The sequence below is a fragment of the Amia ocellicauda genome, chromosome 11 (assembly GCF_036373705.1).
Source record: "Amia ocellicauda isolate fAmiCal2 chromosome 11, fAmiCal2.hap1, whole genome shotgun sequence".
Classification (NCBI taxonomy): Eukaryota; Metazoa; Chordata; class Actinopteri; order Amiiformes; family Amiidae; genus Amia; species Amia ocellicauda.
The window spans coordinates 7,681,486-7,906,039 of NC_089860.1; the positions used below are offsets into that span (position 1 = coordinate 7,681,486).

A 224,554-nucleotide genomic window follows, 5' to 3' on the forward strand; every position below is an offset into this window, starting at 1 on the left:
CTATCTTCACCGTAAAGAAGAACAAGGAGTCCTGGAAGTGATGGTATGGCCACAACAGAGCCAAGATGTTGGGGCCAACCTACCTGCCGAGTTCCTTCAAAAACTGTTTGCAGGTGTACCAAGAAGAATTTATGCTGTTTTGAAGGCAAAGGGTGGTCACACCAAATATTGATTTGATGTAGATTTTTCTTCTGTTCACTCACTTTGCATTTAGTTAATTGATAAATATAATCTATTAACATGTCTCTTTTTGAAAGCATTCTTACTTTACAGCATTTTTTTCACACCTGCCTTTTGCACAGTACTGTGTGTGTGTGTTGACACAAAGTTGACGTGTTAGAAGCAGGAAAAATGGGCAAGCGTAAGGATCTGAGCGACTTTGACAAGGGACAAATTGTGATGGCTAGACGACTGGGGTCAGAGAATCTCCAAAACTGCAGCTCTTGTGGGGTGTTCCTGGTCTGTAGTGGTCTGTACCTATCAAAAGTGGTCCAAGGAAGGAAAAGTGGTGAACCGACGACAGGGTCATGGGCGGCCAAGGCTCATTGATGCACGTGGGGAGCGAAGGCTGGCCCATGTGGTCTGATCCAACAGATGAGCTACTATAGCTCAAATTGCTGAAAAAGTTAATGCTGGTTCAGATAGAACACACAGTGCATCGCAGTTTATTGTGTATGGGGCTGTGTAGCCGCAGACCAGTCAGGGTAATGTGTGTATGTGTGTATGTATATATATATACATATAATTATAAATCCATATGTGGACATGCACATATTTACAGGTGTATGTAAATTGCTAATTTCTGTTTGGAATGGGTGCCCTAAATCTTTACTGGATCCAACAAAGTTTTTTCTTGATTTGTTTTTTTGTTTGTTTTTCTTAATTTTTGAGATGTCTTTCAATATTTTAAGATTAAAATGGACTGAGCTAATGTATTAGTTCAGTTAAGGTTCCAGAATTAGACCTGTCCTATATCAACTACAAAATCACACTCACGACTGTATAATCGAATGTCTTGTTATTTAACAATCACAGAATAGTTTTAATATTTGGTATGATGATTGTTTGTTTTTTTAAATACTTGTCACAGCTATTTTGAATAATGTAAACTGACGTCCAGTAAAGTGGGTTTGCATTTACATTGCTGCAAGACAAACATATGTGGGCTCTTAAAGCCATTTGTGATTAGAATTGGACCCGGTGGTGAATCTGAGGAGAGAAAATACCCCACATATACAACCTATACAGGGCAATAACCCAGAGCACCACCTGTATGCATCAGATGCGTGCGGAGTCCCTTATGTCTCTGACTCACTGTGCCTATTAACCATCAACTTCTTCACCTGTTGCAATCCTTTGCTTTTGATCATTCACAACACCTACGGCAAAGGATATAATCGTTACAAAACACACACTTGATTACCTTATTATCTTCCCGGAAAGCCTTTTGTTCTGTGCATTTTTACAGCCAGATTCACAAATTGACTGTCCCGGGCTTTAATCCCACACACTCATGTTATAACATCAGCCACATTCACCAAGATGTGCTAATGAAACAGCCCCACATCATGTACAGATGCCGGCTTAAGACTGGCTTCCTTCCTGGTCTCTCTAGCTTCTCTGGTCTCTCTTGATCCAGCCTTTATTAGGGTCACTTCACCCTCCCAATAGTGAGAAAGCCAAGGTTCATATCCCAATAACTTAAAGCAGGTGTGGAGAAGCAGTAGCCGAGCACTCCCAAATCTTCACTGTCACGCTGTAAGACCGTTTAATTGGATAAAAGGGAAGAGATTAAAGAAACCTGAACCTGGCTTCGTAGATTGCTGTCACTGATTTATAACGTGCAGGATTTGGGGCGGCAGAAAGACAAATTGTTCATTAGGGAATAAGAGTGTCATCTGTCTTCCTTTTTAACTCGAATACATTTTGGATTGAAAATGTTATCGAACACACAAGGACTCAGGACCCAAGGGCCTAGTTCTCAGCATCCTTCTGCCTCCCCCTTCTACTGCTTAGGTGACTCGCTAATGAAGGAACTGCTGCAACACATTATGAATTATTCCTGGTAAACAAAGCTTCATTTGACTTGATTTGCCTAGAAAGCCATTTCCGCTTTCCCCGGTGAAGCGAGAGATGAGTTATAAAACATTTTCAGCTGTAATCAGAAGTGTTGGTCAGGGCAGCGATCCAGAAAAAGACTAACCCCCTAAAAAAATAATGATGCCGTATTTCTGAAAAGATCAATTGCGAAACTGCATCAGAGTTGGGTGCATCTAATCCTTGCTCAATAATGCCAGTCCCCCACCGAACATACCCTGGCCACTGGAATGGCTTTTAAGCCAGTGTGGTTGAGCAACCATTTCCGACAAAGACAGATTTAACGAGCATCTGCCTTGCATCACCGGGTTGTGACAGGAACATTCACATGCTACCCTCTTAATTATGGCTGCAATGAGAGCTGGGTACATGCCAGATAAATTGCACTGCAACCAACTCCCAGATAACAGTCATGGGAGATTCCAAGTGCCTCAACTGTAAAGACATCCACTCAGTGCACAGCTTGGGCCTTATATCGTTTAGGGCAGTGCACAGTTGACCAAAGGGTTCAAAGTCAGACTGGGATACCTTAGCGTGTCAGGCATCAGCAATCCCCTCAGATGGTGCCTTTGACCTGGCACTGGCTCACCTCTTTTATTATCTGTAAGCATGGAGGGGCAGGGGGCTGGCAGTGGACAGTGGACAGAACACACTGCCCACGTCTCCCTGTTGAATTGATCTTCCTCGTGACACAAGAGCTGCAGCGTTGAGCCGAGTCCATTAACATCTAGCGACTCCAAAACCAGACCAGCAATTGGCTCCTTCACACTGCCCACTCTAGAATAGCAGATCTTAATTCAGTTTTTCTTTTCCTATAATTAGCTCAATGGGTGCACTCATTGCTCCACTGCTTCACTGGTGCATTGTGGTCTTTATGTATATTTTTATTTCGAAACCACTCTGCAATATGTAACCGTCTGTGCTGTATGCTGGACTTTATTACATTTCCTTTTTGACTGTGGGGTGCCTCGAGCAGGGGCTGCAGCCAAGGAAGTGAATAATATCACATTACAAGCTTTCTCGGCATCCGTCGATAGCTGCTTTCCTTCGGTGGCACGCTGATAGGCTTGCCCATGTGGGCTATGGACAGGTAGGTGTTGGCACGGCACACAGCCAGGATCCACTCCTCAACGCGCAGGCCCTGATGTGCGCATTCTTTCCCATCTGATAGGGTCTCCTTATCTGTCCGCGATGGAGGTGCTGACTGCGAGATGCGTGTTGGGCTTTACAGTAACATCAACACATTCCTGCACACATTCCTGCAGGCCAGTGAAAACAGAGCCATCCCGATAAGAGAAAGGGCAATCAAAACAAACATAAATCGTGCCGGATATAAAACACCGCTAACCAAACTCACGGAAGGTTCAAACAAATACATTCCCTTGGCCCCTGTAAACGGCCTGTAATACCCTTTCAGGTCCACTGGATGTATTGTCACTGCTCTTTTGTCTTTCTCTCTCCCTCCATTATGTCACTAGAGCACCTCGAGCCCTGCTAACAACCCCGAGGTTTTAATTGCTGAACTGAGATATTGAAAACTTTGGAGGGGGCTCTTCCTCCTGGTCTGCGTCACGGCCCTGAAGCCTGTATACAGTACGAGCCAGCATCTGCTTATACTTATGTTTGAAATCTATACAATGTCAAGAAATATATCCGGCGCATTAAATATGATAGATCTGTACAATGCCCATCCTGCAAATCAAGGTTAACAGTCTAAGATGCTCCATCTGCCGCAGCAGCGCAAAATGATAGGCGAGTGCGTCTGTAGTAGCCATCAACCTGTATTTCTTCATTGGCTCCTGACAGCACAGGTCGTTTTGTAATGTGTTTTTTTTTTTTTAAATAACTAAAGCCGCCAAAAGACATCAAGTTTCTGTGACATATAGTGTCTGATGTGTTTCAATTTTGTTTCTATTTCCAGATTTATACTGGATAGTACTGCACAGGGAATGAGATTAACTATTAGAAGGGAGGGTGGGGTTCCTTGCTGGTATTCCTTTGCTCCTCAGCAAAAGCCATGCCACATAAAAATGGGCACCCATCAAATCAGACAGTGGTACAGCTGTTATTACACATCTGCGTCATTAGTATAAATATTATCCACATTGCATTGACCTACCACATAGTGCTGTGTTAGTGTCTACTCTAGTGTTAGTGTCTCCCTATCAACTGTATAATTCAGATTCTGACAGAATTTGGATCTTGCAGTTCAGTGTGGTTGCTTTATAGTGATGTCTATCAGGGTTTTTAGTGTCTGGCTACACCAAGTGAATTTCCAACAGCAGAGACATTTATTAGCTCTGCTGTCTTTTCCCTGGTTCTGACTGCCTAATGCCATTCTGGCCGTGTAACTCCTCCTAGCACGATGGCTGAGGGCTGTTGTGGATCAGTGGGTCGCCTCTCTGGGAAGAATTTACCCCCCCTCCCCCCAGCCCTGTCGCGGCTGCTGCAGAAGCACAGGACGTAGCGTTATCGCTGATCTGCCATCTCTATTCCTGGGATCTCGCACTTCAAAGGCACACAAAAGCCCGTGGTAATGCAAAGCACCTGCCCGAGATGAGGCGGGAAGTATTTAGTGCGGAGGGAGATCGAGATAAAAAAAAGAAAGAAAGGAAAGAAAAGAAATAAAAACGAGGGATATTCGACACACTTGTTCACACACGGGACCGATTTCACAGCCCACTGCTGAGCTGGCTGCTTTTCAAGGGGATGCAGGGCTCTGTGCAGGGGTTTGAAATGGAACCTGTTTGCACGTACAGACAGGCCCCTCGCAGATTAACCATTTCGTTGTTCGTGGTTCAATTCCAATTTACTTCTGTCCCAGGTTAAATGTACACTGGGCAGACGATCAGATTCAAAGTTTTGTAGTCCGTCCCATTTAGATTCATCGGGTTCACTTCTTTCATTTTCATATATATGTTTGGAATTGCCAGTTATTGATTTCCTTTTGTCAGAAAATAAAAACATCTGAACATAAGAACATGAATAAGTCTCCCCACCTTGCTTGTTAGCTTGATAGTATCTTAATGCACCAAGCACAAGCCAATCCAGAACAAATGTGGCTGGGGAGTTGGAACCAAAGCCTCACAATGCTCTGTGTAAAGACACGTCTCCTGTTCGCAGTTGTGTGTCCAATTAAACCACTTTGGTGCTTTCATTCACCTTTTCATTTTTGTGATCTCAGAGTAAGGGAGTGGAAACACTGCAAGCTTGCAGGTACTCAGCAAGTTTCAGGAATTGTTTTTCCAATGGCAAGCTGAAGAAAACCCATGGACAGCTTCAGACTAACCCCATCCCAGAGAAGCTCAGCCACTTGTGTGCCTGGCCTTTGAGAGCCGATGTCACAGCCTGGGTTACTGGGCCCAATCTGCATTAAAAGCAGAGGATGTCACCATTTGTTCTCAGGAGTTCCTGTAGTTGTCAAAAATTACTATTTGTGTTGTATGTATGTCTGTCTGTCTATATATATTTATTTCTTTATACATTTTTAAATATAGGAAATATCTCCAGATTATGTTTAACATTGCCATAAGCTAACATCAAAGTGAAGGAGGCAAAATAGGACAATTTTCTGAGGAGAATCGGGCCTCCAATACAATTTTCACCACAAGTAAACCATTTCCTTACGAGGTAACTAGTGCAGGTCAGTTCCCTTGCCTTTTTCAATGATTTAATCTCCAGCAATCTGAGTTTAAATCTGACTGAGTTCACTGCTGGTATCACATCAGCAGTCTCTATAACATTCCAGTGGACATTAGCCCCCACCAGGAAAGCAACTGCTGAACCTGGCACGCTTTGGTTGTCTCGAGGGAAGGAAAAGGAATAGTGAAGTTCAGGTCAGGCTTCTATACTTTTTAAGAGGAGCTCTGATTTCTAGTGCGTGACTATAGCCTGTGGCTCTGTGCTTCAATCTGCAAGAGCGCGAGGGAAACAAATTACCATCTCTCATTAAACAGACTGCAAAAGAAGTATGTATCTACATGTATTAAATACATTTGTGCATATGTGTAGAACGGCTTCCTCAAGGCATGCAAAGTATTATGGATTTGAAATATGCATTCTCCATAGATATACCTTCCTTTGGTCACCCAAAGAGATTCAACTCTTTATTTTAATTTACAATGAGTGGATCATGGGAATGCAGTCATGTCGATAGTTAGAACATAAGAGCATAAGAAAGTTTACAAAAGATTCAATTCGACCCATCGTGCTTGTTTGGTGTCCATTAATAACTAAGTGATCCAAGGATCCTATCCAGTCTATTTTTGAATGTTCCCAAGTTTTCAGCTTCAACCACATCGCTGGGGAGTTTGTTCAGATTGTGACGACTCTCTGTGTGAAGAAGTGTCTCCTGTTTTCCGTCTTGAATGCCTTGAAGCCGAATTTCCATTTGTGTCCCCGGGTGCGTGTGTCCCTGCTGATCTGGAAAAGCTCCTCTGGTTTGATGTGGTCGATGGCTTTCATGATTTTGAAGACTTGAATCAAATCCCCACATAGTTTCCTACTCTGTGGAGCCCAAAACTGTACACAGTATTTCAGATGAGGTCTAACTAGCACATTGTACAGTCTTGACATTACTGCCCTTGTTTTAAATTCTACACTTTTGACAATATACCCTAGCATTGTGTTTGCCTTTTTTATTGCTTCCTCACATTGTTTGGGTGGGGAAAGTGAGGAGTCCACATAGACTCCTAGGTCTTTCTAATGCATTACTTCTTCTAGTTCTATTCCTCCCATAATATAATTATAGTTGGCTGTTCTAATGCTTTCATTTCATCATATATGGGGATATTACCCAGGCCTAGACAAATTAAAAATGTTGACCTACCTGTGAATCGCTTTTTACTTCATCGTTAGAGGCCACTTCTGACCACTTATAAATACAAACGTGGTAAGGTAAAGTTGGTAATTTGTGACTTGCAGGTAGGGCAAAGATTCTCTTTGGTCTAAGCCCAGGTTGTTGCCTAACATAGGGATGTTAAGAATTCCCCAGTTAGGCAAAGTGGGTCAATATGGCCATTACAACTCTTAAGCTCATGTGTTAGGATGCTGATGTTTGAGTCTGGTTGATTCCCTATCACAAATCAGGAAGGTAAAGGCTGATCACGTAGGGAGCCATTGCAGATTTGCTACACCAGAAACTCGATGCCATAGATGGGGCTTGGCAGCAGCTTGCCTGTTTCGCTGACACTTCACAGCCTCTTGGCTCCCCTCACTAGCTGGCATTAAGCTTCCTTGTCAGCAGAGTGTCTTTATTTCTCATGGAGGAAAAAAAAACGAAAAACTCCTTCAAGATGAACATGGTCTTCTTTGCTTCATTAATCCGCTTCAGTACAAAGATCTGTGTTATCAGAAATCGCAGCCACCCAGAACTACATTTCTCAGGCTCTGTGCTCACACTGGCTTGGATATTTGAATCTACTCCAAGAGTTTTCTCAGGCTGTGTGATTTGATGCCATTCCAATGTTTAGGCTGCTGTATTTTTCTCTCAGACTCTCATACTGATATTAGGTCTCCTGCTCATAACACACTGTTCCTTCAATTTGTAATTCTCTGTGACATACGCTGGAACCGCTTCCTAGGGTCCATTACTTGTAAGAAAACAGCTAAAAATATTGCTTTTTCATTAAATATGTTTCCTTTCAGTCAAAGACAAACTCTTCATACATGGAAAAATACAACTTTATCCAGTGTCAAGTTTATCGCTCAAGTTTCAAATTTGTCTCCACTTGTTTAACTGCAGCCCTTTTTCGATAATTGCTAGCATTTTCCTACCTAAATATGTCTAAGTGAAAAAATACCTATTCTTCTTGTCATCAATCCTTTCCAAACACTTCTCCTTGCTGAAGTTTGACTTTTTAAACCCTTACAATTGCTTTCAGAGAATGGGGTGTGGAAAGCTTTGAAAATCAACCTGTAACTTGTAGATCTGAGATCTGAAAGAGCACCTCGGTTAGATCCTTCTGCGCAGTTATAGAAACCAGATGTCATTTTCTTTTCATACCAGCACTCTGCTCTGCTTAATCTAAAGTTGTTGGGAAATGTCTGTTTTGACTGAGGTGCATAGTTACAAGAACAATATAGTAGGTTAACAAACAGCTGCATGCTCAAAGCCTCCGAAACAACACTGGCTTTATGTGGGGGGTAAAAATGAAACATTACTAACAGACAAACAAACAAACAAACAATTATATCTAAAAAAAAAAGAAAATAACAAAGGGCAATGCATTGTAAACAACTCAGTGTGTTTGTTTTAACAAGCCACAACAAGATAAAATGTGGCTGGCTTAGTAATGTTATTCATACTGCTATCCTAAATGTACTGATGTACTCCTGCAGTTGTCTGGAAATGTGTTTTCTTCACCCCTTTCAGATAAGCGTTTAATCGGTTGGACTCGGTTTGTCACAAAGCTAAATGAATCCCGACTTGGGCTGAGATGACAGATATGCAGTCATGATTAATGTCCCATTCTGGTGTTTTGTTTGGTTCCATTTTAACCAAATTATAACTGTGTATAAAATAAGCTATAATCACCTTTTCAACAGCGCTCCAATATTAAGTCAGGACAGATAAGCAGGCTTAGGCAGATAGTGACATGTAGTCAAGTGCTCCAGAAAACAGGAAGTTGTTATTTCAGGGAAGCTCTGAGTGACACTTCAATTGACCGGAGCTCTGTTTTTCCTGAAGTTGCTGAATCAGGACTCCTGTCCCATGTGGGCTGGCGTCCCCAAGCCCTGCGCTCTCCAGTTGGCAGCGGTGTCATGGAAACTGCCTCTTCCTCTTGGCCCTTATTTCAACTCAAGTCAAAGTGACACATGGAAACAAGGTATTAGACTATGGTTTCCACAGCAGGCCGTGATTGAACACACTGGCCCCTCCTGTACTCTCACTTTCTACTTCTGCAATGCACAGTAAAGGCTGTCGAACACTTTAAAAGGTTCCCACTGCTACTGCCGCTTCTATTTCTTTCTTTTTTCTTTTTTGTCAAAGCCTCTCCATGCGCATTCTGCCTGTCCAAGTTTATTGCACAGTGCGGTAAAGGAATTGTACAAGGAGACGTTTCCATTTGAGACAAATCATTAAAACTGATTATTCTGAGCACTGGCTCTTTGGGAGGTAAAATGAAAAAACAAAAAAGTGCTGGCAGTACATCGCCCCCATAAATGTGCTGCAGATTGGATGAGACACTGTAAATCAAATGATAATCCCTCCAGACAAGCAAATACCTACCGCGAATAATTGTTTCCTTTCCTTTATTTAGTTATTTATTTATTTTTTGTTCTTTCGCTTCCAAAATACCTCTCATATCACACACTTCTCACCCCACTGCTTCCAAGGCTGTGAAAAGGTAGTTGGGGGGCAAACTCACTACAAAGCCATTATCTCTATTGCCAAAACCAAATGTGTTGATGTTTCAACTAGTGTATTTCAGCAGGTGGGGAAAAAAACAATAGATGAAAGCAGATTTAGAGATTGCATGTCTTCGAACTCAACCCCTGACTACTGTTTTGGGCCAGAAGTTTTAACCAGGATGTAAATGTGTGGGGAATTACCTTAAAGGCATCCCAGACTCAGAGCAAATCCCAGTTTTTCTTTTTTTTTCTTTTATGTTTTCCACCTGATGAAAACAAATCGCTGCACTGCAGTGGATTAAGACTCAGATTGAATAGGTTTGGAACACAGATTCGCAGATATAAAAAACCTCCTTCCTTTGTAATAATACAAGCAGTGAAGTCCCCTGATTCACAGAATAAAGCTAGACACGGCCTTGGTGGTTTTAGAGGGAAAATACATCATTAACTGTTTGAAAGAGATCACGCTGGAGAAATAAGTCTCCCCCGGCAAGAAGAATAACATAATTAACAAGCAAAGGTGTTAGCATCAACAAAACATTATGCTTTCAATGGTGAGTGTGACTGTTTTGCGATGGTAATTGCTGCATTTCTACAAAATAAATGCTGAAAAGGAGCAAACCTCATTATGGTACAAATAGGGTAGGAGGATTGCATCGCTTTCTAGCTTCTCAGCCTGTGTATTGAAACCAAGATCATGTGAAAATTGATTCTCATTTCACAGTGTGTATGTGTGTGTTATTCTTATGTATGTAGGTAGGTGGGTATGTTGATTTTATTTATTTACTTAACAATACATGATCTCTTGCTTGACTGAGAACAAACTGTATTATAAACAGCACCATTTAGGCAATGCATTAGTCATTGATTTGCAGAATAAGTTAGCAACCAATTCTGACACTGTACATGCCCATTATATATTAAGTACTAGTTATTAAGTCACCAATATTGCATAAGTGTGGGGCCAAAAAAAATACGTTTGTCAAAGAGATTTGTAAAGATTAATTTATGTAAAGAAATCGTTGTTTTAATGGTGTCGAAACATCAGGTTACATAAACCTTTCAAAAGCAGTTCCTTAACTGCCCCAAACAAGGTTCTAAAAATTTTGCAGATAATTTATTTGTTTCCCCTTTTGAAAACCACATGGAAAATGCTTCATGTAATAAACACACATCAAGTCTTTCATAAAATTCGTAGTTTTCTGCACCTTTGACCATGGGCGTAAAGTAACGAAGTACAAATACTTTGTTGCTGTACGTAAGGCCATTTTTCGAGTATCTGTACTTTAAGTATTTATTACTTGTGGCCCATTTTAATTTTACTCCACTACATTTATGAACATAATAATGTACTTTTCACTCCACTACACTCCGTTACTGTTACTCACTCCCGGTAGGCCATTAATATGAATATTAAACCGGCTCTGTGCTTCATTCTGCACTGCCATAGCACCATTCATACGTCAGTCACACACATTTTACCGTTTGGAAAAAAAAACAACGTATTTTGATTGGCCTTCACGCGGTAGAAAGGCGGGGTCAATTTGACCATTTTGGTTTGCTCTTAAAGTAGTATGCCCAAGACGGAAAAAAAACATCAACTTTCAACGCACAGCTGCATGCAAAAGTATATCTAACGTTAATAATGGGTATGCAAAATGAATAGTTTAGCACTGGTTCTCACAATTGCGTGGAAAATTGGTGCTGCACACTGGACAAGCGGAATGGTAGAGCTGCCTGTATTTCGGTACGAGCTCCGCACTGCTTTAAGATAATTAGCATCGCTCAGATATAAACGGTCTACTTTCCAGATTGTTTCACCGCGACTGGAAAGAATCTGACCAATCAGAAGTGACGTCAACCCACGTGGAAACACGCACAGTATACGCACGCGCGCCATAACGGCCAGCGTGGACGATGAGAAGTTCATTTATGAGGTACATTAATATCCACGGCTGTATCATTGTACATTAAAATACAAACACATCCATTTAAAAGACATTGCGTGGGTGAACATCACAGCAGCTTTACTTTAATGACAGCTGTCCATAAAAGATACATTATTAATAAATGCATAATTAAATTTGATTTTTATTTTACAGATTCACTTTATTATTCACTTTATGATATAAATGTTACAATTGTATATAAGAAAAGGTCCTGAAATCATGTCCATGGTGATGTTTACACTTTATATAAAAAGTTTTTAAGATGGCTTGCGTAAGGACATCACATTTTATAATATATAATGAAACATTGATTTTGTAGCCACACTCTCACTTATTAGGTATTTATAGCCCTGATGAAGACACACTAGTGTCAGAAGGCATTGTTTTTCAATAAAATGTAACTTCTGTAATACAAGAGTCCTGTCTAAATACCTAATAAGTAAGAGTGTGGCTACAAAATCAATTTTTAATTATGTATTTTTGCCTTATTTGGGCCAGCACCTCATGAGACTGAAGATGCTGCAGTGCACGGATGCTTTTAAGTTATATTCATATATATCCTGGGGAGTTTTGAGATTCAAACCCAGTCTCCTGCACCACAGTGCAATATATTACATTATAACAAATGTGATCACTAGGGGTACATATTTTATATTGTTTATTTTGTATTGTGTTTTATTATACAATTATATAATACTCTTTGGGATGTATGTGTGTGCGTGTGAGCAGTGAGTTTGCTAAGAAAACTCAAAATAGGCTATTACATAAATCCCCCAGTGTTACTCTTTGTTAATATTGAATACAAATGAAAGTCATTTCCAGATATGTGCCTAAATAACATTTATTTTTGTTGGACGTGGTTTTCTTCAAGATAAAATTGAGGAACCATAAAAATAACATACCTTGATAATTTATGGAAAAATTAAATGAATCTCTTGCAAGGCTCACACACGAACACATGAACATTCACTTTGTTCCTAAAATCACAATTTACTTTTACTTGAGTACTCTTGAAAGTAGCTACTGTTTTGAAAGTACTGAAAGTACTGTTTGAATGGGAGACTTTTAACAATTTTAGCAATTCTCTTACCTAAATCAAGCTTTTATAATCACTTTTCGGCCATAGACTCATTTTGCCCCTTTGAAAATCATACTGTATTTATATCACCACTTACTTCTCAGCTGTTGAAAGAACACACCTGTCATTTGTCTTTTCATTTAATAGTTATTGATATCCCTCAACCACTTGCAAGATGTCAGCTTGCACTGGTGTATGGGAATGTGTCCTTCAGACTGCGATCTATCTGACATTATTCACAACAGCTTGAGATTGACTCTACAAGTCTACAACCCATACTACACTGGACCTCTGACTTATTCCTTTAATATTCCACATGCATGCTACCCAGTGCGTTACCTCAAATCCACAACATTCTCTGAAGTACATTTTAAAGCATTGAGGTATTTGCAGGGGTTAAATTGGCATGGGTTAGTAAGTAAACTGATCAAGGAAATAAGAATATTAAGGTACTCAGATACAAATGATGTGATTTAAAAAAATAGTTTTGCTTGCATTTTATTTTCCATTTTTATTCACCAGGCAAGTCAAATATAACGAACCCCCCCCCCCCCCAACTGTCACTGCTCTCTCTGTCTCTCTCTTTTCAATTTGTACTGCTATTACAAGGCTGTAAACTGAATTAATTTTCTAATTTACTGCTTGCCCGGATGCCCATTTTAAAATACAAAAAACGCTAGCTAGCCAGAGGGCTGTGTTCCCACTGCCAGTCAGCTCTGAACATTGTTGTGTTTGGGCCTGTGCCCTTTTGGGCATTTGCAGGCCTTTCTATGTAAACAGTACCACAGCTGCTAAATTCCCCAAGTCAATGGGAAAGAGATTGGCATGAGACCCTCACCTTCACAGTTTCTCCTAATAACACTCTATTTTAAAACTCCTTGTTTACTTAAGCCTGAGAAAAAAGGGAATATTGTCTTCAATTGTTTTGGATTTCTCTTCATTAAACGCAATGGCTTTCATCACCCAGTCCCCCTGTCTTTGTCCAACAAAAATCACTTTGTCAGGATAAGTTAATTAAATTGGCTTTTTCTCTGAGATTCTCTGTTTCCCGTTGGCTGTTTGTCGCTGTATATATGTATATATATAGCCTTCAGGGCAATATGAATGAATGCTTGTTTTTCATCAGTTTAGTCTTTTAGTCTCTACTCATGTCAAGTCGCAGGGAAAGTCAACAGTCAATATAGCTGTGATCATTTACACCAGTTTTCTTTCAGAAGTCATCATTTCAGACCAACAGTAATCAAAGCCAGTCCTCATGACCTTCTTCATTAAAATGCACAGCGATGAAGTTGCTCCTCAGACATAGGGGCAGGATGTTGTGTATGGAAATCTGTGATGTAGACATTCTTCTCCGAATGGTCTTGTTAGAATAGAAAAGGTTTGTAATTTTCTACCCAGGGTCAATAAACAGCTCCTTTGGTGACCAAGATGAATGCATGTAGGACATCCATGCATAAATATCTCAGAGCTATAGCAGTCTGCAGCCTGTACTCCAGACTTGACTTTTGTTGAGAGGGCAATCCTGATCGTTTGCATGTGCTGCCCTCAATTAGAGGTCTGCGCGCAGAGGTTAGTGTTAATTACAGATTATTGTTGAACCGTAAATGAAGCCAGAATTGGGAGGCTGGCAAGGGACTTGGAACAATTAGTAATGGCTCTGCTCAGTGTTTATACTTGTCTGTAAGCCATGCAGAATTATGAGGCTTGCTATGAAACTTGATTCAAATTTGATTTTTGTGTGTGTATTTGGTATTTAAATCTCCACCAACCTGTGTGTCTTCTCCTCTCTCTCTCTTTCTCTCTCTCTCTCTCTCTCTCTCACTATCACTCACTCTGGGCTCCATGTCACTTGTTCTCCCTAACCAGGCCCTTTGAAGTTACTTGTCAAGATAGGGTTTTTGATTTAACTAAATATGCTCTTGTAAATTGTCTGATTTTATAAGGCCACATCTGTACTAGTAATGATAAAAAGCGAATGTGGCTATGTAGACTTTAAAGCCCCCTTTTTTAAACCTTGTCAGTACTCATAACTCTTTATTCTTTTCATAATTACTTGTTTGTTGCATTTCACATTCCCGACTGTTCCTAAGCCGCATTGATTAGACAGCAGCTGTGTGCCCAACACCATCAATAACAACGACTCCCTTTTAAAACCCTGCATTTGTCTCAGTCTTCGCTTTTACTAGTGTTGTGGAGATGGGTTTTAATAAAAACAGGACATGATCATAAATATTTCATCGGCTGTGCTTTTCTATATATTTTGGGGGCTACAAACAACCACTTTAAATTCACCCTGATCAAATGCATCTATTTGCACACGTGGCTATGCGCGCACATACACACACACACGCACATGGTTAACAATGGTAAAATCTTTAACATTTGTCAACGTTACACACCAGCTGATTCCTTATGAAAGGGTGTCACGCTTATCTGAGCTGCACTGAATGTATTTTACTTATAAAGGGGATTGCACTGCCAGGAGCCGTAAACACTTTCAAACGGATAGCATCAGAAACCCCAGGCCTCTTGCTTCACGGCCCTAGTGTCTGTAACCACACTGATTTCCACACTGTCCACAGCAGCTGTGCCACAGTGCTGCTCTGGAAAAGACCCTGTTGGGCAGAAGCTGCTGAGTCATGTCCTTCAGTCTGCACCCTTTAACACAGTCCAAAGGGTTACAATTTAGTTCACAGTGTCTGGTGGTTCTAAATTGCTGAACAGTATTTTGGGGGCTATGGTATGATGAATAGATGATGTAAGCACAGGGCTCCACAGGAAAGGCAACTAAACAGCTCATTCATTAAATGTGATCGCATCAGACAGATGAACTCACAGGCCCTGCCCCCTTATGCCAGACCAATCACACAATTAGAAGATATCAGAGCTGCCGTCAACCAGATAATGAGCTTTGAAAGGTAAAGCTTTGGTAAAGGTTGGAAGGAGAAAAAAGAAGAAGGCAGCTTGTGTATGTGGGATGTGCAAGTCCTTTTTTCAACTGTGCATGACACTGATTATATTTGATAGAATGCTTCCTAGGATATCTTTCCCAGAAGTTGTTGATTTTACTGGAAGAGAGATTTATTTTGGAAAATTGTTCTGTCAGTGGGGAGAGGAGGAGGGGGATGACAATAACAGAAGCATTATATTCGTAGATTATCCATCCATCAATTATCAATAACCACATCATCTAGTACAGCAGAAACCGCGGTGAGCCCGGAGTCTAACCCTACAGGCAGAGGGGGTAAGGCAGGGCACACACCACACTCACTTGACCACAGGGCAATTTAGAGTAGCCAATCAACCACAGAGAGAACATGCGAACTTAAGACAGGCAGACACCCAAGCAGTGGCGCCATTTGGAAGGCTGGAGGGATGATCGCCCCCGCAAGCCTTGAAGATTTAAAAAAAATATATATTGCGAGTATTGCACAATTTCTAACAAAAACAATTGCATTTGTATACAAATACGATTATTTCCAACAGAGTGGCTGTCATTAGGACTTTTTAGTGTAGTTCCACAATGTTTCCAAACTCCTAATTTATCATCAACTATGTCCCGCCTCCTAAAGGATATTAACCAATCGGATGCAACTTATACGTTCTGTCCCCCAGAGCAGTTATGTCCTGACAGAATTGATTTCCAAAACCTCGCTTCACTGATTGGGTCATTTACATCTGCTTCAAGGTGGGACTAAGCAGAGTGACAGTCCAGAGAGCCTTTGACAGTTTAGAATTATTAAGGAAAAAGCAGAGAGAAAGTGATCATTGTGGAAGCAGTGATTGGCTGTAAGATCTTCACTGGAAAACCGTGAAATATAGGTTAAAATATACTGTTTTATATATTTACATTTTACATAGAATAAATACTGGCTAAATACTAATTAAGAACCGTACGTATTGCATTTCCATTGTGTTTTCATTGTTCCAATACACAACATTGATTATGAACTGTGAATATCAACATGTCTTGTACAGGCTAACACATGTATTACATAAAATATCTTCAGATGTCTTTGTTGTTGGTAGGAATACAGAAAAAAAGTATTTAATGTTTCTCCAATCCGGTAAAAATGTAGTAGGCTTAACGAGAGATGGAAAATAATAATAATAAAACAAGAAATCATTTGTTGCTTTGTGGATTTTGTGTAAGTACAGAATTGAATATTGCTAGTTTTAGTGAACATCAGTGTTTGTTGGGTGTGTTGGGATTTTCTTGTTGGCGTTTGTGTGTGAAGTGTTGATGTAGCCAGTAGGTGCTTTGTGTACGAAGGTCATGGTTTTGCTTTTGATGTTAAACATAAGAAGGGGCTGGGTAAAAGCTGGAACAAAAAAAAAAAAAAACAGCCCAGATGTGGAACTACGTTTTACACAAAATGTTCATACCAACAATAATCATTATGGCACCTTGCAATTTGTTTAATGAATAAAAATGCCATCCAGATCAATACAAAACTGCTGTTCTTACATTTGTTTAACTAAAAATTTAATTCAGTGCTTAATTAATTACAATGTATCAAGCTGGTACATTTTTTCAGAACATTGCAGAAACAAACTACATTGTTTCAAGTTGAATTTAAATACAGCTACATTGTGAGCTCGGAAATCAGAGTGGGGAAGTCCTATTTGCCTTTTTGAATTCTGATAGACGAAAATATTTAAACTTTGCACCCACCCTCCCCCAGGTTTTGGAATTGGTGCCACTGTACCCAAGGTCGGAATCAAACACTGCACCACTATGCCACACTATATACAGTACAGTCATGTTCAAAATACAAAGCTAACCAGCCCATGTAGAGGTTCATAAGGGCCCATTGGTTGATTTACACATTTAAGGTCTGTATCCATTAATCATTCGTTAAGACCCAATTCCCAATGGAGAAACTATCTTCTTCACAGTAGTAGGCAGAAAACAACTGACCCCTGACCTGTTAGGACGACCTCACGCTGCTTACAGGACATGCAATTCCCTTTTTGTTGGGGATGTTGGGTTATCTACCCCATTGATAACTAAGCCAGGTCTCTTTCATAAGGGTCGACAAACCACACAATAAAAATGCTTAACAAAAGATTGTGGAGGTTGGGGTCTTTGTGTTAGTCGGTCTGATAGCTTCCAAGTAAATTGGCTCATCAATCATCCCCCATGCAGGAAAAGCTCAGGGACTGTAAAGTTAGACCCACATGTGGAACTGTTTAGGGTCTAATCTTGACACAGACGTTGGGAGCGGAAGGGTATTAGATAGCCCTCCCACTCCCGCTCCCCTAAAAAATGGAGTCTCCTGTCTACTGCCCACTCCTCACACACCACTATGGGCTCAAATTAGGGTCATAAGTAACGAATTAAAAATAAAATATTTCATGAATGAGAAAAATTGTTAAGTTTTCAACAACAATATTTTCGCGTAAAAGTGAAAAAGTGGATGTTGAGATCAAAAATAAACCAATCAAAAGCAAAGTGTTGTAAACAAAAATAACGATATTAAAAGCAAAACAAACAAGCTCATGAAGTTACTGCCTTTGGTTACGATACTAAAATCTTTGTTTTTTCCACCAGTTTCTTTGCTTTCGCTTACATTTTTTCAGTTACGACTTTTGGTACAGTTTTTCCGTGAAGGCGGGGTTTAGAGGGAGGCTTAGATTACGGGTCTCCATTGATCCACTAGGTTCATGTGACGGTTCTTCCTAACCCAATCAATGAGCAGCTGAGCTGGTCTGCGTTGGATTTAATGGTTTTCAGGTGATATCTGTGTGAGATGGTAATCAATTGTCACGGTTTCAACTGTGTAATAAGTAGAAAGCGATTGTAACGGGATATGTGTATAACTTTAATTAAAAACATGCTTTGTTTATAATTCAATTCCGAAGCCACATAATTGCACCACACTCAGTCGTATGGGTACAATCAGTGGTAAAGTGAAAGATTTGTTACATAGTGGTGACGTGTCAGCCCAGCTCTCCTGCTCATTGATTGGATCAGGAAGACCCATCACACAAACTTAGTGGACCAATGGAGACCCATGATCTATGCCTCCCTCTAAACTGTGCCAAAACTCACAATCGGGAAAAAAGTGAAAGGAAAGAAACAAAGATTCTAGTATCGTAAGCAAAGGTAATAACTCCAGGCGAGCATGTGAGTGAAATGGACTTAATCAATTTGAGTTTTGCTCTCGCTTTAAAATTAATTGCTTTCACGTTTTTGTTTTGCCTTTGATATAATAATTTTTGTTTTCAATTCTATACATTTTGCTTTTGATTGTTTTATTTTTGATCTCAACATCCATTTTTTCACTTTTACTCAAATATTTATTTTTCTTGTTTACGATACATTTTATTTTGAATGTGTTACTTATGGCGCTAATTTGAGCACATATCCCACAATGCAGTGCAAATGAAACAGCAGGTAATGGCCTCATCTCATAATAATAAATGAAAGAACATGCTGTTAATTTGTCTCAGTGCTGTAATTAATACCCAGTCCTGACAGAGCAAAACAAGCAACATTGACACTAAAAGGCGTATATGTGCAGCACAATGCCAAGCATTAAACAGAGATGGCACCAACACTGCACTTGCTGGCAGCATCACCTTGCACATGCTGATGCTCATGCAGGGGGGTCTCTAGCATAAAGTGTAAAGGATGTGCTGTGAATAAAACAGACAACCTCCTGGGTGTTAGGAGGGGATAGTCATTTCAATAAAGCAGGCTTCAGTATGAGTGATATTATTGTTATTGTCTAAGCTGTACAATATGGGGCTGTTGCTAAATCAAAAAAAGCTGTCTGCTTTTCAGAGGTAAAAAATAACTTGCACTGCCCGTGAGTTTCATTGCTTTAAACATCATGGCAGAATGAGCGAGTGAAATCTGTAATAATAAGACTTTTCTAATCTGGCAGGCATGCAGGCAGGAGATCAAACAGGGAAACACTAAGACATCACAGCGAGGTTGAAGGTGAACCTTTTGAATGAGACCGCTTCAGGTTATACATAACTGATGATGGCTGGGGGCTTGAATGTGTTTCCTGGACATTCTGGCTTCGGTAGGGCCCTCTCGGAGCCGAGCACGGAGTCAAAGGCACTAGACGCCGGCAAGAAACATCTGGACTTCCATGCCGACATCTCTTAAGACAGAAGACAGTTGGGAGAAGAAAAAAGCGAGTTCTCCGATGCCGCACTTTCTCTGTTGTTACTGGTTTAATGAGCTGGGTTATGGAAGAACACGTTCAAACGCACTCACTCAAACACTGAGGGAGGGAAGCCTGAGGGGACGAGCTGGCTGCCCGGCAGTTTGAGGCCACGGTTGCGATCTCCCCAGTATCCTCTTTTTTTTTTTTTTAACAAGCTGAGACAATGTGCTTGTAATTAGTGGCACTCCAGTGCTGGTGTGAGTTCATCGCTCTGTGGGTGCGCATGGTGCTGGGAAAGATGGAGGACTGTCAATTCTCACGCAGGAAGCCCAGGTCCGAGCTCTCTGCCTGCAGGCTACAGGTCACTGGAGTGAACAAGGCTGCCAACAAGGTCATCAAACACTGACACTCTCAGACACACAAGCCCTGTTCCCTCACTGTGCAGGGGATACCAAGTGTAAACAAACAGGGTGGCCAGACAACAATGCAAAGCCCACTGTTAGTCTAAGAGAGAGTGGGGAGAAGCAATTTCCTATTGCTGTCTTGTTTGTCTTATGCTTAGGTTAAGCCTTTGGTGGCTAATTGAAAATGAGGAGAGGAAATGCACTTTTTGGGCAGTCATTAGGACTGTTTTTGTTGTTGCTGTTTGTAAAATTTAGGACATAAGAACACAAGAAAGTTTACATATGAGAGGAGGCCATTTGACCCATCATGCTCGTTTGGTGTCCATTAATAACTAAGTGATCCAAGGATCCTATCCAGTCTGTTTTTGAATGTTCCCAACTGTCGCTTCAGCCACATTGCTGGGGAGTTTGTTCCAGATTGTGACACCTCTCTGTGTGAAGAAGTGTCTCCTGTTTTCTGTCTTGAAAGCCCAATTTCCATGTGTGTCCCTGGGTCTGTGTGTCCCTGCTGATCTGGAAAAACTCCTCTGGTTTGATGTGGCCGATGCCTTTCATGATTTTGAAGACTTGAATCAAGTCCCCACATAGTCTTTGTTCCAGGTTGAAAAGGTTCAGTTCCCTCAGTCTCTGAATTTGACATTCCCTTCAAGTCTGGTTGCTCGCCTCTGAACTGCCCTAGAGTTCTGTGTTTACATTATCTTACCTATATAGTCAAAGTAAATGAAGATTACATTTCAAAAGTCCTTAAACTGTTTGAATATTTTGTTCATTTCCAAATGTTCTTTTAATAGGAGATGTTTCCGGCGTGCAAATTGCAAAATAAAAATAAGTGACATAATTCTTTCACCTGAGACCACAGTTCAGTGGCACAGATAGCTGTTGGGCAGGATGAGAAGTTGATAGAGAAGATAACATTTCATAAAAAGTATGGCAAACAACTCTGTGTCCTCTTTGCTGCCCCAGATTTTTTTAAGCAATATATCTTTTTGTAGTGTGGCTAGATAGGCAGATAGATTGACGTAATGTGTGGAAAGTTTGGATTTCTCTTCATGTTAAAGCTCTCCATTATAAAAAGCTCTCATGTCTAACGGCATGCTAATGGCTTTTTTCCTCAGACAGGTCTTTGGCTGCCCTGTTCACTTCTGCCTGGATTGGGCAGATGTTTGTTTTTCTAGTGCCAAGTTTCCCCAGATACTGTCTGTTCGGTTCTCTGTGGAAGAGTCTGTATGCTAGGTGAACCAAATAAGCTATTTTCACATAGGCCAGCAACTAATGTGCCCTTGCCCAGCATAAACCACACTATGCCATCGAAAAAATCACCCAGGCCACATTGACCAAGGCCAGATTAACCAGCAAGAGACATCCTGAGCCTGTCTGGGCTCTGAGCCCGTTTAACTGCATGTGGTGGTGATGTACTTCTTTTCCACTTAGAGATTTATGGAAGCATGCAGCAGGTGGGAACTTGCAGCATTCTTTGAGGAGGGGGTGGGAAAGTCATGAGAAAGGAGATCAGTGCTGGCCTACTCATCACATTGGACACAGACCAACAGACTGGCCATAAACAATACATTTTACAAGTCCTCAGTCATAAGATGTGAACTTATTTCAAAACTAAAGACGTATGCAGCATAACTATTGTCTACTTTGTGTGCTTGGGTGCTTGTATGTTTAATTACAATGTCACACAACACATCTTTGTTGTATTATCAAACAAATTATATATATATATATATATATAATGTTTGATTATATATTTATAGCAGATGTGATTCAGTGTTAGCTGTTTTTTTATATATATAAATGAACGCTGAAGTTGTACTCAGGTCTAGATTAGATTTGCCTCCTGGACAGAGATCTTAGAGCTGACACGCAAGAATGCGCTTCGTTTCAATGAATTCCGAGTCTATTAGTCATGACCTGAATCTCTCCCTCAGCCCAGCAGAGGGCAGCACGGCAGCAAAGCACGACCGCCTGCACTTTTCTAACAACTTTTCTAATGCAACTTTTTGGTTGACTGTTGGTCTTGGCTGCACATATGTGGTATGATGAACAGTTCATGAATTTGTTCGTATGCCTGACTGATTAAAATAGCAAAAGAAAGCAACCGAGCGCCGATATGCAACGTTTAATGTCATTTATTCAATAAGAATGTTTTATTTAGAACCTATATGGTGTAGTGTTATTGCTAAAATGCATCTATAACCCGACAAGTAGATTATTATTAAAGGAATATATGTTAACGAGGGGAGCAAACAGCAACACATCCCAATGCTTAAAATGCTCCAGATTTATTAGACAAATCGTGCATTATTTGGGTGGAGAACACAAATGTTGGTGCATCTAATATACCACCTTATACCTTGTAACGTGTGAAATGTTTACTATTATTATTGCTTGTTTTGTTTGCTAGATTTGGTCATCTAAGCTGGATTTGAGTTAAGCCAATTAATAAAAGCACCGAGTCATATAAAGAGTATCAGCAAAGCAAAAGCCTTAATGGAAACCGATGGCAGAAGGATCCAAAAGACAAGTGTGAAAGGGAGAAGGAAACTAAATGAAAATGCGCAACTTATGCAGCGGTGATAAAGGGAATGGTTTCAAATGTGCAGTGATGGAGATTAATTGTAGGCGATCATTCTGTCATCGTGTCTTCCATGAGCAACATTTCAAGCATGTTTGAAAACAGACTTTGCAATGCAGCAATTTTCTGTTCCCCGGTGAAATGAGCTCAGGTATGTCTCCATCCGAAGTGCCTGTTTAACCCTTCAGGCGCTGCAACGCTGAATTTAAGACTGGATCCTGTTGCAACGTAGGTTTTAGTTATTTATGTATTAACACAAATGATGCGATTAACCCCCATCTGATATATAGCTCAAGAGATCCGAGTGCATTTTTGGTTATTGCCAATTGACAGACTCTGGGCCGGTTAATAATTGACCACAATCAATACAAAGTCAAGCCACTGCCTGTTTGTTTCTCTTAATTGGAAATGTCGTCAAAGGTTGTTACTAGTGCGGTTGCCTAGGGATTACAAAGGGAGGTTTTCTTCACATATGTTGAACAGAAAAATGTTAGTGTTTGTTTGTTTCCCTCTTCTAACTGAAAGGACTGCAGCTTAGACAGGCGGGGGACTTTACTCAGCGCTTAATCAAACAATCAATAAGCGCCAGATTAACGAAGCACTGTGTTTGAGGAGCTCATCTCTCCGGGCTTGAAATCATTGATCCTTCTGTTCTCCCCGCCTTCACGTCTTCAATTCGCATCCAATTTCCCGACAAACAAACACTCACGCAAAGCAATAACAAAAATTTAATTAAACCCCAGTTTAAATATTTGCATTAAATTGGTGTTGACTACCCCTCTTGTGGTGATGCATCAGTCGAGCAGTTTGGATAATGAAGAAGTGGGCACTTAAAACCGAAACAGAGAAAATGCATATATATTTCCCCCTTGTTTCTATGAAAAAACATTGCACAGTTCTGAATTTGGAAATCAAACATATTTCCTAACAACTGCATTACTTTTGGCACATATTTCAGACTTTAATTGCTGCCTGTAGTTTTTGTGTTCTTCTCCAGTTGCATGCACTACAACTCTGCTTCAATACTGTTTGTAAACCTCGTCACAACTGTCAAAGCACGGCTCTGGTTCCTGTAGCGCACATTCCCGCAGTTCTGCGCAGATCTGCGCAGTCCCGCCGATCCCATTGGCGGAGCCGCGCAGATGTCCGCCGTGCCGCGCAGTTCTACCCAAACACGACCGCTGCACCTCAGCGCCTGCAACAGCTGCGGCCCCTTAAAAGTTGGTGACATCATGAGCGCAGCAGCCAGTGAGGAAGTGCAGCGGAGAGTTTGGGGGGCTGGGGTGGGCATCTGCACTCTCTCAGCCTGAGCGCCGCAAGAGTTCACAAGCCTCATCAATGGGAGTAGCACGATAGCATCGCCGCTAGCTGGAGGTCGCATCCCAACTGTAGGAAAGAGTTACACTTGGAAACTTTCATTTGCCTTTTCCCTTTCATGTCGTACTGGTGAAGTGAACTCCCCCCCCCCCCCCCAGCCAACCAGTTTCGCTTTACAACCAAACAGACCCCACAAAGGGGGAAAGAGCAGCACTGCCGTGATAAAGGGGTGATGGATGATTGTTCTTACTTAAAATATTTTTTTTCCAATTTATTTTTACTTTGTGTTTTCTTGATCCCGTCCCGTCTCTCCCGATCTCTGTCTCAATGGTGCTAAAACACCAAAACCCGAGCGGACCTTTGAATGAGCGCAGCTACCCATCGGTGCTCCACAAGAAGTTGAAAGCAAAGGAGGCGATCTAATCTTTGGCTGAAACTATCCTAGAACTGCCGTTTCATCCCGACACCGCATCTGAGGGATTGTACAGTGAAATCTACTGTTGTGTGGATTTGATTTGTATTTATTTGTTTTTTTTCGCTGGAAAGTCTTTTGGCTGACGGGGATACCATGTTGCGCTCAGTCCGGGGGAGCTGGACCCCGAGCCACCGGAGGATTGTGGCTCTGCTGTGCGGATGGCTGTGTGTTGTCGCCGTGCAGGGATGCCCGCACAAATGCAGCTGCTCCTCGTCCCATGTGGATTGCCACGGGCAGGGCTTCAGGACCGTGCCGAAGGGGATCCCGAGGAATGCCGAGCGAGTGTGAGTAGAGCTGTGCGCACTCGGGTCCGAGCGGCTGGGGGGCTGGGGAAAGGTGTGCGGCCAAAAGCTCACTCTGTCCATAGACCAGGACCCGTGCATCTCTGTAACTCAGAGCTTTACTTCTCTATCTGCATCTTTTAACATTTGAATACTGGGCACCACCGCTCCCCGTAAAACGACATTGTTTCCACGTATCTAATAATGCTTTTTAACTTCAGTGCAAAGCTTTCTTCTTCACCTGTGCGCACTGTCGTTATTCCGGATACATTGCATGGAACAGTCCAATCTATGGCCATGAATCTGTAACTGACCAACTCAATTAACTAATTTATATTATAGCAATATAAGGATGTCTTCCAATGCCCAATTTATTATTATTATTATTATTATTATTATTATTATTATTATTATTATTATTATTATTCAAGTAAAGCTCTTGTATTAACTTCAGATCGAGTGTGCTATGATTTGCCCAGACTATCGCTCTTGTTCAGACCGGTCTGGCCATAATTAGCTGACCTAAAACCTGGAGAACCTTAAAAGTGAAATCAAAGTTTACTGTTTAATCTGAAGGACACCACCTATATCCACTTACATTTTAATGTTATTAGAGTACTTTGCATCTCATGAAAACTGGAATTGATTAAAACAATTTCATTTTAAAAATGCTACTAACATTCTTATAATAATACATAATATTCTTGTGATTGTGATTATTATTATGATTAGTAGTGGTACCAACACTATACATAATCATATACATATACATAAAGCATCTTTCAAGTTTCCTCTTTTGGGAAAACTCTTCTTTGCCTGTAAAATGCAGACAGTTCTGTTTAAATTATCTTTGAATTTACCACTGAGAACCAATTAAACATGAAGGCAACTATGTGTCTGAGGGTGGTGGTTATAGGGGAAACCAGGAAAATGCGACCCCTGTACACCAACAGCTCCCTGTATTCTCTCTCATCTATATTCTGTATATACTTTCTCCCAAAAAATGAAGACAAACAAACAGTCAAAGAAATACGCATACACTTGCTTTGTAGTTGTAACAAATGAGTGTCCTGAGTGAAAATGTTTGGAGCTACTGTGCGGAAAAGTTAAAGAACAGAATGATTCACAAAAATAAGATCACAGACTTATTTGATTGCATGTCTCTTCGAAATAAATTGCATATGAATTCAGTTATGGGAAATTGTTTGCTTATTAATAGCTTGTTGGTGTCAGTAGTGGCTGACTTGCCATTGATTAACCATTGAACAGACAGAGTTGTGATCGCTGTACAATGAAACCAAGAAGCAGTGCAATACTTTATTTACTAAACTGATCAAAATCTTGTAGAAGATATGGAACTAGTTATATAGACAATGAATAACATTTAGAAACAAATGGCTTATAGAAACTGAGATGATTTGCAAAGGCCATGCTTCACATGATATATAAGTACCCCAGGACTCCAGCAATCCACTGTAAGCTTCTTTAGCATTCAATTCCAAGTAGTTGGTGATGTGAGCAGTGTTTGTGACCAGAGTGCGAGATGCTGAGGTGATAAGTCCTTTGACCATGTGTCATCAGAAGTGTACAGACCGGGCTTTCCAAAGCTGGGTTTTGTCACTAAACTCCATATGAAAGTGGAGCAAGGGGTGATATCAATTTAGGGTCTCCTTTTGGGAGCTCTACTTCCGAATGTAGTCTTGTAGTTTGTACTCAATCAGCGCATGCATGAAACAACTGTCATGAAGTTTCTCCTTAGTTTTTCCCCTGGTGTGTCTGGAGTTTGAGGCTGTTGCACAGTGTACTTTAACACATTGAAGTCAAGGCACTACTTAGGGGAACAGATGCTGTTATTAAATACTTAAGGAACTGGCCACCGATCTCTATGAGTGTGGCTGGACTTCAGAGGGCTCCGAGTAGGCAAGGAGAAGTAAACTTCCCTCAGAGAGGGAGAAAAACTGCATAGTAAAAAATGAATGATGGAAGTTAATAAGAAAAGCGGACAGATAATTAATTCCTATGTACCCAGGCAATGTAAACACTTATTTAATTTGGTTAATTGAGGTGAACATTCTTGAGGACTTGTATTGACTTGACCCACATTCCCGACTTATTGGTTGGTCCTGAATTGAGCCCAGAAAAAGACAACAACCCCAAAGTGCATTGATCAGCCGCATTTTACCCGCTGCAATCCTACTGATTAGATTATGGAAACCGGGTGACTTTGATTGGGGCAATCTCTGAAGACCAAAGGGGTGCCAGCGATGGAGTTTCTCGAATAACAAATGTGAGGATTATCTTTGGAAATTGTATTAGTGCAATCAGGTCAGCCTGGGCCAAGATGCTCGTTGACCCCTTGGCCTCCTGAGATGAGGAAAGGGGATTCAAAGGCATTTCCACAAAGGGAAATAAATATTCAGAACAAAACCTAGGCTCCTTAAAAAAAAACAGGGCTTGTATTTGTTATAATTAACCTTTGAAACCCCTGGGCAGTGATTCCAGTGGATTTAATTGATAGGCATCAATAAAGACTAACATGTTAAACCGAGGTTTCTCATGTAAATGATAGGGAATGAAAACATGACATACAATAGAGCACCTACACAAGGAACGTGCAAACCTAATCAGCTGTTTAATTTGAAACCGAGGAGCACTGGGAAATGATTAACTTGGAAGTGGGGTAACAAGTGAAGGAAATGTGGTTATTGAATCTGTGTGGCAGGGCTGTAACTCGGGGGGTGGGGGGGAATAAAATCGAGTTGATGTGAAGGTGGATTTAGCCAGCCCTGAACTTTGTACTTCCAGCTACCAGCTACCAGCTCCATACTTGTCAAATTTGGATCAGTGTTACTTAACAAATCCATGTGACAGATGCAGCGAGGGGCAGACCTGAATAAGCTGCAGTTTGAAATTACGGGTCTCTGAAGAAGCGGGCACCCACAGCCTCTGTCGTTTAAGCATTGGCTTCCTTTAGCAAGTACTCACAAGCCCCTCCGCACTTCAAACTTCACACTTCATGAACAATGTGGGACTTTGTTACTTGTTAGCACAGAGGAGTTCCTTTTCCTGGCTCTTATCAATGCTCTGTTAGTGAGACAAAGAAAACAAGGTCACGGTACGCACCCAGTGCATGGCAGCGTTCTGTCACTGAGGGTGGGTGGCTGAGCCCATGGCAAGAAATGCAGCCTCGATTAATCTCTTGTGGCTTTATTTTTACAGGCCTATTCAGCTTTAATTTGTGTCATTCTTAATCCTCAAGATGAATGAGACCTACCTGAGTCTGCTATCTGCTTCATTTACTTAGTTTACATTACAAATAAAATACAAATAAAAGAGAGAAAGAAAAGACAGTTTATTTATTTCTTTACTTTTAAGCCACAGGATTTTTAAACAGCTTATTTGGTTTGGTTAAGGTTCTCTCTTTCTTTCCTTTTTCTGTCAGTTATACCATGCATAACTCATTTAATTTCCAAATTGTGTACATTTAGATCCATTTCCCCTTCTGCCAAGTCTCAGGCATTGGAGTGGAAAGTCTAGGCCAGGACTAACAGCTGCAAGAAGTCATATAGCTGCTGGAAGTGGTTTTAACAAAATGGTAGATTGCCCTTTCCATCTGGACAAAGGAAGAAACAGAACCAGGATAGCTATGGTGCCATATTTTTCGATGCAACACTAAATGTGGTTTGGCTACCCAGCAAAACAAAATAAGAAAGTTAAAAATAATAACCTTATTTGAATATTCATTTTTCTCATGGAATTTGGAATTTTACGGATCAGATTCTCTCGGGTGATTCCCGTGTTCACAAAGGTGTGTGCAGAGGCTCACCCATGTATTTCTAAAAGTCCTTCAGAGTCCTTGAATGGGCCAAATGGGATGAGAAGCCAATACAAACTGCGAAACTGATGAGTAGCGTCTGTGATCAAAAGTGGCGCTGCTGCAAGATCAAAGAGGTTCACCCCAGTACCAAGGGCGAATCCAGTACAGGCATTAATAAAATTTGAGGGAAATCTCTTTATGCTTTCAAGTTGGTCTCATGTTTCACATTGTGGTGTGTTGGTGCAAGATATCTACTGCATTCCTGCCTATAGGTGGCTGCACTGTAGTTGTTGTGTTCAGTTGTGGATTCCATGTTTTCGAGTCCAGGGTTTCAGTGATTAATTCGGTATCTGTTATCTGTTGTTTTGGTCCTATACTTGGTTTTTCTTTTTTCTTTTTTTTCATGGACAAGGATTGATTAATCTGTGGACATTATTCCACCATTCATACTGGTATTTTCTGGGACACTTTCTTCCAAAATCTCTCTAGAGATTCTGTGGGTTCCTGGGGAAGACAAAGCACTCTTTTTATTTTTATTATTTTTATTTGGATAATTCTCATGGAAGATGTTTGAAGATGCTTTACTCTGGTTAGAACATCAAAGCCTGGCCCTGGCAAGGAGGAAAAGGAGTAAAGGAGTCAAAGTCTAGGATGTCCTTGCAAAGCTTAGTGCAATAATCTGTGCCAGGACGTCCATATTGTGGCATAACATTCTTTTCCAAACTGGTTGTGCGTGAAACGTTGCTGCAAAGTTAAGATGCATTTGTTTAGATGGATGAATAGACAGATGCATAAGGTTTGCTTTCAGATGTAGTATCAACCCCCCCCACACACAAACATCAATGCTAGTAACTGGCTACAGCTCACATGGGGCAGCACAGAGTTGAGGCTTCCAGATTGTCTGCAGCACCATCTCCAGCAAAAGGCACGCGAACCCAGAGAGTGTCACACAGCGTCAGGCTTGGCTTCGCGTTTGAACTGGTAGTAACGGTGTGTTTGATCTTGCTGGGATGCAGAGCTTCTCGCCTGTAGATCATCTGCTAAGGCTGGAGTCACTGCCTCTTCACATTTTTAAGTCGGCTCTCCCCAAAATCTGGCAGCATGGCTCGCCTTCTGTGCACTACATTAATTGCGTGGCAAACATTTTGACAGAGTTTTTAATCCCTCTTCCCTGCACCCCCTACCCCGCACTGTTTTGTTTACATTTATCTCTGCACGCTTCATTTATTTTCTGCATTTCCATGGAGCGCAGGGCGCCTGTCTCGCCGTTCACCCTCCTTCATAGTTCACACTTTATCCTCACTATGCCCTCCTTTCTCTGTGTGTTTCTGGCATGCATCACTAGCACCCAGGCCGATGTTCCTGCAGCGTTTTTTAATTCCTGCCAATAAAATTTTGTTTATTTAATTTGACTTAGTTTCCTATATCAGGTGTTTTTTTTAATAAATTCAAAGAAACCAAACGATTAGTTAAATGTAATTAAAACATGTCCCCTCCTGCCTGTTTCACCCGGCTGCCCTTTCCCCCCATCCCTCCTTGTAGTTGCATTACTGTATTCAAATTAGCATTTTTCCAAGGTAGAAACATCAACTTTCAGCATGACATGTCTAGAACAGGATATGGATGTGTTTGTGCCTGCTCCTCATTCTGCTTGGCATTTTGTTGTGGTTGTGTAATGTGTCAAGGCTAGTGACTTGCTATGTACTGATGCATTTGATCTGGATCAGAAATGGCAGTGTAAACACACCTATTGTCCTAGAAACAATGGCAGTGCAGCTCTCTAAACAAAGCTGTTGATCTTGAAGTCTGTGTATTTGTAAGGGGGAAGGGAAGTCGGCCATGTACAGTAGCAAATAGCACTGCAGTCTAGTAGCCATATCACCATATTCTCACCAAAGGGACTTAACGGGGACTTGGACAATCAAGAGAGGCTGCGTGTTTCCCACATGGTCTTTTCTTTTTTTTGCTTGCCAGCCTTCACAAGCATGTGGGAGATGAAAGGCACAAAGGGCGATATATATATTTATATATTTTTTGTAACCTTGTGGTTTGTGTAATAAAGCCTTGATTATTTGATCTTGAGAGAGGGCAAATTAAGCAGCATTCCAGGCAGGAAATAACAGAAGGAGTTGGGAATAATCAGAATAATATTCCAGAGTGAGAGGAGGGGGAAACGGCAAGACTGTGGTAGAGATAGTGTTGGAGTCAGGATAATTTCTGATCCAGCATTGTGGAGTTTTGAAAACACGGTGGCACACCTCATGCACAAACAGTTTCTGATGCCAGATTGCTTGCATTTCCAATTAGGCAGTGCAATAAGATATGTGTGTCTTCAGAGGTGGGCAGAATTGGACTCTCTTGGAGATTTCAAGTATCTTTGCAAGTTTATTAGATTTAAACGTTTGTTTTGAAGATAATAAAATAGTTTCTAATAGATCTATACTAAAAACAATCCCAAATGATCTATACATGTTTTTTTGGTTTGGATTAGTTGAGACTGGCCGGTGTTGCATATATGTACTTATATGTACTCCCTATACCGTCCAAATAAAGAAACAAAAGAATAACTCATTGAAGTATAATTTATTTCCCTCATGCTTAATACTTTCTGCGGGGAAACACTGATTTGACAAAGATGGTTAGGTCTGTGCCAGAAAAGGAGTTTGAACTTGAATCCAAAGTGCTAGGCAGAAATATGATGAAATTTGCTTTGTTAAAAAAGTTTAAAAACTGAAATTTTCAACCATAAAAAACATTATTTCTTTGCCAGAGGTTGTAAGCAGAAGAACTTTAGGGGAAATTAATTTCAGGTGGATTTAGGACTGACTCTTCGGGTTCCTTCGAGAAATGCTCAGATGAAATTCTGGGATTGATTAGCTACTGGCAACCAAAACAAACAAGTGGTGCCGAATGACCACTTCTCATTTTCAAAACTCTCCTGTTCTTTATAGAAAAGAAAATCCATTTTGTTTCTGCTAATAACATAATTTAGAAGCTTTTGAAAATGAAAGAAGGCATACTCTTTCAAGGTTCAGACACTCGGGGAGGAGGGGCGAAAATAAATACTTTAGTTTTATTAGTTCTGTGAATCAAGTGCTTTTATGGACTCAGGAAAGAGGACTTCTCTCCTTGTGATCTCTTTTTGTAGTATATAGTGAAAAATTGAAATTCTACAGTCTCCTTTAGACCTTTTAAAATGAAGATATTGCAGAATATATATATATATATATATTTAACAACAGCCTTGGGCTCAGGATATTTCATTGTCTATTACTCAGCGTGTAATGACTGCCGGGATTTAGGTGTGGATTCAGTTCTCCGCTCAGAAAGCTCTCCCTCTGAGTTCTAGCAGGTGGTCTGTAAGTTTAGACAGGCTCTTGTATTTATTTAGACTAGTTGTTCTAGTGGTTAAAACCCCGGATTGACCTGTGGGACCAGGTCCTGGACTGGGAATGGAGGACCTGCTTGGAGAACGGAGATCTGGTGTTCTCGGCACCTGCTTTGGAGATTTCTTCCTTATTCTCTTGACTGAAGGCAAACAAAGAGCTGCTGGGGTAGTTGTGACCTCTTAAACTGTAACAATAGGGACATCAGAGCTTGTTATGATGAATTCACCTGTTGTATGCTGCTGTTAATTCTGAGAGTTTGAAATTCCTGGATAAGCAAATGCATAAGTGACCTGTGCATTATTACCTAAATGAAGAAAAGCATTGTTTGTGATATTTTTGGCTTCTTCACTTCTTATATCTTAGCATCCTTGAAAACACAAATCAAGCTGACGACCTGTAGTCAGCAATAACCCATATAATTATTCATATTTCAGAAACCATCCTGTAACTGGTATAGCCTACTACAGGCTATGTGGTTCCTATGAAATATAACCAAGCCCAGGGTGGAGAGGAGGAACTGGGCAACGCCAACTGCTTTAACCATCCAGGAAGTGGTATCGTTCACTGTTTGGAGTGGGTTATTCAGCTTATAAAAGTTAATTGACATTTGTGGAAAGGAACGTACATAAAAAAGAAAAAACTTTAAATAGTAACAATAAAACAAGTGTATTTTCATTGAATCGGATCAAATAGTGGCAGCTGTGGTTAGATACTAATAATTCTACAATTCAGGCAAAGAACGCCATCCTACTTATGTCAGTGGATATTTGCAATGGTCATACCTTGTGAAATTCCTATGGGGCAGAACTACATCTTTTTTCACTTCTCTTTTTTTTCAATAGGACAGAAAAAAGTGACAAGTTGCTTTTTTGGCCCAAAGATTTACCTTCTATGTTGTTATTTTTTCTACAGTGAATTTCCTCTTAATGTCTTGTAACGTGTTGCCGAAAAAGTTCCCATGTACTGTGTATTGTGCTTTTTCTAGCTGTTTATTTTCATACCCTAACCATATGAAGGTATGGGTTTAGGAGGACATTTGAGGATACTTGAATAGATGTGTACTTTGACCCGTAATGTTCAGGAGTCAATGCACAGCTGAGACATCATGCACTCATGGGCATTGACAGCTTCTTAAGACTGGGTTGGCTGGCTGTAAATACAGACTGTACGCATGGCGAGATGGGGGGGGTTTCTATCTGCCTTTGGTCTGCTTGTCTGGCACATCAATTACAGCAGTGAAACATCTTTCTTTGGAATTTTCTCACTGGGGATAAACCCCTCCAATTGCAAACAGAGAAAAGCATAGAAAAGTGTCTCTTCATGCTACAGAACTCATAATCACGTTGAGATATCGATCTGTCCTTGAAATAGGCTTCTTAGATGGATCTGAATTGATGTGAATTGGGCTGGCATTTTTTTGTTTAGGTCAAAATAAACTGTATTAATTCTCTACGACATACATTTATTGGGGTTGTCCAAACACCTGCAATGGAGTAAAAATAATATACAGATACTGGATGACTGATGCAGGAGAGGTTTTATTTTCTATGCCTATGACTTTATGCAAAGAAACTGAATGATCTAGAGTCAGTGTGTTACACAAACCAGAAAGAAAAAAAGACTACTGAGGTGCACTTCGGTTTAACCTCACTCTACTAAACACAATGTCAAGCACAAAATGTGAACCAGAACACCATATACCTAATTTAAATTTTGAATCTATAATGTTTTATGGTTTTAATTTGATTTAGACACAGTTGTGCTTTTCTTTTTTTTTTCTTCTCTAGTGGCGCCGTTTTTTTTTGCGTGACAGAGACATTCTTGCTGCTGTAATTTTTTGAGACCAGAACTGTACGAAACGGCATCTTGGCCTATGCATAACATCTCTGTGACCTTGTGGCCTTTATAAGGAAGTCTCTTAGCCCTTTCTCACTGCCCATAACCACAAATATGTCTAACCATAAATTATAAATATGTCCATCATTATCATGAATAATAATAATAATCCTAGCTGTGAAGTTGTAAGTTCAATTCATTGATGTGGAGCATGCACTTGCTCACCTTGTGGACGGAGCGCTCTGGCAGTATGTCCGCCCAGTCCTTCGTCAGCAGCAGCAGTGTCGTCTCAGTGCCGTCCCCTGATAGCACAAAATGTGGCTCTAATTACAGCTCTTGATGTGCCGAGTGCAGTGTTGTGGAAGCCTTTTGAAATCCAATACCCCTTTAAATCAGATTTATAAATGTTTATGTACATTATGAGAAACACACACTGAGCCCTGCTCTGTCAGAAGATGAAGTTTGGCTTCCCTGACGTGGATATTTAGTTTTTTTCACTTCTCTATATAATTCTTTACAAGTGACGAGACGCCAATAAAAGCCGCTAAGGGATATAAGTCAGAACTCGTGTGATCTGTCTACTGCTATGCGTATGCATGTGCTTTTTGAAATGTATTTATTTATGTCATATAGTAATGGTTATACAAAGGGAAAAAAAAGATAAGCCTTTGACTCCAAAGGAAAAAACGTTTTTGGTTAAAATAATAAATAAAATAAACCCTTCAGATACAATTAAAGTTAGCTTGCACAATTTAAGCTGATATAATTGCCTGTTCTCATGGTCAACTCATGTCTGAAGATTACATATATATGTGTTTGCTGCAGGAAATATGGAGTGAATTATCCAGAGTTTGTGGGAAAGCAAGGCCTATCATTGTGTGGGGTTTCAATGTCCAATTTGCATTTCCTGACACGCACACAGGTTACCCGTTTTGAAGTGACATCCTTACCTGCAGCAGTAAAGTGTGGTAAAAAATCTGTTCCTGGTCAGAGATGTAGCAAAGCCAGCACTGCCTTTCAAGGTGCTGATAGCATGTGGCCGAGAGCTACGAATGCAGTGCTATGAAGGAGCTAAACCGAGGTGTGTGTGTGCCAAAGACTGTTCTTCACTGCTATTGCAGAAATATACCTTGGCAGTCAGGGCTTTAAAGATCAGAACTGCACTTACAGAAATGTGAGCCCTGAATGCATGTGAAACCAAGTGTTTTATGAACTCTGATGAAAGCCCTGCTTGATACTGAGAGACTGACGCTGTTTTATTAACCTCTCTCTCTCTTTGCTTACAGAGACCTGGATAGAAATAACATCACCCGGATCACTAAAGTGGACTTCTCTGGAATAAAGAATCTGCGAGTTCTGTAAGCACCCTTATTTTTTTTATTTTCTAGTGATTTTTAAAGGTGCATAGAAGTAAAGGATACCATCCCTACAGGATACACTTTTTTCAGCTTATCAAAGGATGTTTAATATGTCCGTATCACAGAGTGAACTCTTATGGGTGCAAAAGCAGCACAAATGCTACAAAGAAGCTTGGCACTCAGTCAAGACAATATGCTATTTAAATTAAAAGTGATGTTAAAGGGTGTTCAGTGTCTCAAAGAATATTGTTTCTGAATCATGCTGTTAGGAAAAACACCTTCTAGTATTTTGTGTCTTTTTAAACAGTTTGTAATTTGCTTTGATCTACGCTATATTACAAACCATACTGGTACAGCGGACAAATACAAATACAAAACAGCTGTGCACAATGTATTAAGCAGGGTGTAGTTCCATGCTTTGCCTAAATGTTGGCTGGTCTGCTGTTTTGCCTGGTTGGCCAGAGGAATAATGGGCATGCAGTGCAGTTGGCAGCACAGTTAGAACTGTCTCTAAGTCTCTTCCTATGCTTTTATACGATACATTACTGGTGGAAGGAGACTTGTCCCATTACTTTTGGTAATATATTGCATCATCCTACTTTACTCACAAACGTTTTTTTTCTTTTTTTTTTTCCCACTGTTGATAAATTGGGCCCATAGCCAATACTTGTTTAAACGCAATTTGAAAATAAATACAGAAATGTAATAATTTATATAATAAATAATTAAAATCTGCAGCTGGTTTTTAATGGTCCAAATAGACATTCCACGAGCAACAATTTTTCATAATGAACATTATTTTATTTTCTTGACATTAAGGGACATTTTAAAACAACTTTTTTTTGTTTGATCCATTTGTTTAATGTTAAACTGCCAATAAACACACAGAGCGCACACAACTCATCCATTACAGACATTTGAATATTTCATTATTTATTCCTTTATTTCCTGCTGAAACAGAATCCAATTTTGTTGACAAGAAAAAGGTTCGGTAGTACGAATTGAAAGCAGCAGAAAACCATAAACTCCACTGCAATCAAGCAGCTGTTTGTCCTCTTTACAACCACAGCGGATGTCTTTGTGAGCCTGGGGTGGAAATTAAAAATGAATACGGTACATGGATTAAACAATGCATTTTAGAAAGTAACGCTGGAGCTCACTGCATAGTTTTAAGTGCCCATTTTATGCGGTTTATGATTAACACCAGTGACATTTCCATAGTGAAAACCATGTGTTCGGTCAAACTGAACCACAATTGAAATTCCCACAGGGAGTCAGGGTAGACTGCCTTATCTCTCAGCGAGAGGCAGGTGAGACGACTGAAGGCTGATTTCTTCCATCTGATGGAATTTGTTTGTGCGCTCTGAGCTAAACAGATTTGAGTTTTTTTCACATTATTATAATTACATTATTGAATAACCATCGCTAATGTCTTTGGTCAATGTCCCTTTCATTAGGTACTTTCACAGAGGAATTTAAAAGGTATTTTTGGGAGGGGTTGTGTGTGTGTGTGTGTGTGTGTGTTCCAAAATCCAGTGTTTTTCTCCCATATGGCAAGTAACATCTCTCATTGATTATGGAAACCTGTTACATATAATTTAATAAAATATACATATATAGATTATTCAAATCTAACTTTTGAATAGGGATTTTTAGTTGAGTCTTCCACTTATTAATTAGTGGAGTATACAAGAGGCTGTGGGGACTTTTACCGGGACTTTCCTGTGTGCAATTTATTGTTTATGAATAGCCTCCAAACTCCCTATAACACTGCGTAGGAAAGACTGTCAGTATATACACCCACTCCACCTGCTGGGAAGTTAATGAATTACAATAATTTTACTTCCAGCTAGTTTATCCCTCCTTCACATGAATGAGTGGTCTTAACATTTTTTTTTTTTTTTATCAAGATTGATCTCGGATGAAAAAGAATGTCTGTGTATGTGTTTTGTTAACAAAATATGCAATTATTTTAAGCTAAACATTTTTGGTCTTTTGGTTAGAGCTGAAGCCAAAATCATTTCAGTTTCTCTGGCTTTAGGCTGTGAATTGAGGCTCTGCTAGAAACCAAGATTGTCTCCAAATACCGTCTGTGCAAAGCCAACTTCTTCATCCCATCTCGACAAAATAGTATGACAAAAAACATGAATTAATGACTGTAAAACAGTTGCATATATAAACATTTGCTTAAAAAGCCATTTGTAACCAAAACCTCGCTGCCAAAACTCAAATTCCACATTAGAAGATTTTTTTTTTTCCCTTTGCTTAGAGTTGGAAAATTTGGCTCCCCATATCGAACTGTGTGTATCAAGATTCGCTGTATGACCAGATGCTTTTCATACAAGGCGGTCTACCATGCCATACGTGTTTGGAGACATTGCAAAATAAACAGCTCCAGAAATCTGTATATATACCCTTCGTTTAATCCATCTGGAATAATTTAAGGAGTTGGTGATCAAACCGAATGAGCATGAGGACCTTAAGACTTTACGTTGCTTGTTTAGAAATAGCAAGAGCAAAGGTCTTGACTCTTTGCAAGGGGCCCAGTGTGAGGAGACATTCAAAATGGAAACTCTGGCAGCAGTTCAGCACACTTGTGAAATACTGCATTATGCTGTAAACATAATATTGCATATTTATTATATTGTAAACCATCACTGTTGCCTTTGATAACATTGTCTGCCAATGATGATAATAATGATGATGATAATAATTTCAAAGTTCCTCGAACACTTATGTTTAAGAATATCATGACTTACTTATTTCTAATCGTTCCAGACAGAATATTGTGTTTTGATAACTCTTAGCTAGGTATTTGAATGGTTTGTGAGATGTTTATTATTTCTATCGTTTTCATTTTGTTAAACAGTATTCAACTGCATTTAGCAGACTGCTATCTCAAAGCGTTTTGTTATGCTGGCCCCAGGTCTCTATAGACCTGAATGGAGTGTCCGATTTTATCCTGTGAATTTTTCACTCTATATCGAGTGAAAAATTCACAGGATTAAATTGGCCATCCACATTCAGTTTGGGGTCGATTTAAATTGTAAAACAATCTGAAATACAGACAGAAAAAAAGTTTTGAACACTGTACTGTTCATCGTGGAAGTTAACCGGAAACTTCTATCCAATGGTGTTCCTGCATAGGTGAGAATGAGGTCAACTGGTGTTAAGCGCTGTGGGAAGATCCTTCTGGGAGGAACATTTCCAATTTCAGATCACATTCGAAAACCAATGCAGAAACAGTTATTGTATTTAAGGTTGTTCTCCTTGTTGGATACTAACCTGGGCTTCTATTTTGTCATTAGGCATCTGGAGGACAATCAGATCACTGTGATCGAGAGAGGAGCCTTCCAGGATCTCAAACAGCTGGAGAGACTGTGAGTATCCTCAGCTGACCTCCTGAAACCAGAAACCCTATTCTCTCCATCAGCTTTCCAACTACCCTGTCCTCTTTACCGCACTACCCACAGCGTAGCAGAAAACCTCACCATTATAATGTATTTTTACCAGCTACCGTTGCAAGTACTGTTTTTTTTTTTTTTAACATTTAGTTTCTGACGTTGTTGTTGTTATTAAATGTGACGTATTTCAAATGGAGTTCGACTCCCGAGTGAAATTATCCTTTCACATCGCAAAACCAACCACACAATTATGGCCCAGTTGTCCGGCTTTGAAGACTGTCTGTAGATGAGACTGCGACTGTTGTGGGCATAAACGCTTTCCTGCCCTCGGCCAACTAATAGGTGACCTCACTAAGGCAGGGCGGAGGCACGTTGGCAGTACAGAGTATTCTTATGCTTCTACCGCTCAGTCCTTTAAAAAGCTTAATAAAGCACACCTAAGAGGCTCAACACAGAGTATTGACATTGTAATGCAGACAGTACTTACTTTCTCTGTAAGCAAGCAGTCCCACTATCTTAATTTGTGTTCATTCACTTGTCAGGAGTTTAGCTTCATTCATAAAGAGAATGAGTTGAGAGGGGCAAAGAAAGAGCGAGAGAAAGTGAGTGGAAACTGCACTTCTTCCATCAAGGCCTTTCCCATCATCGTGTTTCTGTGCACCCTGAGTGTTTCGGCGCTGAATCTCTCCTTGTCATCCTGGTCTGGAATTTCACAGCTCTGTGCTCATACAGGTTTCTTGTTTACCCTTATGAAGGCTGTGTTGGCACAGGGACTTCTCACACTCCTGTTGCTCTATAAAACCAATACTAGAATCAGGAAATGCCACCACGTTTTGTTTTGTTTTTCTTTCCTTTTCATAGTTTGATACAGCGTCCTGGTATATTTGACTGAGCAGACTTGAAACAGATAGGACACAACCCTTGCCCTGTGCGACATAAATGTAGACAATTATTCATGAGAGTATATATAAACTAGCTGTAGACGTTTTGTTGGAAACCTAGAAAATTCCAGACCGAATTCATTTTAATATGGCAAAGCTATGTATTATGTCTAGCTTAGAATTGTTTTGCAGTTTAAACAGGTTTTGTTATTCCCTACAGGGTTTACAAAGCCCAACTCAGACATTTTGTGATTTTGTAATCCATATATGTACAAGGGGACAGGCCAGGGACATGGTTTTCTACTTGTTGGTGGCCACTGGGTGCAAAATGGACCAAATTGAATCCCTTGGTTACTGATTAATTGAACTGTCAATTGAAATGTTTTAAGATTAAGGCTGTCTTTCATTTGAAAAATAAGACTAAGCTTTTACAAAAAATGTTTTAGCCGTAGGTGAAGGTACAGTTGAGGTTGTTACTTGCAGGGGCTCTTCCCCCTTCCCACTGCCTCCACAAGGAGAAACAACAAAGCTGTTATTTCGTCAGACTTTGAATTATTGCCGTGCACAGTTTGTCATTTCAGAATGTCATACTTCTGCGAGAGTGAAGTGGAAGGTGGTTGTCTGGGGCTGAGGGGGGCAGGCTTATGCACCATTTTCTAAAAGGTTGTTGTGACCATAGTTCACCAAAGAGAAACCTCTTGGAAAGTGACCTCCGAGCCAAGCGAACTCCTCAGCCTCCAAACCTCCTCCACATACCTGAACCCTCTCTCTCTTTGACCCTCTGCCTCAATGTGCCCTCTTGCACAGATTACACCACGTTATGTGATAAATAACTATTTTTTTCTTTTCTGGCAGTCTTTAAAAGCTCATCAGAACCATAATGGCTTTCAAAGACTTTATGAGCTGATAACCCCATGCCTCCCCCTAGGAAGTCTCTGTATACCTGATAAGCCAGAAGAAGGATGTAAACTTTTGACCTTGAGATGTTGTGAATCACCTGTCAGAGGCTTCATACTGGCATCTGGGCCAAATTTATTCTTATTTTGAATTTGGATGCATTTAATCCTCCTGATTCCGTTGATACTCTTCCTGTTACCCTCATGTATATCCACACACACATAGCTGAAGCAGATTTCATTATACTGACTAGCTATTATTTTAATGTCTTATCTTTTTGACAGACTTTCTGTGTAATTATGTGTCTTGTGAAGCAATATGAAACAAATATGAAATCTCCATCTTAATCAATATGGCATAAGAAACCATGGGAGATCCACGCATACCACATTCTAAACGCATTACAGCTGGGTTCCCAGACCTTGCTCTAGTCGTGCTACTCAACCTACAAGACTAGTGCTAACCTGGGTCTGAGAGTGGCCGTCTACCCAATTTATGCTTAAGAAGACTGTTTGTTTAGTTTGTTTAGACCGTGTCAGTTTGTGAGCCCTGCCCTGTGCTTTTTTTTCTAACAGACGTCTGAATCGGAACAAACTGCAAGTCCTGCCCGAGCTCCTGTTCCAGTCTACGCCCAAACTGGGTCGCCTGTAAGTACTACTTCCCTTTACTGCTTGACACCTAACCCCACGCCTTAAAACCAGAGCATTCACTTCTCAGCAGGTCTTATTTTTATCGTTGTTTTCATAGTAGGAGGGTTTGAAGCTGTAAGTGACTTGTTAAATGGATTTGTGTCGACTGCATCAGCAGAAATATGTAGCTGTGTCTAGATCCCTTGCTTACTCGGATCAGTTGCGAGATTTCACCACTGATCCATGCTTTCGGTGACCGAGCGAGAACAAGTGAGATGAAGGCCAGCCAGGGGGTGTTCGTAGGGGGGAGAACATGGGAGATCGGAGATTTGTGTATATTTATATGTATATTCCGTATAGTATTCCCAGATCTCTTTGGTTGGAAATCCAGATTACAGCAACAATTATATGCCTTGTTGTGGGAGTAGGCTAATTCCTGATATTGGAGACATGTCCAGGTTTGTTTTAATGTGGAATTGTGGATTAGGCATAAAAGTGTTTTTTTGGGGGCGGAGGGGATAGTTGAATATGTGACTTTAGTGCAGACTTATATTTAAAGTATCACTATGAACTTTTTATGGTTTGAAATCTTTCCATGCTACTAATGCCTTTTAAAAAATCATAAATTTCAAAACATTATTCCATTTGCAGGGAAACAACCTATTTTGGTCAATGTTAATGACGTCCTTACTTGGCAGCATACAACTGCAGTATAATAGTCCTTTTTGGTATTTTCTCCCTAGAGGAATACATTTCTTTTTATTATCTGAGCAATAAAACCCAGAAAGAAAGCGCATAATCTGCCTTCTGATGGTAATAGATCATTGAAAACACTGATCAGCTCTTTGCCTCTATAAATGGGTTATACTTTTAAGTTAATTAAGATAAAGAAAGTAGAATGTTATCAGTGATAGGTCAGAAATCGCTTTTTTTCTGTTCGGTTAATCTTTACGCCGTAGTGTAGTCTGGCAATTTATTAGGAGTGAATGAGAATGAACTGGTAAGAAGAACTTGATAATGCAGACTGCTGACACTGCCTGAAATGGTAATTGAAATGAAATATTTTAATAAGCCATGTCAAAGTATATACTAGAATCATTGAAACATATTTTTTAATATCTATCTCTTTAATTGTCTTTACCATTCCAAAAATAAGTGCATTTATATTATATTTACAGACAGATGATTGCAAACATTTAGACTGTTATTGAAATCTTTGTAAGCTGTGTGTGACAGCCGGTGTGGTTTACGGCCGGGTTCGTAACCTTGTCGTGTCACCGCTTGTGTTGCGTAGTGATGTTAACACGTTATGAATTGTGTCACCCTTGACCCTGATCTTAAAAACCCGAGGTTCAGACGACTTGGGAAAACATAAGAAGCTTGTCAAGATTATTCAAAGTGAAGCAGTCTTTAGTCAATTTGGTGGAAACTTTTTTTTTTTTGTTTCACCGGGTCAGATCAAGGTAAAATATGTGTAGGAACACAGGCGAGAGCTGGAGGAGTGGAACAAGAAAAGGACCCAAGAAAGGGGTGGCCTAACACTTGCACGCAAAATGTGTCTAATGGAGACGTTGGTGTCCGATGTGGAGATAGTATATGTTTTGACAGCATGGAGGCTTACCGGCATCAAGCGCTGGTGAAAGAGCTGCTTCCAGGCAAATGTCCAACTTGGCCTTGTTTTATGAGAGCCATGTCTTTCAGTCCAGTGGGCCTCCTGACACGCACAAGGAATCCATTACTCCGGACAGAGATGGCGGCTCTGGGTGAGCCTTGCTGAGCTGCTCACTTGGAGCCACGAGGCTGTGTGCTTGGGCGTTTGTGGTCGGCGTCCTCTTGTTGTGCTTCGGAAGGAATGCGGTTAGAGTTACACAGGCTCTGGACTGGCAGTTTTGTTGCTGTAAATCGCAATCCCTGTGTGGGCCAAAGAATCTGCCTTTCTTTCATTTCTCTATCAATGAAAGGATTTAGGCTTTTTTTTTTCTGACTCCGTTTCGTTTGTTGCCATTTTTTTTTTCATGTGTTTAACTGTCCCTTGCGGACGGGGTAATGGAAAACAAATGAAGAATTAAAAACAACCATAAAAATGCCTGTTTATTAATGACTGCGATTAAAAACAAGAAACAACAACAAAAACATAGGGGGCCCCCCATATTAACTACAGATCCTAACTCTTGTTGAGCCTCCATGCTTGAATGCTGTCTGGTTGAAAGCAGTGTATTTCAGTCAGTGATACCCTTGGGACTCAACCTACAGAGCCATTACTGGGGGGGCTCAGATTTCAAGTGATTTGGGGCGTGTGTGGTGAGATGGGCTTGTAATGCAAGATGACGTCTTAACCGAGTCCATTCCAATTCCTCTCTCTAACCTCCGCTGGATTATCTGTGCTGTACAAAGCAGTTCCCCATTGTCTGTAAGTAATAACAGTGACATTAAAAACCGTCTGTCATACCTCAGTGTGGATTCAACCAGAGAAGGACTCGATCCTGTCCGCTGTGAACATGGGAATTCTTCCAGGAGCCACAACAGCGATTTACTTATTTGAAACACTATCTTTATGAATTTATTGTCTCTGCAGCCTCTGTTTGTGTAGTAAATCATTCTTTTCCGACTGCAATTCTCGCCAAGTTTGTTTTATTTTGCGGTAGTTCTTATTTGCAGGAAGTTCCTTCCCCCATGAAAACGTCTTTACGTAACAATCAGACCTGCAGTATTGGAGAATCCCTGTGTTGTCTCCCCTCTCTTCCTCCTAGTACCCAGATTTTTCTTTTTTAAAAACGGGAATCCCGAGCATCCGGTGTAATTTCTTCTACAACCACATTGCTCTGCTTGCCTCCAATATCTGACTTATAATTCAACCTGTCCTGTACATATAAACCATCGCCCCTGGTATGGAGCAAAGGGAGCTGGGCTAGGGATTGTTTTCAAAGAAATAGTCTCCCAAAAGGCAGCCAAAACTCTTCCAAAATTGGGCTGCGCTCAGCAAGTTTCAAAGGCGAGACAGCCTGGTGATTTACTTCCAAAGACATATTTAGACATATTTAGATCAATGCAAGCTACAAAAGCTGAACAAGGCCGGGAAATGCAGCCAAAGTGGAAAACGAAAAGAATGCACAATCTTTCATTTTTTAATTTTTTTTCATGTACAGCATGACTTGATTTTTTTTTTGTGTGCATGTCTTTGAAGATTAAAATATGAAAACATTTAATACATATATATTTGTATGCCAGCAATGAGTGAAAAGTTGGGCCCCGGGGAAAATGAGTCTGAAGTTTGCTCAATTCTATTGCGGAACACCACACCACGATGTCTAATATTTCTAATTAAATAGCGACAGGAGGTCTGTCAATTAGTGATTTTATTGTTTTTTGTTCTTGGGCCTGCTCAATTTCTGTCTCATGCTTCACATCCCACAGAGTGAACGTCATTGCCAGAAGACGGTTAACCTTGTCAAATATAGGGAATTTTAAAAGCAAGCACTGCCATTCTCAATTAAGTGGTTGAAAAATACAAAACATACAAAAATCCCAGGGCTGTTACATGCGTGGCACAGATCAAAATTACCATGAAAATAAGACATAACGTTTATTAGAATATCTCTTTCGGAGTTGCACTCACCAGCTCACGAATATTGTGTGTGTTAAGGCAGAGAAGGCACAGTATAACAGCCTGGTTTCACAGTATTACATGCACTTAATACAAGCCAGACTTCCGTAACCGATGACGTTTCCTCACAATACAGGGACACAGCTTTGTGATGATGTAAAAATGGCCAACAGTGCTATCAGGCACGGATAATGATGTTGTAAGCACTGTGTGTTGCATGTGGCGTAATGTTTGCAAACTGCTTTATGTGAAAACAATTGGTTGGGGGTCCATTAGATTCCCACATGTGACGAACAACCACAACACAGATAAAAACAAAAACTTCTTCCAGCTTCGAGCCATTTCTCACCTTGTGAGCTGTGAGTGAATTGATTTGCTAGAGTTGGCCTTTTCTTGGCACTTTCAATCTCATCCATCTTAAGGGAAAGAGACTTCTGCTTTACAAACTTTCTCTTCTTCAGTTAGTTTTCTTCTATTTTTTTTAAGCTCTCTGCTCTTAAATTGAAAGCGTTAATCTCTTCTTTACTACTTGATCTTATTTCCTTGAGTGCATTTCCTAAAACAATGACCCAACTCGAGCCTTTGCTTTTTACTCTATTTCCGAAACAAAAAATAACCTGGAAGAAGAGAATTGCTGTACTGACATTTAAGATCTTCAAAAATATGTATTGTGTTAGTTTGTAGACTTTTTAGGACTGTTTAACAATCAGGTTAATTAATGAAGTTACCACAGGAATGACAAATGGATAGCTGATGCACTTCTGTGAACTGATGTTGATTTGCCTGGAGAACAGTTAGAGTCAATCATAATATTACAGACTACAGTTTCTCTGCTTTTCACACATTAGTGATTTAGGAATATGGGGCCATTGTTGTAAAGTGTTATCAGTGGGTAAATGAAGAAGGTATTGTTTTGCATACCATTTTGTGGCTTCCGTTATCTATTGTAATTCATTAACTTTTGCAGCCTTTGGTAAGTGAAATCACTTCATTGCATGCTGAGGAATAACCAACCAAATGTCCCCCCTCTTTCAGTTCCTGGGACATTTAAAACTTGCTAGTTCCAGAGGCTCAAGTTTAGAATTGGTTTGTTGCTTTAAATAAATACAAATTAAGTTCATGTTGGGTGAAGTCAGAACAGGGAATATGGGGATTAAAAAAAAATCATACCTTTCTTTTGATGTTGATAAATAAGGTGGAAATGCAATTGCTCAGGTATTGGATTTGCTGGTGTTTCGAATCGGTTTATTTTTTCTCCTGGCACCATATATCTGGACAGTGGGAAATGGACACGGGGAGGGGGGGCACTCAAAAAATACTTTGTGCTTCCTGGTATATCATAGATCTACTCTCAGGTCTCGGAGAGGGGAAAGAGAAGTGGAAGAAGACCTACGGGTTTTATCCTACGGGTTGAGTTGTTTGCAGGGGTACTGGTGCCTTGTGGGGTATTTGAAGTGTGATTATTTACAGGAAGGACAGGATGGATAAATCTGTGAGCTTCAGCCTAGCCTAACCAAAAGATTCCTTTTTTAAGCTTTGGTTTTTGAATAAAGGGCAGGAGATGTGTATGATAAACATTACACTGGTCCCGTCACTTGGCTTTTGTCACTGCCAGCTCCCCCAGGCAGAGCAGGAGACTGGTTTGGACTGGTGTTTATATGCAGTGTATATACATGTATATAGAACAAGCTGTTGTTTTCACGGGTCACTAGCCTTTCTCTTACAGATTTGTGATTTATGTTGTTTGGGCAAAGACTGATTGTTACGAATTAACCAGACGGTCCTTATCGCGGGTCGTAATTGCACACCCAGATGTTTGCATGGACCATTACAGAGGTGCTGCACAATCAAAGTCTGTTTTCCAGAACCATCATATATACTCTTTCTATATTTTGAGGCATGTAATCTATATATCTGAGAGAAAAAGAGAGATTTAATGTGGGTTTCTCTTCACACTGCTTGAAATTGTATGTGTTGTATTGGTATAAGATCGGGAACATTACCCAACAATAACTGTAGCACAAAATAGCTGGTCGGCAGGACAATATTTCTTGTTGTATTGCTGGCTCGCCCTTCAATTACCAAACACCTCAAAATCCCTGAACAGAGAAGTACCTCTTGGGAAATGGAAAATGAAAAGAGGCTTTGAAATAAAAGGAAGCTCCCAAGAATACTAACACTGCCGCATGCACACCCTCTTAGACCACTAAGGCCGTTTAAGGCTCTCTGTTCATTTAAATTTGATTGTGTCTTTGTAGAAGCAGTAAATGCTTGAAGCATGTGTTTTGTTTGTTTTTTTTATTCCAGAATAAATTGGGAAGGTGCAATTCTCTCATAGTGTTTAGCCCTCCACCACAAAGCAGCCTTTTTAACAAGCCGGCGCTGCGTGGGAATGTCGACGGCACCACCGCATGGCAACACATGCAGCCTAATGTGTTTCAGACAAATGCAAAATAACCCCGAAGGTCCAAATGGATTCCCACAAGGCTTGTTTTTCTTCCACTACTTATCCCTCCTACAAAAAAAGTACTAGAAACTATTTAAAATTAAAACAAGTTGAAAGAAAACTAATTTCCATCACAACTTCCAGTCCTATTCCACTAGTAGCTGCTAAACGCGAGGGAATACATTGCCTGGTGTACAAAGTTGCACTCGTATTGCATATTCAGGAAGTATAGTTTGCCCTCCTCCCATGGATTGCGTTGGCTCTTGGCAGTGGAAGGTGCCATATAAATAGAGAAGGTAGATATTTCCCAGGAACTTGCATGCCTTCATAGAGGGAGAAACCCCATTGTGCAACAAGACTAGCCAACTGGAAGGATCCTCGGTCTCAAAGGAAAGAATATGGCAAACTGAATGATTTTGGATACCTGCTGTAGGTGAAAACATGTCGTTCACAAATTTAAATCCCACTCCCAATTTTTTTTTTTTTTCTTCATTCCTCCCCTCATCGGTTTTCTAAAGAGAGCCCCTGTTTCTCTCCCAGCTCGCCTGTCGAAAGCCATAACTGTGCCTTGTCAGACAGTCTGGACCCGTGAGCTGTCCCCGGCTATCTGGGCAATCGGAGAAGGAAGAGCCTAATGCTCAGTGTTGATTGAGGGGGGCTGTAATTTGGGGGAAAATAGTTTGGGCTATTATGTGCCTCCGTGTTTATTGCAGGTGGTTCCTATGGCGACCAGGGAGATGATAATTGGATTCAAATGGGCTGAACTGCTTGCACATGTTTGGTGGGGGAGGAGGCAAAGTGAGATGCATGGCAAATAATATATATAAAATATATATATAATATATATATGGTTGCTTAATTGAGGTAGGTGGTTGATTACCATTTTGGCTGGAAGTAGCGCGGTTTCCTTTTACCAGTTTAATTGGTGACGGCTTCCTCCACTCTGTTAGGGCAACTCATTGGAAAGGGGCGGTCCAGGCGGCTCAGTGTGACGCTTTTCTCTCTGCTGATGCTGGGAGGGATCTGTCCCTCTGAAGGGAGACCCGCCATGCTTCAGCTCGCAGTGTCTGCCTGTCGGAGCGAGACTGTCTGCTGAAGAAGTGGGGTGGGCGATTGTTTAGAATTGTTTACAGAACTAAAATAAGCCAAAAACCAACATTGCTCTTCATAGTGCCTGAACATGCCGAGGAACGCTTGGCTGCCTAGCTCTAACCTGGTTTTTACACGATTACAAAACACATGTAAACTTTTCAAAGGTCTTCATTCCCGGAATCCGATTTGAAGGTATTGCATAATAAAGACTACATCACTAAAAGTGTGGGACAGGCCTCCCATTCTGAAATGAGCCACAGATCTTGCAGTGACCGAAGTTTTTTTATAAGGGCACCATGACTGCCAGTATGTATTGTAATCATCTGGACAATAGAGTTCTGCCAGCAGTGATGGAATTTTCTGGTGAGGCCCAGACCACCTACCAGAACGATCATATACAAAGCACAATTGGAAATATTCCATAGCCAGCAAGGAGTCTTGACCTGAATCCTACAGATAGAACACCTCTGGGATTAACTGGAATGCAGAACTCCTCTCCCCTGCACTAGAAATGTCTCTACTTGGAGGAATGGCATAGTGTCCCACCTTTCAAACTGTTTTGCAGAATTCAGTGTCAGACACAGGCCTATAATCTATTTGAATACTATATTGAATGCTTTGTCTGAGCAAGAATATGGTTATTATATTGGGAAATGAAAGGAAATATCACTAACCGGATGCCACAATCTCGTTTCTTCACGTTGGCCACTTAGAAAGGCAGCCTATATTTTAATTTTATTTCTATATTTTTTCCATTATCCTCCTTCACTTTGATCAACTGTAGTAATGCAATATGTGCCTCAGAAACAAACAAGTCAAAGCGAAATGTGTATAATATGCTGTATGTAATGGAAACCAAAACCTCTGCTTTGCTTAGAGCGAATTTTAGATTTTGTGTACTACAAGGAGCAATTCGTACTGAAGAAGTTGAATGGTTTTGGAAGCCTGTTTGCAGTGCTCTGCTTTCTGTTTATCGTTTTAAGTGCACAGTAAACATTAAATAAGGTGAAGAATGTGTTTTGCTTATGAATCGCGCAATCCAAGAGAAGAGGGGGAGAGAAATAAACAAAGCAATGTTAAACCACTTAGACTTGGCACTAGTGGATGTCTCCACTGTCGCGAATTTGAATTATTGGCCCTCTGCGCCCCACAGATAGAAGCGAGCTAAAGCTGTGTTTGTCGCGTGAATTGACTTTGTTTTACTGTATGTTTTTTCTGTCAACTCCCATCAGTTGCCAATGGTAGGAAAAACCTTGTTGGCTGAGAGGTTTATTAAACTGTAACGTCAAGCTGTGGTAATGATCGATACATGTTGTGCGTGTGTGAGAGGAATCCCACTCTTGTGTACTTGGTGACCCTACAAGTGAGGCACAACCTTTTTGTGTGTGAAGACTGGGCACAATTATGGACAATTGTAATGGTAGTGATCCCTTCTACTGCAAGGAAATGCCGAGACTCCCAATGGCATTGTGGTGTTTGCTCCAGTTTAGGCATCTCATGGCTATTTGGCTAATTTCGAGCACATTTCGAGACAGACATGCAGAGATAAAATGTTGGTAGCACTTTATTTTAAACATCCCCCTTTCCGACGTCTATTAAGCATGTGTGAGCGTTTATTTTAGGCCATCTAGCACTTTACCAACCACAATCACCCATAGGCACTTATTTGGTATGTTTTGGTTATTTATGTGCGATGAAGTAGCAAAACAAATACTGAAACGATTTATTTTAGGCATGAACTTGGGAATTGGGTCACTTCCAAAGCCTTCTGAGGTGATGTGCTTTTTGCAAATCAGTCATGAATTCATTCCTGTCTGTCTGTCGCTGCATGATATTGAATAATGACCTAAATTCTTCTCCATTGTATATTATTGAACCGCACACAATGGCATTCTTCCACTAGGATCCCTTATAGGAAGGACACAAGTTGTGGTGGACCAACCAGCCTGTTCTCACTGGAAACCTCTCTTCTGTTCTCATTACTTGCACAATTGCACACTAGCTAATTATGGTTTCCATTATGAGAGAGTGTCCAAAATTAGCACAGCCGTAGGTTTTTAAAGCTAAAGCAAATGGCTAGGGACTCGTATTATGTTCCCTTCAAGTATGGGTTTTGTTTTTGTAGGGCCGTAGTGGCCTTACTGTTGAACGTGTTTGTTTTCTTGGATCTGCACTTTCCGTGTTTCTGCTCACACTTTTTGGAAGAAAGGAAATCTCTGGATACCTGTCACTTTCCTGTAGCTATAAGATATATTTGTTTTTGTTAGAAGAGGGTTGGGGTAGGTAGGGTCTCTATCATATTGCATGGGCTTCAAATCATAACCAGTCTCAAGGTCCTCAACTCCTTGGCTTTGCTATCAGAGTGTTGCTAGGTTCTTCTGCAGGATCTGGCCCGGGGTCTATTTAAAGCAAGTCTGTTTATTTGGACTTAGCATTGCTTTCTCATAAGTAATTGTTTATGTTGTGGGATAAAACGGAATATGATAAAATAAGCATCCCTTAAGCTGGTAGCATCCGCTGTTGGATTTCAATGAAAGGAAATCTATTTATTTCTTAAACTTGTGGAAAGAGTAAGGGAGGAATTGCAATGTGTGTGTGTGTGTGTGTGTGTGTGTGTATTGTGGGGGGAGGTTCTCAAAGATTTGCTCTCCCCAAGTAAAGCAGAATGGGTCATTAAGGATAGTTGCAGAAGAAGTATGTGTTCCTGGTAGTATGAATATGCATGGGGAATGGTTTTTTGCATGGGTTTAAAACAGAAAGAAACCCAGAATCTGCAATCTCTGCATATAATTGACTACATTAAGTAGATTTTCTTCCCTTCATCTTCGCGTTTTGCTCCACTAAGGATATCCCCCTAGGGCACTGATCTCGGCCCCAGAGTCCTCCGGCTTTCATGGAGGGCTCGAGTTTGATTCTGCTTAATCAGTCCTCAGTTAAGAGCTGCTCTCGAGCTGCCCCTGCCGAGTGCACCCCATGGCACTCGGCATCGCAGAGGTAATGAGCTCTGACAGTTGGAAGTTTGAAAACACCCTGCAAAGTTCTGGTTACATGGGACTGCCATGTGTGTTTACTCTTTGATGGTAGTGCGTATTGTTGGCTGCTCAGGCTTTTTTACTTTAATTATTATTATTTTTAGATCTTTTCTAGCTCATCTCATTGGGAAAACAAAAAAGAACATTTAAAAAATAGCTTATCTATTTTCAAGTCAAAGTTTTTTTCTTTGTTTTTGGTAAGAGTGGGAGGAATCGACAGGCCTGCCTTGTCAGAAAGCCGTTTCCTCTTGTAGGAAGGGAATTAGCCGTGTGAGCATGAGGTGAAATTCTTTTGTCTTTACAATGTAAGAAGCGTTCCAAGCGTCAAAATGAATGCCGGGCCGTAGGCTTTGAAAGCCCGTTTATTCTCTTTATCCCATACCGGTTTGTTTGACTTCCCCAGACCCTGCTGCCAAAGTATTCCAAAAATGTGATGGGGCGATAGAACCCCATCGGGGGGAGAGCGAAGGTAGACGAAACTGATTTGTGTGTCATCTCTCCGTTGGAATAACTCTAGCTGGTCCGATGTTTTAAAGATCCCGTGGGGAGACGGGACAAAAGACAAGAGTACTGCTGTTATTTGTAGTTTGAACCTTCGTGACACTTTTTCAACAGAAGCTTAAATCAATATCCGGACACCCTGCACAAGGAAAATAAAGTAAATAATGGAAACAACCTGTTTATATCCCATGCTTCCCACCTAAACCAGATTTGAATGGACTCTAAACATGTTGTCCTGTTGGAATATTTAAGAAGCAATCAGCTGTGCCTGGGCGCCAACCAACATATTATTCCGTCTGGGTGTTTTTTCTCTCATGGGAATAGAAGCAGTGATATTTCTACATTTCTAAATGGTTGGGCACCAGTCTCCTGACAGATTTATTATCACCTTATTCTCTTTTTGGGTCCTGCCATCACCAGATGTGGATCTGCTCTCTATTCAAAATACCAAATGACATACTACGGATGCAATTTTTTTTTTTTGTTTGTTTCCAGTTTACACACCAAGACTGTGGAAAAGCACGCCACTGTCTGTTTATATTTTTAAAACTCACATAAAGACTCACTGTTATTTGTTTACATCTTTTCGCCAATGGTGCTTTCTGCCTTTTTGGTGTATAGCCATATACTAATGTTGTGTATGTATACGCTGTGGTCTGTGTTGTTTGATTTTTAGCTGTACTGAATAGCACTTGGCGGTGCATGTTGTGAAAGGCGCCTTATAAATAAAATGGATTGATCAAACTTTGTGGACATTCTTCAGTGTCATTATTGTTACAAATAGGGTCAAGTACAATTAATAGCAATGGGTTTCGGGGGGTAATGCCTTAGCATAAAATAGGCTGCTCACAATTCATTCAAATAAAGAGAGACATTCTAGTTTCTGAATGTCAGCTTTGCAGAATGAGCCCTTACACAATGAAGTGTGGCCTCCATTTGTTTTTTTATTGGGTGCTCTGTGATGTTTAGAAGCTGTTCTGTAGTTTGGGTATCCAGCTGTCACCCCCCACCAAAGTCTCTTGACAGGGTGTCCCTGACCTTGACATCTTGCAATGTCGGTCGACATCCCTGCATAAATATTTATAAAGGGAAACAAATCAAAAGAGAAAATCTGTCTGTCTGTTTGTCTAGTGGTCTAATCCCTATGCTGTTAAATAAAGCTGCATTTGACGTCTGTTTGCAAAGGGCTTTTGCTGTTTCTGTTTCTGGGGTACATGGGGAAGAGAGGGCTAGGTCTCCTGAGAGTAACCAGAAAGAGAGAGTGCTCAAATGTATACGGGAGCATTGCTGACACTTGCTCAAGAATTCTGCGCTGTACACTATTGTTATGAAGCTTAGACCAGGGGTCTCCAACTTGACTGCAGGAGGGTCTTCTGGCTTCAGCTGATTAACTGGATGGGTTTATTAACTGGATAAATTGATGTTTATATGTAATGCTTCTTGAATCGTAATATTCAATAAAGCCATTAACTCTTAAACACTTCAAAACAGAATTATATAGGCCATAATTTAAACATAAAACTGGATAATTAACAAAGTAATTGATACCTCCAGTTAGGAAAGACACCAGAAAACACCGTTCTGGGTTTGAGTTGGCTTACACCAACTCCTATTAAGAATAAAACTGTTAATAATTACAAAGCATAAAAGCAATATAGTCTATAGTAAAGGGTTTTAAAAGATCATGTACTATACAATGCAATGCAATACGTTATAAAGAAAAGGAGCACTACACAGTTCTAAAGAAACTGCAGTGACTAAGGTTAACAATTACAACAGTATTCTTCATTAACACATAAGTAGTAGAATATATTCAGTAAATAATATAATCTTCTCTTGTGGGTATGTGTAGTTTCGCTGCACTGGTGATTGAAAAGTGTTGGATTTATGATATTTCCTTGTGAAAGCTTATTTTATCTCTTGGAAGATCCTAGCACATGAAATTGATGGTTGATTTCTGTCAGTGTAGACAGTCTGGGCCATGTTTTGCCTACTTGAACATGTAAACTGCTCCAAACAAGATTTTTGGGTGTCTGGGCCAATGGGAGCCGCTCCAATGGGTGAGTGTGCTGTAGTGTGTGTGCAGCAGTGTGGCTTGTCAATGGCTCATTGTGGCGAAAGCGTGGTTGAGCCATCAGGCGGGCTGATGGAGTCTGACCCCTTCCAAGAAAACAGCTCCTTCTCTCCATTTCCAACAGGGTGACCTTTTGCGAAAAAACAAACAGCACTTCTAATTAGCCGTAATACATTATTTCTGTGTATAATAAAAAAATTAAAAAAACGTACTGATAATTGCACTTGATTAAACACAGCCGTTAACGATTTGACTGCTTTTTTTTTTTCTTTTGGGGTCTGCTTCCAGTCAGCATTTGCAGCCGAGTAGCAAGCTTATCTCGCCACGACTGTAAATGGCTTGGTTGGTAGTCATTATGACTTCCTCTGCCCCACAGCTCATTAACCCTTCTGGGTCCAGAGACACCCTTTAATAGATTTCAGCCTCTCTCCTGGACAAGAATTAGAAGTTACGACTTAATTACAGTGACTTCCAAACCTGGACGCGGTTGATGCACGGTCCTGTCTGATTTGCTTTGAGGCAAAGTCAAAATCAAGATTGATGGTCTTTCTCTTGGCAAGGGAATGAAAGTTATAGCATTAACAGAAAAGCCCGAACAACCTCCTTTGCAAGGAGTCGTTTTTTACAACGTGTCAACGGAGCAGTTGACAGTGCTTTGGAAACCGGCAAATTGGGTTTTTGCAGAAGGCAGACAGAAGCACTGATCCTGGATTATTTAATCGAGCACTTTTTTTTTTTTTTTCACATCACTTCCCCGTGGAGAAAAAGGAAAAGGCACACAGAGTTTTGGAAATCCCAGCTTCCTTTTCGTCCAAAATGAAAGTAGGCGATTCCTGCTTGTCTGTGAGCCAGTCACATCAGTTTCTCTTTGTCAGGGGAGATCTCCAAACACGTACCACTTCTCAAAGTTTTTTTTTTCTTCTTCTGGAAGAAAATGGTATGGGGAAAAAAATGGGGGGAGGTCAGTGGGTTATAAATAATGAAGATCTGAGGGATGTTTGGAATGTCGTGAAATGACATCACAGCATCTGCCGACACAAAAGAAGGGGGTCTAGGAGGCGTCCTGCTCTGTTGACTCACAGCATTTGAAACCACACTGGGGAAGACGCCAGGCTTAGAGGGGATAAACAAGTCAAATTATATGGTGTAATGCCTTGGATTCTGAACATAGTTGAGCAAAACGTTTTCTGATTCTAATTATGACATTCATTAACACTGAGGATTTTCTTAATCGCAACAGGTTTAACCTTTACAACAGTTGTGTGGCACCCAGAGGACTGTTTGTTTGTGTCCCTATTCCACTTTATTGTTTGAAACTGTGACAAATTTCACAGAGCTTTTCTTTTCCCCCCTACCCTTTTGTTGTGTTCTGCCTTTGATCCGGGAGTCCTCTGTAAAGTTCAGCTCCATTCCACATTACGATACCATGAGGTCCAGGATATTGGCGCTGACAGAAATGTGACTGGGAAAAGTGTGGAGGCTTTAACAGCTGATTTAACTTGGTCTTCTGCCGTTGTTTCTGTAAACATGTGCCCTCCGATTTGTTTAAAAGCAAGAGTATCTGTTTTCAGATTGAACTAACTAAATCCTCTGGAAATCTAAATATTAAAGCTAACGTATACTGAGCTACAATGGCATGTATGCACGCCAGTTTGCAAGAAGGCATGGAAGGTCTTGGGAAATGGTGTAGAGTTTATAACGCCACACTGGCTGTGTTTTTATGACGGTGGGTACAGTTCTAAGTACTTTCTGTGTGTCTGCAAGGGATCTATTTTGTATCTGTACAAGTTCTCATACACATGTCTCAAACTGCTTTCAGGCTTAGCTACCAGTATACATGTAATGATTCTCACATACATGGGCAAATAAAACAAGTTTTGCAGGACAAGGGATTTGCATTCTTTTTCACAGAATATGGCGCAAACTGCTATCAAGCCCAATGAGTTTGATAGAGCGGTTATACACTCTGAATAACAAGCAGTTTGTCTTGCTTTCCAAAAAATGTAAAATATTTATGCAAACCAAATAACTTGGGGCAATTTCTCACCATTGAGCGGCTTAAACATTGTCACCATGGGGAACCAGATTTTTTTTGTAATAGCTCTGGTTTCTGAAGCATGAATGTTATCATTGTTGAAGTGCTCTTTTCCATTTTGGAGTTTATTTGAGTGTTTTGGAAAGTCTAGCTGCAACAGAGTACTTGCTTTATCTTTTTTGTGTGTGGTTATTATTGTTACTAATTCTGTTTTGGTTTTCACATCTTTAAGCCCATTCAGATGTCAGTTTTTAAGACTGATTGAACCTTAATAGCTAAGTCCAGTATAACGCTTTTCCTCTAAAGAAAAGCTTCCCTATCAGCGGATTGTAAAACACATGACAAATTCTGGGACGGAGTTGATTTGACGTGATTTATAACAAAGGGGCATGCTAACACTTGCTTTAATCATTTCTAAACATGTAGCAGACATACATTTTATTTATATGGTACACTGACCTAAAATTGCACGGAAACCCTGTACAGTGAGAAGGAAAAAATTCAAAAAAAGGCCTCGTCTGTAATTTTTGTTTAAATTTGCTGCTGCGTGACAGGTTTTGTAAACTGTCGCTGCTTTAACTGATTGGCCCTGTTTGAAATGTTTGACTTGTGTGCCGCTAAATCAACTGCTAAACTGCACAGTCTCCAGAGCATCTGAGCCCATTCCTGCTGTGCCTGCCAGTTAGTGTGGTGAAGGCTTCGTTGGTTTCAATTAGAATACCTTACAGGCAGTGCAAACCTCAACACTCATATTCACTTTTCACACAGTGACGAAACGCACTCAGCCCCTTAGATCATTTTGTTCATGTGGGCATCGGCGCTGTGGCCAGTTAACCGCTCTCTGCAGTGTTATAGTTACCAGTGCCATTGCTTGCCAAAGTGGCACAACGAACTGGTATGAAGTTAAAATACTCATCTGTGGGGACGGCTTTAATCGCACTTGACAACAGCCTCCCGGTTTTGCGTACTCGTTAGTGGAAACGCACACAAACACTTTGCCGCTGGAATAATCTCAGAAACCCTGTTCCTTTGGTAACTGACACCAGTATAAAAATTACCACAGGGGAAACGGCTAATGCAAAATCCAGCCTTTTTCAAAATGAATCATAAATGTGCCCAATGAGTGGAAGTACTTGCATAAAAATCTTCAAAAGCCATGTATTGATGCTTAGCTCCACGGGACATGTGACTGGTGCATCTGGGGTTTGGGATAAATGCTCGATAGAGATTTGCAGAGGCTTCCCTATTAGCAGTGTGCTATCATGGTGTGTTAGATTAAAACGTGTTTTGTTTTTTAAATGAAACAAGGTCTTTGGAATAGTTTGATGAAAATGGAAATGTTTGTCATTTAGAATGGTATTAGTTGTAAAAACTCTCACAGTTGAGCACTTGGCTTGGCTTTTTGGACTTCTTGGTTATGGTGACGCAATGAGTTGGCTCTAACTCCTGTTGTGTTCTTTTCCTCTGCAAAACCCAATGGCTTGGCACTGTGATATTCAGTGATATTTTTTGGTCATCTACCTGCCTTAAAACAGAGTCTGAGTTTGTCTTCTTCAATCAAAACACAGAATTAATCATAGTTAAATATGAGTATTGGTGCCCTGTGGTTCATGTTAGCCTTTTTAGTGGTTTCACTGAAGTTATACCAAAGTTTTTTTTTATGATGCTGCACTAAAGTTTTGAGTTTTAAGTAGCACCCTATTCTGGCATTTACAAGATAGCCGTGCTGGTTTTAAGCAAAGTCACCCTCACAATTGAGTACATTTTACCAGACCCAAGCATTGGAACATTTGGTTGTATTTATATGATTTGGGCCCGGAATACATCAAAATGTTGACCCATCTGCCAATCACAGACAGTGATGGCAGGTTTTTCTCTGCAAGAGGCCTCTTCCTTCTCCCCAATTGGAAACTCGCCATCAAGTACTACACTTGTAATTTGCAGTTGACGGATGGGTTGAAGATTTGATATAATCTGGGCGTTTATCCCTTTGTAACATTGGGAATGTCCATGCCAGTTTTTAGGTTTTATAAATCTGGCACATCACAAGGAGTTCAAATAGATCTAATCACAAAAATGCTCCAATTACTTTTTGATATGAGGTAGATGGCTGCCGATTACAGCTTTAAAGGTAGGTCAGTAATAACAAAACCCCCAAATAGTTACTCCCACTAAAAAAGATTCAACTCTGCATTTCATTTGGAGAGTAGTTAGAATGTAATGTCGTTAAGGTATTCATTACATGAAGTTATAAATAAATCCTATAATCAAGATAGTCATTACACTGTAAACTTAATTATACAAAACAACATAGTTTCTTTGTAACCAGAGTTCTCTGGTGGAAACGAAGCTTCCCCTTTTTCATAGTGCTCAACCCAGCCTTTGTTACAATTTAAGACATCTATTTTTATATAAGTGTAATAATTATTGTGTTAACCAGGGGGGTATCATTAAAAAAACTGTCTAAAGCAGGCAAATAAAACTTTATAATGTACCACTCTAGTTAGGCAATGCTTGAAAATGTCAAGAATAATGAAAACTTTGATTGTTTCCAATAAATACCATTACTTCACTCTTGGTATAGGATAAGCACAGTGTAGGTATAGTTTAGTTGTTTAATCTGTATTTTTAATTGTTGTTGTCCCCCTTCTGTATAAGGTATATATGCTGATCAGTCTTATTTTGCTTAAAAGCAGAATCCAAGCGACCAAAACAAACACGATACAACGATAAAATGTGAACTTAACGTTTGAGGTCAGAAGCAAGGGTAGCTTGTCGAAGCTGCCAGAATGGAATTAGAATTCAAATAACTTCCAAATTGGGCTCCTTGGAACGTCTTGAATAAAGATATATTCTGTTTTTAAACAAAATCTTTATTCCAGTTCACGAAATTCATTTCAAGAGGCAGGAAGTTTACTTTACCATTTAAAATGTCTGACTTTAAAACATACCTTGACTGAACAAAAATATACTTGGAAAAGTATTCAAACCCACTCTAGTTCCACATGGATTCTTCTGTAGTGGGCTGTGACACAAGATACTGCCGCTATTTAGAAGTTTGGCCCTTCACGGAAGACGCTAACAAGCACGAGTACTAAGATCACGGCTTGGAAGTGGAAACTGAGGTTGACAAACTTAAAACCTTTTCCAGTCGAACAGTCTGAAGTTTCATAAGCCATTGAAATCTTGTTGAAAATGGATTTCCAGACGGGTTGCACAGAATTAATGGGGGAAAGTCTTGAGCGAGGTTTGGTGAAGGTCAAGCACGGCTGACAAAGGACTTTGTGTGATGCAGGCCACAGGTGTATGGAAGGACTGTTTGAGTTTTCAGATTGTTGTTTTTGTGAGGGTAGTGGAAGGAATCCTTGCCAATCCAATGCCCGACCTATAAAATCAGATAATTCAAGATGTGAAAGTACTCAAAGCCTCAGTGAGTAGGATGGACCCTATATTCAAGGAATTGCTGGTTGGAAGTTTGAGTTTATTTAATCATTAGCAGATTGTACCCAGGAGCTCCAGGGTTTAGTGTACCAGGGTGGGTGGACTAGAGGTTGCCCAGAGTTTTCTTAGAAAGTGGCTGGTTGGGCCACTTTGGAATTGAAGTAATGCAGTTGGGAAGTCCACCAGATGACATCTCAGACAATCACAGAGCCACATTTCCCAAAATTCCTGTACCTCTTGTGTATTAATTCCATCTCGTTCATTATCGAGTTATTGATATTTAAAATTTCTCCATTACCTATGACGTTTAAGGATGCTTAAATGCTTTGTGCAAGTTTCACACGATGTACATTTGGTTTTAATTGTTTTGTTACATTGAACTAGCATGAAATCAACACAGATTCGGCTACCATAGGTCAGTTACAGCGGATACTGGACCAACTACTAGGGTGAGTGGTTTAGTGATGATCCCAAAATCTGGTACAAGAATGGAAATCATGATTGGCATAATTCTGAAATAAAAAAATAAAGTAAAATTAAGTTTGTGCAGAGGGGCAGTGTGAACTCTGAAGCCCTTTCTCTTGCGCTCTCTCTCTCTCTCTCTTCTCTCTCACACAGGCTTCTTGGCTGCTTCAGACCCCATCCCCTTCCCAGCCAAACCCATCTCTGCTGACATTTGTTTCCAATCAAAAACTGCAATACCCTTTTTTTCCAGTTCAGAAAACTGTAATAACAGCATTAACCTTATGCACATTCAGTCCTCCCTTCCTGGGTTCAGTTATAATTCTGTATCTGAAACAAGTTTTGGTAACCTATTCTGCTGCGCTCTAAGCCTGTCTTAATACCCTCAAAGGCCAATATCCACTCTGTCTGAGCAAAGTGGCTTTGTGTTCTAAAGCCCTGTCTTTGAATTGCGTCTGTTGCCTATTTTCGGGCTTCCTGTGTTGTTAAATGTCCCTAGACGTCCCAGCTTAAGGTGTCTTTGGCAGCTGTTCTTCATTGTCTCGAAGGAGGAGGTGTGCATTGTCATTCCAGACACTGTGCATCGACCGTGTGAAGGTTTAAACAAGCATGGCAGCAATATTTCACGTGGTGAGTTTTAGTTGTTCCTGTCTGTTCCTGTCTGTTGTCTGTGCACCAGTCAGCGTTCACTACAGTTGCATAACTTGCAAACGACTTGTGGTTGGCTTGTAAACGGTTGCTATGAATAAATCTAGTGACGTTTTGTGCTTCCAAAATAAGTTTCAGAGCAAATGACTGAAATGAATCCACATTCCATGTCCTGGAGTGCAGTGTGTGACCGAGACACTTGCGGTAAGGAACAGTCATTCTAATGATGAGACAAGTGTTAATTTGACCATGGGAAACGCAATATGCTATGGTAAATATGGTAAAATGTATGCTTTCTGTCTTGAAATCATTCAGTTTGGTTTTTAAAGTCACCAAATGTGACGTGTTTAATTTTCTTATCCCCCAAAAATTAATTTTAAAATTGGGATGCCAACAAAAATAATGGAATGGAAAACTTGTTTTGAACCACTTAATCATTGTTTTGGTGAAAATGTGCCTGGGTTACAAAGCGTGGACTGAGTTTTGCTCTGGAACAGAAAGCTGGGAACGTCATCCTGTCTTATTCTTACTTTTTTATGGTGTAGGCCTTTCCATATGGCAGCAAGACACCAATATCTATCGCGCTGCCATTTCTTTGAGGCAGCAAACCTTGGGCAACAACATGAGAAAGTCTGCACTTGTTCGATTTTATATCCAACCAAACCAAGCTGGGATGGACTACAGCAGCACACTTCAGTGGGGCTTTAGGGTCCCTCTGGACTCACTCTTGCTAATGACGAAACCTCCTTTTACTTTTCTGTTTGCACGAACTGGCAACCGGGTAGAGTTGGAGCGACACAGCTGGTGCGGGCCAGGGACCTGAGATTGGGTTTACACAGCTTAAGCCCTATCTGTCCTCATTTGTGTGCGAGTGTCTGTGTGTGTGTACTGTGGGAGATCAGTGCTTGGGGGTAGGGTGTTAGTTAACTAGAGAACAGTGGAATCCTCACAGACTGTGTTGGGTGGCTGTAATTACCAAGGTTTTTTTTTTTGCTTGCTTTTCTTTCCCTCCTGCTCTAATAACAGCTCTTTGGAGCACTAAATAGTTGGGTTTGTATTGAAAACGCAAGGCTGTGGTCCAATGGTCCAACTGTAGACTTTTAAGCAGAAGGCTTAATGTGCACTTTTCTTTTCAACTTAAAAAAAAAGTTGTTTCAATCCAATGGTAAACACAAAATCACTCTTTTGGCATGGGCCAGGTTTCCGTTCCTCCCAGGGTGAAGTGTGTGTGTGTCTGTATGTGTTTGTGTGTGTGTGGACATGTACAGGAATAATTGGGGGAGGCTCACACATACACAGACAGCGCAACGGAAATGAAAGTCACACATGCGGCACAGACAGGACACACACAGTGCAAGTACGCTCACACGCCCACAACTTCCTAGTGCTGTAAGTACCTCCAGTTAATTTGTTTTACCAAAACATTGGCCCTCGTTTGAATATGTTACAACGCCAACATGCTGGATGTCGCACAACACCAACTGTTTGAGAACAGACCGTGATCAGAAAACCGTGCTGTAACATTTGTGGCTGTTGAACCTGTAACCAGGAAAGTCTTCTAAGCTAGGGCACCACCCTGCCCAGCTTAAACGGACATAAGTAGACATGGAAATATAGTTGTTATATTTAGAGATTCAAGTAAGACGAGCAGGATCCTCAGTACAAGTCATGAAGGCGCTGCTAATCCTAAGCAAAACCCAGATTAGTGAGTGAGAGTGTTGGGTTGATTTCCCGGTCTTATGCTTGACGAGTTGTTAGGCTTTCCTGGGGACCTCCCAGACTGAGAGACTCCCAGGATTCATGTGGGAACTCTTGAATGACACTGTCACTCAAAGGGGCGCTGGAAAACGTTGATTGTGAAAAAGAGCTGTACACGCTTCTTTGAAATTGTCCTGTGGGGCTGAGGTGAGGAGATTGTTAATTACCGAGAAGTGTAACAAACCCTTTCCTTTGTAAGAGAGGCTGCCACGTCCGACATGTGCCCTTCTGGCTGCTCAAAGGGGGTTGCAGGTTTTTCAGTCTGCCGTCGGATCTCTGTGTGTGACTCACCCAGCTAGCTTTTACATAAGCCCGGTATCTGATTGCTCTTTAATGTGGGGTTTTGCTGCCATATTTCTGCACACTGCTTCCCACCTGTTCCCAATCACGCAAAATGAATGCTTGAAAAGAGCCGAAGAGATGGACTAATATATTTTTGGCCGGCGGGCGTAATCACCTCCACAGGCCCTGCTCCATATGTTAAGTCGCAGTTAAAACAACCACAGTATCTTTTATTTTCATATTTATATACTTATTTATAGTATTTTTTTACTCTGCATACCTGTCAGTATTTCATCCCCCTCTGGAATGCACTTTATACTGACGATGCTAGGCTGTGCTTTGTCAGTGAGACGGGTGATGAAGAAAAAAAGGCACGAGTTTGGATTCTCCCACCCAAAGCTGTTATTGTTGGAGTGCTTTGCCCGGCATTGCCTGATGGGAAGCCTCCCAAAACCGACACTGAATGTTTCCTGGTTTCGAGTTGATTTGTTCCTCTCACAACCTATAGCAGGGGACTATAGCAAGCCTGCCTTGTCTGAAGCCAACAATAATAAAAACAGCCTGCTCAGTGTTGTTATGGAGAGTTATTGGATTCCTGCTGCGGCTTTTTATTTGACTTCCCTGAACTCTGGGCTCTTCAGAAGCCTTGTTTGTCTGACAGGCAGTGCCTCCCTCCGAAAACTAAAAAGTTTTCTTTGTCGAACCCCTTTTTAAAGAGCGCGAACAATGCCGGAGACCAGAACATGGAGTGTTCCAGTGGTCATAAAAGTGCAGACAGATGATGCTGGACAGCTGAAATAAATGGTGTTCCTCTTTTGATGGAAGGTATAAAATGACAATGCTGGAGAACAACCCTGTTGAGTGCTTGTTTTTTTCCTCGAGTGCAAGACCTCTTGAGCTCTCCAGGTTTAATGAGCTGGAATGGCGTTGAAGTCTACAACTGGACTGGCAAGAACTCCATCCATTGACATCACTCACATTCACGCATTTATTTTATTTTGTTTTTAGTGGTGCTTGTAGGCACTGCCTTTTTCGTCAAAGCGTGTGAACTTCATTCAGATAGGTAATTGCGTTACACACTAAGACTGAGTTCTCTGCACTTATTTTAATTCGTTAAGGCCACTCATTTGTGACTTGTCAAATGATGTCCCAAGGACGCTTTCTGTCCAGTTGCCGTAGTAGAATCCATTAGAGCAGGTGCGATGGGAACATTGGCTATCTGATGCTGACAAACAGTGACAAAATGAGTTGCCAGGTGTGTTTACAGTACTAATGAGTGTTAAAAGACTGTGGTTGTGACAAACAATGGGTGTCTGTGTTGGAAGCTCAAGATTATTTTTTTAAAGGGTAGGTAATTTCCATGGATTTCCAAGGAGAAACTGAGAAATGCAGAAGGAGAGGGATACGAAGTGATGGGGATTTTATCTTTTTTTTTTTTTTCTTCCTGACAGCTTTTTGAGATGCATCAAGCGATATAACTAAAAAAGCCTGCCTGATTTAACAATGATCTGTCCATTAGCCCTACAAACACAATACATGTTTTCACTATCTAGGCTCCAGAGAAGATGGCTGTTAATCTAACCCCTTCACTCCTTGCTAGGGGTGACTGATAACCTGCAGTAGCAAATGCATTAGAGATGTTACTGGATGGCCTTTGAACTGGCTTTACAAAGCAACAGCACAACTTTCAAAGCTTTATGTGCTCAAGCAAAACTGGTCCCACTTTTGTGTGATTCCAGTTAAATCTCTAAAACTCTCTCATCCAATTTTTTGTATCTGGATAGATTTGTACTGTTCGATTTGTTTAAAAAAAAAAAAATGCAAATCGGCCAACTACAAGAATAAAATCTGGATTTCCATTTAAAAGGAAGTTTAAGGCCCATTCAAATGAAGTTCGTATTCAACAGAAAGATATGCAAGAACAAACGTGGCTGAATAAGATCAAGTCAGACTCGTGGTTGCTTTGTGCTGCAGTGCGTTCAGTAATGAGAATGACAAAGCTTCCTCATGGCTGGGATGGAAAAAAAACCTCTTGCAATATTCATGACTGGGCAAAACAAGTACTAAAAGATGGATAATGTGTTTGGGGTGGACGGAAGCTTTTCAGAAATCACCCACTGGCTACGGCTTATGTTGAGATGAAGACATGAAGGCGGTGGGGGGGTATGAAATAAGCAAGTCACAAGAAACAGACTGTAGCTGTAAGTGAGGTTCCGGTTAACGGGGATAGATGTCTGCCAGCTGAGTCTTGAAAAGGTACTCCTCTGGCTGGGGGAAGGCAAGCATGTCTAGAATGTCAGAGTCGGAGCGCCATGGATCCAGGTGTCCACATGGCTCTCACCCGTGACATTTGTTCTTTGACCCCGAAGGCCTGTGCAGGTGCTTGGCTGTCCGGGTCTGGAATGCAGCCCCTGCTGGGAGATTCTGATCAGTCGCATTCCAGCCGCACCCAAGACAAAGGGCTGATCTGTGAGTGCCGGGTGCCCCCCACAAACCCCTCAGTCAGTCCCTCCTGGAGTGAGGGGGCGCAAACCAAGACAGTTCTGCTATGCCTGCCTGCTAGTCCGCGTGACTGACTGACTGACTGACTGGAGAATATGAAAGGAATGGGCCGCAAACGGCTTAGCTTTCCTCTGTACGCTTGGAGTGGAAACAGGTGGCCTGAGTGGAAGGTTGCTTTTATTTATTTTCATTTCATTTCCTAGACTGTGTGTCACTGTAGTAGGTCACCAGTACATGGCGTGTCTCGTGGCGTGTTTGCCTTGTTCATGACAACCACATTAGTCAGGTTTAGCAATGGTGTGAGCTGCACACGCTATTCATGCCCCCTTGATATCCCATCATTGACCATCATACACAAGGCCCAAGGTATTTCAACCTGATAATATGATCCCAGAATCATTTCTGAAACACCAAGGTCAACATTTGGACTGTTTATGGTATCGGGACGGACTGGATTCCTATTGAAATGCAGGGTTGGCCAACTCTCTTGGAGGGCCAAAGGTCTATGTTACTTTAAGTGGATCTCTTGATCACCACCTGGGAAAAGGTTAAACATTGTCAATGCAGTGAATTATAACTAATATAATTAATCAAGAAAAAAGGAAATATTCCTCAGCTCTCTAGGATAGGACTTGACCACCATTTTTATAGACTTATGGGCAACAGAGTCCAATATGATCCACATCATATGACCATTAAGACCCTTCCATGCTTTGATCAGACTAGCAATGAAGAAGTGAAGCTAGATTGACTTGTGCAAATAAGAAGCGGAAGTGCAGCCCAGTAAAACAGGAGTCTGATCCTTTTGTGATGGGGGAATATGGTATTCCCAAGGCTAAGGCTGAGGTCAGAGCTCCGTGCTGCTGGCACCATGTGCACGGGAACACATGTAGGCAACCTGACCGTAAAACAACATACTGAATTGCGTCTGAGTTCTTCTGAAATTGTTACTGTAAAGTGACACAAATACAAAATGTGTAACTAGTGTTGTCAATACTGTGCAATATTGTCTGTCTTCTTTTATTAAGGGCTCAATTCGCCGGCTGTAATGGTGAAGGAAAGGAATATGTGTGGGGCAAAACAGAGGAGGGACAGAGCCAAAAAGATGAGAATTGCCTCTTTACGAAACTGGCCTCTCCTCTCTTGTTAGAATTAGTAGCTGGTCTCTTGCTGCCAAAATCGTTTTTCCCTTCAACGATGCTCATAAATTAATTCGGACATGTTCCTTCTGTAAAACGATTCAGGAATATAAAAGAAAATTGGCCGAAATTTGATTACTTGGAAAGGGGCCTCATTCTTTAATTAAAGCCAAGTGACTGATGAGAGGAGTTCTTCATCCACTCGTCACAACTCAGCGGAGGTGGTTGGAACAGAAAGAATGAGGTAAACTTGTTAAGCTGGTCTTTCTTTTCCTTTTTCTAAAATCATTTAGTTCTTAAATATATGCTTGCACATTGGTGGTGAATTGAACCACAGTTTAATGTGGATTTCTTTTCCAGGTCTGTTTATTGTAGACCCCGTATTGATAGATTGACCGCATGTTTATAATGTGGGAATCCTTTTGTAATCCATATTTCATGTTGTTTTATGCTCTTCCATAATTGTAGGTTCTTGATCTCCCTTCCCCCGTATTCAAATCTCAAGAGACTGTCAGTGCTTTCATAAGGAGAAATATGTGCCGTGCTGTTTGTTTGGGATGGAGGCACCTGAAGTCTTCGTTCTTTCATGTATCCTGATTGAGTTGTTTCTTGAAAAGTTGAATAACGACTCAAAAGCCACTTCCCCAGCTTTTCCTTTTATCCCTCTTTAAAAGGTGTTACTCGGAGCTTCCTTAACTATGCCCTGGAGGCAAGTGAGTTCCTGCTGTGGCTGGGATTGTGACACATGGTCGTTTTCCCCCAAAATTAACAAAGGATTTCACAAGCATGGGAATCATGTTTGCTATGCCAGAATGTACTGATTTCTTCCCATTCCTGCTATTATATATATATATATATATATATATATATATATATATATATATATATATGTGGGTATGTGTGCACTTAAATGGACTGCATACATGGAATGGAAAATGTTAAATCCATTTGCAATTCCTACACTATACCATTAAAAGTATAAAATAGAAAATTGCCCTGAAAAAGTGTACTTATTTTATTACTTTAAAGAGAATCACAAATTAAATACAAATAATACTGTCTGTGGAGGCTACAAAGATCTTTTTAATTTTATGTAAGAGGTTTATTCTACTATGTTTTATATCTTCAACTAATTTGTACCAGGTGTATTCAGGCAGAAAGTACAAAGCGGAGTGCTTCAGATGCTAGTTGTAGAAAATTGTGTTATGCCGTCGGTGCCGGTAATAAGGATAGAATGATCCAAAAGGGATGGAATGGGTAAACTGTCACAAAGGAGCAATGTGAACAAGAAGGCGTGATTATCCTTTGCCAAAAATCTACCATCAGATTCCAAACAAGCACTGGATGGTTCATTGTCAGGATTTGGGTTTGCTGATTCGTAGGCTGTATAACATTGAAAGATGGTTCTTGTGAATTAATTGCTTGTCCACCTTCTTATTAAGATTGACTATGGAGGTACATATGGATCTTAGTTTTCTCCTATTGACTTTTTAGATGCATTTCCTTTTCAGTCTGTCAGACGTGCATTACTGAGTCCTGCAGAATTTACTAGGGCTGAAATTTAGATTTTCTACACCACCATGCTGTGCTAATATTCTGAGCAGAATCATTTCAGTGCTCTTTGAAAATGCTGGGAACAACTGGTTCAGACTGTGTTGTGATGTCACCACTGGGGTTTCATTCAAAAGAAAGTGTGAACATGGGTGGGGTGGTTAGAAGATGTCAATAAAAGACAATGTTATCGTAATTTTTTTTGCCAAAGTTCTCAAAGGATTTTATTCCTCTGGAGCTCCTAAAAACATAAAAACTGTAAGGATGCGTTAATCCACTTAATTCAGCTGTGGCTTTTCAATAAAACTCCTTCACCAGGACCCCTTCCAGAGGTCTTCACACCTTGCCATTATTATGACAAACTAATACAAATATACACCCGATTAAACCTTGTTAGTCAAAAGCAGCTATTAAACAAGGTAGCCTGCAGCTGAAATGGGTCTTCTAAACCGCAGCAACATTGTAAACTAAAGCATAAATCAGCTCCTATTGTGTCTATTGAAAATATTTGGGGCTTTTATGCGTTTTTTCATCAGTGCGGTTTGGCAACAGAAGCTGTTTGAGCAGATAGTGTTCATCAGGAAATGGTTGCAATGGGCTTTTAATGTTACTTGTAAATCTATCGCACAAATGTATCACAAAAACATGTTTGAAATAACAGAAATGCTTCAAGGATTTGTAATCAGGAGGAAGCTGTGGTTCTGAAAATGCCAAAGTTCTTCATTACAAGGCTACATGTGTCTGCCGAGCATGTTTTTTTGCGTCACATACAGGGCTTACTCTGATCAAACCCAGCATCAGTAAACTGTGGAATTCATCAAAATTCTTTGCCAGAAAATCATACCAAACCCTCCAGTTCATACATTAGCTTCCCAGCTCTCAAGTCCAACTGCTACAGCTCACTAATGTCTATGTCTGGTTGGGTATCTCAGGATGTTCAGAGTGTCTCAGAGTTTCTTGATTTGGATTCGATTTGATCCTTTGTTCAGACCTTCTCTGAAAACCTGGACATTTAAGAAATTACTGAGATAATCAAACAAACTTACTTTACTTGTTTAGTAGCTCTCTAATGCTCTTTATAGTTGTCCACAATTATAATGTGGTCAAACAGGTCCAAACATTCCTTAAACATCACTCGGCTATTCTGTATTCAACATCCTCTCTCCCAGTGCCTTGTTTTGGAATTCGTTTTTCACGGTCTCTCGAGTGCTCTTCCTGTTTCCTTGGAGTCTCCAGTTTCCATGGTACCTTATCTGTGAGCAGGTTTCTGCATATAGATTCTTAATTACAGCAGAAATATGAAAAAAAGCGAGAGACAGATGAGATTAATGGAAATGCTTGCCACAGTATATTTCCAAATCAATAAAATTTGACTCTAATTTGCTCTGGATTATCCATAGATTCCCCCCACCCACCTCCCAGTTTCAGCACAGTACAAAGATGCATTCTCATTCCAAAGCATTTCCATTCTTATCAGCTACATGTAAGTATTATACCTGGGGTATGTTTTCTTATTCACTCAGGATGACTTGTATTTTCTGGTATTAAAACATGATTAAGAATTTAATGTTGAAAAACAGACCAGGGTAATAATTGCTAAGCTGCATTTATAATTAATGTTGTACTATTTATACGCTGATAAATCGTGAAAAGAATCATGGGCTCTTCTCCTAACCATGCCAAAGCTTTTGGATTTCTGACCTGAATGAAAGAAGGGAACTTGAGGTTGTTGTGGTCTGTTCAACTGATGAAAACGTATCCTGCCCTAAAGATAAAAGGAATGACATTTAATCTCTCTGCCTGGCATTTGTAGTTTAATGAAACTGTGCTTCGGAGAATCAAGCTATATAGTATCTTAACTTAAACCTGGCTTTCCACTCATCTGTAAACCACAAGCATCAGCTTCTCTCAGAGTGAACTCGCCAAGACGGGATTGATTTCTCTGTAAAGGTGTTAACCTCTAGCTTGGATAGGCCTTGTCCCATCAACACTTTGCAATGTATGTTATCTTGCTTATGATTCCTTGGGTCGATGGGCGCTTCTTGTGCAGCATGTGGTATATTGTTGAAATCCACCCGGGAAAGATCTGGGTCCGCAAGCGTGAGATCCCCAGAAAAAAAAACTAAAAAACAGGCTTTGTCTTTATCGACGAACAGAAGTCAGTAGGAGAATTTTCTTTGCGCACCGTGTTTGTGGACAATTTAATTCGGTGCTGGATTCTTATACAATATCACAACCCGAACTCTGGAACTTTCTCCCTTGAAACATTAAGAGTATCTCTTCTATCTCTTTATTTGAGACTAGACTGTAGACTATCTTGTCCAAGCAGGCTTGTATTTTGATGATTTCTAAAGCACCTTGCGACATTTTTTCAGTATGTATTTGGGTGCTGTAGAAGATCTGTGTGATTGATTGGTTGCTTATTGCTTGATTGATAATGCATAACAGCGTCTACGATCTTAGCACCTGTAAAACTGTTCAAATCTCAATGCTACTTCAGATATCTTGGGCCTTTGCTGAAATGTGAAAATTGGGCAATCAGACATTTTCAGATCTTCAGGAAATGCTGTTTTTGAAAGACGGCAGTTCTTAAGGAGTCTTACAGCACAGTCAGCAACACGTTTTGGATTACTGCTTTGTTTGCGAGGTGGTAGTTAATGGAAAAATAATGTGGTGCTGAGAATATGGCCCAGGCGGCCAAGAGCGTACATATAAACCAGACTGGGCAGAGAAACAAAACAACTCTCTTTTGCCAAAGAAGGATTTGTGCACAAGTAAACTATCTATGTATACACGTACACCCATAGACCATTGTACGAGTCAGCCCTGCTGGCAAAGAAGCATTCAGTGTTTAAGGTAAAGAAAAGGGTATAGAAGTGCCTTCATACCCCAGGTATTTGAAAAAAGGGGGTAAGGAGCTGAAACAACATTGGAGGGTAGGTGAAAAAGTGTATTACAAGATTGTTCAAATATCAAACAGCCACCACAGCAGGGACCCCTGCAAAGCTGATCTCCTCCAGGTTTCCACTTAAACTGCTGCCTGCCATCCCTACTTGCTTGCTTTGCCATTTCCTTTGACGGGGGGGTAGGCTTGTGTAACTTTTCAGTGGTTCAGCAGTTAGTGGCTGCTGTCTGCCAGTTAGCGGGATTGGCTCAGGTCTAACCTGCTGAGCTTCAGTACCTCGGTGGCTAAAATCTGGGGCTGAAATAGCAAAGGTAGTCTTGGGTGACTCGGTGCTGGGAGCGAACAAGCATTTGTAGTTTGAGGAACAAGGCGAGAGAGAGAGTGGGTGGACGTCACCCTGTACAAAGCGCAGCAGGTTTAATTGAGTGTTTGTGTGCAGGGCAGAAACTCTCTAATTACCCCAATTGTAAATCATCCCGCCAGATAATGAGAGCAGCTGAAAGTGACACTTGACAGACACGTTGCAGAAGGGGTTGGGGGGATGTATCCACCATGGTACTTGTCAAACGTTATGTTTTCGTGTCTTTCGGAGACACCTGGGTGACCCTTTGCCTGCATTTCTGAGCATCACCAAGGGATCCATAGTTATTGCTACCCTCTGGCATTTGAGGGGAGGGGGGGGATCGCTCGTTAAAGGATATTGCTTTGGTCTCTCTCGGGTCATTTAGGGCACATTTTATTTAAGTATTTTTATTTTACATTTTTGTTTCTTTTTGAAAACCTTAAAGTGACAAAAAATGCTGATAAACTTTCATGCTTTGCAGGTGCAATGTTGTGCAATGTTTTGCAGCAGTACCTGTATCTGCATTTTCATGAGCAGTTAAGTGCTGCTTTTGCATTCACTGCCTTTTACACCAAGGAGATCCCAAATTAGAGTTTGATAATGATTTATTGCCCTTGTTTGTTCCCTTTTTCCTGATTTTGTTAGTCTTTTCAGACAAATTTGTTTATTATATTCTTTGTGGCTTTGAAGACACCCAGCAATGATACCTGTGGTTTACTGGGAATCTGGGAGCTCTACAACGTTATTATTGAGAGCTGAATTAGTTCTTCTCACCATGCTATGGTTCTGCTGTTTGCTCAGAGGAGTCACTTCTTGTTAGATTGTGTCTGTATGGTGCGTATCTCTGCTGTGTTACTATGCAGGTGGCAACTGAACTGTAATGATTTAAATTTATGGAATTCCACATTGGTACAAAAAAATAGAGCAGATTTTCTTTTCATTCATCCATTCATTTATAACAGAAGGGGTTATTACACAATGAAATACAGCATATCTTGGCTTTATCAGTTCTACCGTCAGTCACAAAAACAGCATGGCTTCAGTGGTTATAAATTGTGGTCCACATGAACATAAAAGGACCATTAGTACAGTAATCTAAAACCACCACATCAGCCAGGAAACAAGTTCCTGCAAATAAGCTGTAATTTACTTACTGGGGAGATAACTGAACAATTTCAAACAAAATTCCCGGTTAGTTCAAAGCAGAGACACCACACCAAATTCAGTTAAGAGCAAAAAAACCTTGAGGCATTACAGGTAAACCGCAGTGACCGACACACTGAGTTCTGTCAAAGCAGGATAATTAATTGCTTTCTGTTCATAATAATCAGTGTCTTGTGTGGGATTTTTACACATGTAGGCCAGACTTCAGGAAAATATTACCTTTCACATTCAGTGCAACCCTTTTTTGCCATTACCATCTTTGGGGGCTCAAATGAGAGTCTTGTACCCCCAGTGAAAAGCTGCATAGATCAATGAATGGTGCACTTGAACACACCACAATGCTTCTCCTGTTCTATTTTCCCCTTCTTCTTTTTCTCTCTTTTTGTCCTCCTGTAAATTAAATTGAGAGCAGAGGTTCCCTCTAAGATATGCAAATCCGAAGGTAAACACTATAGATCGGCAGCGCATATTGAATAAGCTGCATTGTGTGAGGTTTTCTCATTATTCCTCATGACTTTATGTTGACTCTTAACACAGCCGGTGAAGAACATTTATAAGTAGCCTCCTATGTTAAATATAAAGCAGGCCAAGGAATTAAATGCTTAAATGCCTAATTGAAGGGAAAAGACAAAACACTGCCAGCTTGGATTCCAAATAATAAGTAAAATGGGTGCTAAACGGTTTTCATTGAAAGCCTGGGTCCATTCACAAGAATATGAAGTGGTGAGACATTCTCCGTGTCACAGACCACACTGTCTGGTAATGCTCTATTCCGCTTTTTTCCTAGGGTAGGGTGTGCATAGCTGCTTATTAAAATGTATATAGTTCAAGGAGGATATATAGGAAGAGCAGTGTACAGAAACCAATTATTTAAATGGAAAATACTATTTAAATAGTCTTATTCAACTGCAGAAGCTAACAAAAAAAGATTTTGAATCCTTTAACCATTGGTGTCCATCAATCTTTTCTCCATTCCTATTTCAAAATAAAGTTACAGATTTTAAGAAACATTTAAAGTGAAAGGTTTGCAAAGCTGGTGCAGCAGAGATGCTGACCCTGCATGAGACCACAGCCTTTTGTTTGCAATCGCTTTGTTGAAGTCCCACGTTGACTGTGACGCGTGTGATTTTGCCATCTCTCGAGTACAGGACGTTCTGTTCAGGGACTCGGGATCCAATTCCTCTTTTTCTTCCTCCCTGCGTGTTCTAATACGTTGCTGCTGGTTTAATTATCTGAAGGAGGTTTTAACTTGATCTCCTCCTGTGTGAAAACCTGTAGGGATACCTTGCGCTTCACATTAGAAGAAAAGGTGGTATTAATGACAGGTTGATTTACATAATTACCTTTCCAGGTCAGTGAAACTCAGAGTTCTCTGCTAAGCCGCCTTCCAAATCTCGGGAATTAGGCCCGTATCCCTGGTGTCTGTGCTGGGAGTCGGCACACACACCTGACTGACCAATGGCGTGGCTCCCACCTGTGGCCCACTCTCCTTCATCAGTCCTAATGGGGAGTTAAAGCAGGCGTCAGCTTCCTGTGTGGCTCCTTTTTAATTAGATTTTTTTAATAAGTTTAATCAGTTGTTCTTGGAAGCCAGCACTGCTCTTCCACTTCATTATTCTCATTAATTCACCAGATAATCACCAGGGCACAGATTCTACATGGCTAATTCTTTCTGCATCTTTTATCTTAATAAGGGGATAAGAAATGGAAATTGATTCATCTTCTGTCCCTGTGCTTGATGTATTAGGATGATTATTATTGTTATTATAATTACTGCACTTCTTGCTGTTTTTCTTTTTTTTTTTTCATACTGGGTGAATTTTAATGGGTTTAAGCTTCCGTGTGGTGTCCCCATTACTGGAAGGTAATAAAATAGATCACAAAGTGTAATTACAGACATGAAAATATGCTCAGAACTGCGTTATGTGAGAGTCTGGACCAAAACAAAATTGCCAGTAGACACAAATGCTATCTTTATGGAATCCTGGGTGCATTCTTAAACTTTTATGTGGTCTTTTTCATCTCTTGAGATCCATTCTATAGCTTCTTGTGTCCATCTTTGGTTATCTGTCTATTGACCTGATAATAACAATTGTTATATAGATAAATCATTGAGTTATTGGCTCCTTGTAGAAGAAAACAGCCTATTTTTATGCATGTTAACTGTTTATGGCAGGTGTGAACATTTCCACTATAAACAGATCTTTTCTACCCTTAACACCTAGTCTCCAAACCTCCTGCTTCCAGCACGCAGGAACAGTTCAGATCTGTTAACACTGTGGCCAGGGAGACGACCTTCTTTCTTTCAGCCTCCACAGAAATGCACAGCTTCTCAGGCTCTGGTACCCGAGATATATAGAGACATTGTAACAAGGCCTCTGGGAGATCTTTATGAGAAGTCAAACCGCAGTTGAAACTTTTAGTCGATAACTTACCACCCTTTTTTAAAACTACCTTATCTATTTCAATTTCCTCCACACTTACCAGAACATACACGTTGATTTTTAGTAGATGTATATTAGTCATATTGGCAGATCACTTGTGAAAGTCCATGCGGAGAGTTTTTCTGTTACTCCTTTTGGGAAATTTCAAGAGTGTGTGTGAAGGAATCAGAAACACATGGCCCCTTTAAACATAGCCAAATAACAAATGTTCCCTTCAAGCTGTCACAGGGTACCTACTTTTATGGGGTAATAATTTACAAAATAATGGGAGCTGGGTGCTAATATCTGGCATTTCTCGCTAAAATAGCTGGCAAGAACACCTGAGGCAACAGGCAAGGAATTTATAAAGGTGAGGTGGAGGACCACCCAAGAATGACCCACCTGCACTACCCGCCTGCCCTCAGCTTAAACATTTCAGTACACGGTTTCTATAGCACTCAGAGACGGGGCAGGGGTACTGGTTTGGTGCTTAGCTTCCTTCAGATGATCCAGGAGCCTCCCTTTCTGTCCGCCACTCAAAAAGCTGTCTTCATCTCTCGCTGGCGCCAACTTCTCATGCAAGTTCTGCAAAGGGGGAGAAGTTCCAGTGGGACTTGTGGGAGTAACAGATGGAAATCGCTTTTGATTACTCTCAACCTGGAGCGCTGTTGAACTGCTGACCCAGGGGTGAAAGGCTATGAATCCTTTGCCATCGCCAGGGTAGCCCCAGGCCCACACGGTGCAGTCCCACTTGTCATCAGGCGTGGGTCAGGTAAGCAGCTCCAAGGGGTTAGGGAAACTCACAGTTGACTCCCTCTTTGGCCATTGACCTCTGGGCAGGGTGTCAGGGCTCTGGTGTGAGGATCTGTGGGCTGTGGAAAGACCCTGTCAGGACCAGTTACCCAGCCCGGGAGTTCCCAGGCAGGGGGGGGAAGAGAGACCGTTTGTGGTATTTCTGCTGCTCTGTTTAGACTAGAGAGTGCTCATGCTGATTTGTGAAAGGGCAGGGCGTTGCAGGTGTTCCAATTAATATTAACCGGACGTGCTCGATATGATTACTGTACATCTGTGTCTCTTCCATCATCTTCCTATCGCTATTGTATTAAAATAATAGTCTGGACCTACTCTTAGACAATTCACTCTAATGTATATTTTGATTAAACATCCAAGCCCAGGACGAATCCTAAGGGGCTATTAGCAATAGTCGTTCCTTGTTTGGCTTCAATCTGTCTCTGCTGTATCCCAGACGTAAGAAATGCCTGAAATGCCTCCTAATAGGAGTTGGTTACGAGCTCTTGATAGACTGGAATGGTCTTGTATGATTTCGTCCCTCTGGACCCACATTTTTCCCCCTCTGTCAACAAGTCAGTGTCGTGTGTTGAGGTCATGTTTTATTTCGGACTACCCGCTAATAACTACAGATCACATTGCTCTACAAGAAAATTATGATGGTAGTTACCAACCAAAATGCTCCGATGAATATCTATTAATTCCAAATTATCACTGAAAATGCACAGGAACCCCGCGGAGACTGTGTGTTCCATCATGCATATGTTGTGTAATTATATTCTCTGGTGCTCCTTGCTTCCACATCTAATGTGTAGATTAAGATACCTCACTGGGTAATTTATCTATTCAGAGGTTTTTTTTGTTTTTAGTTTTTAATATAGAATAGAGATAATAGACCCCACAATGACAACAGAGGGGAGGGCGGGGGGGATTGTAATACACCCAACACACAAACTACGTACTGAAAACTTTGTGCTTTTGGAAAGCTGCCAAAAATAATGAGTTTCCAAATTGTTTGATAGATCAGGATTGTGTGAGTGAAGGCTGAAGGTTGCCAATAAGCTAAACCATCTTCCACTGGTGAGAAAAATTGACATTAAAAGTGTATCCACTTTTAAACTCTCTGCATTTCATATATACATTTAATTCCAGTTGCTTCTCACAGCCATGTCTGTGACATAGGGATCCACTTAAAAGCATTGTAATATATTGTCTTCTGTTGGTAGTGAATTGTAAACTAGATCCTAAACAAACATCATGACAAAAACATCCCCCAGATCAAGTTAGCTCTCGTAATTCTTGTCATGTCTGCATCCTTAGGGTCCCTCTGTGCCTCATCTGGACTCAATTTTCACGCACTTGCTAGCACAGGGACAGCGTGCTGCTTTGAAATGTGGCGAAATAGATGACGGCACCATTTTGGTTGGTTCTGGAAGCCTGGATCGTTTGTTTGCCTATTGAAATCGGTCCAGTCTCTGCCATTTCTGTCATCTCGACGTCAACCACTACCAGCAGCTAGGCATTAGGGTGTGAATTGTCCTTCTGGTTCCGCCCACAGCTCAGAGTGAGGCATGAGGTCCAGCAGTCTGCACGCCGTTACTGCTACTGTGCGCGCATATTTAAGATCCCACGCCGGACCACTGAAACGCGAGAACGTTGACAACGCAACGGATAATTGGGAGATTAAGAGGTTTACAGGATCCATCAGTTCTGCTAATCCAACCCTATCAGGCCTCCTCCAACGCCCAGGCCCTTCTCCACACCCACCCCTTTGCTTTCCCTCTGGAGGCCTGGAGTGGGACAGCTAGCTTCAACAGACACAGCTGCATTCCAGATGTTCCCCGGCCAGTAGAATCCATGGAACTGCTATCAGTCTCAGGGAAGCAATGTGTCTAGTTGGGCTGGGATGAGAGGCGGAAATGGAGTTGTCAGTCAGAGAGCGGTGATGGACCCAGGCTTTGGGACTTTCTTCAGAAGGAACTATTGACAGAGAATGAATAAGACAAATCCTAGTCTTTCTTTTTTGGTAATTTTTTAAATAATTGTATTTGAATTGTACAAGATAAAAAGCCCCTGCCAGCCAAAAAATAAACCCACTGTAAATTAAAGACAGAAAGTAACGTGCAACAGAATGGCTAGTTAAAATGTAATCATAAGCGAATTAGGCCCAGTTTCCTGTCGGATTCCAAGCTAGTAAACGGCCACCCGTCAGTGGATTGCAGAGCCGCTTTTCGGTCACCCTTTCTCTTCTGGAATCTTCCATTTGCCAGCCCCATATCTCTCTCATCAGGAGTGGTCTGTTTCTGATAGTCCACGCTGATCATTTTAAAACAACTGGAACTAATGCATCACAGAACAGGCCTTAATCTGGAGATATGTGGCTCTGGTGGAAGCAGAGGGGGAGGCTTGAGAATAGATTGTGGTTATTGTTTTACTCCAGACCCCCCTGCAAAATATAATCATCACCATAATGCAAATATAATAATAGCAATCACAAATATTTAGAAGGGCCGTGCAATACAAAACCTGAGCATTCATGCATTTTCATGGGGCAGGCGGTTCTCATTTTGTGTATCACAGAAAACAGCTGGAGTATGTATGTAATGTATTCAAATACTTTTTGTTTCCCCAAATGCATTTTAATTTTTTCGGTCGTTGCTGTTGTTAGGATTCTTGTGATTAAGGAATGGTGTTTGACGTAAGGAATTATCAGATAGATTCTGGCACTAGAAAGCACATGTTGAAAGCTAGTGAATGCGATAGGGAATTACAGGGCATTATCAGTGACTTTATGTGGAACACCCCTTTGAATATAAATATGTATTTGTTTATTCTTTAAATAGAAATAATATTTCCTCTCTTCTTGTGGTAGAGTATATTTTAGCTTACATCAATCCAACTGCTATATTTTAGTTTATTTTCTGTTTCATTATGCCCCCTGACATTTTCCTACTATATTTGAGTGGTTGTTATAAGATGTACTGAAAGTTTACAGGTGTTTATAATCGCACAGCACTACACTTCTTTTTTCCATATATAATAACACTCCTGTGAATACCGTTTCAAGGAATGTAACAATCTTTGTTGTTGTTGTTTTTGTTGTTGTACGCTGAAGTCTTTATACTTCAAAGGAGTCCGGTGTATTTGAGAGCTGCTTCATTTGCATTTTTCTGATATGCCCTAATTTATCTGGATTCTCTGAAAGCGTTTGAAGGTTCGGATGTAACGGTCTTTCTTCCACACAGCTCAATTACAGCAGCGTAGAGGAGGCTTGAAAACACAGGAATCGACGATTTATTTCATAAACCACCAAAGGTCGGCCGAGAGGTTGCTTGTCAGATGAGATGAAAAAGGCAGAATGGAACGAGTTTGCGAACAAATGTTGGCTTTCTTTCTTTCTTTATCCCCCCTGATACTGGAACATCAGACAACTCCCCAGTGACATGTTGATTGTCATTATACCTTACTTCATCCTGACCCATAGGTTAATTTCTGTCAGGAGACAAAATGAGATTTTATAGGAAAATATTGACACTTCGCTATAATCCCAGCATTCTGTTAAACTGTTCTCATTATTCATGATTGGTAACAGGTGGTGTGTACCCATCTTTTTTTTTTTTTTTTTCCCAAGACTGTGGTTAGTTTCATATCTTGAATGTATTCTGTGAATACATTTATGTTGGAAGATGACAGAATTTCACAATGTGGATTCGTTTTGTCAGATAATTTCAACTATCGCTTGTAGAGCACATTTGCACATTCAGATAAGCATCCTAAAATTGAGCTCCTTTCATTTAGCAAATGCCTTTATCCCAAGCAATTTACATAGACTAGGGGGCAAACTATTCATCAGCTTCAGATGCAAAATTGCTTAAAAAGCGGCTTTGGTTTTATGTTTCATCTGAGGAACAGAACAGAAGGTGGCAAGTTACCATACACTGAGAGTGGTTAACTCTTAACAAACTCCAACTCAACAAATTAAGAACATAAGAAAGTATACAAACAAGAGGAGGCCATTCGCCCCATCATGCTTGTTTGGTGTCCATTTAATAACTAAGTGATCCAAGCATCCTATCCAGTCTATTTTTAAATGTTCCCATTCGCTGGGGAGTTTGTTGCAGATTGTGACAACTCAGATTAGTCAAGAACATTGGATTTGACAAATCATCTAAACACTCAGTAGATATTGGCAAGAAAAGTGTAACTTTGCCACATCCTGTCTAATGTGAAAGACATGAACTGTATGTCATGTTGAAAATGTATGGATACACACTGAACACTACACACATCCAGTCTTTTGCAATAATTTGATTTTCCTCTTGGGAGGGCTTCAGAGAACTGAAAACGCCACGTAACTGGGGTGTTACAAATGCTGGCACAGGGACACTAAATTCAACATCTCCATGTACCACAGTCTTGGAAGCCATGACCTTTGCCAGCGAATTTAGCTGTACTAGGCAACACTTTGATGGAAACGATGGAAATGTCAGGGTCATGACATTCCGGGGAATTGATCCATCTTGGCAAACTGACCCTGTAAAAGGCAGGTGTGCAGTCATTAACAAAAAATCGCTGAGACCTCTCGCCCCCATTTTCTCCGGTGGTTAGCCCACTTTGATAGCTGTGTAGTTCCTTGACAGCCAGTGCATTTGCAACTTAATGACCATGAGATGTGTAAGGGGCTGTATTGTGTCTAAAAGGTAATTGCCAGTCAACCTTGATTGCCGCATCTTACTACATTACCCCTATGAACAGGCTACCATTACTAACCCAATCCCCCCACCTTAAAATCCAACCTGCATCTGGAGTTTTGATTAATTACAGTACAGTATGCACACACACACACACGCACAAAGAAAGTCTCTGCACAAGCATCTTTAAATCAATAATGAACTCTGTTGAATTAGACCTCGCAATTAAAAGCCCTCACCTCAGAAAACATTTCTCCTGCCTCTTAAATGAAACACTAGCTGCCTGCTCCGAGAAGCAAGCAGAGTAATATACTGTCGTGGAGAAATTGCCCTTGTCCTGCTGTTTTATTGCCTGCTGTGCGTGTGATGGAGGCATTGTTAGTAACCCATTTTTCAGCAGGCTGCTTAAGAAGGCAGCATTAATTTTACATGGTGAAGTGTGAACATTGAGGTCCTTTCATACAAGGCAGGGCCCAGACTTGCTTATATCTTGTTTCACGGCAGCCTTATGAGCAGGGAGTTTGACCTAGTCGGTTAAAAAAAAAAAAGAAAAAAAAGTTGTTTGTTTAATCTGTATTTTCCTGTGATTTTCATCTGTTACATATTTTATACACTTGCTGGAAAACTTTGAAAGCTTGTCTCCTCGTGTGCTAAACTTTCTCCACTGTTTCCCATCTCTAATACTTTGTCGCAACCTGTATTTCCCCAACGCTATGAAAATAAGAAATGAATTCCCCTTTTCCTGAACTGTTATCGTCTCTTACAGAATGGCACTGTTCAATCTTTCCTGAAATGGGATGCCTTGGTAAATTAAATTGACCTTTTTAACATCTTTCAACTCTTTACTTGACTGCTACATCTGCGCTGCGGTTTCTGTCTCCAAGTGAACGCCGGCTACTTTAAATACAACATTTTAATATTAATAAAATCTCAGTAGATCTGGAAGGATCCCAGTGATTCTGACTGAACAATATCACTGGGTAGTTTGTCCCAGAGCCCACAACTCTCTATGCAGACGTGTCTCCTATATTAAATCATACTCTTAATTTCCAGTTTTGGCCCCATAGTCCCGGTTTCATTGTTGAGTTTAAATTATTTCCCTGGGCTTTCTTTGACTTGGAGGACTTTGAATACTTGAATGAAACCCTGCAGCAATTGCCTCTGTTCAAGACTAAAGACATTCGGTTCCTTTAACCTGTGAGTGTGTGTGTGTGTGTGTGTGTGTGTGTGTGTGTGTGTGTACATTCCTTTGAGACCGGAAGTTATTCAGCAATGCTAATCTGTTCCAGAAAAAACAGCTTCTGCAAAGGCTTCTCGGATTAATTTGTGAGGAAGTGTGGCAGGGTTGTATATTAAAAGATTCCCATGCTCTGAAACGCTGCGAGTGAAACTTTTAGAGAAGTGTGGGGGCGGGATTTAAAATCAGTATGATTCTAGTTGATAACTCGTTTTGAACACAAGAAGGAAAATCACAGGCGGCGCTTTGGCACGTGTTTCTGAGCTGCCCAGTTGAGCTGGCGCATGCAGTGTCAATGAAGATCATGAAGCACTGAGATGCATCCGCACCCTATTTCCTTCCTTTTCTAATAGGATATACAATTGATTTGTTTTGCTGTACTAGTTAGATGGAAGTTTAAGAAGGACCCACAGAATAGGAAACATTTTAGGAGCAAGATGATTTAGACATAAATAAAATAAAATACATAAAAAAGCACTGCTGGTGCTAAAAGACGCTTGGGTGACAATTTGCTGGTTTGGTAGTTACAGTTAAGGATTTGATCCATTTATGAATGTGTTTATTTGTACAGTTACCCTTCAAACCTGCTCCAATAGTTCACAATTTGGAATAATCACAACTTCCTGGCATCAGTTTCAATTCGAACAGCATGACGGTAGAAAGCTGAACAATTCGAACACTGAGCGATCACCCATAACCCCGGTCTCAATCAGAACAGCTGCTGGACTTAATCAAGAAATGTGCAGAGGAGATTTGGACATCTTATTCATTCAACATGACCCATGGCTTGAAGATAGAATGGTTTTACACACACATATATATATTTATATATGTTTGTGTGTGTGTGTGTATATATATATATATATATATATATATATATATATATATATATATATATACCCCTTAAGCTTCTGAACAAACCCTTCCGTGTTTGAGCTGCTGTTTGTCTAATTCATGGGTCATTAATTTCCCACCACTGCATTTCCGAATTGTGGTCCAAATTACATTTTGATGTAACAGTCTTGATAAAGTCATACCATTGTAATTAAATGAAAAGATTTATTTAGAAGGATCTTTTTTCAAATCTGAAATTAAGAGATTGTTAGTTGCCTGTTCAGGCTTTATTTTATTTTTTCTGGCAATGCCTTAACTGAGATTGAGACAGTATCCAGTAATCACTTCTAACTTTAAATTAGTGTGGCAACAATGAGGGGGATGGAGGTCTTATTAAAGTCAATACCTAGAAACGTGCCTTGTTGTGCAAAATGAAAAAGATAGAAAGAAGCATCTGACAAAGACCATGTAGCTACAATCTGCCACTCCCAACCTCTAGCTGAGTTGGGCTATGGCCCTATTTGATGTCTCTGGAGCCAGTTGTTGAAACCTTGCCTAAGAAAGATTGGCATTAAAAAGGTATTCTGGAGTTAAAACAAATTCCAAATGTCCAGCAGAGAGAAGCTGCAGTGTTTAATAGTTGCTCGGAGGTCATGCCATTGGGGATCTGCATCGTGTGCTGGGGGAAGACTGGCATATTTTCTGTTCTCTTCCAGATAGAGTGAAGCTGCCAGAACTAAGTTTGGTCTGTCACTGCCAAGCACTTCCCTTTGTTTGGTGTCTTTTGCCTTTTTTTTTTCGGGGGGGAGGGTTACAAAATAGCTCCAGGCCTTAGACCCAAATTGTGTGGGTGGTGGCGGTGGGCCGGGGTTGCCTGAGTGAGAATGCTTCACAATTCATTTAAAATGGATAGCAAAAAGGGAAAGAATGGAGGGAAGGCAGAAAATGTACAAAAGAGACAAACACATTCCGAACCTCGACGTACTGCCAAATTTGCGGCAAGCAGCGTGTGCGTTTTTAAATTGAGCGCTTTGCAAAGAGACGACGATACATAGGTGCAAAACTCTTGAAGCGGGAAAGCGTATATTATGCGAAGATGGCGTTTGGTGTACCTACTCGGTATCTGAAACTTCTGAAGATGACTTCACACTGATACAAGTCAGCGTTACTTAATCTGAATATTCGGGAAGAGGGCAGCATGCCAGCATACATATTTTATTCTGGTACATTGCTTGAGGGCTAAGGTAAACTAAATCCTTGGTAGTCACATTTTTTTTTTCTCCCCTTTTGCTTTGCTTTGATATTTTTGACATGCCCCCTTGCTTTAAGATGCTGAACAAAATGCATATGTATGTATTTTTTATATATACCCTTCAAAACGAACACAAATTTAATATGGGCCCTGTCAAGAGAGATTCAGGGCCCAGGCAAAAAGCTCACATTACTGGTAGTGATCAGTTGAAGGTATACAGTTCGAAACCACTGTTTGGAGTGAAGGAAACTATTATTTCAATCACCTTTGCCATGAAAATAAAATACGTATTATTTGATGTATGTATTTATTCTTGCAGGGGGACAAAGTGCAGGAACCCATGTTTGGCTGTCCCCTCTCCCCCTCCCACGATAACAAGCCCTAAAGGCTATTTGGGTTCGCAGGCCGCTACCCTGGCTATCCTCATATCTCACTTCATCTACATCTCCACCGAGTTTGGCGCTGGGCAATTTGAAAGACCACTGCCATTCATCTGGAGCTGACAGATTAGACAGTGTTTGTTCATAAAGAGGTGTAATCAGAAAGGCATGCTACTTTAATGCACTTCGGGCCTTGATGGCAGGATAATAAGCAGTTCTACAGGAAGTCACTTTGCAGATTTCCCTTATCTCTTCTGGACAGTTTTTTTTTTTTTTTTTCATCGCTATCCCTATAAAGGATATCAGAGACCAATTCGTAGATCATTGGGGGAAGCAGATAAGTGTCTCCGTGCACAAAGCTGCTGTCCTGCAGATATTTTCCAGATATTTTGTTTCGCTTGGTTTTAATTTACTTTTTGCATCAAAAAGTCGATTGCACCGTGGAACGGTTCTACCAGAAAAGTGGGTCACAGAAGTCAAAGATATTTAACCTATAACAATCCCCCCAGTGGCTCAGCATAGTGGGGTCGTGTCTATCAGAGAATTCAATCCCAGTTGGAAAGGTGAGGAAAGGAAAAGGCAACAAAAGCCAGGATGTCTACCACACAAAGAAACCTACAGTCCTTCCTCATTATTCTGCCAAGACTGGCATGGACATTGCAAGGAAGACTGCTGTAAAAATATTTCAAGAAAGTGACATATAAAGATGGTGTCTTAAAGATGGATGGCTCTACTGCAGCAATCGAAATCAGTTATCGGAGCTTTTGTGAGTATTTGCGAAGTGTGCTTTGGTGACTTGTGCGCTCCCGAGTCTAATGCAGTGATTTCACTAGACCAGGCTCCTGAACACTTTTGAGAATGCTTGTAATATGGAAGAAGTTTATAAAGTGAGTTGGGAGTGTTTTTCTCATGGGGTGATGTTATGAGTAGGGCTGCCGGCTTTTGATACTCGTTTCTCCCCCCACCGCTTGGACTTTAAATGCCTGCTGTGCCGACTAAACAAACCGATTAACAATGCCACTGACTTCTGTGAATATTTTTTCACTGTACAGCTCCCTGCCCGATTTTCATTTCACCAGCTGCTGCGTTGCCGGGTGGCAGTAGAGTATCATTTAAACGGCGTCCTTCAGAATTCAAATGACTCATTCGCCCTCCTCATTGCTTCGTTGCGATTTCACAATTTGATGTAGCAGTCAGGTTTCATAGCAGAGGTGTCCAGATGGATTGTCCCCTCATCACGCAGAGATCCTGTCCTGCGAAACCTTCCAAGTGGAATAAAGCATAGCGAGAGTAATATCTAAGCTCTTCTCATTATTACCCCAATACCAGTGGAGAAAAAGCGAATGTTTAATAATACTAATTACAAGCTTTCAGGGGAAGTCGGAAGCATGCGTTGAAAGCTGACAGCGCCAATTAAGAGACAAAGTGTCTTTGAGTGCACAAGTTATAACATAAAAGGGAGATTTTTTCCTATGACTAGGTTCCCATTGATCTTAGGTATTGTCCAAATGAAAAATATTTTACTTATATTAAGTTAACAAAATTGTTACACCAATAAGCGGGACACAAATAAACAGAACACACACACACTCATAAGCCCTGCTGGAATTGATTGCATGGTCTCATCCTGTTGTTTCTCTAGGTGGTTTGTTTAGTTTATTTTTTCGTGTAACGATCCCTATGATGGTGGCATTGAGGTCCCCAGCAACTGGCGAGGCTGAGCTTAGTTTCTGAGCTCTCCGTTTCTCTGGTCATGCATCTCCTGTCGCCTCATCCTCCTACCTAGGAAAGGGGACTTCTCGCCACACAACATGCCCAAAGGGGCCGCCTCGGATTAAGATGCCTCGTCTGGGTAAATATTTTCTGCAAAGCGGGCACAGACGCCATGGATTTCCTCTTGAAGATCTCTCTGTGCAACCGAGCCAAGTTGGCCACAGGGGATGACTCGCAGATGTGTGCTCTCATTTTCCCTGTGTTAAGTCACCCCCTATTTACTCTGCACAATTGTTATTGCGATTGTTTTTGTTGTTGTTTTGCTTGAGCCTTTAATTATGCAAAAATGAAGTTTAATCTTTCTTTTTTTCTGTTCTTAATAGTTTCTCAAAGTGTGTCTCACATTTCTCTAGCTCTACAAGTCCGGGGGAGACTCTTGCTTTTGTAGTTTGTAGAATTTGCGATGACAGGCTTGAATGGTTCAAATTCCAACTCTTGTCCGTACCTCCCTGGGTGCTTGGCCTCCTGGCACTAACTTGCACCACCACTGGGTCACTCCAGTTCCTTAGCTTTGCAGTTGAAAATGGGCAGAAGGCTTGAGCGCCATCCCAGCTGCCAGAGAAACGCCAAAGACAGGACAGTTCCATCACTGCAAGTAGAAAAGTGTGATGTCAGACGGACAATCCCAAGCAAGCTCACCTCTTGAAACAGTACTGTTTGACTTTGAAAAGCCTTTCGGGATGTGAACCACCAATACAAACGTCAGACGCACTGCTTAAACAATTCTAGGAGCATGTGGTGACATTTTAAGCTATTTATATGTATTTATTTTTCTAGAACCCCACTACTTGCTTTTGAAATGGCTTCACCACATGACATAGTTTTTCTATTTGTTTTCTAGTATTCTCTGTGCCAGGGGTGTGCTGTACTTTTGCACAAAAGGGTACATCTCTAAAATCTGCTTTGTGGGGAAGTAACTGGAAAAAGGCCTCGACCAAATCAAATCTTTGGCCCAGCCACGAATAGCAAATTATAAAGCTGTACCCTATCACTTTTTTATTTATAAATAGTAGAAAGTGGCTTCTGACGAAACATTAAAAGGCGATAGGGTACAGCTTTGTAATTTGGCAATTCGTGGGTTAGACAATATTTTGGTTTGGTCTAGGCCTAAGAGAAGGTATATATAGTTCCTATGTTATAAAATAAATGTTATTGCTGCCAAATGCATTTATTTCTAACTATTCATTTCAATTCCACCTCCGCAAATTAAGATTCCTCATAACTTATAGGTCATCTTATTCCATAAAGTGACAGACTAACTTGATTAGGGAAAATAAAATAAAATTACTTTGTCCTTGACATGTCTGAGACTGGAACCTGGAGAGGTGTTTGTGTAGGTATGAATAAGAGATTTAATAATTATTTTAAAAACAAAGTCGACTCGAATTTACCTCCTGTCTCGAACTGATGAAAAACAGGACACGCTGCGCCTTATTTCCAAGGCAATTTTTTTTTCTCTGCCATACTTAAATTGACCACACATTTTTATATATTGTTTAAAATTTTTAAATCGTACAAAATCAAGAAGAAGCATTTAATCTGTCTGTGGGGGCTCTTAAAGTGAGAATCCTGAAAGATTTATGCGAGAGAAGTTACAACTCAATTGCATTGTTGTCATTTTAAGAGAAACTGATGTAAGTGTACCATCGTGGTGCAAGTCTTATGAATATGTACAATTGTCTTTAAAAATATATATATGTATATAATAATCAAAATTGTTTAGTTCAAATGGTGTTGCATTCATCACTGAAATAAAATGAAATAGGATTTGATTTGTTGCTAAACATGATTATTGATTTATTTTTTAAATCTCCTTGCATTTTAGTTTAGATCAGGTTTAGTTCAAAGCTGCAAAGTTAAAAGACTGGAATGAAAATAATTTTAACAGGCATGTATTTGCAATCATCTGTTTTTTTACAAGCAGGTGCTTCACTTCAAAAAAATATATATCAAAGCAAATAGGTCAGTCGTCCTTCTGTATCACATCTTTTAATGTACATACAATAATCCAACGGAACAGTCAGAAATTTACTAAAATTCAACTGACCGATAGCTTTCACAAATCCTTCGTTGCTTTTTTCTATCAGTCGAAGAGTGGCAAAGGGTCAGGTAGACAGTCAGTGTGTTTAAGACTCCGCTGTCAACTTTTTTCATGTTATACAGCTGTTCTTTGCTTTATTACGCAGATGTTATCATACCTGTGGGAGAAGACATTTTCAAGGTTTCACTTCTTTTCAAATAAGTAACTAAAGGCATCACAGACAACTGATTTTCACTGAACTACATCTGCCTGACCAAAACGAACAGACTATAGTCTTGGATCACATCTTAACGGTGGGGTGGAGACTTTAACGGGCGATGCTTCTGTTGGGAATAGACTTGAAAGGAAGAAAAATATCTTCTAAGCAGGTCAAAGATACAATGGACTCCGCATGGGTTTCTGTGGTAAGCAAGTCCGTTAATGGTCTTACCGTCTGCATCAGGGTAAATATCATTACTTACGTCTCAGTTTCTTGGTTTGCTTTCACATCTCATGTTGTCTGAGTCAGTGCGTTGTGTGACTGGTTTATAAATAAGCAAATGTTAAAAAGAAAAACAACATATTTGGCATAATTTACTACTGAAAGACATCAGTATTGCTCTTGGCCTCTTCTGCACTGGCAATCCCTCGCACAATATGAGCAAATGTATTGCAAAGACAACTACTGGTTTGTCTTTTATTAGTCACACTGCTGTATACCAAGAAATCATTACAGTCTGTGCCCCAGAAAGCAATGGTTTATGAACGTGACAGGATGTAAAAATTCCGAAACCAAAAACAACGTTGAGTAACCGTAAAACGTTTGACTCAACATTTTCTAACTGGTTACCTATATCAATATGAGCTTGATAATCTATTCACTGCCTTACAGTGCAAATTGTCAGAGCCTAAATAGCTCAAAAAAGTTTTCTCAGCAGAAATAAGTCGCTAGCCTCTAAATGAATGCTTGGCGCCAACATGTACAAACCAAATGTGCCTTACGAAGGGTTAATGCAGATGAGGTTTGAGATAATACTTCATGTAATTTCATAAGGCATCCTCAGACCTTAACGTCCAACAGAGAAATTAAACCAGTGAAATGCTTCTTCGAAACCAGGCTGGCCGATTGTGTAATTCAATCCCAGAGACTGTCAAACTGTGTGATGTGCGGAATACGCCGATATTGGAATGAAATGTCAGGATAATTTTACTCGTAATTGTGAGGTCAAGGAGGAACACAAGACGAATGCAAATTAATAGCAAATTACTCTGATCGTACACTCAGTGTTGTTTCCTGCAATAATGGATTTCTTTCCGACCCTCCAGCCTTAGTGGCAGTTCTAAGTGGTATTGCATTTCGGCAGGATTTCTACTGCAGTCACACTCTGTAGAAGAAATAAGAAATGCTGGTTTTCCCTTCTTTTTTTTCCTCCTGAAAATGAGCGTGTGCGCGAGAGATGAGTAACTGTGCAAGAAAGAGAGACAAGGTGGGTGGGAATACAAGACCAAAGAATCCCGGCAAATTAGAAAAGGATGTGAACACACAATTAGGTGTTACTCATTGCCTTCTCCTCTGTATCGTTTTACTGGAAATATCTGATTTGCCTTGATGTTTATTACCCTGCCCACGATGACATTATCTTCGTGTTGTTCTGGCACCCATTTCAAGGATGTGTGTGAAATGCGCCGAGATGAAGGAAGCGCTCCACGGGGAAGGCACAAGACTGATGGAAAACAGACAGATTTGGAGGAAATATTTGAGATCTCCCTTGCCAAGGACACTGAGATCAGTGGAACAGTTAACATGCTGTGAGTGGAGAAATGCAGGACCCAGATTTGTAAAGCCCTCAAAGAGACCCTCACCTGCTTGAATAGTGCTGAAGAGCAAGAGACATTTATCTATTGAGGGTGGGGGGCGGTCTGACTTGCATGCAAGAGTTTATAATATTGTGAAAAGTTGTTTTGCAAAGGAATACATTACATAATCAACTAAATGCCGTAGCAGATTTAGCAGTTCTGTTCCACTAGGGGGCTCACTGCTATTGACAGTGTGTCCTTTACAATTCAAACACAGGTGTTTTAATTACCGTGACCGGAAAGTAGCTGCATACACTTGCATCAGGAGTATATTTCTATGATCATGGAATAATGGAATTCATCTTTTTTTGTGTATAATTTCATGGCATGTTCGTAGCTTGTTCAGCAATAGGTAATCGATGGCAAAGCATTTCTTACTCACTCTTACAGCGAAGGGCTAAATCGAGCTCCTTACAAAAGAGGAAAGCAATGTGATAGATTGATAACCAAAAGGCCTAATTAAACAAATATGTTTTCCAAAACGCAGCCAAGAGTGAAACGAGTCTGCCTTTTTTAATTTTAGGCAGACGGCAATTCCACACCCAAGAGGCCTGAAGTGCGAGTTCAGAAGGAATGGAGATTATTTAATTTGTTAATTACGGGATACTTTTTTTTTTTTTTTTTTTTTGCAGCTTTTTTGTGGCCTGAATAGAAGCGATGAGCTGTAGTTTGCCATTTTTTTCGGAGCCATTTGGCTTCCATATAGCAGATTGAAATTCCTGACCTGTTTGTGGGAAGGAGTAATCTCTCTAGGGCTATTTATTGCTGCTTTCTCTGCTTCCTAAAACTGAAACGCACACACACACATACATACATACATTTCCTATTGCCTATTCTTACAGAGAAAAATCATTACCAATGTCCGATCTCACCACAGGAGTTGTTCAATATTTTCCTTCATGCCCTGAAAATATGTTGGATTCCTAAAAATAAAATAAAATAATCTTCCAAACAAAGCAAGCTCTTTTAATCAATCTCAAAGTGTAATGGCAGATGGACGACTTATATTAAACTGGGCAGGTTTTACCGTAATCCAGCTTTCTAGTCAGTGGCTGTAAAATCATTTCTGGAAAAGATAAATCAAACTGCGGGCAGACAGATTTTTTGTTGTATACATCACCAAGAACTTAAAGCTGTTCTCTCTTTGATTTTCTCTTTTGTCTCAGCTCTGACAAGTGCTTTATAAACTAAAAATAGGAACAGCTATTGCATTTTAATTGCTGCAGGTGTATGTCAACTTGAGTTAGCAAGCTTTTACCAATAAGAGGTCTTAACACGACTAAATTGATCCAAGATTCTCCTGTTCAGAGTAGTGAGAAGTCTCCAAGTAATTACACTCCCCGAGTTAAAGCCGCAGTTTGCTAAATTCTATCACACACTGTCATTCATTTAGAAAGTGCATTTTTCCATCCAGTTTGGGCATAATTGATTAATTCTGCTTACTTGGAGTTATTTAAGCCATGTTTATATAGAGATAGAGATAAAACAGTTGTGCCTTTGGTAAAGTCAGCTCACAGTTTTTCAGCGCTCGTCTTAGCTTTTGAAATTCACACCTCTAAAGCAAGCTGCCACACTGTTGTTCCACCAGTTTCATCCTAGGCTTGTATGTTTAAGGACTTGAGAGCGACCTGGGATCGTAGGAAAATGTTATTGTAGGTCGGAGCCCTGTGCAACGCTGCACTTTTGAGGAAGGATGTGAGTTGATTGCGCTGCTGAAGTGATGGCAGATTGAGGGGTGAGCACAGCATTGTTTCAGAAGCCAGCATTACACGGCCAGTGCCCAGCATCAATTAGCAACATTAATGTATACAGCCCGGTCTCGCCCAGCACAATAGCCACAGAGATTTCAAAGACCCAGGCCTGGCAGGCGGCCTGATTCTTATCAGGTATTACATTCCAACTTGAAGGAGCCCTAGAGGCACGAGTTAATTTGCAAAAATTAGACTTAATAGCTTGAAGCTTTTTTTAGTTTTTTTTCTTTTGACAGACACATGATAGTGTATAATTGGATGGTGTCCAAGGGAGCTGAGAGCAGCCATAAATGGGGGGCTTTGTCATTCAGGCATTTGACGTCTCCATACCTGTGCTACAAGGTTGCCTGCTTCACCAGCATAACAATGGGCTACCAGTTGGCATTTCCGGGCGCGTCTGCTTCAGCAGGGGTCCTAGACTCCACTGCCTGGTGGACTGATCCTCAAGCCTTTTGTTTAATTTTTAAGGACCCCTCCCCACCTCCCCAGCATAAACTCACAAAAGTGACTATAGCTTGAATATACACAGACACACATACAAACACACACAATGCATCATCTAATCCATATGGCAGTGCATCCCCGACAAGCAAAGAGTTGTATAATAAATGACGTTTGCCGTTTTCACATGTTTGACAGTGAAGTTTCATGGAAATGTGAAAGTCACATGATGCATTATCTAAGGATTTGATTTATATCTATATCAAAACGAGCAACGGTTTCTGAGAGGGGTTCTTCTCCCAGCTAAAGGCATTGCTTTCCCTCTTGTAGGGAGTTTTGTGTTGTGTACAGCTGCGCACCATACAGCTGTGTTGCCCTGAATGCTAAATAGAAATCTGTAGAAATACCACTTGTTCTTAACAGTTTTTCCATCACAAAGATCTTTAGAATAACTGAGGTAATTGTTAGTAAGTGGTCACAAATGTGGTTTATCTATCGCAGACTTCCTGTATCTTGCTGCCATCTTCAGAATACACCTTGATGGGTAGATGTCTGCCTTAAAATAACTTTGGATGCCTTCCTTCAAGTGACCCTTAAGCGTCCTGGGATTTGTAACGTCAGTCCCCACAGGTTAGCCGACAGGCCATCAGAACACAATGGTGGGAGTGCGGGTGTCAGGAGTAGGGAGTTCAGTGTTGATCCCTGTCAGGAAGTGGACGGTGATTCCTGTGCTTTCATGCGACCGTAGCAGGTTCCCCAAAGGGCGCTGTGCTGTGGAGTGGTCCAGGGTCATGCCAGCCCAGCCAGTCAGGAATGACTTCCCCAAAAAATTGTTTTTATTGTCATGGGGTCAGAGGACGTCACACTCTCAGATCTCGGGGGGTTTGGCAGATTGATTTGACACACTGGTCCTCAGATTAAGGCCTGTGAGGAAAACTGGACAATTCAGTGGTGTTTAGGGGGTTTTACATGAGAAGAGGGGTTTTGCATTTAAATCATACCATCGCATAATCATCCAGTTCTGAAAATCAATCCTGGGAGGCTGAGGATTCATAAACAAAGGCTTAAATCTACAGGACTTCAAAGTTTAAGTACTTGCAGTTTTACAAGGCACTTGGCATTTCTGAGCATGGTTAGTAAAGGCTAAATAAGACGTGAGAGGCTGAATACAGGCAGGCATGCACAGTCACACATACGCTTATCTCCCCCCATCGATTCCTAGATGCCTGCAGGTTTCTCAGGTTAGACTGCAGTTGTCCTCCCGCCAGACTCGTCCTTAACTGAAAACAGCTTTCCCTATGCATTAAGACACAGAGAAAAACCGAAGACATCCCTCATCACATGAAAAACATAACCAGAACTCTCCCTGCGATGTAATGATTAATGCATACAAGCTTGGGGGGGCCTAACTGTCTATATGGTATCTCCAGTTGACATAGTTGAAAGCTGTAGATGGGTAGGGAAATCTAAACAAGAACTACTCTTTGACCAAAAATGTAATCATGATGAAAAGCATGCTCTCTGTGTTTTTTTCAAAGTTTTGTTTTTGTTTCTTTCTTTTTAAACCAAGCTGATTCTGGAATGCATCCCTCACTGAATCGAAATATTCTCGTTTTAATCTAAAAATATTACTTTTTTTAAATATTTTTTTTACTTTTTTCTGGATCATGGTGCAACCTCCCCTGTTTGGCTTGTCAACTCAAGAATAATGACCATAGTTGCTTATCCTACACCGATAACTCACTGATGTCATTTCTGCTTTGAACAGTCTTTCTTGGATTTTTTTTTTATTTTGTGGTTCTTACTGGTACGATCAGTCAACTGCAGGTCTTGAACAAGCTGTCCAGTTTTCCTCAGATTTATTTTAGGTACGTGTTCCCTCCAGAAGAAAGAACACATGGAATGAGCTTAACTTGGGTTAGCTTCCAAATGTGTGTTGGACAATGTGTTTTTTCAACCCCCATTCCGATTCACCATCATGACACTTAGAGCCCAGGCTTCCTTGCCTGTCAGACGTATTTTTCCTCCGCTTTGTGGCGGAGATCTGTGCACGAGGGGAGTGGCAGCAGGCCAGGCCACTACCCCAAGAAGCCTAACCCCTTAAGACTTCCCTTCATGTCCATTAAAAGTGTTTGTCCAGGGCACTCACCAGGGGGGCACTTCTCAGAGTCCGCTTATGTTGGCGCCAGTATAAGAGATCTCCTGCCTTTTTTTATGACCAAGGGCCTCACAAAGCTGCAGAGCTAGACAAATGCAGTCCTGGTATTGGAATGAGGTTAATAAAAGAAAAAAAAGAAAAGGGGGCTGTTTTCTCAGGGGTTGGACAGAGCCTGGCACATGCAGAGATCTTAATAGGCAGATAGTTAATCACTTTGACCAGTTTTGCTACCACTATCCGATAAGTCCGTTTGAGGACGAATTACATTTAGGCTATAGGCCACTTTGTCTATGTTAGAAATGGCCAGTGTGTGTAAGGTTTGAGTCACATGCATGTTAACGATATAATTTGTGTTTATGTCTGTATACATGTTTATAAGTATAACTTATGTATATACATTTATAGAATTGTCGTATCTTTTGGGGGTTAATTTCAAATCTAGCTCTGTACAAACCCCAGCTACGTTTCCAGATTTTTTTTTTTTTTTTTTTTAGTGCTTTTTCCCAAGCCTACATTTGTCTTGCTTGACTCTTGCATATTTACGCTTTCTCACAGTTACCTTCAGAAAGTGTTTTTATACGGGGCAGTGTGTGGTCCACCCCATGAATACGAAGTGAATTATTCTTCCTGTATACCTACGTATTTAAAAAGGCTTTCAACTCGGTCAGTTTCCCTAATCAAGTTTGAGATGTGATGGCAGTTTTAACAGGGCCTTGTAAGATTTATGGCCTTGAAATGCTAGACAGTGGAAGCTCCCAGAAAAGCAAAGATTTGTGTCCTAACGTTAAGGCAGCGAATTGCTTCCACAACATGTAGTGACTGGATAATCGCACGCCATTTCAAGGCTTCCATTGTCTGACGACTGTTTTTCTGTTTTTGCTCTTGTTTTTCTTTGTGCCGGTCCGGGGACACACAAGGAGCCGTCTCTTGAGTCAAATAATCGGTCTACTGTCAAAGGGGCTGTAGACCTTGAGAGACTGTAATTTGGGCTATGCGGGGCTGGTGGCGGAGGTCAGGAACCAGCCAATCGGGAGCTGGCCTTCTGGAGCTGGAAGGTGGCTGGGGCAGGGGAAGTCTAGGCTCGGCCTGGACACAGTCCATCACGCTATCAGTCCCAGACACACAGCCTGGACTGAGATACACCAGACAGCTTGCCCTTCCAGTAGCACAATGGCAATCATTGGCACTAGTGGCATGCGAGACCCATCCACGCTCTTAATGAGGCAGTGGAGAAACGCTCACCCGCTCTGTCAATAGGCTCACTAACTCGAAACAACAAATTAGCTGACCTGCTTTGTTCTGCCACAAGGTACCCATTGTTCCAGCCGGAGGCCGAACAATCAAGGCAGCAATAGCCGAAACCTATTCAAGTCACTTGCCTTCTCCCTTTGAGTCTTGGCATGCTGGTATTTTAATCGCTAGTTGCCATGCTTAATTTCTTTTTAAATACAAATGGCTCCACAAACCAGATGCAGACTGTGACTGAATACAATCCACACGTCGGGGTAGCTTTAATCAGAACCCTGTTCCCCCACCACTATTCAGTCCTTTCTTTATGAAATGAAGCTGCTTTCATTGTAAATCTCACATACTGCAGCGTGCTTGGGACTAATGCAGTACACGGAGACATTTCTCATTACTGTATTTGTTAAAACCCAAATAAATCAATGTAAAAAGTAGACTTTGCTTATTTTGGAGATGTCCCATAGTAGTTCTCCACTCTTGGTGTAAATATCACCCTTCTAAGTCATCTACAACAGGCCCTGCTTGACACACACGGCTAAGCTACCAGATGAGGATATGATTGCGTCTGCTCTGTTGTGGGTTCTGTGTTTTGTTACAGTTCTATAATTCTTTTATATAAATCTGGCTATGTTCTGTAGAATTCCACTGGAGTCAGAAAACATTGATGAAGAAAAAATTTCTAAATGCACGTGCCAATTTCTTTAATTACATACAACGATCTCCGGTTGAGGCTCAAAATCCTCGGCATGGGAGGAGAGTTTTTAATATGTAAACAGCCAGGGGAAGGTCATGAATGAGCCGAGTGTAAGTGACCCCTCCACACCCCTCTTTTGCCTGTCAACACTTCCGTGATCGCAGTTATACTTGGATATTAGGAGAGAAACCTGAATGAGAAGAAAAGGGGGGGAACCAGCTCCCTTAATAGGTGATGACAGCAGCCTCAATTAGCCTTATAGTCTAAGCGGTTCACTCACCTACCACTGTCTGATTTCATCCAGGATCCTGTGTTGAGTCCCACAGACGTCGTGATTGTGCGGTCAGCGGTCAGGATTGTGCAGCAGTTCGAAGCGATTCTTTAAAGATGGCCACATATTGTGTCGTTGTGGTTGTGCATTAAGCAAAATTACTAAATTAACTTTTCGGAGTCGTTCCAAAGAGCAGAAGAATTTCTTTTCCAGAGAATTTTTCTCCCCCCTGTGTCATGAATTAGAGGGGATTACCAGCTGGTTTGGCACAATGGCTTTTTTGGCATCACCTAGAATAAGCCAGCCTTGTCAGTTTTTTTTCCTTGTATTTTCTTTTCCTTGTTACACATAGTGTAGATCACATTTAGTTCTTCGGATTTGGATTTAAGTGCATTGTTTCTCTCTCTCCTGGGCTTGTATTATTTATTGCACCCTTTTGAAAGCCATAAATGAAAGGGGCTTATTCCTTGTCTTCATTTTCAGACTCTAGACCAGTAGTGAATTCTCCCTAAGTGACATCAGATTGGTTAGTGGTGAATATTGACATGAAAATGGATAAGCCTCTCTCTTTAGATGCATGTTTGACACACCCTTACTGGTATATTTCCAGCAATAGGCTTTCATTCATTCAGCTGTGTCATGTCTTAATTAAGTCCTGCGCTGATGCACAGGGATCAGAAGGGCCTGATCAGTGACCTCAAATCACAAGTCTGAACTAGAGATTGGCTACCCAAGTGCAAAAACAAATTAGTCTTGTCCGGTTTTAGTCAGTCATGATAAGACGGGTAATAATCATTGCCTAGACCAAATGAGGCCCACCTGGATTTTTTTTTGTACTTAATTAGCTGGCACAAATAAATTAGTAGGCCAGTAGGGTCTGCCGCTACAGTTGTGTAACTGCCTGCCACCAGGTGTCTTGCTAACAGCCTATACTGCACCACTGTTATAAATAATGTGGTCCGTACAAACACGTGGATTACTGATCATGTGGCCCACTGCTGAAAAAAGTTGGACACCTCTGGCCTAGACGATCAGATAATGCTGAAGTGTTGTTCTTCCTTGCCCTAGCTAAAAACCAAGGGAGCAAAAATGGAGGGAGGAACAAAAAATGTAGCATCATAATCATTGGGATGTGTGTGTTACTTTCCTCTTCCACTGATTTTGTTTGTATAGTGTTCCCCTGTGTATATTTGATTGACAGCCCCTCTGTTCCAGGGAGTCGTCATAACTGAAAAACAGAACCATTCCTCACAAAGCTGCTTTATGGTGGTGAAGGACAAGAGGGATATTGACATGGAAATGGAGGGTCACAATGCTGCTTGTTTTCACTCCTCCCTTATTGCTCAATGTCTTAATTTAGCAAATTATTTAATTCACTGGTCACAATTGCCATTGTCAAAGAAGTGTCTGGGGGTGCTGTTGAGCTCAGAACATGTAGGATGTGTCTCCTCTGAGCTCTGTGCGTACGTTTCCATTGACGTCTACAGCTCTTCCCATTGTCACCTCTGCAGCCTCATCTGTGCCATATTAGCCATGCAAGCATCTCCAAAAATGCTTCTCCTAGACAATCTCCCTCCAACCGTTTTTGTGTTTTCTTGTTTTGCAGTTCCATTATCTGGGTTTGGGGCAACAACATATCAGTTCCAAAAATGGCCACCGCAAGGAAAGGGGAGTGATGTGCGGCTAGGCTGCCATTGGAGCCGTGTCTTGTTATTGGGGATGCCTCCAAACTACGGCAGGACTATAGTGAGGGGAAAAGCTTCCAGAAATGCTAAATCTTCAAAAGAGCACAAGCGAGGAGTTTACAGCAGCGGGTTTTGTAATAAATGTGCTCTGCACGTTCTCTTTTGCTCTTATTCAGATTGCCTGCTCTCTCAGAGGTGCTGTCAATGGGGCTAGCTCACTCTTGGCACAAAGGCAAGCTCTGCTCCATGTGTTTTACAGTTCAGACTCGCAGCGATTTCAATAAAGATAACGCATGTTGTACAGACAGCCGTGTTCACTTGGATTCCATTCCAGTCCCCAGTGACTACCCAATTTTTATTTTATTCGTGTTTTCTTTTCTTTCTTGTCATTGATAAGCACAGATCTAATCGTTTTAGCTAATCACCAAGCATACTTTTCGGTCTCTTCCGATAAATTGAGCAATACCACTTCCCTCATTCCTGTTTCCTCCGTTTCTATCTTAATGAAGTTGCGTGTGTTGGCTGCTATGTTCTGTCTTTGTTGTTGGTCAAGTATGAAGTATCACCCTCGCATCGTCCTGGTTTGTGTATCTGAGTAGGTTTGACTTAATCGGTCACGATCACATTGTGGAAGGCTGTGATTTTTGGCAGTGGGTTGAGCGTCTGTTTTTTCAGAAGCTCAGTGTTTGAACGCTAGGCTGAAGTGTGTTCACTAGATCAGTGTTGCAGTAATAGGCATTGAGTGAACTGGTACATGTATGATCTTGGTTGAACATGCACAGATATAGACAGATGCAAGGAAGATGACTTTACTAACAAAACAAAAAAATATTTTGGAGAGGAACCACTGTTCTCGGGTCTTGATTCCCATGGGGGAACCAGTATTCAGGAATTAATATATGACGGGAACTTATATTCTCTGACAGCGTGCCCGGGTTTGAGCGGAAGCCCATTGAGTCACTCGCGAGAGGGCCAGATGAGAACCAGACACGGGGAAAGTAAATAGACAGATCTCGTAACCCGTTCACAGAGCATCCAAACGTATCTGGGCTCCACTTAGTGCATTCTGTGGTTTTGCAACTCCCGTCCTGATTTCATCTCGGCCTGAGCGAGGGTAGCAAAGTTAGTACCGTGAGCGGTTTGCGGAATGACAGACGGCATTAGAAAAAACGGCTTCGGATGGAGACAGTTAAGCAGTTTAGTGGCTCAGCTGCTTTGGGGGAGGCCAAAAGATGGGGCCTAGTTCAGTACTCTGGGGGCCTCTGCTGCCTAACTTTGAGCAGATGCAAAGCTAAAGAACAGACCAGTATCTTCTTAAGTGCTAACAGCTGATAAAGAAGCGGTAAAAGGGTGGGGTGGCGAGGGGGCTGTGGTGGGGGACATCGTGGTGTATGAAAAGCTGGTTTAGGCCTGCAGGACAGAGGTTAAAGAAACATTTTGCTAGTGACAGCCCTGTCCTGCTGTGCTAATACGAGCCTTACGGTACAAAGAAATGAGTGATGGTGGTCAAACACAGGTAAAACCAAGAATGAAACACGTGCTTACAATAAATTAGTGCTTGAAGTCTGCTCCGAAGGGGGTGCTTTATGGTGATCTGTTGTGACAAAGTTTGACACTAAGTGTAGCCAGTTAACCACCATTTTGCACACTTATAGCAGCTCCTCTTCAAAGAACTTTCCTTTCACAAATTAAATGTGTCAAAGGAATTTTCTGTGAAAGGGCCGCACTCTTTCATTGGCTTTAGAAGAAGGGCAAAAAAAAAGAAAAGAAAAAACAGTTCACATGTTGGAATGATCTTCTCCTCCAAACCACACAGAGCAGCCCCACCGTGACTTATCATGTTTGCCCTTGTAAGTGTACTGGAGATTAAAGCACTAACATGAGGACGGGTTTGTAGCCCCAAAATATTGCTGCTTTAATAGAACCTATTGTTCTCTTAAGAGGTTCTTATTCTATGATTAGGACCACATGGGGGAACACCCTGTAAGAAAACTACTGTGCTTTGGCTTCAGTCTTTGTGCCTTTGCAGGCTGATGTAAAGAGAATGTGTGTCATCATTGATGCCTACCTCTCCTGATCTCATAAGGGTGATGTTTGGGAGGGGGGGAGAGGAAGAAAAACATTTCTCTGCAAGAAAACCATACATTAGTTTTGTTTTCTTTAACAGGTCATCTGTTTTGGGAAGAGCCCAAAAGATGTGTGGCTGAATATTCTGGAAACGTCATTTTTAGAAGCTGACGAAAACAAGGCATGCATTGTACAGGTTAAAGGGGCCAATCATTACATTTTAGACAACAGCAAATGCAACACAGCAAAGATAGTACACATACTTCAATCCTATTCCCAGAAATGCCCAGGGTATCCACTCTGACCAAATCTTGGTATTAAAAGATCTGTATGGGAGCACTGAGCTCACTGAGCTAGACAATATAGGTCAGGCCACTAATACACTTAAACAGCACCAGTAATCACAAGCCTGTAAGTATCTCATGATTTAAACCTTTGCTGAGCGATCAATAGCACCCAACAATGTAGCCACCGCCAGTCTTATTCCAGAAACACCACAGCCATAAAGGAGATGGTCCACAGAACACAGTAGCTAAAGGTCTTGCTCAAGGTCTGTCTCTTGAATTAGGGAGCTCACAAGCACACACTGAAGAAAACTAGTCATTCCCCAAATCTCTTCTGAGTTCAAAGGGGAATTTTACCTTTGATTGCCAGGGTCATCTCATCAGAGATAAAAGCAGGGTTGTTATTAGTAACAGTACTGTGCTAAATCAAATAAGGTCTATCTACGGTTAAGTCTACCATGTATTGTAAAATGTTGGATGAGGCACATGTATTGTATTTGTTGACAGACATCGAATGGAAACCAAAGAATCACTGACATGTTGTAAGATCTGTGCATCTGTTAATGAACTGACCAACTGAAAGCCATTATATACGGGAATTGCAAGGCTGGTTCAGCCAAATCATCAACAGGAACAGCGATATGCAGATAGTTGTAGATCTGAATTGTGTTGATGAGTTTTGCTATTGGTATTTCTTATGTTTGGGACATCTTCCAAATCCCCCATGCATAAGGGCACGCCTCCATGGAGGCCGCAAGACGTGGAGAGAGAACAGAATAGAATTTGACTTTGCTTTCATTTTAATTGTCAGGGTTGTTTGTGTTTGAGGCCGATTAATGTGGCCTACGGAGCCCTACCTCGCTAGTTATTGCTTGTCACAACCAATAATAAGAACCAAACTTGTTTGTTTGAGCTGGCATATTTATCAAATGGAAAAAGAAAAAGAAAACAAGGCAAAGTGGGGAATAAAAAAAAGAACCACTGTTTAAAAAAAATTATATAAAAATGATCTGGGGGGGTGGCTGGGGGTTAAAATTTATAAGTGTCAGCTGCTTCAAATTTCCTAAATTGTGGGCCCGAACACAGGGGTGTTTAAAATTAAAAACAGATTCCCATAGTGGGGAGGAGCGGTGTCGTTTAAAAAAAAAAAAAAAAAAGCAACGAAGAGGGGATTGTATGCGTTTGGGTGTCTGTTTCTGATCTGTTGCAGTTTAGATGCTGGAAAGTGTTCTTAACAAATTTTGTGGTGCAACTAGTGTACAAAGCAAGGACCAACCATGCAGCAAACGCATCGCTAAAGGAAACATTCCCAATGTGCCCGAGGATTGCCAACTCCCAGCATTAATTCCAGGCTGGAATCGGTGTAACACTGGGCTGAGAAAGTGGGAGGCCCAAAATAAACAACAAAAGTACCTTCTAGTGTCACAGAAATAAAGCATGCTTTGATTTAACCGTCTCCTGCCTACAGATGTTTGCATTTCACATCCATTCGCCAGGGCATGTTGTTAACTATCTATAATGGGAACGGTCCCTCTATTGTGCCGTCTGCTGCAGCACTTTGGTATGGTCCGCTCCTTAGCTGTGCAATGCTTTGTTCTCCCATTCCGTTTCATACATGAGGTGTCAGAACTGTGTAAGAAGGGACTTTCTGAAATAAGCTTATGGAAAGAGAAATCAAGCACAACTTTTTCACCCCTACTTAAACCTGGGTTTGAAACAAGCAGGAGTTTATTGCAAATGGAAAAGCACAGGAAATCTGACACTGGAGTATTAAAAGTCATCCTGTTTGTAGTTGGCGTTTACTTCTCTGACTTCTCGGTGTCCTTAACTTTCTGTTTAATTATGTAAATAAGTAGGGTGACAGAGTAGAGATGGTATTGGAGAAATGTGGCGCTTTGATGTCTGTTGTTTTATGATGTGTGGTTAATTGCTTTGTTTGGGTCTTTTCTGTGGAAGGCTGTAATGGACTGTGCTTATTGCCCTTGCCCGAATGAGTCACCCTACAATTTACAATTTTGAAAATAGTTGCCCAACATTCTAGGAATTAGTACATTTTGGCACTACTGTTCTCTTGTATTCAATGATTTGCTAGAAGGCCAAAATAAATGCATTCAACAACCTTCCAGTGTATTCCCACGTCTCCCCTGTTTCAGAGCATTGTGTTGAGTTTCCTAGTCTCTCACACATTGCAGTCCATGAATTACAAAGACACCAGCTTTCCAGCCTACTATCTGTTCCCATTTAAGGGAGAGCAAATACAAGATTATTATTATTATTATTATTATTATTATTATTATTATTATTATTATTATTATTATTATTATTGATTTCTTAGCAGACGCCTGTCCAGGGCGACTTACAAAATATAAGAGCAATACAAAGTGCAATAATATAGTGCAATTCAAGTCATAATACATTTTACAAATTCACAATTTACACAAGTGTATACGACATATACAGTAAACAGTACATAAGGTCTTATATCCTAGATTGTAAAAGCTGATAAGTGCAGACGAGATGTTAAGTCAAAGTTAGGAGCAAAGGGAAAGGGAGCATAGGCGAAATCAAAACAAACAAGAGTATGACAAAACGTTGTATAAGTGCAATCTTACAGGAGAATGAAAGTCTAAATTACAAGTACAGTCTGAAAAGATGCGTCTTGAGTAATAGCCGGTAGGAGGTCAGAGACTGCTGTTTTGACTTCAGTGGGAAGGTCGTTCCACCACTTAGGGGCCAGGGATGAGAAGGAGCGGCTCTGGAGGAAGGAGAGTAGAGAGGAGGCAGAGTTAGCCTTCTGGCACTGGAGGAGTGCAGTGGTCTGGAGGGGATGTATGGAGAGACGAGTGTCTGAAGGTAGCTTGGTGCAGTGTGATCGAGACAGCGGTAGGTGAGGGTCAGTGTCTTGAACTGAATGCGTGCCGGTATCGGGAGCCAGTGGAGGGAGCAGAGCAGTGGAGTAGCGTGTGTGAATCGGGGCAAAGAGAATACCAGGCGAGCCACAGAGTTCTGGATGAGCTGGAGCGGCGGGTAGTAGTTGCAGGCAGGCCGGCCAGGTCTGAAGAGGACCAGTGACTGGACGAGCAGCTGAGTCAAGTAGTTGGTGAGGAATGGACGGATTCGGCGTATGTTGCTCAGGAAGAATTTGCAGGTGCGTGTCAGCGTGGTGATGTGCTGGGTGTAGGAGAGCGCAGGATCAAGGGTGACTCCTAGGTTCTTAGTGTCGTAGATTCCAAGGGGAATGAGATGGAGAGGTCAGCAGAAGGTGAGGAACAGGGGGGAAAAAAGAGGAGATCTGATTTGGAGAGGTTGAGCTTGAGGTGGTGCCAGTGCATCCAGACGGAGATAGCAGACAAGCCGGAAGAGATGCGAGAGGGGATGAGAGGGTCAGAAGAGGGAAAAGACAGAAAGGGCATCATCTGCGTAAAAGAGAAACCATGGGATGCGATGAGAGGGCCCAGGGAGCGAGTGTAGAGAGAGAACAGGAGGGGACCCAGGATGGAGCCTTGGGGTACACCTGTGAGTAGAGGTTGGGGGATGGATGAGGAACCTTGCCATGTCACTTGGTAGGTCCGGTCGCTGAGGTAGGAGGAGAACCGGTTGAGAGCAGTCCCAGAGATTCCAAGGTCAGCGAGGCAGGAGAGGAGGATGGAGTGATTGACAGTGTCAAATAATGCAGAGCGATCAAGGAGGATGAGGACTGAGGAGAGGGAGGCCACCCGAGCACAGCTGAGGGAGTCAGTGACTGCCAAGAGAGCTGTCTTAGTGGAGTGAGCTGTGCGGAAGCCACATTGCAGAGGATCAAGAAGTGAGTGATGGGAAAGAAATGCAAACTGTGGCTGACAATGGTTCATAAACCCACATCCAAACAATGTCTTACAACTCAGTCATCATCTTTGTGCCTCATGTCCGTGATCATGAGTTGTGTTTCGATCAATCTGTGGGCTTATACATTTCCAATTACACTAACAGCATACAGCTGGCATAAAAGGGGAAAGGTTCACAACACCGTTTTTGCTGTTGTTTTGTTTTTCCTTTTTATTGGTGCATTTCAGTTGTTTGTGATTATGTTAATGTTTTATTATTATTCTACAAATCTATCAATTTAAAGCACTCACAGACTGCTTGTACAAATCGGCACAATGTGTACCATTCCGAGAAACCCTAATAGAGTATAATTGCAATCTTCTTTTAATTGATGTCTCATTTGAATTGGTTTAGTTCCCTCCTGAAAATCATAAAAATACAATTTTTGGATAGTTAAAATAACGAACTAGGCAACAGAGAGAGAGAGAGAATATATATAATTGTTCTAAAATACAAAAAAACTAAACTTTTTTTTTTTTTTTAAGAATATATATACATATATCAAATTGTAAGAAATAGCGCCTGCTTTATTTATATAAAAGTGCTGTTTTCTGGGAGAATAAGCTGAATATGAATGTGAGTGGTAGGGTGCTGCACATTTTAATTGCCCTCTTAGAAACCTGGCATAGGACTGGGAAAATTGACAGCGTGGTTAGAAGCTCATGTGATGATGCCCTGGGGAAAACATACAGGTTGATCTACAAGACTTTAACAACCTGTATTAAGATAGTGGAAGATCTGCTGGACTGACAGGGTTAATGCTCTGTTCGGTCCTCTCAATGGGCAGGAGGACTCTCTGAGAACCAAGCACAGTAGCTAGTGGGAAGAGACAGCCCAATTCATGGAAAGTGTTTGGTGAAAAGTGCTTGGCTGGGAACAATGTTGGTTTGTGTGCCTGTGGTTGATGAAATGGTGGGGAGTAAAAGCTTTTTATTTATTTATTTATTTATTGTCAGAACAAAACGTCTGTCCTCGGCTCCTTTGCGCTATCTTCCCATAATTGTAAACGGCACCATTTTCCCTCAACAGAAATCTCCAGGCAGCCATGTTGTTTTGTTTTTGTTTCTGAACATAGAAAGGGAGCTTAGAAAGCTCTCTGTGCTCCTAAAAGTTTGTGAGTGTTTCTGTCTGTGTGTTTAAGGGCTTCTGGGGTGGGGGGAGATTTTATTTTGACCGAAATTGGAATTCAATGAGCCATTTTAATGACTTTGTTAGCAGACTCGCCAAAGCCATCTGGCCTGGGTCGCAGAAGTCTGGGGATGTGTGATTGAGGCTCTTTATTTCCACAAAGCATCCAAAGTGTCTCATTTACCTGCAGGCGGCACAGCTCAGTACAGAAAAGCCAGCGCTTTCAAGGACCACAGGAGCTGTAAAATCCCACTAAATCTTGCTGTATTTCCATAATTTCATGAATTCATGCAGAGGACCTGAAGATCCCCCCCACCCTGGGCTGTAGCATCTAGCGTTTGAGCGTTCCTCAACCTTTATTTTGTCATTTGTTTATTTAAGGATTCAAGGGATTGTACCCTGTCTTGGGGGCATTATGCTTTCGCCTTCTTAAATAGATGCCCATTGTTGTTTCTGTTGGCTTAGGCTAGTATTAGTAAGCTTTTAGACATCAGGGTTAATTCCCTCCATCTTTTACTATACACACACTCTTCCTTTGCACAAGGCCTAGATCTAATCCTACAGTTGTGCGAGAAGTGCCCTCCAGTCTTAGAGTCAGGCCTATAAAAGACCCCAGCTCCTCAGCCCCAGTGATTCAATTAATTTCCCCATTTGTTATCCGTGAGAAAATGTGCATAAAATCATTCACTTCTGGAGTCCATTCCCCACCTCGTGCCCACAGCATGACCAGATGTCCTTGAGAAATGCACAAAAAAAAGATATTGGAGGATGGAAACAAAATAAAAGATGTTGGATTTTTGACTTCAGCAATGTCTTTCAGACTGGTACATTTAACATTATTGCCCCAAGTGAACAAGTGAACCTGTCTGACATACATGCCCCACAACCTGTGTGCCCCCCCACCCCCCCACACTCACACTTAGAGAATACGTTGGAACCCACGGGAGCGGAAGAAGGTGTTTAAAGTTGGCCCAAGCATCACAACTAGCGTGAACCTTGGAGATTTACGGGCCCGCACATAAAACACTTAGTAATACGACTCTGCAGCTGAATTCAATTTCAAGCCAGGCAGGGGTGTTAACAAGACTGGACGGCCCATTTAGCCCTCTTGCTCCGTAGCCTCTATAGGGTCTCTTTCCTTCACTATTTGTTTTTGTTTATTTCCCTTTTCATCTCAACTGGAGCTCTTAAGCGACAGGCCAGGTATGCCACCTCAGTCAGCAAGGCCTCAAAAGCCTGGAGCGAGGCTCGGCTTCCCGGTGAAGAGCAAGGTGACGTCCTTTGAGAATTCCCAAACAAACCTTCCACTTTGCTCTGCTCATGCCCCAGTACTCTTGCTACAGCCCCTCAGGGATACCCCCCCACCTCAAGGGGAAGGGCTGGGATGTTTATTTAAATACATTTTCATCTGAAGGCCCACAGAAGGCCATATAAATCAGGTCCCGTTGCATGATGTCATAATGAGTGAGGTCAGAATGTTCTGCCGAGATTGGAAGGGAGGGTTGAGAGCAGATATATGGTATACTGCCCCTTCCCCCAGTCCTGCGTCAAGCTGTGAAATGGGACCATTATATATGGGACAGAAGCAGCCGTCATTGGGGTCAGGAAGTTCTTATGGTGTTATGTCATAGGTCCGCCCCCTAAACCATTCCACCACCAACACGAACTCGGACCCGCTAACCGTGTTCCCGTCTTTCCGTCATGTTCACAAAGCTTTTATTTACCCACATCTGTTTCAACCCATTCACGATTCCCCCTCCCCTATCATTCCAAGACCCTTAGAGCACTGGAAGAGTTCACAGACGTTTTATAAAGTGTGCCTCGACCACATCATTAGTTTCCAGGGGGGGTTCTAGTGTACCCTTTATGACTGATTTATTACATGAAACCGATTAATGGGGCACAAAATAAACTGATGAATAGCTACTCCGTTCTGGGCACAAAACGCCCGCTTTCATTCATGTATATTTAGAATGAAAGAAAATGAAAAACGTAGACGAAATGAAATATGAACTGTACATGTCTTGAATGAAGAGCACAGGACCAAAGTCATTCCACATTCCACCTTTTCCTACTGTCTGAATCTTAAAAATATACAGCTCTGGAAAAATTTAGACCACTACAAGTTCAGAAATCAATGTTAAGTGGTCTCTTATTTTTTTCCAGAGCTGTATGTTCATGCTCCACTCACCTTATAAACAAGGTCCCCGAAAGAGTTATTCATGTTGATGTTACTACTAAATTATACATTTTGACAAACGGATATTAGTAATGTCAGAAATTGCTGTATAATCCAGTGGTTTTAAATCTTGGTGCTGCGGAACCCCAAACATTGGAAGAATAAGTAACTATTTCTCCAGTTTGATTTCACCTTTAAGACATCAAAATTAGTTTTTAGGGTTTTTTTTAGACATCCCTTTCAAAAGGAGCGTTTCAATAATGAAAAAGGTGCGGATAGTGTGGATTGGTTTTGCAGAAAATGCTTACATTGAAGGAAAATACAGTGCACAACGGAACACACACGACAAACGAGGCTCGGTTTTTGAAGATAGTTAATGTTGACAAAGATGAAGACCATGTCATTTCCAGAGACCTTGGTTAGATATCTGGACTTTCCTATCACATTTAATAGGAATGACATATGGCAACATAATCTATATAAAGGTCTGTGTCCAGCTACTGAAAGGTCAGACTTGAACGGTGCCTGCGATTTGTGTCAAGTTTATAGTAGCAGTGGTTGGGAGCTGGAGGCCAGGCCCCACAAGAGAAGCGAAAAGCAGTGAAAACGGCTGGGGGGATGGGTTATTGTTGGAATGTTTTGAAGTTGGAAAGAGATATGCCTGCTCTGCAGTGCTGTTTTTAAAAGTTGATATTGTATCTACAGAACCGGGGGGGGGGGGGGGCGCGGAGGTGAAAACAAAAAAAGAAAAAGTCAGTGGAGCAGGAAATGTTATGTTTGCATGGAACATGTTTGTTCAAAAGAGAGGATGTGTAACGCAATCGCTGAGCGAGACGCAGGAGACTGTGAACAGAGGAGATAGGAACTTGGATAGGCGGGCTGCTCAAGCATTAACAGACCATTGCAGTTTGTTATGTTAGTGCGGACAGGCCCCCGAAAGAGTAGCTGAAAGATGGAGATACAATCTGAAGCCAAAAAAATAACACAACGCAGACAAGGAACCAGGCCGATTACAGCTCGTGAGTAGGCTGGGTGATTAGATTACCTGTCTTTTACACAATGGGGCATTTGGGGGGCGAATGTTGTGAAGCCATCCAAGAAAGGAAGTATCTTTGCCACTTCCTGAAGTGAATCTGGCCTGTGCTGCTGAGTGACACATTCACAGGCCTGGTTTAAGAAAATGCAATTGTTTAAATTGATTTGAACTTAAAAATGTTCATTGCAGTGTCCCTAGCTTAAAATGGATGGCGCCGCTCCAAGTAGCACAACTCTTCCGTGCGAAAGCTCACTCCTCACAGCAGTGCGGTACCCTCCTGTCTTCTGTGTGAAACATTTGTCTGATTTTGTTTTAAAACAATTGCAGCCAGAAGACCCTTTCCAGCTGTCAAACTGCTAACATCATATCCTGAGACCTAAAAGCTGCTGAGCATTACAGCTGTCAAATATTTACCCATTCATCTAATTTCCTCACCACGTTGTGTTTGTGTGCCTCTGCGAGAATGAAGTTTGATGTTTACACTATGATCTCGTATTTGTAGCCAAGCGGTTCTGTTCGTGGCCAGCAGTCGTCACGAGAGAGAGAGAGACGATTAGGAGTTGCTGGGTTCAAAAAAGGGGAAATGGTGTATCGGGGCTTACTGTGAATTTAAATGGGTTACAGTGACATTACTTTTCTAGACTTAGAAGCGTTTCTGGCTCTGCCCACTTCCAAGGAACCTGCCAGTGAGGAGCTCGTGGGTGCGCTTGAGACGGGGTTCTGAACCCAAGCCCGTTCTGATGGCACACACAAAAGAAAATTGAACGATGTATAAACCCGATCAGAAATGGATGTGGGATTTCTTCCAAGACCCCAGCTGACATGCTGCTATCTAATTTCCAGTCTGCGCTGTGGTAGCCGCTTCTCCCTGGGAATTATGGATCATGGCAGACTGTCATTTATCACTAAACATGTAATGAATTAAAGAGGAAGCAGCACTGACCCCCCCACCCTGCCAGGATCCTATTAAGCAGCCAGGCAGCAGAGCTGTGATGTTCTCTACTCGCTGCTGGGTGCTGATCGTAGAAGACAGGCATGAGTCAGAACAAGACCCCCGGCCCCCCTGCACTTCCACCAGCCTCACCTCATGTCCCGGCCTGCCCCCGGGAGGACACACAAACAGCCTGTTAAACAGACCACAGCATTAAAGAGAGCACTTAATACATTTCAAAGAGTGCGGCAGAGGCTCAGGGGAAAGCATCGCAGCCCGGCAGGTGTCCATTTCGCTTCTGTAAACTGGCTGCTGTGCGGAGCTGTGCTGTGCTGTGTTGCCCTGTGCGTCATTCCTCCTCAGCCACGCTTACAACTCGGATCTGGAAGTTCTGCCCCCAAAATGCTGGAATTCCTTTGCCAAAGAAAGCATGAATCGTACTTCTCGCAGTGCTTTTAAATCAAGCTTGTACCCTTTTTTAAAAGGGTTGTTAATGTTGCTGTAAAGCACTTTGAGATAACTGCTTTTAAAGGTGCTATATATAATATATGTATTATTATTATTATTATTATTATTATTATTATTACTTAAATCATGTTTGAGCTTCATTATCCCAGTCAAAGCCTTCTGAAATGGTCTAACAGATGACTTGGAACTCAAAGATGTGGCTTCTTTATTTGTTTAAGGCACTGAAGAAGATCAATCGTTATTGTTATTATCAGTTATTATCATTATTATTACTACTTTATTAACAGATTTTATCTTAAAAGGCAGAAACATTTTTGAAACTCACTTTAGAAACTTCTGGTTTAATTTAGCCTTCTCGTCTTAGAAACAGTCACTATAGCGAACAAAGTAGCTGCAGGTTCGATCTTGACACCAACTAGAAAAATGCACCATCCTTTAGATACATTTTTATTGGTATTTAGTTTTATTATGCACTATATCCCATATAGCATGTTGAAGTTCTCAAATGTTCTCCAAAGTAAATTTGATAGCACCCAGGAAAGAGCCTATAAAGGATCTCTTCTTTGCCCCTAATTTGTGGTTCACAGGAGGATAGGAAACTGATTGAATATGTTTAGGTAGCCATTGAGCGCCACCTTGTGGACAGATATACAGGCGCAGCTCCTGGTTATTGCCAGCTTTGCCGTTGTTTTTTTGATGCGCAGTTAGCTTTCTGTTAGAAGAAAACCCTGACTCAGCACCCAGAGAGCTATATTTGTTCGTTTACAAGGGTGCTATCTCACACTCACCCCTTTGAGTACAGAGGTTAACTGTCTCACTGTCCTGCCAAATACCGGACTTTGGATCTATTACAGAGATAGGATTTCAGAGAGTGATCTACTGAGTCCATTGTGTAGGAGTATTTTTGCACAAGGTAATATTTTCAATATCATTGCATGGTAAACATTCACAAGGTATAGATTATTAATATACACAATATATAAGCTTCGTTTCACAGTACATGTTAAAAAAAAAACACACATGTTGACCTCTAAGATAATGAAGAATTCTTTGAAAACATTTCCTGAGATTTGGGCATGTTTGTGTATCTGTGAAGGGCAGGCTCAATAGATACGCTTCATAATAGAGTAAAAACAGGATACATACAAGCTCATTTCCATTATATTAACTTCATTTTTGTTACATATCAATTACCAGAGGTTCCAGAGATTTTATTGACCTTCATAAAATGACCAAGAGAGGGGGAAAACAACACTTGACTTTGCTATGGCAACCGACTTTTCAAAACCCTCTCTGCGGACACAGCCCTTACCCTGTTACTCAGACTCTCTCATATACTCTGACCTGCTGCCCCCTTGCAAGCAGATTCAGTACTCCTGGGCATCGTGAATTTCACTCCTGAAATTAACATCTCTCCCTCTAGCAGTTCATCATGCACGCAAACAGAGCTGATTAAAAAAAACGGCCAAACAATGCGAGTTCTACAGTCTTTTTGTAAGTTGTGACTTTCTCTAGCCCTTGCTTGAGTTAACTGTCTGGTACAAAGAGTCGAGCTCTATCTTTTCCTTGTTTTAGAAATTCTAGAATACTTATCTCCCCACCCCCGTCTTTCTGTTTACTATCATTCCTGACAGATTTGTTGCACCCCACCTGCAGTGGGCAACCTTTATCCACTGGACAGAACTTGGAGTCACTTAAATTTCTCTGATGAATCTCTGGCAACTTCTTTATTCGCCTACAGCTCTGAGAATGTGTCAGACTTTCCTTCTCTCCTAGCATTCGTGAAGCAAGTTAGCGATAGAGCTTGTGGACTCAAGTACTGGCGAAACTCCGAGGGGCTCATATTTTGTTGGCGGCCGTGCACCCACAGTGAATGTCGGCATTTAAGAGAATTGTAGGGGCTGGGGGGTTCAGGCAGCAGACGGACCTACCTGCACTCAACATGTGTCTGCCTCTCTCCTCAATAGAAGTGGACTCAAGAGGGCTGTCTTTCTAACAAAATCAGTTTTAGGGTCGTTATTCAATTACCCTGACATCCAGCCATTCGCTGCGGCTAACTGGATTACGGTCATTATAAAGAGATTAGCTCTAGATTCAGACGGAGGAGGAACAACCAAACAGCCTGAGACTGCCCTTCCTCTCTGTTGATGGACTGTGGCAAATCCCGTAGTCTGGAAACAAAACACAAAAAGATCATTTCGGGTTTAGTCCTGCTAGAGAACGGAGGGTTGCACAGCCAACGCCTAATGGCTCTGTCCAAAAAGAGTGTGCATCCTTTTGGTTAACTCAAAAGAATGCCAGTCAAGCCAATCAACAGCTGTGTGTACCACCTTCGCCATATAGGGGTAAAGTGCGCACTGTTAACTCTCGGTTTTCTGACGAGGCATTGCTTGTGAGATCTTTAGCTCTCACTATTGGTTACCATCAATGTTTCTTTCTTTTTCTCTAATACATCACCCAGAAAATAAACACAGTCGGCCCCCTCCCTTCGGTCTCCCATCCTCTTTGAACACTATCCCCAGTTCTTCCCAAGAGCACGATGGGAGTTTGGGAGACGTTCGGTGGGAGGTAGAGAGGTAGACTGGTTGATGTGGTTTACCGAGGGGCACAGAGGGTATTGAGTGACCTTTGGCCCCTCAGAAGCCCCCTTCCCCTTTACTCAATAAGCAGCGAACCAGCCCACATCAAGGCTCTTCCTTTCCGGACCCTCGGCAGCGGCAGTTGAGCTCCCAGAGTGTCTGTGCTGCGGTGGCTGCTTTGTAGTGACCGCACTCCCCAGGCAACAGGCCATTAGCTTACTGCAGCAGCCTGGGCTTTGCACCGTTCATTAATCGCCTCTTCCTATCCCTTCTGCATGCTGTTTTTTTTTTTCTCACTTCTGCAAAAGTTTGATCTTTTATAGTAGTGTCTCCACCACTAAAAGTGCAGAGAGACTGGCATAACACACACACACACACACACACACACACACACACACACTCTGACATGCCAAAAGACGGAGAAGACACAATGTTGTGGAGGTTTTGCTGCTTTGTATTCAGCTACAAGAGCCTGGCCATCACTAAAAGCCTCGGCCCCTGCAGTTAAAACATTAAATGCTCAGTCGCCTTGGCATGTCGGGGCGCTTAACGCTGGCTGTGTGGCGTCTTCCTCCAAAGAAGACCCAAAGAGGGAGATGGCATTCTCTATGGCACCTTCTCCAGCTCCAAGTGCCCAGAGAAATGGGAACAATGTGGCTTTAATCACACGAGGGTCTCCATCTCTCCGTGAAGGGAGCCTTAATTGGCAAGGCTGCACACCCCTGACTCAATCTGACTTGCAGTCTAACCCGTCCTGGCCTGCTCCTCAGATATCTCCCCCCTTGGTTACCGGCACCTTTTTACAGACGCGATCGCCGCACAGAGTTAATTGGGGCTCCAACCGTGCAGCCCTAAGTTGCCATAGTAACACAGTCCTGTAGCAAAGCTGGAGGAAAACTCCTGCCCTTGTTCCCCTTGTAATCTTTTAAATATTATTTATTGGCGCTGAGGGACCCCTGACGGGAATGGAGAGGGCAGGAGCAGGAACAGCCGACTCAGCTGCTAAGCGACTCCGAGCGGCCCTTCTGCAAAGCGTGTTTAATTCCATTCCCTGATTAGCTGGTACATCATCTTCTAATGCCCCCCCCCCCCCAAGCTGCTTTTTTGTATTAATTATCAGGGAGAAGTAGCACGGAACCTTCAATGTGCTGTACAGGTCTTGTCGATGGACTGTGGCTTTCGTTATTTAGCTTTTTCTGATCTGTTTACGCATTTTAGGTGTGTTGTGGACAGACGCATGTACGCGGAGTCGGGGCGTCTTCTGGCGACTGACGTTGCATGCCAGTAATAATTGTTACTAAAAGGCTGTTACATGGTTCCAGTTGGTGCAGCAGAATGAATAAATAAAAAAGCTAATTGCAGAACAGGAAAAAAAGTGAATTATCCAATAACAAATAGCCCACTATGCCCAACCTCTATAACATTTTTTTTTTTTTTTTTAAATTCTGTAACTCATCTAAATTTGTTCGACATTTTGTGGGACCGGGGCCAAAAAGGCTTTTATAACCATAAAGGTTATGGATTGGGATAAATCACATTAAACTGTCCAATTTAATTAAAGTATCGACAAAACATAATAGATACTTACAAGGGGGGGGAAGTATTTCCATTTATAATTTCCATACACTTGCGCTTTCATTGGACCAGTGCAGGAATGTCAGGGATTTAGCAGAGAACTCTAAGTACCCGGGGGAGCATTTGAGCCCATTTACAATGATTTAAAAGCTGCCTTTTCGTTTTTCTTTTTTCTTTTTTCTTTTTGAACTGTGGGACAGGCTAATGAACACAGCGCTCGTCTCAGTTGAGCTTGCATCAGCTCGTGGGATGATCAATAGTGGAATATTTTTATTCATAAAGCAGTAAGTTAATTAAATCAAGGAGTCTTTGAGGTAAATGTAGACACTAAGCAAGGGCGGGAAGTGAAATGGCTTGAGTAGAATACAAATCAAGCCCACAGAGCTTTGGTCATCACTAATGCAGTCTTTTTAAGTCATCCCCCTTTTCACTTTTCCAAAAAACATGAAAGGTGATCGAGGGTATCCAATTTTCCTTTGGGGTCAGTTGTCTTATACTAAGTTTCAGTTAAAGGTAGTCTTCGTATCACTGAAGACAACTGGCATTTGAAAGAGTCTTGAGTCTAAATTAGGAATACAACCCTCTGTGCGTGTCTGGTATTTTTACCACCACCTAGAAAGTAACCCCCATTCTCTTTCCAAGGTACATTTTCATTTCACAAGCTGCTGGTGAGAACCCATAAATATGTTATTCCTTTGGTGAATGAGTGCTGGGTTTGTACACAGCCTGATTTTGCAGGCTTGCACTTCTCTGAGCGGAGCAATTCCTTTCTCTTCTTTGATAAAATAAAGATGCAGCCAACCACAATGCATTCTAATTATGCAGCCCAAACGCTTAAGCTTCATTCCCAACGAGCATACTTCTTTATGCTTTAGGCTTAATTAAGAGGCACTGTCATCTTGTAAGCCAATTACAATTTAAAGGTCTTCAAGCACAGAGAGATCCATAATGTTTTACTTTGACTGCTTCTAAGAACGGAGCTGCAAACCACTTACTGAAACTCTGCAGGACAGCCAGAGCACACCGAGCTGAAATTTAGCAAGAGTAACTGGTTTAGCCAGGCAAAAACAAATCTTAATAGATTACAAACTGATGTTGAACAGAAACGTTGTGTACTTGGTTTAAGATTAATGGTAGATTCAAACCATATCCAGTTGAGGTTTCACTAATCAAGCAAACTGTTCAATAAGTCAGAGGTATTAAAGAACACGGAAGACGCATTGTTGTACCATTCACTACAAAGCACACACTGAAAATGAAATAATAATAATTGTATTGATAGGTAACATTTGAAATGATTAATTAATAGGTTTTATTTAAATATATATATATATACTGTATACCCACACACATTCTTCAAATTCACACAACTTCCTTTCTTACTAAAATAAAAATGTTGTATAATATTTTGAATTTTGTTTTTTAATCTTCACAGGGTCCACACTCCAAAACATTATTTTTCATAAATTATGTATTTAATCAATTCAAAAACATATTTTGGCCATTAGCAACTACAACAAACAGTATTGCAAGACTGTTAGAAAGGTGTCAATGGATAGGAGGTTGATTGGTTGAAGAGGAGATGCTATACCTGTCCTGTCTCTGCAAAATGTATTGGGCAATGGTGTCTGAAAGCCGTCTTTACCCTGTCAGCACCTATTAGTTTCAATCCAATGAGGGATTTTGTTATAGGGATGAAATAGGTTCAAAAAGAGGGGAAAGATGGAAAAAGGAATGAAGGCAAATTCCTATCTGTCAGTCTGCTGCTTGAAAAATGGGCTTCAATTATAGGTTCTATAATTGCCAGTAATGACTGATCACTTATACCGACACACTGATTCTGTTTTTCTCCTGCTAATTATATATATATGTTTTTATGTAAGTCAAGGAGAATATAGAGAGAAAGGCGTCAACCAGAGACTAAAAGCTTATCGCCATCCCAGCCTTTGCTGTATGATTGTTGTGCGTTCGGAAATCAAGCAGCGAGCCTAGGACGAATTAATGGCTTGCGTGTGCTGATAACTGGCATTTACATTTCACCTCTTTTGTGACATTGTCGGATTTCATTTTCCAAGCTCTACAAAAGCCGGGACATGGGAAGCAAAAAAGGGGAAGGATTGGTTCATCAGAGGATGCGGCACTTGAAATTCAACTCGTCGTGTAGATAATAGTTGGCACTCTGCTGCCAAAGAGAAGAAGAAGAAAAAAAAAAAAAGATGAATAACTAAAGAAGGGCCAGACAATTTGGAACTAGCATCAGCAGCTGGGGCACTGTACTTTATTGCAATGTGATAAGTGAGTGAGAGAGAGAGACTGATGGCTATTCTGACTTACCAAGACAACGTTTAGGATGACAAAAAAAAATGGAACGCCTTCCAAATTTCACCTTATAAAACATCAAGGCAGCCGCTCTCAAGCTTTTATTTCATTAGAATGTGTTGTACATTTTTAACGTAGACCTTCAGAGGGAAGATCTATGAAATATATTTTTCCAGTATGCCACACACATACTAGGGAGCGGGAGGGATGTTCTTTGTATAGAGGTGAAGAAAAAAGACAGAATATACTTCAGGCTTCAGCCCTGGTATCCTATTGATTTACTGTCAAAGACTAATGTTGAAGAAGCCTTCCCCGGCACCTGTTTAATGTTTAAAGTGTTCATATTCACTTCTTATCCTTCTGTAGCCGTACAGCACAAAAGCCATCTATTGGTTTCACTATACACTCTGCTCTAGACTGCTTTCAGAAAATAGCTCTTACTGTACAGTGGGGGTGCAACTTCCTACTGATACAAAGTCAAAAATAACATCATAACTGCTAACACGCTCTCTAATATTATTGTCCTAATAGAGTAAAGTGATGCTTTGCAGTTTCATTGTGTTGTGTTCTTAGCTTCCCTTCAAAGGCACCATTAAAGTGGATTTTATTTAGCTTCTATGCTCTTTTCCCCTGTCTGTTTCAGTCCTATTAGATATTATATTATTGATATTGTAGGCGTTATTATACATGTAAAGATTATTCCAAGACTGAATACCTATTAAGGATTAGTGTTCGTATTCTTATACTTAGTATATCAAGTAACAGCGTAAGTATTGTTGGTATAATATAATTCTTAGTAGTAGTGTAAGGATTAGTAGTGTTAATGTTTGTAGAAGTATAAATACAAATGTTAGTTTTAGTTTAAGTATTAATAATAGCATAGGTGTTCATATTAGTGTAACCACTATGTAAGTGTTCAGTGGTCGTGTATGGATTATCACTAGCATGGGTGTTTGTGAGGAGCCGTTTTCTCCGCTGCTCTGTGCCGCGTGTTCTGGGGAGTGCGTTTGCGTGTCCGGCTCTGTCTGCTCCCCCCGTGTGACTTTGTTTTTTTTTTTTCAGCCAGCGTGTATTCCTCGGCTTTTATCAGTAATATGTTTCAGTGCTGCCAAGTTGTCTGGACATGGGAGCCTTTAATGGAATCAATAGGGAGAAGTCTTGTAAGATTTATGGCAGCCATCCTGTGAGTCAGGGAAAGGAAAGCAAAAGGAAAATAAAATTAATTACATTGACAAGCAGATTGTCACTGGCGAGAGAGTGATGCGCTCGGTCGTGTTTCAAGCAGCTTATGCCTTGGGACTGGAGGTGGAGGGTGGCGGGGGACGCGGGCTACATGCAGTCTGTCTGTGTGCAGCTTTCCGCCTGTCTGTCCTTCTTAGTGTTTCATTTCATCTTCCATCACTTCCATGTTGGATTATGTTACATTTGTTGTTTAGTCATATTTTTAAGATGTGACTATATGTTTGCACTTACTTGTAACTTGTAAATGTTACTTTTAACATTTATGGCTGGTTTCACAGGCTCTGATAAGCACTAGTCTTAGACAACCTATAATAACATTGATTACAGCTAACCTGGGTCTGTGAAACCAACCCTTTGTTGCTTGCTTATAAAATGTATAATTGGTTCATGTATGGTTTCATGTGTGTGTGTGTGTGTGTGTGTGTGTGTGTGTGTGTGTGTGTGTGTGTATGTTTTCTGTTATAAAGATTAGATGTGGTTTAGCCTCACAACTTGGCAAGTAATTTGATATAAAATAAGAATTATACAATTATCATTAACAATAATAATAGCCACAGTTAAGTCTGATTTTGAAGTTGGTCATTTCCATTGTTGTAATTATGGTTATTGTTCCCCAGCTCCTCTTTCTTTATGTAAAGTTGTCACTTTGGCAGGACAGACTGCACTTGAAAGTTTTTTTTGTTGAAGGACACAATAAAGCAGAAGATGCTCTCAATGAATGCATTTTTTGTTTGAGTGAAAAACAATAAAAAAAGTAATTGACAAAGCAAACAAAACAATAAAATATTTATTGCAGCTTGACGTCCTATAAAACATGGCTTCCCTCTAAAGTTAATATAAGTGATGTAGAAACCCTCTCTGGGAGAAAATAAAAAAATAAAATGCTCCATAAAAAAAACAAGAATAAAAAGGAAGAAAACTAATTTGAAAATGTAATTACAAGAAACCAGGCAGTTCTTTGGGTTTTGTTGTCTAGTTTGCATTTGTGCCACCTAAATCTATGCTGGAATAGAGGAATTAAAATAAATATTTCATGATCCATTTATACATTGGTTACTTTTGTTTTCCAGGATGTACTACATGTTCTATAGGTGCATTAATGGTTGTAATCTTTCATTCCCTGGGTAAACCCCCTATTGAAAGCAGGAGTCTGTATTTTTCTTGGAAATATCACCATTTGTTGTGTATTACAAAGAATTTCACAAAAAACAGTTCAGATTAGTTCCCATGCACCTCTCACAAAAGGTGGATATATTAAACTATAATAGATATAAAAAAACGTTCTATTTATTTATTGTTTTATACTTTATACTCATTTTCTCCCAAAAAAGCACTTATTTTTTTTACCAGAAACAGGGAACTTAATACATTTCATTGTTTAATGCTCTAAGAGGAGACTGCTGGCAATATCACACTTAATACATCATAACAGGCTGGGGGTTGAGCTAGCCTCAGCAGAATTTCACTGTTTTTGGAGTCATGCCTGTTTGTTTACCACCCAAATTTGTTGTAGCAAGGTCAGGGAGGTTAACTCAATCTGTGTTCTGCCTTCATTATATGTTACAGCCATGAGAAAGAGAGAGAGAGTTTGTGATTATGGTACAGACATTCCATATCTCATTTGTTTCCTTCTCCCTGTAATTGCATTCTGCTTTTCAAAATTACATTTGCCAGCAAGGATCCACAGACAAACAAGCTTAATAAAGTTAAACAAAAACCATTGTGACTTGTCAAAAATAATTTTGTTTGTAATAGAAGGAGACAGGCAGGGTGGGGGGCGGGGGGCTACAGTGTTGTGCCAATCCCTGCCTCATTGTGTGTGTGTGTGTGTTTAGTAGTTAGGCTGTGAGACACCCTTCCCATAGCAAGTTGCATTGAAATATAAGGACGATATACTATAAATGTTCAATAGAGTTCGGTTGGGACCTCTGCACATACCGTATAGCAGTGTGTGGTAGCCAATGAAGTATTGACAAAGGTAACTCATTAAATCACACCCACAGAGTCCAGGCAGATTCTCAAAAAGAGATTTTGGAACGAATACATCTGCCTTTTGTATTATGAAAGGGTTTTAAAAAATCTTTTGCCAATGGTCTGTCTGTATTTTTCTCTTCTACAGGGACCTAAGTGAGAACCAGATTCAAGCAGTCCCTCGCAAGGCATTCCGAGGGATCACCAACGTCAAGAATCTGTGAGTTTGACAGTGTGGCGGCGCACCCGCTCCCTGCATGCGCTCGTTCAGTGAGGTTTTCTTGTCATCTGTTCCCTAGAGCACTGTTCTCCTTTTCTGCAACAAAATACTCCAACTTTGCACACCTACATTTGGCCATATTTGATCATTCTTCTTTTCAAAACTGTTCAAGCCCTGTCAGGTTAAGGGAGCGTTAATGGACAGCAATCTTGAAATTATGCCACACATTTTTAGATTGGATTTAGGTTGGGGCTTCCTTAGCTGCTCCAGTGTACTTCTGGCTATATACTTCTGGTTGTTGTCATGCTGAAAGCTGAACTTCCATCCCAGTTTCAACTTTCTTTGCAGAGGGCAACAGGTTTTCCTCAAGGACTTTTCTGTACTTTGCTCCATTCATTTTCTCTTTTATCTTGACAAGTTCCCCAGTCCCTGCCGATGAGAAATATCCCCACCACCAGACTTCACAGTAGGGATGGTGTTCTTAAATTGATGCATGGGGTTGGGTTTGTGCCAAACATAATACTTTGCATTTAGGCCAAAAAGTTATATTTTAGTTTTGTGAGACCAAAACACTTTTTTTTTTTTGCATACTTCAAACAGGATTCAAGATGGGTTTTCAAGAGTACCAGACAGGCCAGATTTGAATAGTGTTTAAGATGTTGTTGTCACATGCACACTTTGACCAGTCTTGGCCATAAAAGCCTGTAGCTCTTGCAAAGTTGCCACTGGCCTCTTGGTAGCCTTTCTGATCAGTTTTTTCTTGCTCAATCATCTCGATTTTAGAAAAGGTTTTCTGTCCTATTCTTTCTTTTCTTCCTATTACTCTTCCTGACTACATGCTTTCCTATTTGCCGCCGAACTGAAAGAAGTTCAAGAGTGTGAAACCTGTGCTAATCTAACCATTGTTTGCTCAATTACCGAGAGACAGCAAGACAATACAGTACTCTTGTATGAGACCGAAATTATAATGCAAATTGTATTGTGCTGCCTCACAGTGCCGGAACATTACGGGCTGGCTTGGGAGCGTGAAACCATGTGTGCACTGTGTTTGCTTGGGCCTGCGCCACCGAGAGGCGGAGAGGCCTGTGGATTCATGCTGAGAGCTGGAAGGTGAAGAGCAATAATTAGCACAGAGCTAGGAACAAGAACTTGTGGTTGGGGCCGAATGATAGACTGAAAGCTTCCATGGTGCAGTGAAGAGAGAGGAAACCTTGAATCTCCTCTGGCATGTCCTTAGGAAACTATGTGCCAAAAAGAAAGATCATCTCCCAGAATGTAAAGAGAACTCCTGTTGCAAGGCAGGGTGAGCCATTTCCAGTTTTGAAAGGAGTACCTTGTATAAACCAACAGGGGCTGCATTTTCTGCACTGGCTGCCTTATTATCAAGTGAAACTTTTATATTTTTATTTGTATAAATGTTTCCATCGCCTATGTGCATTTCTAGACGGCCATGTTTATAGATATTTTTCTCCTTCGGGGGGCAGGGCATGAACCTCCCAGCTTGTAAAACCTGACAAAGAGCAAAATTGGTATGCACTGGTCTGGTTTCCATCTCTGTAGTTTAAATAAACTGTCTTAATCACCCAAATCCATAAACGCCAGACTCCCAAAGTATGGCCCAACATCCCAAAATCTGGGAATATTGGAGGTGGATGGATGACTGCTAGTTAATATGAGATGTGGTGTTGGATGTATGTTTTAATGGTTCGATGTCTCCCTTTGTAGTTTTGGCCAGCAAACATGCGTCTAATTGATCCATGTTCCTTTTGTTCTTTACTGCATCCTCATCCAGTGTCATGGCCAGCGTTTCTCCTTTTTAAAGGCTGCTCCTTTTCTGGACAAGTGGTGTTGCAGCCTAGTGGGATCTAAGTGGACTGCAGACACACATCGTACGCATAAACTGTCAGACAGATTTGCTTCCGTCTTATGAATCACAGACGATTTGTTTTTTTTTCTTAAATAAGGTTTCAACCAATTTGAAATTAACTTAAATTAAAGACAGCATTCAGTCTTTCAAAGAAAGTGTTTCAGTGTGGTAACAGAGTCAGACTTGGGAATCTGATTGCATTAGGACACTGCCATGTGAAAAAACTATTCTCCCTCCACCCCAAAAATGAAATTATCAGTCAACAGCACCAGAGTTGATGGTTACTTGTGATCAGTAAGAGTTAGATGCATGCTATCAAATATTATTTACTTTGAAATGCATGAAGACGTTGCCTAAAATATAGAGGACTTGCCTTATTGTCCCAAACTGCTCCTCTGGGACAAATAGGCATCTGTATGAATACAATGCAAGAGGCCACATTATTGCTGATGGACCTGGTGATGCCTCCTCTATATTGTGCTTGGTGTTTTGTCATGGCCATTATTCTTTTCTTTCAACGTGACACATCAGACATTTGATGATGACGCCACACTGCCGGACAGGATCCAATAGGTCCCTACTGTGGATTACACTGTGAGGATTTTAAGATGCTCAGACCAGTTTGAGTACATCTCAAGTCATCAAACATCGCTCGAGCACAAAGCTGCCATCTTCACATGTCCCTTGTATTAGTCATCTAGCTACAGAAGGGGAATATATCTTGGAAGTGAGTCCAACGAACCTCCCGAACAACAAATGTTATACACGCAGATTAACATGTAAATCTTGCTGCATAAAGTTTTGGAATGAAATATGGAAGAAAACAATCATAACTTAAAACACACAGCTATATTGAAGATGAAGGGGCATTGTTCTCAGGGCAAAACAGAGAAGGACAGTTTTGGGGAGTATTTTGATGAATTTCAGGCTTTTTGTGTTTGTCGTTTGGAGGTGACTTATTCATGGAAAAAGGGGATAAAGAGTGATTGGGAAAATAAGTGACAGAAGAGGAGGAAGGACAGGATGAGGAGGCATGGGAGATGTCATGCTGCAGTTGCTCTCTCAGACCCCCCTCCTCCATTTCCTGCTACCACAGGGGCCCTCCATCACGGCTGGGTGACATGGGCTTTAATTACTCCCCGGAAACGGCCGCACGCTTGTCGCCAAACCCTCCGTTTACATCACGGCCGCTGACAGGGCCGCAGGAGGGAGCTTATTGATTTTGTCATTTGCTTCATTACGCTTAATTCCCCCCCCCATCCCTGATTCCATTTACAAAGTTATTCTGCTGCGTCCGGAGTGAATAGCCTGGCTGCTGGAATTCACCCACACAACCCACCCCCAGCCAAAAACAAAAGCCAACTAGGTATTCATTTGGGCAATTTGGTGTTGTTTTGTTTAGTCGCTGTCACTCTGCTAACCCAGTGAGGCTGATTAGTTACAGAGACACTCCGCTCAAAGCTTTTTGTCCAGTGGATAAACTGCACGTGGAAAAACTACTACACAAAGTCATGGGCCTTTCAGATTTCATCTTCCATGTATTAATGTTCCACTGGAGTAAGTGCAGCGGATCACTATTTACTCCGTTATATACACCGGTTTAAAGATTCTCCACACAGAATTTCATTTACTCCTATATATTGTATTAAACTCTCTTTGTTATGATATTAATGATGCACCTTAACATCACCGTCTGACTTTTATAGAAGCAACGCTAAAATATGACTCCAAGTTATTGTACGCAGTGCATGAGAGGCTATCATAACACTACCCCTATGTTTAATGTATATGTGTGTGTGTGAATATCTATATCAGCATATGCACATTATCTCTTCATTGCAATCCGCGCCTACTTGTATTCCAGTCTATCGTCGATCTTAAATTTAAAAGTCCATGTGGCAAGCGTGTAATTACGGTAATCAGATTATCACATGTAAAATCTGTGTGTAGGTGGTGTATACAGTGCATTGATTTGATGCGAGGCAGGGGTGGTTATGCAGTTACCACTTCCTCTGCACTGCAATGGCCAGTGTATTGCAGCCATAGTTTAGTGATGGTGATTTAGGCCTAAACTTGGATTGCAGGCTTTCGAAAAGGCCACAGTCCACAGAATGCATTTAATCACAGATGTGCGTTTAATTATTATTATTGCTTTGCTTACATTGCCAACATTACCTTGCTTTAAATAGCAGTCAGCTGAAATAAGCAAAAATGACTAATGTTCACTTGACTGTACCCAGTAGCAGGGTTAGCAGCAAATGGCACCATAGCTGGATTCGAGGTACTTCAATACGGCGCATAAGTCAAAGCTCTTGCATTTGAGCCGCAGTCTTCCTCTTCAGCATAATCCCCGTGTGAGAAACGCTACCATGCGTTTCTCTGGGGGCTCGTAAAAAGCCCAGAGCGCAGGCTGCAGTTTGTTTAAATTATTGCCGATCGGTGATAGGTGCAGTCGCTTTGTGTTTTATGAGCACGTTGCCTGAAACACTGGCTTTTGCAGGCGGCGGTCGAGGCTTTTATGGCTGTTGCTAATCGCGTCCCCCCTCCATACAGGGTTACAAACCAGCCATGGCACTGCACCTGCTCTGAAGTTCAGTAGCAAGTAGTGTAGCACACGGTCCCACATACTGAGTCATGGGCCAAATTCCCATCTACATTCACTCTTGTCAGAGGACAATAATCTTCTCAAGAGAGCAGGGTTTCCTTTCTGTAGCAGGCATGATTTGTCATCCCAGCATTCAAGTTCAATCTGTGACCTTCTAAATCAGAAGGGGAGAGAAATAATTGACACAATTATGCCTTTAAAATTCAAGTCGATATCTATTGATTAAGATGGGAAACAGAGGTAAGCTTTCCACCATAAATCAGAATATTTTCCCCTTTCGCTCCCTGTTCCTCACTTTATTCCCGTCATGTGCTGTGTTTTCCATTCACATCTCACCCTGCAGTCAGACATCTTTTTCTGTCCTTTTGTATGTATTTATAAGTTACAAGAGGACAACATTGAACAGTTGTATGGATACTTGCACATATGTTTACCAGAGAAAAGTAAAAGCATTTCACAGCGAAATACGTTAATGAAAAATACAAGAAAGCAAGAAGAGTGCACCAGTCAGGGAAGGGGGCCAGATAGTTATAAAAATAACTAATTAAAATCGCAATGCAATTACCCTACTGCTGTTTGGTTGATACACACAGGGTAACTGTTTACTAATGGTGTTCTGTATCTCTAGGCACTATTCTGGATAGTCTCTCTGTCTCTCTCCCTTCATATTAGTCTTCCAGATGGGGGACTGACAATGCAGAAGCATCAAACTGCCAATGGCCCTCAGTTTTGGGATGATTAAAGGCCTATATAATTACATTAGAGGAAATTTAATTTGGGACTCTCGTAGTGGGCCTTCACTCTCCTCCTCCCCCCTCCTCGCTTCACTTTTGTTGACAGAATCCCCCCAGAGCCCTGGAAGAGCGCTGGGTTTGAAGTCTTTCAGATTACTTTGAATTTAATTCCAGTAGTTAAAACGAGGCTGGGTGGTCCGGTGGTTAAGGATCCCAGTTCAGTCCTCGACCCATAGACCGAGCCAGTACTGTAACTTCCGTATGATCTTCCCTTCCCGATCTTTGACAGAGTATGGGGTCTGTATCAGTGTAGCAGATCTTACAGGCCATCCAGCCTTGATCTGAGAAAGATCCTGCAGGCGTTAATGCCAATCTCCCAGTCATCATTTACTTCATCATCTAGATCACAAGGAAGGAAAACAGGAAGCAAGTCCCAGTCATGCTGTACATGTGTTAGCTTATAAGATACTTAAGCTTACATTAATTAAAAAAGGGATATAGGGCTCTCACCCACAAGCCCACCTTGACAAGTAAAAGAATCACCATATCTGTCACATAACATGACAAAGTGCTAAAATGAGACAATCATCTCTGTTAGAAACAACTTTATTGTTGGCACTACTCGTAAGCTTCCTCGCCCCTATCCTTAATTCTTCCTTCAATTCCCGCATCCAGCACTTACAATGTTGGCTGTGTTTTGGACAGTCAGCTATGAATGGACGACAGGAGACTAGATTTCAAAGAGTGCGTATTGTAGTCATTGCTCAGGGCCAAGACACGGCCCGAGCTTCAATACGGCAAAGGTCAATGTTGCACACAAAAGTCTTCAGACAGGAGAAATTAAACCACGCTAAAGAGATTGACTTGTGCTCTTTTTTGTTTGTTTTTTATCCCAAGGCAGCAATGCTTACTTAGATTGTCAAAGATTTGCTGCTATCATTTAGTTTTTTACAGATCACAAGTTTTGGAGGACTTCAAGGTGAAGATGTCTGAGAAATTTATTTATCTATACGCACACACGGATTGCTTTCGATTCCTCAGACACCAAATAAATGAACAGGTCTGTTAGGGTTCGACCTAGTGGTGATTGGTCAAAGCTTTTTTGTCTGACTGTCTTGTTTGTTTTCCGCTACACGCTTGAGACAATTAGTGAGTGTCCTTTGATGGAGTTCAGCTTCAGCCCACATTTCACTCAAAGGTAACTGACATTATGAGTCAGTCCCATGGGATGTCACTCTCTGGGGAGAATAGCGGGCACAATTAAAAGCATCATGCTGTGTGTAGTCAAACCAGACGAGATGAGAGAGCGTCCCAGTTTTGCTCTTCTGTATTCGTCAGCGGCAGAAATCCACCTGTGAACTCACTCCGGCCTCTGAAGCTGGTACGTCTGTCTGGAGGAAATGCTTATCAACGTCTTTTTTCTCGAAGCGCCAGCGATATGTCGCCATAAAGGGCAGCAAGCCACGCAGACTATTGTATAAACAAATTAGGAAACAATTCTGAATGCTCTGCTTATTTTGTCTTGTCCTTTTTTTTTTGTTTTCTTTTACTTTTGTGTGTGGGGGGGAGGGGGCGGGGGTTGGGGTGCATACTTAGGCTTGCAAATTAAAGTAAAAGGAAAAGAAAGAAGAAGAACGACTGCTCTGAGAGTCTGAGAGGGCAGTGTGGTGACCTCCAGTGATTTACAGGCGCTTTTCTTTAATGAAATTGTTTCGGTGACAGAGCCTGGTAAAAGCTTGTAATGGATTGGGTGCTCTAATGTAATGAAATTACTCCCTTTCTGCCTTTAAAAAAAAGAGAGAGAGAGAAAGGGAGAGAAAATGCAATTAATATTTACAGAGGGCTGACAGCCGGGGTGGGCTGTACACTAGCCAGCCTCCTGTTCATTCTCTCTCTCCCTCTCTCTCTGTCTCTCTCTCTCTCTCTCTCTCTCTCTCTCTGTCTCTCCTCTCTCTCTGTCTCCCCCTCTCTCTCTCTCTATCTCTTTCTTTCTCACACCGACCGGGAGAAGGTGTGCGGCAACAAACAGGGAAGGCCGCACAAGCCAGCTGGGTAACTCCTGGCTGCGGCTGACAGAGGTGAAAGCCAAGCCAGTGTCCTATCTTCCTATCGCCTGAGTACCCACCCCCCCACCCCCACACTATCCCCTCCAACCCCCCATCGCCACCAACACCATCTCTGCCGCCGCCGCCGCCGCCACCACCACCACACACTCCTCTCCCTCCCTCCCTTCTCTTCCCTCCCTCCCTCCCTCCCTCCTTGCGTTAGCAGCCTGGGCTCTGACTCCTGTCTCTTCTCCGTAGGCAACTGGACAGCAACCACATCAGCTGCATTGAAGATGGAGCATTTCGGGCGCTGCGAGACCTGGAGATCCTGTAAGTGAAAAAACAAAAAAGGGACCTGCTGTTTTGGTTTCTTTTTAGTTTTTAGTTGTTGTTTATTCCTTTTACCTTCTTTGCATTTTTTTCTATTTCTTGAATAGTTATTTTTCCCCTTAACTCTCAGAGGATTTGGTTTTTTTTTTGTTTGTTTTTTAAGTCACCCTTCCCCTGGTGAAATGCTTTAGGGCTCGGTGCTGTGAGAGCTCAAGGTAGCATTATAGCGTAATTTGTACGTGAATTGGGCTTCATTGAGAAGAAAGGGTTAAAGTGCTGGCAAAATTGTTCAGATTAGATGAGTATTGCTCTTTTCTCAATGAAAATTGCACCAGCATAGTTTTGTTACTTGTTCGGTCACTGTAGTATATTATTATTATTATTATTATTATTATTATTATTATTATTATTATTATTATTATTATTAATACTGCTTCAAATTAGATTGATTTGTGTTGTGTTTTCCTGATGGGTTTGTGTGTCGGCAGGTGTTCCAGTACTGTAGAGGCGTTTTAGACTTGCCATGATGGCTTCATAGTTTTATTGTACCTGAAATGCCTGTGTAAGCATTTTTGAGTATGTGGGGATGGGACATTGTGTTAGTAGTCAAGTTTTCTTGTTCCAAACCTCCCCCTCCGTCTGTTTCATAGTGCATTTATAGTTACCTAGCTCAAAGTGTGGGGGAATTACTTCAGTCTACAGGTGAAACTGTGCTATGGAGGTTGATGGTGGAAATTATAATTCTTGGCTCGGTTAACCTTATTTCAACCTCTATTTTTTAGCAGTGTACTGGCCCAATGAAACAGAAATGCAATGCAGTGTAAGAAATAGGTGTATATGGTTTGAGGGTGTTGAAGGATTTGCCGAACATTGTAAGAACAATATGTGCCACTGCTGTACTCTGATGCTGTAACCAGAAGGAGATTTTAGGCAATAAAGTAGAAGGATTTATGCCCGCCGGGCTATCAGTCACTATCCCGAGATTTTAAGCTCTTATTATGCTCCACCAAATGAACTTGTATTACAACAGATAGGGATAAGCTGGGGTACAAGTGATAATACAGAAAGGGAAAAGTGTGGCTGTACATCATAGTAATAAATGTGTCTGCAGTCTTTTCAGTGCCATGCTGAGAAAAGAAAACAAATTGCACAAGAATCCAAGTTTCACAGCCCTGTTGATATGATAATGGCATGATTTTGACATTTCAATACTCTAAAGAAATAAGACTGAAGAGAAAAGGAGCCTTTTAGAAAGAAATGCACAAGATTGCACTCTGTCGAGAGGCCAGGAGTTGCACAGATCCGTAGTGGTCTCAATGGCAGTGTAATACACTTAGCTCACCTCTAGCTGAAACTTTGTTTTGATTATTTGTAAATGCAGCTTTGTAGGTTCTCTTGTTTATTTATTTAAAAAAAAATTTGGGGGGGGGTGTATTTGTGATGAACAATGTTTTTTGAAGTTGGCTAAAAATAGAAAATACAGTAGTAGTAGTCTTTACAAGCAAATTCTGAAATTATACAGAATGGCAACTGTGTAGATGCTAGTGAGCTTTATCTGAAGTTGTAGGTGCATATTTATTTAAATTACCAAAACCTGTATCAACATGTTTGGCAACGTGGGGGCTTCTTAAGTGCTATTTGTGTATGTAAATGCCAGGGCAGCAGGTTTTTAAGTTAAGAAAGACAATGGTGAGATTCTACTGAACAGATTGTTCCGGTTCCATTCAGTAGGAGAGAAGACTAGGAGCCATTCATAAAAGCACGTTCTTTGAGATCTGTGACAGTAAAAAAAAAAATCCACATGGATATAGAAGAAGAAATGCATGGGAGTTTGCTTAGCAGTGCTGTAATTCCTTAAACAATAGTGTAATCTAAGAAATATTAAACATTTACAGGGGGGTTCATAATAAATTTAGTTTTGATTTAGTTAAAAAAATTGTATTCTTCTTAGCTATTGAAGAAGAAGTGGGGAAAAATATGAAATATGTTTCAACAATGAGACTCTAAATGAGGGAGTTGAGTATATCAACTGTCAAGAAAATATTTATTCTGCCATTCGTCAGATTATTTGTAATCTATGCTTGATCATTACCATAGTAATGACTGTACTGGTGACTTTAAAGAATTACACTACATCCCAGAAATCTTTGGAATCCCTTGTAAACAATATGAATTGAACGCTCATCCTGAGAACGCATTGAGTTTCTTGTCTCTTTATGCATTCATTTGAAATGCAGCTGTTCCAGAGGGAAAGACACTGCTGGATGTTTTCTCAATTTTTTTTTCTGAGCTGGGGACTTTCTCCGAGTGCCTTCTGAAACTCATAACACCATCTCTACCGAAATGATCAGTCAAGTTGTAGAGTCAAATTATAATAAACACCAGCCTTTAAGACCTCATATTCATTTTTTTTGTCATGACTAAAGTATGGTGACGCATTGTTCATTTATGAGCAAGTCTACTGTTTTATCAGAAATAATAATACAATGCTGGATACATGTTGTAAATTTGTACAAGCTTCAAGTGTTAATAAGTCCTAATGTATAGTTTTTAATAGTAAAACAAACCTGACTGCATTATATGGTTGTTTCTGTGTTTTGGTGTTATATCATTTAAATAATGTTGCTGTGTTGATGTGACAGCCTTGTATGGGGTAGTGGAATGACTGATATATAGAGCAAAGTTGGGGTAACTCTGTATGTCATATAAATCTACTTAAATCTAAAAGGCTCCTCCTACTTTCTTTAAGTTGACCCAACTTTTCTATATAGACTTCCTCTGTTTGAGCACAGTCTCTCAAAAGTCAGCGGATACAAATTGCAGGAGTTAATATGGTACCAAAGACACATTTTGCAGTCATGTTGACAGTCATAGAGGGCCAAAGATATCAATGGTGAATTCTGCTGAGGAACCTCCAAGATATTTGAACAAGTTTCAGTCAATCAACACAAACCATAATGACTAACCTTGAACAAGATGGCGCAATTTATACTTAAGAATTAAATGGCCGCTTTGGAAATACTAGACTTATTCTTCCCCTTTTCAGTGGAACGGAGCCTTTTGACGGAGCCTAGTTGTGTAAAAGGTTCAGATGGCTTTCTTTCAGGAGGCTGTGCCCCTGCGCCCCCTAGTGCCTCATCACAGCAGAACGTGATTGCGGCCAAAATACCGCTCTTCAGTGCGGTGCGCGCATCGATAAGAGACCATCCTCTGTAAATCTTTCACACTTGTGCTTTTCACTGCAGTCCAGAACCATGTGATGATGTAAACTATGATTTACACACTATTAATTACTCAAACGTAGTGCATAATTGCGTACAAAAACCCTCCTAATCTAGAATATGCAATCATGTCTAGTTGCATTTTCACGTTAAATCACCCGTATGTAAGTTTACCCTGGTAAATCAAACCGCATTCTTGCACTTTGCAGATTTACAGTGGCTTCTTAAGAGTTCAACATGCTTTCACTGCTTTATTCCACTGGCCCATAGGAATACCATGATAAATATTTCTAAAACACCATTACTATGGCAGACCATTGATTATTCACGGTAGAGTGTAGTAAAGTATAGTGAAGACATGTTAAAACCCATAGTAAACCACTTTAACACTATGCTACCAACACAATTAAACTATGTTAAAAGTGTAAAATCCTACAGGAAATTTACCAGGGTAAACATTCATAAGGGAATTTTAATTTATAATCTTAATATGATGAAACAGTCCAAAAGGCAAACCATACCCTTTAAATTAAACATGTCTTGTCAATGTACTGCTTAGACTCTAAGGCTATTGCAGTATGTCGAGAGTTTATGGGCAGACATATGTAATCCATGTTACTTGTATTGTTGCCCTTATACTCAAGGAAGTAAATTCTTTGTGTCTGTCATTTTTGTTCAATTTAATTTGGGGCAAAATAGAAATTATCATTAAGATTTGCATCTGGATCAAAGTAGCAAGTCTAGTGTTTGAGGAATGTATACTTTTTCACTATAATTTTCAAATACTTACCTGGCACCATGTACAAAATCCATTACAAGCTTTTTTGGATATGCAGGCATGACATCAGACAGGGACATATGGGACTTTCCTAGTCTGATTCTCCAGGGCTGGACCGCTTATGAATTTTCTGTAACATGATCCTCCTAGACGTCCCCCGCTGCCCTACTGTAAAATAGATGCATGGGGGCTATCAATCAGAGATGAGTGGCATGAGATTGCATTTGCATCAATGTGTCTTCCCTGCCTGCCTCCCCTCCATTTCCAGAAGCTAACCAGAGTCGTCGTCAAATGGATTAGCAGCGGGTGAGGCTGGGGAGAGCAAAAAAATCGAGTTCCATGCTGGAGTCACCTGTGAGGCGCTGAGCAGCAGAAAGAGGGCGGACCGGGCTCTAATCAGATATTCCATGCATTTTTAATTTCCGACACCAGCCTGCCTCCCCTGGGAAGAATCAATCTCAGTTCTGTGCGGCTTGATTGAAAAGTTGCCGTTGGCCGATAGATTGTGACAGATAGCGGCGCTGCCCGGGAGATATAGAGAGGGGGTTCGGGGTCGGAGGAGGACGGGGAGGAGGGGCGGTCATTAGGCCGAGCACGTTGCCTTTCAAGTGCAGGAAATTATCTGGCCTCCTCGACAGTGGCCCCCGCTATCAGTGTCAGATGTGGCGCGGCACCTTTAATGGCGCGCGGAGAAGTGAGGTGGTGTGCACCGCGATGGAGCAAGAGCACGATTAATCACTGCTCACCGCTTCACAAAATATAGAGCTCAGATCCAATCTGGCCTAATTCGAGTGGTAATGGCCTCATCAATGCCCTGATAGTCAGCTCTTTTTCCCCCCTCTCTCTTAATGCTGCTGGCTCTGAGATTCAACTTCTAGGCTGGTTATATTGAGAGTGCTTCAATTTCCCAAAACAGGTTTCTCTATTTGCCTGACATCTCTGGACATCTGAATGTGCATGCTTTGTATCAATTGTCCCCCTTAAATAATACTTAAGCACCAAGGTATGGGACAATAAGGTATTTAATTTCTTTTACAGTGTTTTTTTTCTCATATTCTAATGTTTTAGAAGTCCTCATCCTTCCTAACTATTTATGAACCTATAGCACACAATACCATTGTACTTTTTAGATCATTTGAATTGTCTCTTGATATATGTCGGACTGATTATCGTAATGTTAGACTCAGGCTGTTTAACTTTAGCTTATCCTTAGTATTTAGGAAAGAAAAACACCAATCCAATTTGGCAAGATCCCATCAGACACCAATGACTAGAGTAGGAGTTATGATACTCATTATAAAATGACTTCCCCTTCATCAGGACACACTTTGTTCAGTTGTTTTGACTTAAAGTCCCACTATAAGACCACTATAAATTCTTGATTGTGGCAAAATGGCTCTCTTGATGGCTCCTCTTTTGTCCAGATGTCACTATCATGCTTTTGTGCTTAACCAGGATGCATATTTACAATTTCCACATTAATTACCAATGTGCTATTGGTAATTAATGTGGAAATTGTAAATATGCGTCCATTTTGAGGAAACAAACACTCTACCCCTTTCAAATCCCAGTTCAGCTGCTGAGAAAGGAAGGGAACTTTTTAAACCGAGATGCCCCCACCAGTCATTGTCTATGAGAGAAGAGGCAGGGAAGAGAGGGATTGTTGGATATTGCTTTCCTCAATCTGCAGGCAGATGCACAGGAAGATCTCTGTCAGAACACCTCACAAAATAATTAATGGAGTCTCAAAATTTTAGGAAAATAAATATAAAATTACAGAATAACTTTCAAAACTTGCTGCTCCAGTGCTTTGCGTCTATTTTCTGGATTTTTGCAATTTGATTCTAAGCTTTCAAAATCACCCCAGTAATGTTTTATATGGAACTCTCTAGGGCAAAGTTAAAATGTTTTTGAGCACGTTAAATCTTAGTATCTGGGTTTTGATAGTACACACCTGTCAGTCATGTGCTATTATCACACTATGTGCAGTTTCTACAGTTTATTAGTATTGAAGAGAAGGGTAGATATTGTAATTCAAGTGCCTCATAGATCTATGAACCTCAACCACTTGCGTTCCTTCGTGTGCTCCATCGCTCAGAGGAGAGGTGCTATTTTGGGAGAAACTGCAGCAGTGGTTGTTGATGCATAGTTCAATCCCTTGTCTCTTTCAATTCGCTTTGGATAAAGTCATCCGCTAAACTGTTTAATTATGTATAATTTCCATGCTGTACCAGACATGCACAGCTCTGTGTTAATTTTCAAAACAGTCACACGACTCCAGTCCACACTTTTTCTTTTTTCTTTTTTGTTCTGCTGTTCTACATGGTCTTTCTCTTTTTCAGTTTTCCATTATCTGCAGCTCCCCAGTACCTGCCGTAAGACTGCTCTCCAGCTGTCCTGTGCGTTTTATACCAGTCCAGTTTCACACAGAAAACTTTTGTAGGCCGGATTACTGCCTATTTTTCACTCGGGCTTAATAATAATCGCAAAACAAAAGTCTGACTTCTTGTCTTCTTTGAATACTGTACCCAGAGGCCTTGTCTAAATGCTTTAATGAGAGTCAGGGGGTCTGGAGAGCTGGTAAGTGTACTTGAGGTCTGAAGCGAGGCCTTCACAAGTGTGGGAAAGCTTTCTTGTCTCAACACAGACTTTCAGAGGAGCCAGAATCCGGGGTTCTTATCAGCTTCCTTCTTAGAATAGGAAACCTGAGTGTTTGGGGAGCCAGAGTTCTTTTTGATGTATCACACAGTCAATGATAAATAGCTGCACTATGTCTTATTGGCCATGTAACCAGAAGGGTTCAAGGTGACATCATCAGCATTAAGTCTGAAGTTTACTCTTATTAGCATTGAAAAGTGACACAACAGCTTTTACAAATAAAGTGCATACAAAAAAATGTAGGCATTCAAAATGGAAAACAGGAGACGCTTCTTCACACAGAGAGTCATCACAATCTGGAACAAACTCCCCAGCAATGTGGTTGAAGCTGAAAATTTGGGGATATTCAAAGATAGACTGGATAGGATCCTTGGATCACTTAGTTATTACTGGACGCCAAACGAGTACGATGTGGCCAATGGACTCCTCTTGTTTGTAAACTTTCTTATGTTTTTATGTTCTTATGAATAACCTGGAGAGAAGCACTTGTGTCTTAGAATTCACTCAACGATCAAAAAAGCAAAAACGTAGAGTAGAAAAATCCACAAAATTAAATGTTTGTTTTGTGGGATGCGCACATATTTATGTGAATTTTCTTTAGAAGTAATAATTCCTGAAAACTCATACTCAACTCAAATATTTCTTCCACTTGCCTGTTGCAAAAATGTACCATACATTTCTCTAACTTCAGACAAACTCCCAACTGTAACAGCGTAATAATATGGCAAAATTACCCTGTTTATCTCCGGGACTCAAAAGAGCAGGCTATTTCGGAGAATTCCGGCAAGGTGAGGCCAGTGTGACCAATAAACATCCTGTGGACGAACTGGGGTGACAGACAAGCATGCGTACATTGGAGTGTATGTGTCTGTGGCACACTGAGCTAACAAACAAGGCCACAAGGAGGAGGTTTGACAGGACTGTAGCAGTGCCGGGTCTGGTCTCCACCGCAGTGCAGCTATGGAGGGGAGAGATTTATGTCTGATCTAATGCAGACACCCAGCATGAATACACATGTGCGCTGCCCTGCACAGAGTCTGCTCAGCCACGGCTCCTGTTGACCTTACCAGTGCAGTCTCCGTGAACAGTAATGGCAAAACTACAGGTATCTTTTATTATTATTATTATTATTATTATTATTATTATTTATTATTTAATTGAACCATATTGGCTCTTACTGGCAAGCTGTGATGGTCTTTGTATTCGTGCACTGACTGCAAATGCTCTTTGAGGGAGTTCATTCTTCAGTGAATGCGGCTGTGTCTGGTGCAGATGGTAGTCGGTTTTGCAGCCTGCCGGGGGGTGCTAAATACAAACTCAATGTTAATTTTTCATAACTAGGGCCCAAATCCTGGCTTGGCTGACCTTGCCGTCTCATTGCATTGAATACAAGCAGTACTGTTTCTATGCAGTAAGGGCTTTTTTGGGGGGAGTGGGGGGGGTATGAATAGACTAGGATAGTAAATCAGTATCTTCTGTTAACATCCACCCCTCCCCCCCTGCCACCACCATAGATGTGGCCAAGTTGTGGAGCCCAAGGAGGCCGGAGTTTTGCCAGGGCACTCTTGTGTCTGTCCTCACTCGGCGCCTCCTCCGCAGACTGATCAGTCAGGGGCGATGCTGAGGCCAATGTGGCAACAAATCAAAACGCCAGGGCCTCAAAGCCACAATGCCCTAGACAAACAGCTCGCTTTACACACGTCAGAAGATGTGTGGCTTTACTCAGCTCTGCCATTGGAGATTCCTTGGTTATACACTCACCTAAAGGATTATTAGGAACACCTGTTCAATTTCTCATTAATGCAATTATCTAACTAACCAATCAATGGCAGTTGCTTCAATGCATTTAGGGGTGTGGTCCTGGTCAAGACAATCTCCTGAACTCCAAACTGAATGTCTGAATGGGAAAGAAAGGTGATTTAAGCAATTTTGAGCATGGCATGGTTGTTGGTGCCAGACGGGCCGGTCTGAGTATTTCACAATCTGCTCAGTTACTGGGATTTTCACGCACAACCATTTCTAGGGTTTACAAAGAATGGTGTGAAAAGGGAAAAACATCCAGTATGCGGCAGTCCTGTGGGCGAAAATGCCTTGTTGATGCTAGAGGTCAGAGGAGAATGGGCCGACTGATTCAAGCTGATAGAAGAGCAACTTTGACTGAAATAACCACTCGTTACAACCGAGGTATGCAGCAAAGCATTTGTGAAGCCACAACACGTACAACCTTGAGGCGGATGGGCTACAACAGCAGAAGACCCCACCGGGTACCACTCATCTCCATTACAAATAGGAAAAAGAGGCTACAATTTGCATAAGCTCACCAAAATTGGACAGTTGAAGACTGGAAAAATGTTGCCTGGTCTGATGAGTCTCGATTTCTGTTGAGACATTCAGATGGTGGAGTCAGAATTTGGCGTAAACAGAATGAGAACATGGATCCATCATGCCTTGTTACCACTGTGCAGGCTGGTGGTGGTGGTGTAATGGTGTGGGGGATGTTTTCTTGGCACACTTTAGGCCCCTTAGTGCCAATTGGGCATCGTTTAAATGCCACGGCCTACCTGAGCATTGTTTGTGACCATGTCCATCCCTTTATGACCACCATGTACCCATCCTCTGATGGCTACTTCCAGCAGGATAATGCACCATGTCACAAAGGTCGAATCATTTCAAATTGGTTTCTTGAACATGACAATGAGTTCACTGTACTAAACTGGCCCCCACAGTCACCAGATCTCAACCCAATAGAGCATCTTTGGGATGTGGTGGAATGGGAGCTTCGTGCCCTGGATGTGCATCCCACAAATCTCCATCAACTGCAAGATGCTATCCTATCAATATGGGCCAACATTTCTAAAGAATGCTTTCAGCACCTTGTTGAATCAATGCCACGTAGAATTAAGGCAGTTCTGAAGGCGAAAGGGGGTCAAACACAGTATTAGTATGGTGTTCCTAATAATCCTTTAGGTGAGTGTATATCATTTTTAGAAGAAAAATAATCATTTTCCCCCGCTGTATTGTACAGGACATTTTTTCTTTCAGCTTTGTAATAACCATCATTACCAAAGATTTAGTGACAAAAAAATATTTTTTCATGTATTGCGCTTCTATGGCAAATATTTGTAATTCAAACTTCACATTTTTTTTTCTTTCTTTTGTTGTTTTTCCTCAGTCCTTTTCCAGTGGTACATTTCCAACCCTGGTCTGGTCTTGGAAGCAATATCTTTTGGGGCCGTCCATTTCTCATCACCCTCATGTGTCATTTTCTGTGAAATTTGCTTGTCATAAATGATCAAATACAAGGCAAAATGCAAAACAGAAACGAGAGGTTTTTCTCCTAACTGTGGCTCTGTGCGCACTGACTTCATAAAAGATGCATGAGAAACACTTTCCTCTCTCAAAGGATCAACAGTAGTAGGTCTGTGCTGTTTTTTGGTCCTTTCATTAAGAACCGAAAACCGCTGTAAACCAATCAACGTTATTGTGCTTTTTTTATTGTTATTTTTCTATTCCACTTCATAGCAACCATTAAGCCCCCAAATGGAGAGCTAACAAGCACACAGGGCCCTTTCAGAGAGGAGGGGCTGGGGGGAGGGAGATTACAAGATTAAGTTCGCTAAGTAGCTCTAATCAGAACCTGGTTGGAGAGGAAGGGAAATGACTGCTGTCCACAATTATGGCCACACATGCTGCAGATAATATCATTGTGTTAAAGCCAATTACATGCTGTTACGGACACACACCATTCGCATTACATGCACCACAACACACCGAGGGTTGGTAAACTGACAGGGTAAAAAAGAGCAGGCCCTGGGAAGCTCAGTCTCCAGTTATCTTCTGTTGTATTTTTTGGCCACTGTAGCCAACTGAGACTCAGACTGTACCAGGCCATTCACCCCGCTTAACCCGCCTTTTGTTTCTGAGTGAATGTGCCACTTTATCTATACATATTAACTGTAGGGAAATGCATATTTTTGATAGCCTATCTCATTCTGTGGGTCTGCAAGCTCGGGTTGTCGGTATGTGTGTAATGCTGACAACATTAATGATATATAGGTTAGTCCATGTGTATTTTAAACTCAGATAAATAAACCCTTCTCTGGAGGATTGCTGTTTAGCCAACCTGTAGCAAAGGTGCAGGTTGTTGCCTTAATGGCTGGTATTTTCTGATACAGTTGCATCCTACACACTAGGGAACAGTGAGTGTCGCAGCTCAGTGCACTTTGTCTGTATTTTATTCTCCTCAGAGCTTCCCAATAAGGAAAGGTGTCCAACTGGTCAATAAGGCGGAGAATCATCTTTGAAACAAGTATTAGTATTTATATTTTTGATCCATTAAAAACAAAAATCTAATGTATTATTTTGTTTTTGCCCTCTCTCTCTCTCTCTCTCTCTCTCTCAGCACCCTCAACAACAACAACATCACCCTCATTCCTCTCTCCAGCTTCAACCATATGCCCAAATTGCGGACACTGTAAGTACCTTTTTTGTAATCTCCCTCAAAACTTACCCTGGTGCAACATCTAAAAGTCAGTAAGAAAAACTATATATCCGATATAAATATCAATTTTTCTTATGATTCTGTTCATCCTCTAATTCTGGGTAATGTGCCTTAAATTGTGGGTTAGTTTCGTATGTGCTTTTCAGGATTCTGTATACATCAATTCAATCATTTTGAAGTATTTTTGATAGGGTTTAATTTCTGTTAATGTGTGACTATATGTTTTGTCCATAATGGTGTCTTGGAGATGCCCTACCAACGAAACATAAAAACTTGTACCCTAGTGTGTTCTAATTTGTAAGTAGTGGAAAATGGCTTCTGACAATACATTTAAACACAATCAGATACAGGTTTGTATGAGTCAGACTTCTGATTTGGTCTCATTCATAGTGATTTAAATTAAAACCAATGTGAACAATCTTATAAATTGCAATCTGTAACTAGAGTTCGTTTCTTCCACTCTACTTTATACCCCACTGAAAAACCAACTACTTGTTATTTATGAAGAATGTACTATTTTTAAATCTTGAATATTTAGTGGCAATAATTCAGCTTTTATGTCGAGTGATGTATGGTTAATATAAGACCCTTCTGTTCCAATACAGTTTGACTGTTGCAAGATAGTTGAGGTTCACTATACTCTCAAACATGTACTTTAGGAAGCTTCCTTTTCTAAACACTCTTCCAAATAATCCAGATTTACGTGCTGTATGTTTACGATAGTTTCAGCACAATATGCAATTTCGCACTGCCTTCGACATAAACGGCATGTTCTCCTACCATAGTCTACTTCTACAGCCATGTGGTGCCAGTCCACAAAGGCCAAACCCATAGCCTTTTGCAGTTTTATTTTTATTTTTCTTGCCTCAAACCTTAATTTGTTTATTCTTGCTCCCCTGTGTCACTGCACCATATTTGCACCGTTTGACTAAAACCGCCATCAATAAGAATAATTATATACTGCGCAGCCCCACTTGAGTATTTTCCCAAGTGTGGGTGACCTTTGGTATTAACACGGGGCTCTGCAACAGTGCTGTTTTTATTAACGTGCGGCCTGCAGTTTTCTGTGGGTTATATGAATGCAGCAAGAAGAAGGGGAAAAAATAAATAATTCAGTGACCTCTTCAACACATGCAAGCACGTTTATTTTTATTTCCAGTTAGGGGATGTCACTGACCACACACTGGCATCATACTGAGAAAGAGGACATATTCTTAAATGCTGCAGTTTGAGGGGCTGGGGTTTCGGAGGTCTGGGGCCGGTTCATCACAATTTAGCATTCCCGTTCCACAGGCTGGGATAGTTCCATCTGTCATCCACTCAGACCCTTCTGCCTGGCTCTGTTTAATACAGGATTGAATTTGCCGATGCTCAGATCGCCAGCCCCCGAGTTCCCCTTGTGCAGTATTGAATTATTTGACTCAGGCTCCCAGCACGGACTTTCTTTGTATCGAATTTTCTGGCTCTAATGTCCATGAGATCCCTGTATTGAATTTGCTGCTCGTAAAAACGAATTAAATCAAAATGTTTAGAGATGTCTGTAATCCATTTAGTGGGAGGTGGGTTCCAGATTTTGATGAAATAGTTCAGCTCCCACACAGCCCCCCCCTAACCCCCAACACCTACCCACCCCCCCGATTCTCTCTCTCTCTCCCCACTATCTCATTGCAAGCACTCAATTGGAATGAATGATATCATCCCTTTGCTGCCATTCAATAAGTCTGCTAACTAAAGAAATTAAGTAGCATCCCACTGATGCAAACAGAAGTAATCAACAGTTCCATTGTCTGTCAGGGCAGATTATGTCATATAGATATTTTTTTTCTTTGTTTAGGGTGGAAATAATTGCTCCCAGCCCATATACACGCACACACACTCACACAAAGGCGCCCGTACTCTCACACACACAGACACACCTTGTATCGTCAATGTGGGTGGCGCTGTGGGTGTTTTTCCTTGTGATCGCTCTAATCCCACTCTGTGATAATTAATCCGGAAAAACAGGAAGCTATAAACTGGATTTATAATGGGAAAAGGCTCTATTAAACCTGAGCCCTGCTGTTATCTTCAATGAGTGATTTCTATCCTTAACAGAATTTGCCAGAAATTGAATTTAAAGGCTTGTATTTGAAAAGGGTGCAGTACCCCTTTGAATTGCTACTCTTTTTTTTTTCTCTTTTCCTTTTCATTTTAGTACATAGATAATGTACCTTAGCAAGACTCCTGTGATGGGAAAGATGCCAGAATGCCAAATAGCCCGACATGAACTCACTGAGAAACTGTATACTCTATGCTTTGGAGTTTGTAGGGGGAAAACTATACCAACTGACCAAATATTCCAGATGCAGGGTGTAGGCTTGAAAACATTTCTTCTTTTTCTGAAGAAGATGCTCTTTTCACAGCCTTTTCTTCTAATTGTTTTTAGGGTTGTTTGTTGACATAGACAGCTCTTACACAATGTCACAATGCCATCTTATCTGTTTGAGTTGCTGTTGACATATACTGCTGCTCATGACGTGCTTCCTAACTGCCCACAACTTCTGAAAAACACATTCTACCTATTTTTTGCCCTCCTGAATTTTGACCAAAGGATATTCATATGCTGACTTGGGATTTAATATAATATAGCATCTTCACACCCTCCAATGGGATTGTGCAGATCGTATCATCTAAGCCTTGGATACGAAACGTTTTCTTGAGGTTCACTTCCAAGTGGCCGTGACCTCAAATCAGGCTGACGGCTGTTTCTGTGCTATAGGCTGTGTCACCCTTTGTGTGTCATCTCCATGGATGGCAAGAATATAAGTGTGTGTGTGTGTCTCTCCCCCCAGGCGCCTGCACTCAAACAACCTGCACTGTGACTGCCACCTATCCTGGCTGTCCGACTGGCTGCGTCAGAGACGAGGAATCGCCCCCTTCACGCAATGCATGGCCCCCGCCAATATGAGGGGCCTCAATGTACCTGACGTTCAGAAGAAGGACTTTATCTGCACAGGTAAGCGAGTCGCAACCAGACTAGCCAAGCTTCTCCTCCTCCTTCATTGTCATCCTCAATTTTAACAACTTCCTCAAATTTTCGGGCTCTTGCTATCAGTTTGGAGCGGTACTGACACATGGGGTCATAGAAACACTCAAAGAGCCAGCATCTGCATCTTCATAACAGAACAGTGTGGCCCGGGAGAGCCACATAAATCCCTAAAGTTAAGAGACCCTATAGGTGGCCTGGATGTTTTGATTTTGTAACGCTGAGAGCTGGTTTCTCCTTCATCAGAAATAGTGCAGTGAACTTGCTCAGCCACATCCCGGCTTGTTGTTTTCATCACATAAAAATAAAGGTTGTTGACATGTTATAATATATTAGGGAGCGATACAGTCTACAGCATTTTTCTTTTTCAGTTTTTTATATATTTCGAGTAATGGTGGGAATGTGACATCCTTCTAAATGATTATTTTTAAATGGATTTAAAAAGTCATCATGCTATAAACACAGATAATTGTCTCTATATCTACCAGAGATAGATAGACATCCCATACTTACATAAAACTGAAGCTTTTATGGATTTATGCAGGGATATTTTATACTAAATGTATTTACATATAATAACTCACTAATTGTGTTGTGTATGCCAGTCTGCTACTAGTGGTTATATAGTGATGATTGACCAACTGTTTTTTTTAGTTTTTGTAATGTAATTGTACACCATCAGTGCACAAAGAAGAATGTACATTACATCAAATAGTTGTTCTTCATGGTGTGTTCTCAGCCACTGCCTTGTGTTTATTAATTACAAAGCAGAAGGGCTAAATATCTACACATTTCGCTGGTGTTGCAGTTGGTTATTATTCTTGTTCTATAAATCACCTGCAGAATGTGCTTCGGGCAAGCTGCTGAAAAATGGTTGCTGGAATAGCTCTCTAATAAATGCGCCAATAAAACCCAATAAAGAATAAAAGAAAGCCCTTAACGAGTGATTATTGTGCTGCAATGCAGAATGGAACAGCAATTGCGGAGACAAGCATTTCAAAAACAGGACGCCATTGACGTCTTCCTGAGCTGGGCAGATTAGCATTTTTCCAAAGGGGCAGAGTTGGTCACCCCCATTACTGTGTGACTGGTTACCCACCAGTGACCCCATGTCTTTTAGTCGCCAGTTGAGTTCAAGTCGGTTTAAATCCTGTCACTTGGGCCATTTCCCTGGGTGTTAGATTTTGACTATTTCTTACCTGTGCTGGTTACAAATAAAGATTAAAAACCCTGCTCTCTCCTGCCCAGGTCTCCAGGTGTCCGAACCACACACCTGCAGCGCCCAGGCGTCCTCCTGCCCGTCCACCTGCACCTGCAACAACAACATCGTGGACTGCCGGGGCAAGGGCATCACGGAGATCCCTGCCAGCCTACCCGAGGGCATCGTGGAGATGTGAGTGGCCTGCCAGCATCCCTCTTCCACCTGTAGCCTTTGGTTCTCTCCCTGCCCACACACACCCTCTTCTACTCCTGCACCTGCTTCTACATTTTCTCCACTTTCTCCTCCTCTATCTTCTCACTTAGCACCACTATCCCAAGATAGGTTCAGTATTTATAGAAACCTAATTTCACTGCCCTCAGGCACAGAAGTCAATTAGTCTTTTAAGAGCAGTGTACCTATTTGAATATGCATTGAGTAGTGGACTGATGTATGAATCTTCTCTGTTTCTTTTGGCAACATTGGCATATCCTACTCTTCTCATTTGTGGTTTTTTTTTAACACACCACCTGTGATAGTAGTCATGAACCCCTATTAGAAATGGAACAGTCCATCTGTAATATTAGGTCATGGAAAGGTAACCACTAACTTACCTTTGGAGGTTAACTGGAATCTTGAGGGGGATAAAAAAGAGTAGACTTTTGTCTACTTCCATTTTGCAATGTCTGACAGGGAAATAGTTATAACTGACTTCCATCTTCATATTTGAATCGATGCAGAAACCTCAGTATTAATCTTGGTCTAGGATATCAGTACATCAGCTTTTAGAGCTTTTTTCGAAACCCCACACAACTCCAGTGGAAAGCAGAATGGTTTATCACTTAAGATTGAAACCTTAACACATTTGCAACACGAGTGCAAAACACAGTGGGAAACCTCAGCATCAGTGTTCTGGTTAAAGGCTGCTTCCTGAGTCTATGTATGAAGGCCCAGCCGACTGCAAACCACTCTTTTCTTTAATACGTGGAACAATTCCTGTTGCTTTGCAGCTATAGTTTAAAAATAAGGAAGTCTTCCACTCAATATTAAATTGGGTTGGAAGTGCAACACACTTCATCATAGCATCTGGCTCCTGTTTGCCAAAGCAGGAGGCCAGTGACCCTGGGAAGGACAGAGCAGAGCGATTAGAAGTCAATCAGATACGGAGGCAGGTTTCTCAGTTTTTCTTGCTACCAGTTTCACACAGCAGTCCACAGTAAAGGGCTGCGACTTCATAGGCCAGGCCTGCCAGGCTGTGTACCTGCATCCCTGTACTAAGCGTCCATTGATGAACTGAGGAACTTGAATGCAGTTGACTGACCCAACCTATTCTTCTGATTTTATTATCTGATATACATATTTCCAATTTGTATTGACTTTACCAACCTGATATTATATTTGTATTGTTTGTCTTCTATATTTGGACTTTTATACACTTATGGATGAAAAAGTAGGACTGAAATTAAGCACAAACATTCTGCAGAAGAAATGCTTTCAATTCCTAATCATCACACATTTTCTGTGAATTTCAATTAGATTTCTTAGCGGGAAAATCATTTTATAGCTCCCTCTGCGTCACCCACCCTTTAATAATAAAACCCTGTGCACACTCGGCAGTCTCCTCTCCTCGTCAGCACCCAGCCTTTCATTTGTCAGCTTTTCCATGCTAACGGATCGCTGAGATACCCTGGGACCAGGATGGATTGGGACGTCAGGGCAGCGCTGGGTGGCGAATCGCTCAGCAAGACGAATGGGCCTGTCCTCTCCCATGGAAACGTGTCCCCCGGAACCCTCTACCTCCTTCTCCTCTCTCTGTCTGGGGACCGTCTGTCAGACGGCCCGGCTAATGAAGAGGCTGCAAAAAGCAGGCCCCACCCCCGCACGCAGGGAGAGATTCATCACTATGTGTCCACTCTCACTGACCCGCCCCGGCTGGCAGCTTCATACATCACAGGACAGCCACTCGACCACCGCAGCTCCCATGTTATGTTAGACATGGGAAAAAGAAAGCCAAAATACCAGGATGTGCCCTGAGCTTGTGGGAACAGGCTGGAGGAAGCAGACGGGGGCTCCGTTGCAATTGTACTGCAGAGTTTCACACACACATCATTTTAGAGCAAACACTGGAAACACAACGTGGTGTACGGTCACTTCCTTCTATCCTGTATCATCCAAATCATAAAGAGATGCAATGTTTAGAAATTCAACTTATCTCCTGAAATGCACTCTAGTTGTGTTGGGTTTTTGTTGAATTCAATATAGCTAAAGTCTGCTTTTTTGATTGTGTGTTTGTTGTAGGGTGTTCAGACACAACTTCAAATGTCTGCTTGTTGTTGCGAGTTCATTTCAGTCCTCCAGGCCAAAGAGAGTTAAGGCAATCGATGCTTTCTGTGATAAATGCATTCTTGCTAAAATATTAAGGAGTCTTTCTGGGACCTGATGGTAGTGCAGTCCCCACTATTGGTGCATAAAGTTAGTGCGAGCTAGTGTAGGGGCACAGTAGCATTGGGATTATAAGAAACTACAGTTTTTTTTTCTCTCATTTTATTTATTTTTTACTTCCAGCCGCCTTGAGCAAAACCTGATCAAGAGCGTTCCAGCGGCAGCTTTTTCCCCATACAAGAAGCTGAAGAGAATGTGAGTACACTTGTTTGGGGTGGGGGGAGGGTAAATAAATACACCTAAACAGGGTTCGCTCTCCATTTAGTGGGGCTGGCGGCCCAGTGTGGGCGCACACGCTCAGGGCCTGGCTGGCGATTATTACCCTGTCACACGGAATGCATTTGCAGCAGCCTCAGTGAGCGCTGCCTCTTAAATAATTCAGCCCGCAGTCTCACAATGTGAAAATTTTATGTGCCGGGGGCACTTGCGGCTTGTACTCAGTGGGCCCTTCCACATAACATTTTTGAGCTAGGCCAGCGAGTGGGTGGGGAGGGTTATAGACAGGGTTATTATTAACCTCATTCACTTACTTATTTATTTTTAATCTTTATTCCTAAATTATCAAATTGTATATTACTCTGCCCCAGCACTTTCATTTAGGAGTGTCTTATTTATTAATCATGATACTACTTTACCATTATCCATGTATACATTTATTGGAACCATGGACGGTTTGTAAACACCATGTCTTTAGTCAAGAAGATGTCGGTTAGTTAGTACCAGAATAATACTCTCTTAAATGTAATTATTCCAAACTATAAAATATTTACACTTGTAATTTGCCCCACATACTCTGAAGTGTGAAGGACATGAATTTCTTATAGACTTTCAGTGGAGCTGTGTTGGTTGAATGTCTCCTCCCTCTTTGTGACTGTAATGTGCGTTTTGTCATTTCAGAGACCTCAGTAAGAATCAGATTTCGGAGATTGCTGCCGATGCCTTCAACGGGCTTCGCTCCCTGACCTCCCTGTGAGTGTCCATACAGTGCGCCAATGCTGGACTGGGCCGGCCTTTCCCCTGGGAGCCTTAAACTCCTTTTATTTGCCTTTTATTTGCACAAACTTGCTCTATACAGTGGTATTATCAATATAATAACCCTCATAAAACACCATTACAGTTCATGCCACTACTGAAAGCTGCTGATGTTATGAAAAACACCAAAAACTAGTGACAGTCCCTTAATAGATTGTAAATTCTTTCATCCTTATGGAAAATGTATAAAGTCTGAAATGAATAAAAACTGGGGAAGAATGCTCGAATGATTGTATGGGACAACAAAGATATATTATGAAGCATTATTCCCCTTCTCAGACCTAGTCATTACGTTCATGGTCTCCAACAGGGTTTAAGAGCTTGAAGCCCTCGTTAAGCACTTAAAGCCATGTCTCCGAATTTGAACGGTAACAGTTTGTGCTCGGTCTTGCCCTGTTTCAAACATTGGTCAGGTGTATTTACTCAGAAACCAGGCAGTCAAGCACGCCAACTCGCACGCTGGAAACACGCACACCGACGGGCTCTCACACTCGGTCTACCCTGCTCTCGCTCAAACACAGCCCTTGTCGTGAAAGGGATGAATTTGTACTAGTTATGTAAGACTCTTTCTCTTTAAATAGCAGCCAGCAGTTGTACGCTAAGTGCAGTATGGGACCTGAGCGGTACAGAGGGTCCCCCGATGCCTACAGCCAATACCCTGTTCTCTGACACCCGTGGCAACTGAGCTGTCTTTCTGTGTCCCCTTTTGGCAGGGTGCTATATGGGAACAAGATCGCCGAGATCCCCAAGGGCCTCTTTGATGGACTGGTGTCTCTTCAACTGCTGTGAGTGACTTGTCAAGCTTTATTTGTTATTTTTCAGGGCTGGGTAGAGGTGGGAAGTGGTCAGAAATTAACTGAAATGCAGGTCAGTGGGCTGGTAATGGTTCTTGTTACTGACGATGCTTCTGCTGCCCAGCCAGGATGTGTGTACTGTAGTAGATTGGATCATCGAGGGGTCGCTTGTGTTTGACCTATATGGAGTGGTACAGCAAAGCCAAAGTGATCCCTCTTTACTCATAAAGAGAGTCACAAACATCAAGAATTTAAGTGTTTTCACCAAAGACCCCTTAAGGGTTAGAAATGGGCTAGGATTGTTTTTTTTTTTTTTTTTTCATTTAACTAAGAAAAACTAAGGATTGTCAGGTACAGCAAACCATCTGGACCCTTTTCGACTGTTTTGTGTGTGTTCCTTTAGAGAAACTTATGGCTACCAGCCCACGCATATAAGTACTTACCTGTGCTCGACGGTTGTATATCTAGCTTCACTCGTTCACTCGACCAGTCTTGAATGATTTATAACTCGGCAAACGAATCATGAAAAAAGTGTCTAACAAAGCAGAGAGTCTGGATTAGTATGTCTCCCTTCCTCATCCCCACTTCTTCCCCAACAGCATGCTGTCCAGATGTGCTGTGAAGGGATAGACGGAACATGTAATAACCAAAATTCTCTCTACTTGGCATAGTATCAGTCCAGGCAGATATTGGAAGTGAATGTGAAGACGATTTGTAATTAATTCGACATTTTGCATGAGTTGGCAGGAAATGTGCAAACAGGAAGTAGGATGTGTTACCAAACTAGGCCACTGAGGTGTAAGGATTTATCTTTTATTTTTACTAACTGGAAGGGTAGCCATAAGACCTTTTAATTGCAGGGCATACATCTCTTATGAATGGGAGTGGGAATTACTGCGAACATTTTATTTTCACTGCTGCAAGAAAAAACGCAAAGCCACACCTGACCGTTCATTATCCTGGACATCAGCAAAATAGGGCAATTAGGGATGATCCAAAAACAGATTGACAAGTGAAAATGAGAAGTGTTTTCTATACGGCATTTAATTAGTGACCGCATCATTAGCATTTAAATAGAAGCCAACTACGGAGCTTGTCTGTCATGCATCATTATGTAGATGTATACATTGATATGTAACTCAGATGCAATTATGTAATCTTCTAATCCTGGGAACAGGCAAGCAGTACACAGAAATAGCACTATTTGCATTTTGACATTTAGTCCAGTGTAAAGATTTCTGTGTTTTCACTGGTCTGTGGAGATAAACAGTATTATTTCCCAAGGAAACTGTAAACCTCTTAAAAGAACAGGAAGTTATTATTAAAATTAAGAGCACTTCATAATTTGGATTTCCTCTTTGAGGCTTGGCCATATCAGTCTAGTCAACTATATCAGTGATTCATAACTCCTTCAGTTTAGTAATTAAATCAGGCTTATTTTAATGGTCTTGCTCCAGAGAAATATTGGTTTTAAGTTATTTGCAGTCAGTCGGTGAAACTCAAATGTTTCCTGCCCCCTCCCTCCCCCAGTTCAATTAGTCCACTCTGTGAGAACTCTAATGATGCAAAATGTGTTTATTCTGCAACAAATACTCATCGCAAAGCCTTTCAATGATTAAGGGAGCTTTGTCAGTTGCCTGGCAGGCTGAAAGGGTAAGCTGGTATTGCATTGATGGTTTGTGATCGTAGAGTTCACAACTGCAACATCTCACACTCAAGTACTATGGCTAATGTCCACACAAAACTAAGCCCAATGAATCCTAGCCAATTTCAGACTACATAATTCTTCTGAAAGCTGTTGCCACCTGCTGAAAAATTGACCTGAAGAATAGCAGGAAATTAAATTTTCTGTCCAGTGCTGAGAATAACCATCTATTGTTTTAATGTTTTTGGCTTCATGGCCAGAGGAAATGTGTCCTTGGCAGTCAGGCACTGGCCAACTAACAGACGAACGTTTTTTCATTATTTTTAGTACTGCTTTCATTGCATGACAGAGAAATAAGCAGCTCTCCTGACAGTTACGGCAGGTTCATAAAGCAGTGAAGAGTATGTTTCTTCTGGTATCTCTGACCCTCTTCATGTAAAGCAGTCAGGGAACTGCAAATCCCACTTGTTAATATGAATAAGGCATGCCTCTTAGAACTGGATTGAAATCATCGTTGTTCCTCCTAGAGTGTGGTCTGCTTTGGTCAATAAGAGCCACAGGTCTTCTGTTTTTTCTTCCAGCTGCACTTTCAATTACATAAATTAAAAGTGCAGTTGAAGCCTTTTCCAAGGGCCTTGAGCAGGTGCTGAGTTTAAGAGACTTCTATGACTGGACTGTGTCTGTCAAGGACTGGAGTCTGAAGATTTGTTTTTTTTTAAAGGAGTTCAAAACAGCAGCCCTCACATCGAGGCAGTTTGAACGTAACACAACCGCCAGGCACAAAACAGAGCCCACACAGACATGGGAGTTTCTGGGTCTTGGCCTTGAGCACAGATATTCTCCTGCTGAAAGACAGATATCTCTACCTCAGGAGTTGATTTTAAGCAACTTCTGTGAACATTGAATAACCTTTTATGTTTTAATGTTGGAGGGATGAGGAGCTGTGCAGTTGCAGCTGATGATTCAAATCCTCTGGGTTTTGTGTAGGTTGGCCAAACAATATATAGAACTGCAGGGAGCAGGACCTAATAATCTCCTGTTGAGTGTGACAAAAGTAAGCAGAGTGACCCCTGAACTCTGTTCAATACATAATCTGGACAGCTGGGTTTTTTGTAACAATCTGTGTAAACAATATGACTGCCAACGAACAAGACTGTAGACAAGGTAAAAATTGCCACAGCACGCTGTCTGAATCTGTCACTCAGTGAAAAGCTATAAGTCTCTATAAAGTAAATTAAACTTTACTGGCCAGCTTGGAAAAGGCTTTAATGCTGGTAAATGTTGAACAGTGTATTATGCATCCATGACTCTATTTATTTTTAATTAACTCAAGACAATTTTTTTCTGAAAATGAATTACACAAAAATGTCAGATATACACCCACTCATGTTCGAAAGTACAGAGGAGATGTTTTACAGACAATAGATACGTGAAGGATACTTACTTGAAACATCACTTCATGGGTGTGTTATTGAAAGAATTGAAAGACAGTGTTTCAAGATCTACTGTGTAAGTCTTCAAGATCGACCGATAGAGCAAAATGTTAGGGGCCTAGGGTATTTGTCTGAAACCCTTTGAGTTAAATCTCTTCCTAGTATGGGAAAAAGACAGTCCAACACTGTATTCCTACAGCTCTCTCTCATTGTCTTTGGTGTCCTTTGCTGGAGGATTTATACTCTCAAATGCACAAGAACATAATTCTGCATGCTCACGTAATGACTAGCACGTACACAAGGCTGAGCTTTGTGTAGCCAAATGGATCTCCCAAACTAGATCACTGCTTTTCCAAATTAAGGAAAATACCACTGCCCAAAGGAAATTGCGCTCATTTTCCATGCTGGAAACATATGGCCTCGACTTGAGATTGGACTTCTGAGTGTTGCATCGTTAAACTTGGTCAATGCGTATGGCATGTCCGCCGATTCATTTCCTTCACAGCAGGGCTCCTAAGCTTTCGTCCTGGAGGGTTGTGGACCAGCAGGTTTTACAGGCCCAGTTATATCGTTATCTGCGTTAGACCTGGGAAAAGGGATCAGCTGGTCTGCTTAAGTGGATAATTAGTCTACATTTGAGTTCAGATGGAGGGGAAAAAGCAGAAAACACAGAGTCAATTCCACCTTCCTGTCCAGGGTGACTGCAGTCATTGAGGATATTGTTCATAAATCACACTTCAGGTTCCCCCGCTGTTCCTTTGTGCCGTATTCATTAACTTAATGAGTTGCTGCAGTTTTTGAGGCATCTCCTTTCTCGTGCAGACTGCTGAATGCCAACAAGATCAACTGCCTCCGAGTGAACACCTTCCAGGACCTGCAGAACCTCAATCTTCTCTCGCTCTATGACAACAAGCTCCAGACAATCAGCAAGGGCCTGTTCACCCCCCTGCGCTCCATCAAGACCCTGTGAGTAGCCCTGCGCTCACCCCCACTCACACACCTGTCAGCTGTGTCCGTTTTCTTGTTCCTTCGCATGTTTGTCTAATAAATGTCCTCTTATTAATATTATTATGAGCAGAGAGGAATTCCATCTTTCCTTTTTGTTAAATATTCCAGCAGGTTAACATGAATCGAGAATTGTAAACTGAGTATAAAAGGAGGACAACGGGGCTTTGTATTCCCACATGTCCTGTTTGTAATATCTGCATGGGGCGCAGGCAGAGTGCTGGTATTGAAAGTGTACTGAAGCTATGTGGCTCTGTCTCTCTCGGTCTCAGACACTTGGCTCAGAACCCCTTCGTGTGCGACTGTCACCTCAAGTGGCTGGCTGACTTCCTGTTCAACAACCCCATCGAGACCAGTGGGGCACGCTGCAGCCACCCTCGCCGTCTGGCCAACAAGCGCATCAGCCAAGTCAAGGGCAAGAAGTTCCGCTGCACAGGTATAGTGACTCCTTATAATTCCCCTGCCCCGTCCTCGTGCGGTCTTCTTGATCTAGGGCAGTGACGTGACAATGCCCTGTTACACTCTTTTTTTTACTGAAATCCCCAGTATCTGCTGCGACTCTCCACTTTTTGGGGCGTTGGAGGGGGGGGCTTGCCCGGCCTCTCCCTCCCTCTCTCTCTCAGTCCAGCCTGCGCCCGGCTTCCTGGCTGCTCTGTTTTGGCTGCTCCTCTCGCCCTCACTCTGCCTCACTCTGCCTCTCGTCCAGCTGTCTCTTGTGCTTGATCTAACCATGTGCCGCCGCCAGCACTCGCTCCACATGGTTCCGTCAAGCACCAGGGACCGCTGGACACTCGCACGCAGCATAACATTCTGGGATAGCTTCTGGGGTCTTCGCCACAAGAGAAAAGGTGACAACAAAAACTCAGACATGAAACAAAAAAGAAAATGGGGTACTGGGATTAGGTTTTGTTTATTATTATTATTATTATTATTATTATTATTATTATTATTATTGTTATTATTATTATTATTATTATTATTATTTTTGTTATGTTGGTAAATGTCTTGCTTTTTGACGTCGTCCTGCATTATTTTCCCATGGACCATCTCTCTATCGGCAGTGTTACATCGTAGTTAATGGGCTCACCAGTGGTGTACTTGTAATAAGCCCCGCCTGTATTGCTTATCTACAGCTTAAAGTTGGCCACCTCTTTTGTTCTGGTGGTATTGTGTGTCCCCCGCAGAGACGAGCCTTTGAGTTCCACCTAAGGGTTCTACGTTTTTTCAAGACTCGATCATTTTGTTCACATCAAGGAACAAGCACAGGATACAAAGCTATTACCATTTCAGTGATAGGAGCTCTGTTGCCAGTGTTGTAGGTCTGGCTTCCTCCACAAAGTAAAGCAAAGGTCAATACACCTGAGATTTGTTGTGGAATCTTTCAAAATCCTTGTCCTGTTCTAGTGGGCCTTGTTCCTGATTCAGCTGAAGGATCTTCCCCAGGTTTTGAGTTCACCTAGGTCTTAGTATGTGTGTGTACGTATGTGGCGCTCTCCAAAGATACATGTGCAGTATACAGACACCTCTTTTAGCAATTATGGACCGTAAAATGATGCTCAGCTCCTCTCCCAACCTCCCCCAGGCACTGAGGACTACCGTGCCCGCCTGAGTGGCGAGTGCTTCCAGGACCTTGTGTGCCCAGAACGCTGCCGCTGTGAGGGAACCGTGGTGGACTGCTCCAACCTCAAGCTCACCCGTGTGCCTGCTCATCTCCCAGAACACACCACGGACCTGTAAGAACACAGAAGCGTCCTCATTTTGAAATGATCAGCCCTCAGCTGGTTAAGATTGTCTGTTTATGCCAAGCGGGGCGAGTTTGCTTGACAAGGCCATTGTGTTTGTGGAGATGTACCCATGGTACAATATTTGGTGAGAATTTTAACCTCAATCTCAAACTTACCTCTCAATGGCCCAACACTAACAGGGATGTGGACAGTTTCCCCTTAGCTTGGCTCTCAAGTTCAATGCTGATGCACAAAGTTCATTAGCACATTTAATTAAATGTGCCATTTAAGGGAAAAGCTGCTGTACATACTAGTAGTCAATACTGGTGTTTTAACTGGCTTACAAACACAGGGCTTTTTTGCACTCTTCAGATTCCAGCAATAACCATAACAGACTCATATTGCGGAATTATGATTTCTACTATCCCTCATTTTATGCCTGCTAAATTTCACAAGAGACATTTTGGGATATGAAAAAAAATACAGGCAAACCAAGAAAGCAATGGCATTGAATATGTTGTCATTAGGCGTCCGTCTGACCTTTAAGAAATAACTAGCACATTGTAAATAGTGTGCCTCCTAATTCTCCTGCCTCTCCGACAATGCCTATGTCAGCTTTAACAATAGCAATTCAAATGCCTGGTCTTCTCCTAGGTCGTTAGCTCTTCAGCCATCAGCCGTCTCCCAGAGCACCAGCCTTTGAAAAACACTAAGTGCTGTCCTTCTTGATGCAGCAGAGGGCATTTTCATTTATTGTATTTTATTTTTATTTTTTATGTGTCTTCCAATTCCATCATTGATTCCCATACTTCACAGAGAGTCTCTCCCATGGTGTCACTCTGCAACCGCTGTTATAGGCAGTAAAATGTCACTTATTTATAGAGGTTTATCCGAAGAATGTTATGAACTACCACTTTCATGTCTGGATAACTTTCCCAAGGCACACGGTGTCAAGGGAAATTATGAAAGGTCATATCCAAGGAGTTCAATTTGCTGCTCATATCCTAGCCATCCATTGCCTGACTCAGGAGTATTTTTTTATTTTATTTTTTTTAACTCAATATTTATTAGAAACGTCCACCTCCGCTGGTCCTCTGAGACTTTTGATCGAAATGAGGGGTTCAAATCCTGCCAATGAGAAAGTAGTTCAGGAAGAGAACAAGAGTGTTTCTTTTTCTTGCCACCGAGCGGCCAATATAAACTGGTTAATGCTGAACTGGAATCAAAATGTCACATATTTGCATCGAGTTCTACAAAGATGTGGCTTTTGGTTAAACATGATGACATTATATGAAAAATTATATATGCGAGGATAATTTTTCTGTACATGAGGAATTTCATTTCTAAGCAAAATGGTCTTTTTATAAATAAACTCTCGTGTGACAGCCAGAAACGTTTTTACCTAAATCAATACTAGTGCGCCAGCATACTAGTTTTCTTTGAATAGTGTGGTATTTTGCTATTATGACAAGGTTAGTTAGAATTATTGGGTCCAACGTTATTGCTTTTTTATTCTTTTTGTATAAGGGAATGGGTTCTGTACTCCTCGTGTCAAATATACTGAAGTCTTACCTTTTAAGTTAAAAAATAAAACAGTTGAGCTGGCTGTTTCCACACAACGCGGCAGTGTGTCTGTGAGTGCTGACACTGTTATTCTAATGCTATTAACCTCTGTGCTGATCTTTGTCTCTCTCCTTCTCCTCCACAGGCGGTTGAACGACAATGAAATATCAGTCCTGGAGGCCGCAGGGACCTTTAAGAAGCTCCCCAACCTGCGCAAGATGTATGAACAATTTGTTTTGCTTTTACCGCCAAAATCGCTTTTAGCTGAATTGTTGTGCAGCAGTATTGCGTGTCATGTGGTGTTTTATGTCAACACATTTAAACACAAGCATAATAGGGTGTAGGACACAAGTTGGGGGGGGTTAGAGAATATACCGAATACTGCATCCCAACCTTTTCCTTTTCAGAGCATACAGGATAATTTACTTTCACGGGAATGTTTGCATCACCCGCTACTAAGATGAAAAGCGCGAGGTCGCCGCAAAACAAGTGTAGTGATTTATCAAGCATGAAATTGCTTACCATCTAGCACTGTCACTCAGTAATAAATTGGCAACATCTAAACTTCCTCCAGCATTTTAGGCAACCGCGGATTCCCATCTGGTTGTACATCACAGGGTCGTTGTGCTGGATATCAGTCGAATCACTGCACTTGAAGGGTCAAGCTCATTTTTTCCCTGCCAGATTTCATAGTGGAAATGCTTTAGGGTCTGTTTTATAAGTACGCATGCAGCGAAACCCATCTCGAACAACGCAATCGGATTGATGTCTACTTGTCAGTACTAGTGTCCTTTCCCAGGGTCTGAAGGTTATGTTTAGATTGCCCTGACTTACCTGCTTTGCGGTCTGAGACTTCAAGATGGCGGTCAAGTCGAATTAGGACACACTGAGTAATCAACACCCCAAGCACTGGCCAATTACAGAATATTCCTTCCTCCAGAGATAATTATGTATGGTGTACAGTTAATGCTTCAAGGTAGAGCTTAACTATAGCAGACCTGCACCTTTTCAGTGTATACGGTTTGTGATAGGACTCTATTTAATCTATTTTTTATTGATATGTTATAACATGATGTATAACCAAAGATGCTGTTCTTATTGCTGCTACTCAGTTGTAGCTGTTCTTTTACTCTATTCTGTGACTGTCAAGTAATTAGAGTACACACCCAGACCTCAGCATCCCTCACCCGGCATTTAATTATTTGTGTTGGTGGAGGGCGGGGGGGACCACAAGATTGTCCTAATGCCCCTCTCTCCTCTCTCCACAGTAACCTGAGCAATAACAAACTGCTGGACATCCGGGAGGGGGCCTTCGATGGGGCAGGGGGCGTCCTGGAGTTGCTGCTCACAGGGAACCAGCTGACGAACTTGCATGGGCGCATGTTCAAAGGGCTTATCGGACTCAAGACACTGTGAGTGCACGGTCCGGTCAACTCCACGTATAGATCTGCTGCCGTCTGCTCCCTAAACCCCAGTTTGATAAAGTATATATGTTAGTGTCGCTCATTTATTTGTTCAACTGCATTTGTGTGCATATAGTAGGGCTTGCGATTAGTTCCAATTGCTGGGTTTACCTGGAAAATAGCAACGTAAATAATACACACCCTGCATTTGTCCTGCCGATTTATTTTTAGATTAATCTTTGAGCAGTCTGGAAAGCTTATTGCTTCCCTTGATTGCCTTAAATTAGCCTATTCAGAAAAAAGTAAAGGCACACTGGTAAATAAAATGCAATAATGTTCCGTCTATATTCAATTTACTAGAGCTCTTGCGTCCCAGGGAGCCAGTTCCTAAATTGAATTTGCTGTCTTTCAGTTCCCTGTTGTTTGTAGGGCTTATATCATTAAACTTGCTGGCTTTCATACTTTCATTATGGAGGGCTCTGGTTTGCATTTGCCAGCTTCTTGTCAGTGGGACTCTGCTGCTGAGCTGGTTGTCTTCCCGTTCTCTGCTCCCTAGCGTCTCTCTAGAGCCCCAGTGGGGGATCTGCCTGTATCAGAAAGCAGGATTGCAGCCAGTGTGCAGATGTTTGAATCAGCTGGTCCCGACAGCCAGGCCCATGACTACACTCTCGGTTTCACCACCTAAACCACAAATGAATGCTGGCGGTGCACTTTTTACAGACCCCCCCCCCCCCACACACACACCCCCTTCTCATTTGGCCTGCTCTCCAAAACAAACTTGAAATAATGAAATCTAGAACATTCTAATGACACTAACAAGACAAACATCGCTTCAGTTACTGATTCCTGTGGCTCAGGCGCCCGGCTTCGTTCCCCTAATCTGAACTCAAACTCTTCTCTTTTTCTACTGCGGCTAAAAACACGGCTTCTACAAACTGTGCTTTAAAGGGTTTATGGCTAATAGTATTACCCATGTCAATGTAATACTTCTGATTCTTAAAACCAGGTTAAAAAAAATTAAAAGGGTGGGATTGCCATACTGAATGTATCGGGGTAAGCATTCATAAGAGTTGACATACAAGTCAAAGCCATTATGTGACCCATATCTCTCTCCCCACTGATGTGTGTGTGTCCGTGTTTGTGTGTGTCATGTTGCAGGATGATGAGGAGTAATCTGATCAGCTGTGTGGATAACACAACCTTCACAGGGCTGAGCTCGGTGCGCCTGCTGTCTCTGTACGACAACCGCATCTCCACCATTGCGCCCGGGGCCTTCAGCACTCTGCACTCGCTCTCCACCATGTAAGACACCCTCTCCCTCACACTGTCACTCCCTCTGCCCTACTCTCCTCCTATCAATCAAGAGAATCTGCAAAGCTCTGACACTGTGCTGCTGCTGAAACTGTCGAAGCACCTGTTATACTGTACAGACCCTGGGTGAAGCCCAACTGTGAAATAGGCCTTGTTCTCTGAAGCTCTGGAACAGGAGGTGGGCTGAGAAAGGAGTTGAGTAACCTCTAAGGAGACCACCACCTCCTCCAACCCCTTCCTTTCCCCCTAAGTGAAGGATCAGAAGCTAAACCTGAGGAGCCCTGAAAAGGAACGGCTCGTATTGACTTCAAGATGTTTGGGAGTCTCTGCCAACACACCACCCAGTCCCAGGCACATCCTGTCCTCTGGTCCAAAACACACAGAGCGTCCCATTGTGCTCAGCAAGAGTGTGGTTAGCGGCTGGGGGTGAGGAGAGGGGGAGGAGGGTGGTGGGGGTGGTATTACAGAAGCTGGGTTTAATATAGGGGACCACATCACACTGGGGGAAGAAAAAGCTCCTCCATGGCTCTTCCCCTGCGACTTAAAGATGCTGCCCAAAAGCCTGGCAGCTCTTTAATTACTTTGTGGCTGACACTGCCAGATCTGATGCCAGCTCCGGGTGGCTAAAAATACTGGTCTAACTGCAAACGCACTCAGCAACGCATGGATTACAGAGCAGCTGTGTTCCCATGTCTATTGGATATGAGCAGGCCAGACTTGGGCTACAAAATTATACAAAAAATGTTTATTTTCCTAAAATAGAGCTTGCAAGTGTTTCCGCCATCCGGAGATGTGTGGTCAAAGGAACAGTCAAGGGGATAGGCGGGATTTGTAATTATGGCACCTTTTTCTACCTCTCTCTCTTAATATGTGCATAGATTTATTTTTGTTCCCAAACTTGAATCTCCTTTATCATTAATTTGAGCGCTTGAGAACAATGTATTTAAAATAGACCGTGACCTTCCCCCCCCTAAAAAAAATAGTTTTTTGAAAGGTGGTTGTGGACATGCCGACTGCAGAAATATCAAGGACCGTGAGAATGATTAGAAATAAATGCATTCTGTGGTACGCAGTTAATGCGCTACAGCTCCTTTGAAGTATTTTAATTGTTAAGGTCTGTGGAGCAATTTCTGCAGAACTGTAGGGCTCAATCTAATTGGTGTTATCAGCTCCTAAGCATGAAAAGTCCTCTGCCGTTTTAATTCCCTCTTTCCCCTCGCTTCACTTGCTTCCTTACCCAGTTGGCTGTCTGGCTAGCTGACTCGCTTCTTGAGCCTGCAGTTGAGCAAACGTGCAAGTTAACAGTCTAACTTCTCTGTTTGTCTGCCCCTCAGAAACCTGCTGTCCAACCCTTACATATGCGACTGCCACCTGGCCTGGCTGGGCCTGTGGCTGAAGAAGACGCGAGTGGTTAGTGGGAACCCCCGCTGCCAGAAGCCAGCCTTCCTCAAAGAGATCCCCATCCAGGACGTGGCTCTGCCTGACTTCACCTGCGACGGTACGGACTTCCCCAGCTCTCCTCCTCGGGATAGTAGAGACGCCCTGTGAAGCAAACTTTTCACAAGTTCCAGGACAAAGCAATAGACACCTACCGATCAGTTTCCTTCTGTGTTCCTCTAGTTGAAGGGTGTTGCACAACTTCAGCTGCCAGATTTATTGACTATGTTGTTCAGTACTGCTGATCTTTATTTGCATATATGTGGGTTAGGATTTGGGGGTTGGACTTGGGCTTTGGGTTTGGGTGTGGGGGTTGAGGATTTGAGTTTGGGTTCGAGGTTAGAGATATCAGTATCAGAACAGAGCTTCAGAGTTCACTTTTAGTCATTTCTATACATCTTCAGGTCGGTAAGTTAAAGGTTAATCTCCTTCATAAAGCCTCATGGTTTGCAGGGCTGGAAGAATATATCATTCAAGTCATTTTCCCCCTTGAGAAAATTGTCTGCATTTTAGTACTATAGTTTAAGTTGGCCATTTTATGTATTTTACATATTTTAGGCCAATGTACATTTTAAATTATACTGTCCAACACACTACACTATTATCTGCATTCGTCATTCCTAACCACAGGTTATCCTCACAGAATGATGTCTACGCTACCACCACATCTGCTCCTTGTATTTCCGATACCTTACAACATCTCTCTGCGAGGCTCTTGATGCAGGAATCAAGCCGTGAGAGAACGTGAAGCTGAAGGACAAATGGGGAGCAAATTTCAACCGCATTGTCTCACATCCCCCCCCCCCTATATTTTAATGGGAAACCAGTAATTTCCCCCGAACGCCGTGGAGAAACTGGAGAGGCACGACTGCTCCATAAATTTTTACTAGAAAAAGGAAATGTGGTTTGGCTTCCGCCTTCCCGGTCTCTTCCACTGAGTTTTCGAGTGAACTCTGGAGCGCATTGAGGTCACATGATCACTCTCAATCGCTCAGTTAAATGTAAAGAATGCACGAAGCAGAACAGGCGACGGCGCTTCCACAATGGGATTCCTTTTTTATAGAATCACGACACCAAATTAATTAATTAATAAAATGGATACGTTTCCCATCTTGTACACTCCACAGTATCCATTTCCTGTCAGTAAGTATAAAAGATGTAAATCTAGCAAGACGCAAAATATATATATTTTCACTCATATATAATTGTTTGAGCATGTCTCCCACTTTTTGTACTTTCTGGTTAGGAAGATCCAACTTTCCACTAGGGCAAAAGCTTTCAAGTCATGACTCATTATTCTAAACACTTCTTGGAATAACCAGACTTATGTTTTAGTTTTAGTTGTATATAATATAGATAATAGTTTTGAATGTTCAGAGGTTATGCATTGTTTGTTAAGTGTTCACATTTAAAGAGGAAGAATATCCTGGGTATTTCAGGGCCAACAACAAAACAAAACAGTATTTTTTTACAATAGAACAAAACCTTCCCCACAGCATATATAAACATTAGCATTATGTTTAAATGTCTGTTTTGGGGCCTGCGTGCAGTGTGACATATATATATTCTCTTTATGTCCAGCATGCTCTGTTTTAGTAAAGCAAGGCCTTTCAAAAGTAAATCAATTCAAATGTAATCTATGCCGAGGCCTATTGCAGAGTTCCCCATGCTCCAATCAGTTATGGAAACCCAATTTGGCTACAAGTCAACAGGAGTGTATGGTGGGCTGCAGTACCAGACAGCCAGCCTGTTATTGTTGGACCAAGTCTGAGACTTCATTACCTCCCATTAATAAGTGAATTTGCTGTTTTCTTTTTCATCTCATGGAGCAATTCAAGCCTTTACAGATATAATCTCTCAGCCCTCTTCCATTAAATCAGCCATTATTAAGAGCCTGTGTGCACTATCTGACTGGAAACGGAAAAGCACACCAGCCAAGATCAACATTTGTTTCTTTTTCCGCACCGAATCTTTTATTGCTGTTTGCTGTGTTTTTATTTGCATAATATCTATTTATTTTTGTACTTATTGAATTCTGATCAGCGTTAAGGTCAGTGAAATGCTATAATGCAGGAACGGCATAGTTATTTAGGCCAAGGCCCAGCGCTCTTGGTGAATGTTAAGCTTGTGTCTCCTGAAAATCCATAGGATTGTTTTCTTTCCCTCTTTGACGCTGTCCTTAACTGGACGTCGCAGTTCAATTTCACTTTCATACATCGCCGTCTAAACGTCTTCAGTAACGCGAAAAAGAAACACAACAAAAATGACAGCTTTTAATATGTGGTTGACCCACATGGTTTGGGAGTGCAGAACCTCATGCTGTGGGGCTAGGAGACGTGCTCTGGATTCAGCAGCCATAACGCATGTCTCTCTTTTTTTGTCGCCCCTTGCAGGAACTGAGGAGAACAGCTGCCTGCCCCTCCCACGGTGCCCAGAGTCTTGCACATGCTCAGACACGGTGGTGCGCTGCAGCAACCGAGGTCTGCACTCCCTGCCCAAGGCCATCCCCAAGGACACCACTGAGCTGTACGTACCCCCTGCCACTATCTGTCTGAAGTCACTGGCCACAGTGATGCTCTGCCTGACAACATTAAGTACTGGTGTCATCCCGGTCCTCGACCCAAGTTGTCCTTTTTGAGCCGATAGTCCAGCTTGCCTGTCTTACTGTGAATTGTTTGTCTGTCCGTCATTCAGGAGCTCTGAGCACTGCACTACAACTCTGTATAATCTCTGTGCTGCACCTCAGTCTAGTGTCTTTGTGAAGCTACCGGTTTGATGATACCTTAGAAGTACTTTGATGGAAGGCCCCACGCAATATCAAATCACTAAAGATGTGCTATGTATTTTGTCTGAATTCTACAGTATTCAGGCTACTATATTTATACAGAAGCATTCATAGGGCTCCTGTCATTCTAAATAAAATGTTTAAGTCCTCAGAATTACTCACAAACCGAGACATTTCAAATCCAACTATCCCCAAACCCTTGTAAAAGGAGGTGTATTTCAACAAATATTCACCACCAAGCTCAACTGTTTTCCCTGACATGGCCTTTATCTTCTACTAGGTGTAAGTGAAATCAAAATCTTGAGGTAGAATTGTTCCTGTATTTTAGGTGATTTGACACAACAACCCAATGTGGTAAAATAACAAGGATTGAAAGAGGAGTCTGTCTCTCCTGCCATAAAGAGCTAGCACACCCAAGCAATGGGCACAGCAACCTGAGGAGACAAGCACACAGACCTTGGGAGCAGCGTCATGACAAATGGCGGCGCGCCACAAAACAGAAAACCAATAAATCGGCACACTGGAGAGCTCTGCGCACAGGAGTTAGTGCGGGTTTGTGTTAGTCTCCTAACCCTGTCTGGACTCTCTCTTTCCAGGTACCTGGAGGGGAACCTTCTCACTACTGTCCCTGAGCTGAACAACCTCAAACACCTGTCTCTCATGTAAGTACATCTCTCATCCCCTTCTCTGCATCTGGACTCCATGGATCTCTTTAATAATATGGCATGGCTCGCTTCCTCATCGTAGAAAGAGCCTGCAAGATGTATGAAGGCTCATAGGTTTGGCATCAGAGCTCAGATGTGAACATCGCTGGACTATTATTATTATTTATCTTCAATGTGTTTTCTCCAAGTAATTTCCCAGCAACAGAGTACTGGCAATCTCCATCCTTTGACCAAAAGCCTTAATCAGTAGTTCAATCAGCAAAGGCACACCCACATACTGCCCTAATCAGGGAATGAAAATCAGCATTATTTGACACACAGAATTAAGCCCTGTGTTCAGCGTTTCTTTTGCTTTGTCACCTTCTTTAAACTGCAGTTACAGGAGCTGTTGCAGTGCTGATTGGGTCGAACTGATTGGGATTTAAAACCATGGACTTGACAAAGCTTTTGCCTGAACGTTGAGCACAATCAGAGTCTTGCTGCTGGGTGCTTGATCTTCTATTAAGATGATGAAAAAAAAGACTGAATTGAGCTTAATAAATCAGTTGAATTGCATTTATTATTTGGAGCTGGTGGACCTTTCACTCATAACTGCTGAGTGCTTACAAAAACACAGGTTAACTTCACAGTGCAACTGAGAGTTATTTCAGTATTAACAGTTGAAGATGTTTTTGTTTTCAACTAATGCTAGTGCAGCAGATGCGCCCGAGAAAGACGCAATGTTCTGGTTGTTATGTGTAGGTAATCAGTACTGTTTTCTCTCTCCCATAGTGACTTGAGCAACAACAGTATCAGCTCTCTGGCCCCGTTCACCTTCAGCAACATGAGTCAGCTGGCCACTCTGTGAGTTACCATGGGAACAGTTTTCTTTAGGGAGAAAACAACTTTGCAGCTTATTCTGCTTATTAATGTTTTATATGGTATTCTTCATAGCAGAAAGTTTAACCTTTTTTGTGTTTTGCTTTCTATCTTTCATTGTAGCATTCTGAGCTACAACCAAATCCGGTGCATTCCAGTACACGCTTTTGATGGACTGAAATCCCTGCGTTTACTGTGAGCATTTGTATAATATTTTTTTACCTCTTTTTTTTTTTTTTCCTCTCCATTCTATGATGAATGGCCCTTCTCATTCCATTTCCAAATGATCAATCTTCAAATCTGGAGAAGATGTGCACACATGCATACATGGGTAGAATAAACGTCAACAACCGAAACCATTTATCTGTGTGTTTGAATACTGAAGTCTCCAATAGCAATGTTTTTCCCTTCAGTAGTCTCTGGGAACGCTCTTGCTGAAACATGCCAAATATTAGCAGGCCTTGGGCTATGTTCATTAAACATTTATCTTGGTGTTAAGTTTAAAACAACAGGAAACAAATCTCAAATCGCAAGATGTCAAAACTGATTTCCAGAAGATGAATATAGGTGGCAGAACTATTAGACATTTCGGTTTCATTTTGGGGATTTTTTCTCTGCAAAACTAAGACAAAGCATGGCTAATGGACCTCTTATTGACACAGGAGTAAATGAATACTTACAAACAAAAACATGTAATCAAAGACAATTGGGACAGTTTAAGTATTTGCCACAAAGCAGACCTCTTACCAGAACATTCCATAGTTAGTGGTCATTAACAGGTAACAAACCTGGCCCTTTTTTGCAGTGTGAACAGTAATACGGTGATTTGTGAATATTTGTCTTTTCTTGTGGAACAGCAGTTTCCAGGCAGCAGTTAGTAGTCATCATCCTCACTTGTTCATTTCCCACATGACCCCCGGGGCGTGTGACCTTGCCTCAGGCCGACCTGAAGTGTCCTGTTGTCAAACTGCTCAGTCTTTGGCTGTCACTTAGGAATGCTGGGTGGGGGTCTTGCTGGCACCAGGGCAGAGGAGTTTAGCTTACAGATCAGCACTGCAGGAATGTCAAGAAAGGCCGGTGGGATATGAAGGGATACGCAGGGCTGTGTAGATGCTAACGTGGAGCGGATGGGATTGAAGTGTTGGGTGGGAGTCATCACTCTGTTTTCAATGAAAAGTTGAAGATGAGTGCCAGCAAAATTAGCTGACTTGTGGTTTGACTTAAGAAAGCGGGATACAAACTGTGCCTTTTCAGCCACTATAATGTTTTACATTTATTTCGCACCTTTCATCCCGTATGAAAAGATCCCAAACATCTTTGAAAAAGCCCTTGTTGGAAATGTGTCCTCCAGATTCAGACCACCTACATGTACTTAGACACATCTTGGTTGTCTATGGCCATATGGTAAAAGTTATAATTAATAAATTAAAACATGCACACTTCAGGGTTCAGGGGTCAAGTCTGTAGTCATTGCAGAACCCTGTAATACCAGATTGCAGTAAACCATTGTCTTTGCTAAACATTTTGTATTACTGCCACAAGTTTGTTTGTTTCCATGTGTAGATTTTGCTCCGTCTGCACAATGCTTGCAGCCCTCTGTGGCCACCTGTTATGAAGGGCGTTTCTCAATAAAAATTGAATGATTGTCAGATCAGAAATTTCAAAATGACCTGCTTGCATGTGACATCAGTCTTTTCCGGTATAACTGTTTGATGTCAGTGGTTCAGGTAAATAAAGGTGTGTTTCTCTTTTTTTCCCAGGACTCTCCATGGAAATGACCTCTCCACTATACCAGAAGGGGCCTTTAACCACTTGACGTCCCTCTCCCACCTGTGAGTGAACCGGGAGGTCCAGGCCTGGTATAGTAGAGGCGAAGGAGGGGGCGTTTGGGATGGGTTGGGGGTTGAGCGATGGGGTGGAGATCAATTTGTGTGTTGGGGGTGGGGGTTGAATAGAAGCAGAGCACAAAGCAGAGCAAACTCAGGCTGGGTTGATACATTGGGGATTAAAGCTGCCTCTGTTCTTAAAGACCACGATTGACATTAAAGTGAGGCCCTTTTGCGCTCTTTACTGGAAAGCTGGGCCCCACAGGAAGCCTTTGTAAATTTTATTGCCGCTGAAAGGCATTAATCACTTGGTTTTATAGATTTTTTAGTACTACTCTGGTGTTCAACACAGAGGGGCAGCAGCAAAACCTTGCCATGCTCAGATGTGTGTGGTCAGTCCTAAATATCTCTGCCTCTATCTCTCTGTCGGTCACAGCGCTCTGGGTGCCAACCCCCTGTACTGTAACTGTGACCTGCGCTGGCTGTCTCAGTGGGTGAAGGCAGGATTCAAGGAGCCAGGCATCGCACGATGCACGGGTCCCCCCGATATGGCTGACCGGCTGCTACTCACCACACCTCTCAACCGCTTCCAGTGCAAAGGTCAGCTCCTCTGCCACTGCTGTTCTGTCCCTTTCTTGTTCTGTCCCTCTCTTGTGTGCCCGTCTCTCTCTGCCGCACTGTCCTCGCTGCCACTGAGATCAGTAAAACAATTTTCTGATATAGTTTATTGACCTTCAGCACTGCTTGGTTCCTTGATTTCCTCTCTGTCTCCCCCTCTGTCCCACACTGTCTCACTCTCTCTCTCTCTCTCTCTCTCTCTCTCTCTCTCTCAGGTCCTACAGAAGTGTCTCTGCTGTCCAAATGTGCCCCCTGCCTGTCCAGCCCCTGTCAGAACAATGGGACCTGTGTCAGCAATGTCACTGGCTTCTACCGCTGTACCTGCCCCTATGGGTACAAGGTGAGAGCAGCTGGGGTCCTGAGAGATTCATACACAAGAGATTTAATTTACAAATAATTCAGTAAAATTAGTACCTGGAGGAGATGATGATAATAATAATGCTATAATAAGCCGCATCTATAAGTCACTAAAGTAAAGAAGGAAGAGGCCAGGAAAAGCAAGCAGATTCCCTCTGACAGGCCAGCCAGCTCCTGTTTGCAGACAGGGTGTGTGTGTCTCGCTATGGCATGCCCCCGGTGACCTTCGACCGGCTGCTTCCAGTCAGGTTGTCAGCCCTTTGTTTTGTTATGGGATTCCTGTCAGCGCTCTAGCTGAGAATAACAGATAGGAGTTTAACCTTTAGGCCTAAGGGAAAGAAGAAGAAAAAAAAAAAACAGCCTTTTTTTATTTTTTTCCCCCTTTTTAATTAAAACTCTCACTCTCCAAGGCCGTATCTCTCTGTGATTCTCCGTTCTGTGCTGACTAAAGAGCTGAGAGCAAGGTGTCCGTCAGTGCCTCTAAACCCGAGCCGCACATTGGTATTCATGGGGCCACTCCACTGGCTTTCCGTGACATTTTCCAGTCAAGAACAAGTCGTTATTTACTGGCATCCTTTGTATCCTAATGAATTACAATGTGTGAGAGATGCAAAGTGAAATAAAAGCACATGCGCTCACACACACACACAAAACAAGAACAAAATGCTACACACAACAAAAACACACCCAAGTAATTTAATTTCTTCAGAGCAGGAATGTGTCGGAGACATTAAAGTAGTTGCATAGATTTCTTAATAGCCCTGTGTATATATGAGATCTTTTCCAGCAGTATTTCACCCTTTTTTTTTTTTTTTTTTTTTTGCTTGTTCTTGGTTCTTTTTTCCCAGAAAAACTAAAGTTGTTTTTGAAAAATTGATGCATGAAAAGATGAAAGGAAGAGGGTATTGCAAGTTCACGTTTGCATTAGGTTTTACTGAACTGAAGACTTTGGTTATAGCACATGCAGGGCTATGTATTATTATTATTATTATTATTATTATTATTATTATTATTATTATTATTGTTCGAGATGATTCACACTGAAATACATACTATCATCATCATTTTATAAGGAACTGTAAAATGCTGTTAAAAAGCTACATTGAAACGGCTGAGATAATACCAAAAAAATAATAATGAATTGATCGTTCGATTGAGTGAAGCTGAACCTGCTACCCTGACCCTTGATCCCTCCTCAGGGCCATAACTGTGAGATCCCCATCAACGCCTGTATCAGCTCCCCCTGTACCAACGGAGGAACCTGCCACCTGCCACCTGGACAAGAGGACCAGTTCAGGTACCAACGTTTACACTGACTTGGGCGAGAGGAGATTCACACCCTGTTGGTCCACACCACAGCATTCACACCACTGCAGCCGTGACAATTCACACACCCCCACCCTGGCACGCAAACCAATGAGATGAATTTTTTTTTCTCTGTGGCTAGTGTAGAAAGCCCCCATTTCATAATACTTTGGACTATATTACACGCCCTTGAGATACACAGGTAATACAACAGCAACAGCATCTGTTTTGGGTAGTTTCCATCTTGCCACCCCCTGTACCCACCCCGATCGCCCCCTCCCTTGGCCCGCTGTGGAGCTGGGTGTGGGCAAGTTTGTCAAGCAAGGAGGGTGAGATAAGTGATACTGGTCTCCTTCTGAGTCATTCACAACTTATCTATCACACGTTTCCCAGATCTGTGCTAATTCAGCGATGGCATTGGAACATTCACTTTCCTTTTGTGATTTGATGGATTTTTTTTTTTTTCTCGTTATTGCTTCTAAGCACTTTTGCAGAGCCGTCAGGAAATGGGGCAGAGAACTCAGGGTAGTCTCAGGGCACTAAGCAGAAACAGGCCTTTGAAAGCTGAAGTCTGGAAACATTAACGTCAGAGCACCTCACTACAGCCAGCAACACAAAATAAAGACAAAATCTGAACCACTAAGAGGTGTAGTGACGGATGGCTTGCTGTCTGTGTTTTACTTCCTCGCTCTAAAGCCAGGAGGGATATGATGGCATTGCTCAGCCTCTCAGCTGGTTTGTGTCCCCCCCCCCCCCCACACAGCTGTGCGTGTCCAGCCGGGTTCGAGGGAGAGACCTGCGAGGTGAACCCAGACGACTGCGAGGACAATGACTGCGAGAACAACTCCACCTGTGTGGACGGCATCAACAATTATACCTGCCGGTGCCCCCCCAACTACACAGGTACACGCACCCTGCCAGCACACACATACACACACACACATACACACATTGGTAGGCTTTCTGCTGAGGCCTCTTTTGTGCTCCTCAAAGTGTTTGGTCTTGATTTACCTGTGAAAAGAACTGTGTGAATTTATGATTTCACAAGACAACTTGGTGATGTTTCCAGCTCCTGTTTGGTTATAATTGGCTTGTAGTTTTGGTCGATATTTCTAAATTTGGAATGGCCTGTTTTTTCTCCCTTTCTCTCTGTGTCATGCCCTCTCAAATGATTGGACGAGTCGGTTATGTCACCACTACAATACTAATGTAGGGAAGAGTGAAAGACCAACAAGGATTGTGTGTGCGTGTGCGTGTGCATGTGTCTGTTGAGGGGTTTTGTTGGACATCTATTTATAGAAAACTTTTCAGACTATTCCGACTTTCCCCTTTTTTTATGGCTGCTGAATGCCAGTCATTTTCCGTTGGCCTGACACACTGGGCTCCTCTTCAGCTGCAAATGGTTTAAACAAAGCCCTAAGGAGGCACAGGACAGGGATGGCGCGCCTTTGACAGGAGCAGTAGTGAGCCTCCGCACCCTGTAATTACAAACCCCGTGTCTAATTGTAGCCCTGTCGTTTATCGACCCGTCTCCTGAGACCAGCGTCGAGGGCTGGGTGCCAGCTGCAGCGGCTGTGGGCACATGAAGGCCTGCCAGGCTGCCACACACACTACAGCCCCCCCGTCCGTGTCAACCAGCCAACCACACCGAGCGGCTGTGTGAACCAGAGCTGGAAGGGAAGTCCAATAGGCCAACCCAGCAATTAGGGTTCCTTTTGAACTGTTTTGATTCTCCCAAATCCATATGTTTGTTCTTTTGTTTTGTTTTGGTTGTTTTTATTTAAGCTTCTTATTTCTGTTCATTAAAAAAGAGCAGCGCAGAGGAGTGACGCTGGGCAGGCCAGGAGAGGGTTGGTTAGACCACCCGTCTGACCTCAAGCCCTTTCCTGATTTTGCTCCGTCAACTCGCGGCACACACTACTGGAGAGAAACGGGGAGCAGGTGGTTAACCCTAACCCTTTGAGAGAGGAAAGGCTCTGTAAACTACTCAAGCCTTAGTTTGGTACTTGTGTGAAACAGTGTGTTGACAAGCTGTCTAGCCCAGGTCAACTCAGTGATCCCTGTTTCAAAATGGCATGTTCTTGGAGCAAACCGCTAAATGTAGACTTTAATAAGGGTGGAAATCTAGGGGACAAGCTAGCAGGTGACAACTTAGCCGATGCCCGTTTGGTGTTTTTAAAGCTTTTCTCTGCTTCTTTCCTCTTCAAGCTGTCAGATCTAACCTGCTGGGAAAAGGTCAGTTCCTTTGCTTCTTCTGCGTCCTTTTCTGTCCCTCTCTCTCGCTTTGGCCACCCATTCCACTGAGTTTAAGATAAGCAAGTGACACGTGTCTACATGCGTACGTCAGAGGCAGTGAATTCTGTGACCGTGATTTACCTAGAGCTGTATGCTTGACAACATACCCTGCGTTTGGAGGTAATTGCTTTTTAAGTAACTAAATACATAGAACCGTTCATCTTCAAATCCATCAAATTCATTTTATTGTGGGCGTCCGTCTCATGCGATACTTTTCTGCTCGCTCTCTTCCCCGTCCAGCACCCCCCCTCCTCAGAGGAAACTGCCTCTGTCACCATAAAAGATTTAACCATCGCCTGTCAGGAGACACTAACTCACTGTGGCACAAAACTCATCTCCCTGGCCGTGCTCTTGAGTCACAGAAGCTGCTGACTTTAATTCAAAATGTCAAGACAGGCTGTTTGAACATACGAGCGAGAAGACAGCTAGCTGGGGTGGTGTTGGTGGGTGCCGAACTTCTTTAATATTAAGCTGGAACTGGCACATAACCACTGAGGCCATTTGGCAGTTAAGACTATTTACCGTCGCTCCCTCCAATTCGTGGAACAGTCATGGAGATGAAGGCAAGTTTCTTGTTTTAAAATGAAAAGGAAATTAATTTGGCAGCAAAGAGTAGCCTTTGAAAAGCAAGCGTGGCACGTAGTGCATCTGTGCGGAGGCCACAGGAAAATAAATTGCTTCGGCAGTTGAAAGAGGGTCGCAGTGGAAGCTGTGCTGAAATCCAGTCTGTGGGTTCCAGGTTGTCAGCGGTCCACCCTGCAGGGCAGTCTCTCTCGGCTCTGCAGCAGATTATGGTGTCTGTGGCTGCGGAAACGGCACTTACTGCTCCACGCGATGATAGATCAAATTCGCCAAACATCAGAGCAAGTTCGGATTTAGCGGATTTAGAAAGCTCTTGCACAATTTATGTATGCATGCATAGTCTGTATATATATATTTTTTTACATTCTTAGACCGCTATACAATATCTGAAAATGAGTTCCAGTTGTGGAATAAAAAAGCTGAAAACTTTACTCAACCAAGCTAAACCACAGAGCTGTCAAAGATGCAAGGAATCCAGGGCTGAGAGCACGTGCTGTGTGTTGACAGTGCTACACAAGGCAGGCTGGGAAAAGCGCACGTTGGAGACGTTAGCTACACTCCTGGAAGATGTGTACGCTGATATACTGATCTGCTCTGCTGATTGACACTGATTTTTTTCAATCGTAGCAGCCAATCAAGTTATCAAAGCAGAGAGAGGCTACTGTAAATGTTAGTGGAGTAGATAGGCAGCACTATCCAATTTTGACCAGACTTTTCAAAACCAATAAAACAGTAATGTGACGGGCACATGAGGGGGTCCGATTTATTTTTAAAAGCAAGGGCCTGTTCGTACTGTGGACAGTAAAGAGCCATGGGCAGACTTCTTGAAGGGCAAAACTATTAACCATAGCTAAATCCCCAAAAGTGATTTATGAAGTGGTCAATGCAGACAAATGCAGAGGAGATAAAGGCTTAAGGAGATATTCCTAATGGCGTCATTGGCCAGGAGGATCGGTGCTTTGGAGTGTCAGCGTTGTTAATGTATCGTGGAAGATGGCCACGGGAAATGGAATTGAGGAGCAGCCATTTCAGTGGGGCTGACAGACACCCTTGCGAACCTGAACCCATGATGTCGGCGAGTTCATCCCAGCCCTCTCACCCAGACAGACACTGAGACACTGACCTTTTTTTTGTTGTTGTTGGCAGGTGACTTGTGTGAGGAGGTGATTGATCACTGCATTCCAGGGTTTAACCCCTGTCAACATGACGCCAAGTGCATCTCTCTGTCCAAGGGATACAGGTAGGAAAGGCCAAAATATTCAACCAGTGGAAGATAGCCCCATCATTCATAAGTGTCTGTTTTCCTCTCTTTTTCTTTTTTTCATTTTTAGGAATTTAGGAACTTAACTACTTGTAATCCTAAACTTCTGAAATGTACACAAAGTGGTTGCTCTCATATCAACGTTTTGAATTTTGTTTGGGGGGTTTTGGGGGGAGGGTGATGGGGGCATTTCCTAAATTAATTAGTTAAGCAAAGTGTATTGAATAGATGACTTGATATACTTTTGAAGAAAAAAAAATACTTAATTTTTTTATGATCCTCATACCAGCTTGTCCTTATCTTCCTGCTTTGTACTCCCTGTCTATTTTTCTTTAACTTATAGTTATAGTATATATCGGGTGCTACAGACAAATTGTTCTGGTACTGAGCAAAACAAGACCTCTAACCCTTGCATAGTACTGTCACTATTTAGCAGCGTGACTCAAAATAATGACCGTAAACTGTTGGTGTGTTGTAGGTGTGAGTGTCTGCCCGGCTATGTGGGTCAGCAGTGTGAGCAGGATTACAACGACTGCCTGGAGAACAAGTGTCGCCACGGGGCACAGTGTGTGGACGCCATTAACGGCTACACCTGTATCTGCAAAGAAGGCTTCAGGTATGTGGCTGAGTTATAATAGATGAAGGGATAGCCATCAATCTGTCCATAAGGAAGACTTTTCAAGCTTGTACTCTTGTGTAACATTTCCCCCATGTGTATTACCTTATAAATCTATATTGTAGGCTGTTGTAGCAATACAAAAAATATAGCTACAATCTATTGCCAAATTGGTAGGTGTGTGTTATGTTCTGTCCTGCATTTGCATTTGACAATTGTGCTTGGATTAGCACTGTGTAATTTTGAGTATATGTTCGATTATAAATAAAGCATGTAGGAGTCTTTGCTCATATTGGTTGAAGGTCTCAGTCCAATGAATAAAAACATAACATTTATTAAACACAGTGATAGTGCAATGAGAATTGGCAGTAGCCTGGTTTGAAAGAGGTGTTTTTGTACAACTCCAGAGCACTTTGTCCTGATGTCTCTCTTTCTGCACGAGGATTTGGTTTCTTGAAATGTAATAAATATTTAGGGACTTTCTGGGTCTCTGCTTCTCCCCTCCATTCCTCCTCTCTGTGTCTCTTGGGACAGATCGGGGTTAATGGAGTGCAGTCATGCAGATTAAAGGGAAAGAAAAGCAGGCTGGTTATTGGGAAGTGTGTACAGATGTGTGGCTGAAGTGACCGTGAGAGTGTGTCTGTGCTGCTGAGTGAAGCGGCAGCTCTCTCCGCCAGGGGCCACAGGCCACCTCGTGTGCAGAAACACGATCGCGGCCCCTGTCAGAGTGGAGAGTCACTTTGATGAGCCGATTGGCCACGTAGGTTGCTTGCCTCGCCCCCTTCCTATGACTGTAGTGGTCCCGGTATTGTTGTGGTAAGCGTGGCTCTCTTGTGCTCATGTTCCAGCGGCCTGTTCTGCGAGAGCCCTCCTCCCATGATCCTCCTGCAGACCAGCCCATGTGACCACTCCGACTGCCAGAATGGTGCGCAGTGCCTGGTGGTGGCCGGAGAGCCTGTCTGTCGCTGTCTACCTGGTTTCTTTGGGGAGAAGTGCCACAAGATCATCACCGTCCACTTCCTGGGCAAGGACTCCTACGTGGAGCTGCCAGGGGCAAAGATCCGGCCCACAGCACACATCTCTCTACAGGTACAGAGCGCCACCAACTTATCCACAGGCGGTACTTGATCTTGTGACCCTCTCCCATCACATCTCACCCACCCCCTACACCCTCTTATCCCAAAGGCATGCTTATTTACTGTCTTAGCCAATGACCTACAGTCCCGGCTCTGTCACTTGCATCTGTCATCGCTGGGCTCTTTCTACGGTGCTGCTTATGGCTGCCAGCTCGGGTTTCCACCGAAGGAAGACTCTCAGGGCTGGAGGCAAAACTGAGAGACCTTGACACACCATTGAAAGAGTGGAGAGCCAGTGTGCCGATGGAGAGGGAGAGAGATGTCGAGTCCAGTAGCTATAAAACTGCAGAGAAAAATAGAAATGCCAAGGCAGATAAATACATAGTGATGTTACAGCTTTGCAGTAGGGCCCTGCTTCTTTTTCCTAGTTTTCTAAACAGCCATTTCAAGACCTGCTAAATCCCCTTGATAGCTATGTAGTCTGCCTCCAAAGAGATCTTTTATTCGGCTGTGTCAATTGTCAGTTCCTTAACAGCGCTTGGTTTCTTCTCAGTGGAAATCTATGGAAAGCCTGGATTTACAACAGGAGAAAGTGTCAGACATGGCTGTCCAATCTTTCACATTTAGAAAGGCCAAACAAAAAAAATAGGTAGGTATAAAAACAACATAGAACTCTCAGGGGTAAGGCTAGAATTTCTAGCACTTAGATATTAAAGTAAGAAAGCTATCTGTCTAATATGGAAAATCATGCTGCTTCTCAGGAGTTTGACAGCTAAAGAGGCTTAAGCTGACCCTTCCCTTCCCTTATTTGTAAGCCATTATAGGCTTGCCTTCTAATTTTCCGAAGTGCGATCTCATGAAAACAGGCTCCAGATGAAATCTCCACACACTTCTCCCCGTCAGGCTGTTTTAGTAACGATGTGCGGGGTGACATTATCGGAATGTCACCCTTTGTCCACTCGTGTGAATAATAAGGCACCAGAGGATATATATTATGATAATAGAAGTGCATTAAAGTGCCTATCGCAGCAATCACTATAAATGAGTCATAAATGGATTGCATCTTGGAGCAGGGAGCTAATCTCCTCATTTGCAGAGTTTGCAGAGAGAGAGAGAATGTTAATTGAAAGAGGAGGGTGGGATTAAAAATAGCATCATTGTTCTTTATCTCCACGCCTGGGCAAAACTTTGACTTTGCAAGTTGCAGGGACTAGTAGCAGCATCATTGTGCCCGTTGCTTGAAATTTGCTTACCCAAATAGACTGAACCCTTCAATCTTTAACTACCAGCAGAGAGAAAAAGAACACCAATCAAAATCAGTGCTTTTCAGAGAGGCTGGTATAGTGGGTATAAGGTGATACCATACTGCTATCCAGTTCCTCAGGCATCTGGATGAGTTGGCAGTGAACAGAATCTCCCAGCATGCATGTCTCCCATTTGACTGAATTATTTTCACCGCCTACCCCTTATTTTGACTTATCAATGAATCCTCCTGTTTCCCTCAAGGGCTCCTCATTGCATATGATTGGAAGCAGGTGGTCCATAGTGTGCTTACTGGTGACTTAAATAGAAAGAGTCAAAACTTTAACATAAAGGACTAAATAGCTCATGTCAGCTGTTATGTGCCTGCTTTTCACAATGTCAGACTATGCAAACTTCATCAACAGACTGTCTGAGTGCATGAAACCATCTGGCTGAGTCTTCAGATCAACCGACACCCTCAGATCTTCAGTTCGCCTGTGTTGGACAACTGTGCACTAGACTGGCGGAAAACCATCTGTGTAGATATTTACATGGAAGTGTGCTGCACAGGCAATGTACTTTATGGACACTTCCTCTGTGCTTGCCTGCTTTGATCTACAACACACCGCGGTACTGTGGGGAATCTTGGTGACCAATTTCATCCAGTGACACCCAGCCTCTGTTTTCTACAGGTGGCCACAGACAAGGATAATGGAATTTTGCTGTATAAGGAAGACCATGACCCCCTGGCACTGGAGCTGTATCAGGGACATATTCGACTTATCTACAACATTGCCAACTACACCCCCACCACCGTTTACAGGTAAGACACCGAGTGCTGCACTGTACACCAGAGGTCCGGGCCCCAGGGCATGCTGGGTAGTGCACCAAAATGGTTCAGAGTCCATTTGAGCAAGACACTTCAGAGATCTTTGTCTCAACAGCTACTTATAGTCCAATCGAATCACACCAACAGCCTTGTCTCAGCCTTCTGCATTGTCCTTTATTGAGTAGGTCAGATGATTAATGCTAGACCAGTGTAGAAGTGTCCTTTAGAATCAAAAGTCCAATAACTTCCACCATGCTTGTTCTATACACATTTTATTATTTCCAGTATCCCACTATGGTTTGCCTACAAAAGACAAACCGTAAATTAAGGAATCGCAGTATTTTATTGGGACTCTAAGTAGCTTAGGCCGAAGTGGTAGTCGGTCATTTCTGCTATATTAGCCTTAGCACTTTTTCTATTTAACCTGGTCTTTGGTTATCTTAAACTGTAGGACACGACAGAGACTGCAGTAAAACTTTAGCTCTGTAGGATGGAATCGTGGGGCCATTTTACATATGGCAATCGTTAGAGCAGATCCTTTGAATAGACGAGCTATTGCTTACAAATTGAGTAATGCTCAACCTGATTTACCAACAGTTTTTTTTATTTTTTTATTTTTTTACTATCCCCTTGATGTTTTATGTGCAGTAGCTGTGTAGACTGTAACAGTGATTGGTTAGATCAGATGCAATGGGAAACAATGAACTCTTCACTGCACCACTGACGCTCCTCTGATTCCATAAACAGTCTACCACTCTGGGGTATTTGTTTCTTTGACTCAGATCTTTGTAACCAAACTCTCTGAATATAGAGACTTTTGGAAGTGTAAAATGGGGACAGAGTTTTTCTTTTTTTCTCCCTCCTCTTGTTCTCTGGTAAGAGTGCGAGCAGTTAAATGAAAACATCGTGTTCCAGTTCCCCCACATTAGAGAAACCGCGACGAGAGATACGGTCTGCGAATTCAGCCGCGTACAGTGGAAAATACCGCCTGCTCCTCAGCAAGCCGTGAAGAGTTGCTTCAGTCTCAGTGTTTCCGGGGCCAGGAGTTCATGGAGGTTTCGGGAATTCACTGAGCACCCTGACCGAATGGGCAAGGATTTCTACCCAGAATCCCACATTCCTTCCATCTTGAGTGGATGGAGGCAGGCCCAAATGTAGTACTTCAAAGTTATCTTTTGCCAAAACTCCTCTGTGAAGTTTAATTTCTCTCATTATCAATGACTGCATTGCTTGATGTACACCTTCAGATTAAAATCTTATTCTAGGCTCATTGTTGCTGATAGGACAGTATATGAAGTCAACAAATAGCTTTTTCTGCTTTAAGACAATTAATAGAGCTTTAATTTATAAGCAATGTGTTAGGAACTATTGTTGAGACTTTCCCTTGAACCTTTTATTTTTTTTCCAATACATGTTTAAATAGAGAAAATCAGTATACCGCTAAAAACGCAGCTGGGACATTACCGATGTGAACTGTATTTCAGGAGAGAGTTCTGAACTGTTCTTGGAGAGGACTGCTGAAACTTTTACAATTATTTAAAAAGCATTCTGTGGAGGAAGCAAAGTTGTGTGCAGCCTAACCATGCTACTTGTGTAATACTTCCAGAGAGACATTCTCGTGGTTATACTGAAATCACACTGAATTTTATGACTGGAAATAATAATAAACAATCGAATCGGCCTTGCCAAGAGCGCTCCAGAGCTCTAGAGTTCACTGCGTTTTGTTCTTGGCCGTTTCCTTAGCTAGGTTATTCTCGCATTACACTGTGTGGCTTCAGAAATGCAGCACGCCATCGTATTGACGTTTTCAAGCTTTGTTTAAGAAAGAGAAGTAATGACTGGAAGAGAAATGAGAAATCTGAGATAATAGGCTTCCATGACCATATGTTCTCCTCTGTCACAATAGGAACATGATTGTTGCATCTTGGTTGGTGCGGTACTTGGCATACCCACCTGAATTTCATGTGTCACAATCATTGCTGTCAGAGCCATTCTTTACAAGTCTATTGACTACTGTGCAAACTTGGCCTGGTGACCTGAGTTCTGTTAGTCTGTAGCAGCCCCCCCTAGCTTTAAACCGGTTTAGTCCAAAAACTGAATTGATATCAATGGGACCCATTTTAGGTGTGGCCATGTTCTCTCTGGACCTTATTTAATAATCAGAACTGTCTGTTACATGAGCAGCAAACAGCTTTTGGGCAGACCCAGGACATCAGGCAGTTATTGAACCCTGAAATCTCCAGGAGTAAATAAAATAAACCCTCTTCCTGCTCTTGGCACGGTGTGAGTTAGAAGCAGCATGGTTTTACAACAAGTTAAAAAACACTGCTTGGGTGGTGTATAGTTGGCTAAGGAGCCCCAGTCAGGGTAGGTAGAAATCAGCTGGATACTCCTAGGGAATCCAGCAACTCCCTGTGGCTTTTCAGGATGTTAGCGCATCCACCTGAATCAGATCCTCCCATTGGTGCAATAGCCTGTGTAAAACATTTTAATAATTGTTCATTTCAAACTGAGTCAGGGCGAAGTGGGGGAAAAAGAAACTATACCTGAAGATTCTACATTCTTGACAAATAAAGCTCAATTTTAATTTCCCTGGCGAGAGAGGGCTGTTAAAAGAAAGCACAGAGAGGAGGAGGAGGGAGGGAGCAGGAGGGGGGGCAGATTTTCCCCAGATCTGAAGTTTCATTAGCATGAGATGAATGTCTTTCTCCCTCCGCCTTGTTAATAGGCTGCCCTTTTGGAAATGCCACGCTAATCTCTTTATTAGTTTAAGGAACCAAGCTGGCAGTTAGTCAGGAGAGGTGGGGGGGAGGGGGGAGAGAAGAAAATGGCTCAGGAAATTGAATAAGAATATTAGAATTTCCATTTTCCCCCTCTAAATTTCAAGCCAAATGACTAATTGATACACAAATTGGAAGCCACCAATGATGGAATTGTTAATATTATAGATTGTTTACTTTACTGTTCTGTTGCAAAGTTGGCCTTTTTCTTTTTTTCTGTTAATTGTTGGTGTTCTTTAGCCTTGGAATAATTAAATATCAGTTTTGTTAGCATCTCTAATCCAAAACTATATATATTTGTTATATTTAAGCACATACAACCCCCAGCAAAAGGGAAACATAATTAAAGGCCTCTGCTGAGATTTAGAGAGGTCTCTGAGCAAAGCAGACCATTGTCTTACAATAGATTCTTCCAACAGACCAAAGTCTCGTTTTAGAGACTAGTTTGACAAACAGAATCCCAACAAAAGCATCTTCACGTACAAAGTCTTGCTGGTAGGCTACATTTTCGGCTCACTTTTCCAAAGGGGCCCGGCTGCAGGGCAAAGGCAGGGAATCAAGTCTGTCTGCTGCCATGATGTCTGCCTTTCGGAAGTGGGCTCGGCGGCAGTGTGCAAAATGCAGCAAAGGGATTTATTCAAGTGCTTCTAAGACAGACATGATTGACTGGGATGGCTATTTGGGTAGTAAGAACAGATTTAATTAACAAAGCAGAAGAAATTTGGGCCTCTCCTGTCAAACCCAAAGCTGAGGGAGCCCTGTTTTCCACAGTGCCCGCATCTGACAATGAGAGCAGAGAGCAGTGACTCACAGTAACCCCCCAGCCTCCATCCATCAAACAAGCTGCTTGTTACCAAGGCCTTTCTCCCCATGAACATCTAAGAGCACAGAGACGGGCCCATCATGTTGAAAATGAGAGCACGTGTGCCTGAGTCTGCTCGCTCTAGTGCCTGGTGCTGTTACTGTTTTATTATTTATCTGTCCAAGCTGCTCGTTTTAAGATGGCACGGTTCTTTGTATATAGCGCCCCCCCCGCTCCATTTGTTAAATTATTAAACTAGATGGTACAGGGTAAAGACAGATAGAAGTCTACAGCTCTGTGCTACATGAATTTTGCAAGAGTAGAGCAATTGCACCATAGTCTGTACATATGTCATTCACAATGCGGTTAGGTTCGTAAGCTGCAGCTTACACAAGGAAAAAACAACTCTTCAGGGAGAGCGTTTCTCACTTTACACCACGCTGCTGCAGTTTTTGTCTGTTCCGTTTTGTTTTTTTTGTATCATTTTATTTTGCTAAATTCCATAATTGACCGTTTCAAACTAATGAGCAGCTTTAACCACACTTCAAAGACATTTGTCCCCCTTAAAATATCCAGGCCTCTGGAAAATTTCAGCTCGTCAAACTACAGACAAAGCTCAATATTGTCAGAAGCCACAAATCTGGAATAAACTTTGATTTCTCAATAAGCTATTTGCCTCCCCCTAGTGATCACATCTATTCAGCACAGGTTGCCCTGGAAACAATATTAACTCTCCTGCCTACCTTCCTGCTGAACATTAGCACTTCTTTTGTTGCTTTAGTAATCAAAAGCCATCTATTTTATTGGTTTCAACCTATTTTTTTTATGCGTATTTGTTCCCCATTGAGCTCGCAGAAAAGGGGGCTAATGGAGTAAGCTGGCAGGCCTGTAATGAAAGGCAGCTGTCAAAATGAACAGACAGTGAATGAAAATGTCATTAAAATGTAATAAACCTGGGCTTCCACGGAGGCCTTTCTCCATTAAATGGGGGAATGGGAGTGCAGGGAAGAGTGGGGGGTCATCGAAGTAGGCCAACATAGAGAGGGTCTAAAAATAGGAATTAAGTAACAGGCCTGTAGTCCAGACCGCATTTCCACGCGGCCAGGACGTTTTAGCCCCCTGTAAGACTCGGCTGCACTTAACTACTTGGTTACCTTAGCACATGACCCTGTTTTCACGCAGAGTCCTGCTGTACAATAAGTGGGACAAAACACCAAGCACAACGCAGAGCAGAGCCAAACGCATCATTGTTGTATGTTTCCATGTGGACCCATATGTATTTAAGGGTTGGACTTGTGCCCTTATGCAGGCAGTCACACATAAGGTTTCCATTTATAAAACAGTCATTTTCATCCTGTGGGGAATGGAATGTATTTAAACCTATGTCGGGGGTGCTCCTTTTAATGTGACAGGGCTTTCCAGAGTGCTGTCAATGAAGTAGTGCGAGGTGTTCTAGTACTGACATGGTATTGATTGAAGCTGGGTTTTGACCATAACGATGTGGGAAAGCAAAACTAGCACTGGAAGTAGTGACATATTTGGTGGTGTATCCTATATTTTTGTCTCTCCTTGTATTGGGTTTTCCGTTCTCCCTCCCAGTCTTGAGAAGCAGAGCTGTAAAACAGGTGACCTAAACTCACAAGGCCTGCTGGGTATTCGGCGGCAGTAACGGCTTACTAGAGACACCTGCCGTCCACTCTTTGAGGTGAATCTTTCCACAATGTCTGGAGTTGGCGGCCTACGATATCCTGTCATTCTGCAAACATGAATTGCAGTTTTGACTGACATAGTCAGAGACTCTGGAAGCGCTAGTCTAGCAAGTAAACGATGAGGGAAACGAGGCGATCCAACCTATCCTGACACAGTAGCTTCTCTGTGGGAGGTCCAATTCCTAAGAAAAGACAAAGTGGGGGCGGGGTGACATTTGTGTTCAGGCCAGAGGAGGCGGAGACGGTTAACGGCTGGGGGAGAGAGGGGGCCGAGTAGCACTCGCATCACATCACCACCCCATTACAGCCCTGCCAGACAGAGCCTGCCAAACCACTGTCTCTGGCTGTCTGGGGCTGGCTGTCTTTCCTCCAGGAATAACCCTCAGTGGCAGCACTGCACTTCCCTTCGTTCGGGGCTGACTACACTGACAGGGGGACAGGGGCGGCCAGGTCACGGACCAACTTTCCACGCCTTGCCGTAGCCCGAGCAAAATGCACTGAAGAGGAGGCATCCATCTATGATAATTAGGGGATTGGGGATTGGGGTTTTTGCTTGGCGAGGAAAGGGGAACCATGTGTCCCGCAGTTAGCAGAGCAGGAACTGAGTCAGGAATGGCACACAGTTGTGTCCAGGAGAACCTCTCCTGTCAAAAAGTCAGATTCTCAGTCTTACCAAAGTCATGTTGTTTGGCCCCTTCCCTTGGATTCATCCCAGAATTGCAAAAAAATGCGGCCAGGACTTCTCTGTAGCTTATCCATATACCACAAGCCATTAAGGGAGGGGGGGGCGGGAAACAAAACTTAACTGTTATACTGTTTTAAAGCAAAGTTTCCGAGTCATGTCTGCTTGTGTTGCGTAATCGAGTAACCCACAATCTCAGCTAAAATTGCTAAGTCTGAAATATTTCGGTATAAACTATTTTTGACACTCACCAAATAAGTGTGTTTGTGTGCTACGGACTGGGTCCAAAGAAAGTCAGCATCTCCTAAAACATGCTGAGAGTTGTTGTTGGTGAGATTCTCTTATCTGGCCTGGGGACACATTGTCTTGAACGTATACATCACATTTCGAGCTCTAGCTTCCTAATGAGCCAGCAGTAATAAAGCTGTGACAAAACACCAAGCACAAAATGGAGCAGGCACAAACGCAGTCGCACCCAGTAGCCTTGTGTATGCAGGACTTGACACTGATCTACTCTCCTCTTCCTGATATTAACCATTGTAAAATATGTAACCTTTGCACTGTGTAACTTAATACAATTCCTGCTTGAATACGGGAATGCTTTTGAAAAGGGAATCCGCAAAATCTATAATTACATAATTTACAATAGAGAAAGACATTCTCTGTGGCTCTAGTACCTTTGTGTCTTAGTGATGTGGACTGAAATATGCTTCCCTGTTCTTTTCATAAGGTGAAGGTGAGGTTAATGATTAAAAATATCAATGATTATAAAAATCCAGTACTGCTTGAAAATAAACATTGCTGGTCAGAACATTGCCTGATCTAAAGTGGAGCTGATCTAAGTTTCGCAGGCCTTTCATTTTGTTTCCAGGCTGTTTCTAATGAAAAGTCTCACACCAGGCAAGAGAGAGGTTTTATAGAATATGCTTCACATAAAAGGAGTAGTCTTGCAGAGAAAAAAATGACTTGTAAGATCTTAGTAAAGATAAAATTATTCCCTCCCTCAAGGTACATATACTGCAAGCTGTACAAGAGCCTGGAACTTAGAGTAATGAGCCACATCTTCAGAACTCCACTTACTGGAGGCAGAGACACCGGCAGAGGTCTCCTTCTGGCAGGAAAGTGAGAGGACTTTAAAAAGCAGCAGTTTCAAGGACAGCACAAAGTGAAGTAGCGGGAGGTCACTGTAGCTGCTGCCAAGACAGTCTCTTAGTCTCAGGCAGCTGCAGATGGGCTTCAGGTGACTAATCCAATCTGGGTTCTGCACAAAGTTTTTAGTTTTTGAACTAGCTCGGTCTGGCTCCAAAATCCAGGGAAGCTTCCAATGTCCAGGGGTTCCTTTTGTTCCAAGGATGACTTTATTTATAAAACAAGCACAGCATCAGCTTCAAGATTGCTTTCCAGCAGATATATATTTTTAAAAGATTATTTAGGGTTGTCCTTCATGGGTGACTCTCTGGGTGCTCACATTTCCTCCAGTAAGAGTGTGTTTAGTTGATTTAGAAGGTATAATAGGCAGGGAATTATCAATTTAGGCTTCCCTCCTGGGATTCGTAAGTTATAGGTTGTATGAGTGACGAACACCTCCCCTCTCTCCCTCTCTCCCTGTCTGTCTGTCTGTGTGTTTGTGTGTGGCAGCGTGGAATCGGTGAACGACGGGCTCTTCCACAGTGTGGAGCTGCTAATCCAGAATCATACCCTCAGCCTGGTGGTGGACAAGGGTGCCCCCAAGAGCCTGGGCAAGCTCCAGAGACAGCCCTCTGTGGATCACAACACCCAGCTGTACATAGGAGGTAGGAGCAGCCCTTGCACTCTGCACAGCTCTCTCTGTGTGGCTCAGACTCGCTGCATTTTCCAACATTGTCGCACGAAGGCAAGTCTCCTGATGTCACCATATCAAGAGAAACCTCAATCTGCCAGCATTGGTGCCCCATGGTATGATGATGCGAGGGCACGTTTGGGTCAACTTTTCTGAGGAATCAGGTTTTCAGCCACAGAGAAGGATAGGAGGAATCCCACACAAACACGAAGAAAGGATGACAAAAATTACACAAACATTGCAAAATCCACACCCCCTTCCACATGGAAACTGTATTTCACGTCCAAATGAAAATGATCTCGTACTATATCTTACTATATAAGTTTGTAGTCCAGGGCAAGTCTATACACCATGTCTTTGCTGAAGTTGTAGGTGTACTTTAGACTGGTCCAAATGAAAGATGTATTTCAAGTTCTAGCCTTGTATCCTTCTCAATTGAAAATGAGATTCAACCTGTCCTTGTCTGGGCCTTTTATTTCCCACCACAAACCAGCCTGTTTCTCTGGAGCTTTTCTCCCAAGCGGACAGGTGTAAAAATAACTTTAGAAATAGCTCAGTAATTATGGACATGTGATTGCTTACCTCTCTCTCTCTCTCTCTCTCTCTCTCTCTCTCTCTCTCTCTCTCTCAGGGGTCCCGTCCAATCCGGGGGGCTCCGGAGTGCGATACGGTCAAGACCGCACCTCACAGGACTTTAACGGCTGCATCCACAATGTGAGGATCAACGGAGAGCTGCAGGACTTGGGGGGGGCGCCCCGGAGGGCCGAGGGGGTGCTACCCGGGTGCCACTCCTGCAACGTCTGCGCCCAGGGGGCCTGCCGCCAGAGAGGGGACATGGGGGTGAGCTGTGAGTGCCCTCCTGGGCGCACTGGGCCTCTGTGTGACCAAAAGACCCCCACCAACCCCTGCCAGGGCAACAGGTACAGCCTCTCCCACACTTGAAGTCATTTTCCTTTGAGTTCAGGCACATCCTACTGGTAGAATAGGCAGGCGGTGTGTGCTGGTTACTGCGTTCTCTGACTGAAGGTGTTTCTCACTCTCTCCCTCCCTCCCTCAGGTGTGTCCATGGCCTGTGTGTGCCCAAAGGCCCAGCGTACAGCTGTCAGTGTGCCGAGGGCTACTCCGGGCAGCACTGTGACCGCAGGGATGAACCGTCGGCCTGCAGAGCTCGCCGCTGTGGCCACGGGGAGTGCCGTCTGATGGAGAATGGGGAGCCCACCTGCCACTGCCAGCCCAACTACACGGGCCCAGCCTGCGATACCGGTGAGCCCTTGGGTAATGGGTGACCATGTGGAATATGTATTGAGGTATTAATTCCACTGCCACTATCAATTGACCTAGGTTTGATTTCCCGGCACAGACAGACTTGGACAACTGCTTATTTCGATCAATCCTCATAGTCACGAGCCCCATTCACACAGAAACTTCAGCAGCATTTTTTGTGGCCTTTTGTTGCCGGAAAGGTCTGTGTGAAAGGGTCTAAGCCAGCATATCAACAGCAAATATGGAGCAGGGTATGAATACCAGCATATGACACGTCACGTCCATGTGTTGTCGCTGGCATAATCAGTCAGGAAAGATTGACGTATCATTTGCGTTTCCCTCCTGTCTGACTGAGCCATGGTCCTGAGTACGAATCAAACCCTGCTTAGAACGAAGAGCCGAGTAAGCACAATGGAAGGAAACTGGCAAAACGGGGAAATGATCAAACTTTTTCATTAAGTTGCTTGCATAAACCCCCTAAGTTGGGCTGCTATTTACAGATCGTTTTGTTTGTCATGTCCTGTCTCCATCACAGTGGTGGGCTGCCAGGGAGAAATTGTCCGGGAGGTCATGAGAAGACAGCAGGGCCTCAAGACTTGCATCTCCACTTCCAAGGTCCCCCGTATGGAGTGTCCAAGATCCTGCGGGGTGGGACTCTGCTGCAGCCCAGTCAAGAGCAGGAGGCGGAAAGTGGTGTTCAGATGCCCAGACGGGACCTCATACTCTGAAGAGTTGGAAACCCCCTCTGAGTGCGGCTGTGCCAAGTGCCCGTTATAATATCCTCAATAGGAAGGGACCTGCGGGAGTGGAAATAAATATATTGTAAAATAAAAAACAAAACAAAATGATCAAAATAAAACAAACCAACATAGAACTTATTTTTTATTATGGGATTTTTTTTTTTTTTTTTTTTTTTTTTTAAAGAGACTTTTTTGTTTCTTCTAAATATTTCACATCAGGTATATGTGTCATAGGATGAGTTATTTTGTACCGTAAACAAACAAACTACAACAAATAAAAAGTAAATGTTTCTAAAATTATATAAATTTATATATAAATGTATAAATCTATATATAAATGTGTAACCTAACCTATGGATTATTTTGTTAAAATGTATTGCATGTCTTTGTAAGTGTTGCTGGCTGAGCGTGGGGACACTTTAACATAGGCTTGTGCTGTTGCAGATGGGTTCTGTACCTTTTTATTACTCGGCTCCAAGGAGGAAGCAAAACGATGACCCCTGAAGAGGACGGAGGACTTTTGACTCATCTGCAACATTTTTTTTATTATTATTAAAAGTTTATAAAAAAACGAACTGGGTTGTTTATATAAGCAGATTGTCAGCGTTAATGGACTTCAACTCCTTCAGCCAGCCGATGGATTTCCACTTTTCTCGGAACAGTTGGGAACTGCAATGTTTATATTGTCCGTTATACCGGATTCAGAGTCTGTGAATGGTTTCCCGAATGCATCCTTGTCTGATTATTTGCTTCCCGGGTCTCCACTGCTCTCCAGTATATCCCTGCTGTTTAATTGTGAGGCATCCCCGAAGCTTTTATGAATGATGCATAGAACCAGGTGCAATTAGAGCTCGTGGCAGGAACGAGATCACTCTAAAACAGTCGAGTTTTAGAAAGAAAACAAAAACACATTCTATGATGGCCGTAGTTGATTGACTAATTCATTAATTTGACCAATTAGCCTGAATGCTGAATTATCATCAATTCAGGCTTATACCCAATTCACTTTGCTTAAATGTGTACTGTATGTGCATTTTCAGTCCTCCTTTATTTGAGGTGTTATCTCATGGTAGTTAATTCCCAGTGTAGTGATCATGCATTATTCATTGAGCGAGAAGGGTTGACAAACACTTGACAGCAGACCATTCTGTAATGTACCGTGTATATTGTATCAGTTTAGGATTACTAACTGATACCACTTAATATCTTGCTCCAGACACACTACTATGTCGGAGTTGATAATGTGTTTAAAAGCACCGGAGCCCAGTACAGAATCACTGGGTTCACAAAGATCTTAGAAAGGACATGATAGTTCTATATATAGATAGATAGATATATATATATATATGTATAATATTGCCAATTAAGGTGACGCTAATATAAATTGTATCTTCCAAACAGTGGTTGATGTTTCCTGGTAGAATATGAACTTCATGAGCATTAAAAACATATTGTTGAATGTTGAATTAAACACAGATGGAACTTAAAATGCTCAATGTGTCAATATGTAAATGTCCTCTTGAATGCACTGCTGTCGAAATGCAAGTGAGGCGATGCATGGGTTTCATTCCCTTTGCCATGAAGGCTATTGGTGAAGTCAAAGCCCTAAAGGTGAGGGAAGTCTGAACAGACAAATTGAACAACTGCAAAATTTTGGGGTGGGCTTCTTCTTTTACTGTGGCAGGGCTCTGCACTTCCTAAGATTGAGGTTTCACTTATTTAGCTGGGATTCCTCTTGTCCAAACTACAGACATGGGTTTATTCATTCAAGCAACAACAACAAAATTAACTTTCTCTTTTGAAACTCCAGCTATCCACAGCTGGAAACAATTTCCTTATTTTGAGGAAAAAGCCCAAATATCAGAAAAGGCCGTGTGAGATGCAGCCGACAGCATCTTACGGCAAATGTTTAAAAAATACGTCCGTGTTACATTTTTGAAGACAGCATCTCTAATTGAAAGCAGCAGGGAATGTGGGATTCTGAGTCTCCTAGTTTAGACTCAACAGTGGGAAATTCTTTGGCCCATAAGGCAAGACTGACAGAAGTTCAAATGTTTTCCACGTTATTATTCCTGTCCCATAAACTCTTGTTTATATCAAAGAGTGACAGTTAAAGAGGATGTGGCTTTCCTGTAGTACCACTTGGCGCTTCTTCTTTAGATCACGTCATTTAACCAGCTTCTACAACATGGCCATATACTCAGTGTTTTGTAATGGCATCTGCTAAATATATCAAATGAGTCACAGTAAGGTAAAGAGGAAGGAATTTTATTTTTTCCCCAGGAGAAAAAAATAAGCAAATGAAAATATTTTCCCCCCAAACTATCTTCTTACTCGTGCTGGAAAGGAAAACATCATACACTGAAAAGAGAATGCATTTTTTTCCTTTCCTGAGGTTTGACTCCATATTTTCTCACAAGTTTAATTTCCTGTCATCCAGTCTTCTCCAGTTTCTCTCCCGTCTTGTCACCAAGCCCCGCTGTTATTTACGCTCCTCTTAAAATGAGTCGGATTTCTGAAAGATGAGGTGTTGTTTCGACTTTGGCCCAGGTGTCAATGTGTGTGTTTATGTAATGATGTGAGTCATGGCAATATGAGTATCACTCACTGCAAAACTCCTAAAAGTCTTATTTGCATCTTAAATCAGAATGTGTCGTTTTATTTTTTTGTGACACAGTTTGGAAAGAGGTTAAAAGGTGAATGTTTAATAATTGTATATCATCGTATTTTATTGATGTGGAGGAACCAACTAATAATTCCTTCATATGCAAGTTAATCTTAATCTCTATACTGCCTTAATGCTTTGTGGGGCTTTTAAAATTAGGAACCAATGCCTACAGCTATAACAAAAGCAGTTCCTTTAAATGAATGTCCTTATCTGTTAATTATCCCCTAATGAATGATTACATAAAGCCTCCGAGAAGCATCTCAACAGTAAAAGCAGTGTTTCAGTTTGACAGTTTGATTGCCTCAGAAACGTTGTGTACCTTCTTGTGTTACATCTGACCTACTACTGCTTGTAAGGCCTGTACATATTGTATGCTAGGGCTGTTGGTTCTGGGGAGTTTTTGTATAGAACCCAATTTGATCTTATTAGTACAATGTAAATATGTAATGCCTGAGATGTATTTATTTATTTGTTTGTTTACACAGTATATAGAGAAGCAGAGCTGGGCCTAACTTGTGGTTTTACCATCATGGTAAAATGTTCATGAATGTCTGTTTCTCAGCTGTGTTTTGTTTTGTGCATTGCTGATGAGCACAGTTGTACGTTTATGCTTTTGGAACACTAAACATACACAGGATTGGTTGAGGATCTTTTTTATCCACAGTCCGCTACAAACAAGACACTACCATTAAGCTTTTTCTCATACAGAAATCCAACTCCATGTGTAGTATCATAAGAACACGAACAATGTCTGTTTCTCTAATCATGTTTAGCTGGCAGGTTGAAATGCCATCACTCCATCCGTGTCCATTCCTTCCCTACGCAGGCTTTTAAAATCTGCCAAAAATCTGGGCAAAAGCTACATTAGCTCAGTTCTGTTCATTCCCTATGGTGTGTATGCATTGATGCATGTGGATATATAAAGTCACATGCAAAATAACCATAGTGGCATCTAGTCAACCAGCCCTTTACTAGTTAAGTAACCCCCTTGATTTATTCCGTTTTAGTGTTAACTCAGAAACCATATGTATATAGTCTGCTTGATAGGCCATATTTTATTTTAGGGTTGCTACAATCAGTGAAATGTTGTTCTTACCTTGCCTTGCTATGTTTTAAATGTATATTTTACTAAATCAATAGTTTACAGTCCTTTTGCTGTACCTTCCCTGTACTTGTTGCCGAAGATTTATGTCTAGTTTTAAATGTGTTCATCTTTTTTAATTGTGAGGAATCGTGACTGCTGTTTTGTTGTTTTAATAGTCTAGGAAACGGCGGTACAGTTTTAGTGTCAGTCCTCTCCGCTTTTGAGAGTCTGTCTATGTGTTTGGCCTTGCCTATGTGATAGGTGTATATATATATATATATATATAGTGTTGCAGGGGCGCTCTTCGCTCTCTTTTCCCGCGGACTCTTGCCTCATCTCCTTCATCCCCTTCTATTTAACTATAACCTCTCTTATTTCCTGGGGGTGCTCGCTTTCCAGTGTTCCTCTTTCTTTCTATTTTCTCCCCCATCTTCATGTGGATTTTGCGGACCAGAGTGGACCTCACTAGGTCTAGGTAAGCATACTTTCTTCTCCTATCTACATCATCAGTAAATTACATGATTATTTTGGTAATAATTCTCAGTTAGTCACGTCGAATGTACAACAGCGCATGGATTTGTGGAGGTTTATGCCTAAAACTATACTGTCTGGGTTATTGAATTTATGTGTCAGGTGTTGTGCTCTTTGGTGGGAAATGTGGCCACTGCAACTGGGTGTGGGCTACAACAGATGGTGTCAGAGTTTCAGTAATTGTTGTTCAAAAATTGGAAAAATGTTGGTAATTTTTAAAATTTTCAGGTTTTTTTAGAACATTGAAAATTTAGAATTTTGGATAAACATTCATATATTTGTTTTTCTTCTATAAAACAGGGTTTGTACAGGAGCTTGAAGACCTGGAAAGTCATGGAATTTTATAAAGGAAAAATCCAGTACTGGAAAGTAAATAGTTTTTAAAAACCTCACAGCTCATAGGCTATTGGTTGGACAGAGAGCGTTGAATGATCTCACCTGACAATATACTAGTAGGACTGTGCCAAACTACGTGAGTTACATTTTGATAAGAAATTAAATTTTTAGTTGTTGAGCGTGAGTACAGTGTGCGAAGTCGCTTATAGTTGGACTTTTAGGGTAAGCTGGAAATGGACATAGATGGTATGTTGTAATAGGCATGTGAATCATAAATGATTCAGCCATGGACCTGCAGGCCCTTAAGCTCATAGGAGGAACAACTACAGAGAGTGAAAAATATACTGCAACCTAGAATAGCTTACACCACCTTCTTAACATGCAGCAGAAAAGTGCACCTCTGTACAGAACAGCAGACATGGGCACAAACACCGTGTACCCCCATCCCCCCCGCCCCATGCTTCCATTTTGAGTTTTAATTACACAAACTGTAATTAACTGTCTAAGGAAAAAAGGACATACCATGTACCCATATTCTAACTCCCTCCCATGTTATATGCAAATGGCGTGAAATTGTGGAGGGGTTGAGGGCAGCAGCAATACCTGTTTGGGGACCCATCTGCTTCCCTGTGCTGCAGCCCTTTTGATCCAAGAAAGTCTGTGGTTGTGATGCAGCAGCAGTTCCAGTATTTATAGCAACAAGCAGCTGAAACCAGACAGAGAGAGAGAGAGAGAGAGAGAGAGAGAGAGAGAGAGAGATAGAGAGGGGGTGGGGGGGGGATATTTTAAGGATATATGCTTCAACAACAAGGTTATACGTGTAGGGAAGATGTAAGAAGCCACCAATGGTGTTTAGTGAACAAAGGTTTTTATTACCAAGGCCCCGGGAGAGAAGTACCAGATTATGAGAGTAGTTCTCACAACACCAATACCTTGAGTTTTACCTTGATCCACACACCGTATATATGCAGTGGATACCCCTGACTCTGCAAACTTCAAAATGTAAAGCATTTGCTTTACAAGGAAATAACAATCAAAACAAAATATATTGCTGAACATTACTATTTCTATGTATTTTGCACCTAAATAGAGTACTAATTCAATAAGCTTAGACAACGGATAGTTCTGAAGTGTCTTAACTTTTGCCTAAAATCAACTGAAATGTATCGTTCACCTGGAAGTTGTTCAACTGTGAAGTATGACGTTATGTAGTGTTTCATTACGTCTAGTTACAACTAGTGTTACTGACCAAACTTCTGTTTGAAAGTGAAGTGAAGTGATCTTTAAAGATCTCCCCTCCCAGAAAAGAGCATGAAGACATTGATGGCGAATATCAGAAGATACAATGTCTTTGAAAACCCAACTGCAGAGAAAACGTACAAGTGCTTTGTGATTCTGCTGCCAGTGAGCGTCTTCTGGGTTTGGTCAGGTGGCCACAACAGGTTGCATGATGTAGAGCGTAGTACAGTTATTCCCACTAGAGGGCAAAGTTGTCTCGTATTAGCCACTTTGTATCCTTTTTATCACAATTCTAGTGAGCTGTAGTGTAAATATAATTGACGCCCTCCATATATCTTGATACATTTCCTCCGTCTGCTCTCCATGAGTCCCATTTCATTTTGCTTATGTTTCTGTGTGACGTCCACCATCTTTCATTAGCTGAACTGGAAGTATACACTGCCAGTGCATTGCCTTGGATGGGACACTGGGTGGCACTGTTGCATCAGATGTGCTTTCAAAAGCAGCTTGTTTGGTGAAGAGTTTTGTCCTTCTATTTTATGCCTGTGAATTCCTTTGCCATGCTATAAACTTGTAGCTGCAACTGACATACCCTGCTGGAATGAGAAGGACTGCTTCACTACACACTCATCCCCCTACATTTCAGTCTACTCTGATGGAGACAGGCAGATCTTTTACATCGTTAGGCAGACTCTTCTCTAACAAAGTGCAATCGCTGCCATGTATGTTTCCAGCCTGTCCATGGATTCTTGCAGATTCCTGTCACTGATGCCAGAAACACCTGCATCCCTGCCCAGAACACATATCAGAAAGAGGCAGAGGCACTACAACGTCTACAGATTCCTGTTGTATCTCCTTTCCTTCTCTAAACACTAAACACTATGCCTTCTGCTTTTTATGTCTTTGCTTTTCTCTTCCCAGCTGTGCAGGTTTCAGCAGGTGGTTTAACTGCACATTTGGTGTGAAAATGGTGATCCAGATAGTCTTTCTCCTGACTGTTTTCTAGATTGGGTTGTCCTAATTGTTTCTTGTAACTTGGTGTATGGATTTGATATCTCCCTCTTATATGTCTGGGCTCTTGTGGTAATTTGGAGATGTTATAAATACCACCTTTTTCTAATGACTGACTATGACTAAGTGTCTCATCTTTTTGCCTTCTTATTACATAACTTTGATTGCTGGATCTGATTGCAGATATACAAAGGGAAAACAAGGAATTTCCCATCAAAAACATTTACATTAAAACTATATTTTTAAATTTGCAGTGTTTTCTAATGTACTAACACTGTTCTAATGCAGCCAGAGCATTAAAAGAAGAGCAGGCCTCTGTAAAGGTTGTTATATAACGTCAGAGTATTTAATGATACAATAATTAACTTCTCTTTTCATGAATCAGGGCAGCTGAGTTCAATTCATTAGGTTACACTAGCTTCAGAAGGTTTTACATTGAGCTGGATATTCCCAAATAAAAAGGCTATTGCTCTGTTTGCATATGCAGCAGTTGATTAGGAGCTCTGATCAAAAATAAATGGATTCTGGTGCTAAATTAGGACGCCAAATCTTTTTGAAATTCTAAGTCATACACAAAATAAGAAGGCATTTGATAACAAAATGTAATAATAGCACAATTTCCTTAGCAGATAAGATGAGTAGGGAGAAAAAATCAGGCATGGATTTAAAGAATTACTGATAGCGAAGTAAGGAAATCATAGGGATTAAAAGAAATAATACCCCACTATCTGGTTGGAATGCAATAAGTACCGTACACTTCCGCCTGGGTAATTGAAACAGCTGGGGAGATGTCAATGGGTATTGAACAGAGACTCCTTTTTAAGAACATAACTGATACTCGTACACTTTCTGGCAATCATGGTGTGTGTGTCATGACAAAAGGTTTCCATGAATCCCCCCCCCCCAAAAAAAAGATTATGTCTTAAGCCATTTGAGTACCACGATAAACGACCGAGTCAGAATTCTTCATCACGTTCTCGAAGACCGTGCCACGGGACTGAATGACTGGCAAGGCAGTCTAAATATAAGATTCAGTGCGTGGGGGCAAACTGCGCAGCCTGCTGTGTTGTTGGAGCTGATTCTCTTGGAACCTGCAAGAGGTGCTCTAATGAGATTCTTGGATTAATTAACTGGTAGCAACCAAGTGAGCAAGGTGGGATAGAAGGCCACTCCTTTTGTAACTTTTCATGTGCGTATTACATTCTCAACCAAACAAACAGCCATTCTCCATTCAGAAAAACAACAACAAGTCCATTACTTGGCATTTCCTTTCAATCAGCTGGTCATCTAACACTTCCCCCTTCGCTTTATCTTGTGCCAAACTGCCTCTCACTGGACACCTCTTCTTGCATATGTGTATAAATGGACAGATCATGTTTAAAAGAACGGTGCCAACAACTCTGTCAGGCCAGTGTTTTTCATGGCTCTGTTGCTCTAACAAACCAGCAAGGCCACACATTTAATATTCTGTGACTCTTTGCCAAACTGCAGATTTATTCTGAATAAGGGGGTGGGGGGATCCTGAAATATCCAAAACCTTGCATTGACTTGGAAATGAATCTGTCACCAAACAAACATTGCATAAGCGTTGTCTAATCGGCTCAGATTCATGTGATAGGAAGTCGCTTGTGTTTTTGACCTTACCCAGCCCGACTGAGTTAGAAATATGTTGTGACCATTACTGTGTGTTAACAGTGCCAGCTGTTTCAAACCAGTTAATTCTTTATTTTCATATAATTCTAGTCAGACAATCTCATCACTGGGGTATTTTGTTGTTGAACCCCAGTTGTTTGTACCTGGAGAATGCATAACGGTGATGACCCCCCCCCACTCTGTCGGCAGACTACTCATAAGATGCATGATCTTCATCACCATAGATAGCATAAGCAGTATATTGTTAGCATCTTAAAATTATTATTAAAACAAACTGTGCATCAGGTTGCTAATGCAAGACATCCTGCTTCGGTCAGCACTAATGTCTGTTGCCCAAAACACACTATCACCCTCTACTGACCATATCTGTACTACAACTCACTTTTTTTGTGTGTGTGAATTTACAGATTTACATTTCTATTATTACGCTTTTAGACAAAGTACTTTTTAATTTACATACACCATAATCATTAATCAAATAAATGTGTAATACATTAATACATACGACTTCTTGTAAGTCATATGTAAGTGTGACCAAATTCATTTCATAGTGTTTAAACCCCTTGTAATGTGTGCAAATCGAGCCTTGGATTAAGATTTAATTTAAAATTGTGTTATATAAACCATTCACTGCTTCCTTCATTTAAAACATCTGCTTTAATATATGACCAATAAACCTGCATTCGCTTTTGCTGGTATGCTCTAGTACAGTGTACAGTAACATTCTTGTGCCTCCGAGGCTTCTGCCTGGTTGTATTGTCAACGAGACCAGCCTCTCACTAACACAGCAGGATTGGCTGGCTGCCCTGGTGGTTCGCCTAGTGGCCTATGATGTCATAATTGGACACTAGTTATCGAGTTATAATCTGCTCGACTACGCCACCTAATGATTAATATGAGCACTAGGACTCAGTCTCCATCAAACCTCCTGTTGATCACTATACACCACAATAAACACCATGCTGATTCTTTGTATCAGGGGTCCACAACATGGGAGACAAAACCAAGGGGAAAATTTAAAGTAAAAATCACATGAAACTGTCTAATACAATGTACAATGTCTCTGCAGCAAGAATATCAAAAGAAAACCTCCAGCCATGTCCAATCAGCTGCAAGGCGGCGGGCAACAATGTCATCTCTGTTGAACTCAGAAGTGCATGACATATTCATGTGTTAATCCTATGGCATTCATACATGAATTCATGAGGAATCACACCACCTTTTTTTAAAGTGTGGCCACTTTTTTTTTTTTAAACCCAGAACAAACATACGTTTGCCCACTGACAAAGAAATGATCAGTCTATAATTTTAATGGTAGGTGTATTTTAACAGTGAGAGACAGAATAACAACAAAAATCCAGAAAAAAAACGCATTTCAAAAAAGTTATAAATTGATTTGCATGTTAATGAGGGAAATAAGTATTTGATCCCCTATCAATCAGCAAGATTTCTGGCTCCCAGGTGTCTTTTATACAGGTAACGAGCTGAGATTAGGAGCACTCTCTTAAAGGGAGTGCTCCTAATCTCAGCTCGTTACCTGTATAAAAGACACCTGTCCACAGAAGCAATCGATCAATCAGATTCCAAACTCTCCACCATGGCCAAGAACAAAGAGCTGTCCAAGGATGTCAGGGACAAGACTGAAGACCTACACAAGGCTGGAATGGGCTACAAGACCATCGCCAAGCAGCTTGGTGAGAAGGTGACAACAGTTGGTGCGATTATTCGCAAATGGAAGAAACACAAAATAACTCCCTCGGTCTGGGGCTCCATGCAAGATCTCACCTCGTGGAGTTTCAATGATCATGAGAACGGTGAGGAATCAGCCCAGAACTACATGGGAGGATCTTGTTAATGATCTCAAGGCAGCTGGGACCATAGTCACCAAGAAAACAATTGGTAACACACTACGCCGTGAAGGACTGAAATCCTGCAGCCCCCGCAAGGTCCCCCTGCTCAAGAAAGCACATGTACAGGCCCGTCTGAAGTTTGCCAATGAACATCTGAATGATTCAGAGGAGAACTGGGTGAAAGTGTTGTGGTCAGATGAGACCAAAATCGAGCTCAACTCGCTGTGTTTGGAGGAGGAGGAATGCTACCTATGACCCCAAGAACACCATCCCCACTGTCAAACATGGAGGTGGAGACATTATGCTTTGGGGGTGTTTTTCTGCTAAGGGGACAGGACAACTGCACCTCATCAAAGGGACGATGGACGGGGCCATGTACCATCAAATCTTGGGTGAGAACCCAAGGGCATTGAAAATGGGTCGTGGATGGTATTCCAGCATGACAATGACCCAAAACACACAGCCAAGGCAACAAAGGAGTGGCTCAAGAAGAAGCACATTAAGGTCCTGGAGTGGCCTAGCCAGTCTCCAGACCTTAATCCCATAGAAAATCTGTGGAGGGAGCTGAAGGTTCGAGTTGCCAAATGTCAGCCTCGAAACCTTAATGACTTGGAGAGGATCTGCAATGAAGAGTAGGACAAAATCCCTCCTGAGATGTGTGCAAACCTGGTGGCCAACTACAAGAAATGTCTGACCTCTGTGATTGCCAACAAGGGTTTTGCCACCAAGTACTAATCTCAGCTCGTTACCTGTATGAAAGACACCTGGGAGCCAGAAATCTTGCTGATTGATAGGGGATCAAATACTTATTTCCCTCATTAACATGCAAATCAATTTATAACTTTTTTGAAATGCATTTTTTTTCTGGATTTTTGTTGTTATTCTGTCTCTCACTGTTAAAATACACCTACCATTAAAATTATAGACTGATCATTTCTTTGTCAGTGGGCAAACGTACAAAATCAGCAGGGGATCAAATACTTTTTTTTCTTCAGATCTTTCAATTCTAAATCTTAAAGGGCTTAAATCATATGAATGTCATTAGTATCGAAAATTGACAGTTAAAGTATTGTCAAACTAATCCAGACAACTTTTATAATGTGTATTTTTGGGAAATAAAGAAAACAGTGGACAGTTGATGGTTATAGGATTATATCGTCCGCCACAGCAAAACAAGAAGCATTGAAGGGGCTAGCAGAACTACTGTCAACTCATGAGTCCTCTGATACTATTCTGATGGGGGATCTAAACCTCGATTGGTTGACACAGGTCTTCGATAGGCTGAAAGATATATGCATTTAATTAAATTTTATGCAGCTTATCTCACAACCCACACGCCCCAATACAAGAAAGTTTGGGAAATCTACCCTTATAGGTATCATTTAAACTAACAGACCACACAATTACAACTTCAGTGGTGTCTTTGCACTGGATTTTAATGATCATTGTCCAATTGCCTGTATTAGGGATACCAGGCTTCAAAAGTATATCAGCCACACATCATTATTAAAAGGAATTTTAAACATTTTCTAGATCAAACTTTTTTTATATGATTTGTCCCATAGCAACATCTCTCATCTACTATTCAAGATCCCGAAATAACACAGAACAATTTTATTGAGATTTTTAACTCCATAGCAGATAAACATGCTCCCTTTAAAAAGCTAAGATTTGTAAGGTTTTTAATCAGCCCTTTATATCTGTAGGTTCCTTATTCAAAAGAACACAGTAGGAACCTGACTTGGTGATGCATACCGGCCCTATGAATGATTGTTCAAGGTCAAGTGTATATGAAAATTATAATAGACAGGGATTCTCCTTTCGCCAGTTCTAAGAAACTGAGGTGCTTAATGCTTTATTAGTCATTGACTGCAAGAAACCAGTAGGGGCTGATAACCTGAATCCGTTTTTAATTAAGAGTGCAGCACCTCTTATTGCTGGTGTAATAACTCATATGTTCAATTTAACTTTAGTAACAGGGATCATACCCAAAGTATGGAAGGCAGCGCTAGTGCTACCACTTCACAAAGGAGGTGACACTAATAATTTAGATAATTACCATCCTATTTCTAGGCTTGCTTGTCTTGCAAAGGTACTAGAGTCTTTGGTAAACACGCAATTACACTCTTTCCTATGTGATAAAGACATTCTGAATATGAATCCATCGGGGTTCAGATCTAAATATAGCACTACAATGGCTACAATACTTGTCGTGAATGACATTGTAAATGCATGGAATAATAGAGAAAGTTGTGCTGCCTATCTACGATAGGGTTGGGCTCTGATGTTTGTTTGTGTTTTAGTAATTATCTCCATCTCCATCTAAAACCATCTGTTTTATTTCACAATTAAAAAAAGTAAAATCTAAGCAGATTGCTAATTCAATTAAGATTAAAATAAGTAGTTGAGAGCTCGGTTGGAAAGAAAAAACAACAGGGTAGGCGTCCCCCAGCAGCAGGGTTGGGAACCACTTTAGGGAATGGGACTGAGGAAGATGTGTAGCTGTGTGTGTTTGGAGGAGCAGGGGCAAGAGGTGTTGTAGTTACAGTGGAGGGAAAGAAAATAAATTGATATCAAAAAGCCTGTGCTTTTCTCACTTTCAGAGCTTGACTCTTTTCTGTCCTCAAAAAGCAAAACAAAAATGAAATAGTGCCACAGTGTTCTGGTCAATAATAACACTGTAGTTTAGATTTGTAATGCAGTTGTACCAAATTCATACAGCAACAGTGTTAGTTTCCAGAGGAGGTCAAAGGTGCAGAAATGACCTGGGGGCGGAGAGGGAAAAAGTCAGAAGTGTCTCTCGAGACAGAAGCATTTTCTTACTCTTTGCTCAGACAGATGCACATTTCATCTGGGCTGACACCCCTGTGAGCTTCCTTGCTGTCACCTAGGAAACAGCTTGGCATTTTCTGGCTCAGTAGGCAGCATATGCTTCTCCCGGAGAACTTCGAAGGCGTCTTCTTGCGGGGAGCTGTGAGGAAGGTGACGGGTCCCTCTCTCTTTGCACAATGAGCAAATCCAAAGAACAGCTGGGTCTCTGCAGGGGGAGGGCAGGAAGGGCCTGATTGATGAGCAGTGATGTCCACATACACACTGACCCCAACACTGCCTTTCCCTTCAGCACTTTGGACAGCGCCTTAAGGCCCTGGCTGGCCATGTCCACAGAACCTGCTTCCATTTATTGCCTGAAGGGTGTGCAGTTTTGGTAAAGCCATTAAACAAAGACTTTGGTCTTCAGTGGAGTTGTCAAGCAATCAAGTGGCTTGTTTTGTTCAATTTGTTTGTCACTTTTTTTGTAGTTTTTCATTATTTTTTTAAGAAGTGGCAATTAGGGCCTTCCCCTTTCTATAATAACATTTTCCTGATTTGTAACAAATAATTGTACCCCCAATTGTGCCAAGCCTGTAGCTTCTTCACCTTGAGGTGAAATGGGACCAGTAGAGCTGAAGGGATACCCAGAAAACACACACAGTTTTCACAGGGGATGCCCAGACACATGTAACAGGGTTCACAGTGTACATGTGCCTGCTACAGGTGATGTAACTCCTCTGTAAAATCAGTACAGTGATAAACCTCCCGTGTCAAGAGACCTGATCTTTTAGTCAAGCTGCTGTGGTGCGGAGGGCGAGGGCTGCAGTGCTCAGGGAGCTTCTTATTATTGAACAGTGATTTTTGGGGGGAGGGACTTTTAGCTTAATTTATCTGTGATCACTATCTCCAGGTCTTTTGCTGTTGTGTATTTGAATGAGCTCATTATAGCAGTATTGCTTAGACCAGGACTGATTAGCAGTGTTGCAATGGCAAAAGAATGAAGGAAGCACACTAGAGAAATGGCACTGCGCTACATCACTGCACTGAACATTTAATGAAACAGGCATCAGACGCATCTGGATATTATTTGCTACTTAAACAAATATATATATATATATATATATATATATGGCAGAGTCACAAGCTCAAGCTGTTCAACGAGGCGAGGTGAATTATTAAGCTAATTCATGCATTACTGACAAAGAAATTAGAAGCCTTACACATGTTAAAATTGATTATTTACCTAAATAGTTAGTTCATTCTGATGTGGTGGTTGTAGAGTATATACAGTTAAAAGGGTGCTCATTGTGAAATCTCATCAGACCGAAAGTGCTTACAAGCCAGGCTTTTTGCGTGAGCAGACTTTTAAACAGTCAATTTGCCTTGTATGTTTTGGATGGTGTCCATTATACCACCATTTAGCATTGAGATAGGCAGTGTTTAATCAGATATGGAGGCTATAATGTCCTGTTAGGATGGGGGAAAGCAAACAATATACCAGTGAAATGGAAAATAAACAGTGAGTGTACACTTTTCAATACCACTCTGAAGATGGAAATTGGACTTCACAATGGAAACATACCTGACCAAGTAAGCCCACAACTCTGTATCCTTGGAACCCTCCTGTGGTAAACACACTCGCACTTACACATCGAAACTGTGCTAGATACAATAAAGCCACAGGTAAATCTGAAACTGACTGGAGTTTCTCCTGTTCTAGTCTGGGGGGTTAGTCGGTTAGTCTGCACTTCAGAAGGAATTGTGTGATTTTCATTTCCTGTCCCCCCCCCCTTCTAAGCTAGTAAACTTGTGTAACCTATTGCATTCAGCCTACACAACAAAATAATACTAATGAAAAAATTAATTAAACTCACATGCTTTAGTGCTCCTCAAGCTTCCTGTATATGTGCATCTGTCATATTCACTTCCAGCCCAGTCTGACTAGAGAAACATCAAAAGCACGTTTAGGCATTTCTCTGAAAACGATACCTGGATAACTTTTGCACTTTCAAGCACAATGCCTCAGGGCTATTCCTCCCACGAATTGCCCCGAGATGGAATAAATAAATCAATATGCACTAATAATAGGCTACATTAACCAACCTATCATCATCCTATTATTATTATTATTATTATTATTATTATTATTATTATTATTATTACTATTTCTCCAAAACTCTAGCTTCTGTAGCAGGACAATTATTTTCTTATATGTCTGAAAATATTATACTATGTTAGATAGATAGGTATGTAGCCTAATTAGCGCATATATATACACGCATACACACACAATCACACACACAAACTAGCCTCTAGCCTAATTTAATTATTATTATTTATTATTTTTGTTTTCTATCTCCCTTCCCGAGTTTAGTTAAGCCGGAACTGCATGTTTGCCGGATTAGAGAAACATTTTTCTGTAAGCCTACCAACAAAGACACCTGATCTTATGTTTTATAGTGAATCTATACTTTAGCCTATAGCCTACTGTTAGTGTTAACGATCAAAATGAATGTTGAAAAGTGTACATTGGAATAACAAAAACACAATGGAAATGCAATACGTATGGTTTTTTAATGCCAGTCTTAATTCAATGCAAAATGCAAAATGCATCTCTCTGACCCCGCTCCTCCCCCAAGGCATTGCAGGCTGGCAGGCGGCACAGACACAAGGCTTTGCGCAGACAAGAGCAAATCCGACCACAAGCGAAGACGACATCGATACAGAATACTTTGTAACAAATTTCCCCCAAGCTGCATGGGCCCCTTTGCTGGGGCAAAGCCCTTGCATTATGTAGGGCCTGCGATTACACCACTTATTTCAAAGAGGACTTGAGTGGTGATAAATGCAACAACAAAAGAAGTGTAAGTCTTGTAATGGAAAAAGTCAAAACCCTGGCTGATCTTGTTGATGTTGGCTGAACTTCCTTTGTTGCACCAAAAAAGTAAAGCGCATCTCAGGTTCTTATTCTCTCTTCTCTCCTCAGCTCCTCAGGGTAACCTTGAGGAACGTCTTGTGGGATGCAGGCGACACACAGAGAGAGAGAGAGGAGATCATTAATCTTCGTAACAGGCAGCCATCAGGTGCCTGCTGACAGCTGCTGCCAACCGGGTCTGTGGATTGTGTTAGATATGTCTGCTTGTACTGCATGACAGCTACTGGCACCTTCGCCAAGAGCAGGCAGTGGTGTACACAGCACACTGCTGGCGTGTCATTATCAACAGTGATTATGTTGCTCTTGCAATAAGCTTTTGAAAGCAGAAGCGTTGGGTGTAATTTGCTCAAAGTATACTATTCTGGTTCTCCCTGCACTTGAATCAAAATGGTATAATAATGTGGAGCCACCTCCTTTATCTAAATATAAAATGAGGCCCTGGCAGAAACGATTGGCTTCAGAAATCTTGAATTTTGGCACAGCTGTACATTTTTGTTTTTAATGATAGGTAGCCTGGCAAACTTCTTTTCCCTGTTAGAACTGCTCTGGTTCTCTAAGATGATGGAACCATTTGTGTTTGCCCACTGGGAGTTTATGAGGTGTAACGTAAATTATACACTATTTACCAGTTCCAATCTTTTTGTGCATTGCATTAGCTAACCACCTCAGCGGTGGGGGGATTATTTATCATTCAACAATATTTACAGTACCAAATAATGAACAGGCAGATTGATTGCATAACAGTGTCCTGTCTCTCAGGCCTTGATTGCCAAAAGTATCCTATCCCCTCTTCCCTGTCCTTTTATTGCACAGTGATGTTTGAGTATATTTCCTCAGCAACCAGCTATTTTATCGCTTATCTGAAATAGCGTCTTTATTCCTGCTCTAATCCCCACACACCGCTTCATAATCTCGCCCGCCAAGAGGCAGACACTGCTCCCCTCTGATAAGTGTGTTGTCAGATTAGCCTCACAGAGCTGACATTTTCATATGCAGCTACAGACAGTAACATGTGCACACTGGGATTGCACTAAGGAATGAGAGAGAGACTTTTGTTTTCATTTGACTTTTTGGGTGTTGCAGTGAAGAGGAAATGGGAGCCATATCACAGGAAAGCAGCTTTGGTAAAATTTGAAACGTAACACGCCTTGTTGAAGTCATATATAAAGAAGTGTGAGAACCTTTACTCATAACCAGGAACGTACCGGAAGAACACTACCAGCATACAGCTTTAAAGTCCCTGATTATCACCCTTTCAAGCAATTCAAGTGCTCTGCACTCTGCACAGATTACATTTTTATTGTTAAAGTATTATTTCATCCCCTATACAAACCTCCAACAGCTCCGCAGATAACTTATGATTGCCGATGATATCGTCATCTTTGCAAAAGCAACTGAAGATTTGCAGCTCCAAATTCAAGAATTCGCAGGTACAAGTAAGAAAATTGGACTCAAAATTAATTAAACCAAAGTCATGTTCAACAAGTAGATATAACCATAGTACACGAAACTGAAGAAGTCAAAGATTATGCCTACCTGGACAGCAAAGCAGATGGTGATCTTATAGCAGAAAACAAAAGAAGAATAAAAATAGGATGGAGTACATTTGGAAGAAATGGCATGGAAAGGAAATCTACCTATTTGCTTGAAAAGTATTTGATCAATGCATATTACCAATGCTCAGTTATGGCTCTGAAACCTGGTCACTAAACCCAAAAATTACATAGAAACTGGAAATGACAAAGAGGCATGGAAAGATGCATGCTTGGAATAACAAGAAGAGACAGGAAAACAAATAAATGGATCTGAGCAGAAACAAAAGTAGGTGACATCATTGAAAAGAGTGAAGATGACAATTGGCCGGATATGTTGCAAGAGTAATAGACCAAAGAAGGACAACAGGAGCTATAGAGTATATCCCAAGAGATTAAAAAATAACTAGAAGAAGACCACAAAAAAGATGAGAAGATTTGCTGTACAGAGACACAGAGACATACAAACAAGTGGAAACATCTTGGGGAGGCATGCATCCAGCAGTATATACAGTATATATCATTATATAATATATTTTATATTTCATATTTCAAGAAACATTATACCTTTAATTCTTCTACCTGTAATTATACAAGAGATGAAGCATTGCCACGTGCAAGAAATCTAATCTTTACAAGTTTATAAATAGGGGGATATAAGCAAAAGAAAAACAATGTTACATGTTTCATTTCTGTATCAGAAAGTAACGTCAAGTGAATATGTGTACTATTCTCTGAATATGACGAGAAATACTACATTGATACCGTCTGTCCCAGGGGGAGTTAAGAGCTAAGAATGTTGAGAGTCAGGTAACAGTGTCTAAACAGACAAGTCCATTAATCAGTTTTACAGCTGAGCCCAATGACAGAAGCAGCTAGAACAATTCAATGTGTGATATATTTCTCACAATAATAGACATCCTATGTAGCACAGATTCATGGGACAAATTTAAGGATATTTAGTAGAATGGTATCAATAGCTTCTTCATAGTGTGAAAGCCCTCATAAGAAATGGAACAACCCCTTATCTACTGAACTGGGAGCCCATCTCAAGCGCAGGGGTTGGCTACTTGACCTCCAGTACCCGGGTCTGGCCGTGTTGGTGATAGTGAGGCAGCTGAAGGGTTAAGGAGCTAAAGGACCGCACGCCTTTTACAGAGCTGTGACCTGATGCCATCGTTTCCTCGCAGGTCTTTCTCTCCCCATCACGGACCTGCTGATTTATCCGCTAATCCCTAGGGAGCCCGTGGCTGCCTTCCGGCCAGCTGCTCGGAGAGATGAAGAAGAAAGCTATTAAACCTCGATTAAAAAAAATGATTTACCATGTGAAATGAAGGAGCAGCCGGGGTGAATGCCTCTCGGAGGAGAAGGCCAATGGAAGCAGTTTTGTTTCTTGTTTGTTGTTTTGTGTTTTTCCCGTGCCTTGTTTTTTTCCTCTTTGCTTGGAGTCGACCTCAGCATTTCGACCTATTGTTCTGCATGGTTTTTGAATTGTTGCAGACATTTACACGGGGGGGGTTCTTCGAGCACACACAAATCTTTGCTGTTTGTGCTGCTGTGCAGGAAAACCGCCACTGAGTGTGGATATTGTTTGGAAAAGGATAAAAAGGTGTGAAGGTGTACCTACGGCAAAAAGGTCCTAACAAATAACTCCACTCACAATACTCAGACTCTTCTTTATCATCTTTGGCCATTCCTTTGAAGTGAGTCCCCTAAACAGCAGTGTGTGTGCAAAAGCTCGTAAGTAGCAGCGCTTCGTATCTGTATTCGAGGACAGATCGGCCCCAATTTGGGCAGTGGCAGAGCTCTATTAAAGAGCAGTTGTGTAGGTGTCATTAGGGCTAATTACTGTCAAGCCTGTTTACGCCTCGGTGCCAACCTAATTTCACAGCGCCAACTGCAACCAAACATGTTATCATAAACATATTACATCAGCCCACAAGACGAGCAATTCAGTCAGCTGTGTGCTGCGGAGTGCTGCTGTGCACCCAGAGCTGTCTTTACCTGCACAGCGCCAGGCCAGATGGTGAATGGGGCAGAGGGGCACAACCCAAAGTGCATGAAGCTAACTATGCTACTTCTGTACTTTTCCTTTGTTATTCACTTAGTGTTTTATGATAATTTAACCAACTTTCCTCTGCTGGTATCATACTCTTCCTGCACTTCACTACACTAGACCAAGCCTGAGTGATAACTTTCAATGGAATCAAAGTTCTACCCTTTAATGCATTTTTTTCATAGTAAATGATCACAGCTGAGTGCTGTAATGTACAGTGAAAAGTAAAGGAGAACTATAATGTAAAATGCATAGGAAAAGAGCCCAATTAGCAAGGAGATGTACACTAGTCTATAATATTAATGGCTGGCAGCAGAAACTTTAAAATTGAAAAGTGACTCAGAGTGGGCTGTACCTAACCCAGATGTGGTTTGGTTTGGTGAATATTAAAATGTCTATTTAATGCAAAGGTTAATTTTGTGGTTGTTGATTCTTCTTACATTTCATCAGTGCAGATACAAGCATGACTGATCTTCAGACTTACAAACGTCGAATGTGTCCATTAGCCACCTAATACTCTTCCCAGTTAGATTTCACCAACAACCAGACATCTTTACTATGTACTGAGGACTCTATGTAAAGTTGCACAGGTTGTACTCTCCTATGACCAGGTTTGATGTGCCAGATTGGTATCTACTCAGTTGCTGTGCGAGTGAATATATGTTGTAATGTAAAGCATGCAGATTTATATGCAGGACTCATCCCAATCAAAAATAATGACTGAATTACAGCTTTTGGAGGTCGTTCCCTGGGGCGTACTGTTACTGTAATTTTAATATTAAACAGGGCATCAATTCAGACTTTCTGTTAGCACCTTTTCTATTAATTCCAGTGTCATTCTCACTATCATTCCTGCTTTACTTCTCTGACGTTCACACTGCGTTTGACCTGGAGCTCATGCTGTATGAGCTTGTAACGGTCATGTCATGCTTCATAGAACATAGTACAATATTCACACCCCCGGTGTCAGGTGACCAGTCTTTTCCCTTAGCAGATCGGTCGCTCTGCTGGTTGATCTGCGAGGATCAGGCGCTTGAGCTCTACCTTAGATGGGAAATTGAAGCAGGAGGTCTGACCGCACCCACCACACATTCAGCAGTCTCAAACATTCACCAGTCTCACTCGTGTGCTGTTGTGTGTATTCTCAGAGTCACCCATTGGAAGGTTGACATTGAGCATGTTGTATGGGTTCTTTTTTTATTTTAGCTCAAATTTTATGAGACAGGCATTTGGCAATCTTGGTTTGATTGTCTTTTAGAAATTGTTCATAGATATTGGTGCCAAGGAGAAACATTTGGTCTCATTTCAGCTTTAACTCAAAGAGTGAGCACAAATGGAGTAGAGCATTGTGCTTGCTTACTGTCTCCCCAATATTGCTAGTCCTGTCTCCCCTATGCAGGTTTAGTCATACAATTTGTGTGCATGGTTTACAATGCTTGTACATCAGTTTTACGGTGGTTTCCTATGGTCACGTCAGACCTACACGGTGCTTTTCTAAACTCTACCATGAACAAAACATTTAACATATTACATATTAACATGTCCAGTGTAGTACAGCACAGTGAGGGCATGTTGAACCTACAAGAACAAGGACAAGAAATCACTAAAACTATGCTATTTGCTTTAACAGCCTCTATTTGTTTTGACAAAATCAGAAAATGGAGCAAAGAGCTGATCCTGATTTCTGATCTGGCCAGGAAGGGCACTATATTTGACCCTGTTGGCACATGGACATTGACCTAATTTTGTGAGGATACTGCAGCAGGCCGGCATCCTGTGCCAATGCTCTCTGATCTTTGGCTTCCTATGTAATTAATTGTTTTTCGCAACTATTATTTACTAACAGCTGTTTTTATACTGTCTAAAGTAATAAACCTCCCCATAAACATGATTGAACCCAACCCGGCTCAAACCAGTCTGGGCAGGCCAGTTGATAAATGACAAGGTAGAGGGCACTGAAATTTTTTATTGGCCTGTTTGATTACCCAGTCATGCATGTAGAAAGCCTGCTTATTGAAGAACAGTGCAGTTCTGCTTGCTGAATGAGATATTTAAATTGTTCCCTTTTTTATGACTGATCAAAGCCATAAAGCTGGCTGTTATCCTGCTTTCGTCATATCCCAGCCCATTAAGCACTTTAAATACTGTTTACACTTTACAGAGGGAGAGATTTTAGTCTTTCAGAAGCTGCTCTCTGGATCACAGGCGTTATGTTTATTCCTGATGTTGTCACTGACAGGCACGCAGTCCCTTCCCTTCATGCGCATTGTGGCATTGTTCTGATCGGAGCACCCGTATAAACCGCCTCCTGCAAAGACAAAACAATACCTGCCGGAGGTCTTTTCATTCTAAAATAAAAATATATAGTTTTAAAATAGGTCATTTCTGAAATAAATAAATAAAACAAGCCTCATCATCTCTACATATACTTCAGAGCACATAAACTGTGAATGGGATAATCATTATAACACAATCCCTTAGACAGTGATCCTTACATGCTCAGATGGATTAAATTACATTGAATGTATGCATGGCACAATGAGAGATGAAGCGAAACAGTGATGCAGTGAGGTCACCACAGAAACAGGTCAGATCAACCAAAAGGCAAGGCCCATTGTTGCTGAGGCTACGTGTCTGTTAACCCTGTACGAAAGGCCTGGAGCGAGCCTCGGAATATGAAATATTAAATAAGATCCTGAATTAATTCATCAATCATTCACAGCCAGTTTGAAAGAGCACAATGAGCGCCTGTAAGTGTACACTGCCTTTGCCAAGGTTAATGGGACAGTCAACAAATGTAAAATGTGATAATAGCTAATGAGCTCAATTGAAAGAGGGGAAGTAGGGAAGATTGTTATGCCTTTAAATGATTTAACATAAAAAAAACATTGGAGATTATAATAGAAAGGACTTTCTACACCACTGAGTATGATATAGAGCCCAGATTGTACACAAACGCCTTGTATTTTACCCCTATTTGCTTAACCATGCTTTGAGAAAAACAGAAAATGGAGCAAAAAGCTGATCCTGCTTTTTGGTCTGGCCAGGAAGGGCACCATAAGCCTGAACATAAGCCCTCACTATAAGTTAGTCCCTGCACGTGTAGCATGTGCGGTCAGAGCCCCCACTTGGATTTGAACCACCGTCTCTCAGGCACACCTCCTACCTCCGCAAAGCCTCGCCACCAGAGCGACAAACCCGCAATGCCAAAAGACCTGTCCCTTGACCTGGGGGACTTAACTTCTAAAATCAATAGGATGGCCCTGGAATGCCAGCTGTGTGATTCAGTAGAGTTTAGGAATGTATGAGAGATGATAGGGCCAGCATCTTGGGTAAGGTGATTGTTAGGTGGCTTTATCTGGGGGTTAAATTAGATTGGGTGCCTGTTATATTAGAGGTCTCTTGCCCTTGTTCATCTAGTGTTGAGAAGCTCTTCCCACTGGTATTGGGGAGTTTGTTGTGTGGAGAGCAGGTGGGTTCCATTCCATTCATGAAGGGTATCCACATTTCCAAGCAAGCAAAACCCTTTCATTATCCGGCCACACGGCTGCTTGTTTACATGAGTCTTTTAGCTGTCATTGTTTCTCTCCGTCTCATGCAAACATGCCTCAAAGACACCCTCTATATAATAATAAGTCATTTTTGCCGCTGCAGTCTGTGGCACGTCGTCATGCTACAAGGAAGTGGAAAAGACCAGCTGTCCCCTCTCTGCTCAATGCCCCCCTCCCCCACTTCCAGTCGGCGCTCAGACAGGTACCAATTATCCGCGACGTGCCACATGGTGAAAGGAGGAAGAGTCAGAGTCGCTTGCAATGAAGCAGACAAAGACATTGAGACACAATCTGCGCAGGCTGGAGAGCGTGGAGGTTGACGCGACTTTCAAAAGGAGCAAATTGTTTCCCTTTGTAACACAGAAAAGGGAAATTCTGCTTCCATTCATAAACCCTCCCCCTCAACAGTCAACAGTGCATTTCTCTTTGATTCATAATACGATCTAAATACCACAAATTGGTAATGAACGTGTTTAATTTACAGCATCCTCCACTTCAGTCCTCACTAGCTACACATGCTCTTATCTTATTATTTATTATCATCATTACACTGAGCTCTCCTATATGCAGTTCCACTGCGCATACACTGCAGATAACCAGTCAACGCCTTTTTCCGGGCCTATTGCCGGTAGTGATTTAAAGAAGGCTGTTAAAAAATGCAATTTCAACCCTTTCCTAGGGTGTCAGGTGCAACAACTCCATCCACAGAACAACTACTTTTTCCAAAATGTGTCCTGTAAAGGGAGTAAAAGTAAAATCTGATGGCAAGACTCAGACCACCTTGCTTGCTGGAAAATGTATGATCATTCCATGTATAATAATGAGATTGGGCTATGGCAAGTCACCCGATTATAAAAATAAGTTACAGTTCTGTGAACAGGAGAAAGCATCAACTTCTTCCATTGGTTGTGGAGGAGGTACCAGGACTACATCAAATGAACACATCCCATCATTGCTGAGGTCCCTGCATGCAGTCCCTTGGTGGCCCCATTTGTTCTTAAATTCCTCTGAGAGCAACCTTAAAACATTTAATTCTACTACCTTCTGTTGCTATAGCCTTCAGGCCTGGAAAAGCCTTCTCCATGAAACTAAATGTGCAGCGGTCTCTTGGCTCGCCAGCTATAATATCCCTGTTCAGCACGGTTCATGCTTCCTAGAAAATTCATTTGATCACGATGAGGGATTCTCTTTGTGTGTACATGAAGGGCACTGTAGAGATGCATTTCTATTACAATAAAAGTTGCAGCAACTCTCAATAGGCACTTCTGGGTGTCGCTTCACTAATTCATCTCCCAGTATTCTCCTAGAATGGGGCGCTGTGTTGAAAAGGACACCCTGCCAGAACAGCCGACTCATTTATTACACAAACCTATAAGCTGAAGCTACATGTACAGTGAGGGAAAAAGTATTTGATCCCCTGCTGATTTTGTATGTTTGCCCACTGACAAAGAAATGATCAGTCTATAATTTTAATGGTAGGTGTATTTTAACAGTGAGAGACAGAATAACAAAAAATAAATCCAGAAAAACGCATTTCAAAAAATGTATAAATTGATTTGCATGTTAATGAGGGAAATAAGTATTTGACCCCTTCGACTTAGTACTTGGTGGCAAAACCCTTGTTGGCAATCACAGAGGTCAGACGTTTCTTGTAGTTGGCCACCAGGTTTGCACACATCTCAGGAGGGATTTTGTCCCACTCCTCTTTGCAGATCCTCTCGAAGTCATCAAGGTTTCGAGGCTGACATTTGGCAACTCGAACCTTCGGCGCCCTCCACAGATTTTCTATGGGATTAAGGTCTGGAGACTGGCTAGGCCACTTCAGGACCTTAATGTGCTTCTTCTTGAGCCACTGCTTTGTTGCCTTGGCTGGAATACCCATCCACGACCCATTTTCAATGCCCTGGCTGAGGGAAGGAGGTTCTCACCCAAGATTTGATGGTACATGGCCCCGTCCATCGTCCCTTTGATGCGGTGCAGTTGTCCTGTCCCCTTAGCAGAAAAACACCCCCAAAGCATAATGTTTCCACCTCCATGTTTGACGGTGGGGATGGTGTTCTTGGGGTCATTCCTCCTCCTCCAAACACGGCGAGTTGAGCTCGATTTTGGTCTCATCTGACCACAACACTTTCACCCAGTTCTCCTCTGAATCATTCAGATGTTCATTGGCAAACTTCAGACGGGCCTGTACATGTGCTTTCTTGAGCAGGGGGACCTTGCGGGCGCTGCAGGATTTCAGTCCTTCACGGCGTAGTGTGTTACCAATTGTTTTCTTGGTGACTATGGTCCCAGCTGCCTTGAGATCATTAACAAGATCCTCCCGTGTATTTCCTGGCTGATTCCTCACCGTTCTCATGATCATTGAAACTCCACGAGGTGAGATCTTGCATGGAGCCCCAGACCGAGGGAGACTGACAGTTATTTTGTGTTTCTTCCATTTGCGAATAATCGCACCAACTGTTGTCACCTTCTCACCAAGCTGCTTGGCGATGGTCTTCTAGCCCATTCCAGCCTTGTGTAGGTCTACAATCTTGTCCCTGACATCCTTGGACAGCTCTTTGGTCTTGGCCATGGTGGAGAGTTTGGAATCTGATTGATTGATTGCTTCTGTGGACAGGTGTCTTTTATACAGGTAACGAGCTGAGATTAGGAGCACTCCCTTTAAGAGAGTGCTCCTAATCTCAGCTCGTTACCTGTATAAAAGACACCTGGGAGCCAGAAATCTTGCTGATTGATAGGGGATCAAATACTTATTTCCCTCATTAACATGCAAATCAATGTATAACTTTTTTGAAATGCGTTTTTCTGGATTTTGTTGTTGTTATTCTGTCTCTCACTGTTAAAATACACCTACCATTAAAATTATAGACTGATCATTTGTTAGTCAGTTGGCTAACGTACATAATCAGCAGGGGATCAAATACTTTTTTCCCTCACTGTACCTTAAGGCGGTGTCTTTCCTGATTTTGGCCTTGGTATTTTATCCGCCATTAGCCCTCTGTCAAGACTACTCATTTTATTATGGCAGGGGACACAAAACAAACAAACCAACAATCAAGATACAAATCAGGCTCTTTTTAAGTCTTGGCCCACTAGACCTACCAGCTACAGGCGACACGCTCAGCATCTAAGCAACTGCTATTGAGCAGCCCTGGAGAGTATTTGTGAATGAGCTTCTAAAGGCGAGCGGGCATCCAGTTGGCAGGGCTTGGTTTCTCACTGGTGATAATGGCTGCATTGTGTGCATGCTAATATCTGCAGGCATCAGGAGCCTACTCAGAATGGGTAGCACGGCGGTTCTGCTGCCCATTGATGCACTTTTTCGCCAAAAGTTGCTGCCTCAGCCACTGCTCTTACATAACACAGGAACATGCTCTTCGCAGAGGCACTATTTTATCACGGCTTTTATTCTCACCAGGCCTGTGCTTCAATGGCAGCTGTCATGCATTCCCCATGAGTCATGAGTCAGGACCTGAGCAGAGAATAGGTCTTTCGTCATAATTAAAATAACGAACACAAAGTAAAAAAATACCAACGCAAAGGGTCCTGGGCGGTGACATTTGCAGACGTTTTGAAATACGCCATTGTCCTGCCGCAGTTATTCGGACCGATATGTGGAAACAATAGTATGCAGGGGCATATACGTCAAGCCTGAATGAAGTATTGTAGATAGTAATCACTTTGAAATGATTTTACTGGCAAGACTAGCTTTGTTCCCCTCCCCACATGCAGTATTCTTTATGTGATAAGAGGAAAAAACTAAATGAAACAAAGGGTCATTTTCTTTGCTTTGCCAGTGTACTGAGTTACACAGTTTCTCAGCCAGAAGTCCAGTCTTTACATGACACAGAACTGTACTAGATGAGATATAACTGATCTCTACATTCCCTTATTAATTGAATAAACAAATCCTTTATTTATTATCTTATGAGCAATTATTTTACGATCAAGTCACAAGGGTCCTCGCTCCACTACTACTACAAGCGTAGTAAGCTCTTTGCCAAATGGTCCCCCAAACCATTCGTTATCAATGAACTGAAATTATGCCGAAGCTGAGGTATTCAGGTAATCACAAGAGGCTAAGTCAATAATTGCCCTTACTTGGTGTAATCCTCTTAGAAAGGATAAGGATTAATTTAGCACAGATGAGGGATAATCAGAAGGTTTGCATCTGGGAAATGTCAGCCTGTCAAAAGCAGCACATTAAAAGGGTTAGCTAAGTATAATTTCACCCTGTAAGGGATAGAGAAACAAGGGCAGAATTGGCTTTTCCCTGTAAAAACATGGATCTATAGCGATTTCATTGTTTTTTTAAGGATTTTTCTGTAAACATTTTGTAATTGAGTCTGTAATGGAACAAATGTGTTGAATATCTCTTGTCAGGTGTCACTGTGAAAGAGATACCAACTTAAACAAATTGTCAGATTGTTAACTTCCTTTTAAGATTTGGTGAGCAATACAGGTGGAAATTGCAGCTGACTGACATCTCCCCCTTTTTCTCCTTAAAAAATGCTTCAGAGAAAAGAAGAAGGAAAAAGAAGAACGGTCGCAGCTGATTAGAAACGAGGATTTATAACCGGTCCTTTCAACTTGGATTTCATCCCAACCAGCGTGTTTTAATTTAATTTAAAACCTAGACTGCTTTATAGAGTTTGAAAATGTTAAATATCCACAGTAATACTAGAAACTAATCTTTATCAAAATTCTGAAAATCTAGGACATATTAGTTTTAAACACAAACTGTAGACTAAAGAAAGGAAAAGTGAAAAAGTGAGAATCTGCAGCATAAATGTACATTCACATTTGCTGTAAACAAAATTAGATCTGATCCTAAGTCTTTTTGAAGATACATGAAATGAGCTTTGTGTGTTACTGAGATGAAATTCTGATACAGTAATTATAGCTTAATTGGAAATAAAGAGTTTGCAAATAATATAATTTTAACTAAAGGTTAATGAGCTCATTCATTTGGGGCTAAAAATATTGTATTGGAGCTTGATTTGTAAAGAAAAGGTTATGCCGCACAAATATTTTGGGAATCTTTGACTCGGGTCTCTTTCAGTGAACCCAGTACAGCCATGGAATGAACACCCTGAAGCATATGACTTCAAAGCAAAATGAAAAAAAATATGAAAAAAAACTAATTTAAAAGTTAATTGGTCTCCCATTCAGTTCAATTAGTTCATTATCCCTGGGGGATTTGACAACTTCTGGTATTTCTGTGAGAAACACATCTATTTATGACATTTTTTTTCTTTTGAGAACTGGGAGCTGATTTAAAGCTGGGCTGTTTCAAGTTTTTATGAGGATTATATGTTGTTTGCTGAAGATCTCCAGATTAAATGGTGAGGGCTGTATTTCTGATTTGTGGCTATGCTGGTTCACAGGATAACACGGAGGCTTTCTGTATGTTCTCTGAGATTGTAGCCAAATACATCAACGAACAGAGACTCATCGTAAAATGTGTAAAATACTATGATTTCTTTAGGGTATTACTGCCTGACTGCTTCATTCAATTGCTAAAATTGACAAAATGCCAAGGTTACATTGGAGCATTTTTGAACAGCCTTTAGGTGAGCAGTTTGAGTAAGACACAGTCTTACACAACTTCACTCACTAATTGACCTCTGTCTGTGTCTATGTGGACGTCAGCAAGAGACAAAGGGAGATATGGGAGAAAGGGACACATGAGACTTGAGCAACAAAACATGAACATATGTTTTGGTCCCGTACAACTGTTTCCATTATGCACACTCAACGTGCAGCTCTGCTAATGGAGATCTTGTTGCAGCTCCGGGACGGCCACATTGTTCTAAGCATCTCAGCCTTGGAGTGGAAAATTTCCCTTTGGATGGGAGGACAGGTGACTAAATCAGAAGAGGTCTCTGTTTCCACACAGCCAAGCTAAGGGCAGGCACTCACCTGGTATACCCCCTTCAAAGCAACAACGGAAGTACTACTAAATAAATATGAAAGGAAAAAGCACAGTAATTCAAAAACATTTATGTCAATTAATCAGAAATACATTATCTGCCCCATTCTATTGCACTTTAACTGCATCTGTTTATCAGCTGCATGGCCCTTCATGAAGTGTTAAACCATTGATTAGTACTCATAAGTGCTTCTGAATACAAATCAAATTAACCTGTGGAGGTTTGATCATAAAGTTACCTCCCTGTAAATTACTATAGTGCACAGCCATTAACGTTCGAAGCGTGTCGTGCTCTTTCCCATGCCACAGTTCTTACACAGTTGTAACGATTCTGCAAGAGGAATTGTGCTCTTTCTCAGGAAGGAGGATTAAAATACCCAACACTTCCCAAGGCATCTATTAAATCATTGTCAGAACTAAGTCCCTTCACAGCAATTAACCCCCAAACCGAATAACGGGAAGGTTATTTTCACAGAGTACTGTACAAAACAAAAGGGAACTGAGTGAGAAAACAAGTCAAGAATAATAATAATATCCCTCCCCCGCTCACATTTACTGCACTGCAATTGAAACACAGGTTCTTATTGTGACAGAAACAAAAGTAAGCTTATTTGCAGCCTGTAGAGATTTTTAAATTAGCATCCTGAAAGCTGTGTCACTTTACAACTTCGTTATGGTGTTTCCTCATGGGGAAAGAACCGGTGTAAGTCTAGTGTAGTGGTAAATGTTTTATGAATATGGGGGAAGAGGTTTTGGCACCTTCTGAATGAAACCACGGTGTGCTCTGGAGCACAGCAGATTGTTATTTGGACGGCATACCTACTGACTGAGACTTTAGCCTGACGCTGGGAGACAATGTAGGAATCGTGTTGACAACCACTTCAAAGTTATCTTCAACTGGCTTTGGTCTTTCCCACAGCGGTTTGCTGCCACAGAACAGATTGCTCAATGGGGGATTTTCATCACATGCCCCTCACCTCTTAAGCCAATTGGATAGTTGAATATTCCCAACCCCTGACGTTAGAAAGCTACACAAATAAACAAACAAACACATTACTTCAAGGTGTAATTTAGCTTGACGTCTGGATGCATTGTGTTCCCTGCCCCACAGTGCCCTGCTTTATTCCCAGCTCCCTCTCATCACCGGGGAGCTCATTATTCTCAGCTCCCAAGGGCTCTGAGCTTCTGAAACTGCCTGTTCCGAGCCCGTGAAGCTGCACATAAAAGTGGAGCAGCAGAAGAGAAACTTTTAATCAAAGAGGAGGCAGTGGAACAAAGCCTTTTGGAAGCAGGGAGATACTTACTCACAGACTAACAGACCCTTTTATCCCCCCATCAAGAGCAGGGGTGTTATTTGTGGGGTGGAAGGGGCAGGGGCCACCCCCCTAGACGGTGAGAAGGGGCCTCTGAACTGCCTGGGTAACTTAGGTGCGTGCTTCTGCTCCGATGCCTTCTGGTAGCTTTATATAAAGAAAAAAGGTAAAGTCAAGTCCTCCAAAGGCCTAAGGGGCTCAAGCCTGGAGTTTATCCTGGCTTCAGTAGTGGAGTCTCTACAAAGGCTCTACATGGATGAGGTGATAACCAATTGCAGGTTAACCTCCTATAAAATACAGCATTGATTGGAGCAATTGGTATCTTATTAATCACAAAGCTATAGTATCTTGTATAATGATGCTTAACAGCAGTGTCTGCACTCAGAAAGGGAGCCCACTACCACTATTCCTTGACATTCTATATTAGAAACAGGAAAATTACCATAATCATTGGGACCTATTGGCTTCCAACATGTCTGAAGCATTTTAAAGTAGTGTACCTGGTGTAACATCCTGTTGGGCTCCAGCCATGTTGAGATTCGAATCCTGATCTCTCGCACCACAGTGCTGTGACTTTACCATATCAGTAAAGGGCCCAGGCCCCTTAGCTACCCAACCCCATCAGCCAAGGGCTGCTCCCCCCAGTAATTACAGCATGCCCTCGAGCTGCTCTTCCATCCCCTCACTCGAGACTTGTTATCCCACTGCTGACACCAATGTAAGATCCTGGGGGATTCTAGCCATTCAAACCCTGGTCTCCCGCCACCTTAATACAACACTAAAAGGCCCAGGCCTCTTAGCAAAGCCTCAGAATCGCTACACTGGGCACTGAGAGGAGTTTAAAGTAAGGAAAATAAATACTAAAAATTTAAAAAGATATCCAAAATGTGTGTTGCTTTTCACTAAATATGAGAAGTAATTATATTAATGAAATGCACATTTCTTCTTATATGGTGAAGAAAAGGGATCAATTCAAAGCACTGAAATAGAAGGGAGATTAGATAAGCATTGGCATATCTGCAGGAATTACAGTGTAACTATCCTGGCAAAGAATAGGATCGTTTTTTGTAACTCCATGTCAATACTTTACTGACACTTGTTATATATGCTGAGATCTGTGAAATGGAATGTACCAGCCTTGCTCCTATGATGTTCTGCGTTGTAAGAAAGAGCTGTTTGGAAATTAATCAGCATTGTTGTTAGACATACTTCCAGGTATGACAGCGCAGGCATGTAACAGCCCATGTGAATGTCAGGGGGTAATGGTGCCTGAGAACGGAGTTGCAAAACACGGCTGGAAGCAAATTCTTTTTCCTTGTGTTGCATATTAATAAATCAGATGGCAGCAATTACCAGCACTGCCCTATGCTTAATTAGCTGTCACACACTGCCTAAAACCATTAGGAGGTAATAATTTATTATGGTATTGCAGGTGTCACTTATATAGAGCAGATAGTGAGAGTGTTGGTCTCCTTTCCAAAAACATTAAATAGGCAAAAGAAAACTATTTGTGGCAGCTTCCAAAACACTATTTTGATTATTTTTTAATAAATGATAAGTAATATTTTATAAAGGTTTATTGATGATTAATAATGGTTCCTAACTGTTTATTAACCATTTTACCAATCATTTATTAATGAAACCATAATAGAAAGTGCTACCAACTTTCCCCCTAATGAAATATATATTATACAATGATTCTTGGAATGAATGTATTTTAAGCAGAAGCATTCAGGTTGATATGATCAGCTGTAAGAAATATATATTTCTGCTCATAAATACCATCAGCTTTTGTTTTTAAAATCATTCAAGATAATTTCACACTGCAGCTCTTTTTCAATTTGTACTTGCTCTTGTTTAATTGTAGTCTTATAAGTAAAAGTAAAATAAATAAGTTGTAAATTGTATGTTCTTCTTCATAGTGTACAGTATTTTACAAAATGTGTGTATTTTGTTAGGCCTTGTAAATTGCCCTGTGTAAAAATGATGTCAAATTATATGTACAATGTTATTAATGTATGATTTACAACCTTACTGCATTTCATAATACAATGTAGGACCCACTTCACTGTAAATTAAGGTCACTGTCACTAAAGGCAAGATATGATTACTTTTTTCACATTTTGTTGTCTCAGTGCCTCAGAGTTTTTATTTATTTACAGTGTTCTGCAAAAGTATTCAGACCCTTCCTATGTTGTGAAATGTGGAATAAAAATATTGTTTTCAAAACATGAATGCTCAAACTGACGTCTTCTAAGAGTTAAGATAAGTTGCAGTAAATGTCAGCAAGAACTAAACAGAAAAAAATGACATGTTGAAGCACCTCTGGCAGCAGCAGTCTATCAGCTTTGCACACCTCTTGGTGAAAGTTTTGCCCATTCTTCTTGGCAGATTTGCTCAAGCTCTCTCAAGTTGCTTGGGGATAGATTATAGTTGTCAAGTCTTTCCACAGATTGTCAATAGTCAGGACTTTGATTGGGCCACTCAAGGACATTCACTCTCTCTTTCTTAAGCAACTGTAGTGTAGCTTTGACCTTTGGAGCATTGTCCTGCTGAAAGGTGATTTTTTAAAGGTGAAGTCTGGGAAGGAATTCAAGCATTTGCATTTAGTTACTCCATCCTTCTGCCTCACAGCCTAACTACTAAACACACACACAATGGATCAGCACAATACCTGCTTACAACATTGTACCCCCCCTCCCCACCTGTCAATATTGGCAATGGTTTTTGTTTAACTTTATTAAGCTTGTTTGTTTGTGGATCCTTGCTGGCAAATGCAATTTTGAAAACCAGATTGCAATTACAGGGAGAAGGAAACAAACGAGAAATGGAGTGTCTATAGACCCGTGCTGTTGTGTACATGGTGCTGTGTCACTTTTTCAGAGCCCAATACAAACACAAAGACGCTATTTCCTTGCCCGAGGAAAACACTACATTGTGCAGAGTGACAGACGGGCGCTGTAATGAATGGTGAAGACAGCTCTTGTCATTAGCAGCTGCTGAGACGTTCAGAGGGGAGATTCCAGAAGCAGGGAGTACGCGGCCTGTTCTGAGGGGTTGTTATTGAGTGAAGGACCATGACAGGAAAATTGGGCGTGAGTGAATTGGGATGATAAATCACGAGCCTGTGTCACAGTGCTGCCACCACTGGTAATGAAACAGAAGGCCAATGTTGCTTTCCCACACTTGGGGTGGGGAAGCCATAAAACAACTCCTCTCAGGTGTGGTTTGGCATCAATCACTGATGTACAGAATTAAATTGACGTAAAATAAATGAATTACTGCAGCACAATATGGCAACTTTAGCACATTCTCCTTCTACACTGTCAGCAGACACCCAGGGTGGCCTTGCATCTCCCACGGGTCAAATTTGGCCCACAGCCACTCTTGGTTGGGCCAGCAGAAGGGTACGACCAAAATAGCGTATGAATCCAATCCTTTAATTTCTAGTTTGGAAATCATATGACAATAAAGTTGTTTTGTCATGAGCTGATGATAAAAATATTTAAAATATGTTTGTTGTTGCGAACAGACTCTGTCTGATAGGAGGTTATTGTCAGGTGCTGTAGGGGTGTGAGGGACAAAATGGACAGAGGGGTGAGAAAAGAATGTGGAGCACAGATAAAAGACAATTTCAAGATAGGGTGAAAGCAAATCCCTGTGTGACAGAATGCATTTCACACAGAAAGATAAAAATCCAATATGAGCAGTACAAGTAAACAAACAATAGAGCATGGTAACATGTTCAGAGTTCAATAAAATAAACATATAAAGAAAAATAAGAAAGGAAATGAAAGTGACACTTTGTTAACTTTGTTATTCATTTAAAGCATACAGAGAGTATTGTGTATTTTATGTGAGTTATTCTATGATGTATACTGGCTTATACATCATATATTTAAGAATATATGTTTCTGTTCCAAGATGTCACATCCAAACCTTTAACACCAGTTTTAAGTAGTCAACACCTCCAGAACTATTTTTTTTTGGGGGGACATAAAAACAAAAATGCAAAACCCAACCATTTTTAAACAAGTGTCAGGAGATGGACTCCACTTGTTTGACATCTTTATTTATGACATTTGACAGTTTTTTTGGCAAGGATGCCAAATACAACCTAGTTGTATAAATGGATAATTGCACGAAAAAATTATGTAATCTATTGTACCAATTGTAAATCGCCCTGGATAAGGGCATCTGCTAAGAAATGTAATAATAATAATAGATTACTTCATCAGTACAATAAAATGTTGCAGGAGACAAGTGGGTGATAAACTAAGAAGGCAGCGTCAATCATCTAGAAGAGACAACACAGGAGAGTGGGCATCCTGCTCTATCTGGAAAATCAGCAGCTAATTTATAAGTAACTATGTACACTGAACTCATATGAACAAGTTGACATTGAAAGCATGTTACTGAAGCAAAATGCAAGGATCACAAAAAGGATCAGCCACAAACACTGAGATATCAGATTGCCTGGTCTTGTGCATCAGAAGTCTGACATTAATACCCTGCTTTCATTAGAAATTGTATGGCTGAACAAAGTCATACAGTTCATATGTCGTATGCAGCTGTGATGTAGTGACATCGATGACAGAGGCAGGCACTAAAGACCTCAAAGTCACAGCGCCACAAAACAAGCAAGCTGTAGATGCTGCTTTGTTATTTCGTCTGCATGGATAAATGGATTGAATCGTGGCGTAAACAAACAAACATTGCCTTCTAATGCGTTTTTTTCCAAGTGTTCACTGGTGTCAACTGCCACTTTCTGAATAGACAGCAATAAATAAGCCCTCACTCACAGTGCAGAGGGGCCTACAGGCCATATGACAAGCTCTTCGACAGATCTACAAGCTTATATAATTACAGCTGGGAATATGGAGCACGGCAGGATTTCACCCAGCTGTCAGTCTGGCTTGTCATCTACCTTCCCACTCATCTGCTTCTTCTGCAAAACAAGATCAGAGCACATGTTCTCCTCAGTGCTCACAACACCATCTCACAGGTGCAGTGCATCCAGCCACTGTAGGAGAGCTCTGCCCATTTTGTTCCCCCCATTCCTCAAACTTCAGATGTTTGCAGTTCTGCTGATTTCCACGTACACACATTTCCTTTCTGATCTGGACTGCCATTTCTGAGGAACAACCCTGTGTGACCATCCATCTCTCCAATAAAAGTGCCGATTGTTTAACAACACTCTACCTAGAAGGTCTGTTGTGATTTTCGAAAGGATCTTGAATAACAGTGTCAGGTGTCTGTTGCTGCTGGAGGCAAGTAAGTTATGACTTAAATTAATTTATTTTGAAGAAATAAATGCATGTACACAAGCAGAATCAGATACTGATGCTCAGTGGGCCATCTGGTCAGCTGAATTAAATGTCAATGTCACTGAATAGATACATATTCTTGTGTTTGTATCAGTCACTCGAACTTCCGGAACCGTTTTTTATTTAGCTATTCTCATTGCAGGCTGTTCCTGTTGCTCAGAGAAAGAGAGATAGATAGAGAGAGAGAGAGAGAGAGAGAGAGAGAGAGAGAAGACTTGGCTTTCCATGCAGAAGGCTCTGGGGCATCGCCACAAGTTGGATCACGCTGAAAATCAGCTTCTGTCATTATTACAGGTTAATGTCACAACTTGACAGATGGCAAACAGTTTCAAAGACAAACCTGAATTACACTTCAATAATAAACCGCAGTAGAAACCAAGTCACAAGATTATGAAGTATCCGGCCTCCTTTATAAAACCTAGAAGTCACAGCAGCATTTCTCAGAAACAGAGTGACTTTCCAAGATTCTGGGCAAAATTCAATTAACTTAAGCACCAGTGTATCTTGCACTGACTGTCTTTGTTTAGGTGAAACAAAAGAGTATTTTTCATTTTATCAGCCCTGCCCTGTAACTTTTGCTTTTCAGAAAATTAGGAGCACATTTCGCTGGGGAGTTCAAATCGTACCTCAACAGCTGTGATAAAATTATTGATACTATTTTCTCAAAGCAATAAACCTTTTACAATTTCTCCCAAATCCTCCACAGTGAGACGATCCAAGTTGAAAAGTAAAGACAAAATATGACAGCAATGTAGTAGGATCTGGGAGGGAACCACACTATGGTGAGAGCAATTACAATAATAATCATTTTAAACTGTGCAAAATGGTCTTAGTGTGAACAGTGCACATTCCTCTCCACTCCCAGTTTCACCTCCCCCACATAGTTTTAACATCCCTGCCTCCCAGGGTAGCGATAACAAAACTGCTCAGTAGCTCTTTCACATTAATTTATGTCTCATTTATAGCACTCGGGTTTGTTCTGATCCCCGGAGTGCCGTTTACAAAGTGCGCAGTGTGTCACTGAGGAAGCTGGTGAAGTGGGTCAGCGCTGCCTGGGCAGATGGTGGTGCCTGCCTGAAGCTGTGCAGGCCCCATGCACACTGCCACACTGACTGCACTGGCATGGCAATTAATAGCTGCAGGACTCCCATTTATTTTCAGTACAACTCAGCCATGATGTGCTTTTATTTGGAGGTGGGCAAGATAGCCTTTGGCTCGAGCAAATCTGGAGCTGGACCCATCTATGAAGGTCTGGGTTCGGATCCAGATGTGTCTGAGCCCCAGAAGCATCTCCAGCCGAAGCATTCTTGTGATATTTCACTCAAGGCGCTTGTGATTTATGAGTCAAAGAGCCCATCTTTTCTTGTAGTGAGTCTCATAGCACACACAGCTGTCCTACACTTCGTCACCCCTACCCACAAGCCATTGCCAGTGCAGTCCTTGCCCTGAGGGTAGAATCTAGATATTCCAAGTGTCACCAGAGAGGAAGAGAGGAGAAAGGCCATACAAACACACCTAGGCACACATTTCCTGTCAAATCCCCTAACCCAAACCAAAAACCATTCCCCCCACCTCAGCTTTCAGTACGCACTTTCTAAGATCCTCCTGCTTTCCCTCCTTTCACACCTGACGAAGGCAAATTTGTACCTGCTTCCATTACAAATCAAACCAGAGTGATCAATGCTTCGGGACTGCACATGTGTTTGGCTACATGTTGTATACAGGGTCCACTCCTGACTCCCTGTTCCCCATGGCAACAATATAGGACACACAACCCTATCCCTGGTATATGCCATCTCTGTGCAAAACGATATTGACAATCTATTTCTTGTCCTTCAAATTCAATGTGTGCAATATTTCAACTTCAACAGTCCCCATTAATACTCTAAGAATATTTATCAAGCACTGAAATAGCTTCTGTCCAGCTGGGTAAAGACTTAAATCAAAAACACATTGTACACTTTATTGACCACTAGTCCTACATTTTGTTTTATTGAATCAAATCCCAGGCACATATTCAAATACAGCCCAACAAAATCTTGCTCCTTGGGAAGCATTACAATTAAATTGCTGTGTATTAAAACAGCAGAATTTTGGATATTCTGAAAAATATAGAAGCATTAATTAAACAGTAACAAGACAAAGATTGAATGTCTCCTACAGAATTGACTGCAAAGATTTCATTACATAATTCCATACCTAGGAGAGGTCTGTCTTTCTGACCCCACTATTGATATAAGTTAATAAGTTGTGTGAAGGGTGTCTCTTATTTTATAAGAGATGTCACCTTCTGTGGACAATGATAGCCAAAGGGTAAATTATACTAGTTATGTTTGTTAATGTGTTTGTTTAAACATATTCTGTTTAAATGCCCTCATCCACAAAACATCTGTATATATCAGGAGCAACCTTGTTAAGTTAATGTATCTAAGGTGTTCAAAGTTGTTAGCCGAACCAATTTCTAAAACCCAACATGCAGCTTCTGTGTGAGAAGAAAAACAAATATATGTTTAAGAAAATGTCATACAAATTAAAGCTCAATTTAACAACATACAGTGAGGGAAAAAAGTATTTGATCCCCTGCTGATTATGTACGTTAGCCAACTGACTAACAAATGATCAGTCTATAATTTTAATGGTAGGTGTATTTTAACAGTGAGAAACAGAATAGCAACAACAAAATCCAGAAAAACGCATTTCAAAAAAGTTATACATTGATTTGCATGTTAATGAGGGAAATAAGTATTTGATCCCCTATCAATCAGCAAGATTTCTGGCTCCCAGGTGTCTTTTATACAGGTAACGAGCTGAGATTAGGAGCACTCTCTTAAAGGGAGTGCTCCTAATCTCAGCTCGTTACCTGTATAAAAGACACCTGTCCACAGAAACAATCAATCAATCAGATTCCAAACTCTCCACCATGGCCAAGACCAAAGAGCTGTCCAAGGATGTCAGGGACAAGATTGTAGACCTACACAAGGCTGGAATGGGCTAGAAGACCATCGCCAAGCAGCTTGGTGAGAAGGTGACAACAGTTGCTGCGATTATTCGCAAATGGAAGAAACACAAAATAACTGGCAGTCTCCCTCGGTCTGGGGCTCCATGCAAGAACTCACCTCGTGGAGTTTCAATGATCATTAGAACGGTGAGGAATCAGCCCAGAACTACACGGGAGGATCTTGTTAATGATCTCAAGGCAGCTGGGACCATAGTCACCAAGAAAACAATTGGTAACACACTACGTCGTGAAGGACTGAAATCCTGCAGCGCCCGCAAGGTCCCCCTGCTCAAGAAAGCACATGTACAGGCCCGTCCGAAGTTTGCCAATGAACATCTGAATGATTCAGAAGAGAACTGGGTGAAAGTGTTGTGGTCAGATGAGACCAAAATCGAGCTCTTTGGCATCAACTCAACTCGCCGTGTTTGGAGGAGGAGGAATGACCCCAAGAACACCATCCCCACCGTCAAACATGGAGGTGGAATTATGCTTTGGGGGTGTTTTTCTGCTAAGGGGACAGGACAACTGCACCGCATCAAAGGGACGATGGACGGGGCCATGTACCGTCAAATCTTGGGTGAGAACCTCCTTCCCTCAGCCAGGGCATTGAAAATGGGTCGTGGATGGGTATTCCAGCATGACAATGACCCAAAACACACAGCCAAGGCAACAAAGGAGTGGCTCAAGAAGAAGCACATTAAGGTCCTGGAGTGGCCTAGCCAGTCTCCAGACCTTAATCCCATAGAAAATCTGTGGAGGGAGCTGAAGGTTCGAGTTGTCAAATGTCAGCCTCGAAACCTTAATGACTTGGAGAGGATCTGCAATGAGGAGTAGGACAAAATCCCTCCTGAGATGTGTGCAAACCTGGTGGCCAACTACAAGAAACGTCTGGTTTTGCCACCAAGTACTAAGTCGAAGGGGTCAAATACTTATTTCCCTCATTAACATGCAAATCAATTTGGATCAATTTGCAAATCTGGATTTTTTGGTTGTTATTCTGTCTCTCACTGTTAAAATACACCTACCATTAAAATTATAGACTGATCATTTCTTTGTCAGTGGGCAAACGTACAAAATCAGCAGGGGATCAAATACTTTTTTCCCCTCACTGTATTATGCACTACAATGAGATTAGGTTACGCATGAGTATAGCCATCCAGGCAGACACCCAAAGCCGGAATCGAAACCAGGTCCCAGGAGCTGTGAGGCAGCAGTGCTAACCACTGGACAAGCTGTGAGTAAAATCATCTCTGCATCTCAGCTTTTCTACTACCATTTTATACGCCACACCGCATCATTTTTCTGCCAATATTAGAATCCCATTTTGCAGTCAGACTGGGTGCTGATTGCTTTCTCCTCTTAATTCCTTTTGTATTAAAACTCAATTCAGCGCGGTGGATTTGTTCCTTTGACTAATCACCGCTTTGGCTCTAATGAAGTTAATTGCTTTTCATTGCGCTAACACGGTAAAGCCACCCGACTGCACACGTCACACAATGCAGCTGTACTAAACCTCAGAGAGGAAGCAGTGAGCACACTTGGCAAGGTTAATGGAGTACAAAATAATACATGGAGCCCATTGGTTTCCCTTCAAAACTGCTCAGAGCCGTAAACGCAGCCACTGTGGGGAAGTGCCAATTACCGTGTGAATGA

At 41.6% G+C, this 224,554-nt stretch overlaps 1 protein-coding gene across 3 annotated transcripts; it reads left to right on the top strand.

Annotated features, from left to right (window-relative positions):
• Positions 1-23,899: 23,899 nt before the first annotated feature.
• On the top strand, positions 23,900-185,563 carry slit3 (slit homolog 3 (Drosophila)). Of its 3 annotated transcripts, XM_066716503.1 has the most exons (37): positions 23,900-24,662; positions 34,988-35,059; positions 38,368-38,439; positions 40,817-40,888; positions 119,142-119,213; positions 126,723-126,794; positions 137,854-137,925; positions 140,784-140,947; positions 142,226-142,370; positions 144,741-144,812; positions 145,515-145,586; positions 146,363-146,434; positions 150,344-150,487; positions 150,799-150,962; positions 152,109-152,259; positions 153,959-154,033; positions 155,082-155,225; positions 156,375-156,518; positions 157,862-158,025; positions 160,358-160,490; positions 161,346-161,411; positions 162,186-162,257; positions 162,396-162,467; positions 164,033-164,104; positions 164,535-164,698; positions 164,932-165,056; positions 166,273-166,370; positions 167,142-167,281; positions 168,587-168,613; positions 170,402-170,495; positions 170,995-171,132; positions 171,981-172,221; positions 174,143-174,273; positions 181,891-182,045; positions 182,703-182,991; positions 183,129-183,334; positions 183,870-185,563. In XM_066716503.1, exons 1-37 carry the CDS (start codon positions 24,472-24,474, stop codon positions 184,109-184,111), a joined length of 4,599 nt encoding a protein of 1,532 aa, XP_066572600.1. In that variant the 5' UTR covers positions 23,900-24,471; the 3' UTR covers positions 184,112-185,563. The 3 variants fall into 3 exon arrangements, with proteins under 3 accessions (XP_066572600.1, XP_066572601.1, XP_066572602.1); XM_066716504.1 differs by lacking the exon at positions 168,587-168,613; XM_066716505.1 differs by lacking the exons at positions 23,900-24,662; positions 34,988-35,059; positions 38,368-38,439; positions 40,817-40,888; positions 119,142-119,213 and adding an exon at positions 126,377-126,497.
• The last annotated feature ends 38,991 nt before the right edge of the window (positions 185,564-224,554 follow it).

Coding starts and splice junctions, on each gene's coding strand:
- slit3 (XM_066716503.1), top strand. CDS start 24,472: ATGTTGCGCTCAGTCCGGGGGAGCTGGACCCCGAGCCACCGGAGGATT. Junction 166,371..167,141: donor GGACAAGAGGACCAGTTCAG/GTACCAACGTTT, acceptor CCCCCCACACAG/CTGTGCGTGTCCAGCCGGGT. Junction 172,222..174,142: donor CAGCACACATCTCTCTACAG/GTACAGAGCGCC, acceptor TGTTTTCTACAG/GTGGCCACAGACAAGGATAA.